The following is a 288,358-nucleotide window of genomic DNA, read 5'->3' on the forward strand; positions in this document are numbered from 1 at the left end:
AGCAGTCTCTTCATACGCCTGCACCAGGAAAAGCAGAGAAGGCACCCGCCCTACAAAGAAATGCATCTCACAGTTCTTGGGTCCCTCAGACATCCTTGGATCAGAGGGAGTGACATGGAGTCCTCAACCTTTGTATTGCAATTTCCCAACTCATATTACAGGTTAACTCCTAACTGAATGAATGAATTGCAAAGTGCTCCAGTTACTTGAAATAATTTTACATTTGAGTCCATATCCTTCTATAAATTGCTAGGAAGAATTGTATTCTAAATCGAATCCAATCATCGTCTTCACGGGGGAATGCTCAATAAAACCTCAGTGACCCCAGATCAAGACACTTTTTGTCATCATCTCTAGGGTCATCTTGACTCAGGGAAGAGCATAAAATCATCATTTGGGGGGTGGGCAGGCCATCTGAGGAATAAAGAGGAGTGACCCACACCATCCACAGTCAGGCTTCTTTCTCTGGCCATCAGGATATGCTGTGTTTTCCCTCCAGCCTTGCCTCGCCAAGGACACTCCCTGTGATAGGTCAAGCCCACCTGCTCCAGGAAATGTGCCATCCAGGGTGTGACCCACGGCTGGGGCTAGGTACCCCCCATATGAATGAACCTTTTCTCAGCACAGTAAGAGATTTACCAAAGACTTGTCCACTGGTTGAAAAAACAAAGGAGTTAAATTGATAATGGTTGAGATTAAAACTACCTAAACTGTACCAAAAGCTGCCTGGATGGATGGTGGATGATGGCAGGGGAGTGGCACGTGCACTTTAGCCATATTTTCCCATTCATTTGACTAGTGTTTACTCAATAGCTACTTAATGTGCCAAGCTCTGTGTGGGTGCATGTCCCAGTGCATCTCTCTCTCTCTCTCTCTCTCTGTCTCTCTCTCTCTCTCTCTCTCTCTCTCTCTCTCTCTCTCTCTCTCTCTCACACACACACACACACACACACACACACACACACACATTTTGCTTGGAAACATCAGTAAATGCAGCTTCCCTGTACAGAAGTAGAAGTTCTCCAAGGAAGAGCAAGGGAATCTAATTCTGCCCAGCTTTCCATGGGAAGCAAAGATAAGCCTGAAATATGTGGTTTCCCTGAGGTCTACATTTTCTGGGTCCAGCAGGGGAAAGGGATCTGGTGTCAGGCCTTTGGAGACAACTCAAAGGACAGATTCCTGGACTTCCCTCTAGATGCTCCCTGCTACCACCAACCACCCCCAGCTAAGGCCAGACTTCGGGGCTGTCTGTCGGCTGATCACAGGAGAGCAAGGACAGCAGGCACATCCTGTTGGCAGCTGGGATCCAGCCTGGAGGCTTCTGGCCACAACCCCGTTGCAAGAAGTCCTTTCCTCTCAGCTGGCCCCCCAGCAGCTGTCTGGAAAAAGCAGCCCAGGAAAGCAGAGGGGTGGGTGATTGATGGGGCTGTGTGTCTTTCTCTTACTCCTGTGAATTTTTCAATGGGAAAAAAGAGGCTTATCTCTCATTTTTAATTGATTTTAATGCGGCTCAGCCAGACTAGATCAAATCTCAGCTCCTCTGTGGCCTGGGATGAATGGTGTGGGGAGCTGCCTGAATGCTAATAAGAGGGGAGAGGCCAGAGAAGGCAAGGAAGCCATTGTTTGCCTGGGAGACTTTCTCAGCTTGATCTTGGGCTGGCCTGCTGGGATGGACCCATCCACAAACTTCAGGGGGTATGGGGAGCAGTGTACGGCTATGGGATGGGAGTAGTTAGCGTCTAGCCTTGTGTTGGTACACAGGGACCTAAATGTATACTTGGGCCTCCATCTACTGCAAGGTTTTGGACTTGCATTAGTCAGCTTCATATTACTATAATGAAATACATGAGTCAACTAACTTATAAAGAAAAAAGGCTTACTCTGGCTCATTGTTCTGGAGGTTCCAGACCAAGATTAGGCAGTTCCATTCTTTGTACCTCTGGCAGAAGTGCCACATCATGGCAGGAGCATATGGTGGAGCAAGTTGCTACATCATGAACCATGAGTCTTAGCAAAGAGATAAGACTCAATTTCACATCCCCTTCAAAAGCACACCCACAATGACCATAACCCCCTCCCTCAAAGTCTCACCATCCCCAAGAATGCCACCCTCGTGACAAAGCCTTTAACACATAGGCCTTTGGGGGTCACTCATCCAAACCACAGCAGGACTCCAGCCAGCAGCCTCTCAAACACTCACTGCCCTCCTCCTTCTGTCCCCCTTTCTCTGTGATTACACCTCCTCTAGTAAGCCATCGGTGCCTTTGTGGTTGTGGCACTACCAGCCACCTCTGACAGCCAGGGTGCTCCTCTCAGGTCCTGTCTCATCTCTCCTCACCACCTCCTTGGCCCAAAGCCCTGCTGGACTCTGCTTTTGAATGGCCAAACTCTGCTGGTTCTCAGCCCTCTCCTCTCAAATGGGGAAATGGCATCGCCCACCGGCATCACTTGGAAGAGTCAGAAAAGGCAAAGCAGGTGGCACAGAGAGCACATGCTCAGAGCAGGGGCTGTTCAGGGGTGGCTTCTTCCCAACCAACAAACCACTGGGAACCGCAGCCAGTACACTGTCCCTCAAGGGTGGGTGTCGGTTCCTGCTGTAACCCCACCACGAGACAGTGAATTTACAAACGCCCCCATTGTTGCCGAAACCTTGGTCCTTGTCCCTGATGCCAATCCATTAATGAGGACAAAGTTTTGAGAAAATGGAAAAGGAAAAAAGAAGGTTTAGTGCTTTGCTAACAAAGGAGAAACACAGGGGACTCCTGTCCCAAAGGCTTTGATTCTGCCCATCAGCAGGAACAGAGGGTGACTCAAAGGCTACATTCTCTGGAGTTGTAATCTACTTGTTAATTTAGGAGATAGTCATTTCTGAGACCTTCGGATACCATCCCCAAAGTCTGGATCACTTTGTTCCTATAGTAGGTGTGTGCTCAGACAGATAACTCTGCACTAGGAGGGGAAAGAAAGGTAATCCTGTTTTCCCTGAGATTGAGGAGAGGGAGGAGCAGGGAGAGAGGAAGAGAAAGAATGTCCATTTTAAAAACAAGTTGAATGGCAGAGCAGCAAGGGTTCTATGCAAAGCATGACGTGGACCACTGTTACACCATCCGATTTTCTTATCTGGAAAGGGACAACAGTTACCTCAGAGGAGTGGTTTTCAGGCTTAGCTCCTAGAACAGAAACACCCAAAGTAGGTTATAAAGACTGGAGCCAGGGGTTACATCTCAGAGTATGGCTCAATTGCTCTAGGATCAATTGAGCATTGATAGAAGTTGGAATGTTGTAGAAGTCAATGAGTTTAAGACAGGATGGGGAAGAAGGTTTATCTTACAAAGCAGATCCCCTTATCAGGCCCTCTATGGGCCTCTCCCTATGGTCACAGTCATGCCAATTCAAATCCAGTGCTCCTAAACACAATAGAACACCCCAGGGTCCCCATAAACCTCAGCTGGAGGAGAGACATCTAGCTCTTCATATTTCTTCTCCCGGTCTTTCAATGAGAGGAGCTGGTTCATCCCCACATTAAATACAAGCTCATCATTTTCTGGCATAGACACAGACTGTCCAAGGGCTGGTTTCCCAATGTGTATAAACTCTGAAACGCTCTTTTCCCCGGATACCAAAACCCCTAATCCTCACACATACAAACAAATGTGGTCAAAGCCAGATTTACTGAAACACAAATATCTAGAAACACATTATTGAGAATGTGAATGGCCCGAGATTTTCCCCTATGCATAAGCTAGCAAATTCCCTGACTTGGTTTAAAGGACACTGGTAAAGGACATGAGATTCCTGGGTCAGAGATGAAGGACAGTTTAGTATTCACATCTATAACAGTAATGAGAATTTTAGTGCCAGATCTCCGAGCACTAATTCCACAGGGTGATGTCCAAAAGATTAGGTGATACCTCAGTTATCCTGTAGGGGAAAAACTCTGAGCTTAGGACACCTATGTTTATAATAAGCAGGAAACATGCCCACCATTCACTCAGGAGTGAGACACTGATGGTTTTTACCAAGACTGTTCATTATACAACATCCCTGAAAAGATAGTCCAGAAAAAAAGTACAGTAAGCACCTCACTTTGCAAGATGTGCAGAAATTCAAGAGATCTATGGACAACTGTCTGCTAACACTTGGGTTCACAGTCATGCATCCCAACAGTCTGACACACTCCCAGCTTGCACTCATATAGCATGTGAGCACACCTCAGCCTGCACGGAAACATGTATATTGACTCACAAGGGTCACTGTCCAACAAACATACCCAATGCTTAGAAAGTGCTTGGAAAGGGGTTGGGATGGTCCTTACCCTCCCTGTCTGAGCTGATTATGCCTAGCTTGAGTCTTCACCTCCATCCATGCTCCACACGCCTTACACACCTTGCCCTTTGAGTTCAGAAATATGATCGACTCTCTCCACTTGTAACCCACTGAGTTTAGGACAAATCTCCACAAATTTCTGACCTGGCTCTGCACCCTGGAGTCCTCATTCCCCTTCTCCTAGCCCAGCACCACATTTTTTTTTTTTAATATTTGTTTTTTAGTTGTAGTTGGACACAATACCTTTATTTTATTTATTTTTAGGTGGTGCTGAGGTTCGAACCCAGGGCCTTGCATGTGCTGGGCAAGCGCTCTACCACTGAGCCACAACCCCTGCCCCCAGCACCACATTCTTGAGCTATGCAGAAGCTTTGCACTATACTTTCTGGGCATCCACCCACCCTCTACTCACATGGGTCCCCTGTCTTAGCCTGAGATACATCCAGTACCAATCACAGGCCTGTGGAGCTAACTGTTCTCTACTCAGTGTTCCCTCCTAGTTTGTGCCTACAGAGTCCTTTGTCTCTCTGAGCTGTGATACAATAGTCATCCAAAGTTTTCAGGACTTTCTTCCCATCCTAGGCTGGGAGCTGCTGGGAAACAGGCCTTTTGTTTGACTTGTTTTGTATCAGCTGAGTGAGCCTCGGGCCAGGGCAGGGGGCCAAGGCTTAAAATGGGAGATGGTTGCTGTTAACACCAATTACAGGCCTGCCAGTAGAACAGGTTGTCTGACTTGTGGGGCTCAGAACAGAATAAAACTGTAGGGTTCCCTTGTTTCGAAATTAAGAATCACAAGGCAATGGAAGATGTAACCCTTCTAACTGGGAGGCCCAAAGGGATGCGTGAAGCCAGCCCTGACCACGGGAGCTGCCTCGTGGACTGGCGGTAACATCAGGCACCTTCATATGTCCTGTGGACCCTGTGAAGGCAAAGGGCCTCAGAGGGGAGCAACCTGCCCAAGAGAGTCTTCTGGAAGCCTTGAGTTTACATGTGGTGATCTCCCTACCTCCCTACTCCCCTTCTGCTTTCCTCCCTCCCTCCCTCCGCCCCTCCTTTCTCCTCTCTCTCACTCTCCCTCCCTCCTTCTGGGTGGAGGAGGGGCCTAACATTGACATTATCTAGTTCTTACTATTCAGTTATGAAAATTCTTTGGGCACCTACTATGAGTGTCGACCTTGCATGACCCATTGGAGTCATGCCATGGGTCCCCTGCTCCTGAGGAAGTTCCATACACACCCACACAAGAGAGGAATGGAACCCCAATTCTCTCCTCTTTGCCACTCCCCATCTGCATAATTCCTGTCCACTCATCCAAGCCCTTCCCCTTCCCTCAATTCTTCCCCTGTAGGGCTTTAAAATCTGTCACCATGACGTGTTAATGGTCAAATGACTGCAGGCAGATGCACAAGAAAGATGCAAAGAGGAGACAATGATATCAAGTCCAAAGTCAGTCCCTTGATTATACCCAGGCCTGCCACCCAGAGGGAGCTAATTTAGCGACTTCTATTTACAGAGCTGGTGGTTAGAATGATAGTTGTAGAAGCGCCTAGACCTTTATTTCATGGTTTGTTAGCTCTGAACAGTTTCTATTCACTTCCTGCCATGACAAGTGATTGAGTGTACATCTTTTGCTCAGAGCTCAGTATGCGTTGTTCCATTCGCGTCACACAGTGTCCCCTCACTGCCTGCTCCGCAAGAGGAAAACGGTTTCTGCCTCTGCTGCTCCTCAATCCCAGTCTTATGTTCTGACTTGTTTCACGGGATCAGGTGCTTTAACTTGATCGAGTGCATTAGCAAATGTATTTTACTTTATCGGCTTCTTTTACATCATCGAGGCTACAGCGTTTGCAAGCCGGACTTCTGGGCTTTGTCTTTGGTTGATGTCAAGATAGCCTTCATAGCACAGTGGTTACATAAGCTTTGTCCAGGGGAGGCCCAGGGGGAAGGAACTGTGTTTCTGAGTCACTAAACCAAAGCTGCAGGAAAAGAAAGACATGAACTTAGGGGCTAGAGAGATTCTCTCACTGCAGCCAAAGGACAAAAAAAGCACAATAATTTAAAGATCTGAATCGGCTTTATTTTCAATTCTAGAATCTCCTGACACTTCATTGCATCAAGTAGAATGAGTTTCAACAGGCTGAGCAGAGGAGGCTGGTTTTGCGGTCAGGAGTACCAGAGAAAAGCACCGGGAAGAACAAGGAGGCGATTGCAAAGTTCCTTCCTGGTGAGGCTGGAACAGTGACAGGACACAAGGAAAATAACCAAAGAGCGAACATCAGGTTATTTTAGGTTCCTTCTTTTGTGAGTGTGTAAGGATTAAAGCAGAGGGAACTTCATCATCATGCCAACAAAATTGACCTATTTGGGGAAAATTGGCTGTTCTCTCTCTAATCCTGATTTCAGGAGGTCAGATAAACAGCTTAGTTTCAGGCTGGTGATGGGGAACCTTAGCATGAATGACTCCATTTTGCTTTTAGTCTGGGCTTTGGGCCCCTGTCATTTTCATTTAACCCTGCACACGCCGGCGGCTGCACCTGCTGTGTTTGGTTGGCCTTGTATATTCCAGCAGTGGCCTGTTCAGTTCATTTATTTTCCCTGGCTGCCTCTTATTCTGCCCTCCCCGCTCCCCATTTCAAGAAGGAGCACACTCTTCTTTTCCACATTCTTATAATCGCTGGATTTTAATATTGTTTGAAGGGACCTAAATTGGCTTTCTGAGTTCCTGTGCCGTCCCTGCTGGGATTTCCTTCAGGATCCCCCTGGGTGAATTCCTCTGTTTCTTCTACCCCATAACCTCCTCTTCTTGAGATTCCTTCCTCTCTCTCTCTCTCTCTTTTTTTTTTTTTTTTTTTTGGTTCAGGGAACTGAACCCAGGGGCACTTAACCGCTGAGCCACATCCCCAGCCCCTATTTGTATTTTATTAAAGACAAGGTCTCTGAGTTGCTTAGGGCCTCACTAAATTGCTGCTCGGGCTGGCTTTGAACTCACAATCCTCCTATCTCAGTCTCTGGAGCTGCTGGGATCACAGGTGTGCTCCACCATGCCTGGCTGGGATTCCTTTTTTATTTTGCAAGTAGTATATCCTCAAATGATCTCTGTCTGAAAGGGCATTTACTTGACAGTTGTAGTCACAGGATCAGAAGCTCAAGATATTGTCCCTCTGAACCCTCTGGCCTCTGGCATCTGATATTGGATTCCCACTCCTTGCACAATGCCCATTTGTACTATCTAGAAGCCAAGATCTTATGAGCAGGTGCTTGAAATATGGCAAGAATTTTCCAGGTTCCTCTTTAAACAAAGACCCACATCTTACAGTGGGGCTCATTTTGTTTTCTTGGTTTTCTCTTTCTGGAATTCTGAATGACCAGGGCTGAGTCCTCTGGCCTGACCCTTTATGAAGGATCTGTGCTAATGATCTCTCCGGGGCCACTTTCAGGTTGTGATTTCCTTCTCTGCTCAACTATCAGTTCAGTATACAGTATCCCCATGCGTATCCACAAGGGGATGCATCCCAAGACCTTCAGGTGCCTGAAACCATGGGTAGTTCCAGCCTCTATGTATACATACCTGTGATTAGGTCTAATTTATAAATTAAATTAGGGATAACAACAATAATTAATAACCATGTAGATTACTATAACATTACACAGTTGTAAAAGTTACTTAGCACTTAGGAATTGCTTTTCTGTAGAGTCTTTCATTTAATATTTTCAGACTGGGTTGCCACGAGTAACTAAAACCTTGGAAAGCAAATCAGATAAGGGGCTATTCTGGTCTTCCTCCCATTTTCCAGAAAGTCAACAATTTGACCCCGGAAGCTCTTTGTCATGTTGACAGGAATTTCCGTGTGGATTCTCAGTGGGATGGGGAAGCTGTGCTTCTACCACCATCTGGAACAGAAAACTCCCCTCTGGAAGATTCTGGGTCCTTCTTGGAAAGAAGGAGGGTGCCACACTGGTTTTCAGGTGCCTAAGAGGGCCTAACTTCCTGTAACAGAAGCAGAGCCTTGGTATAGTCTGCCTGGCTCAGGGGCGCAGATCACTGCTGGGGCCAGAGGCTGGTGGCCTCCACAGAGTGTGTCCACAGAAGGGGTGGGGAGAGCAGTGTTTAGGAAGCAAGAGGAGAGCCCCCTGCTCAAGTGGGCTGGCAGAGCCTGGAGGAGGGAAAGTGGGCCCCAGCCTCTGTAGGAAGCTGGGCCTGACCTGGCTCTGCAGCTGCCTGACCCCAGGCTCTGCAGGGCAGAGGCCACAGGCAGCTAGGTGCCACCTACAGAGCACCTCCTCTCCTTTCAGACTTAAGATGGGTGGCTTTGACATATGGGAGCCCCTGGAAGGAGAAGAGGTGGGTGGGAAATGGCTGTGAAGGACTTTGGGCAGTGAGGGCTAAGGAAAGTCAGGGGAAGATCATGGTAGACATTGCCAAATGGAAGACAGGGCCGCTCACAATAGCCCCCTAGGTCCCCAGGGACTGACCCACGAGTGGTCCCTCTTCCCTCCTCTTTGGCTACCTGTGCCTGAGTTTTCTCATTTCCCATCCACTTGCACCATCTCTTTGAACTTCTTGGGGGTCAGTGGGGCACCGTCTGTCCGTCTCAGCTCCCTAGAGGAAGCCAACAGCAGAGATTCCCCTGCTGCCAAGTGCCCCTTTTCAGAAGTACGCAGGGAGGGGATGTGTGGGGCACTGCTTGGCATGAAGAGGGGTTATGATGAGCTCTGAATCCTGCCTGTAAGGAGGGGGCAAACCGACGGGGATGGAAAAGACACAGCGACAGCTTCAGAAGTGCACGGCTTGGGACCTGGTTCTCCTATAGTGACAGATAGACTCCTTATGAGCAAGAAGGCACTGGGCCTGTGCTGCCTGTGCCCTCCAGAGACAGGCTCAGCCTTCCAGGCTTTGAGGGAAGGGAGGGACTGCTCTGCTGGGGAGCCCACTGGCCATTTTAGAAATTGGAACTTAGGCCCACAGTGGGGAGGGGTCAGGCTTCTCACTCCAGGAATCTGCGTGAGTAGGGGGGGGCGGGTTGGGGGGGGTTGAGGGGGGTCATATCGTAGTGGCGGGTCTGAAGATAAACTGGGACAGGCAGAGTGTGGAGCGTTGCTCAGGTGGGCAGGGTCTGCAGAATGCCTGAGGCTGCCTCCCCACCAGCAGGACAGAGCAGGCTGGACAGTTGCCGAGTCCTGCGTCTTGGCTGGGGCTGCTCTAGTCAACTTCTTTGTCCAAGTTGGGAGGGGGCCAGAAAGGGCGGCTGCCCTCCTCCATCCACAGGACACCCCCATGTCCCCCAAAATAATTCTGTTCACTGCAGGGCCTCTTGGAAGCCTCCTGCCTTAGGACCCAAACCACTCCTCCAGGTAGGCTGCAGTTTGGTCCTCGAGTCCCCCACCAGCCCCATGAGGCCTGGGCTGAGCCACTGTCCCTGCATCTGTCTCTCCTAAGTACTCAGGGTAGGACTGAACCCTGCTTGGGGTGTCTCTCAGGGCTTGTGGGGCATGTGGATGAATGAATAAATGGACAGCACTGTCCCCAGGTCCCCTGCCCCCAGGCCCTGCCCAGGCCCGGTGCTGCCCTTCTCCCAGCCTTTCTCTCCTGCCCAGGAAGGCTGGTGCAGCCTCCCTTGCACCAGAGTTGAATGCCATGGCTATTTCAAGCCTGTGAATGGGTTCCTGAGGTTACAGGGAGTGTTGGAGGTTGTCTGAAGGAAAGAGAGGGGACTGACCCTGAGTCTTAGATTCCTCGGGAGTGGGTTTAAGTCTGCTCACACTGGGAGCAGCTGCCCAGGACACTGTACTAACTTTCATCTGGCAACCTGGCAAGTACAGCCAGGGCTGGAAGAAGCCACAGACCCATGGATGTTTGACAGCTTTTGTACTTTGGCACAGCCAGGCTGACTCTTAGGGACGCTTCTGTAAACCCTGAGCATAGGCCAGGAAAAGAAATAGGAATGTGGTTCCTATAGCAGCCAAGTGTCCCAGTGCTTGGGGCCAGGCCCACTTTCCCATTTGTGGTAGGCAGGAGGCAGGACCTGGAGCCATCCTCCCTACCTTGTCCCAGCCCACCGGCTGACCATCCCAACTAAGCGCCATATCGGCAGGGACGGTGGGATGAAGTTGGGGTGTCCACCAGATAGCTGTGGTGCAGTCCCCGAGGGGGTGAGGAAGCAGCTCCCAGCCTGCTCCAGGGTCGCCTTCCCATCCTGCTGCTAAGAGCTGGCCTCAGAGAGCTCTGTTCTGCAGCCATAGCAAGAATGGCGTTTTGGTGCCTTTCAAAGGCCTTGCCTGTGTTAAACAGTGAGGCAGACAGGAAAGAAACTGTGATGTACACAGACCCCTTCATTTGATGGAGGAGACTAAGGCCCTGAGAGGGGAAGGGACTCACCCAAGGTCACACAGCAGAGAATGCTGGAGTCAGAACCAGAGCCAGACTCGGCCCTTCCCCTTCCCCCGCACCTCCTGCAGGCCCCATGGTGGAGCTGCTGTGGAAGGTAGAACAGGATGCTGTGCTGTCTGTTGACTTTGACACTTCCCTGGGGACCGTGGCCGAGAGCAGCTGTAGAGGTAAGTGGTGTGAAGTGGTGACGAGGAGAGAAGGTAGAGGCTGGAGCCAGGGCTGGGCCCGTGCTGTGGGATCAGGAGTAAGTCAGGGCTCGGGGGCTCATCTGTCCCCACAAGGACAGGTGGTGTTTGGGCCCAGAGGACAGCCGTGAACTCAGAGAGAGCAGCCAGCACAGCCCACTCCTGCACCTGCTCCAGATCTCTCCAGGGCTGGGCCTGAGCTGCCTCCTCTGGGCCACCTCCCTGAACTTGCCCCACCTCGCCATTCCTCTGTGCTTCTGCCCAGCAGTCCGTCGTCCTTTGTCCTCAGTCACAACTCCAGGTCCTGCCAAGTGCCCACTCCCCTAGGAGGCTCCCAGCCTGCTCCAGGGTTGCCTTCCCGTCCTGCTGCTCAGAGCTGGCCCCAGGGAGCTCAGTTCCAGGCACTCGGAGCCCTGAGGGCAGGTACTGTGCCTGGCTCTTCTCTGTCCCTAGCGCCTGTCTCAGGGCCCACAGAGAGCAGGTGCAGATACACAGTTGCAGAATAAATGGGTGGATGGACAACTGAGGCATGAATAAAGATCATGCACACGAGAATATACTAGAACAGAGCGAAAGAAGCCTTGAAGTCCTGCCCTTGATGCCACAATGTGCCCCTTGGCTCCCCTCTCTCTCTCTCTCTCTCTCTCTCTCTCTCACACACACACACACACACACACACACACACACGCCTTTCCAGAACACTCAGAGCCACTTTGAGGATGTCATGCTTTGTCACAGCTAAATAATCCTGCTCTGAGCACCAAGCCCCTCTCTCCAAAATGCACAACTCTCAAGAGCCCTGCTGTGACCCCACAATGTTGTAAGAGACTTCTACATTTTGTCTCCTCCCCTGGCTCCTGCACTTACCTCCTGAAACTGTAGAGCCTCCCAAGTGATAATAAGTTCTCTGTCTGCTAATGAGATGACAGGCGGTAGGTCACTAGATAGGTTCAGGATGGGCCCTGATCGCCAGAAAAACCAAGACACTATTAGAAGGTTGGGGATTTCTGCCACACTCCAGCCTCAAGAGGGGAGAATGGCTGAAGGTCAAGTTGATCACCATTATGCCTACATAATGAAGCCTCCGTAGACAGCCAAAAGGACCAGTTTCCGGAAACTTCTAGATTGCTGACCGCACAGAGTAGTGTACCCACATGCTTGGCCAGACACAGCTCTTCCATCTGCCTTTCATCCGAATCCTTACAGATATCCATTATACTATATAATATATGGTAAGCGGAAATGAACTGTTTCCCTGGATTCTGAGAGCCATTCTCACGAATTAATTGAATTGGGTCAGGCCATGGTCATAGGAACCTCAATTTATAGCCAGTTGAACAGGAATACAGGTCACAACCTGCAGCTTGTGATTGGCATCTGAAGTGGGGGGAGTCTTGCGGGACTGAGCCCTCAACCTGTGGAATGGACTGTCTCCAGGAGACAGTGTCAGCGCGGTGTGATTAGAGGACACCAGCAGGAGAATCACTTGGCACTGGGAAAACAACCTCGGCCTGTCTGGTGTCAGAAGAGTAGTGCTGACTGGTTGTGACAGTAGGAAAAGCACTTTGGGTTTTTCTATCCTGAACACCTGCCCACTCCCATGCATGCACCCTTGCTTCTCCCCCCGCCCTCCCCCCCCCCCCCCCCCGTCCCCTCCCTGGTCTGACCTCCTCTCCCCTCCCCTGTGCAGGCACAGCCGCACCAGGGAAGCTTCTCAGCTTCCCACTGTGATTTCAAAGAATGCTGATCTTCATCAGCCACATTAATGAATCAGAGCCCAGGAGGTGCCAACCTTCCTAAAAATACCTGATGCCGACAGGGGCTGTGAAGGCTGCATCCTCAGGGAGCCAATCAAATCCCCTGGGACAGCCTTCAGGTCACTCACACACTTCAGATGGGGAAACTGAGGCCCAGAGAAGGAAAGGACACACGCCAGGCCTGGGACTCAGGGAGGGGCTCTGCAGAGTGTCTCTGCAGCCAGACAGGGTAAAGGAGAGGGAAGTTCTGCGAGTCCAGAGCCCAAATGGGGCTGAGAGCTGGGCAGGGCTGAGCCCCAGACTGAGCTCTGCTCTGAGGCCCCAGACACTCCACAGATCCAAGCAGCAGCTCCTACAGGTGGAAGCAGTTCACTGGGTTTGGTAACCACGAAGGGAGGTCCCATGGGGGGGTCCCTGGGCCATGGTGGAACTGCCTTGCTAGGACAGGTTTATTCTTCTCAGGCAGGGGAGACTAGGAATGGCTCCAAAGATCGAGAATAGGGGTCACCCTCCTTTCTCACAGTGCAGTCCCAGAAGCAATAGGTTGTATTACCTGGGAGCTCATTGGAAACGCAGAAGTGCAGGCCCCGCCCCAGAGCTGCTGGCTCACACCCCAAAGTGATTCTGCTCATTAAAGTCGGAGAAGTACTGGCCTCTGGAGCCACCTAGCATCAGGTTGGCCCAGCAGTGACACGTGTGATTAATGTTATTCATTGCCAGGAGGGGTCAGGGAGGGCGGGAACCAGGAAAGGAAGAATCCCTAGAATGAAAAATCCAGAGTTAAAAGTGGCTGCTGTCCCTGGGAGTGTCAGAGTGATGGAATCTGGGGAAATCAAAGTTGTAAGTTCATCCAGGCTGCCTCGTCCAAGAGCTGAAGGCTCCTCCCATCTCTCTGACAGCTGCTTTCTAGTCCCAGCTGGGACAAGGAGCTTGGCACCTGTCAGGCTGTCCACTGCAGGGTGGACACTGGGACTAATAGAGCCTTCGGAAGGAGGGGAGACGCCACCTGCATGGGCCCAGCTGCTAGCTCCGCAGCACTTCCCTCAGGTGGAGTTGCTGGCCCCTGGCTGGGTCCTTCTTAGCTCCCTCCTCACTCCATCAGAAATTGTCTTTCCACCTGTGTTTGCAAAGTCATTTACCAGCCTCTCTTCCCTGACTGCTGAGTCTGCCACACTGTTAAAGAGGCCCAGAGTCTGCCACACTGTTAAAGAGGTGGAGGTCCCAGGGCTGGGATGCAGAGGGTGGTGCTGACCTCGATCCTCCCCTTCCTCCTGCATCTCAGACAAGCAGGCACAGCAGCTCAGCTAAGTCAAATATCCACAGGCCTTTCCCAAGGTACGCAGACACTGTCCTGCAAAAGGTGCAGAGGTGTGGCATGTCAGCTTGGAATAGCACCCCTTGCCATAGGGTCTTGGAACTACAGGGGCTTGTTTCCCCAGGGAACCAAGGATCATTTCCCAGGGAATTCTGTTGAGCCAGGACATGTATACAGCACAGGAAGTCCAGACCCCTGCCCCCCTGCCCTCTCCTGGATGACTCCACCTGCACGTCCCACAGGCCTCAAGTTCAGGCATCCTCCTCCCTTCCCCTGCACTGCTGCCGACTCTTCCTTATCAAGTAGCTCCACTGTTGCTCAGCTGTCCAAGCCACAAACATGGGGTCACCTTCAGCCCCGACCTTCCACTCCCTCCCCTCTCTCCACCATACCCTCGTGACAATTTTGGAATTCTGCTAATCCCCCCTCCTTCATAAGTGTACTCTGTTCTTCCCTCTCCATCCCCATTGGCAGTGACCAGGTTCAAGCCCTGTCACCCCCTCCCTGCCTCCTCACTGGTCCTCCTCATCCTAAGATCCATCCAAGTGGCAGTTACCTAGTGCATGGGGCTTGGAGCCACCGCCTGACTCCCTCTTCAGCCTGCTCTACTTTACTTCGTGAGTCTGGATAAGGTTTAGCTGGCTGGTGACTGGAGTGATTTTTCAAAATCTGAGAAGAACAGGGGCAACCAGGCTGCCCCTTTCATCCCCGACGTTTGTGTGTATGTGTGTGCAAGGATGTGTGCACACACTGCACACGTGGACTTGGGAACTCCCACGGACATGTTCCTAGGCCCTTCAGCAGGTGACCCCAAGCCCCAGGAGGCAGGTGTTGAGGTTAAGATTTGGACCCAAGCAGGTCGGATCTCAAGCATGTTTATACCCTCCACTCATACACACGTTTGCTTGTACCCCCACTAAAGAAATGAATTTTTTTATTTTTAATTTAATTAGATACACATGACAGTAGAATATATTTTGACATAATACACACACAGAGAATATACTTATTCTAATTAGGATCCGATTCTTGTGGTTGAACATGATGTGGAGTTTCATTGGTCGTGTATTCACCTATGAACATAGGAAAGTTATGTCCGATTCATTCTATTGTCTTTCCTAATCCCATCCCCTCTCCCTTCCCTTCATTCCTCTTTGTCTAACTACAATGAACTTCTATTCCCTGACCCCATTGTGTGTTAGCATCCACATTATAGAACATTCAGCCTTTGGTTTTGTGGGTGGCTTATTTCACTTAGTATGATAATCTCCAGTTCCATTCATTTAGCAGCAAATGCCATAATTTCATTCTTCTTTATAGCTGAGTAATGTTCCATTGTGTATATATACCACATTTTCTTTATCCATTCATCTGTTGATGGGCACCTAGGTTGGTTCCATAGTTTTGCTATTGTGAGTTGAGCTGCTATAAACATTGATGTGGGTGTATATCTGTAGTACACCGATTTTAAGTCCTATGGGTATATACCAAGGAGTGGAATAACTGGGTCAAATGGTGGTTCCATTCCAAGTTTTCTGAGGAACCTCCATACTGCTTTCTAGAGTGGTTGCACCAGTTTGCAGTCCCACCAGCAAAGTATGAGTGTACCTCTTTCCCCACATCCTCGCCAATATTCATTGTTACTAATATTCCTGATAATTGCCATTTTGACTGGAGTGATGGAATTTCAATGTAATTTTAATTTGCATTTAGGAGACCAGATTTTTTTGCCACAGGCCCGGGGTTTGATTGAAGGATTTTTGACAAGCAGGTTTCTGCAATCTTATTTGTATTTCTGGAAGATGTCCTCCTGTGTCCAAACTAGCTTTCCTCATGCAGAGAGGTGGAGCTACAGGCCACTTTTGTCAGGGCACCATTGTGCTCTTTGGGGCTCAGGAAGAGGAAAGGGACATTAGCAGAAACCCAACCCCAGCTCAAGCTCGCTTTCAGGTGGTGCGTCACGTCCCTTTCTCCCAGTGGCAGGCCTAGCTTTCTCTGTGGAAAGATGCAGAACTGCAGACAGACAGACAGACAGGGGCTCACTTCCACACCTTCCTGGCAGCAGCAAGCCTCTCCTGTCAATAAATGAAGGTAAGATCCGAGACCATGGGCCCCCGGCAGGGCTGGCCTAAGCTCAGGGCCAAGCTGTGCATGGAGATTAAAGTCGGGTGAGGCCACACCCAGGATTCTGAGCATTGGTGGCCTCAAGTACTGCACTCACCTGTGGCTCATTTCTACCTGTGCCTGAATCTCCTGGCCCGCAGCCCGCTCTTGCCCTTGTAGCAAGGGCTCCTTCCCTAGACCGACCAGACATTTCCAAGGCTTCTGCTTCCAGCTGCTCTATCCACTTGCCACATGGTCTAGGGATAGCTCTGAGCCCATCCCTCCGCCCCTGCAGGGCCCCTCCCCACAGTTATTGGTCCTGATGGAATGAGTCTCCCTGCCGCACATCACACCCTGACCCAAGGGCACCCAAGAGGCCCCGTCTCCAGCTTGACCCTGGCAGGCACCTGTAGCCTAGGGCCCACTTAGAGTGGGCAGCAGTGGGTACCTGACCCTCCCAGACAGGCTAGCCATGTTCCAGGGGACAGTCCAACATGTTCTGCAGCTGGGCACATCTAATATCAGTTTGGAGATAAATGTGGGACCTCTGGCCCTGCTCTGTTGGCATGGAGCAAAACTCTCAGGGACAAGCCAAAGTCAGCAAGTAGGTCAGAATAAGGAGGGCTTTGTCACTCCTCTCAGGATATAAAAGGAGAAAGGACAGGCCAGAAACAGCCAGAGGCCTGCTGGGAACCCCGCAGCAGAGCCAGGGCTGGACCTGGAATGCTCTGCCTTGTGGGACAGGCTTCTTGGGAGAAAGAAGCAACCACGTGTCTCACTATTTATTGGTGAGAGCCTCCTGCTGGCTGCTTCACACCCACTGCCACTTGGTACCATGGCTGTGGCCATCCTACTGGACTGATGAAGGGTCTGCAGGCCTTGCTGCAGGCCACAAGCCAGAAGGGGAGCTCGCATCGCCCCCCCCAGGAGCTCTGAACCCCCACAGCTGCACAGGGCCTGTTTCCTAGCACAGGGGCCCTCTGCAGTTCCTGGCTGCAGTCACCAGCTCTGCCTGGCCCCTGGCTGAGTCCTAGGGCGCTCACTCCCACCAACCCTCCCCACTGCTGTGTTGAAACCACATCCTGACAAGTGCCCAAGTGCCACTGCCCCTCTGAGGCCCCCAACTGCACCTGGGGACAGCTCACAGACAGCACTGGGACGATCTCCTTCCAGGCCTGGACTCTGAACTGCCCCAGGATCTGTGGCACCTGGACCTGAGCGGGGTGACTGACACCCCAGCTCTCCACGCTTCTGTCTGGCCGCCAGAGCCCCGGCGTGTCTGGAGCTCTCTGCACCACCCCAGGCCTCATGTCCCCAGCTCTTGAGTCCACGACAAGGAGGAACGGTGTCACTGGCTCACAACCTGACTGTGGGCACTTTCCCTGCACTGTGGCCACATGCAGCCATGAGTGTGCATGTGGCCACATGCAGCCATGAGCCCTGCACTGTGGCCACATGAAGCTGCTCCCAGCTTCCTTTCCCTCCCCTCCCCTCCCCCTCCCCTCCCCTCCCTTCCATTCCTTTCTCTGCCCAGGGCTCTCCTTGATGCCTCCTACCCTGTGAGCTCCGGAGAACAGGGATCCCCTCTCCATCCACTCCATTCCCTTCTCGGAATCTCTCGACTGTGGAATTCATGTGTCCCGTGTGCCTGCTGGAGAGGGGGCCTCTTGGGTGCCCTTGGGTCAGGGTGTGATGTGCGGCAGGGAGGCTCATTCCATCAGGACCAATAACTGTGGGGAGGGGCCCTGCAGGGGCGGAGGGATGGTGTTCAGAGCTATCCCTAGACCATGTGCATGTCCTGGTCCCCAGCGCATAACCCTTTTTTAATCTCTAACAAGATCTGGTGAGCATGTGACATATGACCAAACCAGGATTGGAGAGTCTGCATCACTGGGAGATGGTCACATTCTTAGCAAGTGGCAGTGCTGGTACTTAAACCAACATGGGTGCTGACTGACTGGGTTCTAGCCGCATCCCATTTAAGGTGCTATTTGTGAGATGAGGGGTAGAAGCTTGGGGTACGTCAGTCTTGCTCCAAAACTCAGACTCCCACTGGACCTCCCCAGTCAGGCCCCACAGGGCTGTGGGAGTCCAAGGGCTCTGTGCCTGCAGGGCAGCAGCGGGGCACCGGCCCCAGGGACTCCTGTCCTGTCCCCACCCCCAGCCTGGCCCCGGCTGGTCAGTCAGGCCAGACAGGAGGAAGGCGCGAGAGGTGCTGGCAGCTGAACAAAGGGGTCCGGGTCAGTTGGATACTTCCTCTCCTGCACAAAGCCCTCCTCCCCAGACATAGCCCTCAGCCTCCAGGACCCCAAAGAATGTCTGGAATGTTGTGGGGCCAGACAGCCTCAAGGCTCCTACAGACAGAGGAGAGGCTGCCTTTGTACCCGGAAGACTGACCCCAGCCTAGAAGGTCACTCCCTGACCTGTGATCCTGCTCTCCCTCCCCAGTCCCTGGGATTGGCTGGATTCCCGCCTCCTTAGGACCCCCAGTGTCCCTTCCATTCCAGTGGGACCCACCAGAAGCTAAAGAGAAGAGGGAGCTCCTGCTGATGGTCGCTTGCTCAGCGAGCCCCCACTCTGCCCCACCAGCCTGTGCATCAGTGCCAGGCCCACCTTAGGTGCCAGGCCACGGGGGCTCCCTGGCTCCTGTGGAAAGGCAGTTTCCTCCTTGCTTCTCCTCCAGGCCTGAGCTTGCTGGTGCCTCAGGGCCCCTGCCTCCTGTTGGTGCCACACTGTCCCAGGAGCTGGGGAGGGGTCTTGTGTGTGAGCAAAACAGATGTGAAGCCCATTCCAGCGGGAGATGACAGACCGTCAGCCTGAAGCCTACGGAGATCTCTGGAGATGAGGAGCATCAGGAGAAAGGAGGGTTGTGGGGGTGGGGTGGCTGCGGTCAGGGGAACCGGCACTTGAGTGGCGGCCTGGGGGTAAGGTGGTGAGCCTTACCTGGTGCCTATTGAGGGAAGAGAATCCTAGGAAAGAGGAACAGCAGACCACAGTCCTGCTTGTTCAGGGACCAGCAAGGCCAGCAGAGCCAGCCAGGGAGGGGTCAGTCCTAGGTGTGTCCTATATTTTTTATTTGCCATTTCTGGATGCTTCAGTTAGGTGTCACACCTCTGCTTGTTCTGAGCAGCAGCTCCTCTGCAGGAGCCTGACCTGGGGCTGGACAGCTGTCTGGCCACATCCCTTCCCACTCACCAGGACAGGTAGGGCCCTGTGCTCAGCAGGATGGAGAGCCTGGGACACAGAGATTCAAAGAACTCCCGTCCGGTGGGAGACAGGCAGACCAAGGTGGTATCTCCTGCTGGAAGCCATCCATGACCCATGTGAACTGAGCGGTGGGTAAACTGAGTGATGTTGAAGCCATTAGGCAGGGAAGCCTGGTTTTGGGAACTCCCAGTCGGAATCCACTAGTTTGAGAACGCCCAATCCAGGTGGCACCCTGTTCTAGCTCCCAATGAAGTTCTAGCATAGTTTCAGTTCCAGAGATGGGGTGACCCACCAGAGCCACACAGCCTCTCAGTCATGGGTGTGGCTTGTCAAAATGCCAATCAACCTGTTTACTGCAAGACCCCTGCCACACCCAGACGCAAGGACCCAACCAAGACTCCTCCCGCTGAAACCTTATCCCTGCCTTGGTGTACTCCCCCTTGAATGAAAAATGGGGAGCTTTCTCAGTTGTTCAGTTCCAGCTCCTATCAGAACTGGAAGACCCGCCAGGCGCTCCTCTTGGAATGTAATTTCTGACTCTTTCTTTATTTCTTGCTGATTATTTCAGACTTTTATTTTCCCAGGCAGCTCACACCTCTTGGGTAGGAACCTACCCCACCTCACTATAATCTCCCCACTCTGAGCCCCAAGCTCAGGGTTGGGACTTCCATGGGGATCCAGAAGCCCCTTCTCCATCTCTGGCTCAGAGTTGCCCTGGGACCCAGGGGCTGCCCTGGCTTCTCTAAAGCTTGACCCACAGTCTGGCCTGCAGCTTGAGGCCCCCAGTGGAGTCGGAGGCTGACATCAGGTCCCAGACAGGCTGGTAGCCAGGAGTGGCATGGGCTGTAGAGTTGATGGCAGCCTTTGGGCAGGGATCAGCCCACCCTCAAAAGCCAGAGAAACATGTTCAGCTTGCCTGTGACTCACTCTTCCTCAGAAGAAGACTGTTTTTTCCTTCAAAAATCACAGACTTCCACCTCCAGACAATAACGTGTTCTCGGGAAGTTACGTGTTTTATTTTCTGTGCAAGCTGCGGGGGGTTTGTTTGCTTTAGGGCTGTTTTACTGGAATTGAGTTTGTGGGCCACAGGGCCTCACAGATGTGGTTGACACCTAACTGAAGTGGCCAGATATGGCAAATAAAAAATACAGGACACGTCACTAAATTTGAGTTTCAGATAAACAACAAATACTTTTTATTTATTTAGTCCAAAAGTATTTCTATGCAATTTTTGGGACATAGTTAGAATTACAATTTTTTTTTTATTTCTCTGAACTTCAGATTTAATTTGTCTTTTACTTGGCAATACTGTTTTCAAGTCCAGAAGTGGCCTCTGGGCATGCTGTTCCTGGCACCAAGTCCTACTGGGTCCTGATCTCTGGCTCCAATCCCCAACTCCATTGACCCCAGGGAGATCTCAGCCACTGGCCCAACTCTGCCTGTGCCCTTGGAGCTGGGTTTTAGAGACATCAAGCCACAGCCAGGATTCCATCTGAGCTGCAGAGCAGCCAGAGGCCCACACCCTACCCACTCCCTTAACCTTGTTCATCCCTCCATCTGCAGCACCCCCCCACTCCACCCCCCCCCCCTACTTTCAGGAAAGTAGACAGGTGGTACCATCTCTCTGTCCCTTATCAGCACCCTCCACCTGGTCATTAATGGGAGTGGCTCTGCCCTGTCTAGGGCTTCCTGGGCTCTACCTGAAGCAGGGAAGCCAAAAGTTTTCTGTCTTTGGACTCCACCTAAATCACTTCCACAGCAGTGCTCCCTGGCCACAGGTTCTTCCTGAACTGGCTTCTCTCACCCCAGCACCTGCTTCACACGGCAATATTTGAGAAAGCCGTTTTCTCCTTCTTTTTAGTCAGAGACCCCAGAACCTGGAGCCCCACTTCCATTCTAAAGCATTATACCTTCACCCTAGGGGTGTGCACTTTCCCATCCCTTCCATTTCCAGCCTTCCAAAGGTCACCTCCAGGTAGCTGAACTTGAGCTCTCCACCTCACTCTCTGTCAAGTGCTTTCTGGGCGCTTGGGCACCTGGGCACCTGCCCTCAGCATGGCTGAACTTGGTCCTGGGTCTGTGAGGACACAGGGCGGCTCCATCATTTCCCAGGCTGCTTGGGATGGGGAGAGAGAGATGGGACTTGTCTAATCGCTTGCAGTGTTTCCAGAACTGTGGTGGAGGGTGTTGTGGGTACGAGGCCGAAAGCCGGGCTGCTCTTTTGAAGCACTGCCTATACCGCAATCCCAGGGGCAGGTAAGGTCCTGCTAGGGAAGAAGAGAGGAAATGTGTTTCAGAAAAGAGAGAAAAATGGGCAGGGCCTGAGATCAGAAGCAAGTGGCTCTCTGTGAGGAGAAGTGTGGGAGCTAAGACTGGGGGTGGGAGGACAGCAGAGGCCACATCATGAGGTGGCCTCAGAGACCTCCTGGGAGCTTGATCTTACTAAGGACCCTGAGAAGCCACAGGAGGCCTGGAGAGGATGGTGGGATTCAAGGTGAGAGAGGAGGGGGGCCTGAGGAAGGCCAAACAGTGAGGACAGTGGGAGGGCCTAGCTTCTGGGCCAGTGCCCTGAGTCCCCTCCCCTCTGGTTTCCTTCAAGCAGGGGTCACACATTACCTGAACTGACTCTGCCCTTAGAAAAGGAAGATGAAAGCTAAGGCCTGACTCTGGAGTCAGCTCTTCCTCAACTCCTCTGGCCTGAAGCCAGGAGAGACGCTACCCCAGCACCCCCTTCCTTAGGCTGCACCCCTTTTACCAGGTCTTCCTCTCCCTCATTCCGTCTGTGTTTTCCCACCCAGGTCCAGGCTGGGGAGTGGGCTTCAGCCAGGCTCTGGAGTCTGCCATAACAGACCCCACCCCCACCCCGACTGCCTGAGCCCCAGGGTCACCGCGTGCTTCCTGGAGCCGTGACCTTCCCAGCAGCCCAGGACCCCGGTTCCCATCTCTTCCTGCAGAACCCTCCCTACACTGTTGCCTTTGTGTCCTTTTTCCTGTGCCCGAGACATTCCCACTTTATTGCCCTGGTTCCCTGAAGGGTCATTTGCCAAACTGGGGCTGGCGCCACAGATTAGAAAAACAGTCCTGGGAGCCCCCAGACCCCCCCTCCTCCTGAGGGGAGAAGCCAGGAGAGGAGACCCACCTTCCCTCCTGCTTGTTCCCCCCAGGCCTTCCAGGACCTGGCAGGGCCCCCAGCCGCCACAGCACCTCTGAGCTCCTTCCCTGGGAAGGAGCACCAGGACTTCTGCAGGGAGCCTCTCTTTGGAGCCACTGGGGCAGCAAATGCTGGATGCTCCTGTGTCCCCACACCAAGATGAGGTGTCAATTCAAGAGCCTGAAATGGAGCCCGCCACTTCCCCAGTGCGGGGAGGCCAGGGCAGAATACGGGATCAGGCCTGTTTAGTTCTGTCTGCTCCCCTCCAGCAGACCAGAGCTTCCGGGGAGGACAGGACCAGAGACCCCTGACCAATTCTCAGCCCCCGCCTGCCTACCCGACTCGCCTCATCTTACTTCCCAGAACTCCAGGTTCAGAGAGGTTGAATCATTTTCGAAAGTCACAGAACTGATAAAGCCAGGACAAGGTCTGAGCCCTGGGTGTCTGGTTTCTTGCCGTGTCCAAGGCTGCTCAGTCCCAAAGCCCTTCCTGGAAGGAGATAGCAAGCACTAGGGAGAGCTGGCCTGGGAAGCAGTACTCTGGCCCTGGTCAACCGTCAGCTCCCAATCTGGCTCTGTCTGTTAGGAATACCAGGATTTCCATGTTGGGGCCACTTCTCTGTTCCCACCAGAACCTGCACCACCAATGCCACCACCATCCATAACATGAGCCTTGGGACCATGAAGACCCCTGACTCAGGCCTTGGTGTAGCCCTGAAGTTGGGACTCTCTCCCTAACTGCCACTCTACCCTATGCCTGCGAGTCAGGATCCTAGTTTGCAAGGAGAGATGCTGACCATGTCCTGTAAGCAACCCAGGTTATCACTTTGGTTCTACCACTTATAAACTGTGACATGTACGTCAGGTTATAAAAGCTTACCAACCTCAGTATTTTTGTCTATAAAATGGTCAGAATGATTGTTAGTATTTAGTGAAATCATGAAGAAAAGTATGTAGAACACACAAGAGCTTCAATCAATAGCAGTAATCATTCTAATCTTCACAGGCTCCATCGTCCTGTTTCCAGCAGGGAGCTTCAGCCCCTGGGACCAGCCCCAGATGATCCTGTCTACCTGCCCAGAACTGTGTGGACAGACACAGGCAGCCAAGGATCTAGGGCTGCAGTCCTACCCCTGCCAGGTTCCAATGGAGCAAAGAGGGCTGGGCATCTTGCCTGTCATCTTGTCCAGTTCAGGAATCTGTAGTCTCTGGGGCCAGAGCCCACTGGTGGCCATGAAAACATAGGAGATATGGTAGGCAGAGTCCATGGATGAAAGCCCCAAAGAAATTGGGTCTAAATCCATGGAATCTCTAAATGTTACTATAGTGGGTTGAATCGTGTCTCCCCCAAACGACATGCTCAGGTCTTAACCCCTAGCACTTGGGGGGGGGGGTGACATTATCTGAAATAAAATCATTGCAAGTGTAATTTTTTTTTTTTTTTTTTTGGTACTAGGGATTGAACCTGGGGGTGCTTAACCGCTGAGCCACATCCCCAGCCTGTTTGATATTTTATTTAGAAACAGGATCTTGCTAATTTGCTTAGAGCCTTGCTAAGTTGCTGAGGCTGGCTTTGAACTCATGAGCCTCCTAGGGCCTCAGCCTCCTGAGCCACTGGGTTTACAAGTGTGCACCACCATGCCCAGCAATGCAAGTGTAATTAAGTAAAGGGTCTTGAGATGAGACCATCCTGAATTTAGGGTGCCCCAAACCCAATGACTAGTATCTTTTTAAGAGAAAGAAGATGGAGATTTGACACCCAGAGCCAAGAAGGCCATGTGAAGCCAGGTAGTCGGGAGTGGTGCTGCCAAAGCCCAGGAATATGGGAGCTGCCGGAAGGTAGACAGGCAAGGAGGGGTTCCCCTAGAGCTTGCTGAGGACGCAGGACCCTGCCAGCACCTTGATGTTGCACTCGGGCCTCCGGAACCAGGAGAAACGAATCATCTGCTGTTTACACTGCCAAATTCATGGTAATTCGAGCTGTAAGTAAGGAACACAGGTGTGGCCGGCAGAGGTCCCAGCAGTTCCCTTTTCTCAGGGGCTCACCCCTATTCAAGGAGTGACACCAGGAGCACCACCTGGGGCCAGCCCTTCCCCCATTCCCTTATTCCCCAACTGGCAAGCAGAAGGCAGCCCCATTCCCACCAACCCATGCCAAGCCTCTCTGCTGCTGAGTTGGGTGAAGGGGAAAATGCAAATAGCTTCCTCCTAGCCCAGTAGCTGAAATGGGCCATCAGGCCCCTCTCTCCCAAGGCCTGGCCAAAAGTGTGGGGAGCAGAGGGGAACCCAGACCCCTGGGATAGGGGAAACCTTAAGGGCAACTTCCCCTGGCCTCATGGCTCCTCCTCAGGCCCTGGGTCCCACAGCAAGAGACCCAGCCTGTTCAGGATCTGCCTGGTTCTCTGGCTTCCAGGGGAGGCACCAGCCTTATCCTTCCCACAAAGGACCCTCTCCTCCTGATCACAGGCACCTGCTCCCACCCTCACACCTTGGGATTCTTTATAACTTGATCCTCCCAGGGAGATCCCCTAGCCTCTGACTCGTTTAATCCCCAAACTCACATAATTCAGCAGGTTTTAAATCACCAGTTTGTGCACTGAAACCCAAGATTCAGAATTTCCCAAGCAAGTACTAGCATAGGGTAGACCAGCCCCTGGGCCTTTGCTTCCCCCAGTCCCACCAAATCCACAGCTCTCGGGTGTCATCTCCCTAGGGAGCTAGTGGGCTTTCCCTTCCCGTTCAGCAACCACCTTAAGTTGTTTTCCTTCTTCTGGTTCACAAGGAACAAAAACAAGTAATTTTCCCATAAAAAGAACAATTAGCAAAGCCGGGATTCCAGCCAGTCTCCGTCAGAAGCTTTCATTGTATTGATTTGGAGGGAACCTTTGGCTTCTGGTGAAGCACAATACTTGTCCCCACCCGTCCCCACCAGGCCAGGAGAGCCAGGGACTTTGCTGCCCTGCACATTGGCTGGCTTGTGGCTGCAGCAGTTTTCATGGAGACCCATGTCAAAAATGAAAGCACGTTGCATATTTGACGTGGTTTTGAATGCTGCAGCGATGCAAAGGCAGGTCCTTCCGTGTGTTGCCCTCCACACCCCGGGAAGTGGCATGTTCACAGCAGGGGAAGCAATTGCTCTGATTAATTGCACTTCTGTTGGTGTCTCCTGCTCCTGACTTCTGAGTGCCTTGCGGTGGCAAGGCCATCTGCCAGATGGAAGTGCGGTAACACGCAGCTTCATGATGCAAACCTTAAGGTCCCAAGACTCAAGTGAACCTGGTAGAATTCTACTGACCACCTGGTCATCCTCGAAGAGCAAGCTCTAGTTGCCCGGCAGTGAACTTTGTAAATAGATGCATTTGCAAAACCATGATTTCTGAATTCAATGTTTTCTTTTTCTGTTAAAGATATTAGACTAAAAATTCCAGTGTTCCAGGAGATTTAGTCCCTGGCTAATTTTCTGCAAGTGGATGATATGGGGCTGCCCCATTTCTGCAGTTTCAAAGGGGCCTGGGCTTGGCAAACTGGCCTCAGAGGAAGCGAGGGAGAACTTATTGCCAGGCCCCAGAGGGTCAGGGGATCAGAGGGAAGAAACAAATGCCACAGGCCAGGGAAGACAGAGACTGTATCCCAGGGCATGTGGTCAGCCTGGGCTCATGACTTGGCTAGCCCTGTTGGCTGGCAGGTGACTTTCACTCAGCAGGGCTGAGAAAGGCAGTGCTGGGCCAGGCTGACCTTCTGGCCACCTCACAAGAGTCTGCTTCCTCATCTGGCTGTGTCCATGCTGGGAGGCTCAGGTGAACCAGAGAAGAGCCTTCCATCTAACCCTATCCCTGAATGGGCACACAGTGCTCTACCAACAACCTGGGAAAGAAGCGGTGACACTGGGTTCAAGACACTGGTGTGAACTAACCTGGGACCCTGGGGAAATCTAGGTCCTCTGTGAACCTCAATCCCCTCATCTCTACAACAGGGATCATAATGGTGGCCTCACTTAGTGTTTGTCGGGATTAAATGAGAACACAGAGGGGATAGTAGTTGTTATTATTGGCATTAAAAGAGCCTTTTCCCGGTTCATTAATGTGGAAAATGTAAACGTCTGGATCTAAGACAAAGCCCGGGCCTTTCCTGCTCTCCCCACTTGGCCTCACATTCTGGCTGGGAGTTTGTTTTGGTTTCTCTGGGTCTTTCAGAACAAGGGGTCCTGAGGACTATTGGTTCTGCTGTTAGTCCCACCCCTAAGGGAGGCATTTGCTGAGCTAGAGACAGAAGCCATGTTCCAAGGGTAAAGGGGCCTGGTGGGATGTGTACCTGAATTGGTGCGATAGCAGCAGTGGGAGTGCTGAGGGGCATGAAGCCCAGAAACACCCGTATCCACTCCTGAGCCCAGGATCCCTAGTCTTAGAGCCTCCTGGGCTTATTGAAACCCATCAGCTGACTCTTAAAGTCAGATGAGACCAATAAGTATTGGTGCCTCCTCCTCCATCTCTGAGCCCCAGCATGCTGTTTGGCTTCAATAGCTATAGCCCTCGGCTCCCACTTTGCAGGCTCCCAAAGGGTGCTCAGTCCCACTGTAGCACCAGGTGAGGGCAATGCCCCAGGAGGAAGCCCAGGTGAAACTCCTCCTCCTCTGCTCTCCAGGTGTGCCTTGCTGATCCACAGGCCTGGTCCTTGGGGCTGGGCTCTTCCACATGGGGCCTGGGCAGTGACACCTGTTTATCCTCAGGGCCACTCTCTCCCTTTGGTCAGTCCACCCAGGAAGAACACGTGTGGCTGAGAAATGAAATGAAGGTGTGAGTAGTGTGAGCCCTGATACACACACCCAATGGGGGAGGTGCTTGTAAAGGGGAATTTTTAAACTGTTCATGAAGGGGAATATGCAAGGGCCTCCTGGCAGCTATGGGGAAAGGAGACTGAGGAGTGGAACTGAAACCCATCCCTTCCCCTCTTCCTCCGCATGAGCCATTCTCCACTCAACCTCTGCTCCTGTGACTTCTTGCACCTGAATTCTCCACCCTGGAGGTTCCTCTTCTTTTTCTGTCCTCAGAGAACCAATTGGAATTTCCCTCTGAGAAGCCTTCCCAGAACAACCCTCCTGTCACATCAAGTCATGCTAGGCAGCCCTGTCTGCCCACTGACCTGAGACCACCCTGAGACCTCCACCTGATTTTAGAAGCTGTTGACATTGGGATAGGGCCGAGTTGGCACCCAGCTCCACCATGTTCTAGCTCCCTGACCTTTCTAAAGTGGGGACAGATCATCTCAGCATCAGTGTGCCTGCTACATTGCTGGCCTGGGGAGTACTGCAGGGGAGAGAGGCCATGAGTGGTGTCTTCATTGAGAGTGGGGCTCTTGCCACCAGCTGGGGGCTTTTATTGTGCAAGTGAGGTGCAAGTTGATGGGTAGCGGTGAGTCTCCAGTTTCTTGGGTCTTGCTCGCCTTACGGGAAGCAGTGTTTATCAGCAGCAGGACGTTCCAGGCTGGAGTTTCAGTTTCTGTTCACCATGACAACAGGTTGCTTACCAAGAATCAGAGGACAACTGGTCATATTCTTTCGGTCAGTGGGAAACAAATAATAGGGAATAGAATTCCCACCAATGGATTTTTTTCCAGGTGGATGTCTAAAATGGATGGTTCCTGGGAATTTCCTAGAAATTTTCTTGGAAGCTCTGGAATGAGCTCTAGTTCCAGGTCTGACCACTCTAGAGGGAAGGCCTGGACTGGATTTACACATCACATAAGTGTCCCCAACGGTCCTCAGCACTGTGGCAACACCAATCCCAGAGGACCTAACACCTGGAGCCCACGTCCAATCAGGCCATGGATAATCTGACTCTGAAGGTCTGTTTGGGATGAGTGCTCTGCATACACTAGGTGCTCATAATTATGCGAAGTAGACCAAAGCTCCAAAGAATCTTAACTCTGGAATAATCAGTCCACAGGGAATGTGTGGATGAGAGGGAGGTCACAGGGCTGTGTGGACCAGAAAGGGAGGCAATGGGGTAGTTGAGGGTGGAGCTGGACCTTGGAGACCACTGAAGGCTGTTGTGGGCCTGCCAGGGAGGGAGAGGGAATATGGCGAGTAGGCTCACAGGAGGGTAGGTGACAGGGAGGCCAGCTGGGACCAGGTCCCAGAGGCCCTCCAGGCAGGCAGCAGGGAGGGGTGCACCTGCTATTGGAAGGCTGAGTCGTGTTGGGAGGAAAGCGGGGCTCAGGGGCTCTTCCTCTGGCTGCTCCAGGGGCTGGCTGTCAGGAGGCTACAGGGAGGCCAGGGGCCCTGAGGAGAAAGCATAGGAAGCTGGATTTGGACCTGGGTGGCCACAGTGAGGGTGGCCCTGCTGCCTGACCTGCAGCGAGCTGGTGATGTGCTGAGAGCTCAGGGGCCAGGATAGCCACAGGCCCTGGGCAGGTAAGCACATCTGTGCAGGAAGGGGGAGGATCCCCGCGCCAGACACCCGGAATGACATCAGGTACCTTTTTCTCTGCTTGCAGCAGGTGTTCACTGTCAGCCCAGAAATAGGGTGATGTGGGGGTGTTCACAGCTGCACAGAGGGGAGGGGCAGGGAGCTTCTGTCATTCATTTCTTAAACACTCCACACCTTCAGCAGGCCAGGCATTGCCATAAGTGTGGAGAAAGAATGAGAAGCAGTCCTTGTGTTTGGCACTGATTTTATGCTGAGCTTCCCAGAGGAAGAGCCCCTTGAGCTGAGTTTGCAAGGCCAGTAGTGTTTGCCATTGGCCCTGGATTGAGACGTGGAGTGGCTCAGGGAGATGATGAATGGAGGACATGGCAAACTGATATTCTTTCACCATCAATTCAGGATTCACATATGCAGGGACCTCTGTGAGCTAAGTGGGGAGAGGGGAGAAAAGAAGGACCCTTTTGATGGACACAGCCTCTCGGAAAGACTAAAGCTTGCAGGATGGAGACCACCCAACCATGGGTCAGGAGCAAGCGTGATTCCTGGGGGTCTCCACTCCTCCCCAAGTGGCTCATCTAAAACTTCCTTTGAACCACGTGCAGTGTTCTCCCAAAAAGAAGGTTGGATCCATGCAACCTTCCAGCCTCCTTGCATTTACTTGGCCTGTCAGTGGCTTGAATCAACCTGCCTCTGATACAGCTCTGACTCAGGTGTGAGAAGAACATCTCTCAGCCCTAGGAGGCATGGGAGGAGATTCAAAGCACGGCCCACTAGGGAGTATAAGGGTGCTGCTCTGTGGCTGGGGCAGACTGGGAAGTAGAGTACGGTAGAACTTGGAGGTAAACAGAGGCTATCAGCTAAGACCTTGGTGCCTGTTTTAGACAGTTGTTTTTTTTTTTGTTTGTTTGTTTGTTTGTTTTTTACTATGTCCAAAGGATCAACAAGAACAACTTAGAGGAAGAAAGTTTATTTTGGTTCAGTTTCAGAGGTTCAATTCAGGGTTGACTAACTGTATAGCTCTGGGCCCAAGATGATGGCAGAAAGGTGTGGCAGAGGGAAGCAGCTCAGTTCATGACAACCAGGAAGCAGAGAGAGCTCACTTACCAGGAACAAAATATAAACCCCCAAAGCATGTCACACCCTACTTGCCTACCCAATAAATCCATATCAGTGAATTAATCCATTGATTAGGTTAAGGCTCTCAGAACCCAATCATTTCACTGCTGAACATTCTTGCATTGTCACACATGAACTTCTGGGGGACACCTTGTATCTAAACCATAAGCGTGCTTAAGCAGAAATGACCACATTTTTGAACCTTGGGCTAGATCATGTTCTTAGAGCAGCTACTCCTTCAGGTAGGTAGAAGATTGTAGTATGAGGGGGCAATGTCAAGCAGCACTCTCTGGTCCTGGCCAGGTGAGAGCTGGGCTCCCAGGCACTGTCTCATACAGCTCTACAATATATAGGTGTGTCAGAACCACCTGCAAAGACAGACCCACCTGTCTAAGCCTGCCCAAAGTGGCCTCTTCAAACATCTCCAGAGTGACTCTTCAGCTCCCTTCACAGCTGGTCAGGGGTGACCAGGGACTTGCAAAAGCTGCAGTAATGTGTCTGATGTCTCATGATGATCCAGTAGGCTGGAAAGCTCTGGTAGGGAACACTCAGAGGTGTGTCACTTCCCTACGGGTAACTTGTTGCTCCCTGGCAAAGGTGTCGGAAGAAGGCTCATGCCAGTGTGCTTCAGAAGTGGGGCTCAGGAGGGCTGTCCAGGGCAGGGATAAGAACGGCTTCTCTTGACTAGGGCCGGGTGTCTTACTGGAGCTCCTCAGTGGCTAAGAAGATCCCGTCTGCATAGGAGAGGACTTGGGGAGATCCCCACACCTGTTGCCTGGGGCCTTGAGGATCTGGACTTCCTATCTCTACAGTGACTTTCTCTGATCTGGCCTCTGAGCAGTCACTCACCATGGTAACCAACAGATGTAGAGCCCTAGCCCAGTCGATGACACCATCCTTGGCACTGTGACAACTAGGGCGGTTCTTTCCCAGAGGCTTTAGCAGGTGCCCCCACCCACCACCTGTGGGTGTTCCCAAGGAAGGGATTCAGGCCATGAACCTCAGAGAGGTGGTGAACAGATGCCCAACCTAGAGCCTCTTCAAAGCTCTGGGGCGCCAAGAGAAGAGGGGAGGCCATGTTTCCTGCTGGCCCTGACCTGGGTGCTGGGCCTGTGCAGGCGCACACGTGCTGATGACAGCTGTCTGAGCAGCACCACTGCCACCATTTGTCAGGGGAGGAAACCGAGGCTTGAGAAGGAAAAGTACCTTGTTCAGGGTCATAGTCAGTAGGCGTCAGGCTGGGACCCAGAGCACTGGTCTGTATCAGACAGTGAGATACACATTAAACAGCAAACAATAGTAATATCCAAGTTCAAAGAATACAAAGAATAGCTTCAGCATTCCTAAATTTCTATTTCTGAAGTCCTCTGAAGGCTGTCATGTGGAAAGTCTGGTGTGTTCCCTCCCCATCTTCCCAGATAGTCAGGTTTGGCAGCTGTACCAGCCGCCGGCTTCCTGCCAGTCTCAGGTCAGCCTTCCTTGGACTCCCAGTGTGTTCATCGGGGGCTTGGAAGCCAGGAAACTCCACAGGACGCAGCTGAGGGTGGGCGGCCACCAGACACGTGCCGTGCGGTGTCCTGAGAGAACAAAGCGGGGCTTTCCCTGGACTCCGGCGGGGGCACAGGCTCTTCCTCCTGGCTGGCTCTGCACGGGCTGGCTGAGGAGCAGGGGAGCTGCCCAGCGTCTACCCACCGCCTCCAGGAACTCTCTCAAGGCCGGGGCTCCAGTGTCTGGGCTGTTTGTGGGCGGTGAGCTTCCCTGGGGCTAAAGTGACAGGGCTTCCCCAGATCCTGCCCGATGAGATCATCTGCCATTTCAGGCTGGGCTGAGAGATTGTCGGGCACAACAAAGCCCAGCGCAGGAGATATCCTGCATGACTCATCGGTGGGCCCTGCAAGGGGGGTGGCGGGGGCTTCCGGTCCTGAGGAGACAACAGACACTTTGTTTGCTCCGGAAGCCCCTAGGGCACACAGCAGACTCAATGGGGTCATTTGTGGTTTTTTCCCTAGTTCTTTGTCACTGTGCTCTTTCTGGGAGGTGGGGTCCACCAGCCTGCCTGGGCCCTGCAATGGGAGGAAAATCACTATTCAGTGGCTCACCCTATATTGGGGGAAGGGAACCCAGGAGCTGGCCTGGGAGGCCGAGGATCAGGTTTTGGGTTATGGTTTAATTTCCAAGACTCTTTGATTCCTGTGTGTTCCATCTTTCCAACGGAGAACATAATTTAAAAAAGACAAGGCTACTGTCAGAATGACCTGAAGCTAGGCACATAAAGTACCCAGCTCAGGCTGTGTCCACAAAGGCTGTGCACATGGTCTTCCTTCCCCGCTCCCCTCTCTCCCTACTGGCTTTCAAAAATAAGGAAAAAAGCTTTGATTCAGTAGGAAAGCTAGCTAGGGGTCTTTTCTACCATTGCACTTACCTAGGGTATGAATACCCTGAACTCATCCCCACCACCCTTCTCAGAATTTGGCCACTCTGGGGGGACTCAGCATTAAGGGAACAGGGCTGGTGCAGAAGGCCCAGAGCCTGGTGGCCCCAGCTGAACAGAGATATGGGAATTAGGCAAAGGCTGAGAGGCTGTCCCTGGCCTTCAAACCAGCTGGAAGCCCTGAGAAATCTCCAGGAGAGAAAGGAAGTGAAAAAGAGAGGTTATGAAAAGGGTTCACAGAAAGGGAAACCAAATGATGAATAAGGTCACCAACAGGTGGCCAACGTTACTAGTTTTTGGAAAAATACAAATTAAAACACTGAGATCCTGTTCTACACCCATGTAATTGGCAAAAATTACCAGGTCAGATGACATCAAACACTGACAAGGATGTGGGGGTTAAATGAACGCTTAGGGGCTGCTGGAAGAAGACACCCAGCAGGCAAGGGGCCAGCAAGCCGAGCAAGCCAGAAGTTTTCGTTAAAAGTCAATAGATGAATTCAGTATGCACAGCCCTTGTGAGTAGGAACCCACCCATGCCGAGCTCACTCTGAGGAAATGGGATCAGGCCCCAGGATGCCTCAGGTGAATGTCCCACACAGATGCCACAGGCAGGCACACACTTCTAGCCACTCCTTTCCTAGTTTGCAGATTGTCTTTAGCCAACCAGGTCCCAGGAAAGACCCTCATCTCCAGAATAGCTCCAACCCCAGCCTAGGACCTACCCACTGTCCAGCTGCTGATTCTGGCCTATTAGAGGCTTCAGGTGGGGTTTGGGGACCTTTTTAGGACTCAGACTCTGGACAAAGCAAGACACCTGTGCTATCTCCAAGCTCCAGCCTGACATCTTGAAGCCTCCCAACTCCTTGCCTGTAATAGAATCTATTGTTGCATAACAGATCACCACAAAGTTAGCAGGCTAGGACAGTGTCCCTTTTTGATTCCCATTTCTGCGGGTTAGGAGTCTGGGCACGGCTTACCTGGACCCTGAGCTAGGGTCTCACAAGACTGTCACCAAGGTATTCATGGCTTAATGTCATCAGGAGGCTCAGCTGGGGAAGAATTTGCATCCACACTCACACATTTCCTTGCAGTGATAAGATAGAGGTCCCTAGTATTTTTGCCAGAGGCTGCCTTAGAGTCCCTTTGGCTGCCTGTGGCTCTTCACTAGCTAGGCCTCTTGAAGGTGGCTGCTTGCTTCATCAAACCTGTGTGGAGATGTTCTCTACTCAGGAAGGGCTGCCCCTCTTGAAGGGTTTTCACATGACTGAGCCAGGACCCCAGAGAAAAACCTATTTTGGTTAACTCAAACCCAGCTGATTCAGAGCCCTACTTACCTGTAAAATTCCTTTACCTTTGCCCATCTTTGTTGGCTATAAACACGTCCTGTGCACCCCCATCCAAATGGAGGACTTATTCAGGGTATGAACACCGGGGCTGGGAGTCACGGGGCAGGAACACTGCCTGTCACCTTCTGGAAGGTGAAGGCCACCGTTCTGTTGAGGGGAGATGGAGTGTCCAGCAGCCCAGGGAGCCTAGAGAGATACAGCTTTCTCCATCAGGGAATGGGAGCGCTGGACGAACAGCTAGCTTGGATGGAGCTGGGTGATAAGGAACAGAGGGAAAGAGAGGTCCTGGGGAAGGACTGGCTCTCAGACGGCAAGGGTAAGTGAGGGGTGGAGGGTGGCAGATCCTGGGAGGGTCATTAGATTTTCTCACTTCCAGCTGAGAGGGTCCAGAGACAAGCACGTCTCCCCACACCTGTCGGCTCCTTTCACTCTAGGCCCTTCCTCTGCCCACCTCCTTGCCACCACCCCTTCTTGATGAGGGCAGAAGGACAGCACCATATGTCCCTACCAAAGGACAGTGAGAAGATTGTCACGTGCAGACATGACCTCAGCCCACTGGGCTCAGTGCATTCTGCTTCAGGGAGGATCTGTCACATGTGGACAAGTGCCTGCTGTACTGGGCTTCTTCCCACCCAAGGAACTCAGAGCCAGGCAGACAACCTCTCAGCAGGGTCAGGACCTCCAAAGCCTGCGAAGCTGATGCTCTGACCAGGCCAAGGAGGAGTCCCCGCCCTGGGCTACTCCCAGGCCCTCCTCCCATGGCACACCTGTTACCCCAGCCTCACCTGAGAGCTCTGAGACAAGCTCCTCCGCCCAGAACCAAGATCCTCAGTTACTCCAGCCTCTGCTCAATGCCCGAAGCAAGCAGGGATTCCAGAGTACTCATATGCCATAGTAGGGTCTGACTCCATTGATAACCCCTCTGAGCCCACTAGTCACACCTGAGCCTGGGCACATGCTATCCCACGGTATTGCACCTTCAGTGCCACCCACAGGAACCAGCTTTGGCCAACTCATGTGGAAAAGGGTTGTTGTAGGGACCAATCAAGGGCTCATTGGGTTATCAGGCTAGAGGACCAGGCTGGGAACTATTAAGATCTTGGGGAGGGAGCATAACTGGATCTCACTAGGGAAAACTATGCCAGGACCTGCCACCTATGGATGGACACAGCTGGAGTCCTTCAGCCTGGCAGTCCTCAGTGCCTCTTCTGAAGCCTTGCCTCATCCCTGCACATTTGCAGTCCTGGGGGGGAGGGCCCACTGGCCAAGCCTCACTAACGATGTCACTCTTGCCCAGGAGCTAGGAGAAGGATTAGCCCCTGTGTGGTCTCCCATGGTGGGAGGAGGTGGGCTCTCCCCTTCCCTGGGGGTTCTCCAGCCTAGGAAGGGTGTTCAGATACTGAACCTCGGGTGTGGCCCCCATCACAACCCCTAGGGCTCCGCATTGCTCGGTGGACCACACTGTCAGGGTTGCAATCTCCCTAGCCCACCTGAAGAAAGGCAGGTCACTCTTAGGACTTGGTCAGCACCATACCTACACACTGTCCTCTAGATGGTGATGGCTAGTGACTGTGTCTTGTCTAGTCCCAGACCTGAGTCCTTCCACCAAGCCAAGCTTGGTGCTGAGGTCCCATTACTTTGTATTTCTGATTTGTGTCGTATTTGGTAACTGGCTTACAGACTCAAGCCTCATTAATCTTTGACCCTCCAGCAATACGGCCACTCTCAGAGCCATCAAATGGGGGACTTCTATGAATTCCTATTAAATTGGGACCTACATAAAAATTCCTATCTATAAATCCCTATTAAACCCAAGATTCCCTATTAAAATGATTGTTGGCACTGAACAAGGACACAGCTCTGACCCCAGAGAACCCTTGGCATAGTGTGGGCCAGGTGGGGCCTGGGTAACCTGGAGATGCAGCCTCTCAATGGCTGTGTCGGGGAGGTCAGAGGACCAATACTCCCTGGGCCAGGCAGGCCGGACTGCCCTCTCAGTCCCAGATCCAGGGGCATCTCTTCTCTACCCATGCTCGGGGCTGGTGGGAAAACTGGAGTATGGATGTCTACCCTCATTTTGCTCCCTGGCCTCTGTTCCTGCTGAGTCAGCCTGCCTGCTCCACTCTCTCTAAGCACTGAACCTGAACTTGGAATGGGGTTAGCATACTCCCTCTGCCCAGGCTCCACCTTCCCCACAACATCACGAAGAGGGCTGCGGGGTGGGGGTGGAGGGGCAGTGAGGTGTCAATGGAAGGGGGTTTTCCCCTTGGAATCTGTCCAGTCATCTGATGCTCCTTGGAGAAGCAGAGGCCCCCTTTCTGGCTTCTGGGCCTGGCCAGCTGGCTGCTCACCTTAGGGTGAGGAATTCTCCCCCAGAGGAGCGGATCCAGTTACACATTCCTGAGGCCTGAGTCATGCCTGGTTCTTGTTTGGGCCTCAGGAATGTGTTTATGCTACAGAGCTGGAGGGAAGCTAGGGTCCAGAAGGACCGCACACAAGCAGCCATTCACTCCATGTCTGGCTGGCCCCAAGCCAAGGGCTAAGGCCCTGTCAAGGAGGAGAAAACCTGGGCTGTGACCTCTGGAGCCACCAAGATGCTGCTGGGAGGGAGTCATAGACCCAGTGAGGGGAAGGCTTGATCCAAGTTGGAACAGAGGCTTTGCATTTGGGGGAACTGGGTTTAATTTGCTCCCACAGGAGGAAAATGGACAGGGGCCAATCCAAGAGGGCCTCCCCTGCAGTGACCCTGGGTAGGAGGTTGCTCCATCTTTACTTCCTGACACAGAAGACAACCTCCCAGAGGACACAGGTTGTTGAGGACCTGGTGGCTCCCCGTCCCCCTCTGAGAATAACTGTGAGTTGAGCTCCCCACTCCACCCTGCTCAGGGCTCTCTCCACAGTTCTTATTTATGTCCAGCATGGGCCACTGCTGTTGAAGAGAAAGCCCCACACTTGGCTGTCATCACTGAGACCATATTCAGGGTCAGGCCCTGCACTGGGCCCTTCACACAGGATGGCAATATGCCCTGGCTGGCTGTGACAATCCTGGGTTACGGGGGCAATTTTTCATAGCCTCCTTTCCCTCCCCAAAGTGTCCCACTCTGGAAGGTAATTATATATTTGCCTTAACTTTATAGGTGGCTTGATTCTTCCCTGATCCACCCTGAACCACCCTGAACCACCCTTGCCCACACCCTGAGGCCTATTCCTGGACAGAAAAACTGTGGCTCAAGTCAGATTGACCATCAGTGTGTTTTCTTTGAAACTAGCTCTTTGTACCCACCTCCTCTTAAGTTGCCTACAAAAAACCCTTGCTCTCTGTCACTATGTGCCCTTCCCTCCTGATTGCTCAGGTCGGCTTTGCACCCCTCTCCAAGGCTCAATAAAGTTGGTTTGGTCTGTTGAGGTTGGTCCTCTCCCTGGTCTGTTCCTGTACTCTTTCCACTTTTGGTCCTAACAGTAGGCATTCTTAAATTGTTTCATTTTTAGGTCCAACACTGCCCTTCAAAAGAGGTGCTTTTAGTAACCCCATTTTGCTATAAAGAAATGCAGTTTAAGCCCAGTGCAATGGTATATGCCTGTAAGCCCAGCAACTTGGGAGACTGAGGCAAGGAGGATTTACGAGTTCAAAGTGAGCCTCAATGATTTAGCAAGGCCCTAAGCAACTTAGCAACACCCCATCTCAAAATAATAATAATAATAAAAAAAAAAGGGCTGGGGATGTGGCTCAGTGGTTGAGTGCCCCTGGGTTCAATCCCTGGTACAAAAAAAAATTAAAAATTAAAAAAAAAAAGAAAGAAATGCAGCTTAGAGAAGTAGCTTGACCATGGTCACACAATGACAAGTGGCAGATCTAGAAACTGTCAGGACTCAGCTCTTGACTCCAATGCTCCTTTGCTAACCACAAAACCACACTTCCCAACCTAAGACCCTTTACTGACGCTTTGAAGAACCAAGAAATTGGAATCCCTAAATACCAGAAAAATAACAAAGTCCTGTTGATAGCTCTTTCCCTAGCCCCACCCCATGGCCATCTTTGCCTTTTTCCTTTTCCGAGGGACAGTGTGTGCAACGGTGGTTTGTGCATCAGCAGCAACAGCATTATCATGCGATGCAGAAGCACTGTGCTCCTACTCTGTGCCAGGCATGGCACAGGGTGTCATTATCTGATCCCCACACTGTCCTGCAATATGGGTGTTAGGGTCTTCCTTTCACACACAGGAAACTCCTCCAGGTCAGGCAGCTGGGAGGAGGCAGGACTGGGGTTAGAACTCAGAGATCCCAACTGTGTGACATGGGGTCAGTGCACTGCCATCAGCGCTCTGCTGGAACGGAGAGATGGAAAGCTGTCTGGACTCCAAGGGATTGGCTTCCCAGGGGTGGGGGAACAGCAGAGATGATTATGGCTAAATCCACAGGCCCCAGAGTATGTCCTCCTATCACGGAGCAGGATAGCTTGCCTTTTGAGCTGATCTGGGCCATAAACCGGTGTTCTTCATCATGCAGATGCATCACTGGGAAGAGACCTTGGATGATTTCTTCATTTCTTTGGTGGGAAGGATAGACATCTTTCAGAACAGACCGTGGCTGCCTTGGAGCTGCAGAAAGAGCCATTTCTGAATCTCACTCCCGCACTCCCGCCAGTTTCCCTGCTGGAGAGCATCCCAGTGGAAATGCCTCTTCCCACCCCACACCAACCTCTGGGGAGGAGAAACAGGGCAAACACATTCCAGCATTCCAGATGTTCCCGGGAAAATGGTATTTGGGAAAAGGATGTTTGTTCAAAATTTACCAAAAATAGAGATCCCAAGAAGAGGAAAAGGCAATCTCTAAACCCAGTTAGGAAGCCACCTCTCAGGAAGGACTTTGTAAGACACAGACATGTCACAAAGCGATTGGCCAATCACTCTGACAATAAAAACATAAAGTTTTGGCAGGTGGACAACCACCAAACCAAAAACAAAAGTAAACCACATTCCAATTGACTCGGTGGCACATGCCTATAATTCCAGTGACACCTGAGGCTGAGGCAGGAGGATCACAAGTTCAAAGCCAGCCTTAGCAAGGTACTAAGCAACTCAATGAGATCCTGTCTCTAGAAAAAAAAAAAAAAAAGGCTAAAATGTGGCTCAGTGGTTAAGTGCCCCTGGGTTCAATCCCTGATACCCCCCCAAAAAAGAGAGAGAAACTAAACCACATTCTAGTCCATAAGGATAACATGTAGAGATGTAGAGAGCTCCTAAAATAATTTTTCAATAAATCCATCAAAACCTTGCTAGAAAACAGATAAGGAAAGCAGATAATTGACCAAAAATAAATAAATAAACATGGCCTGTAATGGCTTGTTTTGTTAATCTCTTGCAATGTTATGTAATGTTTTGTTTTTTGATAGTTATCTAAATTATAATTTGAAAATATCATCATTTGCCTTTCAGATAATGGGATTTGCTCCACTGGGGTTATCCTAAGCTGGTGTAGAACCACATCACCAGCCCTATCCAAATGGGGCACGTAAACCAGGGGCAACTCGTTTGGAGGCAATCTGGTAAAATGTATCTAGGATATTGAATTAAAAAATTCTTGGAATTTCCTTAAGGAAATAATTTTGAGATTTAGACAGAAAATTGTGTACAGAGAGATGATTAGTAAAGAGAATGTTGAATAGCAAAAAAAAAAAAAAAAAAAAAGGAAGCCCATGTTTTGAAATAACCACATTATGATACACCTGAAATAACCACATTATGGTACACCTGCATGATTACACAGCCATTTAAAATGGTATAGGAAAAAGAACTATAAAATATTCGTTGACAAAAGTAGGTTACAAAGCAGTACGATCCCCAGTTTGTGATGTTTCCCCCTCTGACGACTCTGTTGGGCATGGAATCTGGTACCCACCAGCTGAACACAGTGTACCAGCACCTGTCGCCAGGAAACCAGCTTGAGCTCTCCAAGGGGCCTGGGCTGTTCGTCATCCCAAACTGGGGCCCATGCAACTCAAACATGGGAACTCAGTCCCCTGGGCATGTTTAGTTCCTGGGCAGATTGCTGGAAGCTGGAAGCTCTTCCTTGGGTCCCAGGGTCTTTTCTAAAGAACCTGCTCCACACCATGGTGAGGAGGGCAGGGAGGGCCACCGAGTGTCCGCTGAAGCTGGGATGGCCACCAGCACACCTCTGCAGAGGTGCGGGTCCTCAGGGGCAGGAGGGGCTGGAGTGGAGACAGCAGGGCACACCCTGCACAGCCTCTCTGGGAAGATGTGGCCTCCTGGAGGACCAAAGCACAGCCTGACCACTGGCCAGTTCCGCAGAGCAGCACCGGTGGCTTCTTGCCCTGCTTGACCTAACAAGCTCTTCAGACCTTTTGACTGACGTGCAGCACAGTGCCTCTCAGCCCTGGTGTCACAGCCGAGGGGAGAGCTGCAGCTCCAAACCTCAGTTCTCGTGTCCCATGGAAGAAAATTCAAAGTCAGACACAAAACCCAAGCAAGAGAACTTTATGCTGAGTGAGAGTACAGTAGGGCTCAAGTGAAAAGCACTGTCGAGAGGGAGACGGGTCATAAGCAGAGAACCACAAAGGAAACTATGCTGCTTCTAAATATACTGCTGTTTGATGTTTGAACTCAGGGGCACTCGCCTGCTGAGCCACATCCTCAGCCCTATTTTGTATGTTATTTAGAGACAGGGTCTCACTGAGTTGCTAAGTGCCCCACTTTTTCTGAGGCTGGCTCTGAATTCTTGACCCTCCTGCCTCAGCCTCCTGAGCCGCTGGGATTACAGGTATGTGCCACTGTGCCTGGCTCCATTTGCTCTTTACTGAGGCCAGAGCCACCATCTATTGCCCTTAGGGCTCTGCAGCAGAATATGACCTTGGGAGATGACGGAGGATCTGTGGGTCTCTGCATCACCCCCTTACCCCAGAAGCTTCTTGGTCTTTCCATCTCCCCAGTTGCTGCTCCCTTGATGTGGATCAGTGGTTAAGTGCACCTGGGTTCAATCCCTGATACCCCCCCTCCCCCCAAAAAAAGGAGAGAGAAACTAAACCACATTCTAGTCCATAAGGATAACATGTAGAGATATAGAGAGCTTCTAAAATAATTTTTCAATAAATCCATCAAAACCTTGCTAGAAAACAGATAAGAAAAGCAGATAATTGACCAAAACAAAGACCCTCAAGCCTGAGCATGGTCGCCAGTCCCCAGAGATTCACTCACTGCTCAGAATCTGGGAGCCCAGAGTTGGAAGCTGCCAATGGTACACAGCAGAAGTGACTACACAGGGCTGCAAGGGGTCAGAGGACAGCAGGGCATCAGGCACCTGTGCAGAACCTTTGCAGCCCTGTGTGATCACTTCTGAGAGTTCTGGGCAGCCAGCACAGCCAGGGGCTCCTCTCCACCTGGCTCATTAAACCTAAAGGCCTGGTCCCCAGTGCCAGTGTCCCCCACCCACCTCCCTCACCCCTCCCAACTCCTTCCTTCTGCTCTCCAGGACTTTGGGGCTTGTCCTCTTGTTCCCACCAGCTCATTCCAGGTGCGTCATAGCAACTTCCTGGAACTGAATCTGCCTCCAGGCCCCCACTTCTCCAAACAGCAGGAAGAGGGGTCCTTTACCATGGAGTGTGTCCCTCCTCTGCTTAGTCCCGCTGTAGGTCCACATCGGAATCAGTTTCCCAGGGTGGCCGATACAAATGACCACCGACCGTGTAACTGAAAACGACAGAAATGTCTTCCTCACAGTTCTGGGGTCTGAATCAGGGCACTGGCAGGACCATGCTCCCTGGAGGCTCTGAGTAGGGTGCTTCCTGCTGTGTTGGAGGAGAGTGGCAGGCATGGGGTGACCTGGGTGGAAACCAGAGGTAGGCCTGGGAGCCCACAGCCTCTGCTCTGTCCCCAGGGTCCCACAGCTTGCTGGAGAGATTGCTAAACCATGGCAATATCTCTATTTGTCTGTTCAGACTCCTGGCATCCAATCCAGGCCAGAAGCAGAGGGCTATTTGGATCTTGGAACAACAATTGGGGCAGGAAGATGGAGGAGCTGTCACAGCCCCAGGTTGAATGAGGACAGCACAGGAGTCAACAAGTCCTGCTCACTTCAGGGAAGTATGTCCCTACGAGTGATCCTGCCAGCCACGGGCAGCCCCAATGAGCTGCCTGGGCTCATGCCTGGTTTGGGTACACAGGTCTGCATCACCCCAATTGCCCAGGCCACTCAAGTCAAGCAAATGAGATTTAGATGATTTAAAATCAGATATGGATGTGCACTGCACCAGGAGTCCCTGTCTGTCTGGGGAGGTGCTGCTGGGATTGTGGACTGAGGCCAATTTGAATCTCATCTGCAATGCTCTGGTGTTTTTGTAGTTGCTGTTGTTGTTTCAAGGAAAACATACTCATGATTTGCTTGTGTAATTAAAACAAAACAAAACAAAAAGGTGTGTGTGTGGTTTTTTGCTTTGTTTTGTTTTGTTTTAACAGATCAGACTTAAAAAAAAAAAAAAACTTACTGCAAAAATACCAACTGTTTAAAAAGAGACTCCTTTTTAGAAGTGGGAGGTGGGGAGGAAAAGGGCCTGGTTTAGAATCTCAGGTGCTGAGTGCTCTGGAATCAGAGCCGGCTCTGGTGGGCCTCGGTTTCCCCACCTGCACCACAGGGAGCCGGCCTGAGAGTCTCCGGGGTCAGAGCTTGTTTCAGTGACAGTATTCTCTGAGAGGCCCACAGAGGCTTGGGCTAAGCATTTGGGAGTGGCTCCAGAGCCTTGGGGTTATAGCAGTCTCACCCTGGGGGCCTTCTGGGCCGGTCAGCTAAGTTTTCTTTTGGGGAAAGTTACACCAGGCTCCTGAAGGTTGTGGGGCACCCCAGCCTTAGTACACTCAAACCAAATGCTGGCCGTGTTGCCTGATTAATCACTTCTCTCTCCATCTTTGGGACTGAACAGCCATGATCTGTGGGTTTCATTAAGACAGTGATGGTTTGGTTAGGGATATTGGCTCAGTGACCCTGCCCCTGGCACCAATCGCTATGACAACAGCTCAAAAGGGTCCCAAGGGCCTAAGAATCCTGCTTCCACTGAGGGCGAGGTTGGCTGAGGTCAGACAAAGAGGGATTAATAGAGCCTGTTCTCATTAAACCACAAGGCGCCATTATTACAAGTGGCAATGGCCCTACCAGGAGATACATCATGCTTTCAAGTCACAGAGAACCCAGCCAACTAAAAGAATGGCTGTAGCATGGTCCAAAAAGTCACCCTGGAGCCCAGAATCAGAAGAGGAGGAGAAAAAGTAGAAAGAACCCAAATGTCCAATCCAAATGCTTCCTCTTAAACACAGTAAAACCGAGCAGTAACAGTTCAGTCTTCAAATGATGAGGTCAATTATGTTTATTAAATTAAAATCCTTATGGTACATGGGCGTCCGTGTCTGCATTTTTGTAAAAACAACAACAAAAAACCTCACATGTATGTATATACAGGGAAAATTTAGAAGAAAATATTTCAAAAGGTTAGCCATAATTATCTTCACAAAGAGAGATTGTGTAAATTTTTTCTTTTGGTTTATCTGTATTTTCTATAATGAACAAATATTTCTCTTTTTTTTATTTTATTTTTATTTTTGGGATTGAACTCAGGGGCACACGACCACTAAGCCACATCCCCAGCCCTATTTTGTGTTTTATTTAGAGACAAAGTCTCACTGAGTGCTTAGCTCCTTGCTGTTGCTGAGGCTGGCTTTGAACTCGAGATCCTCCTGCCTCAGCCTCTCAAGCTGCCGGGATTTCAGGCGTATGTCAGCACTCTCTTGTTATTTCTAAAAACCTTAATTTCTTTAAAAACTGGTGCAGAGCATTAGAGGTCTGACGTTCTTTCCCTCTGGAATCAAATTTCGCTTAACAAAACCTATGAGAAGGCACGTAAACCAAGGAAACCCAGGTCTGAGCCAGGGCTTCGGAGCCAAGGCGCTGGCAAGCTGAACTCCAGGGTGAGGAGGGCTCAAACGCTTGGTGCCTGTGGGCTGGGGTTCATACTTGATGCTTCCTCCAAGTCACATTAAAGACACATCATCGATGATGTCGCATTTTATCCTGAGAGCAACTGGGAGCCACTGAAGAGCTTCAAGAAAGGAAGTGAGGTACTCATATTTGTGTTTCCAGAGCAATTTAATTAATTATTTTTTTAGTATTTATTTTTTATTGTAAGTTGGACTCAATATCTTTATTGATTTATTTTTATGTGGTGCTGAGGATCGAACCCAGGGCCTCGCACGTGCTAGGTGAGCGCTCTACCACTGAGCCACAACCCCAGCCCTAATTAATTAATTTTATTTAAACTTTTGGTGTTGACGATTGAACCCAGGGCCTCACACAGGCTAAGCATGTGCTCTTCCACTGAGCTCCGCCTCCAGCCCCCCTTTATGTTTTTCAAATGATTATTACAACAAGAAGTTCATGTGTGACAAAAACTATTGGCAAGAAGAGAGTTGTGGATCCAGAAAAGAGAGAGAGACAGAGAGAGAGAGAGAGAGAGAGAGAGAGAAGGAAATTGGTCTGCGAAAAGATAGGGTATCAGGGACAAGATATGTGTGCTGTTTTCTAACTGATAAATCTAATGCATTTCCCTTTAAGAGGAGCCACGGGAGAAATTTATTTCTGGCCTCTGTGCCGGAGAAAGCCAAGCCTCCTCTAAATTATGGGGTGGTTTCATGTCATGGATCTGCGTATATCATAAATAACTGCATTCTCCTCTTTGCCTTGGCCCCTGGGAAACTCTGTGTATGCAATTCTACAGATTAATTCACCCTTGGATTTGCCTTCAATGCATACTTCAATTTGTCCAGAATTCCTTACTTACAGTATTTTGCCTTATTTGAATTTTCAAAAGTGGCATCAAATTATTTTTGGAATGAAGTGAAATATAATGAAAGAATTTTTTTTTTTAAGTCTGGGCTTGAAAAAACAAAAACTCAACAATTCTTGAGCAGTTTCTTAAATCCTTATGATTGCTCATTCAGTAGATTTTTAAAAAACCAAATGACTGTTTTGGTGTAGTCATAATTATCCATGTTAAATACTGATTGAAAAAACTGGGAAGTCTATGATACCAGAAGCACAAGCCACAAAAGAAAAACTAGATAAAATTCAGTTAAATTTAAAACTTTAGCGCTTAAATAGACACCATCAAGAATGTGAAAAAAGAATGGTCTTTACACAATGGAAGAAAATATTTGCAAATCATGTATCTGATAAGGGACTTATATCTAGAATACATAAGGAACTCTTACAACTCATTAGTAAAAAACCAACCTCATTTAAAAATGGCAAAAGATCTAAATAGACATTTCTCCAAAGAAGATATGCAAATATCTCATAAGCACAAGAAAAGATGCTGAACAGTGCCATCAGGGAGATGCCACTCTGATAAACATGGCTCTGATTAAAAAGACAAAGATCAACAGGAGGGGAAGAGACAGGGAGCTCCAGATTCTTCTGATGGGAATGTTCAAGGGTGGAAAATGGCCTAGCAGTTCCTCAGAAAGTTAAGCAGTCGATTATCACATGACCCAGCGATACTACTAGGCGCACCTAAGAGAAGTGAAAACCTATGTCCACACAAAAATTATACATGAATGTTCATAATAAAAGAGGTGGAATCAACCCAATGTCCATCAACTAACGGATGGATAAACAAAAACATGGTGCGTTCATACAATGGGAAATTTTTTGGCCCCAGAAAGGAATGAAGTACCGAGACACGGTAGAACACGGATGAAACCGGGAAGCATTAACAAGGTGAAATAGTCAGAATGGCCCAGAGGCCACACGTTACATGTTGTGCTTATATGACATGCTTCAGAGGGGAAGCAGAGACAGAAGGTCCCTATTTAGAACTGAGGGGTGGGGACGGGAGCGCGATAGCTAAGAAGTGTGGAGTACCTTTTCTGAGATGACGAAAAAGTCCCAACACTGGTTGTGGTGGCGAATGTGAAACGACTCTATGGATGTAGTAAAACCCACTGAATCGTACACTTTAACTGGGTGAGTTGCAGGGTATGTGGACTTGATCTCAATGAGGCTATTTAAAAAATCAACTTAAGGTCACCCTGCTGACCACCTGTGGACTGAACCGGGACCTCAGGTCTTTGGGTTGTCACAAGGTTGTCCTAACTCCAGCTCAGTGACTTCTCAGAGGCCTAGCCTCCTCAGACAAGTCACTGCCACCCCCGGTGAGGGAGACAGTGACACCTGATGCACAGTGGGCTCCGTCAGGCCTGGAAGGTGCCAGAACTCGGCAGGTACTGGACACGCCGCTTCCTAGAGGACCTGCTATGGTTTGAATGTGTCCACAAAAATCCATCTGTTGGAAACTTAATTCCCAAAGTTACACATTAGTTATTTCTGGATGGAGAGCCTTTGGGAGCTAACTAAGATGGGATGAGGTCTTGAGGGTGGGGCCACCATGATCCCATTAGTGGCTTTATAAGAAGAGAAATGACACCCAAGCCAGCACACTTGCTCTGTCTCGTCATGGAAAGCCATGTAGGATGCAGTAAGAGGGTCAGATGACAAGCACATGATCGCATTTGCTCTTGGACTTCCCAGCCTCCAGAACTGTGAGCCGAATGAATATCTATTCTTTTTAGATCACCCCGTCTCAGGTGTTTTGTTATAGCAACAGAAAATAGACTAAATGCTTCTAAGATCTTGCCCTCAGAATGTGGGCAAATAAACAGGGCCTGCAGATTTCCTTTTATAGGGTCTAGTTAATGTTTAAATATTTAAATAAAAATTCATCAGACTTTTCAGGTCTGAGAGCTTGAGAAAAGTTTCCAGAAGGCAAGAGATGTAGCACAACTAAGGGCACTTCTGTACTTGTTCCATAGGGAGCCTCGGGGCTGGTCAGAAAGATGGCTGTCCCTGTGTCCATGGTCATTTAAGTTTGAGTCTCAACTGTAGACTCAGTAGCTTTTTTGTCCACACCTGAACCCTGCTTCTCAACACCTGTTTTAAGGACTTTCCAGGGACACCTCTGTGACTGGAATTTTGTCATAAAATATCAGCAACTCAGTGGCAGGTCCCTGGTGTTAGAGACAAGATATTTTCCCTTTCACAGATGAGGCTGTGGAACGTGCCCAAGGTCACTCAGAGAGGAAGCATGCTGGGATTCAGACCTGGCCCTTCTGAGCGGAAGCCCATATGTTCTTTCTCCCAGACCAGTTCCCCCAGTTTCCCCACATCAGAAGCCAAGAAGCTCCCAGAGGAGGCCAGGCGCTGCTCCCACGCCGGGATTTCCGGGCTGTTCTTGGGCCTTCCCTGGTTGTGCTACCTGCCCACCAGCGTCCAGCACCCCACATGGTCCTCTGCCCCGAGTGCTGGGTTCTCTGCAGCCCAGCCTCCTGCATGTGACTCTCTCTAAACTTGAGGCCGGAGCGTTGTGTGAAGTCCCACAGGAGAACAGGAGAAAGAAGTACGGATGTTCCCAGTTCCAAGCTGCAGTCTCTCTCTCAGGAGGCCGCACGTTGCCAAGAAAGATGAAACAGATGTCTTGGCAGTAGCTTCACATGCTTCCTGCCAAGCCAGGGAGAACTTTTCTTCGGTTTAATGTAGCCAAGACAGTCAAGTCCCAGCCCACATTAGTTACAGGAAATGCACACACACACACCGCCTCTTAAACCTGGGAGGCCTGCAGCAGCAGGCTCTCTTCACCAGGATTTTGACGTCAACTATAGAAACATGTTGCTTCTGCCTGCTTGCTTCATACCTCCAGGCTCTGTGACCCCCTAATTTCCCAGGTAGGTCACCCCCTGCTCCACATCATGTACCACTCCATGGCCTCCTGGCCTGGCAGCAAGGTCACCTCCCTTTCTGGGCTTATTCTTATCATATCCTAGGTACTCACTTCTTTTTAGGAGGACGGGTGATAAAATACACAAAATACAAAGTGTACCATTTTAAAGTGTACAGTTCAGTGGTGCTTAGTACGTTCCCAATGTCGCACAACCGTCACCACTATCTTCTTCCAGAACAACTTGTCACCCCAAGAGGAAAGCTTACACCCACCAAATGGTCACTTCCCATTCCTCCCTCCCCAGTCCCTGGCAACCACTCAGCTGCTCTCTTTGTCTTTGAATTTGCCTTTCTGGATATTTCATGAGACTGAGTAATGTATAGTATGTGGTCTTTTGAAACTGGCTTTGCTTCTTTTGCTCAATTTCATGTTTTCAAGGTTCATCTATGTTGCTGCATGTACTGATACTTCGTGGGCTGGAATTCAAATACTTTCTGGCTGGATAACACTCCATTGTATTCCACTCCACATTTTGTTTGTTCATCCATCAGCTGATGGACATCCGGGTAGTTGCCACCTTTTAGCTATGGTGCCTAGTGCCATTATGAACATTTCTGCACAAGTTTTGTTCAAATGTCTGTCTTTAATTATTTTGGTAATATATACCTAAAAGTAGGATTCCTGGTCATGTGGTAATTCTGATTAACCTTTTGAGGAAATAAAGAACTATTTGCCATACTGACTGTATCATTTTACATGCCTACCAGCACTATATGAGAGTTGTAATTTCTCTAAATCTTCACCAACATTTATTTTACTTTTAATTTTAGCCATCCTGGTAAAATTTGGGTTTTGATCTGTATTTTCCTGAGACTAATAATATTCATTGAGCATACTTTCATGTTTGTGGTCTCTTTGTGTATCTTCTTTGGAAAAACGTCCATGTAAGTCCTTTACTCACTTTGTAACTGGATTATTTGTCTTGTTGAATTGTGAGAGACTACTTCATATACATTGAATGGTCTTGGCGCCCTTGTTCAAAATCAAGGGCCATAGTTGTACCAGTTTGTGTCTGGAGTCTCACATCCATTCCACTGACCTATGTATCTAGTCTTGTGCCAATACCACACTGTTTTCATTACTATAACTTTGTAGTGGTGTTTGAAATTGGGATGTGTGAGTCCTCCAATCCCCCAGCTTTGTTCTTTTCAAAGGCTGCTTGGCTATTCAGGGTCCCTTGAAATTCCATATGGATTTTGGCATCAGTTTTTCTATTTCTGTTTTTTAAAAAAGGTCATTGGGATTTTGATAGAGATGGCACTGATCTATGTATCCATTTGGGGATTATTACCATTATAATAATATGAAGTCTTTTGAAGTATGAACATGGGATGTCTTTTCATCTCCTTAGGTATTTTTTAGTTTATTTCAACAGTGTTTTATAGTTATCAGTGTACAAATCTTTCACTTCCTTGGGTAAACTAATTTCTAAGCATTTTAGTTTTGGGAGGCTATTATAAACGGAATGGCTTTCTTAATTTCCTTTTCCCAATGTGTATAAAAATGCAACTGATATTTTTCTGTGGCTGTTGCACCCTTCAGTTTTTTTTTTTTTTAAATTCATGTATTAGCTAGAATAGGTTTGTGTGTGTGTGTGTGTGTGTGTTTCTTTAAGATTGTCTACATATGAGCTCTTGTCATCTGTAATTAGAGGTGGTTATACTGATTCTCTTACTATCTATCTGGATGCCTGTTTTCTTTCTTACTTGCTCTGGCTAGGATTCTAGTTAATGTCAAGTAGAACTAGGGAGCATAGGCATTTGGATCTTTTGGTCCTAGTGTGGCAGTGCTCTCTTGCCTCTCATTGGCTCATCTCCCATGGTCCCCGAGAGTCCAGGTCTTACCCTTGCCCACTCTTCTGCTCTAGGGAAACTATTCTCCAGCCTTTGCCACACCCACACCCTGTAGTCCCCACTTCTGCCTCCTACTTCCCAGTTGAATTTCCTGTCTTTCTAGCTAAGAGTTTTTTAAGGAGCCCCTGAGTTAATACTAGTCAGTCAGCCTGTCTCCTCCCTGGCCTCCTCTTTCAGCCCTCAGCGCCAAGGGGGCAGGTGTGCCTCTCATAAATTCTAGGGTCCTGAAGTTCTGGGGTGTATGTTTGGAAGCCTAGAAGATCAGGCTTGCTGAGAAGAATTGGGTCTTGGCCTGCCTGGCACAGGAAAATACAAATCTCCACATATTGCCAGCTGATTGATTGGCAGGACCCCAGGAAAACTGATGGCCATCCAAGAAACACAGGTGTCCAGGGCACCTGGCTCCGAGGCAGGTGGAGCCTGCTGACAAGCCATGGAAACTCTTATTTGTGGGCAGACCTTCCACTCCTCGCCCCACCCTGCTGCCCGTGGCCCTGAGGCACCTCTGTGAAGGCAATGACTTGAGACACACAAACAAGGGTTTGGAGCACAAGCCCAGAGTCAGAAGCCAGAATGAGCCCAGGAGGTGAGCAGCATCCCCCTGGTCCCTGCTAAGCCAGGCGTACAGTGAGGCTCAGGGTGAGGAGACTTCCCTGGGATCCTGCACCTCTCTGAGGCAAGGCCAGAGTCTGCCAGCACCCTCAGCCAAGACCAGCACCAAGTGACTCCCAGAAGAATTTGATAAAACCCTCACCACAGCGGGACACTTTAACATCCTCAGAAATGATGTTAGGTGGACCCAAAGCACGTAAGGAAAGAGAATTCTGAGACACATAATTAATGACTTTGAAACTATATATATTCTCCAAATAAGGTGTATGTATATAAAATATCCATGGAACATTTGTAACTATTGGTGTGTGTAGGTATGCGTATGTGTGGTTGCAAAGAAAAATTTCAAATTATAGAAAGTAAAAGTTATACATTCCCATCCTCAAACCATATAATTCAGTGAAACTAGAAATGAATTACAAAAAGGTAGCAATAATAGTGGGAAAACTCTGGGAACAAAGATACAAACATACAAACATCAATTGTACTCTAAACAGATTCCCAGTTTTGAACAAGAAGTAAAAACTTCAAATTTAGGCTTCTTCTTCTTCTTCTTTTTTTTTTTTCAAAGGAAGGAATTTTTTTTAAACACCTTTATTCTATTTATTCATTTGTATGTGGTGCTGAGGATGGAACCCAGGGCCTCACATGTGCTAGGCAATCGCTCTACTGCTGAGCTATCACCCCAGCCCCAAATTTAGGCTTCTTGAAAATTAATAAACATGAGAACACCACATGATAAAATGTATGGAAGATGGCCCAAACTGAGCGCAGAGGAAAATTTGCAGCCCAAAGTGTTTTCTAAAATTAAACAAACAAATGGAAAGCAAATAAAAATTTGACATGAGTCTAAAAAAAAATGACTAAAAAAAATTAAAAGGAGAAACAAATTTGATACAGTTCAAAAGAGTAACATATTGAATTAGAAAAAAATAGTAAAATAGATCCTTAAAAACCAAGCTAGCTTTTTACAAAGACCAGCAGCACACATTTCTCATAAATACGAGTAGTAATCAAATGATGAACAAATAACAACCCTAGAAATGAAAACTGAACTGACACCACAGATATACACAATTTTCAAAGTTACAAGAGAATAAGATATATATATTTGAAATCTGGATAGGGCGGACAATTTCCTTGAAAAATAAATGACCAAAATTAACTTGAAAAGAGTCAGAAAAACATGAATCTAATACCCATAGGAGAAAGAGATAATTATTGATGAACTAGGAAGGGGTACGGCAGAGTGATGGACAGGTGAAGAAAAGGACCAGAGTGAGGCCAGGCCTGGGGAGCTGACAGGGGACCTGGTCCATCGCTTCCCATTTTTGCCAAGGTCCCTCTGTTGCCCTGATCTCCACATGAGCCCAGGTACCCCATTCTGGGATTGGGGCTCCCAGGTCTCCTCCTTAAACTTAGGACCCTTGAGCCTCAGGTCTAGGTCCTCCAAAGCTGAGCTCCAAACCATCAATGCCAGGGGAGGGGTGGGGGAATGATGCCAGGAACAGGCGGAGGCAACAGCAGGTGTGGAGTAGGGGACAGGATATGACCTGTGCAAAGCTCCTAGCCTGTAGCTGGCAGCATAGTCACGGTCCTTATGTAACCATGGGACAGAACAAAACAAAGCCAAACAAAACACTTTCCCCTTCTTGGGCCACTGCCAGCAGCAAGAGGGTCACTGTCCTGGGAGACAGAGCCAGGGGACCTTTACACCAGGACCCTGCCCACTGCTCTAGCACCCTGTGAGAGTCCCAGGGCCTCAGGGACGTGACCCTCCCTCTGCCTCCTGACAGCCACGCAGCAGCACTTCCCCTGTCCCAATAAGCCAAGGACTGGCATTGTCTGATCCAGGGGGGCCTGCGGGGAACCTCAGCAGGACTGTGACTTTAAAGCCCACTGCAGGGTCCCAGGTGGAGCAGGGGGTCTCCTCCCTGGAAGGCCCTGGAGCTTCCCGAGGGCTTTGGGGAGCACCCTGGATGAGCTCAAGGCCGCTCTCATCTTCATCTCAAATAGGGAGAGGAGGAGGGTGGGCTGCCAGTGGCTGGCTTTGCTCAGCTGCATGTCTCCCACCTCTGAGAGGCCCTACCACCCTGCCACCCGTCCTCCCCGCCTGCCTGCCCAGGACAACTTCAGGGAGAGGAAAGATGGGAATCACACGGAGGAGAGAGGTGCTTTCAAGGAAACAAGGCCTTGAGAGGAACCTCCTTCTGGGGACCCCCTTTCCTTCAAGGGTGCCCCCGACTCCTTTCTCCATTTGCCCATCTTCAGGTGAGGTTTAGCTTTCCAGGTGGGGGACACCGTGGAAGGTGGCGCAGGGCCAACATCTCAGAGAGTCTTCCGGGTTAGGGAGCATCCTCCATGACTTATTTTTAAGTAGATTTTTAAAGAGGGATTTTAGAGTGATTTCCTCAGGAAAATTTAGCAGAAAGTGGAGAGTTCCTGTATCCTCCTGTCCCCCACACAGGTCTAGCCTCCTGAGCACTGACACCCCGCACCAGAGAAGTACGGACATTACTGCCAATGAACCTACGTGGCACCTCACTATCATCCAGCCCAGTCCACACCAGGGTACACACCAGTGTACACTCTGGGGTTTGCACCAATGCAAATGACACAGATCCACAGAGAATTGAACAGGCAGTTTCTCTGACCTAAGAATCGCGTCCTCTGCCTGCTCATCCCTCCCTCTGTCTCCCACTTGGCTACCATTCATCTTTGTACTGTCTCTGTGGTTTTGCCCTTTCCATGTTATAGAATTGGAATCATACCATCCGGGGCCTTTCAGACTGGATCTTTCACTGAGTAATGTGCACTCAAGGGCCCTCAATAACGTTGCATGACCTCATAGCTCATTTCTGTACGGTGCTTCATAGTGGGTCCCACTGTCCAGCTGTGTGACAGCTCATCCAGCCATTCCCCTCCTGATGGATATCCTAGTTGCTTCCAAGTGTGGGCAATTATGAAGAGATCTGCTGTGAACATCCACGTGTGGTTTTCATGTGGACACAAGTTTTCAACTCCTCTGGGTAAACACCAAGGGGCATGATTTCTGGATCTTCTGATAAATGTTCAGCTTTGGACTGAGCTTCCTTTTTCAATGGCTTTATTGAGTTGTAATTTAAATGCAATAAAGTCCCCCATTTTCAGTGTCCAGGTGGTGAGTTTGGGTGAGTACCTGTGGTCACATTCACGTCATGCTCTATGGGTCCAAAGGTTTCCTGCTGCTGTCAGTCCCCTGCTGCTGACTGTCCCCTCAAAGTGCCTGCTCTTTGTCACTACAGCTTTGCTTCTTCCTGAATTCCATATAAATGGGAGCCTACAGTCATGGCTTGGGGTCTGGCTTCTTTCACCCCACATGCTTTTCAGATCCGCTCATGCTGGAGCCACCGGAAGTCTCCCCTTTCTTTGCTCCATGTACCATACATGGAGGCTCGGGTCTGTTCCTGACCCACTAAAGGCTGTTTGGGTGGCTTCCTCCGGACAGAGGGAATTGCTGTGGACATTGTGCGTAAGTCTTTGTGGGCGGTTCTCTGGGAGGAAGGGGTGGGGGCTCACTCCGGCCCACTGAGAGCAGGAGTGGATGAGGCAGCTCCCCAGAAGGGGCAGCTCCTGCCTCCTCCGCCACCTCCCTCCCCGCCTGGCCAGTTGCTTCGAACAAAAGGTCAGGGCCCCTGAGAGGGAGGGCAGTGTGTTTATTTCCGCATCTCCATGGTGCGGGGGAGGGGGGGACTGCAGTGTGGGGTGAGCTGGGAGCTCCCGCTGCTGACTTACCAGGGACCCTCACCACAATGGCGGCTTCCAGCACGTTCCAGCTGCCTCCTCCCGGCCCCTCAGGGCCCACCCAGATCTGGCCCCTCTTCACTTCCCAGCCCCCACCCCCCCCACCCCCGTTCCAGGCTCCTCATGCTGGGCCTCTTGTGGGTCTCAAATGGTTTTTTGGCATGTGCCATCTCCCATGTCCCCACCCACCATGAGGCAGCAGAAGCAGGGCCTTTTACCACCCCGCCACCGCCCCGTTGCCCCCCGCAGATGGACTCAGAGAAACTGAGTGACTGGCAGAAAATGACCTCTCATGGGAGGTGACCCTCCTCTCACCTACATCCGCCCTCCATGGCAACCCCCATTGGTTTCCCTCTCCACCCCAAAGTCCGGCCCTCCCTCCAGAATTTCTCAGGCACTACAGACAATGGAGTGACAACTAAACATAATTTTAATTATTCACATGTAATATACACAGTGCACCAGGTACTGATCAATGAACTTTCCAAATATTAGCTTGCCTAATAGGCAAATACAATCATCATTCCCATTTTACAGGAATACCAAGGCACAGAGAGGTTAAGGAACTGGCCCAGGGTCACACTGCTAGGAGGCAGAGAGACAAGAGTTGACTCACACTTTTAGCCACTGCATTCTATTGCCCATGAATTTGTTTGGTTGTTTCTTTTCTAGTCACTATTTTATCTAATGGTTTTATTGAGGTATAATTTATATACCATAAGATTCACTTTTTTAAGTGTACAATTAAAGTATGTCAGTAAACCTACAGAATTGTTTAACTCTCACAACTATCCAATTTGAGAACATTTCCATCGCTCCAAGAAAGATCCTCTGTGGCCATCTGCAGTCACTGTTGGTTCTGACCCTCCGTCTGAGGCATCCACTAATTTACTTTCTACCTTGAGATTTGCCACGGACATTTTGTGGACGTGGAAACAATAAGTGCTCTCCGAGTCTGGCTTATTTATTTAGCATGATGCTTTGCTGCTCATTCACGCTGTAGGAGGTGTCACCTCTTCAGTCCTTTTTTATGGCCAAATGACATTACGCTGTATGGACAGACTGCATGGTGTCCCCACTCCCCAGCTGACGGACCTTTTCCATTATTTCCACTTTGTGGCGTGGTAGATAATGCTGCCGTGAACATCTCTGTACAAGCCTTGTATGGGCACATACTTCCCTTTCTTTCTGGGCACATGCCTACGAGGGGAGTTGCTGGGTTGTATGATAAATTTATATCCGGCTTTTATGATAAACTGCCCAACTTCTTTCCAAGGTGCTGCAGCATTTTCTATTCCCACACTCAGGGGCTTTGCAGCCTGGGAGGTCCAGATTCAAATTCAAAGGGGACCTCGTGAGAGTCCTAGAACCAGCCTGGGGAGTGTAGCACGGCTGTCATGGATCAGGGTGGGGCAGTGCACCAAACTCAGACTCTGCTCATGGATGTCTGAGAAACAGGTGGACAAGAAATCTACTGTCTACTTTCTGACCTACAAAACTGCCCTCTGGGACCAGAGAATTCAGGGGAAGTTCACAAAGAGCCATTAAGGCAAAAGAAAAACAGAAGTGCACAGTGGAGATGTCGAAGGTCTGCTCTCCAGAGTCAGGAAACCAGCTGAGAATGCAGGGCATAGGAGTTGTCCGAGGCCCTCAGGCTCTGGAAGCTCTGGGTTCCTGCCTCCAGAAACCTTTCCAATCTCCTTGGAGGGCAGTGAGAGATGAGGAGATGCAGACGGGAAGCCCCAGGAGCCAGCTGCCTGGAACAGCCATCAGGCCACGTGAGACCAGGTCTCTGGGTGGCAGGTGCTACCTGCCAGGGAAGACCCTCCCTGAGCTGTGCTGCCCTCCAGAAAGGGAGGACCACTGCTGCCCACTGTTAGCATGACAGCTCCAAGTGAGTCACTGATGCCCCAGGGGGCGGGAGGTCTGAAGAACAGGACCAGGACCAGGGGCTTCCTACAGGGCCCAGCATGGAGGCCATGGCTTTGCGGGATAGAAGGGGCAGCTGCTTGCCTTGGCCTATTCCAGAATGCCAAGCACTCAGGGCAGGAGGTGAATGTCCACCACTCGGGGCAGGAGGCGGACATGAATTTGAGGAGACACTCTTCAACCTGAGTGACTGGCAACTCAGGTTGAAGAGCGTCTCCTCAAATTCATGTCCACCTGGAACCTGTGAAGGTCTTGTATGGAAACAGGTCTCTCAGATGTGAATAAGGTAGTAGGCTCTGGATTAGGACGGGTCCTGATCCAATGAGGGGAATTTGGATACAGAGGCAATGGAGAGCCCTGTGTGAAGTCAGAGACACACAGGGAGTCTGTCACACAAAGATGGAGGTAGAGAATGGAGTGATGTAGCTATAAGCCAAGGAATGCAAGGGTTGCCAGCAGCCACCAGAAGCCAGAAAGACACTCTGGAGACCGTGGCCCTGAGAACACCTTGATCTTAGAGGTCTAAACTCCACAACTGTGAAAGAACATTCCTGTTGTTTACAGCCACTCTGTTATGGCAGCCCCTGGACAGTGGTGCAGAGACCAAAAGCTGGGCTCAGGCTCCTACAATAAACCATACCTGCTGCAGGCAGCAAAGAGGGAAGAACAGGGGGCAGGGAGGGTGCATGGAGGACAAGGTGCCTCTTTTACTTGTCTCCGGGCAGGAGGCCTGAAGAACAGAACTGAGACAAGGGCTCTGCATGGCTCCTGGCAGGACCAGCTGTAACGGTGGAGCTTCCATCTCTGTCCTCCGCCACGCCAGGAACAGGCACTGCAGACAGTGCTCCTGTCAGTGTCAACTGTCTGCACAGGCCTAGTCCTTCTCTGGCCAGAGCTGCAGCTGCCAGGCCCCTCACCACCCCCGCCCTGCTTGTGCGGTATGGTTTGTACCCTCATTCTTCTCCCAGCAGCTGGTATGCACACCAACTGGGACTGCCACCGTGATGAGGCACTTTTTTTTTTGGACCAGGGATTGAAACCCAGGGGCATTTACCTACCGAGCCACACCCCTAGCCCTTTTTATGTTTTATTTTAAAACAGGGTCTTGCTAAGTTGCTTGGGACCTCAGGACCTCACTAATTTTCTGAGGCTGGCTTTGAACTTGTGATCCTCCTGCCTTAGCTTCCTGAGTCACTGGGATTACAGATATGCACCACCACACCCAGCAACATGGTGCTTCTTGACCAGGAGGACTGTCACGCTTTTCTCTGCTTTCCTAGGCCTCTTCCTTCCCGATTCCCTGCTTGACAGGACACAGTTCCTGCACACAGTTGGTGCCCACTGAATACGGTTTGAGGATGAGGAGCCATAACACAACTGGCCAGCTAGGCTGAAGGGAGTTACCCCAGGTTTATTAACAATCTGTTCAGAGGCCATGCTCTTTGCTGAGTTGGCAGAGATGCATCAGGCCTCTAAGTTGCCTTTAGAGTCCACTTACCAAGCCTCATGCAGAGCCCATAATCCCCATGCCAGAAGCTGCAGCCTCATCCTGAGAATGATCTCAGTTCTCACCAGTGGCCAGAGCATGGTCAACAGGAGCCAGAGGCCAGCACACCGGGCAGGTGGAGGTCTGCACACTCTGTTTTCACCATTTCATAGCACAACATCCAGCATAAGAGATCAGGGGCGCCAGGCTGGAGGCTGAGCTAAAGCTGACCAGCCTCTGGTCACCCACCCCGCAGCCAGCTTGTCCTGGGCAGAGGGTCCCTCTGTGAGGAGGGACCAGCCACTAAAACATTTTTTAGGCACGGATGGGATTTTACATTCACATAAGTCCGGGTAAAGATCCTTGCTTGGCAGTGGGGAGTGAGGGGCCTTCACATAGCCCAGCTGGGCTGGAACCCAGATAGCTCCATGGTGACTCAGCCTGACTGCCGCTTCACCAGGATGCTGTGGGCTCCAGGAGAACCAACAGCCACTTATGACCACTCACGTGCCCCTTGGGCAGCTTCCCCTAGCCACAACAGCACAGAGCAGAGGATGGTTTGAACCCGGGGAGTTTGCAGTGAGCAGGACCATTTAAAGCTGGAACTGAAAACTTAAAGGGGTCTGTGCCTTAACTGTGCCTGCTCTGGGTGGCCAGCAGTCTACACACACACACACACACACACACACACACACACAGCACGGGAAAGTGCCTGCTGTCCAGCCAAAGCCACTATTCAGGGACATATTGGTAGCTCTGTGGCCCTCTTTCTCAGGATGTGTTCGGCTGGGTAGCTGGTGAGCAAGAGAACTGACCATGACCTTCCATGCCAGTTAAATCCACAAAACTCAGGTGTCAGCTGGGCATGGAGGAATAGGGCCCCCAAGAGTGGCTAGACTTGGCTATCTTGCCTCACCTGGCACGAGGGCTCCAGCTGTAGGACAGCCCTCGGGGTACAATGGGTGAGCTGAGGTCTGGACACATTGCATCGACATGGTCATGAGGCTGGAGCCTAATGGGTGGGCATCTCCAGCAGAGCCCAGGACACCGGCCTGGCTAGGTCCAGCCTGAAGACTGGGACTTTCTAGAACTGGCCCAAACTCATAGCTTCCTGAGAGAAACAATGCAGAGGAAAGGGAGAAACAGGCCCAGCCACAGATGGCACATCCTGTACACAGGCTCGCAATGGCCTTCCAAGTAAACAAATGACACTGTCCCCAGTTCAGCCTGTTTCTCTTCCTTGGTGAATGCAGCTGCATGCTCTCGGGCTGAGCAGTCGTCCTCAGAATGGCCTGATGGTTTGTGGGAACCCAGACTCCAAATTAAATCTCGGCTACAAGAGCCAAGCTCAAGGTGTGGGGGAGGGAGGCAGCGATGACAGCCCTCAGACTGTCCTATGTGTGGAGTCCCTGGCTCCCTGGGAACCTGTTCCCAGGTGTCCAGTGGGTGTCACTCTGCGGCGTCTGCTATTGAACCTCTGGGTCTCAGGGATGAAGCAGCAGCCTAGAACCTGAGCTCTAGCAGGAGAGCAGAGGCCAGGACGGGTGTGGGCAGAGGCCAGGAGGGCTGTGTGACATTAGATGGTCCCAGCTTAGGGCTCTGCAGTGTGGGGGTGGGAGGTGAGGCCTGGAGAAGGGTCTTGAATGATCAGTTACTGGCCTAATGTCCTCACTGAGCTTGCACCTCTGGTCCTTTGCCTCAGTTTACACAATGGGAAAGAACCAGAATCTTCCTCTTCCTTTTGCCCTACCTTAATAAGAGGCAGCTGGGAGGCTGAGGCAGAGCAACAGAAGATGTGGGGTCCCGCGAGGGAAGCTCGCCTGGTTGTCTCTTGCTATGAGTAATCCCCGACGTGCGTCTCCTGCACCCTGACACCCCCCGCCACCTCCCATCAGTCCAGGGATGGAAAAGGACATCACTAGCACATTCCAGAACGAGGCATGCACGCAGACTTTACTGGATGACTGGGTGTCACCCACTGGCTTTAGGTCTTAGATGTATGGTGGGAACAAGCCACAGCTGGAACAGCCATGTCTCAGGGACACAGACCTCTGTAAAAGTATCTAGAAAATTCCAGGCCACCAAGGAGACAGGGCGTGCAGTGGGCAAACTCACACTAGAGTGTCTGGCCAGATTCTGTCAGAGACCTAAGCCAGGGGACTGGTCCAATGGCCACTTTGCCAGCTACATCCTCTGCTCCTGTACTACCAGTCACCCAGAAAAGGGGGGCGGGGAGGTAGGGAAGGGTAAGGAGTTGATAGCCAGGATGCAGAGGAGAGGGCAGGGGTTGCGAAGAGCCCAAAGGAGGGCTGGGGCCAGTACTGACTGGGCAGACTCCCAGAGGAAGACCTGGCTACATGGTCTCAGGTCCTCAGAAGGCCTTCCTTCATAGCCAGCAGAGATTGTGGGGTGCAGGGCTGGGCACGAACACTGAAGGGTGGAGGGTTTGAATGCCAGATGGAGAAAGGGAAAGATGAGCCAGGGTGGAAGCTGTACTACAGCCAGGTCCCAGTCCCTGAGGAGGGACGCCCCTCTGACCAGGAAAGGCAGAACTCTGCCCAGTACCACCTACATCTTCTCACTGGGTGTTGACCTGCTCAAGGGCAGGCAGCTGATGAGGGCTGGTAAGACAGATGACAGACCAGGCCCAGGGCTCCCAACCCAGCCCTGCGGTTCCTGTACAGGGCAGGAGCTGTGGATACTGGTCACACAGTGGCAAACAACTGGCCCATGTCACCTGGGGCCTCCCCTGGGCTGGCTCTTGGGCCTGATCAGGAAAGGGTCACAGGCTTAGTCCTGACCCCTTCCAATGCCTCTGCCAGGCAGGACAGCACCAAGAAACAACAGTGGTTGCATTTTGATAAAAACTATTTTGTTTCATTAAAAACTAGCTCTGAATATGAAGAATATACATCCAAGAAAGGCAATCTAATATTCTTTGCTCCATGAAGCATCATTCGCTGAGTCTCCTGGGTGCTGCATCTTACCCAGCACTGTGTGCCCCACTGTGGGTTCTGCAGGGCTGGGAGAACTCTGAGGCACTGGGCTGCCCTGGAACAAGGCTCCCCCCTAGGTTGGTGGCTCTACTGGTGAAAGGCCACTGAACAAGTCCAGATCCTGAGGATAGGCAAGGCCTTGGAGCAGAAGCCTGAGAGCATCATGTTCCTTGGAGAGCAGGAGACGGCACTGGGAAGAAAGCCAACTCAAGTCCCAAGATCATGCAGAAGTCTAGCGGGTGTTGGCTTTGTGCCCAGAGGCCCAAGGAGGTCACTGCTGGCCAGACCCTTCTTGGGAAAGGAAGTAGAAGGAAAACTTGGGATCCAGCAGTCTTCTGTATCCCAGAGAAGCAGGCTGGGCCCAGCTGCTCCCCTTAGGGCTGTAATTAGGAGGCTCATGAGAGACTCATCAGGGCACTCTGGACAGGCCTGGCACGGGTGCTCCCTCATCTCAGCCTGGGCCCAATCAGGCCAGGTCTTCCTTTTGAGGCTGGGCTGGCAGAGCCAGTGGGCACAGGTGGGTAGGAGGTTTCCCTGTCCCATGGAACACCTCCTGGGGTCCCCTCACCTCTCACCCTGTCCTTGGTGAGCCAAGTAGCTCCATGCTTAGTCTCCCCTCCACACCTAGCTGGACTGACACTGTGGGCTTCAATTCCCATGGTCACTTCCAGCCTATATTCTGCAGGGATTCCACACCAAGCCCACAGCCCAGGAGAAGAAAGAATTATGTGGTCCTGGGGCCCAGGCTTGCACCTGTCCCAAGGGTGTCCTGGCTCCACAAACATACGCCTCCACAGAGGGTGTGCAGGGCCAAGCAGCATGGTCAGAAGAGGCTGGGAGAGGCCTGGGAAAGTGTGTCATGGTCCTGAATGTACTGCAAGATGTCCATCTCATCCATGGCTTGGATCTGCTGCTGCTGCTTCTGCTGCCCCGCCATGCTCTCAGTTGCACCTGCTCTGGGGGGCACAGGTGGCTTACTGGGCAGTGCCGGCTTTGCTGCCACTGGTGGCTTGGGCTTAAGCTGGGGCTTGGGTTTGGGCTCAGCCCCCAGCTTCAGAATCTGGTCCAAGTCCTCTTCAACCCTAGGGAACCAAAGGGAGCAGCCCTGAGCATAATGACCCCCTGTGAAGGCGGCAAGACCCCCAGGCAGCACCTCTCCACACAAGGGCACTGGGCAGCTGCCCAGACCAGCCCATGACAGGCCTGGCTCCCCATCCCACCAAACCCCAGGGAGAAGCCAAAGGGCAGTGCTCTTCCCTCCACCCCATAGTACAGGGAGCAGAGCCAGTCCCCCAGACACCTCCCGAGAACGCTCTTCAGGTGACCTCTCTCTAAGCCTGCTGGCCTATTCAGGGGACTTTCCCTCCAATCCTTTAGAAATAACTGTCCACTGGCAAGCCCTGCTCTGGGACCAGCACTTCAGATACATTATCCCTTTTGTCCTCAAAACACCACTCCAGGGAGGTGCACCCATGTGTCCACCTTGTAGAGGGGAAGCTGGAACCCAGGGGGCTGAAGGCCCAGCTAAGAGGATGTATATCCTCACCAGGATTTGTGTAAGGATCAAACAAGACTCAAGGCAAGGGCTTGAGTCAGAAGTAGGGTGTCTGACGTTAGATACCAGCATGCAGCCAAACCAAGTTCACCCAGAGAAAGAATAACTGAGGGGCCTGAAGCTGTGGTGATGTGGGGTCTGCCTGCCTCTCTGTGGGCCACACAGGTGCTGAACAGGCCCAGTGAGGGCCCACCAAGACTCACTCATGGCTTACACCTCTGACTGTCCATGGTAAAGTGACAGTCAATGGAGGACCATCTCTAGGTATGAATGGCAGGGAGGAAAGGCCATTGCCCACCTCTGCTCTGGGCCTGGTGGGGGCTCCTGCTGCTGGCTCTTGGGAGAGAAACTCAATTCCCAGAGGCCAGATATACACTGGAAAACTCACTCAACCTGCCACCCACCCACCCACCCAGCACCATGCTGGGTGCCTGTTATGGCCAGGCAATTCCACATGTATTCAATTGTTTAATAATGTCAAAACAGTGTCTGGTGTCAGATATTGGCCTTATTTTATAGACATGAAAACGTAGGTGCAGAGAAGTACAGGGCCCTGCCTTGGTCTGCACAGCTATCCCGAGGACAGAGAACACTTGGCTCACATGTGGCTGGCTCTCTTGGAGGCATTCACCTTCCTGAGGCACCTCTACATGGAAACCCCTTCTCCAGACTCAGAAAGAAGCTGCTCCTGTGCCCGATAGTTATCTCCACAGGCATCTTCGGCCATGTTGGCTTGGGTGAGGGGGACATAGGCATGGAAGAAAAAGGACCTGGGGTGCATGTGCAACTGGCCTCTCCAAGCTTTGGTTCTCTATCTATAAAACTGGACCAGCAGCACTGCTCGGCAGGGTTGCCAGCACTATGCATAGAGGTGCTGGCTCTGCATGGCCACTATTCCTTGTCCTGTGGCTCCTTTGGCTGGTAGCCTCAGGCCACTCCACCTTCCTGGTCTTTGGCAGCCCCATCTGTAAAGTAGGAATGCTCTCACTCTGCCAGCCTCACCAGGATTTGTGTAAGGATCAAACAAAATCCAGATGGAAAGTGCTTTATAAATCTAAAAAATACTGCAGGTGCCAGTCGACATTCACTGGGCACTGAAGAGAACAAGCACAAAGCACAAAGGAGCAATGCCTAGGTTCCTTCCCCAGGGCACCCGGAAAGCCAGTCCAACAGGATTCACCAACTGCAAACATCCTGATGTCACTGAAGGCTGGGAAGTGCGTGGCCAGAGCAGGTGAGGAAAGCTTCCCAGGAAAGGGAGCAGGGCAGGTCCAGCATGAGGGGAGTTAGGGAGGGGAATCCTGGAGAAGGGCGTAGCAGAGAGCAAAGGTCTGGAGGTGGGAACGATCTGGCAGAGGAGCCAAGCAGGCCAACAGCGAAGGTTTCTTGCCCTGAGTAGCATACCCCAATGGCAGAACCAAGAGTATCATCTGCTCAGACACCAGCAGGGTTGGGTAGGGGCAGGAGCAGAGCAGAGGTGCCTTGATCAGAACTCTCTGGCACTGCATGGCCTGGCAGAGCCTGTGTGAGGGTGGAGGTGGCTGGCACAGCATCCCCAGAGGGGCTGCCGGCCAGGAACCTGCCATCCACAGAGCTTCTGGGGGAGAACTCCTGCAATGGGCAGAGACCTCTGGGAGGTAATTCTGAGCTTGCCCCAGTTGAACAAAAAGTATCTCTGGTCCAAACCCAGATAGACCCACTAATGCCTCTCTATAGAGAGCAGCTGCACAGGGTTCAGGGAGATTTTGGGAGGTGTCACGGTCTGGCTGCTTCTGGAAGTTTAACTCAGTTGTGCCCCAGCTCCCTCCAAGCCAAAGCCCTTCCTCGGCTCCCCAGCATCAGCCACTGGTTCCCTTTACATTCTCCAGTGGAGGCCAAGGGTAACCAGGAAAAGCTGAGAGTGACTGAATTATATTAAAACAGGAGTCTTTAGGAAAACGAAGCAGCGGTTAAAAGCCCGTGACACATTTCAGGCAAAGTAGCTGCTATAGAACTAGTCTGAAGCTGGATTTGCTCTGCAGTGGGAGGCTGTGGGTGGGAGGCCATACAAAGGTACTGTAGTCATTCTTGGGATACAAGTGGCTGCTTAGGCTCCCTCTTTCCAAGCACCCTATTTCCATGGGGGCTCCCCGAGACACACTTAGGAACAGATCTCACTAACACAAGGTTCAGTCCCACTCTCTTCCAGACTCAGCTTTGGTGGGGTCTTCTAGTGTGGGGTGAGGAAGTCCTAAAGTCCCTGCAGAGGACAGAACTTGGCTAAAGATCAAAACTGGAGGGCTGGGGATGTGGCTCAAGCGGTAGCGCGCTCGCCTGGCATGTGTGCGGCCCGGGTTCGATCCTCAGCACCACATACAAACAAAAATGTTGTGTCCACCAAAAACTAAAAAATAAATATTAAAAAATTCTCTCTGTCTGTCTCTCTCTCACCTCTCTCTTTAAAAAAAAAAAAGAAAAAAAAAAGGATCAAAACTGGAGGCCAGCCCTGATGTGTCTGCAGAACCAGAGGAACATGGACTCCTCAGTGCCAAACCCTGCTTGTGTCCCACCCTGTGCTGTCTGGGGATGGCTGAAGCTCAGGCTGCTGACGAAATGAATGGAGGGGTGAGAGCATCAATGAAGGGATGAAGTGGGGAGGGAATGGCTGCTGGAGAGCTTTGTTCTATAAGAAAGTCTAATTACGCCTGAGTAGGAACACAGCAGACACAAGAAGAATGAAATATGGCTCTTGCTCTCAAGAAGCGAATTCTTCATTACCAGATGTTGTTAGAGTGAAGGGAGGATGCAGGGCTCACATGCTGTGAGCAGGGATTCCCAAGGTGCTCTGCAGGCTGCTAAGAGACATGAAGGAAGGGTCCCAGGGACCAATGAGAAACATGACATGTCTGCCCAGATGACAGGCCTGCAGGAGTCCTGCCTAGCACCGACATTTCCCCAAATCACGTGGCCACAGAACCCTCTGAAGGTAGCCTAATAACACTCCACTCTACCATGCTTTGCCAAAATTAGACTGGTAAACATGGATTTATTTATTTATTTAGGTACAGGGGATTAAACTCAGGGGCACTCAACCACTGAGCCACATCCCCAGTCCCATTTTGTATTTTATTTAGAGACAGGGTCTTGCTGAGTTGCTTAGCACCTCACTTTTTGCTAAGGCTAGCTTTGAATTCACAATCCTCCTGTCTCAGCCTCCCAAGCTACTGGGATTACAGGTGTGTGCCACCATACCTGGCTAATAATGGATTTAGAATAAACTACACTGGAGAGGTCCCACAAGAACTGCCCCTCTGGGATATACTCAGCCTGGCCCTGCTGCTCCCTAGGATGATCCTGTATTGGCTTCCCTGCTGCCTCAGTTTCCTCCCTGATGAAATAACAGTTATCCTGGTTCCTTTCACCCTGCTGGAATGTTAGAAGCGAGGACACAGGATGAAAGTGAACAGATGTCAGGGGCCTTGGGGAAATGTAAACAAGAAGCCATCGCAGTGACTCAGGCTTGGCGGGCACTTAGAGGGCTGTCTAATAGCCTGGGGCTACTAACAAGGGGTGCAGATGACAGCCTCCTGGGACTACATGCTTCGGTGCCACATAAACTGTTCCTAGAAAGAGGCAGCTCAGCTTCCTGTAAATGGCCAAGCACACCCTATATCCTGGGGTGCAGATGAGGACACTTGCTCAAGTCTGAGCATGCTGAGAACATGGTTGCAGAGGCCCAGGGAGAACCCACAGCTCCTGCAGGGAGGTGAGCACCCAGCCTCCAAGTGCTCAGAGTTCTGGATGGAGTGCAGGCCAGGACAGAGGCAGGCAGAAGCTGTAGTTTCAGACAAGTGACCTCTCCCATGCTTGATTTTGTGTAAAATGCAAAGAACAGCAGCTGCCTTGGGGGCTGTTGTGAAGATTAAATAAGTTGTAGAGTCTCCTACACTGCTGGACACACAATAAGTGCTCAGGTCCCTCTGATGGGACCCTCCCAGGAGATGGGCCATTGTAGGTACATCTGAGCTCTTCTCCCTCTGGGAGAGACACATGCTATGAAGTATCAATTTATTTGTTCCCAAACCCATCTATGCCAGTTACACTTGCTCTTGAGTTATGTAATTTAATTATCATTCTTTACACATAATGGAATGCATGTGTGAAAGGAAACTGACTGGCTGAACACTGAAGTTCCCTCACCAGCTGAGCTGCCCTGGATGCAAATCCCATCCCTGCCTCTTGGTTATTCCCAGTCGAAGGCCTTGAACAGGCCAGGATCCCTCCCCTTGGAGGCCAAGGCTGATGAACTTTCCCATCCTGGGAGGGGTCGCTGGCTCAGAGCTGAGAAAACCCCCTGGGACAATGGTACCTGAATAGCTCTTCAGATGCAGATCTGAGGTCCCGGCCTGATGTGGGCCCTCCATTTTCACAGGCGGCTGGCAGCAGTAAGGGGTCACCCAGGGGGACGGCCCCACCAAGGTCAGGGTCATCAAACAGCTTCAGGGCTGTGGGGAAGGTAGCAGTAGAGTGGTCAGAGCAGATCTGGCTCATCCTTAGCTGCTAGGGACAGAGTAGAGACACTGCTCCAGCCTCCTAGCCATCCAGGTGAGTGAGCAAGGAAACTAGAGAAAAGGGAGCAGGTGCACGCAAAAGGGTGAGGACACCTATCTGTCTCCGCCTCACTCCAATTTCTAGTCCTGACTGGCTTCCCGCTGCTCTAGGTGAAACTTCCTCTTGACTCACTGTGTCACGGTCCCCGGTCCAATACAGCTGGACCCCTCAGCTCACCCCATGGTCACAGTGTCTTCAAATGAGCTGGGACTGAGTGGCACTGCCAGCCAGGGGTGCTTGCTGCCATGGTGTCCCTGAAAGTCACTGTCCTGCTGAAGTCCCTGTCTGCAGGGAGCCTGCCTCCCCATCTGGGCTGCTCTCGGCTGCCCTTTGGGAGTGTCAGCCGTGGCTTCTACTTGGAATGCCTTTCCTTGGCAATCTGGCTAACTCCAGCAGACATTCAGGACCCAGCCTGGCTACAGGCCAGGCTGGTTACACTGCCACCCAGGAAGTCTTGCCTGCTGTTCCACGGGAACCAGTGTTTCTGCTCTGCCCTGGTACAGGCTCATGCTACTCTGCAATAGTCAGGTAATGTCCCGACTCCCTGTGGGACCCTGAGACTGGGAATCGGTCTTATTCCTCAGTGTGTTTGGGGTTTGGCCATCAGTGGGTGCTCACCAAGTACTGTCTGAATCAATGGGTGACATCCACTCCCTCCCCCTGGAGGAGAATTTGGGGAATCGGCAGGAAAAGTCAGACAGGGACAGGCAAAGTCCCTAGGCTGCCAGCTCTGCATCAACCCTTCCAGTGGGGTCTATGCAGGTGACACAAAATGTTAAAAATAAAATCATACAGCGTCACACACACGTCCAAGGTGGGCCAGCAACCACCTTCCATCCTAAGGGTGCTTGGAGGCCCAGTGCCCACATCTGTCTACAGAGACAATGAAGGCACTTTTTCTCCAAGCAACAAAGAAACCTATCATCGTCCTCTTCCTCTGTAGAATGTTTAGAATAATGTACAGCCCAAGAGTGTTCTGGATTGTAGGGACACCAGGTATGAGGCTGGATTTTTCAAGCAGAAAATCTCTATGACCTGATCCTGTATTCCATTGGAACAGGATAAAAGAGAGACTTACATCCCACTCACAAAGGATATTTGGGATAGAGGTCAGCCATCAAGCAGATACCGAGAACTCATGCTAGGGTTTTACTTACAGTCCTGGGGTGTGTTCTTCAAGGGGCTCCGAGGGGACAGTTTCCTGCTTGGGCCAAAGAGTTCCTCATCAGGGTCTACCTCCTCGTCAAAGATGGTGAGCCGGGGTGAGGGCTTGGGCTTCACCGTCACCTGGGGGCCTTTCTTGGACTTCTTGGAGCTGGAGAATTGCAGACAATACACAAGGTAAGGACTAACTTGTGAGAGCCCCAGTGGCCTCCTAGATGCACCTAGGCACTGGGCCCACAGTCTGAGACACACTGAGACACACCAGGCACTGGGCTTGCTGGAAGCTGAGGCCAGAAAAGACCAGGCCAGAAGGAAGCCCTGGGAATGCCAAAGCAGCCACGTCGAGCAATCCTGGCAGGCAGAGCAACTGAAGTGGCCCTTAAGTCAACCGACAGGTCCTCCTTCCCCAGGAGGGAGAAGCAGGCAGGCAGAGGGAGCTGGGAGGACGCAGGTTTGCTTTACCATGATTAGACAACAAGTGGTGAGGCTCTTTCTACTGAAGCAGTCACACTCTGTGTTTGGTGTTGGGGACGGCAGGGAGAAACCAAGTGGCCATCTCAAGTAGATCCTGATGGTCAGATAGCTCCCAACTCTGAAGGCCCACTTGGGCCTCAGGCTGCTGCCTGCTCACAGGCCAGAGAACACACTTTTGTTTCTGAGGTGGAGGCACCACTTGGGGACAGGCCTAGAGAGTCATCCTCTATAGTCACCTGGAGATGGGTAAACATAGTATGAGACAGGGACCTGGGAGAGCAAAAAGCACCCTCAGAAAGCCTTTATACCCCCCGCCTCCATAAATGGGGTATCAGCCACTATTCTAATGAATGCTGTGGTCCCACTGGACAGTCTTCTTCAGGAAGCATCTGGGACTCAGGGTCCCACATGGCTCTGCCCCGCTCAGGTCTGATTAAACCTGGTTACTGACTGGCTGAGAAGGTCCCTCTAGGCCAGCTTGTGGCAGGAGGGGCCCAGGATTTTCTGGGACATGGTAGTGCTTTATTTCTTGGTAAGAGGGATGGGCAGACATTCATGTGCTGCATGTCACCCACGTCACCCTAAGTGACACTAACAGTAAATAAACATTTTAACGTTGACCCAAGGCCTTCGGCTGCTGCCCAACATAAGCCATTTTAAGATTTCGCAAACGAGAATGCACTTTTTACTGGAAACTGAAATCGTATGCGGTTATCTGCCTGGCGGGCAGTCCCACTGGACTGAGGTCACCCTCTGAGCTCAGGTTGGCAACACTATGTAGCAAAACTGTGCAGAGAGGCTGGCACTGCCCTAAACAGTGATGCAGACTAAACAGTGGCAGACAAAAATAACAGAACGCTACAGTGGCCAGGCACCGAGGTGACCATTCCCACGGTCGGTTAGATAGTGATGGAGTGCAGGGACTCAGCCCAGGGTCTGTTTCAGAAAACCCCATCCTAGTCCCCAACTTTCTCATCCAGTATACAGGCCACTGGGGCACACCTCCACTCTGTGCCATCCCGAGGCCCTGTGGGGCTGGCACTGGGGGCGGGGGGAGGGACTCTCCATCCCAACAGCAAATACATTCCAGAAACTTATGCTTTGGCTCCTCTTAAAACATGCAGCAGGAGGGCTCAGCTGCCCTCATTCTCACCCATCAGGCACAGTTAGCGCAGTCTCATGACCCCTCAAAGTAGGTACTGAAAGAATTCCCCACGCAAAGACACTTCCCCGGGAGAACTCCAATTTTATTGCAAAAGGCTGTGTGCTTATATAGAACTAAGGGGGAGATGGTAGGGCTTAGATAAATGGCAGGCCACCCGTTTATTGGCAAGTTCTTCCAGATATCAGCTCCGGAGCCCAGGAATTAGTTCTTATTGGGACTAAGGTTCCCCACCAACGAGATTTGAAATTGGCGCCAGCGGGAGAGTTCACACAGGCGGGAACTTTTCACGCCACTGCAGAAAAGAGGAAGGTAGAAAGAAGAGGTCCTTAGGCGCCATGTTGGGTTTTTTTCTCTGGGGTGCGGCTGCCGTTTATACTTCTCCCAACAGGTACCAATAGGGGCCAGGGACTTAAGGGAGATGGTCCCATTCCAGCCAAGACTCTGTGGGCAGAAATCCCAGGTGGAACCTGGAAACCGGGTTCAAGTTTCCTGTGGAATGAAATGGCTCTGCCCTGTCACCTCTGTCCCTTGATCACTCATTGCAACCATCCTTCGCTTGGTCTCTGTCTCTGGATCTGGTAGGGACTGCAGCAGTGAGACCCCCAGCCCAGTACACCTGCACCTGGTCAGGCAGTTCCAGAAGTGCAACCTGTGGCTGCAGCAGCAGCAGCTTCATGTTCCACGTTCCCCATGGCCCCTTCCCTGCTTCCTGGGATCAAACCTGCATCCTATGCAGCTAATGGCCCCATGGGGCAGGAACAGTGGTTTCCATCAACCAGCAGTGGGAGAAAGCTCAGGGGTGTGTGTGTATGTGTGTGTGTGTCTGCGCGCGTGCGTGCACGTGCGTCATATCTGAAGTACTAAAAGAAGGAGCATTCTAGAAGCTCTCTGGAGAAGCCAGGTGGGTTTCAACAGTTTCCTTCTCACACCTGTTTCTGGCCCTATCAGCATGAATGAGACAGACTTTCCTTCTAGGGGGTTTCCCTCTCAAACTGTTCACACCTGTGTCTTTCTCCCTAGAGACATTTGTGAACTTTTGTGAACTAAGATAAGGCAAACAAACGGCTTGGGGGGCTGCTCAGTCAGGCACTCTGCCCCACCCCACCCATTGGGCTTCCTGTCCCCCAATGCTTCAGACCCTACCAAGGGGAGACAAAGGGCATCAGGAAATGTGAAGCTTTGGAGCCTAAAAGCCTCATGGTTCTGATTGGCTCTGGGGATGTAGCAGTGGGCCTGGTCCAGAGAGATGCTCAATGAATACTAGATGGAAGGGTGGATAGGTGGAAGGGGAGAAAGAAGGGAGGGAGGAGGAGGCAGCTACCATCTGGGTGGTTGGACAGTTGATGGATGCAAGGAAGGAGGAGAGGAGAGCAGGCAGGCGGACAGCACACCTCTAATTCAGACTTATTCCCCAGGGATGAGGGGAAAGCAAGTGAGGAGAGATGAGTTCCCAGCACCCATCTTAGCACTCATGTTTGGAAGGCTCCCCACTCCACTGCCCCCCTGAAGATCTCTTAGTCAACCAATGGGTCTCCCCGCCAGCCCGTCAGTCACCCTACCCATCAGCAACCTACCCCTCCCCTTGGAGAGCCTCCTATGACTAGCACTCACGCAGCACCTCCCTCATGCAGCCACCTGTGCTAGGTGATGTGGACAGACATGAATAAGACTTGCCACTGTCCCCAGAAGCACAGGGATGAGCACAGATACACTGATCACCACACCAAACAGGGGATACAGTATGTCACAGCCAGAGCTGAGGGAGGAGGGGTTCTTGGAGGAGGCGGTAGAGAGGTGGGCAGTGACCTCAGAGCCAACTCCAAGTCACCCTGTGTCCGCAGGAGCCCAACTTGGGCATGACCAGGAACCCAGGTCTCTAAGTGACAAGGAACCCCTCAAGTTTGCAGCACAGCAAGGGGAAGGGCAGCAAGCCTGGTTCCTCATGGAGCCTTTGCTCATGACCCTCAGAGAAAACAACCAGCCCGAGGTTGCAGAGCAGTGCGGGAGGCAGGCGAGACCAGAGAGCTCCAGAGGCCAAACATGACCACAGAGCGGATGGCGAACATGAGCCCTGTGCAGAGGGAGCTGTCTGTGCAGCTGCTGGGCCTTGCCCTCACTGACGGATGGCTGGGTCGGTAATTCCATCAGTGATGTGAGTCGCTCAGTCTCTGAGCACTTCCTTCTCTCACTCCCTGGTGATCTTCCCCCCTCCTCTTCCTCCTCCTCCTCCACTCCTACATCAGTGTCCACCTAGCTGTTGGCAGATGCACCTCCCAGCACTGTAACACCAACCGGCAGCCCACCTGGCACTGACGGGTGACAAATCCCTCACTGATGTGACAAAGGATACCTTCTTCTCTTCCTCGACAGATTAGATTCTTGTCACCAGGGATGGGGCCCAGAGGCATCAAACAGAGAGGTCTTCAGAGAATGGGAGTGAATGCCAGTGTTCCCCTGGCATCCTGGGGAACATTCCCAGGTCACAGGGGCCACCGGAAAGACAGTCTGGCTGTGTACAAGGCACACGAGGCAGGCAGGGCTAATGCCTAAGCACCCGCGTGTTGCACGCGCAGACGCCAGCTTTCCTGCTGCGTGCCTGACAGCAGACAGATGCACAGCCCAGGCCGCAACCTGCAGGCAGGCATGCAGTGCAGTACCCAGGAGTGAGGGGCAGCAGCTGCTGTGGCTGACAGCTCCAAAGCTCTGACTGGCCAAGAAGCGTCCTACTCCCTGTGGCTCAGGCACTTCTGTGATAGTGACTGACACATAAGAATGTCCTCCCCTCTGGTTATCCAGGGGGCCAGTGGCACCATTCCAGATTCAGCCTTCTTACTTTGATGGACCAGTGCTGGATACCAGCTGCCCAGGCCCCTGTACCAGGGAGTGGTAGAGGATCTTCCAGACAAAGCCAGCGCAACTGGGTCCGAACAGAAGGAGACGAGTCCCTTCCACCGCCAGACCCACCACAAGGCCTTACCTTCAAAGCCAGGATGATGCCTAACCAAATAGGCAAATCAACCTCCTTTCCAATGATGCAAATTTTCTGCTTTAAAATAAAGAACTTCTCATATTTTCATCTTACACTGTTTTTGGCTTCATCGTGCTGATGAAACAAACTTCTGCAATTCATTCTAGCCCAGCGCTATCTGCTGTGGCACCAGCACAAGGCCTCCCTGGAGAGCAGTGTCAGGAGAGCATCTCCCCGCCCCACCCCCCACACCTGATGGCCAGGACACCTCCCTGGGCTTTCTCAGGACTGGATGGGAGGATGAGCAGAGGTGAAAACATTGTGCCTCTGGCAGGGGACAGCTCTGTGCAAATGCCATGGTGGGCAGTGCCTGGCAGGGTGGCAGTGCCCAACAGCTGGGCAGCAGGTGCACAGAGAGGAGGGGCTGAGGGGAGTCGGCACATCCTGAGGGGCCTGGGGGTTTCTGGCCTTTGCTGTGGGAGAAGCAGCCGAAGGGCTTGCAGGAGAACCTGTGTGTGACCCAGACCGGGCACATAATGTGCTTTTTCATTTGTTAAAGGGAGCAACTGACACAGAAACACTTTGGAGTTCATGTGCAGGTGAGCAGAGGGCTAGGCCAGAGGCCCCAGATCGCAGACTCTGCTTGATAATGTCCAGGTTCACTTACATTCTCCATCCAGCAGACTATGGCCTGGGCCATAACAGGGAAAAGAGTCCACTGTGGGGAGCCACCCTGGACACCATCATTGCTATGGTACCCAGGGTCATCCTTTCAATAACTAAAGTCTGACTTTCCAGATCCCTCCAGGGCTAATCCCTACCCTGGGGTACAGGGCCCCAGCAACAAGTCCCCCTTCTTGAGTTGTGGGTGATACCATTTCACCTTCTCTGCATAAGGACCAGCACTGTCCCTCACCATCATACACCACCAGAAAACCAGGGTGTTTCTGCTGTGGGGGCTCTGCAACCCTCTGCCCTAAGGCAAGCACTCAAATCATCCACAGAGATTGAGTTTACAAAGGGACAAAGGCCAAGCCACATGTAAAAGCAGAACTCAGATTCACAGCCTGCAGCAGCCAGCCCAGGATGCCAAACCACGGCTTCTGCAAGAGTCAAGCCTTGACCAATAATCGTCCACGTCCCTGTCACCTCCATTTCTAGTTCAGTAGGACAAGCCAGAGAAAGCCAAACATGCTCCCCTAATCGATCAGGTAGGATGCAGGATGTCCTGCTTCCACTTCCTTATGTCAATAACCCCCAGTGAGGGCACACAAAGCCTTCTTGTGTCCATGGTGAAGCTGGTCACTCCCCTGCCAGCTTAAAGAGTCTTTGGTAAATGCAGGTGATGGTGGCCAACTCCTCCCTGGCTACCATAAGTTGAGCAAATACCCTGTGCTGGCTCTCATTTGGGGGGCTTTTCATTTCTATCTGATGATAACCCTCCCCCAGCTCCCCAAATGTGACATGATGTGGGCAGGGAGCTGGCTGCCCTGCTGTGCAGGATACCAATCACTCACATCATCAAAGTGCAGAGTGAACAGATGAGGGCTGAGAACTCGGTACCTGGCACAGATGGGGGTCTCAGTAAGGGGTGAAGGAAAAAGTCCTGGGCCCATAGTCAGGGGGCCCCCCATCCTGCTCTCAGCCTGCTCCTGTGTGATCTTGGGAACCTCAGGTTTAACGACTCTGCCATACTAAGAATGTTTCAACTTGGGTAGAGCCTCAGACAGGAGGATGGCAGACATGAATTCCAAGATCCCATCCTGAAGGAGTAAAACACCATTAATGCCAGCAAGGCCCTTCCTCTCAGAGGCCAGGATCCTGGCAAGGCTGCCACCTCCAGGTGTATGATGCACCGGGCAGTGGGCAAAGCCATGGTGAGTCACACAGTGCTGAGAGGAAATGAGAAAGCTGCCTCCTGCACTGTACTGTTGTGCACAAACACGCGGATCCCTTCAGAGTGAACCTGAGTAGTGATACCATTTTACAAAGAACTTCCCTTTCATCCTTTAACCCCTGGCTTGGACTTCAGCCCAACTTTATAAAGATAAACCTGCAGTTCTGAGAAGGTCAGCCACCTGCCCAGTGCCTTCATCCAGCTGGGATTTGAACTTAGGACTGTCTGCTTCTAACCCGGCTTGGGGTTCACACATCCTGGGGTCCCAGTTTTCCCAGTGGCTTACAAACCATGCTCTAAGGAGCCCTGGCTTCTGCGAAGCTGCCTAGGGCCACCTCTGAATGTGGGGCCGAGGCCCAAAGATCCAGCCCCTACTCCTGTCTAAACTGAAGCAATCCTACTTTGGTCTGTTTTATACATCAGGAGATTTCAGTAGGAGGCTTTCCTTGAACCATAGATTTTGCTACTGAAGCAAAAAAGGCAGAAACCACTGTTCCATCTGTGGTCCCCATGTGTCCCTTCATGCAGGCCAGACTGGGAACAGTACTTGGACGGGAAATACAGTTCTGCAGTGGGGTCAGGCCAAAGAGGGCTGCATCTCCTATCACCATCTATCCTAGCTGGTGACCTAATTCTGGGTTCACAAAATCTGACTATTCCAATAACTTAAGAAAATGGCAAAGAAAGTACGCAAACACACAGAAGTACTTTTTCGAAATACGGGGACTACTCTGTGAACTTAGGGGTCTGTGGAAATAGAGAGAGCCACTGGAATTCTTTATTCTTATATAGGGACACACAAGAGAAGGTTCCATGGAACATTCTATCCCCAAAAGGGCAAAGGGGTAGGATTACAAAGAAACAGGTGAGTGTAATCAACCCACCAGGTAACACCTACTCCCGGAGCCATGCCTCATTATCTGAGGGGAGGTAAAGCCCAAGTTATTGCGGGGAGCAATAATTGTTCAGTATCTCTTGCTCAGGACTTAAGGGCGTGTATTTCCAGAGCGGCTCCCGACAATCTCTTGCCTCCTGCATTCCTCACCTGGGGTCTGGCCAGGGTACTGCCAGGTGCCATGGGGGCACAGTGCAAGCTAAGGCCCCACCCCTGGCTCATGCCTCCCCTGCCCTGATAATCAAGGAAGAGCACAGGCAGAGGGAAAATCTAAGAGGAGCACAAGGAGATGAGGAGCAGAGTCAAGGAGGGGCTGCCCTGAACGTGGGACCCCTCCTAGGTACCCTGGGGGCTGCAGGCACTCAATGGGGTTGATTTCTGGGCTTCTGTAACATGAGCTCACAGAGGACTCACCTCAAGGGCTGTTCTGCCCAGATCCCAGGGGGCTGAGAATCTGCATCTCTAAGCAGCTCTAGGTTGGACATAGTCCCCAGCTGGCTATCTGTTCTAGAAGACCTGGATACCTGGGCTTAAGGCCCTAGTCCAGGAGAGATGGTAGCTATTTAGCAAGAGGCCCTCAAGGGAGACAGGTCCAGGGCCCCTCAGGGGGTAGGGCTAAGGCCATGTTGTCCTTGAAGTGGGGACACGGGAATCATGGCTCACTTTGGGGGTCTGCTTAAGTTCTGAATGCAGGGTCAGGAAATCTGTGACACTTACAGTATGCCAGGGGCATTCTAAACCAAATAGTCTTCCCAGAGCAGTGATTTCATCCTAATACAAGAAGTAAAATATTATTTTTATATTGAAACACCTGTAGTTATTTTATGAAAAATAAAACAAAATCTCTATAAAAATTATGATGGAAAAGCACTCCCAAGAAACACGCAGCTTCAATACTGGAGGTCATAGCACGGAACCCCCACCTTGAAAGTCCTGGATGGCCTGGGGTTAGCTTGGTGGTATAGTGCTTGCCTAGCTAGCAAGCTCAAGCACCTGGGTTCCAGCCTTGCACCATCAAAAAAAAAAAAGTCTGGGAGGATATTTGCCTCTCAGGGTGTACAGAGGCAGCCTGACCCAAGAGCACCTGAATCCTCAGGGACCTAGGACCTGCAGCAGGCTCCCTGTGACTAGGCACTGGGCTAGGAGAGATGGGTGGAAGCAGTCTTGCAATGGGAGGGGTTTGTAAAAGCAGAGCCCCCCACCAACCACAGAGGGAACTAAACTGTCAAAGAGCCCTGTGCTGGAGCCTCCTTGCTAAAGCTTTGGGGACCTTGCGCTGGACTCTGGACCTAGGGGAAATGCTTGAGCAGACACAGCTCTGTACATGCAAAACTTCCTCAAGCTACTACCTATCACAGCAAAAGCCCAGGAAGAGACCACAGCTTCTACCTGCAGGGTCTGGCAGTGTTCTACAGCACATGGCCTGAGGGACAAGTAGCGCACAACTAGAAAAGTCGATTCACTGATGTGGAAAGACCTACACACACTGAAAAACCAAACTACGGAACAGCACAAGTACCACCCCCCTGCTGGGTAACAAGATGTGAATGCTCAGAAGTGTACACCTCCACAGGGAAGGACTTCTTCCTGTGTTCTCCATTTTTCTCTACTAGTTGCATCTTATTTGAGTCACAGTGAAAAATGTCTCTAGCAAGTTTTTCTAGTAGAATGCAGACCATAATGGCATAACTTCATTTTTCCTAGAACCATGAAGAAGCTAAACAGAGTGTTAAATATGAAAACTATGTTCAACATGGAGAGGCAATCAAAATAGACACTGAGTGCAAAAACAGAGTATAAAACGGCACGTGCTCCCTGTCTGTGGTTATGTGGATGCACAGGGGTCAGGGACGGAGAACTGTCCCAGCAAGAAAGGGCAGTGGTAGCGTCAGATGGGCCAGGGTGAGGGCTTTTTCTGTCCTACTGTCTCTCTAAAGGCACAATAACGCCCTTCTTCCTAATCAGAGGCAGGCTGAAAAGACAAAGAAAAGCGCTCGTCAGACCCTAGCTTTGTGCTGGCGACTCCCACCCTCCCAGGCGGCTCTAGGTGGAGCCACAGCGCCCCACCGCGGCCTTGGCAGGGAAGGACTGAGGCTGGGTGCATGAAAACGTGGCTGCTTCAGGAAGGCAGAGCCAGGCCCAGATGGGAACTCGGTTTGGGGTGTGGGCATAGCCTGGAAGCCAGGGCTGCTGTGTGTGCAAAGGAACTGAGGGCACAGCATAGAGAAAGATGCTGTAGAACATAAGTTGCCTGCAAAGGACAGATTGTTCTCCACCAAAGGTGAGACAGGTAGCCCTCTAAGACCACCCACAGGAACCCCTGGGTGTCCACAAGAGGCACAGTGGGAAACCTGATCTCAAGACTTAGTTCTACCACATACCAGGCTCTTGTCAAATCCCTGATTAGCTCTGACCTCAATTTCCCTATTTGTGAAAGGGGACAATCCTAGGGCCCTACCTTCTAAGCATACCAACTAAAGACAAGACTATAGGTGGCCTCTTGTCCTGGCTCTACCATTTTGCGGGCCTTATGAGTGTGGATGAGCACTTGACTTTGAACTTCAGTTTCCTAATATGCAAAATGAAGTCAATGCCAGTATCAGCCTCCCAGAGCTCCACTTCCTGCACTGTGCCCAAGGCAGATCCTGACAGCGGTTTGATGTATCATGACCTTTTCAAAAACTGAAACAGAATAGGAACCATCAGAGCACAATACCCTTAGTAAGGTTTCATATGAATTCTTCAAACTTTTGTATCCATTTTATAAGAAATATGTATGTCCTGGGTTATGACATACAACATAATTTTTTACTGGAGGCAAAAAGATTCAGAAAAGCTGACTCTAATACAGGATGAGCTAATGCAAGCAAATGCTAACTAGCTCAGCTCTCAGCATTTAATAAGCTCCAAAAAATGTTACTTACTCTTGACAGAAGTGATAACACCAATTAGTATCACATGGTTCTTAAAGGAAAAACTGGCAGGAGAGGGGATTCCTCTTAGGTGCTAAGCTTTCCTAGGGTTTGAGAGCCAGAACCCTGGAATGCAGAGCTGGGGACAGGGGATTCTGGGCCTGCTGACCCATCTCCCTACTGCTCTGTTAATGGAGCAAGTAGGAAGTTCAAGGCAGCATTTACTAACCCCAAAGAGCATTTTCCTACCCAAAAAAGGAGCCTCTTTGCTAAGTGTGTCCTCCAGCCAAAGGCTGGCACAAACCACAGAAGTCTATCTCAGTTTGGCACTACATGTAGTTCAAACAACGCCTTATCCATACCAAAATAGAGCCTAAGAAGGGCTTCTGGCTGGGCCAGGCTGATAAGCAGTGGCTATTATAGACTTCTGGCATCATCCACACTGCCCTGAACTTCCAGGACAAGGCTGGCTGAAGGGTCGCTAAGGAGAGAGACCACTGCTTCTGCTGTGGCTTCCTGAGCACAGGGCGCTTTTCTAAGTGTGAATCCTCATGCTCCAGCAGCCCACTGCTCACACATCCCACTAAGCAGAGGGGCAGAGGGGCAGAGCTATTAGGGCCTCATTCTCCATGCTGAGGTGGATTTGCCTCTGTCTGATTTCTCCCTGGCTCTAGTTTCTTTCTGGAGCAGGTCCTAGAAGACAGGGCTCCCTCCTCTCCAGACTGAGGTCTTTAATAAATCCCTAAGACATGCTCATCATGGATGGCAGAGGGCACCCTGGTCTTGGATCTGATTCCACATAAAGCGGGGGATGACGACAGCGAAGGCTAACGTCTACATGACTCATTTAATCTTCTTGAGAGTCCTGAGAGGTAGGGACTATCATGAGCCCATTTTCACTGGGGAGAACTGAAGAGAAGAGGTAAATGGTCAGGGGCACATGTCTGGTAAGTGGCAAAGGCAGGATTTCAAGCCCTCCAGAGATCAGGACTTCAAACTCGGCTCCAACTCTGGTACTAGTCTTTGCCAGCTGCCCGACCTCAGGGAGGGCACCTGGCCAATGCAGGTTTAGTTTCTTTAATCTCTATAATAGGATACTGCCAGCTGCTCGCAAGGCAGGGAGACAATGAGACAAAGTACGTGAAGTACAAAGTACAATGCCCAGCACATAGTAGGTCCTCAGAAAATGTGAATTTCACTTTGCTTGGACCAAAGAGAAAAAGCAAGAGCCATGGGGTAGCTGAGTGTCCTAGCTCCCAAGCCTCAGGAAGCCACTGCCTTCTGGTTGGAATGACCTGTGTCACCAGACAGGCCCTGGGAGCAGATGTCTGAACAGTGTTCCCTCCCCTCACTCCCAGCATAGGACGATACATGTACTAGGGGCTCAGGAGCAGCTCACTGATTGGCTGAAGGTAGTCAGAGGGCCAGGAAAGAAAAAGGGTCGCCTGGCCGGCCTGCCTCTTCATCTCCAGCCAGAGTGTGTGCACATGTGTGCATGTGTGTGCGCTGGGGAAAAGGACACTGTCCACTGGCTGAGGCACCCATGTGCGCTCTACCTTCTGCATCACACATAGCATTTGTGGTCACAAGTCCCCTCCAACCACACGATTCACAGGAACCTCCAACTAACCACAGGGGCAGAGCCAAGGGCAATCCTCTGACTTCACAGATGGTGAGGAAGGCCCAGGGAGGTGCAGTCATAGCACCAGGCACTTGGCTAGAAGGAGAGCCCAGGCCCTGGTGGCAGGAGGCCGGGTCCAGCAGCCTGGGCTACCAAGCTGTCCTGGGGGCAGCTCGCCAGGCCTTGGTATGAAGGCAGGAGCAGGGGGCACCCAGTGACAAGGGGGGGTAGGCAAGGGTACCTGAGCCTAGCCCCAAAGATGTGGGTACATGAAGAGTGAGCAGAGAGTTCAGTGGACTAAACAAAGGGGAATGAAAGAAATGGAAGGAGACAGGAACAGCAAACAATGGAATGAACCTGACATGACTTCCCTGTGTTCATATATGAATCCACCACAGTGAATGACCATCATGTACACCCACAAGACTAGGGCCCTAATTAGAATAAGATACTCCATGTTTGTATAAATATGTCAAAGTTGACTCAACTGCCATGTATAAATAAAAAGAAAGAAAAAAAGAAAAAAGGTGAACAGAGAGCCAGATCCCTGGAACATACTGGGCCAAGGCCCTGTGGCCCCCCAGGCCTGTGAGTGAGTGACCTGGGAAGCTCAAGGTCTTCTCAGACTCCAGAAAAGAGGGAGGGAAGGGCTGTCTCCACCAAGCCTAGAATGAGCCAAGGGGGTCCTTCTGACAACAGGAGACTTACCGCATAATGCCCAATGGATCCAATGCCTCCTCCTCTTCCTCCTCTTCTTCCAAGGACTTTTCTGCATCCTTAAGGGCCAGGATGGGTGGGCCCTCACCTGCCACTAGGTCCTGCTGCTTGAAGAAATCAAAAGCTTCCTCATCGTCCCCTGGTTGACTGGCTGCGTCATCTAGAACAGAGGAATCTCTGCTGGCGAGACCTCCAGTCCCTGGGGATCTGGTGCCTGTGGGAGAAAGCAGAACAGGAGCTTGAAGCCCACCCCAGAGCTAGAGATCACTGCACTCCCTCATGCCAGGATCTGAGGCTTGCGGCATCCCACAGCTCCCTGGGACCAAGTTCCTTCTGAACAGAATGGCAGGTCTATGTGGATGGGAGGCAGCAATCATCTGGGGGGCAATCAGGGGCCTGCTGCAGCTCTCCAGGGATGCCTGGCATGGTACAGTCACAGGGGGAGCTTCAGAGCAAGACCAAGGTGATGGTTCCTGAATAGCCCAAAGCCTGTCGGCAGGGCAGGACTGGCTGAGCCCACATCCCCTGGGCTGGGGTGCATGCCACCAGCCAATGTACAGCATAGTTCTAGAACCATCTTGCAGTGTGGGACATGGCAAGGGGCTCTGCCAATCCAACCAGAGAGGCTTCACAGAGCTGGAGCAATCAGACTATGACCTCGATGAGCACAAAGAGTGAGCATGTAGAAGATTCCAGAAAAACAATATCACTCCATTACAATCTGATTTAGATCTCAAAGTGTGGCCCACAGACAGGTGTCCAGGATGAGGGACATTCAGAAAGGGAGAGCAAACATCCTGAGACATCCACAGCAGCCTGGCACCCCACAGCATCTGCGGGTGGCATTTGTGAAAGTACACGCCTGCGAAGGCTGGGAATAAAAAAGCTAGTCCTCCCCTGCGGAGAGTCTGAGAAGCGTGGGTCTGACTACTTGTTTGTCTCTATCTAAATAGTGACTGAGTAGTTCATCTTTCAGAGCCTTCACTTTTTAAAATATCTCCCTGTAGGTTAAAAAAAAAAAAAAAAACTTAGAGTATTTTTTAATGCCTATACAGAGTATACTTAGTGAGTGGTGATGATCATATTGTATATTCTGCTCTTTTCTTTTAGACATCCAAAAGCCCATGTCCCTTCAATTTCATGTAACAAGCATCTGACATGTGAATACATAAACCCCGTGAGACATTATTTTACAGAAGAGGAACCAGGCATGGCAGCAAGGGAAGTTGGACCACCTATCCTATCTCTCCAAAAGAGAGGGGAGGGGGACACCTGAACCTCTCCTCCAGCTGCAGTCACCCCTCATACCGGCCAGGCGAGAAGAAAGGATTTTGGCTTTAAAGCAAATGGAGCAGGCAAAACCCCAGACCCTTGCGCAGGGCACAGAAATAGAATAGAAACCTGGGTTTTGCGACCCTGCCTTGTCTGAGTCCTTCTGTGTACTTGCTGGTTTTGCTTCTGTCCCTGACCCTTATTTTTTTTAAATTGGTTTATTTGCTGTCAACCTTTTTTTGAAAAATTCCCTTGTGTCCTATGGAATTAGGAGATGCACAGTGGTTAAGCCACTGACCTGAAGAGGGATAGTCAGGTAAGAGGCCAGCCCTCCCAGTGGGCCTGCCCTGTCCTCAGGGCTCAGGGAACAATTCCTGCCTTCAGGCCATGGGGTGGGAGCTGACAGAGTGTGCTGGGGTGGGGTATCATCTTAGCCACCACTTCCTATGTGGTAGGTAGGCTCTGTTTTAAGTGCATTGTAGGTTAGCCCCCTCAACACATGACCACTTGTCAGCTGGTCACCTCCCCACCTTACAGATGAGAAAACTAAAAGGAGAGCGAAGGGCTGGGGCACAGACTGACAGTGCTCAAGGTCTCCTTGCTGAAGACAGGGGTGCTGGGTCACAAGCCTCTCTGTGGGGGCAGAGGCAGAGAGGTAGTGTCCCAAGGGTCCTGCTCACCAGTCTAGCTGTGGAAGCACAGTTTACCCTCTATGTCACAGTCCCTAGGCCTGGCTGGCAGGAGGTAGAGGGTGTATGTGTAGGGGTGTTCAGGGAGGAGCTGGCCAGGAAGGCCTTGGGGGGCGCACTAGGGAGAACACACAGTGTGAGCCCATCCGGCACCCTGGCGGTCAGTCCCTCAAGAGCTGGCTCTCTTGTTCACCATTCAACTCAAGATGTCAGTGAGGTCTACCCGCCTCAACAGCCTAGTCAAAGCTTCCAGGCTGGGGAGGGCAGCTGGGGACTGGTTCCTGCTCCGCCCAGGCAGCAAGACCAGGTTCTGGGCCAGGGAAACTTCAGGAATGTTGGACAGAGCCTTAGGTACCTAAGAACTCTAGCAGCTCTGGGCTGCCTGCCAGTTGGGCATCCTTCGAGACGCAGCGCAGAATGTCATTGAACATGGCTGTCCTTTCCCGGATATCAGATTCCCCAACAAATAGCACCTTTCTGGGCAGTGGTGGCAGGTTAGCCGCTGGATAACGACTGCTCAGTTTCTGATAAAACTCCTCGATCTCGCTGTACTTTTTGGAGACCTGGAATGAGAGGAGCACGAGGTTTCGTGAGTGAAGAGCAGGAGGGGAGAGGTCTTCTTGCCTCCAAACCAGAATCCCAACAGGAGTGTGCCTGAGGCAGGCCTGCCTGTTGCTCTTCCACAGCTTCCCCACCTCAGGCTCTGGTCCCTTAGGAAAATCCTAGAGGCCCAAAGGAAAGCTGCAGCCATGGTGGGATTCTAGATACTGCTGCAGGTCCAGGTAAAGACAATTGATACAGGGACCCTTCCCTGGCCTGCAAGAGACCACTGCCTCCGCCTCATCCTGGGCTTTCTGTTGCATTAGCTGGTGATCTTAGCAGCTGGAAGACTGTCCGGTAATCTTCCAGCAATGCCATGAGTCACCTTTTCTCAGCACAGATCTCTTGTTGGCTGTCTCTTATACGTCAGCAGTAGCATTCCCTTCCAGCAGGGCCAATCCTAAGCCACAGTGGAACCAGGCACTGCTGAAACAGGCTCTCGGCACCGCCATCAGGACCTCTTAGCTTGCCAGGACCTGAGTGAAGCTCCTGCTGAAGGTGGTCCCAAGTGCCATCTGAGTCCCTGAGGGTGGTGCTCAGCATCCTGCAGGGCTCCAGGTTGACCACCTCTTCTTCCTCCTCAGCCTCTCCCTATTACTCCCAGGCAGCTTAATCATCTACTCATTCAATTATCAAGCTCTTGCTGTGTGTTTGCTCCACATGGAATATTCCAGCTGGCTCAGGTCTCATACCTGAAAGTGGTTGCAGCATAGAGGGTGTGGTGCCATCGTTGTAGTCTGTATAATCAAGTGTGGGCTACAAGAAAAGTCACCTGTCCTATGCCACAGCCTCTACCAACAGCCCCCACATTGCTGGATTCCTTAGTGCTTCCCCAGAGGCTGGGGCTGTCTCCCTGATGAGCCTGTAGCAGTGTGGAGGGCAAAGGCACGGGTGACTAACACGTGCACCCCTAGCCTTGGCCCGTCCCCTTAGCACCCTCTGGAACACGCTGGCAAGCAGGGGACAGAGACAATCCTATTCACTTGGGCTCAGGAGGTCTGGTGGTCCCCTGCACTGGCATCTGGGTCACTTAGCACCCCAGTTTTAAGGTTCTAAATACCAGAGATGGCTGGGGGTTTCAGAACCTCCCAAGTGGGGAGTCACCTGGGATAGGGGGCTGCTACCAGCAGCTGTCAGTACAAAAATCTGGTTCTAGAGCTTTCCTGAGAATAGCCCTTCAGGAAAGGCAGGGGGATCCTCTCAAAGAGTGACTGTAACACTGGCCCTGACCCACACTGTTTGGAGGACCTGGTGACTCCAGCCAAGAAGGCAGAGCAGGCTGCAGTGGGGGCCAAGCGCCCCCTGCTGGCCTAACTCCTCCATGTGGGCTGGGCCACGGACCTACCAATCTAGAGAGCATGAGAGGATGGGAGTTCTAAGGATGAGCTCCGAGACCATCAAAGGCCCATATCCATCAGTGACCTGCCTCAACCACAAAAGGAGAACAAGGGAGAGGAACTGAGAGCAGAGGGAGCTGAGACGAGAACTCACGTACGTGATGCACCCCGTGCACAGGCCATCACTGGGCAGATGGTAACAGAGCCCACAGCCCCTGAACCTGTGCACATGCCCACACCATGCTTACACACAGGGGTCTGCCAAGCCTTGAACATAGTACCCAGTCCTGAAGGCTGGTTTTACTTCATGGTTAGCAATTAAACATATCTATACTTTTTTTAAAAAAATGTGTCTTTTTAGGGAGTAGATGCTGAATGCTCATTAATTCTTTTATCTAAATCATGTAGCTCCAGAGAGATTTCAGGTTTGGGGCATGCAATTTTGGGCTACACCCCACCCCAGATCATCCCACAGGGAGGAAAGGAGTTCTGCTTTGCTTCTGCAGGTACTTCAAAATGTCTGAGAAGTACCTGCCAGTGTGCTCTGTGACCACACAGGGTATGAGCATTACTGGTGAGGACAAAGTAGCACTGGTGTGGCATGTGGAATTGTTACAGACATCCTCACATATGCCCTGCATGTGAGGTGGGCCTGCAGAACAGGACAGAGCACAATGACCTGGTGCCTCTCAAGGGTTCCCACAGTGCGGCTGCTCCCTCCTGTCCAGCAACACAATCTCAAAATGTTCTCTCTTTCTGCTTTTGTCCCTGAAGATATGGGTATGTTGAACCCCATCCTGAATAAATTGTGATTACCAGGAGCTGAAAACAGCCCTGCAGAGCAGAGTCACTCTTGGAACAATGCAGATATAACCAGCAGTTCACATTCTACCTGGGTTCTCACCAAGAGTGGGTCTAAGCAGCAGTCACATGAAAAACAGCACTGCTCTTTTAGGCTCTTCTCATGATGTTACTGAATGTCCCTTGAAGAAAGATTGTGCCATATATTTCTCTTAGAATTTGGTCTTTATAAATAGGTCTTCAAAGCTATAAAATTCATTGTTTCCCCCTTTTCCTTGGCTGCCAGGAGATTCAGAACCAACTTGTGAGCAAGTCTGCAGCAGGTTGCTTCCCTCTGGGCTGCAGGGCTCCAGCTCATTTTACCCTGTCCTAAAATCCTGTAGCCTATCTTTCCTGGTTGTCAGGTCCAGACCCTTTTTATAAGAGACCAAAGGGAAAAGAATAAATAAATGAACATGTGAATTCACCCTTTCTTGAAACTTTCTTCCCTTAGCTCTGATGACCCCACCAGAGTCTTTCAGTTTTGAGTGCAGACTTTTCCCTCTCCTTGACTCTCCCTGACCTGTGGGGGTCCCCAGGATCCCTTCCTCAGCCTTTCTCTGCACCTTCCACTTTTCCTGTTCTCTGAGCAACTTCATCTACTCCCAGACTTTTAACCTCACCTCCAAGTGGATGAATCTAAAACCTGCATCTTAGGCCCAACCATGGCCTAAGCTTGCGCTTCCTGTACCATCCAGGGAAGGAGCCTGGGTCTGTGCAGACAAAGCAGGACTGAAACCCTCCCACCCCACTCCCCACTCTCACAACCCCCCATGTCTCCCCACACTCTGTCCTCACAGTGATGCCCACACATGTGCAAGTTTGTCTCCCTAGACTGTGCACTTCTGATTCACCCTTGTGCCCACCTGTGGCATAGTCTGGCACTCCAGCCCCTGAGCAATAACTGGATGGGGAAGTGCCTACACCCTGACTCTACTTGCACCCTGGTGTTTCTACCCATCTTGACTTTAGGTACCCTTGGAACATTCTGGCTATGGTCCCCTGCTTACCAAGAACTGGACAACATCCTCAGGCCTGTGCTTGGCTGATTTGAATGCAGCCAGCCGAGTCACCACCAGGATCTGGTACTCTACATGGCCGGACATCATCTTGCCCCGCACCTCCTGGTGCTGGGGCACGGTCAGGTCAAGGCCCGTGTGGACATTCTGAACTTGCCTACCAAAGGAAAAGAAGGCAAGCCAAGTTCAGTTTAAGTTAGCAGCTTCTTCACCAGTGAAATGCAGGCAGACCTGGCAATGGCTGGGGGGCCTGGGGGCCCGGTTGCTGAGCTGGCCACCTTCTGCAGTCACTGCTCCAGGCCACCTGCCATGCCACATACCAACTCCTCACAAAGTCTGCTTCCCAGGACCAGGCCTGGGTGCCTCTGGTATAGACCGTCTGTTCCTAGCAGGAAACGGGGGAGGATTAGGCTCACAGAAAATCATGAAGAGTTAAGCATCTGACACACTCAGCATGTGCTGAACTTGAACAGACAGCATCCCGGAGCTCTGTGCAGACCAGGGAAGGAGCCTGGGTCTGTGAACCCGGACAGACTCACACCTCTTCCATCAGTGAGAAAGCAGGGGGGTGGCTACCGTGCCTGCCCAGCTGGGGAATGAGAGTGATGCTGAAGGTGGCCAGTGAGGCACTGACCAGGCCAGCCTCCACAGCTGGACAGCCAGGATCTCCCACTGGAGGCTGAGAAGGAACTAGCTAAACTACAGCTCTTGGAGAGTTTTCAATGGTATCCAGACACCAGGGTCTGTTTGGGGAGCAAAGAAGCCATGAGGGGTTCTCTCAAAGGGAGAACAGACATGAGGACATTCCTCATCTTGCAGACCTGTGTCACAGACCTGTATAGACAAACGCACCCCACACGAACACCTCTGGCAGGTACACTCTTGTTGTGCACCAGGCAGGCCCTTCAGAGTGCAGGCTGCGGCTCCAGGCCTGGACGGGCTTCTGGAGCTTAAACTGCTTTGTCTTGCCCTTCACTTCTGGAATTACTCCCCAGTCCATCAAACATCCATCCCCTGGGACTCGTTCCAAATGGATTCCTTGTGTCCCCACAGGGTAAACATGTTGGCCCTGTCACCAACACGAGGCAGCCATCAACAACTGGGAGACCAACTGTGATATGCTGCTCGTGGTGTGTGCATACCCAGTGACCATACTGATGGGCACACATGAAGAACACGCTCGTGTGCTGTGCACACGGTTAGTACAAGTCCCTCCTGAAGGCCCATCTGACCTGAAGTTAGTGGCCATGAGTTTCAGGCAGGACTAGGCAGTATGTTTATGCCAATCACGTTGGGCTTCCAGGGCCCAGGGGCAAAGGAGTCAGACAACTAGAAAACTGGAAACATGGTCTTTTTCTAGGCCAGGTCAGCCCTAGGTGAGAAGGCAGGGGGATGGTGTCAAAGTGCAGCGAGGGCAGAGGGATGCTCTGAGAAAAAGTGGCCACCAATTAGCCCTCTCCTTCTTTTGCCAGTGGTCAAATCACAGTGTCTGACGCTGAGCAGATTATGTGTGCTTGGGGTATCTCACTGCTACTGTCACAGGACAGGAGGGAAAGCAAACTGGAGGCTAAGGTGAGTGGGATAACAGCAGCGAGACCCCCAGCAGGTGGACTGTGCTAAGTCACTTCCACCTCCCATGGCCCCACAGTAGTGTGACTGCTCAAATACACCTTCAAGACAGGGAAATGGGCGCCAAGGGAGGGGCATGTGAGCTCTTGGTCGGTCCAGGCAGGGCCAGGGTTCAATCCTGAGAGTTGTACTAGAGCCTCCGTGGCCTCTTGGGGCATGATGAAGAAATGAGGCACCGTTTCTTTAGGATCATGATGAAAAGGAAGCACAGGTGGATGGGAGGGACAAAGGGGAGGGTCTCGCAGCTAGAAAGAAGACTGGAGGGGACCTCAGGACAAATCTCATCTCCCCTCCCCACCCTCTCCAGTGGGCTGGGCTGCCTGGAAGTGTCCTGGGTCTGAGAGCACCAAGATGCCTGTCCCTTACTAGCTGAGCTTCCCACTCCACTGCTGGAATCCCTTCGCCCCAGGCCTCGGCTCCCCTGCCTTCTCACCTAGGGCTGACCTGGCCTAATAAAAGACCATGTTTCCAGTTTTCTGGTTGTCTGACTCCTTTGCCCCTGTGCCCTGGAAGCTCAACATACATAGGCACAAACATATTGCCTAGTCCTGCCTGAAACTTATGGCCACTAACTTCAAGCTGCAGCAGTGGCTCTGGTATATGTAAGTTCTCAAAGTGTGGTTCCTGGACCAGCATCGGCATCACCTGAGAACTCATGTTAGGCTTGTGCAGGGTGCTGAGTCAGGAGCCTGGGATGGGCCGGAGATCTTCCCTTGTTGAGAGCCTGATGCACCTGGGCCTAATTCACTCACTCTCCATTCCTATGCCCCAAGGAAAACTTTCTTTATATAGACCAGGCAGGAAATATTTCAGGCTTTTTAGGCCCCTTGATCTCAGCTGTAGTTGTTCAACTCTGCCTTTGGAGCATGAAAGTAGCTACAGACCACACCTTCACAAAGAGGATGTGTTCTCATAGAACCCTAAGTCACAAAAACAAGTGGTGGGCAGACATAATGTGCCCCTCTGCATCCTAGACCAAGCTACTCAAATTGGAATGTGCCTACAAGGCCCCTGGTGATGATCTAAACATGCCAATTCTGAGTCCAAGCCCCGAGGGTGAACTCCAGCTGATGCTAATGCTGCTCTGTGCTGCTGCTCCAGGGACCAGCCCTTGAATAGCAAAACATTACAACTAAATCCTCCTTCTGAGCAAACCTCCAACATCCACTATCCCCTGATGACGCTGTTTCCTACTACGCTGAGGAAATGAAGCAATCAGAAGACCCACCCCTGGGCCTGCTCCCTCTTGGGGCAGTGGCCAAACTGGCGGCTCCTCCTAAGACAGGCCTCTCCACGGCCGTGGACCTGGCACACACCTACTCAGGAATGCGGCTTCTGCACTTGGCCCTCTTTTCTGCACCACAATGCTCTCTCCTTATTGGATCATCTGCTTGGCAGGCAGCCATACTCTTGCTTCCCCTATAACAAAAGTTGTCCTTTGACCCCGCTTTATTCTCCCTCCAGTTCTCACTCCCCTTTCCAGTCAAACTCAAGACAGTGACCTATATTCCCTCTCCTGTTTACCTTGAACCAATTCCAACAGAAATGTTGTCCTCATGATGTCCACCTGAACTGCCCTTGCCCACATTACTTGTGACCTCAGTGCTGTTATATTTGAAGGTGAATTCTCACTTCAACTGGATGGTTCCACAGTGCCCTCCTTAGACCTCCTTCTTCCCGAAGTACCTTCCCAAGGCGATCTGACTAGGTTCAAGGCTTTAAATACCATTCAGAACCAACGACACCCAATTCCTTTCTGCAATCCAGACTTTCAAGGCCATCCTCCTTCCAACCACCTTCCTGACATCTTCACTTGACTGTCAACAAGCTCCTCAAAATTAACCTGCCAGGCAAGTGCTGATTCCCTCTACCCCTAAACCTGCCCCTGAGGTCTTCCCATCCAGTAAACAGCAACCTCATTCTCTCGGCATCTGAGGACAAAAGGTTTGCAGCTGGTCTTGCCTCCTCATTCTTGTCCTCACACCACACACTGAATCATCAGCAAACCCAAAACAATCTCCTCAACACATCCAGAATCTACACGTCTCCACCCCAATATGCTGGACCAACCCAGCACCTGCCTGCTCTCCATGCATTCTTGGGGAAACTGCAGCGGATGCTAATGCTGTTCTGCAGCTGCCCACTGACGGCTCTGCTCAGATGCAGACCACATCAGCACAGCAGCCACGGGATCCCTGTGAACCAGGTCAGCTCTCACTGGCATCCTATCAAGCTCAGAGTGAAGTCCCTGGCCTTTCCACCCACCTCTTCATCACATTACCTGACATTTTCCCTTGCTCCCTGCACTCCAGCCACACTGGCTTCACAAGACTGGCTCCTCCATCCTCTCTGCCTGAGTACCCACTTTGTCAAGATTTCTTTCCCATAGCTCTTTCACTCGGAGAGCCTAGCTGAGACCTACCCAGCTATCAGTCTATCAGAAAGATGGCATTTGACCACACCAAATAAAACAGCATTCATTCCTATCGCTGTCTACCCCATCATTTTATTTCCCTTCCCAGGCACGTCTCATCGCTGCCATATTCTGTATCTGCCTATGGTTCACCTGCCCCCACTAAAGAACCATGGGCAGGGTCTTGTTCTGTTCACCACTGTATCCTAGAATCTGGACAGGTCCCTGGCACAGGACAGGCCCCTAGCACCTACTGGCTGAATTAATGCAAGGATGCATGTGGAGATGGGTGGTGGGGGGAAGCTGGGCTGGGAACATGAGCTGCCCCCAAGGGAAAGGCCACCTTCATTGCTGGACTAAGGCATTTGAACATATTCTGCAGGCAAGTTCTTTGAGTCTGCCGGTACCTGCTGGAAGGAGGGAATGAGCAGGATTCTCCATCAGCAGCACCTCATGCCTGTTAACACACCATGTGTGTGGGGAGTGGAGGGTAGGCAGTGAGGAAGGCTCCCTTCCCAAGTACCCAGCCCCAAAGTCACACTCTATAAATAGTCTACACAGTGCAACTCAAGGAATCTGCTGATGTGCTCTTACCTGTTTCTCCAATTTGCAGAAAAGGAAACTGAGACTCAGAAAGAGGAGACTTTCTAGGCAATAGGGCAACCTCTTCTGCCAACCTAGATGCAACCTGCAGCCTCACTACCAAGCAGAGACCAACAGGTTCCAACCCCAAGGCTCACAGAAAGAATTCTATTCTTTTTAGACTTGAAGTCACGGGTAGCTTGGGTTACAGGAGGAATGTTAACGTTTGGATTGGGCCACACATTCATGTACAGGACAAACTTCTCTCTTAGCCCAAGATTTTGTGTTACAGCTCAGGTGTGACATATATGAAAATACCCCAAGTGCATCACTGCTGGCCGTTTAAAAGGGGGAAGGAGTAAAACCACGTTCCTCCCAGTCTTTCCAGGATCTATCCTGGCGGGTCCTCTGGGTCTGACCCAGGGTGGACTCATCAGAGGCCTCTGCTGCAACTTCACCCTGAGCTCCCACCTTGGCAGCTGCCCCTAGTCTCTTCCACCGGGTTAGAGCGTTCCACGGCAACCGGCACGCACAGCTGCCCAGCACCTGCCACCTGGTGCGGGTCTGTCCAGTAGGGCCCGGTGTCCACGCCCAACCTGGCCCGCAGTGAGCGAAGGAAAGGTGGGGAACTCAATCTTCAGGCCCCAAAGAAAAGAACCCAAGTGGGAAGAAAAGGGGAGCAGTGGCTCCTCTGGGGCGCCTGAACGGACTGGCCGGGCGCCGGCCTTCCTCTGGGTCTGGGGTGAATTCTTTACCCTCTGGGTGCCTCAGTTTCCTCATCTGCAAAAAGGAGACACTCGATGGCACGCCACCTCTCACGCGGGGCGGCAGGGCCTGCAGGAACCGCCCGGGGCGCCGCGGTGGCGGCCTGCGCCTGCCCCTCCGCTCCGCGGACCCGGCTCGGCTCTGCGGGAGGCGCGGGACCGAGTCTGGCTCACCTGGAGGTGACGAGCACCGCCGGGGACTGCATGACTGCGGCGGCTGCGGGCGGGCGGGCGCGCGATCACGCGATCCGGCGGCGCCGACGTCGCTGCGTCCCCGCTCCGCGCTCCCGGCGCCGCGCCGCCTCTCCGCTGCCCCCTGGCGGCCGTGGCCGAGTTCGGTGGAGCCTCCGTGGCCCGGGGCCCGCAGCGATCTACCCTGCGACTCTGACTCCCGGGTCCTGCAACCATCTAGAAAACACTTATCCCAGGGCCTGGCGTGGTGACATTTGATCGGTGCATTGTGTAGCGCAAATGCTTAACCCCTGAAGAGACAGGACTGCTGTTTCTACTGCTGGTCCCTCTCTTTCAGCTCCTGGTGTTAGGTATTCATTGAACCAGTCAGTCAACAGAAATCTCCTGGGCTGGGACGTCCCGCTGTGGAGACTGGGGACTGCAGAGCCAACACCGTGGTGTGTCACAGGTCTGCTGCCTCTTCCCTTTCCCGCCCTGTCCTGGAGGCGCTCTTCCTCCTACTGCGGGCTCACACTCTGTACCCGCAGGCACTCTGTCGCACTGAGGAGCTTCAGAGAGCCACTGTCTGGGGGTTAGCAGAGCCTGGGGAACCCCTGGCCTGCCTCTGATGGCTGCCTTTAGGTCCCCAGCTGGGGGCCAGGGCAATGGGGTCCCAGGAACAGTTTTCCTCAGAAGGTGGCTTAGGTGGCCTGCAGAAGGGAACAGACATACTGGGGTAGATTCACCTCTCCTGAGAAGCAGAAGTCCTGTTACCTGCCAAAGGGGCCCAGGGAGAGAATGGCTAATTCTGGAAGCAGGGTCAGGGGACCGGTGCAAACCGTGGCCCTTATCCTGTTGCAGGTACAAAAGTCACAGAAGCTGGGGTTTAGCCATTCCAGAATTCACCATCGGGTGTCCTTGACCTAGCTGACAAACCACTACCATCATGCTCACCATCATTGTTACCTGTACTTTAGTGAAGAAATCCCACAGTAAAAAAGTTTGAAAAAAATGACTTTTCCCAGTGTGTCTTTTGAATAAGGGTTCAAATGCCTTACTGTTGTTTTTTTTTTTTTTTCCAGATTTGTTAACAGACAAGATAGCAATAATGGAGAGAAGGATGGCCAAGTAAATGAGAGTTCTGAGGGGCACCAGTGAGGCTGCAGGGAAGAGGCTAGAGGCTGGGGAGCCACAGCCTGCTGTCTGCTCATTGGCCTGTCTGCAAGGTAGGTTCATGGCAGCGAATTGCCTCCATGTCTTATTTAAAATGACACACCCTCTTTTAGAGGAAGGGAGCTTGGGGCTTGGTAGAAAACAGCCTGGGCTTAGCATTCTGGGAATCTGGGTGTGGTGCCCACAGTGCAGCAATCACCACTGCATGTTTACCCAAGACACATGATGTGCCGGGGACTGAGAATCTGCAGTGAATAAGACACATTTTCTGGCTTCACAGGGCTTCTTTGCCTTCTTTCCTTGGGAAGGAAAAGGATCAGAAAAGGCTTTCTAAAGGAGCAAAATCCAAGGTAAACCCTGAAGAAATAAAAATGGCAGGGCTTGTGTAGGGTTATCTACAAAGCCCTAGAGATAAGAAAGAATGTGTTAGGGAATGAACAGAGGCAACAAGAAGAGGCTGGGGCCTGGAGAGCCTGTTGCACCAGGTTTGAAGCTCTGCATGGATCCGGAGGCAAAAGGCCGTCTGAGGGTTGCAGACATAGGAGTAGTCTGGCCAGCTAAGCTAAGTGCGGTGACTTGGAGCATGTTATGCTCAAGGTGAGAACAATCCAGACTGAAGATAGTGATGGCATGAGCTAAGGTGAGGGCTGCTCAGGAGGAGAAGAGGGGACAGGTTCTGGAGAGACCTAGAAGATGGAGTTGGTCAAGACCGGAAAATCAAATGGATAGGAGCCAGAGGAGTAGAGATGCACTATGGTTTGCTTCCTAGGAATGTCTGGACAGTGGTGTCATTCTCTGGGCAGGGCACTTGCAAAAGGAACATAGTTATGGTAGATGATGAGTCTGTTTTGGACAAGTGGTGCTTGAGGGTCTGGCTATGTGGAAGTGATTGAGTTTATGGGTATAGACCTCAGGAGGTTCTGATGTGGGGGTCCTGGATAGAAAGGAGGCTGGGGTTGGGATGAGCCCACCTAGTGAGAATCCATAAAGAGACAGTTCAGAAGGTTCTAGGAAAGCAGAAGTAGAGGCTGCAAAGGAGGGGACTCCCCATGGATGTGCAGCTGGTAGCATGTCTATCTTCAATGCCTTGTGAATAAAGGAGGAGACTCACCCCTGGTCTGGTCTGGGTTTGCCAAGTGTGCAGGACAGGGGGCCTACGCACACCTGGTGTCTGCCAAGAATACAAGTCTTCCCATGAAAGTGACCCCATCCCTGATAGCAATCCCATTTTCTGCCTCCGTGGGTCCTGCCTGTCCCTGAGTGGCTCCAGTCCATAATTGTCTACAATGCATGGAATGTGGGCTCTAAATCTGATATTTTCTGCTTCCTGCTTGACTCGAGGAGGCCCTTCCATGGCTGCAGTTGTGATAACGCAAACCACATTGCAAAAGATTTTCTCTTCCTCTCTTTCCCACTGCCCTGGGAGGAATGCTCCCTGCTTGTCTCCACCAGGGGAAGTCACTGGCCGCAGGGGCAGTGTGGTCAGAGGAGATACCCACGGTAGTGGTGATCTGAACTCTGGCCATGCCAAGCACTGACATTGTCCTTGTTTCTCATTTTGTGGGTCTTCTTGGAATCTGCTGATTTATTTCTGTCCCCTAATGTGATGCTTGAGAGGTTCTAGGGGTCTGAGCACCTCCACATGGAGCAGGGCCACCACCTTGCCTGTCACTCAGCCGTTACTCATGCCAGGCCTGGGGGCTGCAGAAAGAGTTAGAGGCTTGTCTAGGGGCACTCTTAGATGACTCAGGGACAGTTGGAGATTTCAACAGGGAAGCTGACCCAGGGGACTGTGTGTGCCCTGTGGAGATGGAGGGCACATAGTAGCCTAGGTTTGGAGTACACGTGGAATTCTTCCAGCAGGAGCCAGTGTTAGATGCCAGTCATGAAAAGTGGGTGTTCTCTCTTTGAACCTTGGTTTTCTCCTTAAAGATACGGGTACAACAGAAACTTTTAATTCATATCATTGCTGCAAATTAAGTGAGATCCAATGTGATTGAAATGAGGTGAAGTACGTGGCAGACAGTGTCGATCAGATATGCAAAAGCTCCCTGTAGTTGGCCTCCTTCCTCTTGCTTTTATAGCTGTAGATGCTGGAAAGGTAAAACACTCACGTTCCCTTTGTGATTAGAAAAGGCCATCTGATACATCTCCGGTATGAACGTAGAAGTCCCTATGGAAGGTTTATCTTGCTAGGAGAAAACTCTTTGTCCCTTCCCTCTCTTCTCCCTGGAAAGAGGATTAATACTGGATACAAAGCAGCCATCTTGGGAGCATGAGGCACAAACATGAGTTTGGAGTTTACACATTGAGGATAGAAGAGCCTAGGACCTGATGGCATATGAACTAGCGTATCAGACCTGGGCTCTTTCTCTAGACTTCTTACATGAGTATCTAAACACTCTAAGTGGGATTTCCTGTAGTGGATTCCTTGTTGATACAGTTGTGAAGTACTTTTATAACACCTGGCATGAAAACTGTTTCCTGTGGGGTAGGGATGATTGAGGAGGAGGAAGAGAAGAGATAAAGTGTGTTCTAGGCAGTGGTGCAAAGCCAGTTGTCTTGAGAGAGACAGAACATTTTGTGGAGCTGGGAAGGAGGGCTATAGGGGGTCACTGGGAGAGCAAGTGGCAGAGGCCATCAGAAGCCCTTGATGGAAGGGCCTTCTGTGATATGCAAAAACTTAAAGGGCTCACCGAACAAAGGGAAAAGCATGTTTCAGGAGGCGGACCCGGGTGTGATTAGCAACAGCAAATGCTCAGTCCATCAAGGAAGGTAAGAAGGTACCAAAGGAAATGCAGCTGGGTCGTAGTTAGAGAGGTCAGACAGACTTTATTCTGGACTATTGCATGAGAGACGGGGACCATAATACAGAACTGAACTCAACTCCTCATATAGCATGGGGGAGGAGTTATAGCCAAGTAACAGGGTGGGAGCAGTGGATGGAAAATACCAAGAAACATCAGAAGTTCAGGGGATCCTGATTAAACCAAATTGACAGGATTCTTGCTGAAGACCAGCTGGGTGAGGAGGCATGACTTAGCAGGAACCTGGTCAGATGTGGAAAGTGGAGGTTCTTGCTAAACTCTCTTAACAGGGATCTTGCTGAAACGGGGTGCTCCCCTGCCCCCCACCCCACCAATCTCCTGTGCTAATGCAGGAATGTTCGGGGTGAAATCACTAGATCATGAGAGCTGTGACCTAATCAGTGGACTATCCGTTGGTGGATTAATAATTTGAAAGGACTGCTGTAGAGGAGGGCAAGGGTCGGCAGATGGGCTGTGCCTAGAGGATGTGGGTCACTGGAGCCATGTCCCCTCCCTTCCCCTCTACTTCCTGGCCATCTTGAGCAGAGCAGCTTCCCTCTGCCAGGGCCTTCCACCATGATGTCTGCCTCAGATCGGCTCCAGAGCCATGGAGTCAGCAGACCATGGAACGAAACTCTGAAATTGTGAGCCCAAATAAACTCTCCTCTACGTTGTTCTTGTCAGGTATTTTGGTCATAGTGACAAAAACCTCACACACATTAGGTTTTACAAAGGAGTAAACAGATGGGCATAGGAGGTAGTTCTGGGTGCTAACTAAAGGCTGGCTAAGCTAAGAACCTTTATCAGAGAGAAGAGTCTCCTCTGGCCTGGAGGAGGCTGGAGTCCCTGTGGGTCAGGAGGAGACTGGAAAGGAGAGGGGAACACGGGAGCCAGGCACCCACTTCCACAAGCTGCACTTGGAGCCCAGGAGATAAACAGAGGCTTTAAAATGATAGAGGAAGAATCCATGCTCATGGTCAAAAATCTAGAAACTAGTTAGAGAGATAGATCACCTCTCAATGGCCATTAATATTCTGTCGTTACTTCCATCCTGACAGTTTTTCTCTGCCTGTATGATATATCTCTTCTTTTAAAGAATAATGAATCTTAGTGGATATGCTATTTTATAACTTCTTTTTAGAGAGAGATTTTTTTTTTGATATTTATTTTTTAGTTTTCGGCAGACACAACATCTTTGTTTGTATGTGGTGCTGAGGATCGAACCCGGGCCGCACGCATGTCAGGCGAGCGATATACCGCTTGAGCCACATCCCCAGCCCCTATAACTTCTTTTTAAATTTATTAACTTGTGAATGTCTTTCCATGTTCAATTACCTCCCAGACCATAATTTTATGGGTGCAGATGCCATGATGGATTTATGTAGTCCTTAAACAACATGTACACGAGGAGAAGGCTGCACGTGTGTTCAGGGAGGAGCAGGGTGACCTCTGAAATGCTGGGAGGAAGGCTTGGGGTACAAGTGCCGTTTGGGAGCCCGTTTGGTCAATCTTTGCACATCGTTAATGTTGAGTAGCACAGGGTCTGGGGAGAGGGAGACAAGAGACACGGGACACAGAGCTCCATTTCTTTGCATAGTAAAGTCCTAAATTTGGGGAGAGTTGACTGCAGCTAACTGAAGAGCTCAGGGAGAGGGGTGTGGCAGGAAGACAGACACCAGGGGCGGGAAGACTGAGGATCTCAATTCTGCCACCCTGAGTCCTATTCTTCTCTGTAGTGCTCTCTCCTCCAGGGTGCTGGCTGGCCCCTCAGGCCTGCAATGACCTGCTGTGCAGCAACCTCAGCCTTTGACACAAAGAAGGAAATGGTGTCCAGTGTGGGGTGCAGCATGCCCAGAGCCCCACAGTCCCCGGAAGTGACAAAGTCAGCAGGGATCAGCACAGGCTCAGGACTTCTCAGGAATCATGCGTGGGCAGAGCCCTCAGCCCTGTAGTTCGGCAGCTGTGGAAGCTGCTCCGCTGTGTTCCACATACTTCCCCCCATGCTTCAGCATCCCGGGTTCATTTCTAGAATCCTGTGAAAGGTGGTCAGTGAAAAATGATCTGTTATTTTACAAGTACATTTATACCTTCACAAATGAGGCTGAACATATTTCCACCTGTTTGGTGGTCTTGTATTTTTTCTTTGTGATTCTCCTGATTTCCTTTGTATATTAAAAAAAAAAAATTACCCATTTGCCTTTTTCTTGTTGATTTGTAAGAATGCTTTATCTATTAAAGGTACTAACCTTTTGGGATAGATGCTATTTCATTTGTCTTTTCCCTCCCTTCAGTTTTTATCTTGAAAAGGTTCCAAACTCACAGAAAGCCTAAAGAGTTACCAGGAGACATCATTTTATCTCACAGGTGGGGTCTCTGCTGAGAGTGGCCACAGGAAGTAGGTTAGGCAGTCCCTGGGGGTTGGGGACAAAGCAGCACTGGGCAGAACAATCACAGCAGAGGCAGCAGCCCACCACAGGGGGAGCTCTTGGGCTGGGGTGACCCTTCTAGCTGGGTCTGAATTAGAACAAGGGTCAGCCTCTCAGCCCCCACATCACCAGGCACCACATGGGCTACTCTAGGAGGGCCTGCCTGGGGTTAGACAGCTAACCTCTGCTTTTGGAGGACTGAGTAGAACTGCAGGCCATAAGTCCCTGGAGGTGGGGCATCAGCACTTTGGTCCTGGAGCATCTCTTCCCTGGAGCCAGGAGCTGGGTTGCATACCACACACACCCTGCACAGTCCTGCCCTGTCTCCTTTACCCCTACCCATCCAGTTTCTGCTTTGTTTTTTTTTTTTTTTTCCTGAAACATTGAAGAGTTAGTTGTAGACATGACACTTTATTCTGAACACTTCAGCATGTACCTCCTTGGGAAAAGAGCATCTGCCTGCATAATCAACAAAAATGCCCGTACTCTGAAAGGTGACATGGATACAATCTGATTATCTAATGCTCACTAATACTGCACTTTCCTCAGCTGTCCCAACAATGTCTTTTATTTGTAACTCCATCCCCTCCCTTTTCACCCCTAATCAAAAATTTAATTGAAAGTTCTGCTTTTTACTTAATTATCATGTCCCTTTAGTCCTCTTTATTTTAATACTGTTCCCCAGGCATTTTCATCTTTGATCACACTGACATCTCTGAAGAGTCCAAGTCTTCCGAGTGTGGACATTAATCTTGGTAGTTTTGATAATGAAATTATACTTAGAAAAGTATTCCTTACCCAGTCTCAATAAATATTCACATATTTCCTTCAAATCTGCTCATCATAGTTTCATTTTCTGGGGTCATTGGATTCACTAGAAATTAATTTTTGCTTAAAGTCATAAGGGTAAATGTTTTCCCTAAATAGTTAATCAAGTACACAGCATCATTCATCACTAACTTTTATTGAACAATTTGTTCTTTTCCTTCATGTTGTTGTCACCAGTATTTTATTCTAAATACTTTCAACCATTTTTATGTGCTTCTGGATTTTCTATTCTATTCTAGAATCTGTCATTTCTGTTTCATTTGTGTTGGGAAGAATGAGTTTATTCTTAATTTTATCCTGAAAATGAAGACCTCCAAGAAGCATTTATTGTCTTACCATGTAAAACATGAGTCAAAGAACAAAGAAGAGAGGGATTCCTGAGTATGTTTACGCACAATAGACACAGTGACCGGTGGACAGACAAGCCCCTTAGAGTGGCTTACCTTTGGTACGGATGACTGAGAATCTGTGTCTTCCCCACCTTCTATTCTGCCCAGGCTGTGTTGGGCATCCTGCATCAGGGTATCTTTCCTCACCAGGCATGCAAATTTAAATCAATCTTACAGCAGGAAACGGTCATTCACTATGAGGTTGCATCATAGTTTATTTTGTCCTTAATGTATTAAATGCCACTTTGGTCATTTCCCATTTTTACTATTACGTCCAGTTTTTGAAAATCCTTATATATTTAAAATTCTTGACTTGGACTTATTCAAGTAGATCTATAAATTGAATTAAATTTCTATAAGTGAAAGTTCCAGGTCAAACGATTTCCTTTTCTCAAACATTGACGCTGTCAAACTGCTGCATGTGTCTATGAATTTATGCTCCTGGTATACCGAAGTGCCATCTTCCCATCTGCTCATCAATAAATAAGTCTTTTCTTTTTCAGTTTTGCCAACTTATCAGGTAAACAAAGTGCTACCTCATTGTTCTTTTAGCGTGCAGTTTACTGATAACTTCTTGGGTTTTGATTCTGTTACCCAGTGGTTTTATTAATTTCCAGATTTGTGTCCATGGCCATCAAGAGAGACATTTGGATTAGAGGCCTATAAGAATTGTCATGTCCTGGGGTGAAGTCACAAGTCAGCAGCCCCATCCTCTGCAAGGCAGCCTCAGAGACCACCTTCTATAGGCAAACTGTATGAATGACTTTGCCATGTGGGCCCAAAGACTTGAGACCGCCCGCCCAACTCAACTAGATCCAATAAGCCCTTCATACTCTGTTGCAGAACCCAAGAGACCTTTTGGTCCCAGTTGGTTGTGAGGTCTCATCCTGGATCTTCTGGTCCCTCCAACCGTGCTCCTGGCCTTGACCTGTGAGACCCTATTTCCCCAGGCTGAAGATAAGTTGTCCCCTTAATCATTGTGCATCTAGAATAGAAACCCTGATATCTTTCCCTGACCAAGGTCGATGGACTGGACATTCCAAATTATTGCACACTCTGCTTTTATTCTTAAATTTAAAAAAAATCATGTGTGTCCATAAAGGTCTCCAAGAGAACTTAATGAAAACACAACTCCAGACCATTGAAAATATTGGTATTCATGATGGGCAAGTCCACAGAGGGGAGATGCCATAAAGACAGTGGCCATCAGAGGAGACCAGATGGGCAGATTATTAACTAGTCTTCTAATTATTAAACCAGGATTTACCCAGATAACAATAAAAGTCACCATTAAATGAGCTATCGCACGTGTTAGAGACTGAATTTCCTGTATTCCTGAATTTCCTGAATTTCCTGTATGCACACTCAATAAGCAGGCATTCCTGTCCTCACTCACAGATGCGAAGATGGGAGACACAGGTTAATTAGCTCCATCAAGATCACAAAGCTAGTGCACAGCAAGGTGGTGCAGAAGCCCAGACTTCACCATGACCCCATATAGTAGTTTTATTCCTGACTTCGACACAGGCATGTGGTTACCTCACTTCCCAGGATGCCTTGCAGCACCAGGTAAGCTTGATCACTGCAGAGTCCAGAGTGGGAGGCACTGGTAGAAACCAATCCAAGATCAGGGTTTTAGTAATCTCAGAGGCAGGGGGTTCGGCCACACAGTGATGCTGTTATGATCTGTGACCAGCAGGTGGCAGTGTCTGCCAGCCTGCTGCCATTTGTCCCTAAACCAAAGGCTCTGAGATGTCCTGTGGAAGGCTCATGGGAAAGAATCTACCCTTCTCTTTTCTCTGTTGCCCTCCGTCCCCTTTACTCCCTTCCCATACCCAGTGGCCCGGGGGACAGGGCAGGCCACGCCCAGTGGCCTGGGGCCAGGGCTACACTGACCCCGGTGTGGATGCCAGAGCTGTTGCTGGGGGTAACCTGAGCAGTAGTAGCTATGAGTTGAGCATGAGAAATTCTTGGATCTTTCGGAAGCCGGGCCCTAGGGGCTGAGGCCCAGGCTGCTGGAATCTCATCTCTGCAGGTTTTTCTGGGGGAGATGTTTACAGCTCATCTCAGGACTGAGGACACTCTCATCTCAGCACTAAGGGGAGGCCAGCATCTCCAGATGCAGGGAAGGCAGGAAGATGCCTCTGTGGGTGATTGTTACCATTTTCCCTCTCTTACCCTCCCAGGAGACCTAGCCCAGAGCCCTGGGTCCTCCCCTGCAACCCTCTCTCCAGCTGAGTCAGAAAGTTCAGAGGCCATGATGGGTCCAGACAGAGGACACATTCCTGGTCCCATCCTCACGCTCTCTCCACCTTTCACTGGCAAGTTCCCAGTGAACATCTGATTGTTAGCCTGACTGTCCACATGGGGTCTAAAGCCAGGAAGAGTGAGGGACATGCCTTTAGACAGAGTTTGAATTCAGATCTCTTGACTTTCCAGAGCATCAATTTTTATGTTCCAAGTTATTGCATGGCTGCAAGGACACAAGCACCCCCAAGAGTGGACAGGGCAGAGGCTGACCCTCGTCATGCCTCATCTGTGGGAAACCCTGCACAGAGACCCTCTGGGGAGCAAGAAAGCAAAGGCCCAGCTCACAGCAGGGACCCTGATCCTAGATGGTTGTGATGCCAGATGACAGGCTGTTGGTCACTTTTCTTCATCAGGGACTAAGCATCTTCATGTGGACAATGTGAGCTGCAGAATAGGTCAACTCTGAGGGACTTCTGCCTTTCTTGTCATCATACATAAGTGCCAGGTGATGGGTGAGGCAGGACACCCTGTGCAAGGCAGAGCAGGCTGCAGCTCGGGCTGCTCCCATACTCAAAGGTCACAGCGGATGGGACTCTAACTGGCAGGATCCAAGACTAACCTCCCAAGTAGCATCAACTGTCGAGACATATGACTAAACCAGTCAGGGTCACACTAGGTGAACTGGGCTGGCACGAGATAATGACACACACAGAGAGAGAAATACCTTTTTTGTGGGGGGTTCTATGATGGCCCTTCTGACCCAGCTCCCACAAAGAAGACAAGGCAGACCAGAAAGATAGGGAACAACATGCCTCGAACCCGGGTTTTATTAACGGAGGAGCTAATCCAGGGAACATTCTATCCAAAAAAGGGCAAAAGGTTAGAATTACAACAAACAAGTGGGTGTAATTCAACCTCATGGGGTGACGCCCACTCCCAGAGCTGCACCTTTCTGATTCCACTGGAGGTAGGGTCCATTTGCATTGCAGCATGCAATAGCAGTCCTGTACCTCTTTACTCAGGACTCAAAGGTGTGCATAGCCCCTGTTCAGGGTAGCCCCCGACAATCAGCCCAGATGCTGTGTAACTCTCCAGAGCAAAGATGCCTCTGAGAGATGTGACTCTCGCAGGTGCAGCCTAAGAACTGCCTCACACTCAGTGCTGGTCTTTCAATATGCAAAACAGCCTGAGTGGATATTTGTTATGATTCAGACACTTCATGGAAAGTCGATCTAAACAACCCAAAAGATTCTTTCCCATCCTGGGATTCCCACTGAACCAGGGACAGCTCCTGCAGGGAAAGGATGAGCAGTGAAGTGCTCCGAGGGAAGGACATGGGGACCAGAGTGTAGGACCCGCTTGCTGCACCTCAGTTAAGAAACAACACACCAATCAGGCTGCTTTCCCTGGTCTGTTTTAGAGCCAATCTCACCTCTCCTCTCTGAAGGAGACCACTGGAGGCTGAGGTCTGTGGTTGGGGATGGCTAAGGCAGATGAAGATCAACAGAACTTTCAGTCCCCGTTGGCTCCCCATCTTCTATGAGTTCTGCCCCTGCCATCTGCCTTTGGACCACATTAACTCCTCTCCAGCAACTGCTGGGACAACCCAGAAAATGAGGATTTTCCCTTCCTAGAGTGCTTAGCATCAAGGAAACAAAACAAAACAAAACAAAACAAACAAAAAAAAAAAACCCAGACTGTTTTCCATGGCAGGTGTCATGAGCTCCCAGCTGACAGCAGTGGCAGAAAGGAGTCCTTGGGGATACTTTCATAATCTTACCTGAACCAGAGAGTTCCTTTCTCTGCTAAGAATCTTCCAGAGAGCCAGACACAGAAGGCAGGAACACTCGGTCCACGGAGCTTGAGGGAAATGGTCAGCAGACCAAAGTTCTTCACAATCCTTTCCCATCCAAACAAAGAAAGTCCAGGGTTGGGCAGACTCCAGGCTCTGCCACTCACCAGATGACTGTGGACAAGGTGTTGAGTTTCTTGGTGACTCTTTTTCTATAAGATGGAAATGAGAATGCCTACCACACAGGATAGAGCAGCTGTGACAATGAAATAACAGGAAGTATATAAAACAATGGGCAGATAACAAAGGGCTAGTATCATTACTTAAGCAGGAGAAAAGGAAGCCAGGTATGACCCAAATCTATGTCTCCCTCCTCTCTGGGCGCAGCTCCAGTGTGCTGCTCTCTGTTGATCAAAAACCTCCCCGGCCCCGGTTTCCCATCAAGTTACTTGGAACCACTTGGCAGGATCTTCTACATTGGTGTGCTGCTCTCAGTCTTCTTGCCACCCTAAACTTCCATGAATTTGTCCTGTGCGTTGATGAATTCACAACACATGGAGTACCTGGTAATAAGAAGGAATGAATGGAGGGATGGATGGATGAATGAATGGTTGATTTCCCTCAAGGTATGGCTCAAGAAACACAGGTGGGAGAGATTAAGTCTTGCTCCACACACAGCTGGTGGACTGGTTCCAGCAGCATCCACTGCCCATCTGTAGTCTGCTCCAAAGGTTTCCAGTGCATGGAATATGCTTCTTTCTCAGCCAGTCTCCCCTGGCTCTCAGAACAGCCTGGGGGTGGGGAACAAGGCTACTGAGCCTCTTCTGTGGCAGCCTGTTATCCTAACCACACAAACTTCAAATTTTACAGATAAGGAAATTCAGCCTGAAAGAAGCTAAGTGGCCTGCTTCTAGGGATGCCAACCCACCCCTATTTCCTGAGTTCCAAAGTGAGCTCAGGGTAGGGTATCTTGTAATCAAAGATTGCATTTGTCACCCACTATGCCAAGATTGTGTCAGGACCCCTCAATTTTCTCCTTTCTACAGCTGAGGAAATTGAAGCCAAGAACAAGGTGAGGGTCTTGCTGTTTAGAGAACAAAGCCAGATTTGGAACCAGGATTCACTGACCCCAGCTCAGAGCTTTGAGGATGTTTGCTCAAATAATAGTGGAGTTGATTTGTATGACACTCAAAACCTCAACAGTAGCAGAAAGCAAGTGGAGAAAGACAACGGGACCCAGCATTGGCCTTAGCAGCAAGACCCCCTGCAGGTGTGTGTGTGTGTGTGTGTGTGTGTGTGTGTGTGTAAGAGAAAGAGAGAGAGAGAGAGAGAGAGAGAGAGAGAGAGAAAGAGAGAATGGATTCTGCCAAAGAATCTATGTGGGTTCCTGCACTGCTACATTCTACTGGCACTAAGAAAGGGACACCCATAAATAACTGTTGCCTCCTCTCCAAGCTCAGTCCCAAGGCATGGTGGACCTGGTGATCCCCACACCCACACCCGTATCCTTAGATATTCGCATTTCAGCAGCAGGAAAACCTTCAAGTCCATTATGCTGATCTTGGCCGAGGTCCTCCCTTCCCTGGGACCCTTTCATGCTAATATCAGGCATTTCTCTTCCTCCCCCCAGATCAGCCTTGGGGTCTGCAACTATTGACTCTCCGAGTCCCCAAAATCACTGAGTGCTAAGTAGTTCAGAGGCCCAGGTTGAGCCTGATGGTACTGCATCTCTGGCATGGTCTGAACGGCAGTGCCTGAAGAATTCCCTATAGATGCAAAGGAACTCTGGAATATGGACAGCAGTTGGCCCAGGAGATCCCCTGGCTGGCCTCTTCCATGGGGCAGAGTGGGTGGCAGCCAGGCAAGCGTGGGATCCACGCTGCTTTTGCTGAGAAAAGAATCTTGATTACCCAGAGTGATTATGACGCACCACCCTGATCTAATTTCAAGTTCAGTAGCAATAACAATTTTTTATTTTATTTATTTATTTTTATGTGGTGCTGAGGATGGAACCCAGTGCCTTGCACGTGCTAGGCCAGCGCTCTACCACTGAGCCAAAACCCCAGCCCAGTAGCAATAGTAATTTTAAAGGAAAAGGACCTTTTTGGGGGAGATCTGTCCCGCCCAGGCCCTCTAGTCCACAATTCATCCAGCTGGACATCCCTGAACTGAATATACACCGCGGTTACCTCCCTTCTCTGCGCCTCCCCTCTCCAGGACCCAAGTGTCCTGCCACTCACACGAGTGAGCACTGGGTTTGACCGACACTAGGCACCCTCTCCACCCACCTCGGCTGCGTGCCATAGCAGCAGCAGCAGGAGGGAAATGAAGGTCCGAAGCACCACCCCAGTGCTCCGCGCTGCCTGCCCTCCCGGCTTCTGGCCGCGAGAGAACATACCCTTATAGAGTCTCCATTCCGGTCAGACCCTGAAGAAATGTGGCCGCCGGCTCCCCAGAAGGCGGGAGGAAGGTTGCCACTTGGAAGACTCCTTGCATAAGTCCCCGCATCACCGCCCCCCCGCCCCGATACCCCGGTAATTCCCGAAATCTTGTAAGAGCTTGGCTCCTGCGTTAGCGCAAATTCAGTTCCCAAGATTTTCCTTTCCGACGGTGCATGACCATCTCATCTGTCTTTCTGGACTGTCCTAGTCACTCGCCTTCTCTTCCTCTCCTATAGGTCCCTTCCCTTGCCCTGGCCTCCGGCTCCGATTGTTGGGGCTATGGCAGGGTAGGGGGCAGCTGAACCGGGGATCCAAAAGGAGCCTTTACGGCTGCCCTGGGCGCCCTTGTGGCCTTTCTGTGAGCCTTGGCCACAGGGTTCGGCGGAAACTGGACGGGAGGGGCCGAACCCTTCCGCGGCCCCACCTCTGGCGTCCCGGGCACTCGAGGCTCACGGAATAGGAGTGGGGAGGGGGCGGGTGTTTCTCCGCAGAGAAGTGGGGAAGAATCTGGGACAGTTCGCGCCACGCCCGTAGCCTGGAACCTAGGAGCGGGCGTTTGTCCCGGGCGCAGCACCCGCCGGGCAGAGTGGGGTCGTCTTGCAGTGGGGAGGAGAGGCGGGGCCCTGGGTAGTGGCGGGAGCCTGGGGCCGGTAACACTCATTTGGCGAGGGTGGTAGAGAAGCGCTGCGGTTGCGGGAGGAGGCTCCTGCCCTGGATCCACAATAGGCCCGAGTTGGGGGCGCAGCGCTGCCAGTAGAGTGTTCAGCAGGGGGCGCTGCTCCGGGCTTTGGGCGGGGGTGGGGTGGGGTGGGAGAGGAGGGGGGGCCGCGGCTCGCCGCGCACACTTCCCCCATTATTAAACACTATGTTCAAAAGGCGCCGGGGGACTTCCCGGAGCCACGGAACCCGCGCCACCCTCCCGACCGGCCCACGGAGTCCATGGACCTGAGCGCCGCCGCCGCACTGTGCCTCTGGCTGCTGAGTGCCTGCCGCCCCCGCGAAGGGCTGGAAGCGGCGGCTGTGCTGCGAGTGGGGGGGGCAGGGCAGACCTGGAGCCCGGGGGGCGGCGGCGCGGACGGACAGACCCTCGCCCCGGCCACGGGCGCCTCGGCTGTCCAGGCCGCGGTGGTTCCGGGGGCCCGAGCGGCGCGGCGCGCTGCGGGCTCCAGCTTCAGGAACGGCTCAGTGGTGCCGCACCACTTCATGATGTCGCTTTACAGGAGTCTGGCCGGGAGGGCTCCCGGTGGGGCAGCCTCCACCTGGAGCCACGACCATGCGGACACAATCACCGGCTTCGTAGACCTGGCGACCCAAGGTACTTACGCCTCTTCTGCGTCAGCCCATCCCGTGCGATCCTGGGCTGAGATCAACCCCGGAGCCATACTCCTGCTCCTTTCCATTTGGGGCTGAGGTCCCGCAAGTCCCAGCTTCAGGTGTTAGAGAAAAACTTCGCTGCTGTGGTCAACGCACCCAAACCCGCTGCGTCTGGACTGTGGCGCGAGTCGCTGCAGCTGGTCAGGCCGGCCCCAGAGGGCTGAGCGGGTCCTTCTACTGAGCTGCACTGGCCTTGCCGGCTGGTAGGTCCCCTCGAAGAAAGCAGGCTGAGTCCAAGATCTGCTACTTGGGGAAGGGTCTAGAGTGGCCTTGGCCAGGACACTTCGGAGAAGAAAGGGAAGGATTGGGACTTTGAGGCTACTGCCAAGAGGGACTGCGCAGCGATGACAGGGGTGGCTGCTTCCCTGGAGCAATCTGCAGCTCCCAATATCATTGGGGGTGCACAAATTCAAGGGTTCCGTGGGCAGAGGCAGGTATCAAACTGGAGAGACTGGTGGCATATCCAGGTATGAGGAGGGCCTTTCAGCAGGCTGCATCTGGTGGTAGTGGTTCCAGTGTGGGAAGTGAGTATCTATAGGTGCCTGTGTTCTGTGCTGGGCCCTTGGGAGAGCCAGAGGTCCAGGACTCTGGTTGTGTTGGGAGGGAAGTCGTGCAGGAATGCAGGCCTCCCTGTCCAAGTGCCCCACCTTACCCTCTGCTGGGCCCTCCAAAGGTAAGTGGGTGAGATCCTGTGGTGGTTGCTGTTTGTCATCTGGATTTTATTAATCTCCATTGAAGTCATTAAAGTAGACAGATAGGGAAAATTTAACTAATTTCAGGCGGAAATGCAAGTAATTTTGGCTTTAATTCTGTCCAGCCAGAGACTTAGCAAGGAAGGCAGGAGGGAAAGGCAGGCAAATAGGACTGTTGTTCTGAGCCTTGGGAGCCTCTGACAGTCTGCACACCTTAGGCACAGATTGCTTTATTTTGGGTACCTGGAAATCCTGGGACAGAATGACCCTATAGGACCATTTGAAATGACAAGCATTGGCTGAGAGCCTGACATAGCCTCTGCACTGGGTACTAGGATTGTAGGATAGAAAACCCCAGTCCTGGGGTACCAGGTGAGGAAGGCAATCACTCCCTCTTGAGGGAGTGCCCAGGCTGCCGAAGAGGAGGCATCTTTAGGCCCTGAATGAGCAGAAGCACCAGACTTTCTAAAGTCAGGCTAGGTCTACTCTGAAGTAGAGGGAGACAAATCCTTTCCTGAGAGCTCTGCTTGGCTAGCAAGACCTGAGACCACCTCTTCTCTGCTTCAGGGGGAAATGCAGTGGCAGGGCTGGAAAAGTAGGGTGAGGCCAAGGGCTGCAGAAGAAACTCGGATAAATTATTCCGAAAGCCTTAGGGAGCAAGCAGGGGCTGGAGCTCCTGCCAGTGCCTTTTCTGCCCCTCTTTTTGTCTCCTGAACCTTAACTTGGAGCAGACTGCTTGAGGTCCCCAGAGGCCAGGGACAACACACCAGAGTTTGGATTTAAGGCATCAGAGCCTGGTGGTGTCCATGTTGATGAGAAAATCCCCAATAGTGGAGGGAGTCTGCAGTCTCTCCTAGTTTGGGGCAAAATGAAACCATATGATCCCCTTCAAAGAGAGCTCCTTATCCACTGCTTGGTGGAATTTAACCCCCACCCGAACCCAAAAAGAAAAAAGTGCCCATGACCAGAAATAAAATCCCAAGCCTAAGTCACCACAGAGATAGAGAATAAACCTACTAAGGGTGCTCTTTGTGAAGATGGAACTCACGGGGGCCACTGCCCTAACTAAGCAAGGCTGTTCAGCTGCCCCCCAAATTTTGGAGAAGTTCCCTCTGGTTATTCCTTTGCTGCCTTTTGCCCTCCTTCAGAAGCTGCAGGAGCACTAGGAGGAACCAAGCCTAGGGTCCAGATGGTGATCAGTCGTGCGAGACCCTCCCTGGGAGAGCCTTTCTCTGGGCTTCGGTTAGTTCCCCCTTCGACCCAATGAGGAATTTGGACTAGAGGGTCTCTACCGCGGAGCTGCGTGTTCCCCTGTTGGACCACTCGCAGAGCCTAGCCTGCATGGGAGACCGTGGTCGGCCGAGGTGTCCAGCCTGGGTTAGGGGAGAGAAGTAGCAGAAGAGGAAAGTGTTTTCAGGGGACATGGAACTTTCTGTTTTCGCAGAGCCGGGATTTGCGGCTGTCCTGCGAGCTCAGCAGGGCTGTAAGGAGCAATTACCACACAGCGCAGGACCTCAGTAAGGAAAGCATGACTTCTAAGGAGCCCACCTTGCCTCCCGTTCCCTACTGCCCAGTAGTCTGGCCTCCAACCCTGTTACGGCAAATCTATGACTTTAAGGCATGCCGCGTAGCTGCTGTGGCCTTAACTCTTGGTTCCGGGTGCGGTGGCACGCTTCTGCCCACAAGGCTCAGTGATTACAAGGGTGTCTATGGTTGTCCCAGCGGCCCTATGAACCAAAGCCTCAGACAGGACCAAGGCTCGCAGCTCAGGGACAGGCTGGCCGCATTCCCGCTGGGGCCCAGTGCGGGGGCGGGTTCCGACTCCAAAGGGCCTTAATCCTGCTTCAAGGGCGGCGGCGCCAGGTGCAGTTCGGAGCCCCCGGGGCGGGGAGTAGGCTTCCTTCTCAATTCGCTCTGTTTCTGTCGGTACCCCTGCAGACGATTCGGCAACCGAGACTGGTCAGAGCTTCCTGTTCGATGTGTCCAGCCTTCCAGATGCCGACGAGGTGGTGCGTGCCGAGCTCCGCGTGCTGCGCCGCGAATCTTCAGAGCCAGGCCTTGGCAGCGGGACTTCGCCGCCGCTGCTGCTTTTATCCACGTGTCCGGGAGCATCCCGCTCACCACGCCAGCTGCACTCCCGTGCAACTGAGCCCCTGGACGGCCGGCGGTGGGAGGTGTTCGACGTGGCCGACGCCGTGCGGCACCACCGCCAGGAGCCCCGCGCCACCCGTGCGCTCTGCCTCTTGCTCCGCGCAGTGGTCGGTCCCGCCCGGAGTCCAATGGCACTGCGGCTGCTGGGCTTCGGCTGGCGGGGCGGAGGCGGCTCTGCGGCTGAGGAGCGCGCGCTGCTAGTCGTCTCCTCCCGCACGCACCGGAAGGAGAGCCTGTTCCGAGAGATCCGCGCCCAGGCCCGCGCACTCGGGGCCGCTCTGGTCGCAGAGTCGCCGCCCGACCCGGGACCCGGCAATGGGCCATCGAGGATAGTCATGGGCGGCCGCAGGCGGCGGCGGACGGCGCTGGCTGGGGCGCGGGCCACGCAGGGCAGCGGCGGGGGCATGGGCCGGGGCCACGGGCGAAGGGGCCGGAGCCGTTGTAGCCGCAAACCGCTCCACGTGGATTTCAAGGAGCTAGGCTGGGATGACTGGATCATCGCGCCGCTGGACTACGAGGCTTACCATTGCGAGGGCGTTTGCGACTTCCCGCTGCGCTCGCACCTCGAGCCCACCAACCACGCCATCATTCAGACGCTGCTCAACTCCATGGCGCCAGACGCGGCGCCGGCTTCCTGCTGCGTGCCCGCACGCCTCAGCCCCATCAGCATCCTTTACATCGACGCCGCCAACAACGTGGTCTACAAGCAGTACGAGGACATGGTGGTGGAGGCCTGCGGCTGCAGGTAGCATGCGGCCCGGGGAAGGGGCAGCCGCGCCGCCAAGGACTCCTGCTGAAGAGCAGCTTCGGGCCGGGTCTGTCACCGAGCACGGGTGCGCGCCGGACTCTGGCGCCGCGTCTACCTGAAGGAGCGCACAAGTTCACACTCACACCCACACACTCCTTCACTCACGAACACGTATGCAGTGCACAGCAGCATCCGAAAGCCTTGGGGAGAGGGAGACTGCGGCTACTGAGTGTCACAGCCATGTGTAGTTTGTAAGCAGATCGCTGTAGCGCCCGTTGTCCCCTTTTGGGAGAGGAGGGAGTTTGTGTTTATGTTTCGGTAATCCCCACTAAAACCCGGTAGAAACGGGTTAAGACTGGGGGTTCCAGAATGGACGTCCTGAAGGGGCACTTGAGTGTGTTAGTCTTCTTTTTGTTTCTGGCCTGGTGAGGGGCGTGGCTCCGCTGGGTGGCTGTGTACCTGGTGTTGCACCCTGGGGCCCCCTGAAGGGTTGCGATGCCCTTTCTAGAGGTTTGTGTTGCTTGAGGCCATTTACTCTCTGAAAGAACCGCTGCAAAAGGTATCCTCTCCCTTTAACTTTTAAAATTTAATGTGGCGGTGCCTCAGTTTTGAAAGGGCAGTTTTGTCTGAAAGAATGTGTGGTGGGAGCGGCCCAGATCCCTGCAAAGGTCAGCACCGCCCTTTTTTATCAATTCCAATTGAGAGTGATTTAGAAAGTGGAAAGACTTTTTCTCTTTTGGGGGAAAATGAAACAGGGGAGAGGTTCTAAAGTGCGAAGTCGCAGCCCATGTGACATTGGGAGGGGTGAGGTGGGATGTGTCAGGTTTGGAGACTCTGCACCTACTCAGAAGGAGGCAGTAGCCGTGTCTTAGGGCCATTGAGAAAGGGGGGACAGCTGCTGCTCTTCCAAGAGACGTTCCAGGAGGGTTTCCTAAGAAGTTGGCGAAGATGTTGTCAGGGCTTGAGTTTCCTGGGGCCTGCTCCAGCGGAGGACGATGGTTTGTCTGCCAAGTAGGCGCAGCCCCCTTCAAATAGCATAACCAGAGTGGGCCGAGGTGTCCTGGCGCTTAATGATCCAGCCTGCGTGGACTTACACATGCTTTCTCCGTGTTGCTGAAGTTTTTGGCAGGGTGATAGTAACGGGAAGTGAAGCCACACAAAAGTGCTTTTGTCATATTTAAACTCACAGCCCAGACCTTCAGAGCAGGAGGAAGGTCGCCTCCTCTGCTCCTTGCTTGGTTCCCCTGTGGTTCCTTCTGGAAGGCAGGGCCTTGGTGTGGGCGGAGCGGAGGTGCGAGATTGTCTCCTGGTTCCTGAATTTTGCCTAGAAGAGTTATTGATGGTAGGGTGTTTGTTATGTAAAAGTGAGCTCCAACATGCCAGCCTTCATTGTGTCTGTAATTTGTTCATGCCCAAAAGTTCTTTGTGCCTTTTTGTCAATGGTCAGGAGAGAAAGAGAAACTGGCCTCTACTTGCCAGGGGCTCCCAGGGCTGCTTTGGAACACCCTGGAGCCCTCCTGGTACTGTTGTTTAACGTTGTGCTGGCTTTCCTTTTTAGGGGCCTTGGTTAGGCATTAATTCTGCTCTTGTCTTGGATGCTCTTGTCCAGGAAAGTTTATATTCTTAGTAGTTCTATTTTACACTCTTGATGAAGAGGAAAGACTAACAAATTAGATATCACTGATTTAGTTAAAGGTCCCACCTGCATCCTTTTTATTCTGTAAAATTCTCCCAAAGGGGGAAAACCCACATATAACTTATTATTAAAATTAAGATTGTTCCCTTCTTGCAATGTGAATTTACTTGCTGCCACAGTGTGCATAGCCATAAATAACCAGAAAATACAAAGTTTCTTCAGATTAAAAAAAAAAAAAAGTCAGAAGTGGCCACTGTGGTACATTTGCCTTTATCTTTTTGACTAGCAAATATGGTGCCCAGATTTATGGATTTTTTCCAGGGAAACTTTCCTCTTTTGTTTTAAATGATAATTTTAATAGTGATTGCTCTGATACCTTTCATTATGAAGATTAAAAAATTGCACAAAAGTGTTACAGGTTATAGTATTAGAAGATTTAGAAAGGAAGGTAATAAAAAATCACATTTCAATGTTATTTTGAGGAAATTTTAGGGTGTTTAATATCTTTGGACAAAAGCAAACATTTTGATACTTTTTTTAGTGACTAGGAAAAAAAATCTTTGGGGTAAGAAATGTCTTAATGTAACCTGTGCTTTTTATGGTAGGGAAAAAGGTGTCCGTCTCCTCTGTTTTCTTGCTGCTGACCTCCTTCTAACAGCATGTGTCTGGGGTGATGTAGGAAGTCAGTGTCTCCTTGGGTCTTTCCAGACTGCACCATGGGGAGAGGTGTTGTCCTTAGATAGCACAGTTCTTTCCATGGCCTCTGAGGCCCCAGGGTGCTCCTTGGTTTACTGAATAGAGGGAATGTCTGCTAGGTCTCCCCTGAAGCTCTGTGGAACCACCATGGTTCAGGGTGCCCACCAGTCTTCAGCTGTGCCCAGCCTTCTGTCTCCTCAGAGTCCATTCTCTAGAGGTTGTGTTTCCCTGTGTGCAAATGACAGTAAAAGGGCCACCATATGTGGGGTGGCCAGTTTTCTGCTGCTAGGATGTGGTTAAATTAGCTTTGCTAAGATGTGGAGAAAAGCATTCTGTTAGTGCATTTGGGAGCACCCTGTGCCATCTGTCCTGTAGGTGGTGGGGAATAGGCTGGGTCACCAGCATAAAACCCAGTTGCTCTGCTTGAGTCCCCAGCTGGAATCTCCAGACATCACTGTGGGGAACTGGGATCAAGTGTGTCAGAACCATGAATGAAAGTTCTCCTCTCCATCTGAAGTCACCAAAGTGTCCTTACTAAAGTAAACAGAATTTTCCACTTTGTTGGGGAAAATTGTGCACTGCTAGTTGAGATCATTTGTGCAACTATTTCTTGTGGATGAACAGGGTCTGACATCCTTGCTCAGGGAGCCAGGGGTGCTGCTGCTGGGTCTGCCAAACACCAAGACAAAGTCTGGTTTTTAAAACCAGAATTTTTGTATTAAGGGAGACCCCTATACTGGCAGGTGAACACTTCCACCAATGGTTTTATGGAATTCAGGCTTTCCAAGGGAGCTGGACTGGGTCTTATGGAGGTGGCGGGCTTTGTGGTCTTAGCCTGGGGAAGCCAGGATAGAACTGTGCTCATTTGTTACACAGGATAATTTCCTGGCATTTGAGTACTTCAGAGGAAGAGAAAGAGAAGGGGTATAGATTGCATGAGGGTAAAAACCCCTGGATGGCTTGTGAGGAGATTCTCCCCTGACAGAGCACATGGTGTACACAAGGGCAGAAGCTTAGCCTTGTGTCCTGAGGAGGGTTCCATAACCCTGTGGAAGGAGCAGAGAGCAATCCAAGTCCTACAAGTTCTTATCCTGTCAGCGGTCTCACTCTACTCATAGCAGAAAATAACTGGGACCGATTTTCTTCTTAAAGCAGAGTAAAACTTAAAGGGAGCAAAACTGAACTCTTTCCAAGAGCAGCTTGTGCACAGAGCTCTCCCCTTGCTTGAGTCTGGTCTCCTGAAAAACTGAGTGTAAGAAAGAAAAAGCTTTGCAGCTGTCCCAGGGCTTTGCTGGTTCTACAGAGAACCCATCCCCTCAGGATACAGACCTCCCCCAATGGCTTAGGGCCAGATGGCCTAGGCAGGTGGACTGAGGGAACCAGGCTTTGAAAGCAGCAGTCTGTCCAGGGAGTGGTGGACCTGCTTTTGCCCCTCAGGAAGTGCCTGGATTGGGAAGGGAAGAGAGGACGTGGAGCAGTGAATCCAGCAGTTAACAGAACTTTGGGAGTGAGTAGGAAGTCACCAGATCCCTGTGGGGGCCAGCATGTCCAAGTGGTGCTAGAGTCAGGGCCCACTGTGGGCTTCTGCACCCCAGAAGTCAACTATCTCCCCAGTGTGGCCTGTGTCTGCCTGGTAGGAAGACACTCCAACACTAGGGATCTATAGGGTATCTCCTGAGAGGCCTGAGGCAAGTCATGGGCAGTCACCTCCTGCTTGAGCTTCAAATTCTGCCCCTTAAAATGAAGACCTCTGGGCTGGAGATGTGGCCCAGTGGTAGAGTGCTTGCTTAGCACGTGTCAGGCCCTGGGAGGGTGGAGGAAGGACCTCTCCAGCCCAGAGAGCCTAGATTGTACTGTCCAAAAATCCTATTCAGATGATTCCAAGGTATAGCAAATGCTAATACTCCTGGAAAAGGTCCCCTCCTGACCCCAATCATAGAGCCACATCTCACAAGTTTCACAGCTCTTCCTTGTGCCTGTGAGTATATGCCCTCTTTCCCGACTCCTAGCCTCTGTGGGTACATCACAGATGTTGCTTCAATTTCTACCTGGAGCAAAGCAGGTGCAGGGGAGGCCAGGACCTCAGGGTAGGGCCCGGCTTCCCCCAGACTGATAGCTTTCTAGTTCCCCCTGGTTGAGAGGCACTTCTAACCCACTTGAATAGCACCTGTGCCACATAAGGTGGGTTGGATCACAGAGAACTGGAAAAACGCTCCAGCTAGCTATAGGTGCCTCTGTTGGGGGAGTAGAGGGAAGGGTTGGGAAGCGGGGAGAGGATGTGGACCAGTGAAGCCAGTAGTGAAAAAACTTCAGGAGTGAGTGGAAAGTCACCCTATCTATGTGTGGACTGGAATGTCCAAGTGCCAGAGTCAGTGACCATGGTGGGTGTGACAGCCCAGAAAGATGCCTGGGACTGTCCTAGAGTCCCTGGGCAAGGCAATAGTCTTGTCTTGGGGTGGGCTGTTCCCTACCTGGCCCTACCCCACTTCACACACCTCACTGTCATGCTGTGTCTGCCTCTGAGGTCCCTCTTCATCTTTCTAGGGGAGTCACTCTGGGGGCAGGTGGCAGAAGACCTTTTCATGACCTGGAAGGTGGTGGTGGAGTTGAACTTGAGGAGCAAAGGAGGTGTCAGAAAGATTGTTTTTTTTTTTTTTTTGGTTTTTCCACAATGTCAAAATTTATTGAACAACAATTCACAAGGTACATCAATCAATTTCATCATCTTTAATTCAATGAATACTCATGGTTCACTTGGTGCCATGACCATGGAAATCATGGGTAAATGGTTCATTTTGAATTTTTCAGACACTCAGCCTTTTGCACTTGGAGTCACCTAACCATTTATGTTGGAGCTAAGGTTTCTTATGTTGCTGTTTGGGTCTTTGATCTGTGCCCAGAGCACAGAGCTACATGAACAGCTCTCACATACAGTGAGAACTGGAGTGAGGTTCTGGTGAAGGAAGGCCATCTTCTTTCTCATGAGGGCCATCATCCCAACCCGAGGAATCACCTGCATGGACATAGACTTCAGAGACAGAGTCTGGAAATTGGTCTTTTAAATCAGTGAGGGTGACTAAGGGCTGTGAACCCTGAGTGTCAGTCAGGGATGTGCTCTGCTCAAGATGTGCACGGGCCCAGCTTTACCAGTGCTAGACTGCTGCCGTGCTATGCTGAGACTTGGCAACCAGGCTTTCAGCCAGACAGAGTTTGGGTTGGTGCATCATGGCAGCCACAGCAATTCTATCAGAGCAAGACAGCATGGGCAGTTGAGGGGTGCGAGGTCATTGAAAACGTTAGTCTATTTTCAATACTTGCTTACCATTGCTGAAAAAGTTCAAATTCATGCTCAGAGTAGCAAACTCAGCCAGTGATCTGCTTCCTCCTGCCCTTGCAGACTTCGTTCAGCATCTGTGCACGGTGTGCTTGCCTCTGTGTGACAAAGAAAGGACTATTTTCTCTCACATGCATCCCCTTCATTGGCAAGAGGGTTGCAGCATCCACAGAAACTTCTGAGAGATGAGTTTCTGCACAGGCAGGTGAGTTTGTAGGTTGAAGGTGTAAGAAGCATATTTTGCTCTTGACAGGTGGACTTCCTTCTCTGATAGGAACTCTGGGTTCAGAGAGAGCTGCCTGAGAGAAGTTGAGGTGCAGAAACTTTTTTTTTTTTTTTTTCAAGGGATGCTGAAATAAGTTGTCTAGAAAAACAAGGAAAGGCTGGTGGTCAGGGGTGGTGCAGACCTTTGGGACCAGGCTTTGGGTTTCTCAGTGGGCCAAGTCTGAGAGGCAGTGACAAGTTTGCTTTTATCTTTGTTTCACCACCTTTGGAGTTGGCAGACAGGAGTGGGGGCAGTGGTGGCAGGAGAAGTGGCCAGGCAGGTCATGGGCATGCAGCTGTCTTGGCAGTTTTGTCCACACTGCACCATTGGACCAGCAGTGGCAATAGTCACACCTAGCTCCTGGGTCTAGAGTTGGGTGAATGGCTTGTTCTTTCTGTAGGTCCCTGGACATTTGCCATAACCTAGAACCACCGCTGGCCATTTTGGGGGCTAAGATGTGCACATGGCTGACCCAGAGAGGACTTCTGGTAAGGCTTGTTTCTAAAAGTCCTGCTGAATTAGAAGTAAACGTAAGTGGATCAGATGCACACAGGCAAAATTCCCTTGAGGACACTCCCTGGGACACTGGATGGGGAGGGGCAGCCTAGACCAGTGAACTGCTTGATGGTAGTTGGTAGTAACAGGTTTGGGGGAGCCTGACAGCTCTTGGGTGCTCAAGCCAGCTATGGGCTGTCCTCACTGGGTTTCTCAGTGGGCCAAGTCTGAGAGGCAGTGACAAGTGTGTTGAGGACCTTTCCTTGTGGCATCCTTTTTTTTTTTTTTTTATCCCTCAGTGTTTGAAGGCTGCCAAGGCCAGAAAATGGTGCGCTGTCCTGGGTTCCCCTTTGACTCTAGGTGAGCAGGCTGTTTTGGGAAAGGGGTGCCCTGTAAGCAGGGCTTATTTTCTAGCAACTTATGTTTCTGGATCAGGGCCTGTCAGCATCAGAGAAGGCCAGCCATTCAGCATTCTGTTTAGAAAATGATGATCCAGTTGCGGGCAGAAAGCAAGCTCAGGATGAAACGTGTTTCCTGGCTGGGAATTGGCCAAGTGTTCTAAGCCAGGAGCAGTGACTCTGGAGATGAGAATTGTTCTGGTCTTCTCCACCTAAGCACCCTTAGAGTGATTTTATTTTTTATATTTCACTGTATATTGTAGTGCAAATAGCTTTTATATTTTCTTTGACAGAGAATTATAATTGAGTCACTTTAGGTCTTTTAGCTGGAAGGTTTTTTTTTCTCCCCAAATGAGAAGGTATTTTTTTTAAAAGGATTAACACATCATCTGCCCTTTCAGTAGATGACAATTGTAGATTCTGATAAGTTTGGATTTTTGTTTTGTTTTGTTTTGTGCATAAAGAAGCAGATCCTTTCACTGTGAAGGTGGCTGCTCAAACTCTAGCACCTGCTTCCAGAGCAAAGCTGTCTAAGTAGGCTCTGGGTGGGCAGCAAAATTCTGCGCATGGTGAGTGGCCTACAGCTTCAAAAGCAAATTTAATCAGATTCCAATACTGTGATTTGAAGGAAATGGCGAAACTTGAAGTGACGGTAATGCCATCAAGGCTCAACTACACTTCATTCCCTCCACAGCTAAAGACAAAATTAATTATTTTTAGGGCAAGTCCCTTTCATTTTGCAGTGATACCTACTGTTTTTCAGCTTGGCTTGGGAGATGGGGGAGGGGGGTTTAAAAACCCATTTGATGCAAACTGAAATCTTCTTTGTTGGCAATCTTCCAGCTCTGGTTTGGCCAGAGCAAGACTCTGAGGCTTGCAGGCTGCAGCCTGGTGTCTCCCTGCTGCCCAGCCTGGCTATGTGGGCAGCACTCACTGGCATCATGAAATGCTGTCTGTGACTAGGCCAGCTACAGGGAATCCTTCAAGGGCAGGTATAAACCATGTGTATATGTATTCTCAAATTTAAATAGATTGTACATATCAGAATGTAAATGACCTGTAAAACAGCACTCTATTTTTCTTGGTTATTACATAGCAGTATATATTTGTTAAACATGCTCGTATACTTGTTATTAACCATTTGATATTTTGTACAGATAAGTTGATTAAATATTTTATTCATAAAACTGCTCATGACTGGTCTTTAGGGAACAGTGTTTTGTCTTTTGTTATTCAGCCTCTCTGTGTTAGTCTAGTTCTCCTCTGCATCTGAGGATAGCAGCCAAGCATCTGGGCAATAGGAATAACTGCTTTGAAACAGGAGCAGTTACAAGGTAAGCCCGATGCTGCTAGTCTTTATGCTGATCACTGCCCCTTGAAACACCAGGGTCTCAGATTTGAATGGGGAGTGGGGAGCCTCAGACATGCAGCTGCTGCCCCCTGTGAAACTGCATAGGATACTGTGTGCAGCCCCACACTGCATGATGTCACTGCACAGGAGGGTAAAAAAAATCAAGCTTGGTGCAGGCAGAAGAGGCCAAAATGCAGTGGAAGTTTTTCTCTTTCGGAAATGAGCATTATAATTTGCATACTGAGTATTCATTCCAAACCCAGTTGGAATGGGAAGCCTTTGGGTTTGCATACACTTCAGGCTACTGTAGGAGTGATCTTACTCCAGAAAGTGTGCCTCTGCAGGTTGCATGGTCATCTTCCAAAGTCCTATGGCATTAGGTCCAATGAGAGCAGCTTTCTCTGTAAGGCCAATGACATATTTCAGAGAAACCAATAAAGTCTTATAGCAAAATTGATAGGCCTCTTCGTGACAAGGACAGAGATGCTGTGTGTTCAGTGACACCATCTTGCATCCCTAAGTATCTCTCCTAGCAGGGCAGGGTAGGCACACCTTGCAGCCTTTCCTGGTTATTCTGGTGCCACCCGGGATTTTTCCTACAGATGCAGGAGAAAGCTATTTCACCTGTTTCTTAAATGTTCCTGGGAGAGGATTAGTGACAGAGCTGCAGATATGGAAAGCTGCTAGGGACTTGCCCTCATTAAGGACTTGTTACCAGCATTACCTCTTGGGGGAGACAAGGAGTCTGTCAGTGTGACCCACCTTTCCCTCAGAGTATGGCAGTACCTGTCCTCTCGGAATCCAGTGTTCCCACGGTCATGTTAATTTAAGTGTCTTGGTCATGAGAGTCTCTTCTTCTGCTGAGATGGATCGTGCAACCTGCTCTCTTCCTGCTCCCTAATTTCATTACTACTAAATGAAGGAGAATTTTTCTTTGGAAGAAAAATTGTATTCTCTTTTTAACTAAGTCATTTGGCAGGCACAATAAATATGTAAGCTCTGGACTCTGCCAAGGGTAAAGTCTCATCATGCTTTTTTTTTTTTTTTTTTTTTTTTTTAAAAAAAAACCAAACAGTCCTTGCTCAATTTTTCATTTTCTTACCTTTTAGTCTCCACTTGACTTACCTCAGCATTCTGTGTAGAGGCTTCCACATTCAGTAGAGAAGGGGAAGTTACTGGGAAAGAGGAAAGCCACAGTGGCATCTAAACATTTATTTGACTTCCCAAACACGGATGAGAGTAAGTCTGAAAGGCTCTATAATGACTGATGGATAAGAGACAGCCTAAGACCGACTGCTCCCTTCCTGGCCCTGTTGTTCCAGCTCTGCCCCTGATGCCTGATTATTTCCAAGCAGGTAAAGGTGAAGATGCCTCCAACAGCTGCTCTACTGAGGGTAGTGCCTGATGTGGTTATGGATGCAAGGCTCTCCTGTGGCCTCCCAGAAGGAACAGTGATCTGGGCAGAAACATGTCCATTGGGATGTGTCACCAGTGCTCAGCCATCAACTTTGGGGCTGTGGGCGTCTGTCGAGTCCTAATCACATGCAGGTGTGCAGCCCTTCGGCAGTGGCCAGTAGGAGGAAACCCAGATGTTCTGCAGAGCCTGAGCAGGGTGGATTTGCAGAGGCGGGATTCTAGTCCCTCTGTGAGGGAGGGAGACCCTGCAGGTGCACCCACACCCCCTGGCTGTAATGGACGCCCAGTCACAGGGTCACATTCCCATCCCAGGGAAGAGGAATGTTCCCATAGACTTACCAGCAAGGAAACCTGTCCCACTGTGGAGAGGTCAGCATAGGCCCTTTTGCCAGAATGTTTGAGGAATGCAACACAAAATGAGAATGCTCTACTATCCTCAAGCACGGTCTCGTGTATTGTTGCTATAATTCCCACTTGGGGTGCTACATGGGGCCAGCGCTCAACAAATAATAAGCCACATATTTGGTAGTTGCTAATACCCAAACCCCAGAGATTTTCTAATCATAGAAGAATGAAAGTAATAATTGCAGTCATACTGCACAAGATGAATCCACCATGAGGTGTAGGAGCCATGCTTTTTTGTAGCTCCTTGGTGCCAGGAAACAAGCAGTTGATGTGCTTGGATCTGTTTTACCCAGTTGTGCATTGCTCTGCTAGGGAAATGCTTACAGGATAAAAGAGCAAGTGCATATGTCCAACACTTGCACTGACATACCCAGTTGGAGGATGAGGAGGCCCTGAAATGGGCTTTCCTGATAGTCTGACCGACTGTGAGAATGCACATTTCTTTAGAGTTTGCCTGTTAGGCATGGCTGAAACTTTAAGAAATTTAGATATCCAAATTATACAGTATTCCATGTGGCAAGCTCTATTCTGTAAGCTATGCCAGTGCAGAGGTAGTTAAGACACAGTCCATCTTCTAGAACTCTCATTAGAAGGATAGAAAGGAATATAGGTGGTGGGGGCAACAAGCAGACCAATAATGACATCATTTCTGCAACAATGAGGGGTATTTCCGTGGAGCCAGGGCCAGAGCATCCTGGAGGCTCAGAGGGAAGGAGGGACTGCTCGAGGAGGCTGGAGCAGTTGGTATTTTGGGCCAAGTCTCATGGTTGAGGTAAAAGTGGGCAAAATTGAAGCCAAGGCAGTGATTCCCAAGGTTTAAGAGCACAGCAGATGTGCAGAGGGGCCAACTAGTGACTGTATCTGGTGAGGAACATCAGGTGCCAAGGATGCGTGGCAGAGGTGCTGAGCCTGTGACCAGCCTCCTCTTTTTTTTTTCTTAAACATTTTCTTCATTGTAGATAGACACAATACCTTTATTTTATTTGTTTATTTATCTGTGGTTCTGAGGATTGAACCCAGGGCCTCGCACATGGGAGGCAAGTGCTTTACCACTGAGCCACAACCCCAGTCCCCAGTCTCCTCCTCTTAACCCATTGCCGGATGCAGTTTTTGCCTTGGAGACCCTTTGTTGCAGCTTTTATTCTTTTAAAATGGCTTAGTTGTTACCAGCTACCTGCTTTTTACTTCCTCTGCCAACCAGGCTTTCACTTGCCCTTCACATGACTCCCTTTCCCATCCCTCCACTTTCTCGAGCTTTCCCTTGTGGCCTCCAGGAGGCAGACCAATGCAGAGGAAAGAAGGGCATGAAGCGAAGGCTCTGGAGTAGAGGCCTGAATTGGAATCCCAGAGTTCACCCACCAGCTGCCAGATCCTGAGCAAGGCACTTACCTTTGTACCTCAGGAGTGATCCGGAAACTGAGCAGTCAGAGTGTCCCACTGCAACAGTACAGGATTCTTGATCTGGATTCACTTTCCTCTATTCCAAACCCACTTTCCTCTATTCTTCTGGGAGTAGGGACAGCCTCTTCCCTCTCTCCCTAGGAGCTTTCTCTTTATTAAACTGTGACAACTGGGGGACTCTTGGGCGCTTGCCATGCTGAGACATCACCAGTAGTCTCACCAGGCATCATACTCAGGGACACCAAGCTTGCTCTGGAGATGTCTTTGTTATGGTTGGAGAGGCCAAACCCATGTCCACATCCACTCTCCACCTAGCCAATGCGATCACTTACCTACATTTGCTTGGGGCACTATCAGGAATCTCAGTCCTCTTGGGAAGCAATCAGAAGGACACCTAGACACTTCTGTCCTTGCCCCTCCTTCAGGAAAGCTTTGTTCAAAGCCTCAGAGATAAATCTGTCAGACAGTACGCTTAGTCCCTGCCTCTGACCTCTCCTTCAGCCCTACCTCTAAGGGAAGGAGCAGCCCAAGTATGTCCTTACCTCTTTTCTCCTGCAAGAGAAGACAGCAAAAAAGAGAATGTCTCATGCTATCTAAGAAATGCTTTGCACCTTTTCTAAGTCAACTGTGAGAGCATCCTGGGCTATGTGGGGAGGCTGAGTGGCCTAAGGCCAGAAAGCAGAGCCAGGTGAGCAAGTGTCACCCCACTGGATGAGCCAAAAATGCTAAGACTACAAGAATCAAGTTACAGACTGGGAAAAACAGCAGAGACTGAGCTATCATGGGGTCTTCCACTGCACTGAAGAAAGGTTAGAGAAAAACAAGTTTATCATCCTTTCCCATTAGGTACAATTTCATAGAGTATCCACCATAAGCTGGCAAGGGGCCAAATGTCACATGTGTGACCTCACTGTGTCCCCATTAAAAACAAAACAAAAATCTTCCCCCAAATGAAAACCTCAGATAAATACTCATATTATCCCAGTTTCAGATGAGGAACTGGGGTTTGGGGGTGGTTGGGGAGGTGTGAAGTCTTATGTAGCATCTAAGACCTAATAAATGACAGATCTGAGCCTAGGTCCCCATTTACTGTCATGAAGAAATTTGCTTTCTGGAAAATAAACAATGAGAGACAGATGCAGGAGAGAACATGTTTTTTTTTTTTTAATAATAATAACTGTTTTTATAAATTCAAAAACCACCTCAAAATTCCAAAATGAATTTCCAAGTAGAGAGAAAACATTATTTTCCCTTGAACCATTTGAGAGCTAATGGACATGGTACTCCATGGCCCCCAGATACTTCACTGAGTCCTCATTCTCTGACTTCTGCATAATATAATCACTGAAATTGGAAAAAAATTAATCATTATTTTACTTCCAGCTAACAATCTTCAGACCTGTTCAAGTTGTACAAATTGTCCCAGTATTTTATAATAAAAACATTCAATACAGACTCAGGTGTCATGTCAGGTTATGTCTCTTTTAGTCTCCTACAGTCTGAGATTGCTTTTGTTTTAATATAATGTATGATGAAGAAAAATCAAGGCTTTTGAGGTCACTGGCTCTTCAGGCATTGAGTACAGAAGCGCTGGCCAGAGGCTCTGGCAGTCTTGGACACAGGCTATTGGAGCTGCAGGGGACTGCCTCTGGAGCTTCTCTCATGACACTGAGAGTCAAGGCTCCAGCTGACACTTTTCATTCAGTATTTAGACAGTTTAGCTTTCTAGGAAGTTTTTTGTTTTATTTTTTATTTTTGGCCCCACTTTACAACTGAGCTACATCCCCAGCCCCTTATTATTTTTTATTTTGAGACAGGGTCTCATTAAATTGCTTAGGGACTTGCTAAGTTGCTGAGGCTGGCCTCAAACCTACAATCCTCCTGCTTTAGCCTCTCAAGTTGCTGGAGTTACAGATTTGCACCAACACACCTGGCAGATGGTAAATCTTTGACAAAGACCATCCTTGTGGCTGCCTGAAACATACAGGCAGAACTAAAAAGTGGATTACATCCACTTTTTATTGATTTTTGTCTTCTATGCAATTCCTAATGAAAGAAAGTGGACTTTATAATCCCCTGGAATCCGATTCTTCCTTCTTTAAAAGAAGCAACAAGAAAGTGGTTTTTTACTTTCATAGTGAGACTTCAATCCCAATGTAACTCGGGCAAACTTCTTAAACTATATACTTTCTCCCCAACACAGAAATCAGGCCAGACAAGGTCACAAAAACATTTATTTTGAAAATTCACTGGTGTTTAGATGATAAGCAGGAATTAAGAGCCCATATCTCTTTAAGCTCTAAAAATTAAAAATTATACAATTTTGTATGAGTAGACGTCTAAAATACAGAGTATTTTTTAAAAAAGGTGTGGATGTTACCTTTTAATACAGTAGGTCTGATTTACCAGTTCTTGTTTATGTGCAGTGATTTAGTGCTATTAGGGACCTACTGTATACAGGACTCAGAGCCACAAGTCCAAGCTTCTAATGTCAGCTTTCCAGAAGGCCCCATGCCGATGCTGGTGAGGACTTGTGTGGAGCTCTGTGCCCACAGCAGGTGTATCTAAGGGCTCTTCTCCTTGCAGTAATAACAGTCCTTGTGTGGAGCTTGGCTTTCCCACTCTGCATCATTTGCTCCATTTGCTCTGATGCAGAAGCCAGGCCAAAGGACAGTAACTCATTCAACACTCATCTCAGGGCTGCAGCACACTGGAGCTGGATCTTTTATTAGGGGGCCTTAGGTTTTGAGAGGAAGGAGAGTTATCTCATTGTCCTTAAAGCATGATAAGGCCCAGAGGGCTTTCCTTTAGAAGAAAACTGGAATGTTTCTGATTGGTCATCAACTGTCACTGCAACTGTGGGACTTCTTGGCTCCTAAGGTCTCAGGATACAGTTCTCAGCCAGAGAATCTGCTTCTCTCTACTAGACCTCCATGTGTCCAGAAAAGTTGAAATCACATAATTTAATGGCTTACTTTGGTTTGTTAGCAAAATAACCTATTCCCAACAAATAATGTTAATGCAAATGGAGAACCAATTTATGCTAATACTGTACTCAGAATTTTAAAATGCCTTCCCCCAAATTATTTACTAGGAGATTTTCACAAGAATTCCCAGTAGTTAAGACCCTTATTCTCACCAATGGCTAGTGAAGTACTTGGCTCACTGTTGGTCTTCAACATAGAAGGAGCAACTGCACATGGGCCCATAGAGATCTGACTGGGACAGTCCAGAGCCTCCCCTTGCTGGCTTAGGAGGTGAGGGGACTGACTGCAGGGGGATCATCACCTGGAAAGTTAAGGCTCCACACACGGCTTGCTGGCTGCCCTGTGACAAGAGGCAGAGTTGGGATTCTTCAACGACTTTTCATCTGTTTAGTTGACCAGAATTCTGTGGTGAACTTTATTCTTGGTCTAATGCAGGCAGATCATGATGTCACCCTAATGATCTCAGGTGAGACCTGTGCTAAGGTAGACTGGACTCACTCTCACCTTCCATCCATGTTCACTGCCAATATCCACTGCTTATCACTTCCTGCATCCTTGTTGTGAACTTGTACACTTCACATAACTGACCACACTCTTCCCATTCACTGGTCTCTTCTATATTCTCACAATCACTTATTTATTTTCATTTCAGTATGTCTCTTACATTTTCATTTAATATTTCATAATTTCCTCCAGAAAAACCTGTTCTACAAGGTAACTTAATTAAAGTCACCTAAATTTAGATTTTTCTTTTGTCTGCAAGAATCCCGCTGACTAAAATATATCACATGGTGCCACTGGACTCTTATGCAAAGGGGAGTCCTTGTGTGGATCACGGTGTTCCAGAGTCTTGGAAAGTGTGCCATTGATGCTATGGAATGATTCACCATGTGTTCACTTCAGCTTTTAGACAGGGAGCTGGGAGTTTTTAAGCCAAGAAGTTCTCACTTTTTCTTTCTAACATTAAAGATCAAAAGTAATATTTAATCTTTTAAGAATAGTTAATCTACTGCCTCCATGATCTGGCTGTAGGTGCTTGTTTCCTGCATAGTGTTTATATTTTGAACAGATTATCTTTCAGCCAGTTAGCAACCATGTCAGCTATTTCCTGGCTAAAATGGAGGATAAAAGCATGAGGTATTTTTTTCTCACAGAGCCGAATATCTCCTTCTGGAAAATCTTTCTTGATGTCTTCATAGTACTTTTTTGGACACCAGCGATCTGTGGCACCATAGTAAAATGTAAGCTGAAAGACAAGATAGCATCCAGTGTTAGAAAAACTTTTCTACCCAACACAGATGTGACACAGGATAGTTTTATTCTATCAACTCTAATCTGAATATGGGACATGTGAGGCTGCTTTTATGGAAGTGCTGGTCTTTACTCATTTTGTAGTATGCCAGAGGGTAAATTATTAGCAACCAAATCTTAAGGAGCAGACTTACTTTGAATCCCTTCACAGAGATTTTTCTGGTTGTCACTTGGGCTCCAGTTTTGAATGCTGCAGAGGACCTATGGCTTATACATTTACCACTTAATTTACTGTTCCCACTCTCACTTTAACCAGTTCTGTGCAATCCAAAACCCCTAAAACAAAACTTGTTTTCTCCTGTCAATTGGCAGGATATGAATTTCTTTTGCTTCCTGGAGAATAGGAGAGCCGAGCAGTTGCTTGGTTCTTCTTCCTGGCTTCCAATAGCTCTAAGAGCTCATTCTTATTGTTCTAGAGTTGCCACTACTGTGGGTAGTCATGGAAGCATACATTTCCCAGGATCTCTCAGCAATCACTCTGTTATAGTTTCATCTTGAAAAACTGCTAAAAGTACAAGCTGTCCACTTACCAACATGGCTAAAAACTTCAGGTTCTCTCTAGATCACCTTCTACATTTACTACCAGGAAGTCTTGAAAACTATATTCAGGAAACAGCATACATGGTAGTCACATGCAGGATTGTTCAGCATATCCCCAGAGCATGACACTGTGAAGTCTAAAAGTCCAGATGTGGGTTGGTGCTGAGCAGGTGTGCTCTGGTGCATGCCTTTGAATGAAGATGCCAAGTATGGAAAAAGCCACACTGGGACCCTCCCACTAGTACATGCTTTGCGGGAGAGTCCTATAAAAACTGTAAGATGAAAGAGGAAGCCAGAGGAAAGCAAAGTAGAAAAGACCTCTCCTCACAAAGTTTCCTTGACAAGAACATCACTCTACACCCCCTGTTGCTTTCTAATTGGCATTTTGGGGACAATTTCCATGAAGAAGCTAATATTTTCAGTGAGACAACTAAAACTTGAACTATTCCCATCAAGATACAGCTTGATGAGCCATCAGCCCTTCTCTCTTGCATAGGGTGCTGTGTAGTTGAGTGGGGCTATCATCATGGATTATAGGGACCCTACACCCACACCTCAGGGTGTCAAGAAACAAACCACATCCATGTAATTATGGGGGCCCAAAGTGTCCATGGCAGGTTACAAAAAGTGTTGTCAGTGTTTAATACAGGTAATAGTGAAGATTCTAGACTCACCTATGTTCACCTAAATTCCCTTCTCAATACTCCACGGCTGGTAACTGTTAAGAGTGGGCTCTGTTTAGTTAAATCCCTAATTGATGGAGGGGTTAAGGCTTTTAAAAATTTGTTTTGTTTTGTTTCAAAAGTTCTTCAGGCTAAATTCACTGAAGGGCTCTCTATGAAAATCTTGGCTTACAAGTAAAACACGTGGTTATCTAATGCCTTTAAAAACACTGGCTGGAGATATTTCCTGTTCCTTATAGATTATAAATCACAAGCCATAGATCTGCCCAGCAACTCTGCACTGTAACCCTAAACAGGAAAATGAAAAAGTATGGAGTGTGTGGAGGCAGTGGTGGGGGATGGGGAAGGACAGATGAAGTAGAAGGGAAGGGAACGAACTGGATACCAGGACACAGTGGCTAAGAGTGCACACGGTTACCCTACAGGCATTTAAACATGAACAGCTGGTGGAAACTGAGGCTGATACACAGACCCTGCGCTGCATGCTTTCTTTATATTACCTCTTTGCACCCTTTCAACAGTGCTCTGAGGGTGGTATCTTATCCCTATTTTACAGAAAAGGAAACTGAGGCTTAGTGGGATTAACTTGCTCAAGTTCAAGCAATGAATGAGCTATAAAGTTGGGTTATAAAACACAAAGTCTGAAGACTGGGAGGTCCTAGACTGGCTATGAAAACTAATGAGTGTAATAATTGCTGACAGGAGCAAACCCATCTACCTGTCCTTTAAGCCTTCTCAACACCTGTGTAGCTCCTTTCCGTGGGCACTGAGTGTCATGGTGCCACATGTCACAGGGTAATAACTTCTATAAAAATACTGCAATTGTTAACTAAGAATCTTAGACTATTAGCAGGATATTTATATTCAAAGGTTTAGAACATTAATTATTTCCTATGGTTTATTTCTCCTTAGCATTTGTTTCAATACTCATATGAGAGTTGATAAAATACATATTATTGAAATAGAGATTTGTTCCCAAATTGTTGTCATGTTAAGTAAAGTAATTTTTTTCTACTAACACAAAATTTAATTTTCTCAGTTTTTCTAGATTTGGTTTCCCAGGACTGTACTTTTGCTGTTCTTGTGTTTTCTATAGGAAAGTGAAATTATGGTTACTACAGTCTCTGAGCTCTTAGATATATTTTCCTTTAATACCTCCTTCTCCTCCTGTAAGTTGCTAACCTCTTGCCATGTAGAAGCAACATTTTTTCCCTCTCAGGTTTTGTTTTTCTTTGTTTATTTTGGTCTATGAACTTTTGGTCAGTGAACTGCTAAAGATGACAGATTCAAAAGTTTCACAAAAATGACTCTGAACATATTCCTCATTTGGTACTGGGCTAAGTGGCTGAAATTTAGAAGTGAGGGACACAGAAGCTCAAAGACCAGGGCCAATGGGCCCTCCAACACAACAGGCAGACAAGAAGCAGGGACAAAGCAGGTAAAAGGAATTCTGCCCCAAGGAAGTCAGCAAAACCTTGAATACGTACTTGGAGTTACTGACTTTCATGCGTTACTAATAGAGAATTTAATACTAATAGAACAAAGAAATATTAGAAACCATAGTATGATTTGGCTAGTAACTAACAAAATCCATTCAATGACATATTAACATCTTAACATATTAACAATGAAAAAAGTCACACCAAAATCTCTCTCTGTTCAACAGGCTAATGGGGTCATAGTTCTTATAGGAATGGCAAGTCCAATAAAAGTATAGTTTTTCAAAGTTTAATAAGTACGTGTGTGTGAACACATTTTTTTGTTTTTTTTTAACCTTGTGGATAAACTGAATTTTAGAAGCTTTGTAGATCATAATTCACCATGTAGCCAAATTTGGCATAAACTGAGCTTCACTCCTTCAGTCTTTGGCAGTTTGTTCCATGATTCAGCATAGATTGGAGCAGAGTGGGAAGTGGAATTTCTGGAGTGAAAGGACTGCTCATAATGCTCTTATATCACAGTACAGTGAAATAATTTTATTTACACTAGGGTAGAGTGATTTGTGAAATTAGTCAGTCATTATGTGGGACAGGGAGAGGGCATGGTAGGCCGGTGCAGTGTTAAGACCTGGGCTGGGGCCATACCCACCCAGACTGGAACTTGGTTCTACATTAATTAGCACTGTGAACTTGAACTAGTTGCTCAGCCTACCTGTCCTTTTGTTCATCTGTAAAGTGGGGATTAAAACAGCTACCTTGTGGGCTAGTGGTGAGATCAGGAGACTAAACACAGGAAGAGTTTTACACACAGTAGGCACTATTAAAGGGTGGCTGCATGACAGATGAGGACAAAGGGACCTTCCAGACACAGACTGTGTGCTGGTGGGGTGGGGCAGGGAATCTGTTTACATTCTGCTCCATGGTGGGAACTGTATCATGATTTTCAATTAGTCTTTGAGAAAATATGTTTTCTTCTGATAAGCTACTTTTGACATAAGGCAGGCCCAGAAAAACATAGATATTAAATATTTTCTAAACGTAAAGCAAAAGTGTGTGTGTGTGTGTGTGTGTGTGTGTGTGTTTCCAGAAATTATGAAGAAAGAGATTGAATGGAAGATAAGTCATCAACCTAATAAACAGAGAGTACATTCCGTGTCCTCACACTGTCACTAAGACTCGGCTCATGGAGTAGATTCTTTAAATCTATTTAAAAAATAAAACCTACATTTCCTTGTAAGTAAGATCTTGCACCCAGGTACAGTATCAATTGGGTATCTTTGGTTGTGAATCTTCCAAAGTGTAGGAAGGCACCTGCACCCAGGGTGTGTTACTTCTCACTCTGGTGGCAGCTAGGGCAACTGCTTGCCTGGGCTGTATAAGACACCCTTTCTGGCACACTACAAGGATCTGTAGCTCCCAGGGTGCTGAGTTAGCAGGCTGCTGCTAGGGTCATGTGTTGATTTCTTTAGAGTGTCTTGAGCTATCATGTGTAGGGTGGGACAAACAGCAGGTTGGCTCTGGCAAAAGTGATCAGAGAATGTTGCAGATGCTCAGTGAGAAGCGTGGTCTCCTTTCTCTGACTTTGAGAGGTCAAGAAAAAGGATTTTATTCTACCTTCTCCGCTTTTACTTTCCTTCTCTGGAATAGCTCCCACAAGACCAAGCTTTTTGTTTGTTTTTTAAAGAAGCAAAAGGTCAAATACAAAGCAGCCAGTTGCTTACCAAGGCATGAACACATATTAGGAGGCCTGTTAGTCAGCTTCCTGTCACTGTAACAAACACCCAAGATAACCAACTTATAAAGAGAAAAGGTTTATTGTGGCTGACAGTTTCTAGTCCACCATCAATTGTCCTGTTGCTTTGGGCCTGTGATAGGCAGCATATCATGGCAGGGATCATGTGGTAAAGGAAGCTGACCACCTCATGGCAGCTGGGAAGTGAAGAGATAGGAAGGGGCTAGATTCTCACTATTCTCTGGGAGGGCATACCACCCCATGATCTAAGACCTCCTGGTAGGCCCCATCTTTTATTTAAAGTTCTGTCACCTCCTAATAGCACCAATGTGGGGACCAAGCTTTTAACACATGGGGTTTGGAGGAACTTCTAGGCCCAAACTAAGGCAGACCTCTATTTCCCAGCTAGATCTCTGTCCTACCTTCACTCCCTGTTTTCATCCCTTCCAGCTTTCCAGGCTGGAAGGTACTGACTCTAGGTCTTCCAGTGTAGAGAGAATAGGCTGGATGATGGCAGCAGGCTTCTGCTCCCACTTCCCACCAGAGCACAAGACAATCAGGCCTTAACCTTGTGACGTTAAATGAAACCTATTCTGCAGCACAAGCAACTCCTTTATTTCTTCTTACCTCTTCAGGGACACAAGTAGCTATAATGCTTTACAATTTCACTGTGCTCTTTCTGAACAAGAAAGGAAAATTATTAAGGACATTTAATTTTTAATTTAACTAATTTTCTTTCTTCCTTTTATCCCTACCTGATTCAGTTACAATTTTTGAGAAAATAAGAATTAAAATCTCTAAGAAGAGAGAGGGGAAAACATAACCCTTCCCAGTCATGGAAGCCTGCTTCCCTCTGCAGGCACTAGGGAACAGGGGAACAGAGGTGTCAAAGGAGCAGGACCCTGGTCCCATTAGGGCCCTGCCCTAATGGTGGTGGTGGTGACCAGAGGATGACACAGATGCTCAGTGAGGAGCTCTGTCTCCTCTGCTTGACTTTGAGAGGTCGAGGGAAATGATGCCATTCCCACCTTCTCCACATTTCCAAAGGCATGCAGAGCGAGGCTCCTTCCCTCTTGTTTGGCTACTGTGTAGAGGGCCAGAAATCACTTCCCCTTGTCAAGGAAGTCATGAAGCCACTTAGTGACATTAGCTTTACCATATCCTTACCTGAGACTAAAGCTGATCCAAGGTGTCTACTCACCTCTGCTGAGGCAACTGAGTACAAAGTATTGGGAGTCAAAAATGAATCCTCCTGTATTTCTGTTCCTCACTGGTTATATGCCTCAGGAAAGTGGTAGATGTGCTGGAATATTCTACTTAACTAACTGAGAAATCACTCAGTTCAGCTTATCAAGTTCTCTGCATTAGGGTACTGGGCTGAGTGCTACTGTGTTTCTTCTTGTCAAGGTTCCTGTAGACAGCTCCCTTAGATATTGAAGTGGGAACAGTGGCTATAAAACAGAATGGGACTGAGCATTCCAGGGTCTCTTGGCCAATTCTTAACATCACTCACATCTTTCATTACACAATGAAAATATCTGGGAAGGGAGTATGTATGGGAAGGAAAAGTTCAGCAACTAGTCTTTTTCTAAAGTACTCATAGGTATACACAGGTTATAACTTAATAGAAAATAACATACATTCATTAAGTACTTATTATGTGCCAGATACTATGTCTGAATTACAGTATTAAATGATTTTATTGATGGAAAAATGAGGGACAGTGAGGTTCAGTAACTTAAGCAAGCTCTCATAACTAAGTGGCAGAGCTGGAGTTTGAGTCTAGGTTGTGGCACTGAGGACTCCCATGGACTCTGCTCTCCAACCCACTTACCTCCTTTCAAGCAGGCTCCCCTGGAGTGCTCAAGGGTATGTTAATACAGTTGTCTCAAATGAAGCTCTCAAGGTCAAAATGATCAAGATAAAAACAAACCTATCTGCTTCCAGGATGATTATAACATTCTGGACAGGCTTCAAATTAAACAGGCAGAACTAACACAATCTGTTTCAGACTAAGGCTTGGCGGAAAGGCAGTCCTGGTTAGCGGGTCCACGGAACACTTCCTATGCTCCACCAAGCAGGACACGTGCATGTCAGAAGGATTTGCATGGCCATTCTGTAAGCAATGGCATGCAGGTTCTTCCCAAAGGCAACATGCACCTCTGGCTAAGGAGGATGGGGAGAGAACCACTATAGAGGGCTCCTGTTTCTGAGGACACTTTACCCTTTCCCAGGCTACACTGTGGCTCTGGCTTGGCACTCTGGGGCAGGGGCTGTACTTCCTTGAAGGTAGCCCCTCCACCTCTTCTCACCTTCATGCAAAAGCTATACCCCATGTGTCCTCTTGAAGAAAAATTTCAGACTCCTATGCAGTGATAGTGATGCTCAGATTCAGTCTGGAAGTAGCACACACCAGCTGTTTCCATAAGCCTGGGCCAAAGATGGTCACGGCAGTTTAGAATTTCCCTCCTAAGTGAGTTTTAAATGAAAACTTTAAGTTTATGACTAAATACTAATAATGCACTTTTCTAGGAAGGAGACATGTATCCCTTTTGGTTTAGAACAATGACAGAACAAGGGAATGCTGACCTAGTTGTCTTGGACACACTAGGTGCCTTATAAAGTAGAGTAGGCCCCAGAGGCTCTCAGACACATGGGGATTAGAGTGGTGAAAATGTACAGTTGATTCTCTTTCCTTGGTTTATTCCATCTTGGTTCTCATCTACATTCCTTCCCCCTCCATCCCCATCTTATTTGTTGGCTCCTCTTACCCCAAATCCGTATGTTGGGTTCCCCAAGGATCAGTCTTTTGATCTTGTCTTTCCCTACAATGCACATTTCCATAGGTTGCCACTCTCCATGCTCATGGCTTCATCTAAAGGCCTAACATGTCCAAATCTAAATCCAGCCCAGGCTCCTCTTTTAAGCTTTACTCCATATATCCAGCTATCTGCAGACATGTATTCACTTGGCTGGACCATGATCTCAAACCCAACCACAAACTCAACCACCTCCTACAACTTGGGGCTGTGTTCCTTCGTTATTGCCCAATCCAGACACAGAGAAATAATCTTAGATTCCTCTGTCACATTCTGTTTTAATTAAGTGACTTTGATTCTACCTCCTAAATCTTTCTATCCCTAAACTCACTGCTTTCATTCTTGTAAAAGCCTTGTAAATAGTCTTCCCACCTCCAATTTCATTATTTCCCAATATTCTGCCACACATTTTCCCCCAAATACTCTTTCTCATTTGTTCATCTCACCACATCCTGAGGGCTAACTAACATGCACTGGCTGTTCATAGCTGATAAATTTCTGATTGGTAAGGGGCTATGTCATGTAGTTGTCAAATATTCAGAATATTACCCTGATTGTTACCTCCTTGCTTGGTCCCTCCAATGGCTCCCCAACAACTTGATCTCTTTAGTGCAGTACATCATGCCTTGTTCTCAGACCAGTGCCAAGTCACCATGTCATGCCACCTAACCTTTTCTAGTTTCTCCAATGCAGGGCTTCTTCACCTGGGGTCTACAGACCTATGTATGTCCATGACTTGTGGGTCAGGATCATGTAAACTTGAAGAAAAAATTATATCTTAATTTTAATTAAACTTTACCATTTGGCATTTCCCTTAGTTACAAATAGAAGCAACAAACTGGTATTAGTAATGCCTATATTTAGTAACCTATAAAAATTTTGGATATTTTAAAATCATAGTAAACTTGTAGATAACTAAAAATTTAATTAAACCTTTCAGTACAAATTTGCCACAGCAATTCTATTATATTTTGTTATTCAATATGTTAATAAATATGCACACATTACTATATCACAGATCAGTTTTTAAAATATTTTGATAATTATATTTTGGTATAATTGTCTTCTTTTGTAACCTCCTGTATTTATTTTACATCCTTAAAAACATTATTCTTAGAAGAGGTTCACATATTTTATGTGAGAGAGCCAAAGAGATCATTGTTACAAAAAAGTTTAGAATCTATGCTCCAAAGGATTCCCGATTGATGTCTCACACCATCCATCGATGTAGCATATGTTTATTGATTTTTTAAAATCAAGTACTATGAATTGTGCTGGGTCCCAGGGAATCCCAAAATGAGGATAATACAGTTCCTAACCTCAAGGTGAAAGACAGAGGACCACTTAAATACTGTCTGACAAATGCAATATTATCAATTTATATATGTAGCCATGAGAGTCAAAGGGAAGACCATCTTACCAAAACCAGGGCTGGGGAAGGCCTCTTAGAGATGACAATGTAGCCAAGTTATTTATTATGATTATTATTTATTCTTTTTAGATATACATGACAGTAGAGTGTACTTTGGCATACTGTACATACATGGAATATAACTTATTCTAGTTAGAATCCTATTCTTGTGGTTATATGTGATGTGGAGTTACTCTAGTCGTCTATTCATATACAAGAAGAGGAAGGTGATGTCCAATTAATTCTACTGGCTTTTCTAATCCCCCTCTTCCTCCTTCCCCTTTATTTCCCTTTGTCTAATTTAATAGACTTTTATTTTTCCCCTCCCCATGTGGAACCAAGTTTTAAAGTACAAGCAGGATTGAGTCAGGTGAATACATAACAATCCATGACGCCATAAAACCATGGTATACTCTTCTGGAAACAACTATAAGTATGATATATTGGCTTCAGGAAAGGAAAGTAAGTATTGAGCACTGAAGCACTGCAAATAAACAAAACTGTCCAATAATGGGTATAAAGTATGTAGACCTTAGAAGGAAGGAAATTGGCTCAGTAGATTTTTTTGGAATTAAAAAGGCCAGTTTTTCTCAAGAATATAAAAATCCCTCTTCATGAGGACAATAAAAATCCAGTGTTGCAAAATTTGAATTTATAACCAACGCCCACTGATTATGGCATGCCAGTTTTCTATTGAAGGAGGAGAAAGAATCAGAAAGCCACCTGCATGATACAGTAGAGACACTGTACCTTTCTAACTTTCCTGTGGCTTTCTGGCTATGTGGCACAAAATTACATATTTCCAAACTATTTTCAGTTGAATAACTGAGATATATGGAATGATTTTTGCAACAATGTGTTGTTCAAAACCTCTTCCCATTGGATAGCCCTGGATACGTATGAAGTTCCTAAATGCCTTTGTTTGGGTGGAAATGGGATAGCATATCTTTTCACCAGAATACCTAAAATTGGGATATTTCAAATCTCAGGAGTTGGTTTTCAAGTTTGACTAATTATCAGGGTGTTTGGAAGGCAGGAAGCAATGCCTACTCTCTTCCTGGAACTATGCATCCTGTTAACTTTCCTTATTTCTCAAGCATACCGGGACATGTTATGTTGATTTGACTTTTATCAATATTAAATTACAGCATGCTTCCTCTTTTTCATTACAGAAACAAAAAAATCGCAATAAACTTCCTGTGTCTTTGTACCAAGTTTCACTCAGAAATTGGAATTATATTATTTGAGTGGAGAGCTCAAATTTAGCTCACAGAAAGCATAATTAATGAATTGCAAGGTAGTTGTGAATCATTAAACTAAACAATGCTCTGTTTCCCCAAATTCTACAAATACATTTAACACTGCCTTAGAAACAAAAGTATTCTCTGGAGTTGGAAAAGTGTATTTCTGTATTGTGTGTTAGCACTAACCTTGAAATGTCTGCCATCTACCATTATACCCCCGTATTTCTCCCATAACAGTTTCAGTAAACTTACTTCCCTGACACAGTTACCATGAACAGACCTCTATCTGGGAATGATTACACATGCATATGGATTTAACTTAACACAGGAATAAGTTAGCACCTTTCTTTGACCTCTTTCTGAGCACAACATACAAACAGAATCCAGAACTGATGAATATCTTATAGCAGCTGGCTTCCACAGGTGGTAAGACAAGCTCTGACACAGGATGGGTCTAGTCATTTGGCAAGTGTGAGGTTTGGAAGTGAGCATTTGCCAGTCTTGTTATTAAGTGGGAGTTGAATTGTTTTTATGAACTTCCAACCTGGAGAACTTAAATGTATTTTTGAAGCAGGCTCACTTACAATTTAGCTGAAAAATAAAATACTGTTTTCTTATATTTTTGCATTCCTCAATGGCTGGAAGTAGTTATATAGGGTTCTCCTGAGGGCCCCAACTTCTCCATTTGATTAGTGAAGGCTTGCTTCTGGTTCAAACTTTCTCTCTCTAGACAACTGCTATTTAAGAAATACAATGACCACTATGTCCATAAGACAAACCCAGATTGTCTTCTCTATGAGTGAATATTTTCACTATTCTGAAAATATTTTTTAAAGAATATCTTCATTCTATCTCTAGAAAATTACATTAGAGGGTTAAAGAAATATGGGTTAAGACTGTAGGCAAGTGTAGGCCAAATATCTCTGTTTATGAAGAGACTCTAAACTCAGCAGAGTATCTAAAATTTGACTTGCAGGGTCTGGACCCAATAAGAGATGGCCATTCAGCAGAGAGTATTTTAGTGCTCCCAGCAGATGCCATTATTTGGCACCAACTGTAAAGCTCTAGATTAGTGCTGACAACAAAAGATAAAGCAAGGCACATATGCAATTTAAAAGATTTCTAATAACTGTGTTAAAAAAGTATAAAGGAATGGATAGAATTTTATTTTAATCTAGTATATCTAAAATATTATCATTTCAACATGTAATCCATATAAAATATTAATGAAATATTTTCTTTTTTCAAGTAATAAGTATTGAAAGTATTCAATGTGTTTGTTACTCTTACAGCACATCTCAACTCTGACTAGTCACAAAAAACCACATGTGGTATATAGCTATCATAAACAGCATACCTCTGGGCTACAGGGCTACAGGTGTTGCTTACTTGCTAAGCCTGCACGAAGCCCTGGGTTGATCCTCAGCACTGTGGACAATACAAAAATAAAGTGCAGCTGTATTCTATTCAGGATGGACAGACAGACAAATGTTGCCATACTAGTGCTACAGCCACACACATTCAAGGATATTGAGACATTCTAAACCAGGTGATCTTCTAGTTTTAGAGACTAGTGTTTCAAAATGTGTGCAAGAGTCTAGTATTTTCAGGAATAATTTGCAAATGCTGAATATTTTAGAAAACTATTCTTTGTGCCAGAATGAGACCATCTACTGCAATGTGCTGAAGAATCTGAAAGACAGGCTTACTGGTCATTGGATGATATGTCACATTAGTTTTTTTTTTCCAGTTTTATTATGCTTCAACATAACTCATTTATTCCATAAATATTATTGAAACTTCTCAGTTCATTGTTAAAACAGAAAAATATTGATTATAAAAGTAGATTCAACAAAAACATGTAGCAAAATATATTTAAATAACTATGCAATCAGCTTTACTTACTCTGTGCAACTCTCAAGGATAACATCAACTTGAAGTAGGACTCTGTCTGAATCTACAAACTCTCAAGGTTTTGCAGATTCTTCCCAATTCTAACCTTTCACGATCAGCCATAAAGTAATTACCTTAGATAAATGTTCCTTTATGATTTCATCATCTCTCTTCACCACCTGCATCATTTCTTGGCCTCCAAGGTAGGCAGCATTAGCTACATTTATAAAATAAAAAAGTCAAGCACTTAGAATATGGAGAGCAACACAAATATCAAATTAATTTTAATCAATTCATCTACCTCCCTTTTTTATAAACCAAATGTGCTATCTGATGTGACATACTTGTGAGTCTAAGAGAGGCACATGAGACAAGTGACATGCAGAGTCTCTGGAAACAAGAGCACATGCTTCCAAAGAACCTTCTCTTAACCCTGCTTGGATTCTTAAAAGTAAAGTTTAGTTGTCCAATAGTTTAATATTAGATATCACAATAGACACATGTAATTGTACCTGACAATTTAAGGACCAGAAGCACAAATTGTTACAGATAAATCATGTACACCAGGGAAACTGCATATGATAACTAACATGAAATGGTGATTTTTTTTAAAAGGAAAAAAACTAAAAAAAGAATGCTCATTTTTAAAGATAGACTTACAGTATCTCTAAGAGTATTCAATGAGGATACATTCCATTATACTGGTTGAAAAATAAGCAAAGTAACCCTCACTTTCAAAATGTCTATCATATCTGTTCTCCTGTCTTTAAATATCTGCAATTACTGATGAGAAGTTCAGTGTCAGTTTGATTCGCTTTCCTTTGAAGGTATTTGCGTGTGTGTGTGTGTGTGTGTGTGTGTGCGCGCTCGCGCGCAACTCTGAAGTGTTTAAGACCTTCTGCATATCAGTCATGAAAGATTCTCAATCTTTATGATGATGTATCATGATGTGGGTCATTTTCAATTCACTGCAAACTTCAGTTCTGGGAAATTTCTTGTATTATTGATAAGTGTTTCCTCTTGGTTTTCATTTTTCTCACTTACTTGCTCTTCTCTTTCCTGTTTTAATACATAACTTTTGTTGCTGTTCTATAATTGGTTCTTCACCTCACTTTTATCTTTTGCCCTTTCTAATGAAGTTTTAATTTGGACAATGTGTGTGCTGTGCAAGACAGCAGGATTGGGGTGACTGGTGATGAATCTGTTTGCAGAGGCCTTCTCAGGCTCATCTTCCTTCTCACACTTGAACTTCTGAGTCTCAACTTGGGGGAGACAGGCTCTTTTGTAACTGTGTAGACCATCTTCTCAGCCAGTGCTATACCAGTGTATTTCACATGATGAATGATAGAGATGTTCTGTACCTGCTGCTTATTACATGTGGCTGCTGCACTTGAAATGTGGCTAGTGGGAAAAAGAACTAAATTTCTAATGTAATTATAATTAATTTTACCTTCAACAGCTGCATTTGACAGTGTCTTCTGTACTAGACAGCAGGGCTGTGAGTGCTTGTTCCCTATACTTTGCTTCATCAGCCTCCCCTACTCTTGCTCACTCTCTTTCATAAATTTACTGAAATTTCTTGTTAGCTAAGGACTTCCCTGTCATTCTCTTATCATCCTCAAGAATTCCTTTGATATAATTTTTATCAAATGAAGGCAAATATTTGTGATTAATTGGCTTTTTTTTCAAAGAGAAGTCTTTGCTTTTTCTAAAGTAATAAATTACTTTTTAAAGAAATAATTTATTAACTTCTTTAATTCCCACAATGATCCTAAAAAAACATCTACATGATATTAATTATTGGGTTAGCCAGTTTCTTTGTTCACAATGGGGCACTTACTATGTCTTATGTACAGGAGACGCAAAGAGATAATCCCTATCCTAGAGAATTTACACTTAAGTAGTTTTTATTTATTTTATGCCATGTGTATAATAGCAAGCTGCTTCCTCCATTTAAACATCTTAAATATAGCCATTTAATCATTCTTGTCCATCTGTGATATTAGCATAAATACACATAGGGGTAAATAGTCTGCATTTCCTTGGCCTAATCTAAATCAAGACAAGCTGTTTAGTCACAGATTTACAGTAAGGATGTGTAATGCAAGACTCTAAAGTCCTACTTCCAAAGTTGGTACTCCACATTACTGTAATATAATCCAAGGAATTGATAATAACCAAATAAAACAATAGGTTAATAAACTATGGTCCATCCCCCTCAATTAATTCAACACATAACTTACTAAAAATTATGCTAAAGAATATATAATGTCAAATACATATTTAAGCATAATAGTAGTTGGAAAAAAGCAGATTACAAACTGATACAGTATGATCCTATTATAAATAAAAGACAGATATGTGGTATAGATATATGAAATGATGAACAATAAAATAATAATAGTGGTTCTTTCTAGTTGATGGAATCCATGTTCTCCCTTTTCTTCTCCCTCTCCTCCCTCCCTTCCAACTGGTAATGGTATTCTTCCTGCAAATACAAGATCTATAATGCATCTATTCAGGAAAAGTATTTACTTGTGTTCTTCTTCTAGCCTTGAAATTTTTTTATTAGTTCTATTCAGTTATACATGACAGCAAAAAGATATTCAATTCATTATACACAAATGGAGCAGAATTTTTCACTTCTCTGGTTGAGCATGAAGTAGAGTCACACAATTCGTGCACTCATACATGTACCTAGAGTAATGATGTCCGTCTCATTTTGAGAGTGCAGGTCTTGTCCCTGGATATGAGATATCCTGTTCATTCACAGGTAGGTAGAAAGCTTTCCCTTATAGATGCAATCAGAATGATGAGCTTCTTTCCTGTTAACAGCAGGCCCTGCTGTACAGCAATACACTTTCCAGCTCTCCTGTGTAATGTGGCTATCATTGAGTGTGACATAGATAGGCTAGTCTCAGCTAAGAGTCTCATTTTTTGACACAATGTTAGAAAGACACTTATCTGCAGTGAAGGCCCCATTTATCCAAGATAGGTGGATATAACTCATTCCCCTACCTTCCCTGCAGACATAGTGGGTCTGATTTCTTTTTTGTTACCAAGGGGCTGAGTCCCACATTACAAGAAGTGAAAGCACAATACTTTCTTATATGTGACAGAAGAACCTTAGGAGCAGTCCTAATAGTCCAAGAATGACTTATATAGTACACCTTTTCTCCTAGGTAGAAGTTCCTCATTGCAATTCTGGGTGCTTGAAATTCAACACAAAACACTCTGACCATGAGCAAAATGTTACTCTGTAATTATTAACGGTAGATTTACTTTTATCTTTCCAGATCCATTACAGAGATTCCAGTTGACCAGTGATGTTCATAATCAAATCAATTCGTTTCTTGTGTGTGTGTGTATATATATATAATAGGTATAAGAAGTATAAAATGTAGAGTAACATACCCTTCCTATAAAAATGTCTTTTTTTAGCCTTCCTATAAAAATGCCAATATAGATAGTATAGAACTTACAAAAGAATTATATTACAAAAGCTAAATCCTAAATCAACTGTGTTAAATTTGGTACTTGTTTCCCTTTGGGGGGATGTCCTATGGTAACGGAGGCCTTCAATTTACATTCTAACTAGGTAAGTAGCAATGAGTACTTACATCAGACATTCTCCAGCTTTTAGTAAGGCCATATTCATTTACAGCACTGAGGGCTATAAATGCAATGGAAAGGTCACCTGGGAACTGTTAGGTAATGCCAGATAAGGTTCTGATGTGGGGTGTGGGAAGCTTAACTTTGGTGCATGGCTGCCATGTGAGATGCCTCCAAGGCCCCACATCTATATATTTGAAGTGTACAGTGTTATAGCATTAAATGTGTGGTTTTAATACCTCACACTTGGTATTTTTTAAATAAAGTTTTGTAAGTCAAGAAATAATTAAACTTCAATCACTGTTAGTAAAAGATTTCTGATTTTAAGCTGTTTATAAAACAAATTCTTCCTCATGAAATTTGAGATACGTTTTAAGTTTCTATGAAACAAAAATGTCTTCAGAGATGAAAAAATGGAATCTGTTAATGAAGATTGCTGAATTTTAGATAGAAGCCATGCTGTTGCTTCCAAAAATCTCAACTGAATTGTAATCTCAAATGGAAATGACCCCAGCTTGGCACAATGGTACACACCTATAATCCCAGAGGCCTGGGAGGCTGAGGCAGGAGGATTGCAAGTTCAAAGCCAAATTAGCAAGGCCCTAAGCAATTTAGTGGGACCTTCTCTCTAAATAAAATATTTTTAAAAGGGCTGGGATATGGCTCAGTGGTTAAGTGATTAAACATCCCCAGTACCAAAAAAAAAAAGGGGGGGAGGAGAATGACCTCACATAGTTCCTCCATTTCTGAACAAAATGGAGTGATAGAAAATGGATTTGATTTCCTCTCTAAAACTAGAGCAACAAATAAAATATATGAAGAAGAAAAGATTTTCAAGGCATTGGATATTGGGCGAAGAACCTAGAGAAAACTGAAAATGATGAGGTGACTGTTATAATCATCTTAGCTTGTTGTTTGTGTTGAAAAGTCTTCAGGCTGCAGTACAGGAAGGAGGAATACATGCAGAATTTGGTAATCTCCCCAAGTTGAGGAGAGCATGAGTCTTTTTTTTTATATTCTACATTTTATGATGCACTGATATCTTGGTGGCCTTGCTGACCAGGGGGAGATTACCTCTCTCAGGGATAGTTAGTTCTTTGATTTCCTTGCGAACATGCCTTTCACATGCAAGCCAACCAATCCAAAGTCCATACTCCTTGTTACTTAGGAAACAAGCCAGCAAGTCAGTGTTTTCCCTGTTCTAAATCACCCCAGGGCCAAGTACCAGACAATTAGGGACCATCTCAAAAGTCTAGAGCTTGGCAAAATTATTCAAATTAGCTATCTTAAACTTGCCTCACCCACTCCTTTTCTTGGAACTCTTAGGCCATGTTCACCTGTGTTCCTTCTGCTTTCTGACCCAATGAGGTGCTTACCTGTCTAACCCTGCCTCGTGTAGCATGTCCCCCTGCTCTCCTGGGAACTGTAAGTAACTAACTTCTCTTTCAACACAGTTTGTTTTCATGTCTGTCACTTTACCATACCTGATTAAAACAAATTCCAGGTACATTTTAAAACAAGGAGACAGGACTGACAGTCTAGGGAGGTGAATGTTTTGTTTTTTGATAAGGCAAAATAGTGGGAGGAGAGATCTGCCATGAATGAGGAAAGCTCCAGAGATCTGCAGAGGGTTACCATTTAGTTTCAGCTAAGTATTGGTCAGTATAATCATATGAGAAACAACTAGAAACTGGGGGAAGCATATGTTGATCAGTATTATCTTTAATAGTCCCAAACTGGAAATGACCCGAACACCATCAACACAGAATAAATACACTGAAGTGTAATTCAACCAATGGCAAAGTACAGTGTAATTAAATGAAAAAACCACAGGCAACAAAACAGGTGTACATCACACTCTCCTGCATGAAAGAAGCCAGATATAAAAGGACAAACAAGTGACACAGAGTTCAAAACCAGGCAAAACTAAATAGTATCAGTAGATGTCAAGAGAGTAACTACATTTGGAGATGGTGTAAGAGGGATTAAAGGGGCTTAAAGGGGGCTTCTCAGATCCAGGCAGTGGATCTTAAGTTGGGTGGTAGTTAAGGGAACACTGTATTGATATAATTCATGGGGTACTTTTATAGTTAAACATTTTTCTGTCATTTCTTAATTAAAAACTTAAAATTCAAAGAACTTGTAGAGATTTTTAACACTTTTTTAAAACAAAAGTTTCATCAGGAAATGTGCCCAATCCCTTTATTATGACTCTTATTTTTTTTTTCTTGGTAATTTCCCTCTAAGTATACTCTCCCCTCCACCCATGCCCCCCACACTTAACCAGAACACAAGTTTATTTTCCAGTAATTGCTCTTAGGAAGCCATCTTTGTCATTCCTCAGAAATGCTCTTAATGCAGCACAGTGGTCAGAAATAATAATACCAAATAGAAGTGTAATTTCCTAAGTGGAAAACACATTTCTCTTGGCAATGACTGTCAACAGCATTCCTGGAAACCCAGCAGAATTCAGAGTTTCAAGCACCATAGTGAAGGAAATGTTTAGTACCAGGAATAATGGAAACAAAAACATGAAAGAAAGAATGATTCAGAAGAATGTTAATTGTTTAGTTGCATTAAAAATAAAAATACAAGGGCTGGGGTTGTGGCTCATCGGTAAAGTGCTCATTTAGCACATGCGAGGCCCTGGGTTCAATCTTCAACACCACAAAAAAATAAATAAAATAAATAAATAAAACAAAGGTATTGTGTCCAACTACAACTAAAAAAATACATATTAAAAATAAATAAAAATACAGGTATGAAAAAAGGACTCGCTGAGGAGTCAATCTATTTTATTGGCTACCACCATCTTCTGAAATCTACTTAATGTTCAAATATTACTTTGGGACTTCAACTTAGAGTAGAAGGGCTAAACGGTTTGAAATATCTGAGTGGGGGTTAAAGTTGGAAGACCAGTAGAACCTTAATTTCATAGTTCAAATGTTATCAATGAGCTTTCCAAGTGCACATAATCTATAGCAGAAGGCTGCTTTCTGTTTAATACTGTCACTTATATTGGTGCCATTTTGTCAGTTTGGAAAAATACCAAGTCACCTTCAAGTCCAAGCTAACTTATCTTCTCTATTATTTATACAGGTAGAATGATCTCTCTTTCAAAGAACCACCCACATTCTGCATCTATTTTTATAAGAGCCCTTACTGTGTTAAATTAAACATTTTCCACATTTGTTTCTCCTAGTGCACTGTCAGTAACTTAAGGGCAGGACCTATATTTCATTCATTATTTCCACCATGCTTGACAATTTGGTTTATGGCATGTCTTTGGAAAGAAGGTTATTAACTGAAATAAATTGGAATGGACTGAGGGAGGAGGTAGCGTGGGGCTAGTAGTTTTGGAGGGTGAGGAGGATAAGTCTACCGCCTCATTTGAAGTGGTCCAAGAACTGAGATCACAATGGAGGCCAAAAGGGCTGGGGATGTGGCTCAAGTGGTGGTACGCTCGCCTGGCATGCGTGCGGCCCGGGTTCGATCCTCAGCACCACATACAAACAAAGATGTTGTGTCTGCGATAACTAAAAAATAAATATTAAAATTCTTTCTCTCCCTCTCTCACTCTCTCTTTAAAACAAAAAAACAAAAAAAAAAACAATGGAGGCCAAAAGTGGAGGCCGAAGCACACCAACATTGATAGGCTAAGCTGACAGGTGTTGGTATACAAGTGGGATAAATAATCACAGGATAGAGGGCAGGTCCAGGAGTTTCTGTTGAGATAAGTCAGAAACTAGGCTACATAAGCACTAGTTAGATAGCATCCAGGGACAATAGAGAGACAAATAAAATCACAGGTAATGATCAAATGGAAGGTTTTAAAGAGATGTACGAATAGCTTTCCCAAGCAGAACTTGGGGTTGAGAAGAAAAGTTGTCCTACTATTTTGGGAGTATATGGTCTAGTGCCACTGGGTGATTCCACAGAATACTATGACTTTGTCACCATATTGGGGAGAAAAGGTAATTGGTGCTGAAGCAAAGGGAATTACTGGATACAGGCATAGTGTAATTAGGGCAGTTGAATCATGGAGACAGGAAATCTTTCATGTGTGGTATACACACTGCAGTGTAAAGTGTGATGGTTACTCCTCATCTCTTCTGTCTGAACTATTACTTTTATCACTTTAAGTCTTTAAAGGGGCCGACAGAGTCTATATGTCCAAAATAAATCATGATATTTATAAGGAAAATGATTCTTTTTAAAAATGTATTCCTTATAAGATTTGGTGGATAGAAAAAGGGTTTAGTACATTTATCTCCATGATGATGGAAGGGTGGCTGGGAAGGGAAGTCACTAGTAACAACTAATACAGGTGAAACAGTAACATGTTCTATTTTAAATTCCCCTTAAAATAAAAAAATATAATAATAACCATGGGAACTGAAATGGGCTCTCCCATGAACAGATACATTCAGACATCTTTGCAGAAGGCCAGCAACAATTAAGAAATACACTGTAGACCCTAGTCTGAGGTTTTACCTTGCCAAGGGCTATAAAGTCTGAAGACATTTTGGATAAACATGGCTGTGGTAGATTTTAATCATGGTGGACAGGAAATGGAGTTAACTGCCTTAGTGAGGTGTTTGGTAGGTGATTAAATACATGAAAGATGAGTCTTAAGACTATCTTGTAGGAGGCTGTAGTAGATAATGATGTAATGATCCAAAAGCCAATAAAAATATTCTTCATTTCCCTTGACTTCCTCTAACAAGAGATGAGGAAAGTCAATGTGTGACTTCTCTATATCCCTTTTAAGAAGTGATGTGACAGTTTTGGCTTTTAATCTAGAGGAGAAAGATCCTGGGGAGGACTTCTCTTTCTTAATAACCCAAAGGCTAATTAGGAATAGACCTTTTGCTTTTTTACCTCTCCCCAACTCTTTTTGTTTTCTATTGGAATGTCAAATAGGAGGCCTAGGGAGGCATCATGTAAGCATGAGATGATGAGCATTGGAAAGGTCTACATGCTAAGGCCAACAGAGTGGAAATGTACCAATAACCCACATCCCTGATGGCATCGTGTGGATGATTTTTACTTCATCTTACTACATCTCAATTTCTTGGTGCATGAGAAAAACAGACCTCTCTGTTTTGGCCACTGTTAACTATAGTCAAATTCATAGTTTTCTGTTAACTATAGTCAAATTCATCGCAGCTGATAAAAATAAAGATAGTGCCTTTGAATTTTCTGGGTGTTTTTGTCTGAAGCACAGGGGTTGTTATGCTTAACTTCCATGAGATTCTGGCAATGGAGTGGGGGAGAAAGGTGGCATCATACCACATCTGCACAAATCTAGGGCTTTCCAAGAGAAAGAAGTTGTAGTGGATGACTGAAAAGAGCCTTTCAAGGGTAGCCCCTCCTTGCACATCTTCTGACTATCCCTGAGGGTAAAAGATTTTGGGGGTACAGGGGAGTTAGGAAGGCTGGAGCCAAGCAGGTCTGCATGGTAGCAAAGTCTGGGATTGAGGTCAGATTATGAGACTTAAGTATTCTGGAGACCTAAGCAGTTTCCACTCTGAAATCCATGCACCACTGCCAGCAGAGTAAGGTGGGGTATTCAAAGAGCCATAAAACAGGAGGTTCTGTCAAAAGATTTAGCAGGGCTACATAGGCTCAGAAACTAGGATGAAGCCATTTAACAAGGGGAATTTCTTTAGCGGTTCTTTATTTTTTCCAGGTTGTTTTCCATATTTAGTAATGATGCCAAATGTGGCTTTTAACAATGTAGAAATCAGAACTAAAAGAGAAATTCTCCCATTGTAAAATTTCTGTGTAATATGGAAAAATGTTAATTATTCATTTGATTTATTATGTGTTTCTTTGTAAGCCAGGATTCTGGTTATTATGATCATCCATTTAGTCTGCAAATTGATAACTCACACAAGTGACAGTGCATTCACCCAAAAGAAAAATGCAACCCAAGATACCATATTTTTTTAATAATACAACTTTTTAGACTGAAAGATAATTTTAAAATCTAAGATTTCTTCAGAAAAATACAGTAGGATACTCACAAGTCCATTTGTTTCTAAAAGGGAGATGATATCCTTGCATCAGATTTAATCATTCTTGGCCCTAAATCCAAACACTACAAAAGCCAAAAATGGCTTGTTTTCCCCTTTATTCCTGAATTTGAGGTAGAACTTATATGAATCGTTAAAAACTGCAGTTGGGTTTTATTTTTACAAGCTGCTCACACAAGTGAAAGAATAGGTAGCAAGGGGGTTTCTTCTTAATAAAAAAAAATTAATGTGTTTGAGTTAAAAATACTCTAAGAAATTTGTGATTCTTCAGTGAATCTTGTGTTGTCAGCTCATTAAATAGTTCAGTTCATTAGATGTCATTGTAAATATTTTAAAAAGTTATTTTGATATTGATTAAAGAAAGGAAAAATGTGAAAGTTTCTTTTGCAAGAACATATTCAACAAAGTAACCCACCAGGAATTCTTTATTTCTCTGTGCTATGTTTTTCTAGTTAGGTAACTGAAAGGAATTAAAACATCAATTTAGCCTAATGAAAAGAACTTAGAATATTTTTAAAAAGTTAATTATTTGACCTGTGATACTGCTGAGCTAAAATATATCTTCTTTTAGCCTTGATCAGAAAATCCAATTCAGTTGTCTGAGAAGAAAGTCTACTTCTCATGAGATGGAAGAATATCTACTCTAAAGAAAATATGGAATAGCAAACATTCCATACTTGAAATAAAGGAGGAAAATATCCATGAACGTTCTTTAAAAATAACATTTAAAACAATCTAGTTATACAGATACCACTGGTGAACACTGGTAGTGTTTATGATGCATGCTAACTGGATTAGGGTTACTCTTCTCTGAATGCTGAGTAGGAAATGATGTTTCACACACACCGGAGAAGAACACTAATGCCACAGCACACTAGTCTCCATGAAGGGATGCGCCATCTTTGCCAAAGGGTAGCAGCATTTGAAATACTTGAATATTTTGATTCCTTGAATTTTTCAGAGCTTACAACAACAACAACAAAAATGTGAGTATATAAACTAAAGGATACAGAAGTATAGTTTTTATCTAGATAGGGCAGGATTTATTATCCACTACTTGGACTAGAGAACTTCCTCCATTTGTTTCCATGTGATTTCTCCTGAAGCACAGACATTACATAATGTGCAAACACTGCAAGGCCTGTACAAGTCAAGCTGGCAAGTTAAGGGTCATTGTCTAGATGACAGTCAAGTCACAGAGAAGGAGATCTGCAGGGGGAATATCCAGCTGGACCAGACAGTACCGCTTCTTTCCCCTTGGCAACCCTCCTCTTCATGAAATCTGAAATCATGCCACCAATTCATGTGACTATATGAATATTGGTTACCTTCACCATATATGGGGCATAGGCTCTGACAGAGCCCACTAATCATCTACGAGGGGGTCAGGTCTTCTATTTTGAGCTCTCTCTCAGCTGGGACCGTCTTCCATTTGTAGTAAGCAAGCCAATAGGAGTTGTATAAGGATGGCAAAGGCAAGTCTGGACAAAGCTTGCTTCTGTGAGGGTTGTTGCCAAGAGCAGGCAGAGCGACACGGGATCCAGAGGAAACAGGTGAGAAGAGGTGCCTAGGATATTTGAGACTCTTAGTTAATGATCAGCTTGGGGACACTACTAAGAGACTGAACTAAGTATCCAAGTAGGGAATGAACTGAGAACCCAAAAAAGAAAGAGGACAAGTAATTCTTATCTTCTTTCTCTTTACCCAGTTACACAGATTGGGTAGGTAATGGGAATAAAATGGAGGCTACTGAAGTAATAAATACTTGGATATCAAAAGGCCATATCTAGAGCCAATGAGTTAGAAGACTAGAGAAGGAAAGGATGGAAGATGAGGGCTATTCATTTTCAAGTTTATTTGTTGGAATGAGATGAAAAATGTTCAGTCTGGTTTATAGTACATTTTGCATGTGGCATAACTCTACTATGGTTGTGTGGGAAAGGAAGTCCAAATTCCTCAAGCAACAATGTGGCTGGAAGGCTCTGGTTGTGGTGAATGTGTCTTGTGTCTAACCTGCCTTCTCCCTGTTTCCTGAATTTGGGGCTGCTAGAAGACGTAATTGGAGGTCAATCACTGCAGTTAAAAGGAAGACTCCTTTCTTTCAAGTGTAGTTTTTGGGGCCTGCTTCTCTAACAGGCATTTATAACTTGGAAAAATACCTTTTTATAAATATCTTTTTAAATAAAAAGATAAGTATTTGACTATATGTTATATGTATAATATATTCATAAGTATATAATTGTAATTCATTTTACCTAGACTTTTCATTTGTAAATAAAGAAACAAATACATATTTCTTATATCCCATGTCCTAATTTGGGCTTAGAAAATATTTCCAAGGAGGCATAAGGAAAGCATGGTAGCTGCCTTGGAATGTGCTCTTAGTCCTAGGGCTATGGGTCCTCAACCTTCTCGTGTCTCAAGGATAAAGAACACCTAATTTAGGCAGTCAGAATGAAGAAAACACCTATCCTAGGGAGGAAAATGAAGTCCCCAGCTGAAGAATACTTTTATTTTTATTTTTATTTATTTTTTGGTACTGGGGATTGAACCTGGTGTTTAATCACTAAGCTACATCCCCAGGCCCCCTCCTTTTTTAAAAAAATTATTTAGAGACAGGGTCTTGCTTAGGACCTCACTAAGTTGCTGAGGCTGGCTTTGAACTCATAATCCTCCTGCCTTAGCCTCCTGAACTTCTGGGATTATAGGCATGTGTCACCAGGTCTGGTGAATGCTTTTATTTTTAATTTAATTCTTATTTAAGATAATTTTAGAGTCACATGCAAGTTTTGAGAAATATATGTACCCTTTACTCAGTTTCCTCCAAAGATTACATCTTGCAACACTACAGTATAGTATTACAACAAAGACACTGACACTTATACAGTCAAAATTAAAAAAAAATAATTCCATTACCGCAAGGATCTCTCTTGTTGCCCTTTTATAAACCTACTCATTTCCATCCTTGCCCTCTTTCCATCCTTAACACTTGGCAACTATTAATTTATTTTCCAAATCTGTAATTTTATAATTTTCTGAATGCTATTACATGGAGTCATACCTATGTAAATACTATGCAAATTTGGGGATTTTCCCCCCAACTAAACATAATACTCTAGAGACAGATTACACATTTGTGTGTGTGTGTTAAGAGCTTGTTCCTTTTTATTGTTGAGAGCTTTCTGTGGTATGGCTACATCAGACTTTGTTTAGCCATTCACTCACTGAAAGACATCAGGTTGTTTCCAGTTTTGGGTTATTATGGTCTTTGTGTGAACATAATTCTCATTCATCAGGGATGAATGTCTGTAAATGCAATCGCTAGGTTCAATGGTAGTTGCACATTTAGTGTTTTAAGAAACAAGCTGTTTTTTTCCCTAAGTAGTATATAATTTTATATTATAGAAGCAGAGTATGAGTGATTCAATTTTGCTGCATCCTCACTGGAGTCTGCTGTTGCTATTTTTCATTTCAGCTCTTCTGACAGGTAAATAATGATATTTCATTGTGATCTTAATTTGCATTTTCTTAATGACTAATGACGTTGAATAACTTCTCATGTGCTTACTTGGCATCTGAATAACCTCTTTAGTAAAATGTATGTTCATGTCTTTAATCCGTTTTCTAAGTGGATTGTTTGGATTTTTATTACAAGGCACATTACTGATCTCAAAATATGAAATATGAAACTTTTTGAGCATAGAAGTTTCAGATTTGGGAGAGTTACAGATTTTGAATTTTTGGATCGGGAATGCTCAACCTGTACAGTCTATGCAAATATTTCCCCAAATCCAAAAACCTCATATATCTGAAACATTTTTGGTACCAAGAAAATGCTGGGGGTAGGAGGAGAGGAATCATAAGGGGAATTAAGATGATCTTATTGAAGAACATACAGAAAATTTCACATACGTTTGCCAGAATTTCAAATGTTGCTTTCCATTTGTTCTCAAATAATTTCCAAAGATGAACTGGCCCTGGGAGATCACCTAGTGTAATTCTTAATTTGATCAACAACAGAACCAAAGAAGGAAAGTGACTAAATTGAAGCCACAGATTCAGTCTAGGCTGACCCAATTTGAGAGCTAAGGGTTTTTGGTTTCAGGCAGTGCTGCTCCCACACACCATAAAACCCCTTGTCTGTAAACAGGAGCAAAAGGTGAGGAGTTAGACCAGAGAGTCTTCTTTAAGGGACATCTCCAACTTCAACCTCTGGCAATTTCTATGACTGTCCTCAGCCTTGCTTTCTCTCTCCCTCTCTCATCTTTTTGTCACTACTAGGTTAAGGCTATAATAAAGAATGGGAGTTGGAGAGAGGAGAGAAAAAAATCCACAAATATAGAATATATATTAAGCCATGTATCTGTGATGACTGTTGATAGACACATATTTGGAAAACACCTCACATACTAAGTGTAGCTGCACAGCTGGACAGGGTCCGTGGTTAGTTAATCACTGTGCATGTGATTCTGTGGCATTCTCAATACAGGAGATGATGCTAAACTTTTTTCAGGAGTCCTGCCTTTACCATCAACTAGGGCAAAAAGACAACTGCAGCAGCTACAGTGAAAGACACACTACCTGGCTCTGAACACTGTGGTGTGATGATTAATCCTTTTAGAATTTAAGCTCCCACAACAAGATTTAAAGGAGGAAAATAAAAGCATAACCTGTCTACTCCACTGGAATAGTGGGCCTGGTTTTCTTAGGCTGTTTTTGCAAAACACTGAACCAACAAGGCAAACCCTGGGCTCCTAGGAGGACTCAACACATGCTACGCACTACACACAGAACTGCTTCGAGACTGGAGAATCAGAAGCATAGGAAAAATTAAAGTTTGATGAGGCTTTTCTACCCATTTGCATTACAGAACTCCCTTCACTCACTCCTGTTTCTAATTTATTTATCTCTGGTTTTAAACCTTTGGGGGGGAAATCCAACAAACAACTGCTTGCTTGATATTCATCCTCTGCCTAAGATTTTTCTGTAAATATTTCCTTATTCAACAATAACATATACCTTTTAAAATGTGCTTACCAAGGCAGAACGGTTGTAATATATTCGTCTGTAAAAATTCAGTCTTCAGGTTCATTACTTGAAGGCCCATTCTGATTATCAAGGACTTGATTTTCTCAGGACATGGTTTAAGTAATAAGTAGCCAGTGACATAGAGAGCATATCGAAACCAGCACAGAAATGGAGTGGCAATCCTGCCATTGGGTGACTCAGCCATTCGCTCAATGGTAGGGAATAGCAGAAAGGTGTGAATGACCTAAAATAAACAAACACACTTTGATGAGAGGTTTTCTTAAGGGATAACTCATTCCTTTATTGTTTCTCTATACAATAATGACAAATGACTACATTAGAATATGATTAGACTCCCCTTCAGATTGAGAAGAACCACCACCTATTGCTTTCCCTCTCAATTCATAACCAGTTTGGACAGGATCTAAGGATGTCTCTTGGGATGGTGGGGTTAATTTTCAGGGAGGGGGGATTTGGAGTTGATTATTCAGTTTGTTTGGCTTTTCACTTGTTAGAATGGAGTAGCAACTTCTAAACTCTTTACACATGGACCTTTTGGAAAGCAGAAGTCCTAATAACATTTTTGTTCATGTCTCTTGGTGCAGGGGTGCCTGTATTTTGGTTGGCTCTATTACCTTGATGTCATATGTGTCATATGGTATGGCATGCATATATTCTGCTTAGGAGACAATTCCAATTTTTTTTGGTGCCTTCCTTAAAATTTTATTTTTTATTTGCCTTTTTAGTTATACACGACAGTAGAGTCAATGCTGACATATTTATACAAATGTGGAGAATATCTTAATCTAATTAGGATACCAGTCTTGTGAATGTGTATGATGTGGAGATTCACTGTGGTGTATTCACATATGTACATAGGAAAGTTAGTCAGATTCATTCCACTGTCTTTCCTATTTCTTCCCCCACTTCCCTTCATTCCCTTTTATCTAACCCACTAAACATCTACCCCACCCTTGTGGGTTAGCATCCACATATCAGAGAGAACATTTGACCAAAGTATTTGTACCAGTTATTACCCAGCAGTAGCACATACCCACCAACAGTGTGTCCAATGTACAAAGATTTCAATTTCCCTACATCTTCACCAACACTTATAATCTTGTGCTTTTTAAATAGTCATCCTAACATGTGTTAGTTGATATAGCATTGTGGTTTTAGTTGGCATGTCCTTGATGATTAGCAATGTCAAGCACCTTTTCATATTCCTGAGTGGCCACTGGTATGTTTTCTTTGAAGAAATATCTATTCAAGTCCTTTGCCCATTTTTATATTGGGTTCAGATATTTTTTCTTTTTAATACTCATTATCCTGTGTCTTATTTAAGAAATTCTTCTCTAACCCCAAATCATGAAGATATTATTTTTTCATTTAAAATGTTTCTTTAACTCAACTAAAAGTGGATCAAGGACCTAGGAATTAGACCAGAAACCCTATGCCTAATAGAAGAAAAAGTAGGCCCAAATCTCCATCATGTCAGATTAGGCCCTGACTTCCTTAATAAGACTCCTAAAGTGCAAAGAAATAAAATCAAGAATCAATAAATGGGATGGGTTCAAACTAAAAAGCTTCTCAGCAAAAGAATCAATGAAGTGAAGAGAGAGTCTACAGAATGGGAGCAAATTTCTACCACACACACATCAGATAGAGCACTAATCTCCAGGATATATAAAGAACTCAAAAAACTTAACATCAAAAACAAAAAACAAACAACCCAATCAATAAATGGGCTAAGGAAAAGAACAGATACTTCTCAGAATAAGATATACAATAGATCAACAAATATATTAAAAAATGTTCAACATCTCTAGTAATAAGAGAAATGCAAATCAAAACTACTCTAAGATTTAATCTTACTCTAGTCAGAATGGCAATTATCAAGAATATAAATAACAATAAGTATTGGTGAGGATGTGGTGGGAAAAGCACACTCATACATTGCTGGTGGGACTGCAAATTGGTGCAACCAATCTGGAAAGTAGTATGGAGATTCCTTAAAAAACCTGGAATGAAACCATCATTTGACCCAGCTATCCCACTCCTCAGTTTATACCCAAAGGACTTAAAAACAGCATACTACAGCCACATCAATGTTTATAGCAGCACAATTAACAACAGCCAAACTAAGGAACCAACCTAGATGCCCTTTAACAGATGAATAGATAAAGAAACTGTAGTATATATACACAATGGAATATTACTCAGCGATAAAAGAGAATAAAATTATGGCATTTGCAGGTAAATGGACAAAGTTGGAGAATATCATGCTAATTGAAGTAAGCCAATCCCCCAAAACCAAAGGTTGAATGTTTTTTCTAATAAGTGGATGCTAATCCATAATGGGGGGGGGCATGGGATGAGTGGAAGAATTTTGGATTGAGCAGAGAGGAAGGTGGGGAGGGGAGGGGAGATGGGAGTAGGAAAGATGGTGGAATGAGAAAGACATCATTACTCTAGATACATGTATGATTGCACCAATGGTGTGATCCTACTTTGTGCATAACCAGAGAAGTGATAAATTGTGCTCCATCTGTGTAAAATGAATCGAAGAGCATTCTGCTGTCTTATATAACTGATTAGAACAAATAGATAAATAAATAAATAATTTAAAAAATAGAATGTTTCTTTAATAAATTAGATAGTGTTATCTACAATGTAGGTTTAAACCTTTGGCTATATTTAGCTTCAGTTGTGATCTGGTGCCTTTGATATCAGATATCAGAGATTTCATTTACCAATTCTGTTATGCATTTACACTCCTCCTTCTTTTTTTTTTTAATAATTATTTTTTAGTTGTAGTTGGAAACAATACCTTTATCTTATTTATTTTTATATGGTGCTGAGGATTGAATCTAGGGCCTCACATGTGCTAGGCGAGTGCTCTACCATTGAGCCACCACCCCAGCCCTACACTCCTCCTTCTGAAAGAAGTAAATGCTTCTCCCGTAGTCCCTGAGAGTAAAGGTGGGTTTCATGTCTTTTTCATCTGTAGCCTGTTTGATGGCAATGCCCGAATGTTGAATCTATAAGATATTCCCTGTGATTCTGCCTTCATGGATCTCTTTAATAGAAAACAGGGCCTTGAAGGTCAAAACTGTGGAGGACTTTTTTCTTTCCAGCCATATTTCTTGTTTTTCCTTGGTCATATCACTCAGCTAAGTGCTCAGCTATTTCCTGTAGACTTTTTCCTTTTCTCTCAACAAGAATTGAGATATTTTAGCTATTTCTTTTTTTGGTTATAATAATCTGACCTCCACTGGATTTCCTCCTCTGTCACATAATAAGAACATATTGTTCCTTGAACACCTGTATGACCTTGATGATGAGTGAAAAACATTCTTGGGAGGAGGAAGCAACATTTTCAGACAGTTTTTAAATGTTAGATTGACAATAATGCAGTGCAAATGCTTCTAATGTGTTTTTGGAATAAATGCAGGATTTCAGTCAGAATATGAAAGCGAGATTTTGCTACTCTGGCATCTTCTCAAGTAAAGAGCAGAAGAGGGGGTGCTGGATTGATTGAACTATGATTAATAAATGCTTCATGCGGCATGCAATGGGTACTTGTGATGGAGATGTCATAGGCTTCAGTAAGTCAGCAATGACAGACTCCAAAAGCCACAAATCAGAGCCAGTTGCCTGAATTGTCTTGGGCTTAAGAAATTGCTCATTCTGGATGCCAGTTTCATCATAAACTCCAACTCAGGGCATTCCAACACAGAGAAGGAAAGATCAGCTCTGGAAAGCCAGCACTTTTCTAATGGCTGATCAATTTCTTTTTCCCCTTCTAGCATAACAAAGGGATACAACATTCCTGATTCACTGGTAATCACTACGATGTTGAGGACACAGATAAGCAGAGTATACAGCACAACCATCATAACTAGTCATTTTCAGGTACAGGAACTATAAGCAATGAACACAGCAACTTTCCAGGTCTCCAGAGCTCTGGAGCAGAAATCATCCCACTGTTACATTGAGGTACAGTGGTTATGCCACTATTTCACTTCTGCCTGTTGTCCAAAGATATTTATTTTTTCAGGACTGCTATCAATAGCTCAAATTCATGTTGACTGCTGTCACTTTTAGAGTTGTACCCTATGCCGTTCAGACTGGCAAAATTTAAGAAGTCTAATAATACTAAACATTGAAGAAGATGTAGATCAAGAGGAACTCTAGAACACCACCACATTTATAAAATATTATACTTCTCTCTTCTGTTTTTAAAAGTATAGTTACCTTAGTATATGTCTGGAGCTCACACGGAAAGTAAGTTTTTATTATATTATCTAATGTTAACAGTATAATTTAAGGATCTGATATTTTACTTGGATACTTAACAGCGTGCGTGAAGAGTCAGAGGAAAAAAGAATGAAAAATCTTTCCGTACTCAGGGTAGTGCTACAAACAACCACTTATTTTCCACCTTCAAATTCAGAGTTCTTCTATCTCTTTAAGTTAATTTTAATATTATGAGTCCTTTTATTCTTGAAAGTGCTCTAGATGTTCTGTTGGACTTCAAAAGACTTGATGGATTTCAAACAGGGGTGGTTATGTGAAGACGTAGCTGGTAGAAAAAGGAAGGGCTTCTCATTACCCTGCTGAGGGCTCCTAGGTGAAGGGCTAAGGAGGCTACCTCTCCATCCTGCAGGAAGAGCTTTCCCTATAGGCCAGGGAGTAGATTTCTTGCTAGCAGCTGAGGCAGCAACAAAGAAAACTATGAAGCTGACTTCTCAACTGTGGCTGTGTCCTGGTTTGTCAGTCCCACCTGGAGCTACAGGAACAAGATCTGGTAAAGAAGCCAGGTCAGCCAGTTTACAGTTGCTACAGAGTCCCGGGCAGCCAATATTCCTGAGCAATATCTTGAAAAGCCTGATGGTTTTGCCTTTCACATTTAGGTCCATAATCAACTTGAAACTTATTTCCACGTATGCTATGAAATATGGGTCTCATTTAATATTTTACCATATGGAAACCCAATTGTCCTAGCACGATTAACTGCAAAGGCTGACCTATCCCTGCTTTTCTGAATGATACTCATGTTGTAAATCCTGTATATGTGTGAATGGACCCAAGTTAGGGATGTTTAATTTGTCCCACTAGCCTAGTTTTTCTAACTCTGTGCCAAGATCACAATGTCATATTTACTAAAGCTTCATATATATTTTGACAGTTGGTAGGGTAAGTTTATTTCATCATCTGGTTCTTCAAGAATGCCATGGAGTCCAGTGTGGTGGTATGCACCTGTAACCACAGCTACTCTAGAGGCTGAAGCAGAGGACTGCAAGGTTGAGGCCAGCCTAGGTAACTTAGCAAGACCCTGTTCAAAATGAAATATAAAAAAGGGTTGGGGATGTAGCTCAGCAGTGGAGTGCTTGCTCAGCAAGCACAAGGCCCTGGATTTAATCCCTAGTCTCACACACACACACATACACATACACACACACACACACACACACACACACATGAATGCCTTAGATATTTCTGGCTCTCTGCATATTGTAAACACTTCAGCAGTGGCTATCCAAATTCTACAAGCTTCTTTTGTGATTCTGATTGGGACTGTCTATCCTAAATTCAATAATACCTGAGTTTTCTAGTACATGAACACAGGATAGTTCTTCCTCTACTGTAAATCTTCCTTAATGTCTGTAAAAGACATTGTAGACAAGGACCTATAGTCATCCTCCACTTTTGTCAGGTTTTCAAGATTTTATTATTTATTTTAAGGTTATTTTAAGGGTATCCAAAAGTTTCACTTCCTAAATGGTGGTTGGTGATATAAGACAAATAATATTTACATGTTGAATTTGTGTCAAGCATACTTACTCAAGTGTCTTTCTAGATCTAATAACTTGTTTGGAGATTTCTTGAATTTTCTAAGCACACACCCATATCATCCACAAATAATGACAATGTTGTTTCTTCCTTTAAAATTCGTGTCTTTTATTTCTTTTACTTACTGAGTTGGCCCAAACCTTAAGTAAAATACTGAACAGAATAATTCTTTTTTATTTTTATTTTTGTAGTTGGAGATAGACAGAATGCCTTTATTTTATTTTATTTTATTTTTTTTATGTGGTGCTGAGGATCGAGCCCAGTGCCTCATGCATGCTAGGCAAGAACTCTGCCACTGAGCTACAGCCCCAGCCCCTGGAATAATTCTTATTCTCAATCTCAAAGGAAAAATTTTCAGCATCATCACTTGAATTAGCCAGTATATTAAAATATGAGTGAAGGTTTTCTAGAGATGTATTTTGTCAGATTAGAAATTTTTTTCCTCTATTCCCAATTTGAAAATTGCTTTTTGAAATCCTAAATGGATGTTAGTTTCATCAAATGCTTTTTCTGTATATCTAGATGATAATGTGATTTTTCCACTTTCATTTATTAATGTGATAAACTACCATACTAACTTTCTCTTGTGAAAGTAAACTTCCACTCTTGAGATAAACATACATTGGTCATTGTACTAGTTTTATGAATGCTACTATATTTGGTTTCCTAATATTTTGTATAAGATTTTTGTACATTAATGAGTAATTCTGTTCTGTAGATTTCTTTTCTCACATTATTTTTTTCAAGGTTTTGGATACAAAAATTTTGCTATTTTGAAAAACTAAGTGAGGAAGCATGACTCCCTTTTCCATTATCCTGAAAATTTAGTAAAATAACAAAATTGTTTATTTTCTGAATATTTGGTAGAACTCACCAGTTGAAGCATCTGGGCTTAGAGTTTTATTTTTAGAAAGAGTTTTGACTATGGATTTATTTAATTTCTTTAATAGTCTTCTTGCACCTGTTTTGGTGTTATCTTTTTCTATGGATTTATCCATTTTATTTAAATTTACAACTTATGGCATAAATTTATTTCTAATATCCTGCTATTATACTTTAATTTATGCACTACCAGTAGTGATGGTGTTACCACTTTCAAAATATTTTATGAATATGAAGTGACTCTTCATTTCTAGGAATGTTTTCTCCTTAGGGTTTATTTTATTTAATGTTAACATAGTTTTCTTTTGGTGAGAATTTGCAAGATACATCCTTTTCCATTCTTCTACTTTCTACATTGCTATCACCTTATGTTTATAGGATATAGTTGGATTTCTCCATAAAATCTCATATTTGTCTTTTAATATAATTTAGTACGTTAAATGAATTTCCATCTAAAGTCATTGCTTATATTTGAGGTCTAAATCTAAGATGTAAATCTCAAACCTTATTCTGCACTTTAAGTTTTTCATACTCCAATATTATTATTTTTTATTCTTTCTCCTCTTTCTTTTCTTTTTCCTCCTCCTTTGCCTCCCCTCTTTCTTTCTTCTTTTTTTCATAGTACTGGAGACTGCATTTACAGCACTGTACCTCTGGGCTTCATCCCTGGCCATTTTTTTTCATTTTGTACAACTATTTAATAGTAATGAAACTATTTATTTAAACATGGTTTTTAACTGTTCAAAGTCATCATCTGGATTTATCTATGTGAATCCACTATTAATGTGATTTCTAGACCTGTAATAACTTGAAATATTTGTGTTTATTAAAAGGTAAAACTGCATTAATAATTTCATTAATTAAAAATTTAAGCATGTAAATAAAATTAAGGCATGGGACATTTTTGAAAGCAAAATAGTATATGAGAACATTATATAAATATCATGAAAGGCTTATACATAATGACTGAACATGCTTCCTTCTGAAGGGTGTGGAAGAATTCAATCACAAATAGCACTATACAACTAGTGACTCAGTATAAAAAAATTCTTCCAAATATGCCCAATGTTATCAATCCTTTATAAACACTAGGAAATGTATACCATCAACTTGGCTGACAAAGAGTTCCAATGCCTAAGAGGCTTAACACTCATCTCTCAGTCATGGCTGCATAACCTCCCTGGCCATTTTTATCTTTTATTTTGAGTCAGGATCTTACTAAGTTGCTGATGCTGGCCTCAAACTTGTGATCCTCTTGACTCCATCCTCCCAAGTGGCTGGGATCAGAAGTGTGCACCACTATGTCTAGCTTATTTTTTCTTCTTTCTTACTATTTTTTGAATAGAATCTTGTAAAAAATATGCAAATCTATAAATGTGACAAACCCTATTAACAGAATGAACAAAAATCACATGATCATCTCAATAGATGGAGAAAAAGCATCTGACAAAATTCAACATTTTTTCATGATAGAAACTCTCATCAACAAATTAGGTATAGAAGGAATGCATATCATACCAAGGCCATCCATGACAAGCCTACTGCTAACATCATATTCAATGGTGAAAAGTTAAATTTTTCCTCAACATCAGGAGTGAGACAAAGATGCCCACTCTCACTGCTTCTACTTAACATAATAATAGTAGTTGCAGCCAAAACAAGCAGGATAAAGAAATGAAAGGCACTAAAATTTGGGGGGAAAAATTAAATTGTTCCTGTTTGCAGATGAAATGATCTTATATAGAAAGAAACCTAATGACTCCACCAAGAATCTGTTAGAATAAACAAATTCTGTAAAGTTTTAGGATACAAAAATCAGTACCATTTCTATACACTAACAACTACCCAAAGAAGAAATCAAGAGAATAATTTCAGTTATAAAAGCTTATGAAAAATAAACGAATAAAATACTTTAGAATAAACTTAACCAAGGAGGCAAAAGACCTGTAGACTGAAAATGACAAAACACTGATGAAAGAAACTGAGGAAGATACAAATAAATTGAAAGATGTTACTCTGTGTTCATGGATTGAAAAAATTAATATTGTTAAAATATATACTACCTAAAGCAACCTATAGATTCAATGTAATCCCTATCAAAACCTCAATGACATTTTCACAGAAATATAACTACTCTAAAATATGCACAGATTTTAGATGCAAATAGCCAAATAATCTTGAACAAAAAGATTGAAGCTGGAAGCATCAATTACCTGACTTCAAAAATACACTACATGAGCCAGAGGTTTAGTTGGCAGAGCACTTGCCAAGCATGTGTGAGGCCCTGGGTTTGATGGCAAGCATTGCAAAACAAAAAAACCAAACAAACACTACAAAGTTCTAGTAATCAAAACAGCCAGATACTGGCATGAAAAATAGACACATAAACCAACAGAACAAAATATAGCACCCTCTACACATTTACAGTCAATTGATTTTTAACAAAGGTGCTAAGAACATACAATGGAAAAAGAACAGTCTCTTCAATAAATAATGTTGGAGAAAACAGATATGCTCATGCAGAAGAATGAAATTAAACCCTTATCTTGCAATATATGCAAAACTGTAAAACATAAAAGACATAAAATTGTAAAACTACTAGAAGAAAACATAAGGTTTTCAGTTCTGTGAAATTGTGTAAACAATGGTTTTTTTGAATATGATCCCCAAAGAGACAACGAAAACAAAAAGAGACAAATGGGATTATTAAATGGGATTACATCAAACAAGGAAATAATCAACAGAATGGAGAGACAATTTACCAAATATAAGAAAATATTTGCTAATCACACATCTGACAAGTGGTTAATATCCAAAATATATAAGAAATTCAAACAAGTCAAAAGCAAGAAACAAGTAACTCTAATCATTGGATACGATGTTAGCAGTGGATTAAAAATGGGCACAGGACCAGAATAGATACTTCTCAAAAAGACACACCAACAGCCAACAGATACATAAGAAAATGCTCAACTTCATTAATCATCAATGAAATGCAATATTAAAGCACAATGAGATACCACCTCATTCCTGTTAGAATGGCTATTATCAATAAGAGGAAAGATAAGTGCTGGCTACAATGTAGAGAAAACTTGCTTTCTAGAGAAGATATTCAAAACCAGAACTCTTAGGTACTATAAAATTCTTTATTAGGAAAGTAAAACTAAATTATATACTATTATACTCTATTTCTGAGTGCAGATAATATGCTAAAACATTTTACAAACATTTTACATAGGAAAGTTAGAAATTAATATTCTTGTTTTTTTTCCACTTGGCAAATAGTTATCCAGTATAATCAATTAATTAAAACAATCTGTTTGCCAAGAAGTCTGATCATTTAGTCTGGTATGGTAACTCATTCCTCATTTTAATTTTGAGTTGATTCACTTCAAAATGAAGGGTTTCCTTATTATGTTTATGAAAATGTCCTCAAAGATTTAGAGAATATAGATGGCTAATTCAGTTACTGTCAAACTAAAAAATGTACCACACAGATTCCATGTTAGTTATGTAACCAATAATACATAAGAAACTTTAGACTGATCAAATCAGCTGGCAGAAACAGGAAGAAATCCATTACTTTTATAAATGATCCTTTACTGTGACCCATGTTAAACAAAACTGCATGCAAGCGAAACTAAACATACATGAGCAACCACAGGGCTATATCTGGTTGATCTATATCAATAACAAATTGAGAATTAAAGTGCACTCTGAAATCATAGGAATGGACCAAAACAATAAGGAAGTTCTAATATGTACTCTGAATGCCTCATTGCCTCGCAAAAATACAAAACCAAAGACTGTTTATCACAACTAATAAGTTTTCCTCTCTTACCTTTGTAGAACAACAATTGTAACCTGTTAGGTGAAACTTATACTTTTCTTAAATATCATAATGATAATTTCAATAAAATTTATAGTCTAAATTTTATAGTATAAGTCAAAGTAATAGGAAATTCCTTTATTTTTTATATAGAAACCTACTAGCAAAAATAAAAAAAAATCACTCAGGTCAAGGAAGTGTACCTAATTTTGTACCACAGCTGTGCAGAGAAGGTTTCCAAATCTTTGTACATGACAAAATATTTTCTTATATTACTGTCTCATTAAAAAAAGAACTTCTACGCTGGCCAATTTACTCTATTCTAAGAAAACATTTTCACATATTTCACATTCTCATTAGAAATCTGCCACAGTCAACTTTTGATAATGAAGCACAACAATGTCTTCAACAGTACAGGAAAGTAAATATGCACAATGGGACTTTTTATATTGGATACACTTATGGGGATTAGTGACAATATTCTGGTGCTCATATTTCTTGAATTTATTACTATTATTAATCATTCTTCAGAATGGAAGGTAAGAAACAACTTAAGGTGTGGCCATAAGGTAAAGAGTATGATGTTACAGTGTAGTTTGTATGTATGTTTCATTACATAAAATTTTTTAAAAAGGCAGAATAAACCGAAAAAAATTCTTTATAAACTTTACTGTATAGTTAGCTTATTATAGAGGCATCCATTTTCCTGGGAGAAAAACAATGCCTATATGTTATGACCAAGTGAGGAAAAACAATGACTATATATGTTATGACCAAGTGAAGCCACAACAAATTGTACCTCAACCTCTTCAAAAGAACAGCATCACTGCTATCCTATCTATTTGTTTATTAGGTTGGATTGCCTGCTTCAGTAAAGGCACTGTTTCCCTCTCTACAGGCTGAAAATGGAGCACACAGTTTTTCTTCTTAAATGATTGCCAACAGTGTTTAAAGCATGTCTTAACAAACATATAACATAATTCAGACAGCCATCAAAGACAAAGTTGCTAACAGTCAAAGTCTAGATCTAGAAATAATCCCAGTTTACCTCTTCTCCTCATAAGGTCAGGTATTCCTCTCCTTAGTATCAGACTGAAAATACAAGTCTATTTGGCTTATTTAATAAGTATGCAGTTTATAAGCTGCAAATGCCATTATATTTTAATCACTGAGAGCTTGCTTTTTGAGATATTATATTCTGTCTTTAAAATTTCATATGTAAGATAGGAATATACTCCACAGTAGGGAAGTACTTAGAATGACAGTAATAATGATTATTTAATGTTCTCTAGGCACTACATTAATACTCTACACTTATGATCATCTTATTTGTTATACTTGTTATCCTATTTAATAAAAACAACAACCCTCCAAAGTTTCCTTTTTCATAGACGAAAAACCTGAGGTTCAGCTATGAAGTAACAAAGATGAGACCTGAACTTCAGAGCCCATGTCATTAACCATTAAATATGCTATACACAAGAATTTCTTTGTAATAGTTATTGTTTGGAAACAAAATTTCTTATGTTTGAACGAATAACTATCACTATTGTTAAACATGGGCTGTCTTTACAAGTATCTCAAATCATTTTGCCTCAGAAATAACTAAGCCCATCTTCTAAGAAATAAAGCATTAAATCTTTCAACTACTGATTACTGGAACAAAAATTATGCTGTTTCAATATGTTCTGGTTATTATGGTATTCAAGAATAATATTTTTACCGTTTTCCATTCATTTGAATGATACTCAGACCTCCTGGGGCAGAAATTTTACTACATTTTAATTATCTGAATGTAAAAAGTCCTTTTAAGTATTTAATCTACATGCCAAGATTGCTAATTACCAAGACTGCTTGCATATTTGCAGAGATCTTTATATAACTTATGATTACACAAATATTTGAAACTTTCAAAAAATTTTTCTACATCCCCATTCTTCTCCAGCTTTTATCACTTTATGTACTTTACATTTCCTTCATTTTGAATGCAAAATGCTCTTCTCTCAGTTTGAGATCTCTTGGAATCCACTTTATTTTGAGTCTTTCTGATTCAGAATCACTATGAGTTCACTCAGAAAATATCAATTTCATAGGTTCACTGAAGATTATTCTTTACAAGCTGCTCTGTAGCATAATAATCTCTCATGGAGACAGTGTTCTCTGTAGACTCAGAATTCAGTGAATGATGACAACTGCAAACCCCCCCTCACATCTACAGCTACAAAATTCTCACATTAACTACTGTGGCCTTTTTCATGATTCCCAATGGCAAAGCTATACAGAATGTGAAAGGATGGTGATGTTGACCAAGAAACACAAGCTTTTCGACCAAGAGAGTGACAAAATGGAGAGTCCCATAATCAGAGGCATATACTCAGCAGAAAGCACCAGACAGTGAGGGATTTCTGCCATAGAAGCTGTCACAGAACACTCTCAACTTCTTAGATATCAACTGGAAGGCACATAGTATAGCTCTCTAGCTGCATTTTATATGGAAAAGAATAAATCCATCAGTTAGGACAGTAAGGCCCCAGGAGAGAGACTATAACTCGGCAACATAGTTAACTCAGAGGCCAAAGGTAAGGCCCAAGCAACTAAAGAAAGTACACCTATTCCCAGTAGCCTGTTTCAAGAGTAGGATCCGTTTTATTCAGTTGAGGGAAAAATTAAAGATGTGTCCAGCTTCATGAGGTCAGCATCCCTCCTGGTGGTGATGGCCCGGTCCTGCCACTGCCTCTCTCAACTCGGAGCTCTCAGCTGCTACAGAGCTTGGAAGACCTGCCTTCCCTGACAGGACTGGACAGCATTCCTGACACCCTGGAGGCACTGTCACTGGCCCTCAAGAATACTTGGCCAATAAATAGGACAGACTACCGGTTTATCAATCAAAAATGCTGGTGTAAGTCCCAGGTAGCCTTGGGCTGGGAGGTGTTGGTGGCATCAACAAACAGGGGTCTGAGGCCACTGACTTCTCTAGTCCCGGGTGGGGGGTGGGAGGGGGCTGTGTTCTGTGGCCACAGACTTCACCAGGGGAGATCTCCAGAGCAATTCCTGGAGTCATCTCTTGGAAGCCACCAACTAGGGCCAGTAAGGATAGGGTGTAGTATAACTTGAGGGGTGCCTGAGGAAAAAGGGGAGGGCTTCCGAGGTTGCAAGTGCCCTCTGTACTGCAATACCTCAGGTTCTTCAAAGTGTCAGTGTACATCTGAGAAATTAAAAAAAGAAGCCTAATTCTAAGTGGTCACTAGCACCTGAGGAGCAGCTGATCATTTTGTAACAGAAGACAATGATTTTAAGTAATACTAACTGAGCTCGTTCTTATATCTTGTTAAATTTCTCACAATACTCTGGGAGAAAAAAGAAAAATAAAGCAGACCTAATCTTTCAAGTCTCTCAAAGCCACCTCTACATCACTATAGCTAATGGTCAATTCTCAGTCCTCATGTAATGTGAATTTATGAAATATCCAACAGAGTAAATCATTCTGTTCTTGATGTATTATTTCACTTGGCTCCAAGGATACTACATTGACTGGGGTTTCCTCTCACTTTTTCAGTTTCTCCTTTTCAATTGCCTTTGACAGCTGACACCCCAGACTTAAAAAATTCTTATTTATTTACTTTGAGTGTGTGTGTGGGGGGAGGTATGCTAAGAATCGAATCTAGGGCCTTGAAACCAGGGCCTTATACATGCCAGGCAAGCCCTCTATTACTGAGTTCTACCTCCAGCATTTTTTAAAAAGTGACTTCCTACTCTCCATTTCTACTTGCAATGCCTAACCATCTCAATTTTAGTATTCCAAAATGAAACATTTGATCTATCCTAAAGCTAATCTACTCAGTCTTTCTTAATTCAGTTGATAGCCTAAAACTTTACAGTTATCCTTAGTCCTCCCTTTCGTTCACATTCCATATTTAATCAATTAGGAAATTCTTTGGTTTTCTTTTCAACATATTTGCCGAATCAGATTCCTTTTTTGATAACCTCAACTGTTACCTCTATGGTCTACTTCATATACACCCCATCATCTCTCACCTGAATTATTGCAATGCCCTCATCACTGGCCTCCCTGCTTACATTCTTGTTCTCTTACAGTCTATTCCAAACACAGCAATGAGAATGTTCCTCTTAAAATCCAAGTCATATATCACTCTTCTGCTTAGAGTAAAAACAAAGACTTTTTAGACAACTTTCCTATTATTCCACACTATTCGTTTATTCCAGCCAACCTGGCCTCCTTGCTGTTCCTCAAACATAAGCATACTCTTGGCTTAAAGCCTTTGTGATAACTATTTCTGAACCTGGAATCCCTGTCCCCTAGACAGGCACATAGCTAATTCCCCCTGCTGCAAATCATTTCTCAAAGAGGTCTACTGACCAACTAGCTTAATATGAAAGTCAGGTTGAAGGATTAGCATTGGTCAAATATGGAACAATTTTATCTCCAAAATAATTAATTACAATAATGATACATCTTTAATAAATCAAATTCACAAGTCCATGCTGATAAATATATACATATATACATATACACATACATAAATACATACAATGTGGGGGAAAGTAGGGCTTATAGAAGACTGAGACAACTGGTCCCCCATGGAGAGAATACTAGAGTTGGAAATTAGTTTTGCAATCATCATGGCAAAGATTTGATTAGGTAAGAACAGACAATGGATGTTAAATACAGGAGAAAATTTTGATTAAAAAAAAAGGATGTTGCCATGATCTTAAAAGTGTCTCCCCAGAGATTATTAATTGTTAGGAAAAAAGTAACAACTCTACAGTGGAGAAATTTTGGATACTTTGATTGGGTGATCAAAAGTAACATCACCAATGAGCAGCAGCTGAACATTATGTGCCCACAGGTGTAACCCTGAGAAGGACACAGTATCACTTCTGTGGTAATGAAGACAGCCTCAGTTTAATCAAAAGGGAACATGAGACAAATGCAAGATTAAGAATGTTCTTTTTTTACTTGCCCGCCCCCCCCCCCCAAGTGACTATATTCTTCAAAATGTCAGTTTCATGAAAAAACAAAGAAATGCTTTGAGATGTTTCAGATCAAGGGAGAATACAGAGACATGAAAATTAAATGTGATACCTGATTTCAGATGGGGTCTCATACTCGGGGACAGGGGATCAAGGGCTTTAGTGGGTCAAACAACAAATTGAAATATGGAGACAAACTAAAGTACTACATCAATATTAAGTTTATTAAAGTTGATAACTGTTCTGTGGTTAAAAGAGAATAACCCTATTCTTGCAAACTATACTCTTAAGGATGTATTTAGGGATGAAAGATACATTCAACTCAACCCCAGACAGTTCACAAATGTGCATGCACATGTGCGCGCGCATGCACGCACACACACACGCGCACACACACACACACACACACACACACAAAGTGGAGGGAGAGGAAGAGCACAAAGAGGGCAACAAGAGTGCAAAGAGAGCAAATGAGGTAGATTATTAACAGTAAGTAAATCTGGGTAAAGTGTATATTGTGTTCTTTGCACTATTCTTATTCTTGCAACTCTAAGTTTGAAATGATTTCCAAACAAAATGTAGAAAGATCACTTGTAGTCCACCACTGCCCTCTATCCCCCAGGCAAGGCACTTCCAAATCCCTTTATCTTGCTTCATTCTTTCCATCAAGGCAGTATATTAATTTACTATTTTTTTATGCCTATCCCCATCTTGCCTTCCTAACCTCTAACTCTGCAGAGCTGTGGTTGAGTTTTCTTGTTTTGTTCACAGATGCACCCAAGTCCTTCACAGGTGCTCAGTAAAAGACACAGAACAGAGTAACCTAAATGAAAGAAAGTATGGCTGAGAGGCAGCCAGTTCCCCAGGACACCTTCTTCATTCAGCACTCCCAAGCAACTCCTCTGCAACCCCAGCATAGCCTCAAGGATTATTCTGTGTAGAAACTGAAAGAGATTCAGGACCTGAGTAACTGGGCAGAGAAAGAGACAGGGGGAAGGGACATCCTAAGAAGGGGGAATAAGTGAAATCCAAATGCTAACTAGCTGAGATATTTGCTTTAGAGATGCTGCCCTTGAACAAGAAGTTTAAAGATTTTTTTCCCCCATATCAAAATTCCAATGGCATTCTGCACAGAACTAAGGGAGAAAAAAGTCCTAAAGTTCATTTGGAAGAATAAAAGACCCAGAAGAGACAGAGCAATTCGAAACCAAAAAAGCAATGCTGGAGGTATCACAATACCTGACCTCAAATTTTACTTCAGAGATACAGTAACAAAAATTGCATGGTACTGGCATAAAAACACACAGAGCAATGGTACAGAATAGAAAGCACAGAGATGAACTCACACATCTACAGTCATTTGAACCAGGACAAATGTGCTAAAAACATGCATTGGGGGAAAACTGCCTCTTTAACAAATGGTGGTGGGAAAACTGTTATGCACATGTAGAAGACTCAGACTAATTCAAAATGGATCAAGGATCTCAGAATTAAAACCAGAAATTGTGCAACTCCTAGAAGAAAACATAGGGTCTACACTCCAGCATATATGCACAGGCAACAACTTTCTCAATAGGACCCCTAAAGATCAGGAAATAATGCCAAGAGTTAATGCTTGGGATGGTATCAAATTTAAAAACTTCTGTACAACAAAGGAAACTATTTGGAATGTGAAAAGAGAACATACAGAATGGGAGAAAATTTTTGCTAGCTACTCTTCTGACAGAAGATCAATATCTAGAATGTACAAAGAACTCAAAAAACACTAAAAAAATCAATCCATTTAATAAGTGGGCAAATGAATTAAAGACTTTTCTCAAAATAAAAATACAAATGGCCAACAAATACATGAAAAAATGTTCAACATCATTAGCAATTAGGAAAATGCAAATTAAAACTACATTGAGATTTCATCTCTTATCAGTCAGAATGGCAGTTGTTTAAAAATACAAATAATAATAAATGCTGGAGAGGATATGGAGAAAAGGGAATACTTCAGCACTGTTGGTGAGACTGTAAATTAATACAACCACTGTGGAAATCAGCATAGAGGTTTCTCAACAGATGAGGCATGGAAACATTACATGACCTGGCTATACCAATCCTTGGAATTTATCCTAAAGAATTAAACTCATCATACTACAGTGACACATGCATACCCATGTTTTCAGCAGCACAATTCAGAATAGCCAAACTATGATACTAGCATAGGTGTTCATCAATGGATGAATGGATAAAAAAATATGATACACACACACACTTTTTTTTAGCCATAAAGAAAAATGAAATTATGTAATTTGCAGGAAAATGGATGAAACTAGAGGCCATTATGTTAAGCAAAACAAGCCAAACTCAGAAGGTCAAGGGTTGTATGTTTTCTCTTACATGTGGAAGCTAGAGGGGAAAAAGGAAAGGAAAGCTAGGGGGAGAATTTCCTAAAAATCAAAGGGAGATCCGTAGAAGAAAGCGGCCAGGTGTGGAAAATGGGGAAGTGGGGAGAGTCCTGGGAGAGTTCTGTGGAGTGATATTGGCCAAATAATATTGTTACATTGAGTGAATGTACAAATATGTAAAAAGTACCATCAATGTGTACAGCTATGAAGCGACAATAAAAAATATGGAAAGAGAAAAAAAGTTTTGGGTTTTTTTTTTTCCCCCTGAAGAAACTTAATGGCTCTAGAAAAAAATACATCAGAATGAATAGAGGCAATGTAAGACAAAACTCCCCAAATTTGCTCTCCCAAGAGAGTTCCATGAAATAAAATATAAAAAGGAAACAAAAAACAAGGAATTCCTTAGAAACTATTCGCATGAATGCTGAAATAAAAAGTTTAATTAGATGAATCAGAAGATAAATTTTGGGAAATATCCCACATTTCTTATCGTATAGAAGTAAAAAACAAAAGAGATGAACAATGGAAGATAAATGAAGAGAATAATTTATGAAAGCATAATACATGAATAATAATAAAACGAGAGAAAAAACATAAGAAGCTCTTAGTAGGAGCCTGCCAGTTTCCAGCTTAAAAACAATAACAGTTCAAGTTAATATCAGCATAAAATATAACACTGGGGATAAACTGAAAATTCTAAGACTTTACCGAGGAAAAACCAATTCTCACATACAGTAAAAAACTCAAAAAGACACAATTCTCAATAGCAGGGCTGGCAGAACGTGAAGCTGGGCAAAAGCTGGTCATGGTGTGCATGAAGTAGACTACCTTGACAGAGAGCAATCTCCCAACCAAAAGCAGTTAGAAAAGTTGGAAAAATACTGTTTAAAAGTCCTTTAAAAACACTAAAGGCAAAGAGAATTTGAAGGGACAAAATCCCAGGAAAAGAAGAAACTCGGAAAGGAGTTAAGGTAGTTTTTCTTAGTTATTTTCTGATATTAATGTAGTAGCTAAGAGACTGAGAAACTGAAGAAATTTCTGGAAATCTATGGGGCTCAAGAAACAAAACTTGTGGGTTGTGCCCATTCAAGGGAAGGTGCCACAGGTTTTCAGGAGTGTTGGCTTCAGTCTTTTATCCACTCATCAGCCCACCTTCCTGATACCTGACAATCTTGCTTCTTTTTTTTTTATTGGTTGTTCAAAACCTTACAAAGCTCTTGAGATATCATATTTCATACATTAGCTTCAAGTGAGTTATGAACTCCCATTTTTACCCCAAATACAGATTGCAGAATCACATAGGTTACACATCCACATTTTTACATAATGCCATACTAGTAACTGTTGTATTCTGCTACCTTTCCTATCCTCTACTATCCCCCCTCCCTTCCCCTCCCATCTTCTCTCTCTACCCCATCTACTGTAATTCATTTCTCTCCTTGTTTATTTTCCCATTCCACTCACAACCTCTTATATGTAATTTAGTATAACAATGAGGGTCTCCCTCCATTTCCATGCAATTCCCCTTTTCTCTCCCTTTCCCTCCCACCTCATGTCTCTGTTTAATGTTAATCTTTTCTTCCTGCTCTTCCTCCCTGCTCTATTCTTAGTTGCTCTCATTATATCAAAGAAGACATTTGGTATTTGTTTTTTAGGGGTTGACTAGCTTCACTAAGCATAATCTGCTCTAGTGCCATCCATTTCCCTGCAAATTCCATGATTTTGTCATGGAATACTCCATGGTGTATAGATGCCACATTTTTTAATCCATTCATCCATTGAAGGGCATTTGGGTTGGTTCCACAGTCTAGCTATTGTGAATTGTGCTGCTATGAACATGGATGTAGCAGTATCCCTGTAGTACGCTCTTTTAAGGTCTTCAGGGAATAGTCCGAGAAGGGCAATAGCTGGATCAAATGGTGGTTCCATTCCCAGCTTTCCCAGGAATCTCCCTACTGCTTTCCAAATTGGCCGAACCAATTTGCAGTCCCACCAGCAATGTACAAGAGTACCCTTTTCCCCACATCCTCTCCAGCACTTGTTGTTTGACTTCATAATGGCTGCCAATCTTACTGGAGTGAGATGGTATCTTAGGGTGGTTTTGATTTGCATTTCTCTGACTGCTAGAGATGGTGAGCATTTTTTCATGTACTTGTTGATTGATTGTATGTCCTCCTCTGAGAAGTTTCTGTTCAGGTCCTTGGCCCATTTGTTGATTGGGTTATTTGTTATCTTATTGTCTAATTTTTTGAGTTCTTTATATATTCTGGATATTAGGGCTCTATCTGAAGTGTGAGGAGTAAATATTTGTTCCCATGATGTAGGCTCCCTATTTACCTCTCTTATTGTTTCTCTTGCTGTGAAAAAACTTTTTAGTTTAAGTAAGTCCCATTTGTTGATTCTTGCTATTAACTCTTGTGCTATGGGTGTCCTATTAAGGAATTTGGAGCCCGACCCCACTATATGTAGATCGGAGCCAACTTTTTCTTCTATCAGACGCAGAGTCTCTGATTTGATATCAAGGTCCTTGATCCATTTTGAGTTAACTTTTGTGCATGAGCAATTCTAAACAGGAAGTGTGAATCAGGCGGTATAGTGATACCAGATTTCAAACTATATTACAGAGCAACAGTAACAAAAACAGCATGGTACTGGTACCAAAACAGGCGGGTGGACCAATGGTACAGAATAGAGGACACAGAGACCGATCCACAAAGTTACAACTATCTTATATTTGATAAAGGGGCTAAAAGCATGCAATGGAGGAAGGATAGCATCTTCAACAAATGGTGTTGGGAAAACTGGAAATCCATATGCAACAAAATGAAACTGAACCCCCTCCTCTCACCATGCACAAAAGTTAACTCAAAATCTTGCTTCTTAATACAAGTAGTCTGGCCTGGAATGTCAGACCTCAAAGTGACCATATTTTATTCTTGTGAGGTATCTTTCATTTAGTGCCTGCTAGGCTTTTTCCACTTCAGGGAATTTTTTTGTGGTCTGCATTGCATATTGTTCACAGATTTTCCATACAAGCAAGATGCGAGTGTAAAACAACCTCATACACACCAGATAACCATATTAGAAAGCCTTTCCTCCCTTGATGATCACACTCATATTTCTCATCTCCAGAAAAAGACAAATAGAAGCTTCTGGCTGGAACAAATAATAGCCACAAAAAGGCAATTTCAAAGAATTTTGTTCATCTGTTTCCACTCTCCTCTTTGTTATCTCTTCTGTAACAGTTGTGATCCATCCATGGAGAATTCATGAATTTGTTCTTTTATGAACAAGGCTCATGTGCAGCAATGTATAAGTTATAATTTTCAGAACAGCCACTAGTTGCAGGGAAATTTACAAATGAGGCATTCTGCCTTAGCATGGCCTACTCACTCACATTATAAAGCCCTTAATATCCTATCACTATGAACCTCATACCTGGGTGAGATTTGAATATGGCATACTTTCAAATAAGGCCTGCTTCAGCCTAGCAGTAGAATGAATGATGCCAATCTCCACCTGTGATTTCTTGTTTGTTTGTTTGTTTGAGACAGGGGTCTTCTGTGTATGTTGCCCAGGCTGGCTGCGAATTTATATTCTCCTGCCTCAGCCTCTCAAGTAGCTGGGATTATCCACCTAGGATTTTGTTAATAAAGCTGGAAACATCAAGAGGCAGGCTCAAAAGGCTTACATATCAACAACCTTACTTACTCTTTTGAGGGGGAGGAATCACTGTGAATAAAGGACCGCAAGGAAGGCCAATAGCTTACCTAATGGAGAAGAGGAGAATCTCAAGTAGGGAAGCAAAGGCAAGGAGGAAAGAGTGGCAGGGTGAGGAGTCAGGCTAATTGCTATTACCAAAAATGTTGATACTGACTTTGTACCACCGTTGGTCTTAGGGGTGGATTTTCCTGCAGAGAAATTATGCAGTTGACACTGTACTTTTACTTTTCTCTTCACTTGTTACCTACTGATGTGTTACAAATTACTAAAACCTAAAATAAAACATATTTATTATCTCAGAGATTCTTCAGGCCAGGAGTTAAGACCTGGCTTGGGGAGGTCCTCTGCTTATGGTAAGAAAAGCACATACACACAACCATATACTTACTGTTATTTTTACTGTATTTTGTTGGTTAGAAGCAAGTAATAGGTCAAACCTACACTCATGGAGGAGACTACGTACAAGCAACATTAGGTAGGAGGTAGGGACTATGGGAGGCAACCCTGCAGTCTACCCATTATATTCTTTCCTCTTACATATAGCAATATTTTGAACAAATGTTTGTGTTGTGCAATTTAAGAAATCCTCACTCTAAGGCCGTAACAATATTCTTCAATTCTGTCTTCCAGAACCTGATTAATATTGCCCCATTGGATGTAGCTTGCTGCTGTCTCCTGCTACTGACCTGTACCCTCGTTTCCTATCAAACACGACAGCTGTTTCCTTAAAGTCAATACAGGCAGTTAGGATATTGAATGAACAGAAGTCAGTGGCACTTGTGAACCAGTAAAAATTTCACCTAGCAGCATCTGCTGAAGTTGAAAATGACATATATTTTAATTTAATTCAATAACAAAGGAATAGATATCTTCCTTTGGGGATGGGGAAGGAATATATAAGATTATATCCTAGAACTTGCAGGGGTGCAAATAAGAGCCAGCTCCTGTCCTGTGGCTATAATAAAAATTAGATTGCAGCCACAAGACACAACAGAAAAGCTAATAAATAGGATGTTTCCAATATTTTAATAATAGTATTTTTAGACATGAGTATTTGCCTTATTTTTGAGAATATTTTCTTAATATAGATTACAAGGAAAAGAATTATCAGGGCCAAATAATATCAACACATTATAAGAATTAATTTTTTTCTGATCACATGTGATCATTAAAAAAACAGTAGTAGAAACAATGTAGTCTTCACTCCAATGCAACCATTACTCCTAGACACCAGGAATAACAACTATAGCTACCTGGTGTTTATCTTTTATCTGTTCAGACTTTCCAGTCTGATATACAAAAGATATACAAAAGGATACACTCTATAAAAGGATAAACTCTATAAAAGGACCAGTTAATAACTGTTGGGGTTCATTCATCAAACATTTTTAAGTACTACATAGTTAGTAAGCAGACATCATTAAATACTAGCATCTACTAGTTTATTAAGCACTGTGTCACACATTGTACTAGGTAAACTTTTTAAAAAAATATTTATTTATTTATTTTTAGTTGTAGTTGAACACAATACTTTCATTTTATTTACTTATTTTTTTGTATGTGGTATTGAGAATCGAACCCAGGGCCCTGCATGTGCCAGGGGAGCACTGCACCACTGGGCCACAATCTCAGCCCAACTTTTTAAAATATATTTTAATAGCTTGTTCTTCATGAAATTACCTGTTCATATCCTGTGCATCTTTACCTGAGAACTTGCTGTTCTTTTTATGGATTTCTACAAATTCTTTGTAATAAGAGGTTCACCTTTCTGCCTGGGGGTTGAGAAGATGTGTTTTGGAGTCAAATGCATGGGTTCAAATCCTAGTACTGTTACTTACTGGCTCTCTTACCTAATGCTGATGAATCTACTTACTTTTATACATGAGTTTCTCTCATGTATAAAACAGAATAATAATAGCCTCCTCAAAGAGTTGTTGAAAGGATTAAATATCATTCTTAAATATAATAATAAATAATAATTATATAATAAATAATAATTATAGTAATATTTATTAAATAATTTGATTTTTAATTACTATAAACATTCACAATTATGTGCCTTAAATAACATTTAATATCCTAATAAATAATAATGTAAATACTTTTTTTTTATTAAATAAAATATCAAGGGGGGTACTATGTTATTTTCTCTGGTCTAAGAATAGAAACTTGAGTGACAAGTTAATTAGTTTTAAAAGAACCTTTGTAAATCATGAACTCTTAAGCCAAATATCTCTAAAACAAAATGCAATGATCAAGCTATAGTTTTCTTTAAGCCAATTTCATATGGTTTTTAAGAATTATAAAATCAATTATAAAACTGAATTATAAAATTATAAAATTTTATAATTGAATTATAAAATCAATTTGTCGTATATAGTATACAAGTCTCTCTGGACATTAATTCAAAGGTATCTTTGCTTTTTAATTTTTTTTTTTTTTTACTATTTTTTTACCTTCCTAGAATGTGCAAATATCTTAACCTTCATTATCAGGAAAAAAAAAAAAACTTTAGAGTAGTATTTTTTTTTTAAATGAAAGTTTCTTTTTTAAAAAATATTTTTAGTTGTAGATGAACACAATGCCTTTATTTTACTTATTTTCATGTGGTGCTGAGGATCGAACCCAGTGTCTCATATGTGTGAGCAAGCACTCTAACACTGAGCTATAGCTCATCCCTAAAATAGTATCTTGCAAATGAATTGTAAAGACATTTTGGGGACAAGGAAAATCTGAATATGAGGTAAAGATTACAAAATATTAGTAGCTATGTCACTTTGAATGGAAGGTATTTGGAAGTTCATTATATAATTATTTCTTTTTGTTTGAAATTTTTTATAATAACATTTTATTAAAAAATATTTTTTCTTTTTTGTTTCAAAAATTTCATGGTAAAATTTTAAATCATCAATTTAAAAACATGTTTTTTTCTTTTTCCTTTTCCTCAATAATAGCTTATATAGCTATATGTATTCCTGAGATGGACTGCTGCTGAATATACTTTTAAACTCCTTTAATTCACTTAGGACATGCCTAAATTTCCCATTCTTACACCAAGCCAGACATGAGTGATTAACTAAAACCTCACACAAAATATATGGGTGATTTCCTTCACCAGGATTATATTCTTGAAATTTGTTATGATGCCACAGACATTGGTGTTTGTTGGAATACAGAGGGCCACTTGCAAGGCACAAGATTGAGAACTTCCACATAAAAGAGCAGAGCTTATTCTTCATGGTAAAGGAAACAATCAAAGAGCATGAAAAGAGAGCCTACAGAATAGTAGAACATCTTTGCCACCTGCACCTCAGATGGAGCATTCATTTCCAGGATATATAAAGAATTCAAAAAACTTAACACCAAAAAAACTCCCCACAAATAACCCAATGAATAAATGGGCTAAGGAATTGAACAGACACTTCACAGAAGAAATAAGAATGGTCAACAAATATATGAAAAAATGGTCAACATCTCTAGTAATTAGAGAAATGCAAATTAAAACTATACTGAGATTCTATCTCATTCTAGTCAGAATGCAATTATCAAGTATACAAGTAACAATAAATGTTGGCAAGGATGTGGGGAAAGAGGTGCACTCATACATTGCTAGTGGGACTGCAAACTGGTGCAACCACTATGGAAAGCAGTATGGATATTCCTCAGAAAACTTGGAATGGAACCACCATTTGACCGAGTTATCCCACTCGTCAATATACACCCAAAGGATTTAAAATCAGCATACTACAGTGATGCAGCCACATCAATGTTTATGGAAGGTCAATTCACAATAGCTAAGGTATGAAACCAACCTAAGTGCCCTTCAATAGATGAATGGATGAAGAAAATATGATACATATATACAATGGAGTATTAAAATAAAGAAGGATGACATTTGCCAGCATATGGATGGATCTGGAGACAATCATGTTAAGTGAAATAAGTCAGTCCCCCGCAAATCAAAGGTCAAATGTTTTCTCTGATATGTGGACGATAACCCACAATAAGGGGAGGGGGAGTAAGGGGAAGAATAGAAGTTGAGTAGACAATGGGAAATGAAGGGAAGGAAGGGGGATAGGAAAAGGAAAGACAGTGGAATGAATCTGACATAATTTTCCCATGAACATATATAAAAACAAAATGCAATGATAAACCTATAGTTTTCTTTAAGCCAACTTCATATGGTTTTAAGAAGCCATACACTGAATCTACCATCATGTACATCCTTAAGAATGGGATCCTAACTAGAATAAGATATATTCCATGCTTGTATAATTATATCAGGATGAATTCTGTATCACATATAACTAAAAAGAACCAATACACTTTAAAATGGAAGTTAAAAAAAAACAGAGCTTAAATCAGCTTCCACTGGCAGACCTGACTGCTTAAATCTTGGAGCTTCAGACTTCAAAAATGAGAATAAAATACAGTACAGTCCCATCCCAGGTTTGAACCATATAAGAAAATGAGAAAATACATCTTGATAATGCTGTTACACTGAACAAGCTAGAATCCTGTGCTTGTGAAAAAGGCTGCAGGGGGAAAGAGAGTACTTTAATAGAGAAAGACCTTTTCTTCAGAGGACCTGATTAGTATTTTTCTCACTTCTAGAAATGACATGAGGATACAGAACTGTCACATCATAGAAAGACGAAGGACAGATTTAATTGTCCGTAGCATTTCAATGTGATCTAAGTTTTAAGCTTTCAAAAAGCTTGGGTCATAGGTTCTCAACTTGAGCATGTATCAGAACAACCTCAACTAGTTAAAACACTGGTGGGCTCCATGCCCTGAACTTCCCATGTAGTACATCAGGGTAGGCCTAAGAATTTGCATTTCTCATAAGATCCCAGGTGATGCTGATATTGCTTAGAGATGTGCTGGCTTAGATATTGGAACCAGTGCCTAGTGTCATGTATTCTATTATCTTCATAACACTCCTGGGCTAGGAACAGGTGGTAGTAAGATATGTGAAGCAGTAAGTGTGTAAGGCTTCTTCTGGCAAGTGGCTGCTTTTCTTCACTTTTGCCTAGCCTCTCTTTACATATATCTCACTAATGCCCAAGAGTTGAGAGGATGGGGGGAATTTTCTATATCTGACAGTATATCATAGATACACAAATATTAAAATGGCTCAATATTTAAGTCTGAAAAGTGCTCAGAAATTCTCAGATGAAATGCATTAAAGTACTAAGTATTAACATGCATGAAGAATGTTGTATTATAAACCCCTGTTTTTACTTTCTTGCAGCTTTCCAAAAAATTAGCCCTTTGTGGTAAAATTTTCCATGCTTGGTTTCAGCCCAAAGGTAATTTTTTTTGCAAAGTTTGAGAAAAATATATTTAAAAATTTTTGAGTTATGAAAAGATGAAAAAAGCCCACATAATTTTTCCACTTTGAAAGCAATTTTAGGATTTTAAAAAATATGCAGATAACTAAAAAGTGGCTGAAGTTGAAAAGTTGAAACTTTCCACTGTTTAGTTTTCAGCAAGGTAATCTACTGGTAATTCAGAAAAGATAATATGTGCATATACACACAAAGAGATAAATATACATATATAAATGAATTTGTAAGTCATTGGAAAAATGGTATCTCACAATATTCAGTACAAACTTTCCTCTAAGTAGTAGATTGACTGTTTTCTGAAATGGAAGGTCTTTCACAAATCAGAGTAGTTAGTTGTTGATTGTCTGATCTCTGTGGTTTTTATATATCAGGGTTCATTAATGGGTCACATGGGGACAAGTGTCAAATGACTATACATTATATTTGCAGAATCCTCCAATTTTCTTCACACTTTAACGTGTCCCTCTATCTGCAGCTCAATTCTAGGATTCTGATCCACTGTCTTTTTCCATTCAACTTCTTTCCTTGATTTAGGCCTCAAGGCCAACTCCCTTTGTCTCCTCAGCTCTACGTCACTCACAGGTAATCTCATTGCTCCCAGTTCTCTCCAAACTCTCCCCAGAACATTCACCTGAATCCTTCCTTGTGTATGTGAAGAACTCAAATATTAAAGAACCAACAACAGAAATCTTAAATTTAGGCTAAGTAGGTTTTAGTAGTTTGTAAAAGTAACTTGCTCTAGCCATGTACAATTCTAACATTCCTAACTAACTCACTTGGAAAGCAGATAATGGGAAAGTGAGAGAAAGAAACAGACTCCTTTTTTGTCACTTATTAGTAATTGACATATGGGTTAGACATCAAACTCCCTGGAACTTCGGTCTCATTTCTTAGATGGAAAAAATAAAGTTGTTAAATGGCCTTGTTACATGTAAATATGTTTTGTAAATTTCTAACAAATGTTTGGTATGATTATTGTTAGTAATGGCAATAACATCTATTTTCTGAAAACTGATTCAGGCTTCTAGACTGAGATGGAAAACCAAGTATAAGATGCACATCCTCCATTCCCAGGAAAAACATTTTTGTGAGGATGCAAAGGTTAAGAAATACCCAATTTTTCCTAGTTTTCAGGTGCACAGGCTTAAAGGACAAATACAATGAAAACTGCTCCAACAAATGTTCCTATTTCTTTTTTATTTTTAACCTCTCTCTCTGCATGGGTATTCCCCTCAGCTTATGTTAAATTCTCTTCTACTTATAGGGAAAAAATGCTCCTTGATCAGCTTCTTCTTTAACTTATCATCTTCTCTTCTCCCCTAACTGGCCAGTTCCTAGATGACTATCATCTAATGTCCTACAACCTCCTCCTCTCATTATTTCACTAAGTGTTCTCTTCAAGGTCACTGATGACACTTCAATTACTAATGCCAGATGTCTAAAGTTCTCATCCTCCTTAATCTTCATTGTACTCAAAGTTACCTCCCCCACCCTGTTATCTATTGCTATTTAATATAGTATCCACACACTTATGGTTTAAAACCACTTTCTCATGATTCTGTGGGTCAGGAACTGAAACAGGTTCATCTGGACGGTTTTTCTGCTCCAAACAGTGGTGGGCCAGGGTCATTCCACTCAGCTGCATTCAGTGGTGGATGAGATGGGATGGAATGGGATCTAATGGGTTGGGATAGGATGAGATAGGATGGGAGGTCCAAGAAAATTTCACTCCTAACTCTAGTATCTCATGATCTTCCATGTGTGGCCAGCCTGGGCTTTTTCACAGCATGGAGATCACAGGGCAGTTGGATGTCTTACATGGCAGCTGCTTCTGAGGGAAGAAACAGAAGTTCTCAGACCTTTTAAGGGAAGGGCTTGGAAGTACCATAATGTCATTTCCATTGCATCCTATTAGTGAAAGCAGGTCAGTGCCCAACCTAAATTCAAAGAAGAAAGAAACTTCACTTCTTGAGAGAGGAATGGCAAAGAATCCATGGTCATCTTTAATTCTCCATGTGACTGTATCTTTCTTAGCATCTTCCTTTCTCTTCTGTTTTTGTAGTATAATTTAGTCTAGATTAAAAGTTTTCAGGGCTGGGATTATGGCTCAGTGGTAGAGAACTTGCCTAGCATGCATGAGGCACTGGGTTTGATCCCTGACACCACATAAAAATAAATAAATAAGTAAACAAACAAACAAACAAATAAAGATATTGTGTCCATCTACAACTAAAAACTATTAAAAAAAGTTTTCAAACTTTTAAAATCTTGCCTCACAATAAAATATTCCTTCTATACTGTAATCTATCAACACACACTTATAAAATATAAACAAATGTTTTGCAATATATGCCTTTATTACAATGTAAATGTATTCTATTCTATTCTGTTTTGTAAAATGATGTTTTATCATTCACAAACATATGCTTCCCTTCTCTGGGGAGGATTATATTTCACAGCCTCATTGATAGAAGATTCAGTCACGTAACTTGCTGTGTCCAATGCTCGGCCATGTCCGGGCAGAGGTTTTAAAACACCGAGTTCGGTTCACTATTCCTTTTCCTTTCTCTATATTTTGAGTCTCTAAAACTTGAACATCTAAAACACTACAAAACACTTATTTGGGGGGATCTCAACAGAAACAAACAACAACAACAACAACAACAACAACAACAACAAAAAACAAGACTGCGAAGGGATCAGAATATTCTAGCTAGAAGCTATTCATCCGTCTGGATTCTGGAGTAGAATGCTTTGAAAAACCTACATATGGGCAGCCTAACAGAAGGTAAACAGGAAACAAACCTTTGTTGTTAAAGTCACTGACACTATGTCATTGTGTCACAGTCTATTTTTGTCTTGACTGATCCATTGTTTGCAACCTAATGAAGGAATTTAGCATTCACTAATGAATTTCCGGTCTTAACTTGGAAAACCACTATCCTTTCTGCCTTTCTCTATTTCCTCTTCATTTCATTTGTCCTTCATGACAAATGAAAGTGTTCCCTTCTTGAAACACATTTAAAAACTATTATACTTTCTGCCTCGTTCTGTTTCCTCTTCCTTTACCTTCATGACAAATGAAAATGTTCCCCCAATATACACATCTATGACCTATTTCTTTTCTCCCTTAACAATCTCCCTTGGCAATTTTATCCCATACAGTCTTCATGGTTTCTCATTTGGACTAGTAAACATGTCTCTTGCCTGCTTGTTTGCTTTCATTCTACATTATTTCTATCTCCTTTTCATTCTCCCTTCTCTGAGAGATTAACTTACCTGCATTACTATCATCATCAGAGATCCTCCATGCTTTCTTGCTGTCCAGAAAGTAAGTCCAGATCCCCTGGCCCAGTTTTCTTGTCTCTCTACCCACCTCCATCAGCCTGGGTTCTCAGACCCAATCAGACCACCCATTGCTCTCCTCATGTGCCCGGTGATAAACACCAGTTCTCTTTCTTTATACTGTTCCAATGCTTAGAATGCATAGAAACCCCCCACTCCTCCTCATGAAATGCTGAAATGCTCTATTTCCATGTTCTACTCCATCTTCTTTACCCCTGTTCAAATACATTGGTTTTGGACAAATACTTTGTTCAAAAAGACTCTTCATGAAGCCTTTTCTTATCTTCCTAGTTGGAAGTTTCCTCTCTTCTTGAAACATCCAGAATCTCACAGTGCTTCCCCATTTTGCCTTTCATTTCTTATCACTCAATCAAGGAACAGGACATGGACAACAGTTACTCCCCCCAGATTGTGACTGTTCAACACAATAGTGACTTCATGAGTGTCACTCACAAACATGACTGACTGCAGACATGAAGGCTAGCAGAGCAGTGCAGCACACTCCAGTCTCCATTGTCTCCTTGTTGGCAGAATACGTGGGTTTGTTTTTTACCCATGTAGACAGGATGGGCTCCTGAAATAACATGCACATGACCTATATATGTTACCTCTAAGTAGTTGTTTAAGCTTCTCAGCTGCAGTTGTGGTATATTTTGAGTATCTAAAATACTACAAAACACTTATTTGGGGGGATCTCAACAGAAACAAATAACAACAACAACAAACAAGACTGAGTGATATTTTAAATAGTTTTTGTGTGTGTGTGTGTGTGTGTGTGTGTGTGTGTGTGGTGCTGGGGACTGAACCCAGGGCTTTATGCATGCGAGGCAAACACTCTACCAACTGAGCTATATCCCCAGCCCATACACAGATTTTTATACAATTGAACAAAACAATCTTGCACTTAAAGGAGTCAGTTTAAGCAATTCAGAAGCTTCACTCAGAAGATAACTTGCCAAGCAGGCAGACAAAAGAAGCTCTATGCTATTGTGCATTTTCCCTCAAGAAGGCCAAATAATTTAAAAACTAAAGTTTACAAAGTACATGCTATCTCTGGAAGAAGAGGAATGGTTATCATTAAATGATATATAATTCTTAGAGGAAAATAATTTAATACTTGAGGTCTACCCCCAACTCAGTGCAATACCCAGGCAACTCCCAATCTTGAATTTTATGCAAATGATTTATTGGCAAAATCAGATGGCACATTTTTAACAGACAGAGGGCTGAGGATGAGAGAAAGTAGATTCCAGATAGTGAGGATAAGACTAAAAATACGTTTTTATTTCCATGTCATCAGTCTCCTCTCTCTCTCAATTGCTAGAGCTTTTACTGGCCTCATACTCCTCAAGCTACAACACAACATGTCACATAAATCTCTTCATATGCACTGTAGGGCCACACCGTCATATCAGCACGTGCTGCTATCATTGAGAGCCATGAGATATTTTCTTAGGCTCTCTCTATACCCACAGCTAATGTATGTGTACCTCACCCCAGGATTCAGAATGAGCCAAGGCTGAATCCTGGCAAGGTACTTTTCTCTCACTTCTCACCTATGAAATGAAAGATGTGGCTAGATAGTCTCTAAAGCCCACTTCAGCTCCACGATTCTATGAGTCCAGAGACAATTATGCTTATTATTATGACAGCTACTTATGCAATAGTTTTCAATTAACTATTTTCTTTTAAGATTCTCTATTCTGAACAATGTCAAAATGACTGAAATTTTTCTATATGTCTGTGGCAAACTTGCCTAAAGAAACAAATAAAAAATATAAACATCATATTAAAATATAGGTCAGACAACATATCTCAAATATGCAATAAGTCTCTTAAAATGATTTAAGACCAAGGTTGCCTATGATAAGTTATAAAAATATTAAAATGAACTGAACCACAATAATACCAAATAAACCAGCTACTCAACTACAAATATGACCTCGAAATCTTATGGGAGTCAAAAATTCCAGTAAAAATAACAGAAGAGATGAAAACACAAGTTTCTTATTATCACACTTCATATGTTATAAAACATAACAGCTAACTTATTTTTGGCAAAATGATTAGGGATTGCAACACTCTGGCTTACACAAGCTCACTTGATTGTCAAATGCATCTCAAACGGAGCGTGTCATGCTAACTTCAGGCACGCAGGCACTGTGTTGTCTTAAAGTAGCCCAAAGACACTGAAATTTCAACACTTCAGTGGGGATCACACCACTAAAATAAACTGGCCCAAGTGTTTGGGGTTGGGGTTGCAAAGAATGTGGTTAACTGAAACCAGATAAAACTTCTGAATAAAAAAAAATCATACAGATGCCCCCCAAAGTGCCTTTTATGAATAATTTATTACACAGATTATTTTCTAGCATACACGCTTTTAATGAAGATAAAAAAGTTTCACAATCTCTGCAAACTCTACCATCACAGTGTGAGCTATGCCTCTACAAATAAGACTAGGTTAAGCTTGTGGTTCATCTTTTTTTGCCTTTTCTCCAATATTCTTTTTCAAAAATTGTTATTTAGTTATTTATTTTTGGTGCTGGGGATTGAACCCAGGGCTTAGCACAATGCTCTACCACTGAGCCACACCCACAGTCCCATTCACTACCACTCTTGCATGAGCAAAATACATGCAAATAAGACAATATAAAGTTAGGGAGTTGAAGAAGCTATAATAATGTATATAACTTTAAGATGCACTATTGTACTTCTTTCTCAACAGACACTGAAAAGTCAAGCCCCCCAAATGAGAAGGATTCAAAATGAATGTGTTAAACAATCATTTTCAGTATACACAAGAGCAACCAAATATTACATATAGAATGGATCTGGAGCAAGCAAACAAAAAACACAGACCTGTGATTAAGTTAACAGACTCTGATGAGCTCAGAAATGAGCATTTTTTTCTTTACATTTATAGAATGGTAAATTATTACTATTTTAAATATTAAAGAAAAAATTTAAATGTTTTTAAAGCTTTAAAAACATCTGGAACAACTAATAACCAAAAATTATATTTCATATCAGTTTGCTGCATTTTATTTAACAGGACCAAGTCACTGCCTTTAGTAAAAAATCAATTCAGTACTTCAATTTATATATACCACACGAGTGAAATCCTAATTGTACAGTGGTGGGATAGGCAGCTTCTGACATGGCTTCCAAGGTGCCTCCCCTCCTGGAATGCAGGCCTTTGTGTAATTTCCTCTCCTTACATGTGGCTGCACCTAGTGACTTGATTCTAACAAAAAGAATAGAACAAAAGTGATATAATGTCACTTCTGTAGGTTACAGGTTACAGACTATGACTTTTATCTTGCCAGCAGAGTCTGTCTGTCTCTTCTCCCAGGTTTACACAGATGAAGCAAGCTAGAGAGGCTAAAGTTAAGGAGGGTAGCTCCCCGCTTCCACCCCCAACTGCCAGTGATGAACCAAGATTCTCAGTTCAGCAATTTTCAGGGAAGTGAGTCTTGCCAGCATACCACATGAGTGAGCTTGGAAGCAGATTCACCTCAAGTTTTCAGAAGACAATGCATCCCTGGAAGACAACTTAATTACAAACTTGTGAGAGACCCCGCAACAGAGGATCCAACTAAGCTGTGGCAAGAATTCTGAATAGAAACTGTGAGAGACTAAATGTGTTTTACTACTAAGTTTGGGACAATTTGACATACAGCAGTAGGTAACCAATAGAGTAGTTAACCTATTGACTGAGCTGTTGATTCTAGTGCCATTTCTATAACAGTAACAGCTAAGACCTATTTGAAAGTTTTAAGTTCCAGCTATCATTGCTAATACTTTATATAATTTTCACAAGAATCCTTTGAAGAACATATTACTATCCCATTTTACAGATAAGGAAACTGAGTTAGAGACTTAATAACTTATCTAAGGTCACACAGACAAAACATGACAGCAAGTATTTGAACCTGGGTGTTCTTGCTCTAGGAACAGAGATCACAGCACTTATGAAAGCAGAACCACCAAGAGGAAGGCCCGGACACGCTGAAGATAGTACCCACACAATATAGTACTAGAGGAAATTTCAAAAGCACAATAGAGGTCAGTAGTCAAGCAAAATGCTAAAAGCAGAAATAAAAAGTGCTTTCTTATTTTAAAACACCTTATCTATGAGTGGGGGCGGGGAGAACAGAGCAGAGCAATAATACAATAAATAAAGCGCAAACTTGAATTTACATTTAGAGATGAAAAATATGTTTTTTAAATACCCAACAAGAGAAAAAATTTTTAAAAATCCACTTAGTATTAAAAACCATAGTCAAGGAGGCTATAATTAATACCTTTTCCAGGCAATGATGAATAAATGAGTGTGTCAAGCTGGTGGGAAAAGGAACAAATGCATAGTGAGCTCCAAGACCCTACTGAAGATATTTTATCACATGTAGTGAAAAGGGAAAAAGCCAAAATCTTACAACAGAGATGCTACAAGGTAGCAATTGTCATGAGCATTGGTTAGGCTTTGTCCTCCATGACTGTCCAGTCTCTCTTTCTTCAAATTGTCTTATTCAGTGGGATGTCTTCAAAACATGTCACAGTATCTGACACATGGTGATGCTTAATATAAGTTTATTGAATGAAGAAATAAATTATCTTATGGATAGCATCCATTCAATGGGTCATTTTAGTGAAAGTACAAGTTTTTGTTTTAAGTCTTATGTAGTGCTTTTGCTTTCCTAGGCACTTTTAATAGGTCTTCCTGACTCCAGTACCTCACTTAATATCTGTTACACAGTAACATTAAATATTTGTGAATAAAAGAACAAATGTGTGTCTCAAAAAGCCTGGCAAGGGCTGGGGTTGTGGCTCAGCGGTAGAGCGCTTGTCTAAGCATGTGTGAACTCCAGTAAGATTGGCAGCCATTAGGAAGTCAAACAACAATAAGTGCTGGCGAGGATGTGGGGAAAAAGGTACACTTGTACATTGCTGGTGGGACTGCAAATTGGTGCGGCCAATATGGAAAGCAGTATGGAGATTCCTGGGAAAGCTGGGAATGGAACCACCACTTGACTCAGCTATCGCCCTTCTCGGACTATTCCCTGAGGACCTTAAAAGAGCGTACTATAGGGATACTGCCACATCAATGATCATAGCAGCACAATTCACAATAGCTAGACTGTGGAACCAACCTAGATGCCCTTCAATAGATGAATGGATAAAAAAAATGTGGCATTTATACACAATGGAGTATTATGCAGCACTAAAAAATGACAAAATCATGGAATTTGCAGGGAAATGGATGGCATTAGAGCAGATTATGCTAAGTGAAGCTAGCCAATCCTTAAAAAACAAATGCCAAATGTCTTCTTTGATTTAAGGAGAGCAAGTAAGAACTGAGCAGGGAGGAAGAGCATGAGGAAAAGATTAACATTAAACAGAGATAATTGGTGGGAGGGAAAGGGAGAGAGAAGGGAAACTGCATGGAAACGGAAGGAAACCCTCAACGTTATACGAAATCACATATAAGAGGTTGTGAGGGGAAAGCAGGGGAACAAGGGAGAGAACTGAACAACAACAGATGAGGTACAGAGGGAAGATGGGAGGGGAGGGGATGGGGGATAGTAGGGGATAGGAAAGGCAGCAGAATACAACAGTCACTAATATGGCATTATGTAAAAATTGTGAATGTGTAACTGATGTGATTCTGCAATTTGTATTTGGGGTAAAAATGGGAGTTCATAACCCACTTGAATCAAATGTATGAAAGATGATATGTCATGAGCTTTGTAATGTTTTGAACAGCCAATAAAAAAAAAAAAAGAAAAAAAATAAGCATGTGTGAGGCCCTGGATTCGATCCCCAACACTACTTAAAAAATAAATAAATAAAACAAAGGTATTGTGTCCAACTACAACTAAAAAATAAATGTTAAAAAAACAGGCAAGCTACAGAAGATGGGGATTTATGACTGAATAAAGATCTAGTGTTCCGTAAGGACAGCTGTTTACCTATCAGTGAGGATGATACATTTTTTTTTGCTTCTAAAAGGAGACATGAATATTTGCAAAATACCCTCCCAATACAGAGCTTTCTATTTCTTGGATGGTAACTACTTTTAAATATTCCTTTATAAAATATAGCAAGTTAAATGCAACATCAGAATTCTAGACAACTCTAGATTCAAAGGCATTCATTGAGAAAATTCCATTTCCCTCTATTTTTTTTTTTTAAACTATGGGAATTTCATGAACATATACTTACCTAGACCCACAGTAATGGGAAGTGAAGATGAAGGAAGCCATCAAGTATCCCTCTCTCCATTAACCAAGAGACAAAGTGCTGAGGAGAATGTATACAGTGCACAATCAGGTGTGGACAGTCACCTCCTAAGGCATACTTACTGGAAGCTCAGGGGCACGCTTCAAGATCTGAAGAGCAATGTAGCTGCCTATTGAATGGCCAATGAGCATAAGCTTTACTTCCTTTGGCACATGGGTTCTCAGGAAAGCTAGTTTGTGTTCTATCTGACCATGTAGTCCATAGATGTCCTTAATTTCTTGAGCATTTGCATCTAAAAGCAAAAACAGGAACATTCTTTCATTCAATAAGTAAACATACTAAACTGAAAAAATCTTAAAAAAATACTGATCATTTATCAAAAGGCTACAGTGTATTAGGTAATTAAATAATATCAATCAATCCTCACAACAATCCTGAGAGGGAAATATTATCATTTTCATTTTCCAGATGAAAATCTCAACACTGTAGGTATCATGTAACAGAGAGGGACAGTCACAGACTAAGTAGAAGAGGCGAGACTCCAATTTGGGTCTTTTTGTCCTCAAAGCCCATGATCTTTCAACTATTCCACAAACTACTGGTAGTTTAGGTAAGTGATTCTTAAACTTGAGCATGCATGCATCAGAATTCCCTGAAGGGTCTTGTAAAACAGATTGCTGAGTCCTACCACCAGAGTTTCTGAGTCAGTAGGTCTGGGTTTGGGCCCAAGAATTTGCATCTCTTAAGTTTCTAGGAGATGCTGATGTGCTGATTCCAGGACCACATATTGAGAACCTCTAGTTTAGGTTAGTTTTTATTATTAATAAACAACCAAGAAAGTCCTACACTGCCTTAATATTTTAGATAATCTTTGTTTAAAGAACTCAGACTCAAAAGATCTAGGTAGGAATGTTGTAAACTGTTTCTTTTAACCAGTACATCTTTTGACTTACTTGAACTAACTTTCTTTTCAGTCAAAAATGAATTATTTTTCAGATTCTTCAAGATGTAATGAAAAACTATCCCTGCCTTCGAGAAGATCACAGTCCAAAAAGAAGAAATATACATAAAAACACAATTATAAAAATCTCAAGAAATTATCTAAAGCATTTGGTAAAAGAATAGGATTTTAATGGATCATGATAAAAGGTAATCCTCCTTTGGATTCATAAAAAATAAGGCACCCTTAAGTTACCTAAGATAAATACTAGACAACATTCTTTGTTACATGCTCATTACTATAAATGTACAAATTTAATTATAATTTGAATGCAAGCAGAACAGTCTAAATTTAACTACATATTTAATTATATATACATACACACATATACATGTCTAGCTACACACTGAACACAAATACATAACTTTAACTATATATTTTCACATAGCATTTAAGGTCTTCCATGACCACACTACTAATATGACTATAGCACTACCTGAGCCTTTTGCTAAGACTGGATTTGTAGACCATAACTCTCTACATCTCACACAAGAATTTTCTTAACTACTGAACTCTTCCATTCTGTTCTACAAAGCTATATCTTAACAATAATTGTAATCAAACAACTTATATGTAGAATTAAAAAGGCTAATGACAGAACTTCATATTGGAAAAATGCTTTGAGCAAGAGGAGTATTCGGTTTATTTCTTAGGTAAGTTCTTTATAAGACACAAAACCATACCATGTATTGTTCATCTTACATAAATTATGAAGAATATAGAAAGAACCATTATATATTTACTTTAAATTTATGATAGCAGAACTGGAAATTATCTACAAAGAAGACAAAACCTTTTAATGTATTATTTTACTTCATTTATTTTTATTGATAAAAATATCAAAGTATATGGCAGTGTTATCTGTCAATTGTGAGTAAAAAAAACTTGAACTGTTATAGAATTGTAGAAACTATTAAACTTTTGTGTTTTTAAAAATTTCTCAAAATATTAAAACAATGCTTAAACATGCTGTTCCCAGGTATCTGACCTCTAATGTATAGGAAAAACTATCCTTCACTTCTTTATTATTCAAATGGGGCACAGAATCACCAAAGGATGCTCTGTGTTCATGGGAAACACCAAGGAAGCAGCTGGATGAGAACCATGGTCCCTAATTCTTTATGCTTACTTAATTCACAGATCTGAAAGGCCTTCTTTTCACAACTGACTCAAGTTTGCTAAGCTGATGTGAAAGTTTACTCATACCTTAGGCTCATCTGTTCTGGGTACCCTAAATATTCTGTAAGTTCCTTGTATCAAAACATGGGTGCGGCTCCTAATTCTGAAGGTATGCAACATGTGGAGAGGATGTAGATAGGCACTCTATTTAAAACTGCTAACTTAATAATAAAAAGCTGTAAATTCCAAGCATACATCTTAAAAATATTTTTAAATTATTATTTTCTAAACAGATGGTGAAATCAAGGGTCCTCAAATTACACTTTCCACTTGACTAACACCAGTGATCTGCTAAAGACTTCACAGAAGAAGTATGGGGAAACAGGAGAGAGATTCAGCACGAACATACTGTTATAGACTTAGGAAACAGAGCAAGAAGCACAGAAGTGTGAGATGAGATTTCAGAAACAGCCATGAGTTCTGGGGCTATCTGTGGTTACTGGGAGAGGTGGAACAAAAAGGAAGACTGTGACTAATCAAGAAGGGCATGAACGATCATACCAATCACACCAAGGAGTCTGCTCTCATTTTCTGAGCAGTGAGAAGACCTCTAAGTACTGTGAGCCTGCAGCAGCATGGTCTGGTCGGTGATATTGGACAGAACTGCCACGTTGACACTCCCTAGTCCTTCCCTCTGTCCTGAGACTCTAACACTGCACTTGATTTTGACTTCTTCCCTTGTCCTGTTCTCTTGGTTTTTCTACTTCTTTCTACCCAAAGACCTGCTTTCATTCCTACTGATAGTGAGCCCTGAGACTGGACTTACTGACTATTCCTGCTTTGGGCTCATCTAGTCAGTCCATCTTTCCTCATGTCTCTGCTCGTCTAGTCCCAGCAAGAAAGAAAGCTCTACAGGTTTTTCTCTCTTTCTTTCCATTTGGGAGACTGTAGTGGCAGTAGTTGATAACATTTTAGATAATGCATTATTCAAATTCATCACTAATTACAAGATTTTTTTTGAGATATTTTTAGGCAATGTTTTTAATCTGTTAAACTGAACCAGTATGATTTCTAGCTTCTATTTTGTACTTCTTGAACAAATAACTTAAAATTGTTGGTAATGATTCTAGTAAATTAAAGCCAAAAAACCAGTTATACTTCTAATTCCTCAAATTTTCTTTTCACTTTTTTCTTTTTGAATCATCCCTTCTGACATTGGTGAACATCTGTTCTCTCAATTATAGTCAATTTGTGACTGTGATAATGTGGTGCAACTAGAATATTATTTCCAACTGTGCATAATTTTAACACGTGCTAATATGAAGCAAAACATACTGTTGTCATCTGATGTGTCATTATGGCTTTCTCTCAATACATATTTTTCACACCGTACTTTGGGTGTCAGAAAACTTGTACCTTAGGACAATACTCTTGGATGGCGAATATAATATATCTGTCCTGTCTACACAAAGCAACCTTCTAGAACATACACTTTCAAACACAACGTTCAACGTGTAAAACAGGTGAAAGTACAACTGTTCTGTTCAAATGGGCATTGGTAAGGCCCAGGGCCCCACTCAGCCTTCACAGAACTTTTGAGCTACCCAGAATCACTATCCTAAAAGTAAAGACTGGCATTTCATCTCCTTCTACTCCCCTGCAATACCACACATGATAATCTAGTTGGCTGTCAATAAATTCTTCATGGTGACGAGTTGTCTTTTCACCCTCTCTAGACACCACAGCCTCCTTTGGCCCATGGTGGCCCTCTGGGCTAATGCCTCTAGATGGCACTGTTCTCATGAGATAGCAAAGAACCCAGGCTCCAATTACTAAGTTATTAACAGAGCAGCCCAAACAGCAATAAGCATACTCGAAGTTGCAAATAAGATGTTGATTTAGAACAAGAATTAAAGACATGTCCTAGAAATGAAAACATACAACATATAGTTTCTATTGATTTTGTTCATCAGTATCCATTGGGGCAGACAGAGGTCAATGATTCTGAAATCGTGGTCCCAGGATTAGCAGCATCCGTATTACTTGGAAGCTTGTTGGAAATACAAATTCTTAGATTCCCACAGATCTATTGAATCAACACCCTTGGGGGTGGCCATTTATGTCTTAATAGATCCTCTAGGTAATTCTGATGCATGCCAAAGTTTCAGAACCCTTGATCTATGGCAATCCTTCCAGTCTGTTTAGACTTTCAAAGCTGCTATTCATGTTTTGTTCAAATGTTTGCATTCTGTCTTTAGCATGAGTTCTAATGGTAAATGTGATTGGCTGTTGCTCTGATTAAGGAATTTGATACATAAATTTTCTCTGTAATGCATGGCCTTTCTCACCAAAGTAAAACTGTAGGAATAAGACATACTCACCACTCACCATTAAAAAAGTTGACACAGCAAAAGAATAGGAATAAATTCTTCCCAGTACCTTATAGTATTCCCACTTCTTCCTACTTCTCGGTCTTTGGATTATCTCTTTTCTTGACTAGTTCAGAAAATAGGCCAGAACAGCTGGTAGATTTTTGAAGACTGGCATATCAAATAAACCTGTTTTCTAGGAAAAAATCTTCTTTTTTTCCCCTCTAGTGCTAGGGATCCAAACAAAGGCCTCAGATGCTAGGCAAGAACTCTACCACTGAAGAAATTTTTTTGTTGGTGCATATTAATTACACAAATTGGTGGGCTTCATTGTGGCTATTGGTACATGAACATAACATAATTTGATCAATTTCACTCTCTAATACCTCCCCTAACCTTTTCCTCCTCCTTTCCCCCACTCCCCTTCCAGAAAAATTCTCTTAATAGCTATTTTCTAAATATAAGACTACAAAAAACATATTATAAACAGATCAGAATTTCCTGATAAAGGAAGAGCTATGTATGATAATAAATCCCCAATTTGGGGCATATATAAACATATATTTGAAAATATTTCATAACAGAATAAGTACATGTTGCATTTTATTCCCTTTCAGTTACGTTTGAAAGAGAACTTTGGTAGAGGCAAGCACTTTACCAACAGAGCTATATTCCCAGCCATGAAAGAGAAATTTTAAATCAAGGCTGCAATTTGTATATTCAATTTGTATATTCAGTTTCATTACTCTATTAAAAATCAAGTTAAATAATCATTATTCATTCACCTTTCAAAATATGCCCTTAAAACAAAACAAAACATGTCCTGATTCTAATGGAGAGTGTTGCTAATTTTAAATTCTAATTTTTCATTGCTGTTAAATAGAAAAGCAACTGATTTTTTATATATTAACCTTGCATCCTTGATATGGCAACAACCAAGAGTTTTCTGTTGTTGTGGACTCTTAGGGATTTCCTACACAGAAAGTCATATCTTCTGCAAATTAAGAGTTTTATTTCTTTTTCCCCAATCTGCTTATCTTTTAATTCCCTTTTTTGTCTTACTACATTATCTAGGAATTGCAACCCAGTGATGAATATGAGTGGTGGGAAGGGACATCTTGTCTTGTTCCCTATCTTAGGAGGAAGCGTTTAGTTTCTTACCATTAAGCATAATGTTATCCATTTGTGTACAATGTCAAAATGCATTCTACTGTCATGTATAACTAATTGGAATTTTAAAAATATGATAGTTTTTACAAATATTCTTTATCAATTTGAGTAAGTTTCCCTCTATAACTAGTTTCTGAGATTTTTAAAAAAATAATAAGTATTTGTTTTTTTTTAACTGTGTTTTCTATATCAATTGATAGGTACAATTAAAAAATTTTTCTTAAATTTCAGCTTGGGAAGTTTCTATTGACCTATTTTCAGACTCACTTATTCTTTCCGCAGATACATCTAGTCTACTGGTGATCTCTTTGTAAAATCTTTTGTTTTTTATTGCAGTATTTCTTAGTATTTTTTTTTTGGAAATTTCTTAAGAGTCTCCAACCCTGGCTTGCTTTAGCCATTCTTTCTAACATGCTATTCTTTCCACTAGAGTCCTATACTCTATTAACAGTAGTTATTTTAAATTTCGTGATAATTTCAAAATTGGTAATAAGCATAGACCTGAGTTTAGCTCCATGCTTTCTTTGTTTAGTCAGACTGGTTTATCTTGACTTTTACAATGCCTTGTAATTTTTGTTGTTGTTGTTTAAAACCAGACATGATGTATTAGGTAACAGGAACTAAGTTAAAAAGATTTTTTTTTTATGTGAGGCTTTGTTAATTAATTAATGGCTAGAAGTTGGGTTGTATTTAATGTTTACTGTACTTGTAGATGCCAGAGACTTCAGTTTCCTCTAAGTTCCTGTTTTCTATCCTTTGTCATCACTGGCTTTCCCTAAGAACTCCTCCTTAAACAAACTCTGTGTCTTGTGACTTTTCTAGTTGCAATACACTTTCATTATAAATTTCTCTTTCAACAGAGGTCTGTTGAGGTAGTGATAAAGTATGGAAGAGAAAAGTATCTTATAACCTATAATTAAAGCTCAGTCTCTAAGTGGGCCTGAAAACCTGTACTGTGATCTTCCAAAGAGCCTGTCACCTTTTCCCCCACCTCCAGGATAGAAAAATCCTTCCTCAGGAACACTGGCTAAGTGTCCTTCCTCAGGTTAGATAAGGCTCTGGCAAAAGGGAAGCCTTTGTTGTTGAGAATGCTCTGGGCATCCTGCAAAATTCTTCTCCATGGGTCAAAAACTTTGCAGAAATCTTCCTCAGATATTCAAAAAATAATCTAATGGAGCTTCTGGAGGTAACACCCAGGAAAATGTGGATGGGTGCACAAGAGGAGCCCTATGGGAGTTTCTCACGTTCACTTTCAATAATTCATCAAAATCACTACTGCATATTCTATCAGCTTATGGCTCTCTGATCTTCCACTTCAGGTATTCTCTTCTCTCCAAATTCCAGGTGGGAATTTGTCCAGTGACCTCAATTCTTTGCCAGATCTAAGAAAAATCACTGGATTTCATTTTGTTCAGCTTTTCTCTTATTGTGAGGATGAAAGTGACAAATTCCAAGTTCTACATGTCAGAGATAAAAAACAAGTCCACTACTTGTTTTTTAAAATCATTCGACACTGAAAGTTTTCTTGGTTCATAATATATGCCCACTTATTTTTTGGACAGGTAATACAAAGTAAATAAATTTTGAAAAAATACCCTCAGAATAAAAATGTAACCATTTTATTAAGGCTTAAGATATACACTTTATCATGACATTGTCATAGGGAAGAAAGCATTAAAATTCACTTATTAGATAATTCTTAAGATACTTATGTCAGCCTGGAAAAAACACCTCAGCTACTGTAGAGAAAGTGTTAAAGGCACTGGGAAATCTCATTTCTCTGCCAAGCTGCTAATGCTTGTTTGATTTGAGGCTGAGAAAATTTAAACATAATTTAAAAAAAAATTATAAAGCTACAGCATTCTTTTTCCAACCTTTACATTAAGGAAAACTATTTGTTTTACTTTCTTGTTTAGTTTTGAATTGCTTAAATTTTTAAATAATAAGCACATATAACTTTTTAATACAAAAATATGATTAAAAATTTCCATTTTGAAAATAAATTGTACAATGTTAGTCATTGAAACTAACAGATTAGCTATAAAATAAAAAAAGTTAAGAATCATATTTAACTAGATGAATTGATACTGTTTATAGGATCTGAAACACTTACCCAAACTAACAATAGATTAATAAACCAAGCTTTAGAAGCTATTCATAAATGTTCAGCATGTAATCATATTTACTACATCATATTTACTCCCTGGCCTGGGAGATCACTTCTTTAGAGACCATGCCTTTTATTTTTCCTCTACTTCTCCTCCTATCACAACTTTGGAAATATGCAATCAATAAATATATAGTGAATTAAAAAAAGAAGGAAAGTCATATGTAGACTATTTGATCTACCCAAATTCTTACAGAGAATCCCTGCATAAGATTTAAAGTGTCTCTAAAAATCCTAAAATTACCAAAATGTGGCTTACACAGGGGTTCTCATTGGTAAATTTTTTTTGGGGGGAGGGGGATGTAGCAATTATTTATTACTTTAAAAGTCAGTTCTCTCTTTTGTAAGACTGTTAGGTTAAATTAATCTTAATTATATAACTAAAAAAACAAATACAGAAGTTTACCAATAAATTTTTTGGTCTGACTTGGTTATCTGTTGCGTTATTAAAAAAACATTGCCACAACATAGTAACTTAAAACAATAACAACATTTATTTTGCTCATACACCTGTAATCTGATTAAGGCACATCAAAGTCACCTGTTACATATAGTGGCGCAAAGTGTAGGGGATGGAAAACTCTTAATCTTATGGCTTTCTAGAAACAAGAATACTCATTCACTGTAAAGGAAACTAAATGTTAACAAGGACATACCTTCTGATGCTGTAAGAATCTTCGTGTCTTTGGGGGCCAAGGCATGCCCAGCATGACTGATAGTCCAAACTGGAAAGCATCTGTTTGTCAAAGAGTACAAAGCTTTTGCAAATGGCACATAAAAAGAAGAAAAACCCGGGTTACCTAGGAAAGAGACAAAGACCTTAGATTAACCAAACTCCTGTAAGAAGATGCTGACTAGAAAGGAAAGGTCAATTTCTCTTCACACTGTGCTCTACAAATCCTGCAATTTTATACCTATACTTTAATTTTTAATATCCTTTCTACCTTAAGTCTGGGAATAACCACTCAGAAAATTCTGTTCCTGCTTTTTCTCCAACTCTTTCAAGTAAATTCTCCCTATTCCTCAATACACTAACTGGAATCACTAAACACAAACCAAGTGCTTAAACCCAAACACTGAGACTCATTCTTGTTTTCTCCCTGTCCTTCACATCCAGCTTACCAATAAGTTCTGCCAAGTTAGCTTCCAAAATTCATCTCAAATTTGCCCATCTCTCTCCATTAGTGATCATCACTTCCCAGGTTTCCTACAACAGCATCCTAACAGGTCTGTCGGCTCTTGTCCCCTTGGAATCCATTCTTCAGGAAACCATAGAGATATATCTTCAAATCTCATCCTTTTAAAACACCCTTGAGTGGCTTCCCACTGTCATTTGGATAAAGTCTGAAATCACTAACACTGCCTATAAGACCCTTCAAGGTTTGACTGGCTCATTTATTAAGCTGCATGAAAACTAAACAAACAGGCCCGTCAAATCAGGGTTACTATTCCACACAAAGAGATCATTAAGGAATACTCAGTGTTGACTTGTCATTATCACAAGTACTTATGCTGCAAACTGTGTATTATCTTTGAAGGACACAAACTAATACATATTTTTCTTGTGTGTATTCAGAAAGTATTTTTGGCATACTTTTGATATAGATAAATTGAATAAATAAATTATCTTTTTAAAAAGATTCAATCTAACACATGTGCATTGGAAAACGACAGTGAAATGGGGTTTTCATCTTGCAATTGTCTGGTTCATCTTCACAGTTACTAGTCCATTGCTATCACTATCTATTTCTCCATTCAACTTATTGATTTCTTCTTGTTAGATTTTCTCCACCTTACTTGAGTGCACTGATATAAATAACCACAGCCAAACTTCACTGATTTTTTTCTCAACTGTTCATATCTTTCAGTTTCCTGGTTAGGCAGCACAGCAAGATGCATAGATTCTAAGCCAGGTGTAGTAGAGCACGCTTGTGGAAGGCTAAGGTTGGAGGATCACTAAAGTCCAGGAGTTCTTGACTAACCTAGGCAATATGGTAAGAACCTATCTCAAAAAAAGGAGCTGGGGGGGGGCGGGGTTATGGCTCAGTGGTAAAGCATTTGCCTAGCATGCGACACTGGATTTGATCCCTGGCACCACTTAAAAAAATAAACAAATAAAATAAAGCTATTATGTTCATCTACAACAAAAAAAAATTTTTTTAAAAAGGGCTGGGCATATAGCTCAGTTGGTAGAGTGCTTGCCTTGCATGCACAAAGCCCTGGGTTTAATCCCCAGCACCACAAAAAAAAAAAAAAAAAAAAAAAAAAAACCCAAACCAAAACAGACAAAACAAAACAAAACGGAGCTGGGCACCGTGGCATATACTTGTAATCCCCTATAATGGCCTCATAGGCAGTGTTAATGATTTGGGGGATGGAAGCAGGAGGATAACAACTGAGGCCAGCTTCAGCAACTTAGTGAGACTCTATGTCAAAAATTTAAAAAGATGCTGGGGATGTAACTCAGGAATCAAGTTCTATCCCCAGCAAAGACTGGAGCCAGAGTGCCTGGTTTGGAGTCCTGGCTTCCCCACTTATGAACTATGTGAACTTTGGCAAGTTATTTAACCTCTCTGTGTCCTATTTCTTCATCTATGAAATGGAGATAATAGTCATACTACTTTGTGTAATGACCAAATGAATTAATTCAACATTGCCTGCAACATAATATGTGCTACATAAATGTTAGCAATTCAAACTTGTATACCAATGTATAGCCATACTGTCAGTTTGCTTTCGTTGCATGCTAACCTAGTGCTCTAATTGCTCCAAGTTCCAAATTCCTTTTTGTGATGGTACTATTGTCATTTTTGTCAAACAGGTAAAAACTTCCTCAAATGCAGTTCTGTACTCTTAGCTAAGGGAGATGGAAGAGGGGAAGGGTATACTAGCACAGGGGTTGTGCAACAAAGATGGATGTGGGTGGCACTGCTTCATGTTTTATAAATATAAATTTTCAGTAAGTTTGGAATATTTTTAAGTATAAAGTGCAAAGTAGCAATCCAGCTTCTTTCCTAGTAGCTAGCCAAGTGTCCCAAGATCATTTATTATATAACTCTTTGCATTGATTTGAAATGTCTTTTGAGCCAATACAAAAATTTATGTCAGCTTGCTAATTCTGATTCCAAATAATCCTGTTTATTTTTGCTTTTCTCCTCTGCCAGTACCATCCTGTCTTAATTACTACACTGTGTTTTTAATGTCTCAGTAACTGGTAGGGCAAACCCCTTTTCTTTATTTTTCTCTTTCTAAATTTTCAAGGCTGGTCTCATAAATGTTAGGATTAGCTTCACTAATTTTTAAAAATCTCTTAGGGATTCTTATTAAAATTTAATTTATTTATACATTATTTTAAAAAGATTTAATATTTTATATCACTGATTATAATCTAGGAGTGTGTTCTACCCCATATTCAAATGTTTTGTACTGTGGTGAAGTTCTACAGACTTCCTCATATGGCTAGAAACTACTAAAAGCTAACATTTTTTAAGTGCAGTAAGTTACTGCATGCAGTATTTAAGGGTTTTACATCCACTAACTTAATTAATTACACTTTAAACAAGATAGTAACAAGGTACCAAGAGGTTAAATAACTTGCTCAAGGCCACATAGATGGCTAGTGTTCAATAAATATATGATCACTGAAAGAACAGATGAAAGAAAATAATAATGTTGAATAAAAAAAATACACAAATGACCTGGTCTAGATATTCTGTATATTTGTAGTTTTAATTAGTCTTATAATAGCTCTATAAAGTAGGTGGCATCAGAGATAGTGAATAAACAACCACTTATACCAATATGTGGCACACAGTAAGAGCTCAATAAATTGTATCTATTATTATTATAATTAAAAACTGATTTAACATTAAGAAGATAGTAAAGATAACAACTACATAATTTAGATGCAACATCTACAATGACAGGATATATAAAAACCAATGAGTACTAGATAATAGAACAGCTATGAAATAAATTTTTCTCCCTCTCTCTGGGTATAAGTTTGAGTTTTTTCCCTTACTAACCATAAGGACTTAAGAAAACCCCCTTAATGTTCTTAGCCACTATTTCATCATCATCAAGTAAATGATATGCCTATGACTACATGCTCATTCACTCTATTTGGCATTATAGCTTCTCTTGCATTTTCTTTAGGCCATCAATTATTTTTTGAGCATTTACCATATGAAAGCCACCAAGCAAGGCACAAGATAGATAATCTGAGGAAAGACAACATTAAGCAAAGGCTCTCAAGAAATAAAGAACATGAAAAAAAAAAAAAAACAGAAAAGGAAATAAAGTACATGGCTCCTAAAGCAACAGAAGAGAGTCCAATTCTTGGTTCTTCTTTTCTATATCTAATGTATGGATTGCATTCAGTGGGGCTATACCACTGAGCTGCATCGCAAGTCCTTTTTAAATTTTGAGACAGGTTCTCACTAAGTTGCCTGGGCTGGCCTCAAACTTGTGATACTTCTGCCTTAGTCTTCCAACGTGCTGGGATCACAGGTGTGTCACTATGCTCAATGGTAATTTGACTTTTAATCTACATAATACTGGAAGAGTGAGTATAGCAAGGTTAAGGCATGAGCAGATTTACATTTAAAAATATTTTTCTGGGGGCGGGGATTGTGGCTCTGTGGTAGAGCATTCACCTCATACGTGCGAGACCTTGGGCTCGATCCTCAGCACCACATACAAAAAATAAATAAACAAGTGAACAAAAATTTGGAAAAAAATATTTTTCTGTATCCAAAGAATAATTAGGAAATATTATGAAAATTTTTGTAGCATAAATTTAGAACAGATGAATGAAGTGGATAACTCTCTGAAAAGAAACTATCATGCTCACTCAAAAAGAAACAGAATAGTCCTATTATCAACTAAAGAAATTAAAATTAATAATTTTCCCACAAAGAAAATCCAGGTCTGTATGGATTCACTGGTGAATTCTATCAAATACTTAAGGAAGAAATAATACCAAATCTATAAAACTCTCCCAGAAAATGGACAAGGAAGGAAATTTTCCAGTTCTTTGTATCAGGACAACATCACTTTCATACCAAAACCAGGCAAAGACATTACAAAAAAAAAAAAAAAAAAAAAAAAGAAGAAGAAGAAGAATTAGAAAAATATATACCAATGGCCCCATGAAGATATCTAGGAAAATTTTACTAAACTGAGTCATCAAAATGTAAAAAAATACATAATGTATGGAAATATTACAGTGAATTAATGTGTGAATTATTATAATAAAAATAATAAAATTAAAAAAATACATCATGACACAGTAGAGTTTTTCACAGGAAAATATAATTGGTTTTGTACTAAAAAATTAATTAATATTATGCACACTTACAAACTGAAAGGAAAACCATAATAGGATCCTTTTAATATACCCAGGAAAATGGAAGTTATTTCTTCATGAATATACTTAACAATGTGGCATGTATAATTATAAATGTGCCATACAATGATACAATGAAGGGAACTTCATGAAATAAAATGAAGAATTCCTGATCTGTAAGTTAATCAATTGCAGCAGAGCACCAGAAATACATCTATGTGTGATGTTGCATATTTTATACAATCCATGCATCAACATTAAAAATTCAATCATGCTAAAAATCAGATAGAATTATTTTTGTTAAATCACTATCATATGAAAACATGATGGCCAATAAACAAAGAAAACATTTCATAGAGGTGTGGCAGGCAGTTAACTTAAAAATTTGATATTTGCTGAATGATACTAAATGAGTCAGGGGCAGAAGAAGTGGTGGGTGTGGTGCAAGCATGGAAATCCAGGCTCCTGCCTTTAGCAGGCACCAGCTATTCAGCTTCAAAGTTTCTCCTTTCTTGTGTATCCTTTCAGATATTTCATGTATTACCTTTTCACATTTTATATACAAATGACAGTGATGCATACAGTTCTGATCCTTGCTTTTTTTTCTTTTGCTATAAATTAAAATTGTTCCACATCAGTACATTAAGTGTTTTTTCTGTTTCTTTTCTACTTTTTTTTTAAACTGTATGGATATAACTCTGAAATGATTAAGATCCATCTGATAAGGAGTTAATACCCAAAATACTGAAGGAACTCATACAACTAACAGGTATTTAAGAAAATGTTCAACACCATCACCTATCAGAGAAATGCAAATTATAACCAAAATGAGATATCACCTTACATCTTCTAGAAGAGCTATTAGCAAAAAGACAAAAGACAAGTACTAGTGAGGATATGGAGAAAAGAGAAACTTTGCACATATTAGTGGGAATGTAAATTAGTATAGGCATTATGAAAAATGGAGGTTCCTCCAAAAACTAAAAATAGAACTAGCTAAGACCCAACCTCTTATTTCTAGGATGGAAACAAAACCTGTATCTTGAAGAGACATTTGTTCTCCTATGTTAATTGCAGCACTATTCCCAAGACATGGAAACAATTTCAGTGTCCATCAAAGAAGACTGGATAAAGAAAATGTGGTATATATTCACAATTGAATACTACTCAGCCTTCAAAAAAGGAAGAAATACTGCCATTTGTGATAACATGGTAAACCAAGAGGACATTATAGTAAATTAAATAAGCCAGGCACATAAAGACACATACTTCATAATCTCACTTATATACAGGATTTAAAAAAAGTCAAATCCACAGAAGCAGAGAGCAGAATGCTGGTTAACAGGGTGGGAAGTAAAAGAATTGGGGAGATGCTGGCCAAGAACACAAAAGTTCAGTGAGACAGGCAAATAAGTTGAAAAGATCACACATCATGGTAACTACAATTGATAACAATGTAATCTTGAAAATTACTAGGAGATTTCAAGTATTCTCAGCACAAAAAAAGTATGTGAAGTAACTCATATATTAATTACCTTGGTTTAGCCATTTTGCAATGGATACATGTATAAAATATTGTGTATATCATAAATATATACAGATATATAAATTTTGTTAATTAAAATATATATGCAGAGTAGGGAATAATCAGTGTGTAGTTGAAACTGAGGCTAGGCACAAGAAAAAGGGAAGAGTTATCCAAGAGAATGGGTATTTCTCCAGTTCCATTATTTCCTTTTACAAGTGTGGAATATATAACATCTATTCCCTTGAAGGCCTTGGGGAATGCAATGCGAAATTCCTAATGAAGGTGTGTTAGCTCTTACTCTCCCTTGGCCTCCGCTAAAAACTCCATCAGATTATCAACTTCATATTATAGCCCCTAACTCTATTACTTCCTGTGTGTCTGCATTGTAAGTAGAAAGAAATAAATTATCTCATTTTAAAATTTATTTCTCACTGGGTAAATCTTCTTACTCAAACCTAAAAGTTTAAGTTTTAAAAAAGTAGCCATGGCTTGTTGTAATTCTCTGTATCCAGTGTACCTAGCAGCACTGGGTTGGACACATGACAATCATTTACAGTAAGTTTTTTCAAAATGAATACATGGCCAATAACATGATGATCCAATTTATAGCAGAGACAGAAATGGAACACACAACATAAGATGTTTAAATATGATTGCATGCTTCATACTTCACCATTTAAATGTTATGACTTATGTAATACTTTACAAACCATGAACTAAACTTTCTGGTTAAGAAACCACAAAGAAAATTACATGGGCTTTGCTTATGCAACTAAACAAGAGCTATCCACCCCCCCCCCATCCCCTACCCCCTGTCTCTCTCTTTTTCTTTCAGATCTCTAGAAATAGGAATGTTGAAAAATATTCCAGTACAAAAAGGCAAGTAAATACTTTTTAAATCAAATGTTTGTATCAAAATGTGCTATAAACACACACCCAAAGAACACATAATAGTCAAATGCTCAAGCAAAGTACAACAGAGATTATGATTATAATATCTAGACCCTGACAGTCAATGAATTCCGTTTAAGCACTGTACTTATAGACTATGCCTTCCAGTTAACTTTACAGGGGACAAAACTGTCATATATCAAGTTAGCATGACTCCCCATTTATATAGAAGGTTATCATGTGTAAACTTTGGTCTCTTCTAGAGCGTTGTCTGCTAGATCTCTAATTACTGGATTCATAGTACAAGACACTTCATTTGATTCTATATTACCAATTGAAAATTAAATGATTTACTATGTTCTACAGTGAGTTATCAAATTGCCTCTTTTGCTCAGTTCAACTATTTAAAATAAGTCCAAATACATTGTTGTTTAACAGAAATTCTAGATCTAAGGTTCACTAGAAAAGATGAAACTAAATTAAAAGATCTTCAATCTGCTTTTCAGGATCTGGCTGGCAGTGGGTTAAAGTTTAGGTTCATTTTCATTTCACAGGATATACAACCACTTCCCTCTAAAGATGAGTTACCACTAGCTAGTCTAGCATAGAAATGGCCTCCAGGAACACTCTTCCTGCCCACTCTTCCAACTTACTGGGCTTGATGACACAAATATCACAGTACATGCAAAAACTGCCTGCATAAGACCTGGTATCGGTAACTGTTCTGATATTTGCAAAAGTTATATGTGAGGTTTTTTCCAGGTTCACTGATATAGTATTTTAAACATCCTTATTAACTGAGCTTTTCTTTAAAGAGTTTAATTATAGAAAAATGCTATTATAAATCTGTTCGGTCTATGCAACTTGGTTATAACAATATTATGAGGACTCTAATACATATTTTAAAAGATAATAAATAGTTTCTTGAATGACTTGACAACCAGTTGATAATGAGAAGTGAATCATAGGAGCACATCAAAATAAGATAATTTTTTGTTTATGTGACACTAAAACCTGACACTGATAATGTAAAACTCGTAACACTATAGTGAGGACAGTAATGACTATCTGTCACTATAATAACACTATAGTGAGGACAGTATAATTATAACACTATAGTGAGGACAGTAGTGACTAATGTCACTATAGTGAGGACAGTAATGACTCACCTGGTGGATGAGGGATGTCAGCTCAAAGAACATTTCGGTTGTTACAAACAAGAAAACTTGAATTGCCTTAAAATTTTCAAGTTATGTGTAAAAGAAAATTGATGGAGATTTTTTCAATTTTATCAACAATACTAAAACTTTGCATGACATTACCAAGAGTTATAAAGCTGATTATTAATTAAACTATTTTTAAACTGATAACAAAAAACAAATGTTGGCCACAGATGCTAGAGGAAAGATGAGAATATCAATCTATTCTGTTTTTTTTTAATTGTAATATGGAGAGGAGAGCAAAAAATATGCAGGCCAAAAAATATACATGGAAAAAAGAAGTGATTCAGGTAGTTAATTAATTATGAAAATTCTATGTTAATTTTCTGCATTTTTAATGTATATGCTATTAAATTTACAGTTGATTTTTTCTTCTAAATACTATTCACTTTCAAGCCAAGTGAATAAAGAAAAGAAAAGAAAGAGAAATAGTGATGGCTATCTGTATAAAGTCTTCTCATCCAGATTTTTCTACTTACCAGGAATAATGAAAATAAGCAGTTTAGGTCTGTTGACATTTTGATCATTAAAGAGGTCATCCCAAGGACCACATTTTAGAACCTGTGTTTCAACTCCACCACATAGAACAAATTCCTCATGTACAGGGATTTCTTCCTTGATTTCTGAGTCCATTTCTAAATAAAGGGAGAAAAGCAGCAAAATGTAAAACTTTGAGCCAAAAATAATTAACTGAAGAATTAAAAAGACAATTTTCAAAATACCAAGAAGGAAATGCTACAGTGTATATAGAAGACTAGCCAGCTCTTCTTCTGCGGGGGGGATATACTGGGAACTGAACCCAGGGGTGTGCTCTATCACTGAACTATATCCCCAATCTCTGCTGCCTTTTAAATTTTTTGAAATAGGATCTCATTAAATTGAAGCTGGCCTCAAACTTGTGATCCTTTTGCCTTAGCTTCCTGAGTCTATGGTATTGTACGTAAGTGCCACCATGTGGCACACCCACGAGCTACTCTAGATTCTGGGAATGAAAGATAAAACACACATAGATGGTAATAATGAAAACAGCCTTTGGGAAGCAATCTAGCAGCACTAGTCAATACCCATTAAAGGCATATACTTCAATTTAGTCATTTTGAGGAATTGATTCTAAAAAAATATCAAAAATACTTTTTAAAACTAATGCATGGGGGACTCTGGCTGTGGCTCAGTGGTACCGCACTTGCTTGGCATGTGTGAGGCTCTGGGTTTGGTCCTCAGCATTACATACAAACAAATAAATAAAATAAGGATCTATCAACAATTAAAAAAAATTTTAAAAAACCTAATGCATGGAATGCTATTTATTATGGTGAAAAGCTGAAGATCCTATATAGTCATTAATGGAGGAATGGATAAGTGAATTATGATAATCCATTATGCAGATACTAAAAATTCTATCATGACTCAATTTTGGGAATGATTAAACAAGCTGTAGTTCAATATTATGACCAAATGTTACATTCCATCAAAACTGCTATAAAGTTGCTTAAAATTTATCCATTTACTTTCTAACATTTTTAAAATTTCACTTCTCCAGTTTGATGTTCTGTTGTCAGTGCTATTCTCTTTGTTTATGCCTTTACTATTTTTACTGTCAGCTTAGGGAATTTAGGGAGTAGGAAGAAATAATATACATTCTAATCTCCATGTTTAACCAGAAGTCATACACTCTTTTTTCTTAAATAGCAATACTAAGAAAAATGAAAAATCCTTACTTAAAAAGTGGGAACCACTCTTTATTCAAAATATATTGATTAAATAAACAAAACTATCATTCAACTTTTGGTATGAATTGACTTTTAATTCACTAATAAATGTCACTGTAGCCCAGTCTCCAAAACTATCTTAAACAGAGTGTTTCTATTAAGGTCTTCTGACATTTACCATGTATTAGAAACAATATTAGATGGAGCTGTGAAACACAGTATTAAATTAGAACTGACTGTGAAGACACAAGTCACACTTTCACCAGAGGAGAATTCTGAGTTACTAAATACATTCAACTTATAAATATTTGAGACTATGACATCTTGGGAATTTGATTAGCCACCAAACTAATGAAAATCCAAGTAGATATGAAATTTAAGTATAGTATATACAAATTGGAAAACAAGCAGTTGCAATTCTAAAACATTTCAAATAAAATAGAAAAGAGAAGCATGGAATTAACATGTATCTCTAAAGAATCTTTTACTTTCCTCCACTCTTATATTTCTGACTCCCACACAGCTATGTATAAGAAGCAAATGAAAACTCAAAAATGAGAGTTTGAATTCTTGCTTACCTAAGAATCCAAAGTAATTCAGTTCTGCAAGCAAGTGTCAGATTAACAAAGAAAAATGTGTTACAATTATATATTGAAAAAGAGTGATTGTTCCACCTTCACCCTCAGCCTATAAATGATCTTGAAAGAAATAAATCTGATAAGCATCAAGATCTAGGTAGGGTGAAAATCAAGTGTGAACATAACTTGTGCAATCTAGGCAGACCTGTTTTCTTAAATGCAGGTGTTCATTTGTAGATATGTAGAACACATAACAATGTTAGAAACCAATGGGTTTCTAACTTTATGTGGTAAGAGAATTTTTTTCCAACTAAATTGTATGCAAACCTAGACAATATTTAAAACAGAAAACCAGTATCAGATGGGTATAAATCTTAAGAGATTCAAATCTATAAAATTTGTTATTTATTATAGTATTTATAATGTAAATATTTATAATAACAAGTCTTTATACTATAGCTAGACAATAACCTTACAACTGAACTAATGAACAAAAATAAGTGGAGTATGGGGCTGGGGATGTGGCTCAAGCGGTAGCGCGCTCGCCTGGCATGCGTGCGGCCCGCGTTCGATCCTCAGCACCACATACAAACAAAGATGTTGTGTCCGCCAATAACTAAAAAATAATATTAGAATTCTCTCTCTCTAAAAAAAATTATAATAAGTGGAGTTGTAAATATATTTGATTCAGGCTTCAGAATACATATGCAAATAATGCCTACATTTTATTTTAGGTACTAGAATTGCTTTAGGTACCAGAATTGCCAATGCTAATTAAAAAAAACCCCAAAAAACAAAAAACTTGTGTTGCTATTTCCAGATAGTCTTCTATTAAATTATATTTAATTTAGTAAGATAGTTTTCTTCCAATGCTTAATAATAACTTGTATTATTTATTACATAAGTGGATAAGATCTTCTAACTCCTCAAATTGCTAACTCATCAAAAAACAATATAAGAAAATAAACAAAAGTCAGTGGCTCTATTTCAAGTTTTTTTTTTTTTAGTGGCCTAATAACTAATATCAATATGTTGATTATATTCATTCAATGTTGAGTATACAAATAACAGAGGTGAGTCTGAGAGTTGTTTTTAACTAGAGGTTCTTTTTTTGTTTAAAATATACATTAAAATTAAGTTTGAATCTGCATTAGCAAAGGCAGAGGCAGACTAGCTTGCTTCCAAATAATCTCCCATGGAGGACAATTAGAAAAGCCAGAGGAAATATTTTTTAAAATTTGTTCAAAAAGTCAGTAACCACTATAAGAATTGTGTAAAAACATATAACAAGTGTATAAAAGGGGAAACAGATAATGCAATTAATATAAAACTAAGAGGATAACAGAGAAATGAGACAGAACAAAGATTATGACCTATCAAGACATGCAGAATACAAATAAAAGCACAAGTACAGAAAAATTTAGTCTTGAGATATATACCTATTAGGAAAAAAGATGGAAATGAAGGATCTAGGTAAAGGAATATGAAAAAGCAGACAAATTCAAGTAAATAAAGTAGAAAAATGATAATGATGAAGAGTAGAAATCAATAAGCCAGGGACAAAGGTTTATATTAGAAAGCACTACTGAACCCAAAATTCTGTTCTTTGGAAAGACCTATAAATAAGTAAGCCCGTGAAGAGACTTATCAAGGAAAAAGAAAGCCCAAATAATCAATGTTACAGGTGAAAAAAGGACATCTCTCCAGATTCAAAAAGGTGATAAAATAATATGAGCCTGGGGATGTAGTTAAGTGGCACAGCATGTACAAGGCTCTGGGTTCAATCCCTAGCACCATTCCCCTCCCTTCAAAAGGAATATTTTAAAGAACTTATGCCACTAAATTTAGCATGGAAAACTTCTAAGAAAAACAAATACCAAAAGACTAGAAGAATCTTAATAGATCTATGTCTATTCAAAACACAGAATTCATAATTCTTGATAAAATAAAAGAACCAATACTTCAATGAAAAAAATAACACCAATCTTGTATGTCCAGAGAATAAAAAAAGAACTGCTTCTCAATTCATTTTATGAATCCAGCAAACTTTGATATCAATACCTAACAAGGATAATATAAGAAAATAAAATTATAGGCCAATCTCCCTCATGGGTATAAATGCAAAAACTCTATTCAGAATATTAGCATATCAAACCTTGTAATATATAAAATACATGACAGCCAAATTGTGTATATATCAGAAACAAAATGTTGTTTAAATATTCAAAATTTAATCATTTTAATTGACTATATTAAATGAATAAAGGAGAAAAAGCACATAATCACCTCAATCTGCACAGAAGTATATTTGATAAAAACCCAATAGTCATGAAAAACTCTTAAAAAAAGAAACATATCTTCTTTTATAAAATATAAATATAAAATACATTTGTAAATATAAAGTATATATAAAACTTATAGCAAACATATTATTAAAAGTGAAATACTGAATGCCTTTCTGAGTTTGGACTCAAGATACAGAGGTCTGCTACCAACACTTCTAACTCTAAATTGTATTTGAGGTCTTAAGCCAATGCAACCAGACATGAAAAAGAAATAAGGGTATGTGAATTGGATAGGAAGAAAATATCATTCTTCACAACATGATTACATAAGAGAAAATCCAGAAGAATAAATATACATCATTTGAATGAATAAGTGAATGCAACATGGTCTTTAGATAAAAAAATATTATTAAAAACCAAATACATTTCTATATACCAGCAATGAGCAACTAGAAAGTGAAACTTTTTTTTTGAAAAGATGCCACTTATAACTACATGAAAAAAAATCCAATACTTACAAACAAATCTAACAAGAGTTATAGCCCATTCGTTGATTGGATTATTTGATTGCTTTTTTGGTGTTAAGTTTTTTGAGTTGTTTATATATCCTGGAGATAAATGCTCTATTTGAGGAGTGACACAGCCACATAAATGTTTATAGCAGCTCAATTCACAATAGCTAAATTATGGAACCAACCTAGGTGCCCTTCAACAGATGAATGGATAAAATGTGGTATATATACAAAATGAAGTATTATTCAGCCTTAAAGAAGAATGAAATTATGGCATTTGCCGGTAAATGGATGGGATTGGAGAATATCATGCTAAGTGAAATAATCCAATTCCCCCAAACCAAAAGCTGAATATTTTCTCTGATATGTGGATACTAATTCACAATGGGGGGTGCTAGGGAAGAATAAAAGTACTTTGGATAAGGTAGAGGGGAGTGAAGAGAGGAGGGGGATATATTAGGGAGGACAATAGAAAGAATTGGACATTATTACCCTATGTGCATATATGACTACACAGCCAGTGTGATTCCATATCATGTACAACCAGAAAAATGAGAAGTTATACTCCATTTAGGTATGATGTATCAAAATACATTCTACTGTCATGTATAACTAATTAAAACAAATTTTGAAAAATGAATGAAATCGATAAACTGTCATTGAAAAACACATGAAAACACAAGTTGCTAAAATCAAGAATGAAACAGGTTACTGCTGAAGACCCTGCAATGCCATTACTGATACCAAAACCAGACAAGGACAGGACAAAAACAAACTAAACAACAAAACCACCAATACCTCTCTTACAAAATATTAGTAAACAGAACCCAGCAACATATAAAACAAATATTATACCACAATCAAGTGAAATTTACTCCAGGAATGTTCAACATTCAGGAATCAATGAATGTCACAATAGCTAAGCTGTGGAACCAACCTAGATGCACTTCAATAGATGAATGGATAAAGAAACTGTGGTATATAATATAACAATGGAATATTACTCAGCATTAAAAGAGAATAAAATTATGGCATTTACAGGTAAATGGATGGAATTGGAGAATGTCATGCTAAGTGATGTAAGTCAATCCAAAAAAAAACCAAAGGCCGAATGTTCTCTCTGATAAGTGGATGCTGATCCATATGGGAGGGGCATGGGAAAAATAAAGGAATTTGGGGAAGGGGGGAGAAGGGGGCACAGGGGTAGTAGGTAAGATGGTGGAATGAGATAGACATCATTACCCTGGGTACATGTGTGATTGTACAAATGGTGGGACTCTGCATTGTGTACAATCAGAGAAATGAAAAATTGTGCTCCATTTGTGTACAATGAAAAGAAATGCATTCTGCTGTGATAAATAACCAATTAGGAAAAAAAATCAATCAATGTAACTCACCATATCAATAAGCTAAAGTGACTAACTGCACACTTACCATGTGACCCAGCATTTTACTCTTGGGCTTTTATCCCACAGAAATAAAAACTTTATGTTGATTCAAAAACCTTCTAACAAAGGTCCATGGCATCTCAAATCATCATATTCCAAAAATGCATACAACCCAATTGTCTTTCAATGAGTGAATGGTTAAACTCAGTGTAGGATTCCCTGAATACTACTCAGCAACAACAACAACAACAACAACAAAAAATGATTGATACAAATAACTTGGATGGAATGGAAAGCAATTATATTGAGTTAAAGAAAAAACAAAAGCCAAAAGCCAGTTTCAAAAAGTCATGTACTTATGATTCCATTTATACAACTTTCTTGAAATGATATTTTTTTAGAGATGGAGAGATTGGAGTAGGACTAGATGGTTCTATAAAGCAGCAGATATAAAGTCTTGTGCTAATGAAATAATTCTGTATCTTGCTTTATTATTATAACAATTATAAAAGCTACATGTGTGATAAAATTGCATAGAACTGTGTACACACACAAATGAGTGCTTATAAAATTGGTGAAATTTCAATAAACTGTATATTCCACCAATGTCAATCTCAATTTCCTGGTTTTAATATTGTTTTGTTGCCATTCAAAATGTTACCATTGGGGAAGCTTGGCTGAGAGGGGATGGGGACTTTCTTGTACAGTTTTTTTGCAACCTCTATAAAATCTATAATAATTATTCAAAACAAAAAAATTAAAACCACAAAACTTAATTATGCATTTATTTAATTGCAAACTGTTTAAGTGGTATGACAAAGAAAAATCAGGAATACCATACAGTTCCATATAAACTTCAAAACATACAGTTGCAAGTCAACATATAATATAAATGCATAAGCAGAATACCTTTAAGGTCACTGTGACTATTTGTATCTACTCCATCTTACTCCAAAATAACCTGTTAATGGAAGTAACTGTTTTCTATATCCTGACTTACAGATAATTTCCCCACTTGCAACAAGCCACTTTCTTTTTGTAGTTCTTTTCATTTGTAAAGTACATTCAAATCCTTTCTCATTTAAACAAAGCCTACAAAGTAGAGAGTGCAATCAACAGAGTGAGAAATTGAAGGTCAAGTTTTTTCAAGGTCGTTTAATGGCAAAATCAATTTTATAGTCTTTGGACTCCTATTACACTATTTTTCCAGCTACATGTCAAAAATTTTATGTACTATTTAAGTTCAAAGAACAAATTACACAATGTTGTAGGGGAAAGTCCAAGAGAGAATAAGTATGATATGTGTTAGACCAAGATTCTATCTGGTGTTCTAAGCCTCTGCTAGATAAGTGGATATATGAACAGCAATTTTACAACTTTTTTTCCTCTTACACCTTTTACATTCACTTTTTTTCTTATACCTTTTCAAATTTCTCTAATTTTGCTATTTGAATATGTGCTGCATGAGAGTTCTCAAATCTGTACAAGTGGGTCAGAAAACCAAACTTAGATGATGAATATAAAATCCATTACTACTGTTGAGGAAATATAAAAACTAAGGCATACATTACACTCAGGATGGATTTGCTAAATTATCTTGACTTTAAAAGATGTTTTCCATAATTCTTTTGTTGCTTCTAATTCACCAATTATTACATCAAATTTGTAAGCACTTTTTTTTTTTTTAATGTGCCAGAAAAAAGCTTTCAGCCTCTTGACATCAAGGACAAGAATTTCAAAAGTTTGAAGACTACTGGACTTGCATGTTAAATACTCATTAAAGCAGTATATTAATTTCCCTTTGTTCAAAGTATAAAGTAGACTACAAAATTAAGTGCTTGATCCTAAGTATATTATAGTAATTTTACAAGTAAGGAAATGCTAAGAGGTTATGGATCTTTTTATGGGAAGAAAATCACCTAATCTAAAAGCCTTAGTTGTAAAAATACAAGATAGTAAAATTTCAGAAAAGCACCTGCTGTGTTGCCTTTATCGTCCCCTAACATCCTACATGCTGGGAAGCCAGGCTTCAGGGTCTTCAAACCTTTCACTTTTAGGTAAAAAAATGGAAAACACTTAACAGACAACTCAGATATTCTTACTCATAGTTTCTGAAAGAAGTTGAAAGTAAACCTTTTGCACAAAGACTGGACCTTGTTCTAAATTCTGTTTCTTTTGTTATATATTTCTCTTTTCTGATAGGAATGTGACCTTAGAACTTCAGAAGGGATATTATAAACTCTCCAGAACTGGCAGACAGGACACAAAACAGATGTCCAGTAACTACTTGTGAGGAACAAATGAATTAACGAATCAAGGAACAAAGGGTCCCGATCTGCATGCTGTCTTGGGTGGGGAAAAACTCCCCGAGGTGAGTACACAGTGGGCCTTAAGTATGAACGGAAAGCGGTGTGCGCACTAGATGCTGCAAAGCACACCCCGGACCTGACTCTGATCCCTCCGGGCCGCGTCTTGCGGGCCGGGTGCCCAACGTCCAGGCCCCTACTCCCCACCGTGGGCTGCGTTTAGCAGTCCAAAAGGTGCGTCCTCTAGCTCTGGGGAGCCGCGGAACGCCGGCAGCCCCGGGGCCTCCCGCTCCAGGAAGCTCATGACCGCAGAGCTGTCTCAGCACCGTTATTTCTGGCTCAGTGGAAGGTCCGGCCAAGGGCCCCGAGCCAGCCCGCCTGTCTTTCCTGAAAGTCAGCGAAGCCTGGAGAGCGGCACCTCACCTGTCTGCTCACAAGGTCCCCGCTGAAGTTCCTGGGGAGGCGTGGTGGGACCGGAAGTTCCGCCTTCTTACGTCACTGCATTGCTCAGCTCTCGGGGGTGCTGACGCGTTTACAGCGCGCTGCGCGCGGGCCGTGGGATGTTGCTGTTCCTGGCGTGGAGCCGGGTGTCAAGATGCCGCTAAACTACGTGGAGTGGGAGCGGTGTCCTTTTCTCTTTCGTTTGAATTTTATCTGCTTCCTGTTGCCTCTCATCCTTGATATACTCCTGCCTTCCTTTCCCTCTCATTTTTTCTCTATTTCTCCCCTTTTGTTTCCTTTGTCCATTTCTCGCTTCCTGCATCACTGGTTGCATCTCTTCCCTTCTCCACGAACACAGGAAAGTTGATTCTCAACTGACCTTGTTTATTAACATTAGTGTGGCCAGCCTCAGATGCGCTACACTTTAGGGTAATGCTAAAAATTACTATTTCAAAGATACTTTGAACTAACCACCTCCAAAGTCCATGAAGACAGAGGTTATGTCTGTGTGACTTGTATGCCCAGCACCTGCTACTCATCAGCATATGTCTGACCAAATATGCGCTATTGTGAATATGACAGTCTTGTAGCCAGGGAAGAAGCAGAGAAGTAGACTAGCGAGTCATCAATGATTCTCACACTTAGAAAAGGACCTTTGCTCCTTTTAAATTAAACATCTCAGTGGTCCACACTACCATCCAATCAGCTGTTGAAAGTTGACTGGTACCTTTTCCTCACACTCAGAGGTAATATTTAATGAGTTCAGGGAAAAAAAACCCACTCCCTGTGCCAAGAGCTTTTCATGAATCAGCTCATTTTTTAAATCCTCAGAGCATTCCTATGAGGTTAGTATTAACAAGTGACATAGGATCTGGAAGCAAAGGCAAATACATAAAATAAATTATTGATTACATTATAATGACATTACATGATATGTCCAAGGTGGTGTCCCTTGTTACTAATACTTGGTTCAATATGTGTACCAAATTCTTGTGAACATGGCTCATTTGTATGAGCATTTTTTTTTATCCTTGCATATGTATTTGTGATACATTGCTTTGGGTGATTTATGTCTCTGATTTCATTAAGCCTGTGGCAGAATTAACCACAGAGGTTCAGCCTTAAACAAAAAAATCTTTCCAGACCCTATGGCAATTCAGTATTATTCATGTTTACCCATAGTGCAAAAAGAGGTGTTGAGAAATTAAGTAATTCTTCATGATAATTTAGCAGAGCTAGACTCTCTATGTTACATAACACACTCACTCACAAGCATTACTCTTGAATAACATATCATTACCTCTATTGTGGTTCAAACACCTAAACTACTTGCAGCCACTTCTCCCCATCTTCTCTCTTTCCTTGTAATTTTTGGAATGCCCATGTTCTTTATAGTAAAGTTGTTATACTTTTGCACACACTGTTTCCTCTGCCTGGATTGCTGTTTGCCCTTCCCTCCCCAGTGTGTCCTTCTCCACTATTTTACTCTAACACATGATTTAAGATTCATTTTCAAACGGTGGTTCTTGATGCCAACAGATATGGTAAGGTTTCCTCCTTTATACTTATGTATTATCATTTACATTTTTCTGTTAAGATATATATTTGTCTGTCTCCTTCACTAGACTGTGAGATCCTGGAAAACATGTACCTCTTTGTTCTTTCACTTTGTATTTTCTAGGTCTAGATAGAATGTGATATATGGCAAGAATGTTGTAAGTCTGTGTTTAAATGACTACACTTGGAACCCTTGATCTCCCACTCCAAGGGCAGGAATTCCTCCATACCTCATTACAGTATGGAAATGGGATCTGAAAAACTGTTGGGAGCTGAGGAAAATTTTCTCTCCATCTCTTGACTTAAATTTTCTCTGGGCATCTGTTTCATCATTCTTTGATTCCCAGGCTACATGACAGAATATGGTTCTACAATTTATGCCATTGATGGAGTTATTAATGCTATTCAGATAGTTTCTAGAAAAATGGTAAGATTGATCTTGTTTTATAGTTGGGTGTATGGAGTTAATGGAGGAGTGACAAGATAGGAGAAGTTCTGGCCAATGAGGTATGAAGAGAAATGGTGGATAACTTCTAGGCTGAGCAGTTGATTTTTGTGTTGAGTCCTCTGACACTTCACATTTTCATTTGATGGGGTGATGGCAACATTCAAGATAGTCTCTGTGCCAACAGCCTGTGTCCTTGAGTAGCTATTTCTGCCCAGAATATATTCAGTATGTGATGACATGTTATGAAAAAGAAGTAACCCTTTTTGTTTAAAGTTCTCAAGATTGTTCACAACTATGGTACAATAGAATCTGACCAGATTGTTGCAGAGGGAAAGCCACACACTGGTTCTTTTTTATCACTCTTTCAATTTTTATTCTAAATATCCAGAAGAGAATATCTCATTGGTCTAGTGTAGGTCTGAGGTACAGCAATTGTCCAATCATCAGTGACAAGTGCTAGTGGTTGTATTGGCCCTCTGCTAACATGGGTAAGATGATCATAGTTAATGGAGCAGACATTCCACAAAGATGTCTGTCAGAAGCACAAATGGCATAAAAGTAGACCCTTGTTTACTGATCTTAAATGACATGTTTACCTTTTGCATAAAAATTTTAGACTCTCATTGCTTGTTCATTTTTACTGACTGTTACATTTCAAACACTCTTCCAGACTGCAGATACAAAGGCAATCCAAACAAAAAAGTCTCTAATCTCACAAATATAATACAAGCAAATTAAACAGATTAATAAATTATGATGGCATAAGGGGAACTGAAAGGCAAGGTTAAAGATAATGAGAAGTGTATTACTGTTCTATTGTTTAACAACTTACCAAAACCATAGCAGTTTAAAACATGCACATGTTTTACTTCATACAGTTTCTCCTGGTTGGGAAACTAGGAGCAGACTAACTAAGAGAGATTTAGGAATACCAATATCATGTTCTTCAGGACCCACCTTGACAGGTTATGGTACCAAGGAATATAGTGGAAGGGGAAGAAAGTCACCTCTTGTAAAGCAGAGAAAGTCAGCCTTGCCGCAGTCTGGCTGGGCACAAATCACAAGCCACTCACAGCTTTGTAGATTCAAACAGCAACTCTTTATTCCCGAACTCACACCGGCCTTCTACAAACACGTTCTGGGGAAATCCACGTTCTCTGCCCCAATCCACACACCACTGGGCTTCTGTCTCCCAAATATATTCTGAATCCCGTGAGAACTCAAGGGGAACTCAGGCAGCAGGATACGCCCTATTCCCAGCAGGAATAACCTTAAACCGGGAACACCCTAAACACGGATCCGCCCTGGTCCTTGAGCAAGGTCACCTTCCACTAAGCAACATGGGGGTAGGCTGGCAAGGAAATTGTCATACCTACTTGGCTAATGGCTCCCAGCAAGCCTAATGTCCCTGAATGTGAATTATTTCAGGGTATTGTCAGTAACATGTAGCATTTACACAAAGGAAGTTGCAGTGGATAGTTGAGAGCTCTTTGCCTTCTTGTGGATAACATTATTGAAAAGGAAGAGAGGGAAAAGGTTGCATTTGCAATATAGCAAAGATCAACTATGTAGGGAACCTGTAGACAATGCCTAAGTACTTCCACAGTTGTTGGAGACCCTCTTGTGGAAGTGAAGAAGTAGCTAGGGACCCTCTGGAAGACTGAGTATTCCACAAAGCAAGGAAAATGAGACAGAGAAATGGGCAATACCTGCATCTTTATGGTAGGAAAAAAGAGTCCTGATGGATGTTATGAGAACGCTGGAAGGACCTGTGCTTATTAATCAGAAGTTTTGTCTTCTCCCTTATTACTCTATTGCACAGAAAATAGAAACTCTCTGCTTATACATACCTTGATTTAGTATGTGCAGACTATATAAAAAGGAGCAAGAGGAAGAAAAGAGAGAAAAGATAAAAATTAGATAGCTAAGATTTCTTTTCAATGTACATTCTAGAGATAAGATTATTAGTTATAAATGGTAGTGAATTTAAATTTTAGTTTTCTACTGGCTCTATAGTGAATTTTTCTTATTTGTGCATTTACAAGTAGAGATAATTCTAAATGTTTTTCAGTGTATAATTGTTTAATGCAAAATCCACAAAATGGAATTGCTGTTCCCTGAGATCCTCATAAATTCTTTTCTCAAACACTTTTTGTCAAGAAAACAGATCCACATAATGTGTCATCTTAAAGCATAAATTAAAACTTAAGATATGTTTTTGTAAAATTTATAAAAAGTATACTATTTTAGGGCTGAGGTTGTGGCTCAGTGGTAGAGTGCTTGCCTTATATGCGTGAGGCACTGGGTTTGATCCTCAACATCACATAAAAATAAATAAATAAAGATATTGTGTCCCTCTACAACTAAAAATTTTTTAAATGTACCATTTTAATCTTTAAAAATCTAAGGAGAGTAGAGATAATACCTAAACATTGACAAAACTATATTCAACTTCCTTATTATGACTAAACTGATCCTCCTGACTATTAATAATGCAGAAAACCTAACAAAAGTCAGAAAAATTTGATCAGTGAGAGTCAAAGATTCTTGCAAAAGTTCTGCTCATAGATTATACTGCCTTCATAGAGGCATTTGACTTACTAAAAAACTGAACAATGATAATAACAGCAGCAAAAACAGGCAAACACCAACTTTTAGGTGTCCTTGCCATCCCAAACGATTCAAACTATAAATACACATGTAGTTGCATATGTAATTGCATGTGTGTATATATATGCACACACATGTATATGTAGATGTATAAATGTATGTATGTTTTCATGTATATGAGACTAAAAATAATATTGTATTTAATACTTTTAAGATAATTCACCATATGTGGTATAACTACAATTCCAAATGTTTTCTTTTAACTCATTCTGTGGTTCCTTGGTCTCCATCAAGGAGCACACCATAAAGAAGCTTTTATTGTCTGGGCAGGGTATAATTAGGATTAAAAAATATGGGATATGTAGTTCAACTATCTCTATAAATTAAGAACAAAGTACAAATTGGAACAAGGTACAGATGACTACTCCTTTAGAGTACAGTATGTTCCCATTTTATTGGATTCCTCAGAAACTAATAGCTCCATTCAGCAAGGTTTTTGTAGGCTAATAATACTGCTACAGAACTTTTACAAATCATTCCTTTTTAACTTTTAATGGAGACTTTTTATTCTCCAGTAAAAACAAGAATAGAGTTTTTCATAGAACAAAATTCCTTCTCATATTATCCATGTGACTGTGGTCTACTGAAAGGTGGCTCTCCAAAGATGTCCACATCCTAATCTGTGGTACATTACATGACAAAAGGATGCTACATTACGTAACGAAAGGATGCTGCATATGTGGTTAGAATGTGTTAAGGATCTTCTGATGGGGAGGTGTTCTGGATTATTTAGATGAGATGAATATGATCACTAGGGTGAATGTAAGGGGAAGGGAGGAGTACCCCCATCCCATAAGATACTACAACTTTGGGAGCAGGGAAGAGAAGGAAATCTGAAGGTTCAAACATCAATCATGGTCAGAGTGGGATTGGAAGATGTTCTACTGCTCTCTTGAAGGTGAAGGAAGGGGCCACAAGCCCAGGAATGCTGAAAAAAATAAGAAATGTGACTTCTCTAGAGCCTTCAGAAGAAAAATTGTGCTGGGCCTGGTTGGAGATAACTCCTTCTATTCAAGGAGGTGAGATTATCCCAGGTAGAACTGTACTGATGCTGTCAATGAGCTCATCAAGTACCAAGTTGATAGTTCTTAAGAAGAGTGGGTGGGGTTCAGTGAATTGGATGGGGAGGGCTTTGACTGCGGGAATCTTGAGTCCTGCCTCAAAAGAGAAAGTTGTATTATGGATGAAGAGATTTACTTAACAAAATGTATTCAGTGGTCTGAAGCAGCATGATCTAGTGATGAAAAATTGACTCATATCAGCTCTTTACAACCCAGACTGGTCTTACCCTTACTTCAAATGTTTTCAGCGGGGTTGTGCAGTTTCTCTGTAGAATTCCCCTGAGCTCCTTCATCCTAGTTCAATATGCTTTTCCAAACCTCTTTGCTCTTACATAATCTATACTCTCTGCCTAAAATGTTATTTCCTTCTCATATAACCATACCCCAGTTAGCCTATAAAAATCCCTATGCATTTTTTTAACACTCAAATATCACTATACTTAGCCTTGCAGGTTGACTAAGGCTTCTGCTCTCTAAAGATACTTTGAACGTATCTATTGTCTATCATGTACTACCTCTGCACTATGTTTGCATGATGATCTTTGTTTGCTTGTTTGAAGGAACATGTAAAAATAAATTACAAACATTGTATTATTTTAACCATAAATACTTTAGTATGAATCTCTAACAGCCAAAGAGTTCAAAATAATGCCATTATCACGCCTCACAAAATTAACTCTAACATCTTCTAATATCCAGTGCATATTCAATTTCTCAAAAATCAACTTGACTGACTATACCTTCCTGGTTCTACTCTGGGGCTCCTTGGCCAACAATACGTATTTTTGTTTTACTATTTGAGTACTTTAATGTTTTTATTAATCTCATCATAGAATATATGATAGGCTTTTTTAAGATAGCATAGCAAAGATAAAATTTAAAGCATAAAACAGAATAGATATATAAATCCATTTTTATTACTATAACAAATACCCAAGACTGGATATTTCATGAAGAAAAGAGGTTTATTTAGTTCAGTTTTTGAGGTTGACAGTACAAGATTGGGAGGTCCCATCTGATTAGCCCCCCATGAGAACCCCTCTGTTGTATCACAATAAAGTACAGAAGAGACGGAAATGGCTGCATGTGTAAGAGGCTAATGCATGAGGTAGCTTCACTTTATAACAACTCGCTCTCTCCAGAACTGACTGGGGTCCTGCAAACAATACATTAATCACTTGAGGGAATCCCTTCCACCTTCAAACGGTGGGCTGACCTAATTAATCCCTTGAGGGGACCAAGCCTCCATCACATGAACTTTTGGGGGGGGTCACATTCAAAGCATAGTAATGAAGAGTCAAATTTCAACACTGTGGTCTTAGGTTCATTAAGTAAGGCACTCTTCTGATTCAGGTCCTAGCCTTTTGGGGGAAATATCTATTTTGCCTATCAGTGGGCCCTGAAGAACACCCAAACAACAGTTTTTGGTGTAATAGCCTCCTGGGGTAGGAGCAAAATTCTCCCAGTGGGACTATCTCTCAAGGGATACATCCACAGGGTAATGATCAAATCAAATGAAACTAAAAAGAGAAACAAGCAAAAATCCAACAAGCTGGAATATATTTTCCACTTACAATGTTCCTTTCCATGGTGAAGTACCTTAATTAGAGTAGCATTCCTGGCCTCTCAATCCCTTCCTCACTCTGCCCCAGGGAATGAACATAGAGTGAATTGCCTGATACATAAAGCATGGAAGAATAAACTGTGAGTTTTTGAATCATGTTTTTTTTTCCCCTTCTTTGAGCTTGCTTCCCACAGGGAGTGGGAGGTCTTTGCTTTTCCACAATATAAGAATAACCTGAACAAGATACTCCACTCTGTAGCAGACCACTCCTGTGACTGTGTGGGTAAGTCTGCCTACTTCTGAGGCTCACTATGCAAGCCCTTTAGACTCTCATATTACCTGTGGACTTCAATATAGCCTTTCTCAGAAACAAGATGGACATTTTGGTATCCACATGCTTTATTCCTATTCTTATTTCTCGGCCTTTTTTCCCAGAGGATGAAGGATATCATCCTGAGGATCTTCTCAAAAATGTAAAAATAAAATATCGTTTTAATATTCTGCTATATTCTCTTTGCTAATATTTTATATATGATTTTATACTAACTTTTTGAAGTAGGATTAATTTTGTCTACCTTTTAGGGGTTTTGTTATCAAAAGTATACTAGACTCATAAAAAGAATTTAAGTGTTTTCCTTTTAATTATCTGCACTCTGGAAAATTTTTAAATTGTATTGGAATTATAAATAATGTACATTTTCTAAAGATTATTCTTTTATTCGTGTTCTAGGAGTTGAACAAAGTAGTCACTTCTAAATCTTTAAGTTTCCTCTGTGGTCATTTCATTATCATTTCTAATTTCTGTACTCTTAGACTATCTCCCATTTCTTCACTTGATCAGATGACCTCAGGTTTTATGTTTGTATATTAAGGTTTTTTTTTTTTTTTTTGTAGAAGGAATGCTTATATTCACCTATTAGCTCCACAAGCATCTCATTTTAAATTATTTATTGAATATCTATTTATGATTGGTTTCTTCTGATTTACTTGGGATTCTTTTTTTTCCTAACTTGACACTTATTTGTGAATATAAATTTTCCAGCCGTCAATTTTCCTCTGAATTTTGCTTTGCTTGTATCCCATGTTTCTTACGTAATGAGGAGAAAATACTCATTTGTAAGCAAGCAAATTTGTTTCTTTAGTTATTGTCCTGTGAAGGAGATAATTAATTGAGGGATCTATTCTTTGAGTAAATATGTTTTCAGGGAGTCAGTCTCTCTCTTCTCTCCACTCCCCTTCTTTTCTCTCTCTCACTCTCTCCCTTCCCCTTCCCCCTCCCTTTCCCCCTTCTCCCCTCCCCACTTCCTGATCATCATGTCTTGAATTCATGACCTCCCTGCCTCAGTCTCCTGAGTTGCTAGCATTGCAGGTATACCATTGCACACAGTTTATTTTCAGTTATTCCCAATAGTCTTGTGACATTTTCAATGACAGATTGTATTTTGTGCACTGCTGACATCAAGCTTGACCATCTGGCTCATTTTGTATAATGGAATGTTAATAGAGAGTCCATTGTGGACTTCCACCATTGTGGGATTCTGCCACTTCTCTTTTTCTGTGCCCCAAATCAGCATGTTCCAGATTGGGTTGTTCCTTTCTTCTGGATCCCCTCATGAAGAAAATGTGGAGTAGAAGTATAGCTAACCAGCGAAGGACATGTAATGGAGCAAGAAATAAACCTTTGTTGTTGTAAATTTATGGGTTTGGGGGGTTGTTTGTTATTGCAGTCTAAACTAGCAAAACTGATACAGTATGGATAGAATATATAGTTATATATTCATTGTATCTATCTTTATCTACTATATCACATTATTAATACACATAAGATATATCATGTACACCTCAATAGTATGTAGTGACATCTTTTGAACAACTAATCTGTAAGTACATTTTATAAAATTTGAAACATAATTTTTGTTGTTTAAATTATTGTTATAAAATTCATAGTTGTGTCTTTGCTTTCATCATTGTCGACGTAGTTATGAGTTGTTTGATGCCAGGTCTTTGGTAAAAAACATTCTCCCTTTCAGACCGTTTTCTTCTTCCTCCTCTCTTCCTCTTCTTCCTCCTTTTTTCCTCCTCCACCTCCTTCTTTTGTCATAGAGATAGAACTGAACCCAGGGGTGCTTTACCACTGAGCTACATTCCCAGCCCTTTTCATCTTTTATTTTGAGATTAAGTCTAAGTTGCTGAGAACCTCACTATATTGCTGTGGCTGGTCTTGAACTTGTGATCCTCTTGCCTCAGTGTCCTGTTGCTGAGATTACAGGCTTGTGCTTCCATACTTCACTTAATTTTTTTTTAAAAGGAAACCCCATTGCTCTATACGTGTCAGCTTTGGGATAGGGTTCCAGAAATTCAATCATATGAGAAAAGGACACTGTCTCTTCTTGTTTATAATTTTTAAAATCTGATATTATTACTCCTTATAATCAGTGGAAATAATGCATCTTTATAAATGTTGCTTTTTACAGAGGAGCTACATAGTTTCCTGTAACTATCAGGTGTGCAAAAGGATGAAATATGAAGATATTTTTAAAAATTCTTCTAAATAAGGAAAAGAAAATATTTTGGCTTTTTTGGAAATTATAATTAAGAATTCAGGTAATAGTTAAAGATTCTAAAGTGAGTGCCATATTTTGACAAAACATAAGAGCTGTGTCTTTGATTTGGCAAGTACTCATAATTTTACAAGTGTTTTAACATTATGTCTTAGAGAAAGATCTAAGAAAAATTTTATCAGATGCCAAAAATATTTGGAAATAGTGTTTTAGTTTAGTACCTCCTATATGGTTGTTATTTTATATGATGAAACTGGCATAAGTGAAAATTTGGTTAATTTTCTAACTTTGTTTTTATTCCCTGTATTGTAGTACAAATCTGAGTTTTAGTAGGCTAATCTCTGAGGAATCAAATATTCCTAGGAAAAAGTAATCTGCAGAGGAACTGCAACTAAGGACCATGTGATTTATATTATTAGTACTTTCCATGTAACAATTCTACACATTGTTACCATTAGCAACACTATTTCAATCATGAATATCACCAAGTTCAGAAGAAAACATTTCTGAATCTTCTCTATTAGATCATGATCAAGAGGAAAAATACAAGACTGAGTTTTCCTTTAGTGTTATGTCTGACATTTTTAAATAGACTCATTTTCTGTGGTTTCATGTGACCTATTACATTTGTCACTAGATGGCAAGGAGGCCTGTCTCTCATTAGCACTTCCGCTAGTACTTGAGAAAAATATTCTGGAAGAAAAAAAAAAGATTTAAATCCACCTCCACTACCACTCTGCTGGATTTGGAGGCATTTGATTTTTTGGAAATTTTACAAATATCATCTTTAATTTTAGTTTAATACTCCTAACCATATGATGTTATGAGATATAACTAACATACTATCCACCCAGAAATATATTTCTCTTTGATCCTAAAGATGGTTTTGATTAAAAAATTGTCTTTCTATTACATTAAGGGTGAGATAGGATTTAACTGTGTGTAGGGAAGAAGACCAATCTATAAAAGAAAAAACAATAGGTCAGAGTTAAAGCTGTACTTTAATTTTTTTTACTTTCATTTTTGATAAACATGTATTAATTATACATTTTCGTGGTGTTGATAAATGCATGCTATATGAAAAGTGTATTGAAATTCCCTACTGAAATCTGTTACTTTTCTATCCATTTAATTTCCCCCCTTCTTTCTGTTATATCTGAGTCCCTGCACTCACTGTAGGCATTCTGCAGATTTGGAACATGTTATACTGAGTGGGTTTTTAGTGTGTATATGTGTTTGCAAGAAAGTCCCAGTTATTTGCCTTGCTCCTTCCTTTTTCTGTCATCATCAGAGATGTTCTTAGCATCAGTTAGTGATTCTTTACTGGAGCGAACCATTGGGATAAAACATAACTCCCTTTGCACCATTGTGGGTATATTCTAGGGTAAGCATTAAAAGATCTTCCAGTTGTGAAAATTAGATGATGTCACTTTCATCCTTAGAACTGCTGATCAAATCAGCTGATCATAGTGTGTGCACCTGTAGCCCCAAATACTCAGGATGCTGAGGCAGGAAGATCCCTTGAGCCCAGGATATTGAGGCTAGCCTGGGTAATAGAGTGAGACCCTATCTTAAACAACAAATAAAATTGCTTATCTACTGCCTCTCTTGTACAGGGTGAAGCCTAGGCTGTTCTATTCAGCATCTAATGTCTTCATGGTCTGACTCTAATCTCCCATTCTGGTCTCATCTCTCCATCCAGGAGTCAAACTATTTTGACTCTCTCCATTTGTGAGGTCAGGGCTCTTTACCAACAGGGAAGGCTAATTAATTGTTCTTGCTTTTTTCGTTTTAGCTCAATTGCTTCTTTTTCCACAAAGCCTTTCTTGCCTACCTCAGCCACCCTCTGCTATTCCCTCTGTACATCATGCCCCTAATTTATTGTCAGTTCAGCATTCACTCTCTCCTACTTCCCTCATGAAAGAGACCTGATTTTATTCAGAGTGTCAGTTTGCCTAATTCCAAATCTTCTTGTGGTCAAATGACCAAGCTCTGAACAATGAAACATAAATGGATGCTGTGTAGGACTTTGAAAAATTTCTCTCAGAAGAACAGGTAGCTGCCACTGGCTATTTTTGTCTTTATCTCCTTATTTCTTCATAATTGCCTAAATGTGGATGCATTGAATAGAGCTCCAGCAACCATTTTGGACTGTGAGGCTTCCTTTGAGAATAAACAGCATACATTAGAGATGGTAGGGTAGAAAAATAAAAGAGTCCTGAGACTTACACTGTGAGGCTGCCATTCTGGCTTTTGACTATGTATGTATGAATTTCTTTCACTTGAGACATAGAGGCAATTTATTTTAACCTGCCCTTATTTGGATTTTCTCTTATGTGTACCAGCTCTGTTCTTGACTAACACATCTGAATTGTAGGAATTACTAAAGTGTATAATATTGATTTATTCTTTACATGTCTTTCTCACTGTATGGTTTCCCTGTAGGAGTGCTGGGGCTACCATCCTTTGTTATGAGATAATGAGAATATCATGCTGAGTCCTGACAATGTGTGCCTCTTGAATCCATGGGGGAAAGGTAGAGAGGTGAACATGGAGTCTTACCAAAAGGCCAATCTTGGTATCTGTTATCTCTAGAAGAAGTGAAGTCGTCAAATAAGACCAGAGCAACTGTAAGGTGGGCCTCAGTTGATAAAACATCTGGGCAGTTCACACTCTCTGAGCACAAGTTTTGGGGAATCTAAGTTTCTATAAGGATACTTTTAGATGAGAAGTGTTCAAAGATTCTTTACCTACCCCCTTGCAGGCAGAATGGATCACAAAATGATAACAAGTCATAATTATAAGTCAATTTATTCTAGGTACAATCTGCTCTCTCTGTGCATTTGCTAATATTTTAGCTTTATCTAAGCATTGTTCAGGAGAACCAGTGCAAGGGCCTGTGTCCTTCTTTGGCCTGAGGGTATGTATGTTAGTCAGCATCCTGGTAGCAGCAAGAAGGAACCAGGGACCATAGAGTAAGAGGGAACTCAAGAGAATTGAGTGAGTCAAGGTCCAGTGACCCCTCACATCAAGAACTCCCATTTCCAGTGTAAGAGGCTCCATTAAGGAATGCCCAATTACCCTTCATATGAACACAAATTATGTTAGTTCTGGAAGGGCTCATAGAGTTCATTTGTTCAACTCATCTGTCCACTCACAACACTTTACTTGGGCATCAGATTTTTCAGTTTTAACTCTTTGCCCCACCCCTTTCCATTCTGTGTCCATGGAATATCCAACTAGAGACCATCTTCTGCTTTATTTCCCCCAGTATACTTATTTGTGCAATTTTGCCCCCAGAATCATCAGGAAAAATGATCCAAAACATGGAAATGGACAAAAGAGATTGATGAGTGACTTTTCCATGAAATGCTGACTATTTTCTCATATACACTAGGGAATTAACTGATTGTAAACAGGTGTGTGCCTTTGACTTATTTCCTATCAACTTTTTGTAGAGATATAAGTTAACTTGTAAAAAGCTGATCATAATGCATATGATTATTGTCCATAGCAATGCAAATGAATTTTGTCTTGTAGAGAATAAGTTAATTTTTGTACTAGAGAAAGGAGAAGCCTACACATTAATGTTTCATTGAGCTGTAGAATATTAATACATATAATATCTATTAGCAAGTTGATTCCAGCACTCCAATGATATTTAGTTACATATATATTATATATACTTGTATTTTATGGAAAATTTTACAAAATTTTTCCCATTGTTTCAAGTGGCTGTAAATTAGATGTAAATGGACTGGAATTTGGTTAATTGTTTCAAGTACTATTTTTTTTTTAATCATGAGACATTTTATTCAATAAAATGCTTTTACTCTTTTTGGCTTTGTATTGTAGGACAAGGTGTACTTATAAATCTACCAAGCAGTTTGTCCAGATTCATGTGTATAGAGAGGCTGGACATGAGCAATGTTGATGGAATTAGCATGATTATGGGAACAGACAAAAACATCACTTCTGACTACTGATCATGACCATGCTGAGCACTACAAAGCACCTCAGGGATTTTATTAGAAAGGGATAAAAATCAAGGTCCTTTTAGGATAGTTAAATAGTCTATGGAAAATATTGGAAGTTCTGAGCACTGGACTAATCAAAAGTGAGGAAGGGTTTTACTGCTCAGGCAGAAATTCTAAGAAGGAACAGTGCAAGATAAAGCAGATAAGCTAAATGAAGGCCTTTGAAATTTATCCTACAGGCAAGTGAAGTCCTACTGGTGATTCGGGACTGAAGTAATGGATCTGGAAGACTAATATGACAGTGCCATGTCAGAAAAATTGGATTTGGAGGTGGTTGATGGGGGTGAGTGGTGTTGCATACAAAGGCAGCCCTGAGAACTCCTAGATGGAAAGTGAAAGAAGGGCATAGGAAATTTTTCAAAGATTTATTTATCTTTGGATAGAAAATGAAAGAGTGAGATATTAAAGATGACTTCAAAACTTTGAACCTTAGAAGTTTGGAACAATTAGATAGGTGGTGTCACTGAAAAGGAGGACAGACAGAATTTCTCATTGGGGAGGTTTTTCAGTGTAAGGCACTTCTGACAATATCATTGCTTATCATATTGTATTCTTTTTTTTATAAAAAATTCAGTTCATCTCATTTCATTGTCCAATAATCTGTGAGACAGGTATGGCAATTAAATAACCATTTCTCTTATAGAATAATAAACTGAAGCTCAAGGATGTTAAATGACAAAGTGATTTATGCAAACTTTAGGAAGGTGGCCCAACTGAGATTGGATACAAAAGGCAGCCTTTTGGTTTTGACCAAAGAAGTGGGGAAAACACTATGTGAGTGTGGATTCAGGACAATGGGTGAGTGCTCAGAGAAGGCCTATAAATACAAGTTAAATCCCATCTAAGACATGGGGTCTAAAGGATACTTTCTTGAGCAGTATCATCTTGACCCCTCCCTTTTCTGGGCTTGACTGCTCCGTGTGTGTTTTCTTTCTGCCAGTTGCAGAGGCTTTGTGTATGAACTTAGGTCCCATTTACTAATGTCAGTCTTCAGCCCTCCTGAGGCCTTTGTGAGGCCAACAAGAGGATGGAAAGGAGGTACCTTGGCATAAAGCTCTCTGCTCAGGTGTCTTTCCAGGCTGTGTTCCAATGTCCACACTAGCTGCAGAACAACCTTCCCAAAGCACAAATTCAATCAGGTGACATGTAGTCAAGACTCTTCTGAGACTCTGCTCCAGCACTTTTCAAATAGTTTGCACTCAGGCCTCCATATTTTTGCTTATGTGGTTTCTTTTGCCTTGACAAACAAATAAGCAAATCAACTTACTTAGCTTTTGTGGTTCTGTTCTCAAAACTTTTCTTCTGTAAAGATCTTGATGATATGCCACCCTCACCTGTTCTCTTCTGAGTGTGCCCAGAGAACAGTGCTCACTGATAGATTCTAAGATTCATATACAGGTGTGTGTGCACATGCATTTTAAAGGTATTCTGAGCTTCCCACATGTTGTACATGAGGGCCAGCTCTTAGAAAATGATGAATCAGTTAACAACAGTCCCAGAGGAACAACCAGGTTTTTCTTGATTTGAAAGTTTTCTTTATGAAAGAGAACGTTAAAAGTGTCCTAAGTTCAAAGGAGTTTCATTTTGCCCCAACTCCCTAAAGTGGAGATTAAACATGCTGAAGGCAAGAAGAGTCAGTGAGGAGGCACAGGAGTTCCAGACACTGCAGAAGCTGAGGTCACTGGAAAGGTGGGTTCATATACTTTGTACAGCTTTATGTGACATTTTTATTGTCTAAAAGAGAAACCACAAGGAAAGTGGGTAGAGTTGATATTCGGCAAAGTCTCATCTCTGTCTACTCCTGAGATGAAAGGGACTGCCCTATTAAGATGGTTCATCCCATTAGTTAGAAAACTCGACTGAGCAAAGTGATCTTTGCCAGTCTTGTGCTAGGCTCTAGAGATACAGGTGGCAGGGAAGTGAGTGGCTTGTGCAAGGCACAGTGTCCAGTGACAGATGCTGATGCTCCCAAGGATTCCATGCCTCTGTGCTCTTTTACTTATTCTTATTTATTTTTTTGTAACTTCACCTGTGAACTGTGGACACTGATGATTTTGCCTCTATTCCAGATCTTTCCCTGAGTCCCAGAGTTGTATATCCGATGTCATTTTTTCATTTCCCTCTGGGTGTTTCTCAAGCATCCCAAATGTAACATACTCATAGCTTATCTGGGTATCTTTCCCCCAGTGCCCGTTCTTCTCTTCTTGGTTCCAGTAAATGTTACCACCTGACACTTATACACCAAATCCTGAAATCATCAACTGAAAAGAGGGTTTGTTGATTTCCTACCCTGGGCCTTGGGCTGAAAGAATACTTTTATTTATTTATTTATTTATTTATTTATTTATTTATTTATTTATTTGTACTTGTAGTTGGACATAATACTTTTACTTTATTTATTTATGCTTATGTGGTGCTGAGGATCGAATCCAGGGCCTCACCCATGCTAGGTGAGCGCTCTACCGCTGAGCTACAACCCCAGCCCCTGAAAAAATACTTTCATATGTGTGGTCTGATCTTTGCCTTTTTCTTCATATCAACCCTTCACTTCACTTTCCCATGCCCAACCCGACTTCAATCTGATCAATTTGATTACTATTTCCCCCTCCTCTCCATACCTAGTGTCCAGATTCAAGTTGTCACTTTTGCTCTTAGGATATCTTCCTCTCCCCCTTGCTCCTAGAGTATTTTCTGAAGTCCCACAGGGCCTCCCTTTCCTACGGAATAAAGTCTTAACTTGCCACCCAATGCCCTACATATCCTGTTCCTTGTTGGGGCTCCTTCTCATCTCTGCCTTTCCCCAAAATGTTGATCTCCAGCACTTAAAAAAAAATTAGGCCCCAGTCTTTTCTACCATGGTATTCTTGCTTGAGGCATTGATCTTGGAGAGACTTTCTCCTGTTCTCTACTATTTGAAATTCTACACAGGTTTGAAGGTCCAGCTCCACCACCTCTCTTCTAATTTCCCCATGTCTCCTTAGACTGCAGTCAGTATTTCCTCTCCTGTTCTTCCAGAAGGCTTTCTTTGTGTTGTGGGTCAAAGTGTTGGAGGAGGCAGGCTCTATCTAAAGTCATTCTCTGTGGTGCCACTTCTGATTTCAAATATTATGATGCATAATTGATCATAAGTGCATGACCTTGGCTTACAATGCCCTGAATCTGTGGATGGAGATGCACTTAAGAGGCTTTGCTGCTTACTTCAGTTAAAAAGGAAAAAGTTGTTTGGAACACATAAGTGTCCTGTGAAAACCAAACCAAACCAAAATTCATGCCAAGTGTGGTAGAATCATTGTAGGAGTTTGAAAGGAAAGACAGGAGCAGCTACCTAGGTTAATGACATTTAGCTAGGGAGGAGTAGAGTGGATTAACTATGGTATCATAATATCAAAGTGTGCCTCTAAATGTTTGGTGCCACTTGTTGGGGTATGTTAGGTAATTGTCCCACTTTGCTGCAGCTGTGAAATAATTTGGTAATGATTAATGTACACAATCATGAAGGCCTGAGGGCAGAAATGGCTGAAGGTAGTGTTAGAACTTCATCTAGAGTCAGTCAGGGCAAAAGTCAGCAAACTGAGAGAACATGAAACTTCCCATAATTTAGGCCAAAGCAACAATGAAACTGTTGTTTTCTCAGTTACAGTTTGTCTCTTGGATCATATGGAAAATCAACCTTTGATTTTCTCATAAAGCAGTGCACACTAAAGTAATACTGACATTTGGAGCCATTCATGGAATGAAAAATAAAACCATCTACTAAGCTGCTGGTGCCATAGAAACGGGCAAGTGCTTCACACCTGAAGTTGTTACTTAGTTCTGAGCCCAGGAGACCATTTCCCCAGCCACACTGCCCAGGTAGTTGCTCTCTTACTTCTGGACTCCCATAGCACATGGGACATTTATCAATTACAGCATTTTTTTCAGACTGTGTTAATGGTGTTCTGTTTTCCCTTTAGACTGTATGCCCCTTATAGATCTTCAGGCTGTTTCTCAAATGTTTTTACATTTGCTCAACAATGAAATACCAAGTTTTGTTTTGCCTTTGGCTAATTACCTTACTTAATGAGGAAAGAGCAGAATGAGAACCTGGGGAAAGAATGTGAGCTATTTCAGCTGGAGTTTTCCCATGTCAGAAAGGAGCAAGAGGAGCTGTGGACATCACACAAATGAAGCTTGAGGGTCCTTTCTAAGGGGCAAACATCTGCTGGGGATCTCTCTGAGAAAAAAAGATGCCAACTGGTTGATATGAGCCAGGGTTTCACATAAGAGTGCTCTTTAAACCACATAGCTCCAAAGGTTTGGAGGCAGAGGGGAGGTAGGGTAATGTTGGGACATATTGTAGAGGGACCATGCATGAAGGAAGAACCTGGGTATAATGCAAAGTTCCATACCCACTTCCCACCCAGCAGGATCTCATGGGGTCTGAAGCCCCTGTGTTTCATGCAAGCACCACCAGCCACCAATGGGTGACTTGAATGTCTGTGCATATTTCACCATTTTGATGGGCATTAGAGAGCCCCGCCCTCCCAGGCTTGGAGAGAAGCCCTGGAAGCCAACGAGAAAAAGATTGGGAAGTGCAATTTGTATTAGCATGCCCTATATTCCACCAGGAAATATTATGTTCATTGAGCAGGGTCCCTTGTTGAAAGGCTGGAAGGGGCCATACGTTGTCAATAATTAGTTTTTTTGAGTCTCAATCCTCTCTGAGAATGAGGCGTAAAGGGATGGTTGAAAGAAATTAGTCTTGAGGCTCAGACATTGGATGGGACATCTTGACTAGCAGATAGGGGTAAAAAATTCACTAGTTTTCTAAAGGAAGAGCAGAGGAGGAAAAAGGAGGACAGCAGGAAACTGGAGTTTTGGAATTGGAAAGACAAATGGAAAAGAGTAGGAAATCCTCCCCTACCTCAGTTGGTTTCCAGCTGGTCTTGGCCTAGAAAAGGAGTAGGTTGGGACAGAGACCTTGCCTGCTTTGCCTGATGTTGGAGCCTCGCCCAGGTGATGGGTCTGGGAGCAGTGACAAAACTTGAGGCAATAATGGTCTTTCTCTCCACTGAGAACTTAGAGTCAAGCTTATAAAGAGAGTTAGTGGAGAGGGGGTTGTGCCAGAGAAAACAGACGAACAAAGCAGAGCCTCACCCAAGACTTCAGGCCAAGAAAATGAACATAGGAACATAGATTAAAAAAAAAAAAAAGAGTGTGGGCATAAATGGCAAGACATGTGAAAGCCATATTGGGGAAGTAGATTATGCTGTGCAAAGAAGACTGTTCTCTGCAAGGCCAGCATTAGTCTCCAAAGTACACCCCACTTTTTCCTCCTTAAATAATCAGCCCTTGAAACAGGGTTTCTCAGCCTCAGTACAGCTGACATTTGGGATCAGATAGTTCTTCCCTGTGGGGACTGTCCTGTGCATTGCAGGACATTTGTCAGCATCCCTGGGCTTTATCCATTAGATGCCAGAAGCCCCCTCTCCCCTGTTGTGACAACGTAAAATATTTCTAGGCACTGCTACATGTCTGGGAGGGGTATAAAATCCCTCCAACCAAGATTTGTTAACTTAAATGTTTCTGGAGGGGGGATGTTTCTTTGTTCAACTATTTCCTGATCTTGGTTTTTAATTTTTTATCTCTGTAATTTTTTGTTTTGTTTTTGGTGCTAGGGATTGAATTCATGGACTAAATTTTAGAATGTACTTTACGTATAATTTGCCTATCTATTCAACCAAATTTCCTTCTGAATAAAGTACTATTGGTAACAAGATATGATATTTTCCAAATCAGACAAGGTCTGGGCAAGGGTAGATAAACCATGTCGTATTTAACAGTACAGCTGGCACGTTGGCAGCATAAAGGCTTGCTTGATGCACTGGGTTTGAAGTCAGAAAACCTGTAGTCTTGTCTCTGTCCATATGTGTGGGCTCTGGAGATTCAGCCTTTCCTAAACCTCCAAATGAGTATAATGTGATCAGATAGTATGTAATTACTGGTAATGCATTTTTAGTTTTTCATTTTTATGAGCCTAGAAGCACCTGGAAAAAGTTGCTACTAGGAAGCTTCTTGGAAAATAGTTTGCCTCTGTCAAAATAGTAATACTTCATGAGCTACATCAAACACAGGTGGGATTAATTTTCTACTAATGAGCCTATACAGACAAATAGGTATTTAAAAAAATCCAAAGGAAAGAGTAAAATAGAGGTAGGAACCCTTCAAATGGATCAGTTTGATGAATCACATGAATAATTGCATAAATGCTTATGAGGAATACAAAAATAAATGACTGAAGCATAAAAATATGTAGAAAAATACAAAACTTTGTAAAAAGGCTGAAACTATTCTACTTCACGGGAAATGCTCTAAAAGTGAAACTGTTGGGGACACCATGAACAGGAGCTAAGCACATAGCAGCTGCGCATCACCCTTAGCCTTGAGCTATGGAGGTGTGGAACTGGCTTCTGCTTGCAGCAGAAAGCAAGTGGACCCCACCTTTGCTTGGCAAGGAATTACAGCTCTGGGAGTGGGCGTCACTCAATGGCACTGGGCTACACCCCCCTGAAACCCAATCCCTTGCCTCATAAGTAGGGCTTCAGGCATGTCTCCCTCTTTCTTTTTCTCTCTCTCTCCCCCTCTCTCCCTCTCCCTCTCTCCCTCTCCCTCTCCCTCTCTCTCTCTCTCTCCCCCTCACCCCCTCTCTCCCCCTCCCTCCCCTTCTCTCCCCCCACACTCTCTCCTGCTTCTCTTGTCTTCCTTGTGGGAGCTGGGACTGAGGAGCTGTCACTGAACCCAATGTCTGTGTCATTTGTTCATGCCAGTTCACTTCACCTGGAGTGGCCCTGACTGATTTAGTCATGTGTTGCAGCAGATGAAACATTACAAGAAAGGTAGACGAAAGCAGTACATGGTCAGTAGATCATTAAGCAAGTTGGTTATATGCTAATTGACTTTAGAGAACTTGAATTTGGGCCAGATGGACTTAGTTAAATTGTTTTCTTAGACAACTGCACTGCTTTATTGATTCCAGGGTTAGAAGATGAGTTTGGGGAGTAAAATGAAAAAGAATTTAGACAGATATATGAAAATCAAAATAAGGTAGTATCAAAGGACAGGTTTCTGTCTAAAGACTATATCCTGTAGACACAGCCCTTAGTAAAACTGAGGCATGACCAAGATGTCTTAGCTGAGTGTTGTCTCAATCTGTTTTCTGTTGCTATAACAGAATATTTGAGACTTGGTACTTTATAAAGAAAAAAGGTTTATTTAGCTTTGATTCTGGAAGTCCAAGAGCATGGTGCCAGACTCTGATCTGCTTCTGGTGAGGGCCACATATTGCTGTATGCTTGGTGGGAAAGCAGAAGGGGAAACAGGAATGTGTTGAAGAGAAGAGACAAAAGAGCTGACCTACTTTATAACAGCTTTCTCTTGCAAGAGATAATTATTTCCTGTATTACCTAATCTAGTCTCTAGAGAAATACATTAACTCTTCTTACAGTCTCACCTTGCAGCAGCACTACATTAGCAACAAGATTTGACATGAGAGTTTTGGGGAAAAAACACAACCAAATCATTATAGCTTCCCCCAACCAATCTCTCTTCCTTTGCCACTCACCAGCTTCTAATTCTGATTTATTTTTTCTAACATTACTAATCTCATCCTGAGATTATTTGTTTATCTGCTTAGTGTCTGCCCTCCCACTGCAACATACACACACACACACACAACATAAACCCTTTAATTCCTACTGTCTTCTCCAGAGCTTTTCTTTCCTGCCCTGTAAAAATTGTGATTTGCCTGTTATAAGCATAATCATTCAAAATTTGTCCTTTTGTGCCTGGATAATTTAACTTAGTATAATAAATTTAAGGCTCATTCATGTTGTAGCATATATCAGAACTTTATTCTTTTTTATGGCTGAATAATATTCCATATGTGTGTCTTGTGTGTGTGTGTGTGTGTGTGTGTGTGTGTGTGTGCATGTACCATGTTTAAAAGTCCATTCATGTATTCATGAACATGTATTGCTTCCTCCTTTTGTCTATTGTAAATAATGCTACTGTGGTACTATGGACATTTACATTTAAGTATGTAAATGTTTTCACTTCTATGGGTTGTTACCTGTAAGTGGAATTTCTGGGCCAATATGATACTGCCTTTAATACTGCCTTATTTTGCTATGTTTACATTTTTGAGAAACAACAAACTACTTCCCAGAGTTGTGGTGCCATTCCATTAGCAATGCATGAGGGTTCTGATTTCTACACATCTTCACCATTTTTCCCTTTCTGGACTCCAAAGATAATCTATTGCCATTTCTAGGAAGCAAAAGAATATTCCCAGAGTACATACAAGTACCTATGGAAAGACTTGATATCCAATTTCAGGTACTGTTTCTTTCAGAGTAGATTTAAAGTGTGTAGAATTGGCTGATGTAGTGACTTAATCAGTATAAAAGTTTAAAGACAGGCTTGATAGCTGTGATTCACATGATTTCACTACATTCACATTTTCATATAAGTGATATCAACCTGGAAGAAATGGTCTGGAAGGGAAGAGATGGAAAAATATTTAAACAAGCCATTAGTCCTGCCAACTCAACACTAGGGCATCTTGACCACAAATTTGGAACTACAAGAAACAAGTCATAAACCTCTGAACTCTGGGAGTAATTACATCTGGCATGAGAAGAGGCAGGGCAGACAGAGCCCCGTAAGCCAGCAACGGTTGATGCTTGAGCTGTGTTTCCAGTCTCTCCGAGAAGAGGGTAAACAGCCCAGGAGCCTGTGCAGACATTTTCAGCAGGAAGGGAACAGGAAAGTGTTACTTACAGGTAATGGGAAAGGACGGCACTGGAGTCAAATGCTGCCAAGGACAGCTTTGCACATGCTGCAGTCTGAAAGGGAAGGAGAGAGGAGGAGGAGGAGGGGCCGAGCTTTGAGTCTAAGAGCTGCCAGACTGGAAATGAACGTGGATGTGAAACTGGAGCGGGAGAATCCACAGGTTCTGTTCTACAAATTGGTACTTTTCTCACTTTAATGTGCTTTGGAGTAACTTGGGAATCTTGTTAAAATGCGGATTCTGGCAAAGTCAGTGTAGGATGGGAATGAGAGTCTACATTTCTAAAAAGCTCACAGGCAATATGAGGCTGCTCAACCCCACTGGAGGATCGAGGCTATAAATAAAGTCAAGGTAGAGAACTTAAGAAGAAAGAAATGAAGAAGGATGAGGGAGATCATAAATCCCAGGACTTCACCTCCCTGTCATGCTATGGAACCATTTCCAGGGAAAGCCCTTTGGATTATTTGACAATTTAATCTCCCTTGTTGGTCCACAACCAAATTCCATCTTGTAACATCCATTTACTTCTAGAGACCATTTACTTGAATCTGTGTGATAAAGAGTGATGCAGAGTGTTGGTGTGAGTCATTCTTTGTTTTCTGGAGGGAAACACCAAGACTTCAGAGTTGTGAAACCCTCATGTCAGAGACTTCAAGCACCAGCTGGATAGGAGAAGCTGCATATAATCTAAGTGAGCACACATAATACATAAGGCATCCTTGGGAACACCTAGAAATATGATTTTGGGGGTCAACCTGATGAGAATTAGAGAAATATATGGCTTCCCAAGAAATTCCATGTGTGCTGCTCCTTAACAATTAGGTCTTTTTTGTGCATGTTTAAAGTTTTATAAACTAGAGACATATGGCCTTCAAAATTGCAGATGCTGCTTCTGCTCTTTGGGCATTGCTTCTGTGGTGCATTAATGTCTCGTGGGTCACTGTGTCCTAATAATTCTACTGCTACATAAAAAAGTAGCCCGAACTGAGTGGTGGATTGAGAAAAAGTGGAAGTTAATTGGGTACCACCACCAACTAGCTAATTAAAGATGACATGGGTATTCAATGCCTCATGAAAATTGGAGGTATCACATGACCCCTGAATACTTATCAAGCACTTGGTTTTTCCATCCTTTCTAACCTTTCTAACCCATGTTTAGTACACGTATGTTCTACTTCTGTTTTATCTGTTCCTTATTTGATATCTATTTCTATACTTACTTTCATCCATCTTTTTTCATTTGTTTGTCCAATGTTGTATGTAGAATTGAATAATCTTTTTTTTTGGGGGGTGGGTACCAAGGATTGAACTCAGGGGCACTCAGCCACTGAGCCACATGCCCAGCCCTATTTTGTATTTTATTTAGAGACAGAGTCTCACTGAGTTGCTTAGTGCCTCACTTTTGCTGAGGCTGGTTTTGAATTTGTGATCCTCCTGCCTCAGCCTCCCGAACCGCTGGGATTACAGGCATATACCACCGCATCCAGTGAATCATCTTTTTAAATAGGCACATTTACTACTTTCCCTAAGGTGCTTTGCAAAATATTTGAGAAGCAACCAAGGAGACATTTTAAGTGCAATCAAAGACTCCTTTCCTAAATTGAGATTTCTCTTCCAATCTTGGACTAGGTCATTATTTGGAGCCTCAGACAGGATGGCCGGGGAAGTCACCAACATTCTTTCCCATCAAGGCCTGAGAAAGCCCACATGTCGAACTACCAGAAGAGTTGGCTCATCTGACAGCAAGATGGAAGTTCCTTGGAGGCTATTCTGGCAGAAGACTTACAGGAAAGCATGATTGCTCAGAAACTGTCTCATTGTTGTAAATGGCACCTGATACCTACTGAACACATCTGTACCTTTGAGTGTGGAAAGTGGCACCCCCACTCAGTTACAGGTTAATTCTCTATAGAGTGGTAACAACAATTGAGATCAAAATTGGAAACCAATAAAGCCTGTCTTCTGTAGTTTGTGCCATCTCCATGTAATTAATGGGCAAGAGCAAAAACTTAAATTGCCCTCATAAAATGAAAATAGTCATTGGGATAAACTTTATTTCCCTCGTTTAATGGAAATCATTAGGCTTTTGTTTTACATGGAAAGGGGGGATCAAAGGCATTAAAGACCAATAATTTAAAGTCAAAACAATGTTTTATTACTTTTTCATAATTAAAATAGATCAAGGACTTTTCAGAGTTCAGAAACAAAACTGAAATTTTTAAGAAGATGTAGCATGAAAGGGAAGAAAGTTAAAACACTGAAATGTCTGCACCTAAAATAATAGCTCATCCCTGCCCCCAACTCTTGTGTTTGATAGAAAAACAGAGATGAATCATTTTCATTAGCTAAGCATATTCTAATGTTCTATTAGCTAAATGGAAATCTTATTATAGTCTCTGGTGGAATAATTTAAGCTAGTATTCTTTATGTAGCTCTGCATATAAATATCTAACTTCAGAGTTTTAACCAAGATCCAAATCAAACAAAATTAGTTAATTTCATCTTTCAGTAAGACATTGTTCAACTAACACACAGGTGTGCTCTTTGGAAAGAAGCCAGGCAGAAAATACTTGAAACTGAGTACAGAGAAATTACCAGAATTTACTAAAGAGCACAGGTTATAGTTTTAATTACTTAAAGAGCAATTTATTCAGATAGCCAGGAGGGGTTTTAATCTCAGCTGAAAATGTTTGGATAGATTCCATTTTACTTTATTCTTATTCTAGAACTTAAATCTTTTTGTGTTTTATTTCCTCCCCAGAGTAACATATTGCTTTTTGGGTCATGCCAATAAATACAAAGTTCTTATGGGTTGAAATATGGGCAAACAAGAAACACTCACTGTTTAGGTACTCATGATTCGCATGTCTAAAATACTTAGGATAAATGATACCCATACCCCTTTGTTCTGCAGATGGAGCTGAAAATCTCTAAAGATTAGGTTTTCTTGCAGAGCTTCCAGTAATAATACTTGATTACACAAAGAAATGATGTAGTAATAGTTTCAGATAATAATAATGCTTAGCACTTAAGCATTTGTCCCCATCCAAGAGTTTTAACTATTGAATCCTCATAAAATCCCCATGTAGCTGAAGTTAGAGAGCAGTACACTGTTCACACTTCATAGTCTTGAACTCTAACCACTAAAGTGTGTTTGCACCCTCCTGGACAACTTGGATCCAGCTGGGTTGGATGAATTCTGAAAAATGCTTCCTTCAGCATTTCATTTTGTCTCAAATAAACCATGAAGCTGGCAGAAGGCTACTCTTTTTTAAAAAAAAATATTATTTTTCATGATAAATTTTAGCTCAATTATTTTAACTTTACAAAAAATATCTTGTGAGTTCCTTTTGTAATCCACATGAAATGCTATTCTGAGGCCTCTTCCTTCTAATCTTGGGATACTACTTAGGTTAACTTTATTAGTTATCCCAGAAAGTTCTTTTTTTAAAAAAGTCTAGAAATAAGAATAAATTAGAAGATTTAAAATCATTAAACATTATCCAGATAGAAGAGTTTGAAATTATTTTTTCCCCAGATTTAAGGGTAAATAAAATATTTTAAAAACAAAATTGAAGTTATTACTTGATTTTTAAAAAGTGGTTTGAGAATAGAATGCAATCATTGCATTTAAAATCTATTGCCCTTTTCTCTGAATTTAAAGTTCTGGTTAAGCTTTGGTTTAGGGAATTCCAAGGAGTAGTTACTCTATCAGAATAACTATGATGGAGTAACTATTATAACAAATGAGTTGCAACATTGTAGTGGCATAGCACAGCGAAAATTTCTCCCTTGTGCTGTCCGTCCACTGTGAGTCAGCCAAGGGGTGAGTGGGAGAGGGGCCTCTGTTCCTGGGATCTGGCTGGTGGATGCTCCTTGCCTCATGGCTACACCCATTTAGAACACTCCACTTTTACTGATGCAAAAATGAGTGCATCAGAATCAGGACTGATCATCTATGACTGAATCTAAAAGTGACAAGTATCATTTCTGACCAGAGTCCATTAGTCAAAAGGGCAAATGGAACATTGGTAGACATTATTGCCCTTGCTACAGTTACTATGGACATTTATAATATTTTATGTATATATAATATTGTATATATAATATTCATTGCCTATTTATGTATGCATAAAGCACATGAGGCATAGTATTTAATATGTAACATAGCACATATTTCATATACGTTGAATGTACTTGGCTAGTGTTCATTTTATTATAAAAACTGAATGCAAAGGAAAAATGAACATTTCCCTTCTCATTTTCTTGATTGTTTCAGAAAATCAACCACGTTAGAAATCCATTTGTCCAAATAGAAAACCTGAAGAACAGTCTGTCATATGAAGAGCTTATCCGTGTTCTTTGCACACTCCAGCACAGTGCACGCTATACCACTGAGGTCAGGTCACTGTGTACATTCCAGTGGCATTGAATACATGTCACTGTTGTGCAGCCATTGCCTCCATTATCCTGCCTTCGAATTACTGCAGTCTGGCTGCATCTATGCTCCAACACTAGAACTGCTCTTGCTGAGCCCCTGATTCCTGAATCCCATGCATTCAGGTCTGATCTGACCTCTTGGTGGAATGTGACCCTTGGAACTACTGTTTCCTTTGGGAATGACAGCATGGTGGCTTTTCACTCTTGTTCCCCTCCAGCTATCTAGCCCTATCCACCTTCCCTCATTGGATCCTCTTCCTCTGCCTTAGGTACTGCAGCTTCTTAGGGCTCCATCTGTAGTTCTCTGCTCTTCACATCATATGCCAATTCTTCTCTGGTGTTCTGGCCAGGTCCTATGGTGGAGGGCATAACAGGACACCCCTGTGCTGAGGCTGAATGTCCTGAGCTCAAGGTCTCCTGCAGCTGAGCAAGGCTCCAGAGAGCATCCTGCAACCACCCTTCCTCCTAAGGAGCTTCTAGGGTGTCCATCTCCTAAGAGCTGCAGGGAACTGAAGAGGTAGAAGAGCAAGTTGGAGATCTGGAGACTGACAGCTTAGACTAAGAGATAAGTTGATTTTGAAGTTCTTATGGAGATCAAAGAAATCCCTGAGCAATTCCAGGCAAAACAGATGCCTGCATTGTGGGACAATGTGTTGTTCTCCCAGTTTCCCACCATCCTCCGGACTCTCCTAAGTGGAAGCCTCATCTTATAATCTACTATAGTCTTGTAATCTACTATATTATAAAGTGTGGTTGGATGGGGGAGTGTCTCTGTGTCCAGGGAAGCACAGTGTGGGTGAAGGCTTCCAGTTCCCTGGAGGGAAAGAGAAGAGGCCTGAGGACAAGTATAGACAAACCTAGAGGCTGGTGAAAGGTCTCTAGAAATCCACTTGGACAAAGATGGACACTAACACAGTTGTGCAATGACCAGGAATACAGAAACCCTGTCTCACCCTGGGTGCTCAGAGATCCTTCTAAAAAGAGATGGGCCTGGGAGAGCTCACTCCTGGGATTTGCTGATTCAGGGCTTCGGCTTGCAGAACCAGTCACCTAATGCCAGAACACTGAGGTCACACACTGCCTACTTTGGTAGTAACTGTTGTCACCTTAGTGAATCTTGAGGACTTATTATAGTTATAAATTGTTTTATGGTGAGGTACCAAAAGAACAAGGCAATAAAAACACCTGGGAATGACTATGGTCCTCTCCAGGGAACTTCTTTCTCTTGACAATTTCTTCTTTTCTTTGAACACCCTCCAGATTTTCCCATATCTGGCAGATTAATTTCACATCTCTCCATGTTGCTGCCTTTGTATGCCTTTCTGTCATTTCACTATTTTCATGTGTCACTCATTTTTTAGTCCCATGTCTCAACCATTGGACTGCATGCTCCCTATGGGCAGTATATCTAGTTCTAATGACTACTATGGTAACTGGCATATACAATGCCCTCAGGAATTTTTTTGGATAAATGAATGAATAATGAATGAATGAAGATTTGAAGTGCCTGGTTCTCAGAGCCAATTTTGGAAGTCATTCCCTAACAATGGATACATAGTCTTGCTTGCTTATGTGTGAAGCCAGAAATGTTAAAGTGCAAAAGGAAAGTGACTGTCAAGAGAGACATAGGTGATTGTATAACTGACCACTTCAAGAATGAGTTTACACTATTTCACCAGAAATCTATAGGAAGCATCATGATGACATAAAATACTGGACCCTCCCTGGGGATGACATTTGTGCAATGCATGACACACATAAGCACTGAGCTGAATTGGCTATGCTTTGTACTGTTCTGAATAATTTTACTACTAATTTTTCCTCATCATCTTATGGAGGGAATCTTGATAAAAGCATCCTGATCACCTAGCAAAATCACCATAAAACATTTAGGAAGTGATTTCTGGTTTTGATTAATGACTATGGCCAACATTGGTTCATTTGTCCTGGGTCAGACCAATACCCTGTCTGAAACAGACCCTGGGATTTAATAGCCCCACCCTGCAGTACCAAGAGATCAGCATGTTGGTCCATAGATGGAGCAAACATTCAGCCTTTTAATTGCTATCAAACTAGTTGTTTTTTGTACTGTTAAAAAGCTGCTTTCCCATAGTCCTTATGCTGACAGGGAATTTTGCCCATTTTCTACATAAAAGAAAGCTCCCAGCAAAGGGGAGAAGGCTTTCTGGTTGTGTGGCTGCTGGGGCAGAATGAGGAAATGATGGACAGAGAAAAAGGCTAAGTTCCACAGAGTGGAACTCTGTCACTGCAGCTGTGAGGTTGAGGATTTGTCCTGGAACAAGGGAAAGAAATAGACCCAGCTCCCTTAAGCTTAGCACCCCACGTTGGCTGCCTTAGGGCTGGGACAGCCTCATTGCTTTTGCCTTAAATTTCATTAGGCTGTTGACAAATAAACACATGGGAACTATCCACAGCTGGGCACTGATTGCATTTTCCTTCAAAGGCATGGCAGGCCCTGTGTTTTCTGTAAAAAATTATCTTAATCCCTCATTGACATCTAACCCACCTTCACATTTTCCAAAATTTCTTATTCATGTTTTTCAGAAGGTTTTGATTGCTGCTTTTTCTACATGACTTTGCATATATTGTTGACCTCTCTTTTTTTTCTGTTCTGGAGTTGCTAGAGGCAGGATGACAGCAGAGCAGGCCTCCAGCATCCTCCCCCTTTTATTCCTTCCAGGGGTGCTTTGCCACTGAGCTACACCCTCAGTCCTTTTTGACTTTTTATCATGAGACAGGATCTCACTAAGTTGCTGATGCTGGCCTCAAACTTGCAATCCTCCTGCCTCAGTCTTCCTAGTAGCTGGGATAACAGGCATGTGCCATGGTGCCCAGCTGCATCATCCTCCTTAAGGTAGAATTTGCCCCATTCTGTGTCCATTCACCCAGGAACCATTTCTGCAGCGGGGGGGGGGCAAGTGCTCCTTTATCATTTATGTGTGGGAAATCAGAACCTTCTCAGTCATATTGTGAGCTCTCAGGTTATCTATTTGTGTATCTCTCACCCTCCCAGTCTGCTGGCTCTGTCATGGGTCTCAGTCTATGTCTTTCCCTCATTGATTGAGTGTCTTGCAGCCTTATCTATACACAGTATAATAAACTAATTTTTTTCCTATGCATTTAGATTGGTCATATATTATCCCTAGAATTATGGGAAAATTGTCACTCAATTTTTCATGTCTTTGATTCAGATGAACAATCTTGGTTGAAGATGGCTGATCAAAGTAGGAGTCGGCAACTGTCCAATGTCATCCTCATCGACAAGGACAGTGCCTGAGCTCCTTCCTGTATGCAGTGGAGGAACATTTACCAGGAAGTACATGAAACTTAGGCATCATGGTCTCTCACTTGTGTCAGACCCCCTTCTAATCTAATCTTATATTCTTTTTTCTTCTCCCCCACTTTTATTTTAAGGTACTGGGAATTGAAACAAGGGACATTCTACCACTGAGCTCTCTCTCCCCTGCTCCTTTGTTTTAGTTTAAATTTTGGGACAATGTCAGCATGCTAAGTTGCCCAGGCTGGCCTAGAACTTATGATCATCCTGTCTCAGCCTCTCTAGTAGCTGGGATTATAGGCATGTGCCCCTGTGCCTGGTTAAGTCTTTTTTCTTAAAGGGATCTCCTTTTCCTTCCCAGCTGAAAAGGTTTCTAATGTCACTGTGCATCCAAGGAATAATGCTTATTACACAGTGACAATGGAATATTGCAATGAATAAAATTTTTAAAAAATTCCTCACCTTTTTGTAGTATATGCTTTATTGGGGAAATGAAAACCATAAAGAAAAGACACTAACATATATAAAATATATGCATTCATATAATGTCTATGTGGCAAGGGAAAGCCATGGTGAGAAGCTGAAATAAGAGAGGATATGAAGGAAGCCAGTGGATATTTGAGGGTGAGGATTCTAGCAAGAGAAACAGCAAGTAGAAAAGTCCAAGAGTAAAATGTATTTTTTTAAGAATTTTCACACCATAAAATTTATAATCAGTGTTTTTGAATATATTCACAAGGTTGTTTAACCACCACTATTACCTAATTCCAAAACATTTTAATCACTCCAAGAAAAAGTGTTGTAATAACATTATTCTCTAGAGCTAAAAAGTGGTAACAATCCACAGGCATAATGAATGGATAAAGAAAATGTGTTATAGCCATACATTGGAATATTATTTGGCAATGAAAAGAAAGGAAATACTGATACATGGTGCAACATAGATTCACCTTCAAATCACAATGCTAATAAGACCACCAGAAAGGACCACATGTTGCATTATTTTATTTATATAAAATATCCAGAAGGTGCAAATTCATAAAGATAGATAGATCAGTGGTTGCCTGGTACTAAGGAGGAAGAGGAGGTAGAGGGTGATGACTAAGAGGTGCAGGGTTTGTTTTTGCAGTAACAAAAACTGTGTTCTAAAATTGTGGTGATGGATGCACAATTCATACAATTGTATGAATTTGCTAAAAGCCCTTAATTGTACAGGTCCACGGTATGATATGTGTATTTCCATATCTCTATAAAGATACTTAAAACAAAAGAAGCTTCATGGTATTATCATTCACTCACTCCCTATTCTTTCACTTTCTCCCAACCTCTGGCAACAACTGATCTTTCTTTTTAAATCAAAAGTTTTAATTTTGATTCAATTTATCTACATATATTTTCTTTTTGTACTTTAAATATGGCATCCCACTGCTATCTGGAAATGCTTTATGCTAAGAAATCAGCTGTTCATCTTATTAAATGCACATAATGTAGATTTATTATTAAATTGTACATGATGAATCACTTTTGCTGCTTACTCTTTTTCTTTGGTTTTTGATAATTTGACTATAATGTGTATCCGTGTATATTAGAGTTTATCGTGCTTGGAATTCATTAAGTTTCTTGGATGTGTGGATTCATGTTTTCATCCTATTTGGGAAATATTTTAGCCATTATTTCTTCAATTGCTCTTTCTGTCCATATCTGATGTATATTGTGACAGTGTTCCACATCTTTGAATATATATATATATATATATATATATATATATATATTCATTTTATTCACTTATTTGCCTTTCTGTTTCTTATATTGAGTAAATTTAATTACTTTATTTTCAAGTTTGCTGATTCTTTCTTCTGCTTGTTTAAATCTGTTAATATGCCCCTCTAGTGAATTTTTAAATTTCAGTTCTGTACTTTTTAATTCTACGATTTTTAGTTTGTTTTTTTTAAAAAAACAATTTCTATCTAAAACTTACTCCTCCTTCCTTTTTCTCTTCTTCCTCCTCCCCCTCCTCCTTTTTCTTTTCTTAAGACATGATTTATTTAGTTGTATTATTTATAATAATTGAATAGAAGTCTTTTGTCTAGTAAGTAAAATGCCTGGGCTTCTTCTATTCACTGTTTTTATTCCCCACATGTACGGAGATATGTAGTTTCTTTGCACATCTTATAATATTTTGTTAAAAAACTGGACAATTCAAATAATGGAATGTGGTAACTCTGGAAAACATATTATCTCTCTTTCCTCTGGTTTGCTGTTGTTGCTATTTCTTTTTGTGGTTGTTTGCTTCTTTGGAGACTTTTCTGAATTAATTCTGTAAAATCCATATTCTTTGTTGTGTGTGGCCACTGAATTCTCTGCCTGGTTAGCTGAAATGTCAGTTAATAATTCAGATAGAGATTTCCTGAAGTGTCTGGAACCAATAATCCTTCCTGTCTTCACCTAGGGCCTCTGTCTATGTGTTGGGAAATGTCTTCAACATTCCTCAGGTAGTTGCAAACTCTGCCTTCACTTCATGCTTTTCCAGAGCCCAAGGTGGGCCCAAGGTGAAAGTTTAGACTTTCTCAGGTCTTTCCTGGTTATGTGCACAGTCTTACACATGCACATGATCTTTTAGATTCCCAACAATATGTCATAACTTTTCAAAGCCCCTGTGGACAATTCTTCCTTAGCTTTTCTTTTCCAATTTTTGATAAGCATATTGTCTCCCCCAGTCGTTAGCCACTGGCTTAAAACTGCAAAGTTAATATGTTGCCTCTAATTGTTTTTAATGAACACTCCCAGTGAAAAGTCTTTATGTACCTGGCAAGTTAGGAGAAGTCCAGTCAAATAACATCAGGTTTGCAAATGGGGTCTCTTAGGGAACTACCACACTGATCAAATAGTGATGGTTCTCCTGGATTCAGGCTTTGGACAAACTCTATCACCATCTGCCCCCTCCAGTGGCTGCCAGGGTGATGTTTTATAGTGTGACTTTAGACTGTTGGTTTTCAAGGTTACCATGGAATTGAAGCATGTGTGATAGGAACAGAACAAGTTAAAATGCCTAAAAGCTCTCTGTTCTTTTCAAAATTTAGCCTTTTTTCCTGAATAAACACTCCCATGAAGGCTGAAAGTACTTGGTTTATTTCTAGAGTTTTGAAAAAGTTGAGTCCTATTAATTTTGCCTGTTTTCTCATTGCTTTTACAGAAGAGAGAATTTTCAGAGGTCTTTACTCTGTCATTTTTTTCTGAGGCCGCCTTCTTTTCCTCTAGGGGGACAATCAAGGGTGTGCCATAGCTGAGACAGCAGGAGTGGTTGAGCTGGGAGAGGCACTAGGAGCTGGTGCATGTAGGAAGAGCCTTGAGACCTTTGCAAAGTATCTAGATTTTTGCTCTGTTGTGAGGATCCAGTGAAGATTTTTGAGTAGATGGTGACACAGTATGACTTGGGCTGTATCAAAGGTGCTCTGGCTGCTAAGTAGAGACTAGAACAGGAAATCAGAGGCGGGAAAGAACAAAAACAGAACTCTCTTAAGTCCTTTCCCTGGCCTACAAGCCTCTGCATGTCTCTGATCAGCCCTCTGACCCCATATTTCACCCTCTGCCTGTTTTGAATTCTGCTCCAGCTGCACTGGGTGCCCTGCTTTTCCTCAGATCATGTCCCTGCCCTAGAGACTTTGCACATGCTGCTTCATCTGGCTGAAACACTCTTCTTACAGATGTTTGCATGGCTCACTCCCTTAAGATCTTTGTTCAAATGTCACTTTATCAAGGGACTTCCTTGAACATTTTATAGGAAAAGGCAACTTCCTCTTTCTACTTCTCTTCTCCTTACCCTACTTCATGCTTCCTTAGAGCCCCTATCACCACTCGAAGTTGTTACATATTTATCAGTTATCCTCACGTGTGCTAAATATTTGTGTAAATAAATCAAGGAGATCAGGGACTTGGGGGAAATGGAATTAGGAGAAATCTCTCCACTTGTGAACCTCACTCCTTGGGTGGTGGTGGAGAAGCCTGAGAGCCAGCAGAGGCTGAGGGCACTGGAGAAGTTAGGCACAGTGCAGGCCTGGCAGTCTCCAGAACATTCTGAGCAGTGCCTTGAGAGGAACAAATTACAAAAAAGATGATCCATCCTTTGGACAGACACAGCACAGGACCAGAGGGCAGGACCTGGCAAGCATCAAAAGGTTGCATTCCAGCTCAGTAAGCCCCCTCAGCTGGTCACTGTTATGCCTCCCACAAACTGCACAACCCTAAGTGGGAATTCAGTGACATTCATTACAACACTGGGATATATTTTAGAAGAGATTTCAAGGGAACTGGCAGGAGGGCTTGGTTCCCTATTCAACAATCATAGTACAAAATCCCATACATTAAGGTAAGCAGACATTGGCTCTGCTCTAAGTACCTAGCTTGGGTTTGATGCTGTGGTTGATGGCATTGCCACCGCTTAGGTAATGAGCCCAAACTTAGAAATGAAACATTCAAAAAGTTCTATGCTCAAAAGTTTACCTACTGATCTAAATATTTTTCACATCTCTGCTTTTCACAGTAAATGATGTGGGAAATTGTGGGGAGGATACAGGTTTCAGAAATCACCTGTCAATGTCCGTTTTTTGGTTACACAGATTCTATCTGAAGCCAAAACTGCTTCTAATAAAAGGTGATTGCTTAGCTGTTATAATACTTACCACATTGATTTTTTTTTTTTGGGTGGTACTGGGGGTTGAACCCAGAACTTCACACACACTAGGAATGTGTTCTACCATTGAACTACATCCCTAGCCTGCTCCCCTTTTTAAAAAAATTTTGAGACAGGGTCTTACTAAGTTGCCATAGCTGGTCTTGAACTTGAGGTCCTCCTTTCCCAGCCTCTGGAGAGCTGGGATTGCAGGCATGTGCTTCTATAGCTGGTCACATTGGAAATTTTGACTAGTGGGAATACCATTTCTCTTTGACCAGTATATCAGAAGGCTGTTTGTCTATAGACTGTCAAGCAAGGAGGTGTAGTTTTGTAAGCGAAAAACCAAATAAACATATGTGATAAACCTCTAAGCAACACCTCCTGCCTCTGATCATGATGACCCAGTGCACAGTTGTGAAGATTGCCAAGTTAACCTAATTCGAGACTCCTGTTCATGCCACCGAAACAAACTGCTTAATTGCAGAGCTTTCTGGTATCAGCTTTGAGAGGCATTGGTTACAAGGTTCCAGGACTCTAGTTGGTGAGGGCTCAAGACTGAATCTCTCTGAAATTTCTAAATCAGAGATGGTTTGCTCTCAGGGGAATGTTTATATGAACCTCAGCCCACCAATCTCATCCTAGATCCAGTAAGGACTCCCTGGTGGGTCATCTTCCTTCAAGGATCTGTCCTGGCAGCCAACAACTTCTTCCCTCAGCTCAGCAGACCCTAGGAAGAGCAGCCATCTCTGATGGTGGCAGATAAACAACCTATGCATTTGCCAGATACTATTTAACTTTTTTTTTCCCCAGAGAACACAAAACATTTTTTTAGCTTTCTCTACAACAGGCAAGGCCTGCAACTGAATTTGTCCAAGGGAACGTGAGCCAAAGTGGTGTGTGGCATTTCTGAGGTAAGGTATTCAAGGCCTGTTTGCCATATGCCTAAAATGGCATCATCCTGAGATGAAGGGACAGAAGATCCCTGACTTATTGCATAGAGGAATATTCTCAAGAAGAGTGATTGTATCCACATAAGTTGATGTAAACAAGAAACAAACCTGTGTTGTGCTGAGCAGTGAGTCTATCGGATCATTTATTATTGAAGTTAGTTAAGATAACATTGTCTGAATGGATCCAAGATGGTGGGCTAGAAGGAGACTGCATTCTGTGTCATTACGTGACCTGGGATTCAACTAGTGGGAATACCATTTCTCTGTGAGTGACTAGAAGACCCCCGACACCTGTTCTCATGCAGGAATCACAGCCACTGTGCCTGCACAGGTCTCCAGGCCTCAGTGTCAGTGCAGGACTCCCAGCCACTGGCCCACACAGGACCTCTGGTTGCCCGAGCAGGACCACCAGCATCGGCACTTATGCAGGACTCCTGGCCACCTACCCATGCAGGAATACCAGCCTCTGTTCCCACACAGGACACCCGACCGCTGCCCACACGCAGGACCTCCTGCTGCCATTTCCATGTGGATCCCTATCTACCAACGTGTGGCTCCCCCAGTTGCCTCCATCTTGGGACACTGCGACCACTGCCATAGTCCCCTACATGCAGTTGCCTGCACCTGGGGACACTGCACAGGGTCTAGAGACAGCCACCAGCCACAGCACTGCACACCACAGAGCCACATCTCTGAACATGCCGCCCATCGGCACTACCTGGCCCCACCCAACCCAACACCCCATCATTGAAAGCAGCTGCCTCCATCTTGGGACACCTTTGTTGCCATCTTTAGTTGGGGCAGCTCCCAGCTTGGGACACTGGATGGGGCTTAGAAGCAAAATCAAGGTACCCATAGTCCCCAACTCCTCCCTCTCCCTGGGAGCCACTAACCTGGCACAGTGCTTGCGGCTATGTGGCTGGTCCATAGCTCGCAAAACTTGGTTCTGAACTGCCCAATACAAAACAGCTCTCCAGGACAGGTGCTAAGCCCGAAGAAAGCAGCCGACAAGACCTCCAGAAAGAGAGGTTCCTGATTGGGAAATAGAAAGGGAGTGGGTGAGTGAGATACAATTTAGAGACTAAATTAGAGACCAGGAATTTTGAGATTTACAGGTGATATAAGGAGATAAAACCAGGTGCCCAAATCACATGAGTAAGCCCCAAAGGAGATCCTTGGGGTGCAGTCTCCCATTAGGGACCAGCAAGTGCTGTACCCCACCTCCAGGAGCTCTGCCCCCAAGACCAACCCTTCCACCCTAATAACCTTCACCATCCTGAGGTTGGAGATACCAGCAAACAACAAACAACCCCATCTATTGGATGAGAAGGGAAACAGATACTGATTTCCAACAATAATAATACTTGTATCATCCTTTGAGATTTTTTTCTCTTTTTTCTCTCCCCTCCTGCCCTCACATCCCCAACATTTGTGAAACCAAGTACTTTTCAAGAATTAGGCTACTGAGGACTGGGATGTCTAAAACTAAAAAGCTTCTTCTCAGCCAAAGAAATAATCAACGAGGTGAACTGAGAACCTACACAATGGGAGCAATTTTTTTAAAACATGCACATCAGAAAGAGCACTAATTTCTAGGATGTATAAAGAACTCAAAAATCTTAACAATTCCCCTCAAAAACAAATAACCTAGTCAAAAATGGGCCAAGGAACTGAACAGACACTTCTCAGAAAATGATATACAATCAAAACAAATAACCTAGTCAAAAATGGGCCAAGGAACTGAACAGACACTTCTCAGAAAATGATATACAATCAATCAACAAATATACGAAAAAATGTTCAACATCCCTAGCAATTAGAGAAATGCAAATCAAAATTACTCTTATCTCTTGGGACTGGGGATGTGGCTCGCCTAGCATATGTGGGGTGCTGGGTTCAATCCTCAGCACCATATAAAAATAAAAAAAATAAAGATGTTGTGTCCACTGAAAACTGAAAAATAAATATTAAAAGTTTTCTCTCTCTCTCTCTTAAAAAAGATTTTATCTCACTCCAGTCAGAATGGAAGATTTTAAGAATACAAACAATAAGTGTTGGCAAGAAGGCACATTCGTACATTGTTGGTGGGATGCAAATTGCTGCAACCAATTTGGAAAGCAGTATGGAGGTTCCTTGGAAAACTTGGAATGGAACCATCATTTGATCCAGATACCCCACTCCTCCGTCTATACCCACAGGAACAACATACTACAGTGACACAGCCACATCAATGTTTACAGCAGAACAGTTTATAATAGCTAAATTGTGGAACCAACCTAGATGCCCTTCAGTAGATGAATGGATAAAGAAAATGTGGTATATATACAAATGGAATATCATTCTGTATTAAAAGAGAATAAAATCATGGCATTTACAGGTAAATGGAGTTGGAGAATATAACGCTAAGTGAAGTAAGCCAATCCCAAAAAATCAAATGCCAAATGTTTTCTCTGATATGTGGATGCTGATCCATAATAAGGATGGGGAGGGGGAGCATGGGAGGAATGGAGGAGCTTTAGAGAGAGTAAAGAGGAGGGAGGGGAAGGGAGGGGGCATGGGGGTAGGAAAGATGGTGGAATAAGATGGACATGATTATCCTAAGTACATGTATGAAGACACACATGGTGTGACTCTACTTTGTGTACAGCCAGCAATATGAAAAATTGTGCTCTATATGTGTACTAAGAATTGAAATGCATTCTGCTATCATATATAACAAACTAAAATAAATAAATAAATATTTTTTTTAAAAAAAGATAACATTGACTAATACAATGACTTTCTGAGATCCAGGAAGCAAAGTTAATTGGCTGTTTTTTGTGCTGGCTCTTTTCAAGCACACTTTAATTCAACTCCAGGGATCTTAAGGACTTGATAGGTCAGGCTCAAGAGAAGGCTCCTGTTAGAAGGGGCTTCCTGAGGTGGAGGCTTCCAGAAAATGGGAAAGTTACATGTTCTTCTCTCTAAGGAATTGCTTCTTTTTCCATTTCCTTGCCCTCAAGGAGGTTCTCAGGCTTCTGCCCTGCCACTCAAGGAGAAAAGACCAGAGGCAGAGGACTTTCTTCCCTGATGCTGCTTTCCAAAGTCTCTGATATTCCTTACTGGTTCTCAGCTTCTTTAGTGACATTCATGTTCATTGCTGTTTTGCACACATGAGGAATTTTCTTGTTTATATAAATCCTACAAGAATGTGAAGGATATAGTATGTCATTTTATAGTATTAACTTATATGGAATTTCTCCTTATAGTTAAATATTTTCCCCTTTCCTCTCCATTCAGCCAATTTAAGCAACCAGGCTGTTCTGTACTCAACCCATCAGGAAAGAGGAAAGCAGAAGGCAGAGAGAAGTGTCATCTCGACATATGTTTCCAGAAGCTGATGCTCTTAGGGGAATAGCAGAAAGGTATGCACTTTGGCAAGAATAATACATTAGCAATGGTGTGTTTATATCAGTGTATCACTTCAGTGGGTCCATGATGACAGTTTGACCCATAATTGAGTCACATCAGTCAAGTGACCCTTACACAACTGCTGATAGATAAAAGAATATGTGGTCAGGTTTCATCCTCTCATGTGTACACCTGTCTTTATTGAGCACCTGCTGGGATCTCTGCTCCCTTCATAGAATCCACAATTGCATTCTTTCAGTGCACATCAGGAATGTTCCATGTCACTCTCCACCCCAGCCCTCGGGTGCCTGATCCTCTCTATCTTGCTCCTATAGTGAAGGCGGGGAAAACCAGTCAGGACCGAGAAGGCTCAGGCTCAAGTAAAGAGGCTGATTGAGAGGGTCTAAGAACTACTGGGCAGAACTCACCTGGCCAGGCTCACCTTGGGACCCTGGTAAGCTAGGCTATAAGGCACTTGCCTACACACCTAGAGATAGCATTGGCTGCTTGTGGAGTGCTGCACATGCCACATTGCCATCCCGAGGATTCTACAAAAGAAAGCTCAGCAAAGAAAACCAGGCAACAATCAATGCAAACAAGAAGGTGCAGGTCTAGTTCTGACCATTTCCTTCTGTCATGGAGTTAATCTGGAAATCACCATTAAGATGAATTTTGGGCCTACATAGTGTTCCTATCTTTAATTCTCATCTCCCTACTTCCACCTCTGCCCCAGTCTAGCAGCAGAGTTTTTGTTACTTTAGATGATAGTAAGCTGATATAGAAGTGACTGTGAGCGAGAAGTGATTATCTGCTCTGGCGCTGGAGTAACCTGGGAACTAGGACAGAGCAGGTGTGAAAATAAACAGGTGGAGGAGAATGTGCATAGCTTCTCAGTCAGTCACTCTCCCACCCACTGTGTCCTCAGGGCTTCTGGCTCCAGATGGCTGCTCTTGAGCCTTCATGTATGTGCCCACTCTGCATTTCACTAGGCACAAGATTCCCTATTTCCTCATCAGAGCCTCACAACACCCTGAATTGGCTGGAGTGGAATAAAGTTTGGGTGGAAGTGACAGTGGTGGCAGAGGGCCTACCACACATATCCCCTGACTTCCAGACCACTGTGGGACTGGGCGGGTTGGCCAGGACAGGTGAGCAGTTATATCCCTGACACTGTGAACCAGGTCTACTGCTGTTGTGGATTTGGAGCAGAGGGCAGCTGGGTGATACCTGGGTCTTTTTTATCCTGGAGCCTTAGCTGAAGTTCAGTGCCTCTGCATGGTTGTGGCCTTCTAGGGAAAGCCATGTCCTGTGGGTTTAGGACACTGGGTAGGATCAAGGCTGCCTTCTCTAGGCGACCTTGAGCTGTGTGGTAGGCCAGCAGGGTTAGAGTTGTGTCTGCCTTCTTTGCAAGACAATGGAGGCACAGTCACCACTGTGTGTGCACCCCTGATCCTGAGCCTGCCATATGATTAATGCTGGTTCTAAATGCATACCTGGATGAATGCAAGTGTGAATGTCTCCCAATCCATAACAGATTTTCTAAATGCCATTCTACATGTACTATACTGTTCACCAGGGACTGTGTTCAATGTCACTTATCCTTCTCTATCCCTACTTTAGCCTAAACTTATCAAGTTCCCAAGTTGTGAGACCCATCTGTGTCTCCAACAGAATCAATTTTCTATGTTGTTTTAGAGACTGCAAAGGTGTGTGTGTCATGTTGTGTCATTATCATCTCTCTCTGCTTGCCATTTTTTAGCCCCTTCAACTGCACCAAGAACCAAGGATCACATTTTTTTACATATGTTCTGTTCCATCATCACAGGGGCCACACAATGAGTGTTCTATACATGTGTGTCTAGTGAATGAATGGGGCGTCTGTTTTATGGGAGCCATCTTGGGTTAATGGAAAGCAGTCCTCAGTCACTGCTTTCTTAAGGCCAACTCGTTGCTCACTTCTAATAGGGGAGGGAAACCTGTCCTATAGGCATGGATTTGGACCAGTCCACCTCAGGTCACGTGACCACCTCTGGACCAGCAACAGTTGCTGGATGCTGTCATAAGCTGATGTCTTGGACAAATCAAGAACCTGCTTTTGTGCTAGTGCTGGGGTGAATGCCTGAACTAAATGAGGGTTCTTTTAGAGTAGAGGAAAGGGGAAAGAGGTGCTAGGCAGGAAGCCATCCATTACAAATGCCTTTGTCCACATGCAGCAGTGAGATCCATTCAGTGCAGTCTGCTGTACAATCCTCAGGCACATGCAATTCCCCCTGACTTTTTGAGGCTACCCTTTGTCCATGAGGACATATTGTTCTGTTAGAAGCAGTGCAGGCCCCACCAAATCTATTTCTGTATTTGCCCACTGGTAGGCTAAAGGGCTCAGTAATCATGCTTAGCAGTTCCCCTCTGATGTCAAGGATAAAGGGCAGGCTAAGAGTCCATCAATGCAGGACACCACATGTGCTTCATGTGGTGGTGGCAAGGGGTTTTGGGGGACATGCTATAGCTTTATTCTGTCTACTAGAAAGAGGTACTGAGGCGGGGGGGGGGCACTGTGATTTGAAGTCCAGGATCACAGACCTGTTGGAAGACCATCAACAACATGGCTGACACCCTCTGGGAAGCAGCAGAGCATGGTTGTTAAGAGTGGGCTCTGGGGCTGGGGCTGGGGCTCAGCAGTAGAGTGCTCGCCTAGCACAGGTGAGGCCCTGGGCTCCATCCTCAGACCCACATGAAAATAAATAAATAAAGTAAAGGTATTGTGTCCACCTACAACTAAGAACATTTTTTTTTTAAAAAGTGGACTCTGGAGCCAGAATGCCTGGATTCCAAGTCTGTGTCTTTTCTTACCAGCTGAGTGGACTGGCCAAACTTTCCTTTGTTGTTGGTCCAGAATTTAAATTAAAAAAAAATTTTAAAACCCAGTGGTAAAATATAGAACAAAATGTGCTATTTTAGTCATTGTAAGTATAGGGACAATTCAGTGGACTTTAGTTATATTCCCAGTGTTGTATAACCCTCACCACTGTCTATTTTCAGAAAGTTTTCATCACCCCAAACAGAAGCTCTACTCTTTAAGCAATCACTTCCATCTCTGAATATTCCTGCATTAGCAGAAGCTTTTGGGGGATACCTTGTATCCTCCAAACACAACATGCATATTGGATAGGATTTAGTACTGTGTCAGATGAGGCAATTGAGACTAGGAGAGACTTCATTAATTAACTCTGCAGAGACTTTAAAGTGAAGATGAGCAGGAAGAGTTTCATATTTTCATATTTTATATTTTCCCCTAGGATCTAACTCAGACCCTCTAACAGGACTTTGATACTTTGGCTTTGTATTACACAATTTATCTTTGTATTATACAATTTAACTATTCTAAATCTTTATTGTTCTTATAACACCCTTAACAATACCTTTGATTATTACTTTAAGTATATGACCTCCTTTTTAAAGGAAAGGAGGTAACTAGGCATGAGCTATTCTGGTGATCTGACTTCAACTCCTTACAAATACATCTCCACCCACATGAACAACCACACCACATTCCCTGTGGCCAGACAGGTTGAGGCATGACCTTTCTCTGTCCTCTCTATCTCACCCACTCTCTTTGCTTCTAAGATCTAGCACAATTCAACTTTTCCTCATTCTTCATTATTTTCTTGTTGGTTATTTTTTCTCAGTCCATAAACATGCCCATATTTCTTGGGTTTCACACACACACAAAAATAAAACCCCACAAAAATAAATAACAACAACTCTAAAGCCCTCCTTTCTCATTGGGACTGCTTCAGCAAGTACCCAGTCTTCTTTCTCCCTTCTCACTCTAATGTTTTCAAGCATTGCTAATATCCTCCATTTCTTCAGTTCCCAAGAATTTCTTAAACTACAGCAGTCTGGTATTCATCAATCTACTAAGACCACTCTTGTTAAGGTCACTTTAACTTTCTAATTTCCAGAACCAACCAATAACTTTTTCTGTCTGTCTCATGAGACTTATCTGCTGCGTTTGACCATGTTTCTCATTCTCTTGTTTTTGGGGCTCAATTTCATTTATGATACTTCATTCTCTTGGTTATCCTAGATCTCTTTGCTTTTTTCTCCTTAGATCTTTCCCATAAAGAAACATTCTTCAATTCTTCTGTAGTACTGTTGCAGGCCATTTTTTTAAACTATAAACATATATTGTGGGCAACTTCATCCAGTCCTTTGGTTTTAGCTACTGACTGTGCAATGATTTCTGCAGTTTACTCTACCTCTGAACTTTAGGCTGCAATTACATCCGAACATTTTTCCTTAGATGTGCCTTGAGCATCTCAAATCAACATACACAAATATTCATTATCTTATCCTATAAACCTCCCTTTTATTAGTTGATGAAACCACCATTCCTTTCTGGCTCAAATTAGAATCCTGTGTATGTCCTCAATGTGTTTCCCTCAGTGTTAACAGCAGTTGGTCTTCAATTATTCTTTTATCTCTCAAAGTTTTTGAGTCCAGTTCACTTTTCATCATGTCTTACCTGGATTATGGAAGTCACCTCTTTATTGGTCTCCCTATGTCCAGTCTCTTCACAGAAACTTTATTCTCTCCCTTGAAAGGAAAATACTTTAAAAAAAAAAGATTGTGGAAATTTGATTATATTACTCTTCTGTTTGAATCTTGTCCTTGTTCCCAGATGTCTATATAAACCATGCATTATATAGGCTGGAACAATGCCCTCCCTATTTCTCTTTTGGCTCAACTAGTTTGTAGCTTCTGTCTTCATGATCTGATCATTTATGACTTACACCCATTTCAGGCATCATCTCCTCTAGGGAGCCATCTTTCACCCAAGCTGGGTTACAGAATCCTCCTAGGGCTTAGCTTGTTTGATTTGTCATTTGTACCTTAACTATTTGCTTTCCTATACTGTGAATTTCCTTAAAAGAGGTCTGTCTTATTTATCTCTGTTCTACAACATTCAACTGAGAATCTATTATATAATAGATAATAAATGTTTGATGAATAAATAAATGACATGACAAAATTCCTCTAAAGTAGCTTTTTTTTTTGTCTCAGAATTACTTTTAAAAATTACTGATGGAGCTAGGGTTGTGGCTTAGCAGCAGAGTGCTCACCTAGCACATGCAAGGCACTGAGTTCGATCCTCAGCACCACATAAAAATAAATAAAATAAAGGTATTGTGTCCAATCACAACTAAATTTTTTTTAAAAAAATTACTGGGGACCCTAAAGGCTTTTGTTTATGTGGGTTATATCTACCAATATCCATCATATTAGAAACAAAAACTGAGAAATGTAAAAATTTTAACGTTAACATAGTTAACATAGGCAAATACCAAATTAACAAAATTATATATTTTTATAAAAATAATTCTTTTTTTCCAAAATCATAGTGAGAAACATGACTTGTTTTACATTTTATAAGTCACATTAAATATAGTTTAATAGGAGATGAATCATTTCTCATATCTACTCTACGTTCATACCTGTGCGGGTATAATATTCTGATGAAATCAATGAAGGAATTCAGCCTTACATAGACGTGTAGTTGGAAAATGGAGACATAGTTCATTGGTCTTTTCAGATATTTGTGGATATTCTGTGACCCTACACAAACTCAAGCAGTACCTAAGAGTTAGTTATAATGTGGTGTCTGACACCTGATTAGGGAACTCTTTTTGCACTATGTTACACAAAAACTCATTGGTCTACCTTGCTTTTTGTTTGGAAATTTTGCCCATGTATGGTTTTGTAACATACTACATTGTTCATTTTGAATATACTGGTTCACTGAGTTATGTAGATCTTCCAAATGTTGATTGAAGCATTTAACTAAACAATGAAAAATACAGTCTTATAATTATCATGAAATTAGTATTGATCTTGTGCATCCCCAGGGGTCCTGGGGACCCCAGGGCTCCACAGACTACACATTGGGAACAGATGGGCTAGAATTAAGTAGGATCAAACTCTGTGCCTTAGCTTTGGCATTTTGCTGCTTAATGTCAAAGAAACACAATCTGGAACTGCATGTTTCCAGAATAATATGTACATCAATTAATTTTGGACACATTGAAGCCTGAATTATGGCCATGACCCTGTAGTGGAAAAAATAAGATATACTAGGAATTGTCCAGAGAGCATAAGAGTTGATTTCAAGCATGGTTTTGCTTTATGGCATCTCGTATCTGCATGTCCCATTGCAAGGAAACACCATGGAGCTGGTTGAGGGGCTCAGGAAACAATTATGAGCATTGCTGTGGTTGCACATCAAAGCAGAGAGGAGGACAGATGTCTGTCTGTGCTAGTGAGATCAGCCGATAGCTTGTGGGTCAGCGGGTGGTGTCATCTGTGGGCAATGTGGGCCCCATTGATGGGGCAGAGTAACTGCAGCCAGCCAGACTGGAGAGGGATCCTGTCTGATCAACAGCAGAACAAGCCTTTCTCCCCTCCAGCGGCTTGAAGTCCTTGCCTCAGTTTCCATGAGAACCAACAGGATATAGCTGCTGGGTGTTCTGTTTGTTCAGGGTTTTATATTTATAAGTTCTTTTTCACCCAATTGTGAGAGCCACATGCAAACCGATTCTCATTTGTCAGAAAACAGAGGCTCAGAGGAGAAGGGCCTCATCCAAGCCACACAGTCTTTCAGTAACTTGCCCCAGGACAGACAGTGGTGGGTATGGAATTCAGGCTTCCAGATTTCAGGTCTCCAAAGTCTCTCTCCACTGTGGAGAGAGACTTTGGAGACCTGAAATCTGAAAGCCTAAATTGGGGAGAGAGACTTTGGAGACCTGAAATCTGGAAGCCTAAATTGTGCATGTTCTTATCCCCCATGGATCACTAGTGTGTTAGTGACAGAGAGAGTGGATTAAAGCAGGGAGACAGAGGGAGAGAGAAGGGCAAGGCCATCCCCTTTCAGGTCTGCATGGAAAGACCTTTCTAGCCCAAGATCATTTATCATTTCTGGGAGAGGGGAGTGTGGACAGAGACCACTCATCTCTCATTAGTAAGCTCCCTTGAGAGGAAAGCAGGCTTTGATTTGGGGCACTAGGTGTGTGGGTACAGCAAACTCACCTGGGTTTCCTGCTGGGTTTTAGAAGGGTGGAGTAATAGCCTGTCCCTTCCCAGACCAGGGCACAGTAACTGAACTCTTCCTCATCAAGTTGCTGGCAATCATCATCTGTAGAAGCATTCTGACTATAACTTCCCTCGCTACACTTCACTAGATGTCCGGGTCATCACGGTGCTCCCTGTGGACTCTGGAAGGTAACTGTACCATTTTCCCCCAGGAGGATGTCTGGGAGAGAGAGAGAGAGAGAGAGAGAGAGAGAGAGAGAGAGAGAGAGAGAGAGAGAGAGAGAGAGAAAATGAGAGAGAGAGAGAAAGCAAACTCCCAGCCCTGCTACAGGGCGGCAGGCTCCCTGATTCTGCTGTCTTCTGGCTCTGTTCTCTCACACTGAGCAGCCAGCTGTACCACCCAATTGGCTGAGTTCAGCCATTAAACTCTGTTTGAAGTTTTATTTCCCTCTATTCTTGCTATCTCACTGGGCAATCACTCCCAGGACATTTTGTAACAAATAGCATTTCTGTTCTGCTGAGAACACAGGCCCCTGGCCTGCAGTCTGGTTCTTGTTGACAGCCAAGCTCATCTCTTCCCCAACCTGAGCCTCACACCCCCCACATCCCCCCGCCTCTCTCTCTCCTTTTTAGTTATTATTTGCTTCTGAGAGCCTCAAGTGTACAGCCTTGAGTTTTAGCCACACTGACATCAAAATCTGTCTTCTGTTCTACTTCTCCCTTCTACCCCATTTTCTTCCACATAGGAACCCTCTTGTACTGTGAAGTCTGAAATTACATGAGCTGCATTGATACATTCAACCCTTTCAAGGCCCCAGGGGCTTAGTCATGTGTTACCCATCTCTTGCCAGATATGCACCCCCACCCTCCATGGGAAAGGCTCCTATCTAGCTAGTTCCCCTTCCAGGTGGACCAGTTGCACCCACCTTGTCTTCAACATGATGGGTTTCACCCCTCCTGGAAGCTTTTGGAATTATTCAAACAAATCAATTGCATCCTCTGCCCTGCTGTTGTTACAAAGACTGTCCCTCGTAACCCTTTTTAGTTCACTCTGCTCCTAAGTGCAACTCCATGGGGCCCTGCAAGGTATGCAGTGTCTTCTGTCCTGGGCTGTAAGTATGTGAGTTATAAGTTGCTGTCACAGACCATGACATACGGATTTCTCTTTCCCCAAGGGAGCCAAATGGTAGATGATCAGAGAAGCACTCCAGTGTGCTTCATGCCTGAACTTTGAAACTTTGATCTGGACATATGGATGGCCATTAAAATACTTATGGAGGAGAACCTCAGCAACTTAACCAGGTGCTAAGCAACTTAGCGAGACCCTATCTCAAAATACAAAAATAAAGGGCTGAGGATGTGGTTCAGTGGTTAAATGCCCTTGAGTAGCCAGTATCCACCCCCCCAACAAAAAAATAACCTTAGTGTATTTTACTTTGCATAGGGTATTATGCTATAAACCTCACTCTTTCACTTCAGCACTCGCTCTCGTTCTGCCCTGCACATATCCTTTTTCCACTCTCTGTTTCTAGATGTGCCAATAGCTTTCTCCTTCTGCCCTTGGGGCTTTGGAAGGGCTTTCTCTGGTGAGAGGAATGCAGCAAGCTAGAGGTGCAGGGCCCTTAGTCAACACGGCTGCAGTACCCACTCTCTTCTGACTGAGGCCTGCTTGAGGTGGTACCTGAGGTCCCAGCAGGACAAATCTCTGTTGTTTTCTAAGGTTCCGGACTCACTCACCAACTCTTCCCTTTCCTTCCCTATCTCAATTCCCACCTCCCTACCACCTCCCTACTGAGTAACCTCAGTGATTCTGTGGTTTCTGCCTGAACAGGTGGGTTGCACTCAAATTCTTGCCTTGGGTTCTGTTGTTTGTACTCACGATGGCACTTGAGAAGCCACGTGCTGCTATATGTAAATGTATTTCATGTGTCTGTTCATTGCATTGTATGGAATCCCAGCATGCCATGACAAGTTACACATGCACATACACAGACAGGCAGCAGAACTGCCCTCATATAAACTGCTTGCAGCCAGAAACAACACAAGTCTGGTCTGCTCACCCACCCTGTGAATGGATGATACGGGTGAGTCAGTCCCTTGGGGTACATGCCCCAGCTTGGAATTGCTGGGGCTCAGGGAGGATGCACACTTAATCTCCTTAGTGTCGTCAGACTTTTCTAAAGTGGCTGCACCAGTTTATTCTCCCATTAGCAATGTGTAAGAGTTGGCTTTCCCTGGGTCACAGGCAGTTTTCTCAAAAACAGACATTAAGATGCTGTTTGATGATTATGAAGGATCAGCACTTGTGGAGGGGATATGGTGAGGAAGCTCATGCAGAGAAAGAAGTCAGAGGTGATGTGACTGACCCTGAAAGAAGCTCTGGGATGAGTGGCACCCATCACAGCATCCTGCTTTAGACTGAAGTAGCCTGGCCTTCCAATTCTGCTTTTCCCACTGCTTGGGGGGCTGATCCCCCAAAGACTGCTGCTGGCAGCACACCTTGAACTACCTTCCTGAACAGGAATTGGGACATACCCCTCCTTGCCCATCTGATGCATGAAAGTGATCTGATCTTACTTTATCTTAATTTGCATCTCCTCATTAATGAGCTTGAATAACTCTTTATACAATTAAGAAAGCTGACATGCATCTAGCAGCTATTAAAATAGTCACTCCTGAGCTTCCAAATACTATTCCCACCACCAGCCAGGCCATGCTAACTCCTCCATGGGGACCCCTGGAGCTCCCCATAGTCCAGTGTCCACAGGAATGCCCAGCCTGCAGGGCACCTCTGTGACCCTCTCCTGATTCAGCCAGACTCTATTCTGGTTGGCCAGTGCTGGGCCATGTCTCTTGTTCACTTCTGACTATCACCTAGAGCAATGGCTATTTGTGGCTTCATTTCTGTGAATGGCCTATTTGTAACTTTGCCACATAATTCTATGGGGTTTCTAAATTTCATTCTCAATTCACTCAGGCAAATGATTTCAGGTTTCAGGGCTTTGTTGGTGGTGAGTGTGGGGAGGGGAGGGAAGGTCTGGAGGACCTCCTTAGGCCAGTACCCTGCAAGAATTAGCAGGTCTTCAGGCCAGGGGCCAAAGGGAGCAAGACTCCAGGAGAGGGGTGGGGTCAGAAGACTGGGCCCCTTGGGCTCAGCAGAACAGAGGCTGAGCAGTCAGTGCAGGTCCTGGGGTCGTCCTGCTGCACTCCTCCTACATGCTGTCCCAGGATGGGCGTGAGGGACTGCCTCGCCAGTGCTTCTACATAAACTCAAGCTCCTGCTTCATTCCTCTAACAGGGCCCTGGTGGTGCTGCCTACTGTGCTGTCTCTCACAAATAACTGTTTTCTACCCTGAGTCCTGCAAAGCCTTCATCTCTAAAACACAAATCTAGACACACCCCTTGAATTTCTAAAACCCTGCCCAAACTCCTCATTGCCTTTATCATCGAATCCCTTAGTAGAGCACACAAATTCTCCATCATCTGGCCCCAAATTCTCATTCCTGTCACAACTTTTACCTCTTTCCATTCTCATTTACTCTCCTTCGTTCTCTCCTCCGTCCCCAGAATCGCTCGAGGGCTCCTGCACCCCTGCCTTTGCTTAGGTGGTTCCCTTTGTCTTGAATATGTCTTCATCCTTCCCTTCCTGGGCAATTCTGGTTCATGGGTTCTTGCCGCCTCCTCTATGAGGTTTCCCTGACTCCTAGTCGACAAAATGAATGGCTTCCTCCACAGGTTTTCCCAGCAGATGAGTCTTGAGGGAAAAGTGAAGAAATTGCCAAGGGAAGAAAAGGGAACCTGGGGAAGAGTCTTCCAAGCTGAGGGAAGCCTGGGTGGGAAGGAATGTGGAAGGTTTGGGCCTAGCTGGTGGTAGTTCAGAAACAGAGCCAGTAAAGTGTGTGGTATACCTGATTGGGGCCTGGATGGGGGCCATCAGAAACAAAATCAAAGAGATGGGCAGAAGCTTTACAAGCTGATGGGTGACATACTTCCCAGCAATGGGAGCCACTGTTTGAGTCCAGTGGCCAAAGTGGGACCAGCCTCCAGGTGGGGTCATCAGCCTCCTGGGGGGCCCATCCCTCTCAGCACACTGCATAGCCAGAACCTGTTTCCAGAATCCTTTGTCATGGTAAGCTCCCACCAACCCTGGGCAGAAGGACTGGCCTTCCCAAGCTCCTGGAAACTGGCTGCTTTGTTAATAGTTTTGGGCCAAGTGTCCTAAGACTTCTGGTTCAATGATATCAGGACACAGGTTACACCTTGGAGGCGCTCCTGAGCTTCAGCCTGTGTTAACCACATTAACGTTGCCCTTGTCTGAGTGGAACAGCTTGAGGGCACGGGGTGGGCTGAAAACGCTCTGGCTTCAGGGAGATCCACACGTGGTAGAAATTCAGCTGCTTTTTGTGTTTCTGCTGATCACACTGTTTGCTTCAAATGGGTTTCAAAACTCAGATCCTAACAGAGAGGATGTAGGTGCCAGCAGGATGGGAGAGAAGGGCAGTGCCCACACCTGAGCCTAAAGAGCCCCAGAGGGAAGAACTGGTGCTGGGGGCCCCACAGAAGCCTGTGTTTTCATTACTAAGCAACTTTAGGAGCAGTATATTTAGAGGAAAAAAAAAGATGGTGGGATAATAAGGCTGTAATAATGGGTGCCATGTGGAGGGAAGGCAATGTTACCCAGTGAAGAAATAGAAAACATGGTTTATATTTTCAACAGTTGGAGAAAGAAATGAAAACTGAATATTTGCTGCACCTGTGAAAACATATTTGATCATGATGGCAAGTCCAGCATTCTTAGTGCAGGATTCATATTTCATAACTCATGTTCAAACAAGAAAAATGATTATAATGTTAAGTATTTCCTGAGTTTATTTTGATGGATGACAGAATAAGTACTGTATCTTTCACTCATTAAAATACAGATTGGTGTAATTTAATAAATGAACTTAATACACAGATGTTCCAGGCTGTTTTAGCAGTGTGTATATTAATCAACTTCTTTATATATGATCCTCTTTTATATTTTTTAAAGAAACTTGCAGGAGCCAAGAATTTATTAGATTTGCATGCTCTAGGACGAGTATCAGATATCAGGTACACGCAGGAGTGTATTAAGATGAAACAGAGCCAGAGTCTGCAGAGCAGCAGGGCCCCACAAAGGTTGTCCTTTGGCTTCTGGCTGGCTCTCAGAGTCGCCTCTGAACCCTAGTCCTGAGCCAGGTCTCTGGTTCCCACTGAGCTTGCCTATTGCTGCTGTGGAGATACTCATAGGTGTCTCCAGGGGACCAGAGGGGGGGATTTGTGGCCTTAGGCATTTGGTGGCCCAGATTGGGCAGTGTCTCTGCCCTTGAAAAAGGCTTGCAGCTCAGTGGGGGCCTCAAGGATCCTATTCTGATTCCTGGTCCTCCTCCAAAGCCTCTCAGCCCAATGCTACTGTCCCTTCCCTCCATCCCTCTCAGCATCCGTCTTTGGGGCTGATACTTGGTTCTGTCTGAGTTTGTTTCACACGAGGGAGGGAAACTTGTCTTGCTAATGAGATCACAAACCCCTGAAAGTAAGGGGTGTGCCTTTTTCATTCCTCACCACCCTGCTTCATGAAGTCAGCTGGTTTGTACTGAATCCATGCATCAGAGAGCCAGAAGCAGCCTCCCACTGAATCTTTCTTTGGAAGGAGACACAGAAGGCCTGGTTCAGCTGTCCTGGAGGAAGCAGGATGGGAGAGCTCAGCAGTGGGAGGATGCTGTGTTAACTTACCTCTCTGGCTGCAGAGAGGCCCTGCAAAGTAGTGAGAGTGTGAGCCTGGGGTTTTCTCTTCGGTTGCTCTCTTTTCTCCTTGGAAAGTCCTGTTGAAAAGTAATGGAATAGGGGGTGGGTTGTCTCTGACTGGCAGTGGTGACAGGGAGGGCTGGGAGGTGTCTTGGGCAAGGTGGCACATTTTTGCAAGCTGCTCTGACCCAGATCACTTAGTTTGTTTCTCAGAGCACCTTGTATACTCCTTTACTACTAGCTGCAGCACACAGGATGGAGACCCTACAGAATTCAGCTCACCTACTTCAGTGCCCTCTCCTCATTAAGCTCCTGCGCCTTCCTCGAATCACCTGGGTAGCTAGCTTGTGCAGGTCAACTTGTAAGGCACATTGCTCAGGACATTGGCAACTGATTTTCCTCCAGCTTCCCCCAAGGACGGGTTCTCACTGATGTCTGCACCCCAAGCCCCACCCCCTTCCCCCTGCAGCCCCTTTGCAACCCTTGGTGGCTCATCAATCACATGGGCAGGTCCTGCGGGTGGGTAGTGGCTTTGCTGTCACATGCCTGTTTGCAATAAGCTCTGGCCATAATCATTAATCATTCATTGAGGCTGTGGTTAGCGGCCCTCAGTCAAGTGGATGGTTTCAGGTTTTCCGGACTAAGTGCCTCTCCAGCAAGCATCCTTCCCAACCCTTTCATGTCCAGTCATTTGAAGTTCTGTGCACGCCAAGCTGGCCACCAAAGCCAGGCTTTGTTCTGGAGGGTTGCTCTGAATGCTTCCCTCAGGGATAGAGGAGAAAAGTTCTGGGGCCCAACCCCATGTTTGCATAGGAAGCAGAAAGAGGATTTGGGGTGTGAGTTTCTCTTGAGCACTTCCTGTGTGCTCATTTCTGACATGCCACGGGCAATCCAAGCAACTCAATCTACCTTCTTTCCCTCATTTAGGGGCAGTTCTTATGCAAAAAAGATGGCCAGCAAGACTCTACTTATTAAGGTCAAGAGGACTGAAATAGCCCTTGAGTCTGTGAGTTTCTTACAAGGGGAAATGCTCAGGCTGGGTGATGAAGGAGAGAACCCAGGGAATCATGGGAACAGAGGCCACTGGTGACAGCAGCTCTGGGTGCATGGGGCAACTGTGAGGCCCTGTTGTACCATCTGAGCTGGGCCCTGAATGCAGCCTGAAGCCATTGGATAATGATCTGTAAACATGGCAGAAACAAAGAACGTTTTGCTGGGAGGAATGTGAACAAAATGAGCTTTGCATTTAATTTAAAGATGACAGTGTTTTCTTTGAGGTATGAATATGGTTGGAGTGTTTCATGGAGAATTTCCACTCATCTTTCCAGATCCAGCTCAGATGTCAGCTCCTCCTTGCAGCCTTTTCTGAAGAATAATTGCCCCTCCCAGTGGTCCTTACACTGGGGAGATTTTTTTCTTTTAAAAAATTTTTATTGGTACATAATTTTGCATAATAGTGAGATCCTTTGTGATAATATATGTACTTGTGCATGGCATAATTTTGTAAATTTCATTCTCCAGTACCTTCCCTCCTCTTCCTCTTCTCTCTCACTGTTCCTCTTCATATACCCTTTTGGCCTCCCTTCTATTTTTATGAGATCCTTTTCTTTTTTCTCATTAGCTTCGACTTACAAGAGAAACCGTGTGATTCTTGACTTTTCTGAGTCTAACATAATATTCTCCAGATCCATTTATTTTCTTGCAAATGACATAATTTTGTTCTTCTTTCTGGCTGCATAAAACTCCATCCACACTGGGAAGATTTTGATGTGTGTTTGATGTACCCGGAGCTCGCTGTCTTGAAGAGTAGTGGGTGAACACTGAGACTTGCTTCTGCCACTCACTGTGTAACCACTTCAATTTTCTCTTTTGTAAGAAGGGGCAAAATATTGCAAAGAATTTTGGGTGGCAAAAAATAGAATAAGTAAAATGACATGAGCAACATGCCTGCCACTGGCATGTCATAGTGGCTCTCTCTCCCTCTGACCGCCTTCCGTCGTCTGTTACAGGAAAGTTTACCACAAGCAGGATATGAGATCCACAAAGTGGAATCCATGTTTCTGGCCTTCTCCGAACAGTTTTGATCTAGCACAATAGCTGGCATGGAGCAAAGGCTCCCACCCCTAGGACCACCTGGCAGCCTGCCTCAGCAGAAGCCCTTTGTCAAAGAAAAGGAGTGAAGCTATCCAGAGCAATTTGGAGATATGGGAATCAAGCTTATTTGTTTATTTTTCTTATGAATATTCTGATTAAGCCAGAAACTTCCTGAAGTTATACAATTCTCCTATCCCTAGAGAAGGATTTGAATATAATATCCTCTTGCTGGAAGGAAAATTAGAGATAATTAGTCCAGTGGTTTCAAACTTTGTACAGAACTAGAGCTATTTTTCAAATGAAATTTTATTTGAAACCTTAAGCAATGAAAGCATACTAAGCATTATTTTATGAATTTATGCACATTTATCATTGATTAATAATAAATTCTTGAAATGTTGACAAATGTATTTATTTTGTAAATTCAAGCTTATAAACAAATAAATGAATCACCATGACAATTGTATTTATTGATAACCTAAAGCTTTTTAATATATATTTTATGATCTAAAAGTTATGACAAATAGAAAGGCATAATTGGGCTATTTTGATCAGCCCAAAAATTCAGAAAAATTGATCTTATTTCAGTTTTTAAATCCAGTGCACTTCTGTTTGTTATTTTGTTTTCACTGTGTGGAGATAATCCTAATTGCTTTGGTTTTAATGTGTCTCCAAATTTTATGTGTTGAAAACTTTATCCCCAAAGTCATATTAATGATATTTGAAAGTGGGATCTTTGAGAGATAATTAGCATCAGATGAGGTCATGGGGTTGGGCCTTTACAATGGCATTAGTGGCTTTATGAGACCCAAGCTAACAAAGCTTGCTCTGTCTCACCATGTGATGATCTCTGCCATGTTATGATGCGGCATGAGGCCCTCACCAGATGCTGAGCAGATGTGGTACTATGCTCTTGAACTTTCCAGCCTCCAGAACCATGAACCAATAAACTTCTGTTCCTTGTAAGAGAACTTGTCTCAGCTATTTTGTTATGGCAACAGAAAATGAACTAACTCTAGTCTTGTTGTCAACTAGATGCAAATGATTAATGTTTTGTGACAGTTCATCTTTCCATCTCAATGTCTTTCAACGAATCAGACAAGTGAGAGAGGAGCTCTGTATTGAGACTTCCACAAAAACAACTAAACCTGGACACATACATTGTCATCAAGTTTTCAGTGTTAGGGATAGCTATTCCACCTACTGTACTTTCAAATCATGGTATTATTCATGGCTTACAATAATTTTTAATAGAAAATTTTGAAAAAAAATTTAAACCCCACAAAGTAACTTTTTGAGTCTACAAGGTCTGAATTACATGGTATAAAACCACTGACTGCATTCAACTCTGTACATCACTGGTTATTAAATGGAGGCTCGATATGTGACAAGAACATGTCAAGGTCACACACAGAATTGGTGGGCTGGGGTGAAAGCTTAGGTCTCCTGATTCCCATTCTAGGCCTCTCAATCATATTTTACATATGACTTTTCTAATTTATATTAGTAAGAAAAGCAATTTTGGCTTGGAGCAGTGATGCATGCCTGGGAGGCTGAGGAAGGAGGATTGAAGCTTAAGTCCAGCTTGGGCAACTTAGGAACACTCTGTCTCAAAATAGAAAACAAAAAATGCTGGGGATGTGGGTTAATGGTAGAACACCCTGGGTTCAATCCCCAGTACCAACCCCCCCAAAAGTATTTTTGGCGTCGGTGTTTTGTTTTTCCTTTTTTTGTTTTTGAATGTTAGACAACCCAACTCTATAGTCTGATTTACATTCTTACATTCATGAAACAGACTGCTTGCTGGAATTACCAGTACAACCCGGAAATCTACAACAGTTCTTCCCATTTCACCAAGAGAGTTATGCTCTGGTGATAGATAATTGAAATGGATTTGGCCAGCAGGGCCTATACAGTAATGCTAACTTTATATTTGTTCATCCGTCAGAAGAATAAAAAGCAAAGCTGGTAATTTGTGTTAACTAAGCACCTTCATTATGACAAACTCAAGGGAAAGGGTGGGGATCAGAACATTTTTTCGTACAGCTGTCCTGGATCCTGTGGATGATTTGTGTCTTTAAGGAGAAATTCTAATAATGTTAAGCGTATGGAAAAGCTTAAGGCAAAGATGATGGGTCATTTTCCAAGTGTTCAGGTTGAATATCAAGAGTTGTGAAGCTTCCTTTCTCAAACTTCTGCTGATCTGGCCTGGTCATCTCATATCGTGCCTCCCCCAGGCTGCACAAGTGACCACCATGGATTCCCAGCTCACAGATGGCATCTCTCCGTGAGCCATGGGCAGGGAGTGAGTGTCACAGAAGACATCCAGATTTCCATTTCTTCACTTAGGGAGGCAAGAAAAGACCTTGCTCTTGAACATGTTGGGTGCTCACTCACAGCTGCTGTGGTCTTCAACCTCTCAGTCCTGACTACAGATTTTATCTGGCTCAGAACTCAATACTGGACAGCATCTTAAGGGCTGCCTCTCTGATCTTAAGGCCACCTTGTCTGGGATTGTTTTTACTAGTAGGGATAGCAAGCTAATGGGTCCCATTAAATCTCTCCACCTGCTAACCCCAGAAGACTGAAGATTCCTTATTAGGAGACAGAGCCTCTTCTACCCTGGCTAGGGGTAGGGGGGCAGATACCTCAGAAAAGGGAGATGAAGGTCTGATGGTCATGTTGGTTAAGTGGCTGGTGTTGCACTTTCTTAAGAGAACATTTCTGCAAGGCATCAAAAGCATAAGTGCCAGGACCCTCCAAAGAAGAGGAGGGGAAACCGCACAGTTGGAAGGTGTCAGATGAACTGGGCTGCCTGACCTACTGCACCCTAGGAAAGGAAGGTGAAGAAAGCACATCCATGGGCATTTAGGAGGAGGCTGTTTTCTGCCTCTTGAGACAAGGAAGGCCTTTATCTGACAATACTCGGCTGCCAAAGGCGAGGGATGATTCTTCAACTTGTAACAGAAATCCTCTCTTCATGTAAAGATTCAGAGCTAAACTTTCTTTTACTTTTTTTAATGTATTTTTTTTTAGTTGATGATGAACATTTATTTTATTTATTTATATGTGGTGCTGAGAATTGAACCCAGTGCCTCACACATGCTAAGCAAGTGCTCTTCCACTGAGCTACAATCCCAGCCATCAGAGCTAAACTTTCTCCAAGAGCCAACTTTAAACAGGATTTGATCTAAATACGTAGAAAGCAATTTACCCTCACACCTCCAAGAACACATCTATTATGTAAAGCAACATTCTAATTGGGTCTCAGAGGTCTAATTGGGTCTCAACCAAAAATAAAGATATTATTTTTTTTCCTGTTACAGAATAAGATGTTCCTGCCATGTAAATGACCTTTGCTAATTCCGAATGATGTTGCATTTGTCTTATAGATACAGGGACCTGCCGAGAGAGAATGTGAGTTTTTTGGTCTTCAGCTCTGGGAACCTCATGTGACCTCGAGTTTAGCTGGTACAGCATGGCTAACACTGCTTTGCTGAGTGATGTACCATAACCCAACTTTAAGAAAAATGGCATCCTCTGAGACCAACACGTGCATCATCCCAGCTGCTCCTGCCTGCAGCTGTAGATGATGAGCCTCTCCCACATCCCCACAATTTCCTTGGTTGATTACATCTTCCCTGTATTGCCACATCTCTCAGTCATTTGGACATGAGGGCACAGCTGAATGCCTTTCTCTTTATTGAATGCAGAATTTCCTTTCTGAGAAGTTTGCAAATGAAGAGTTAAAGTTAAATTCAACAAAGAAATGGGTCACAATATTTGCCAGTGAATCTTTTCTTTTTCTTTTTTTAAATTCTCTTGGTTTTTGGGGTCTTGGTTGACCTTTATGTGTGAGGGGGTGGAAATGTCCCCAGGAAATCTCAAAAACCTCAGAGGAAGCTGACAAACTTCCAGGGAACCGGGTTTTTGTTTGTATTCTGGAAGCAGAATAACAGATGGACTTTGACATATTTCAGACAGATGAATATAATCTTAAAAGGGTTGGTTTTCCCACTTTTTGGGGGATAATGTGTTTTCACTGGTGGTGTTGCAAGCCCAGGCTGAGGTATTTCAGGATATCATGGCTGAGTTCTGTTTGGACAACAGTTTTTAAGACATTGTAAAGAGCAGTCACCTGGAGGCAGAAGACCTATTTGCTGAGACAAGTCACCTAGGGTCTCACCCGTGGTTCTCTCATTTGTAAGTCAGGATAATGAGCAATCCTACCTACATTGGAAAACATCAGTGGCAAATGGGAGGCCAAATTATTCAGCAGCAGGAAGCCAGGAGATCATGGTGGAGAGAGTTTCAAGGGTGTAGGGCTATACATGAGGAACGAGAGATGGTGGAGAGCAGGAGAATTTGCATTAAACTTGGGAGAGATAGACAGGTTTTCACTTGGAGACTTGGCACCTCATACCACCCTTATATTCAAGGCTTAGAGACTTCCTTTCCAACAGGAATGAAAAGCAGCTTCTGATACCATGCCAGTGTATTAATCTCCTTAGAGTTCCCTGAGCATGTGACCAGAGGCAAAGTGGGTAAGGCACAGATGTCAGCTGTCACCTCCACTTTCCTGAAGTCCTTGCTGTCCAGTTCCTACTGTACTTTGAGGCAAAGGATGCTGGGATATCCTGCAAGAACAGCAGCAGTAGGCTCTGCCACAAGAGCACAATTGGCAGTAGTCATGAAAGCTGAGGTAGCTTCTGAAGTGGGCTACCATGAGAGCCACCTCAGTGCTGTCTGGGCCAAGGATCCAGACCAGCACTACTTTTAAGTGTTAAACTGGCTTGGCCACAACTCAGGATCACAACAAACCCCTACTTCTAGTGAATCATCAAAGCAGAGGCTATGGAATTCCTGAGACCCACGCTGGGGCTGACTTGAGGGCCATAAGTTCTTCTGAGATCTCTGAAATACTGGGCTGGGTGTCTGGTCAGTGGAGGTGCTCAACAGCAATCTGTTCGGCTTTCCTGCTCCCTCCACACCCAGAAGAATCCAGGAGGCTGGTCCAGTTAACTCCCCAACAGAGGTCAGAGCTGGAGCTCTCCAAGGTGCTGATAACCTAGGCCAACTCCCCCAGAGGGCACATTACACTGCAAATGTGTAGCACCTGGGGACCTTTATTTTCCAGAAGACCTACTTCTTGTGAATAAAAGGACCCTGAATCAGTGTGAGTAGAAGTTGCTGCTTAGGCTCCCTACGTTGGTATGGAGCAAAGGCTCTTAGCAGACGAGAATGTAAGGATGATATGCCCCAGAGAGGCCTGGAAGAGCCAGGCTTGGCAAAGGCCTTAGAAGTAGCCACCCTAGAGCTATGTCCATGCCAGTTTATTCCATTGCCTCTGAAAAATAGCAGAATGCTGCTTGTATCAAGAGTCTCAACATGGACAGGCCAAGATGGGTGTGGCTACTTGGGGCATCTTCTTGATGGACAGTGGATGTAATCAGTGAAGCCAATAATTAATAGTGCTAGTAATAGCCAGAGATGGGTATTGCCTTAGGACAATGACTTTATTCCTAGAATAAGCCCAAGAAGCCACACCAGAGGGACTCAGTGATCACTGGTTGTGGAGTTCATCCTTGACTTTTGAATTAATTGCTTGGGAAATTGAATAGATAATATCCTCCAGGAGGAGCGTCAGGTCATGGGGGGAAATGGCAAATTCAGTTTACAGGTGTTGAGTGTGAGGTGCCAGGGTACTTCCAGAGAGGTTGTCACGTAGGAGTTGAGTAAGCATAGCTGGAACTCAGCAGGGAGGTCTAGACTCATGTTAGAGATCTGGGACTCATTAGAAAAGAGGATGTTGTTTAAGAGAGGGCAGATGAGATTAGCCAAGGGAAATGTGTTGGGTGAGGGGAGAGGAAGGTAGACCATAGAATAGTGGTAGAATGTCTACACTTCTGGGTGTTCTGAGGCTGAGGGGCCCCAAATGGGTCTGCCACAAGGCTCTCACCAACTTCAATCCCCCACTACCACTTCTTACTCTTCTCTGACCACAGAGACCCTTCTTTTCCAACACTCCAAGACTGTTCCTTACACAGGGCCTTTACATTCGTTAGTTACTCTGCCAGGAAGCCTCTCTCTGCATCTCCTTCTGTGGCCAGTTCCTTCTCATTATTCATGCATTAGCTCAAATGTAACCTCCTCAATAAAAGTCTTCCCTGACAAACTTATTTATGTAGTAATCATTCTTGCATGTCTCCCTAGAACAATTCTGTTTATTTTCTCTGTAGCACTTATTGTTGCCGAAAAATTATATTCTATAATGATATACTTTTTACCATTAGTTTTTACCAACCCAATATATGCTTCTTGAGGATAGAGACCTCATCTGTCTTACATCTCATTTCCTTGAACAGTGCCTAATATATAGTAGCTACTCAATAAATAATGTTGAATGAATAAAAGAATGATATAGAGTATGAAAACTAGAAAAATATAAGATTTTGTTCAATCAACATTTACATTGAGCCATCTATTCAGTGCCAGGAGTTGGAATACATAGCAGAGGTTTCAATAAATAAATTGTCCCTAGAATCTGACAGTTTATAATTCAAAGGGAGAGGTAGACATATGAGCACATACTTTTAAAAAGAGAAATTTTACTAGAGAAAAAATATCAGAAGCTATGGAAATTCACAGAACCTAGAAATCATGGAGAAGCTCCTTGAAAGAAGTGAAGTGTTAGAGGCTCCCTGCATGAAGTGAAGCCTTGAGGGAACGGTCAGAGTTAGCCAGGCAGGCAGCTATGAATATGGAATGTTGAAAACCTGGAGCATAGTCCTAGAGAAGACAAGAAGGAGAGGAAGCAAGGTACAGGATGTATTTGCAAAAGAGGGGAGAGGCCATTTTCTTGGAGTTTAGGTAGAGGAAAAGGAAAATTAGTGTAAATATGGAAAGATTTGTGTGTTAGCTGAAGATACAAGAGAATACCATTGGTATGGTTCCTGCTTGGTAGTCAGGGTTAGTATGTAAGTATGAATAGAGCAAGTATGCATGTAAGTATGTCTGTAAGTATGAATAGAGCAAAGAATGACCTGGTAAGAACTGTCCAAGAATGGACAGGCCTGCCAATGAGTCCCTCTCCACTTGCTCTGTCTGAATAAGGCCACTGCTGAAGGCCTTGAACTTGGGACTGAACATTTTAGTGTATTGTCTTTAAATTCTTCCTGGGGAGACTCAGTATAGAGAGGTTGTCCCCCAGGAGGTGAATTCTAGAAAAAAGAAATAATAAAAACAGCCTATGGTATCTCAATCTCTTTCTCCATCTCCCTCTCTCTTTTTTATTTATCTACTAATTTATATGAATTAGCCCATGTGATTGTGGAGACTGGCCTGTCCAAAATTTGCAGTGTCATCCAGCAGAATGGAGACTCAGGGAGAGTTTATATTGCAGCTTGAGCCTGAATATAATCTGGAGACAGGATTCCCTCTTTTTTGAGAGAGGTTAGTCTTTTCTCTCTTATGGATTTTAATTGATTGGATAAGTTTAACTACTCTTATTATGGAGGATGACCTTGCCTGAAGTCCACAGATTTAAATATATATATATATATATATATATATATATATATATATATATATATATATATATATATGATTTTTAAAAGAATGTAACCTTTATTTATTAGTTGTTGTTTGTTTTTATGTGGTGCTGAGGATCGAACCCTGTGCCTTACATGTGCTCAGCATACACTCTACCACTGAGCTGTAACTCCAGCCCAAGTCCAGATTTGTGTGTTAACTGCATCTAAAAAAATACTGTCACAGGTATATCCAGACTGGTGTTTAACCAAATATGTAGGTATAGAATGGCCTACCTGAGTCAACACATAAAATTAACCATCAGAAGGGATTCCACTCCCATCCACTGGGAGCCTGTTCACACCCAGGTCAGCTGCAGGTGAGTAAATACTACCCAACTGTCCTTTCCCAGTGGCTTCAGTGGCCCAGATGATCTGACCTTCTTTCACTACTCAATGCAGACATATATTTGGGGATGGAGGGGCAGAGCATTTCAGTGCATTATCAGGCCTTTATCTGCATTCCTCCCCAGTTGTATTTGCTCATTCCAGCCTGGTCTCTTTAGATTCCCCAGCCTACTTCTCACTTCAGGACGTTTTTCTCTGATACCCCATTTTGGATCTTCCTGAGGATCATTTGATTCTGGCATTAGACACACTGGCCCATCCAGGAGGTACCGATCCCTTTATGTCCCATCAGCTTCACAGGTAAAGGAAAATTATAATAGAAAAAAATTATTGTTTCCCTTTCAATTTTGGAAAATGTCAGATGAAGAGGAATTATGTTACTTGCCCAGAGGATCTTTCAGAGAAACTCTACTGCTGCCAATAATGGGGTTTTCTGCGTAGTCACACCATTCCCCATCTGTGTCAGCATCCTCCATGCATTTTTCAAGCTTAGTGTCCAAGGCATCTCCAACCTAATAAGTATAAGGTGTTCTGGCTGGTTCCCAGCAGGGGAGGGAGCAAGTAGACACACAGTCCTTTGAAGCCAGTTTCACATTCTGGAATGCTTTGCTGGAAACCACACAATCTCAGGAGAGATTCATCACCTCCTAAGGTTGCCTGTAGACTAGGTCAGGACAGGGGCCCTGAACCCCTGAATGAGACAGTGTCTGCCCTGATTAGTGGCTTCCTGTGTGATGGCTGTGGATTTATTCAGTGGCTCTGAGCATATCTGGCTGAAATTCAGAATTTCCCACCTCCACTCCCCAAACCTCTCTTCTCTCCTCATCCCTTCCCTTTCTTCATCCCCATAAGCAGCTCATATATCTGCTGGACTAATATTCTCACAGTATGAATGTGGGGATTCAGTCCTTGGATATCAGGACAGAAGCTCTAAATTCAGAGGCCCAGGAGCTCTACTCCTGTCTAATAGTTGGGATACAGTTTGCCTACACCACTGTTCATTGAAGCAGAAGTGGGTACTGGAAGGAACCTTGAGACTCTGACCTGAATCTACCACTGTTCCCTTCCTGCTTCACTAAGGCAAGTCACAAAGTCAGATATGCTCCTAGGGTTTATATTTTCATTTTTCCTGATTAAAAGTTGAGGCTTCAAGAAGTTACAGTGCTAGCTTAAGGTCCCAGAGAGAGGTGGCGTCAAAACCACAACTAGAAATGGAGTGACACAACAATATACTTCCCATTGTTGCCCACCTCCCTCCTTAATGTCTCTGGACCTCAGATTTCCTCACCCGCCAAAGGGGGACCAGTAGTATCTACCTCTCAAGCCATTGTAAATATCAGTTCCAATCATGGCTAGAAAAAGTTCCTAAAAGGCAAAAGTGTTGGGTTTTCAGAGGACTCATGGATTCCAGGAGTGAAACTACTTATATGATAATGGGAACAGCCATAGGTTGTTGTCCTACATTTGATTCAGCCCAGCAATCATATAGGTATGAATTTCTGAGAGTGAGAAAATGAGCATGTGTGTATGTGTGTGTGTGTGTGTCAGGTTGGGGGATGGCTGATACCCAGTTGGTTCTCATGAATGTCCATAACTGTTAAAATACAAAAATACTTTTTATGCCCCCTCTCTCCGAATTCCCTTCTGCCACTTTGACCACTTTCCTAGTAATTGCAGGACTACTCCACCATCCAGAAATCAAAGGGTAAACATTTGGCACAGCAGGTCTCTAAGAAGCTTGCTCCAGTCCCTTTGTCAATTAGCACTCATTCTGATTCCTCAGTGCCCACATCATACCCTATATTTTGAATACCACTGTTTTGGTTATCTTTGAATATGCATCAAACCACCCTGAGACATTATTTATTATTATCTTCCAAAGTTTCATGGGTTAGCCAGGCTCAGTGTGATGGTTTCCCCTGGGGTCTCTTATGGGACTGCAGTACAATGGTGGTTGAGGCTAAAGATTCCTGCAAGTTCAACTTAGCTGAACATCCAAGATAGCTCTTTGGCTAGCATTTGGTGCTGGTCAACCACTGGGAGCTCAGTGGGGTTGTCATCCAGAGCACCTATATTTGGCCTCTCCAAGTATCCTAGGATTCTCATGTCAGAGTTGCTGATTTGAATGAGAACTAGCATGCCAAAGGCTGGCAGCAGAATAGCTTCATGTCATCTCCACCATAGTCTACTTCTCAAGGAGATCATGGACTCTCCCAGATTCAAGGTAGTGAAAGAATGTCAAATTCACACTTTAGAAGAGCAAGTGGGGTGAGAGAGACTTATTTTGGGGCAATACAGTCTGTCTCAATAACTATGGTCAAAGCGCACTAGGCTACAACTCTGTCTGTCTGAAGCTCCCTCTGCTTGTCACCTTACACCCATCTCTCCTTGTTGGAGATGTTTATGTGCTAGGATGGGAGCATCTCCTTCCCTCCCTGGGAGCTCCCTCTCCTACATTTTTACCTCTCCTTTGGGGAAAAGAGTTGGCATTCACTCTCTTACACCAAACCCTTCCAAAGAGACTTGGGACCTGATTTTCATCAATGACAACATTGGCGAAACCATCTCTTGGCCAAACCAGAGGATGATATCAACCTCAGGATTGTGAGAAACGCCAGGGAGACTTTTCCTCCTGCGTGTGAGTTGGCAAGGAGGGGAGTGCTGTTGAAGAAAGCATTTCTGTCAGAGACCCTTGGGAAAACTTTGGCCCCTCCCAGAAAAATGAGCTCTGAGATGGTGACTGAATACAGTGTGTATTCCAGATGAGCTATATGAAAGGGCTTTGCCTTCTCTAACCAAGTCCAAGTTCCACTTCTCTGATTCTTCATGTCCACCTGAGCTGAATTCTTCTTGGTGTCTGTATAGCTCCTGTTGCTGATCAGAAAGACTGTCCCCTTATGTTCTGAGAGCCAGGTCAAAACTTGGGGTCATCATCAACCATCATTGATACTGAGGATATTTTATTTGCTTCATTTCCTTCTCCTCGTGTGAAATGTGGCTGCATCTGCAATTAGTGTCTTTGATATTTACTTTCCTAGCACCCTTTGCCCCATCAAAACCCTTGCCAAGCTGCCCAAGGGAGGAGAATTTGTTTGCCCTTCTGTTCAACTGTAGAAAAAGTAAGTAGCTTTCTGTCTCTCTCATCCACCCAACTCCACATGCACTTTTTAACTGAGGGGGAAAAATCTGTTATTCATAAAGAAAAACAAAGAATGATAAATTATAGGGCCTTGTAAAATATATTAACATGAATCCACACTTTTTTTTCCTGGATAATTGAATTAGAGTGACATCAGCCAGAATCTGCTGCTTACGCAGGATGCCAGCCTCCTTGGGTTGTTGTTCATTGTTTTATTTTTTCTTTTTGGTCTGATCCCAAAAAGTCCTGGCTAAGTGTCCAAGTGCCTCTATCATCTCGAAGCCAGCTCATGCTGTAATCTTGTCCACAATTTCATTACTCCATCTGAGTTAGAAGCTTCATTAAAATGATGTCTCTCTTAGAGTTATAAATGATAAACGAACTTCTAACAAAATGTGGCCTTCTTAGATGACAAGAAAGAATTAAATGTCGGGGAGCAGGATGGTAAGGTTTTGATATTTATGAAGGTCAAATCAAGAGTGAGTAATATAACAGAACATTCCACTTAAGGTCAGAACCATGTTCCTGAGTCCTACTGTTGCTGCCGTAAGAAATGAACTTTCTGTAGACTTTGCTTATATTGCAAGATTGTGGGCTGTTTATGGTTTATATGAAACCGCCACCATATTTTAATTCTAGTTGGGTGACTAGAAGGGAAAAAATCAGTAAATATACTGAAATAACTCTTTTATTAATGTTCCACTCTAAGAAATTATTCACTGGTTAATTGGCATGTTGCCAAAAAAGAGGCCTCAGGAGACAGGCAGCTTTGCTCATCTGAGAAGCACTATGCTTTGGCTTGGTCGGATTTCCTGTCTTTGCAGAACTTGTCTTTATCTCTTCAAGTAATAGAAGAAATCTGATTTTCAAAGCTGAGTGTAATTCACTGGCTTCGGGCTGCTCACTGGAATGGGAAAGAGCTTTTTAGTTTGTAGGCATTGACATTCTGATAGTACAACTTCAAGATCTGGAGGCTTTTGGAATAGAAACCAAGGGGTGATGAAAGATACTGAGACTCATGGGGTGTCCATCCCAGGTCCAAGAAGTCTGTCCTCTAAGGTCCCCTGCATCTTTGGTATTCAAGGGTAGAGTCACCATGTAGGGTTGTGTAGACTATGTATAAGGACACTCAGACTCAAGGGATGAGCAGTGGGTAAGGTTTACCTTGTGTTCCATCTGCCAGCCCTGGTGCTGGGCCACATCCATTCACAGCAGGGGGGCAAACTATGGCCTATGAGTCAAATCTATTCCACCACCTGGTTTTGTAGATAACAATATTTTGGAACAGAGTCTTGTCCATTTTTTGATGTGTTGTTTCTCTGTGCTCAGTTGAGTTGTGAAAGAGACCTTATGGTCTACAAAGCTCCAAATATTTACTATTTGATCCTTGATAGAAAAAGTTTGCTGACAGATGATCTAGAGGTAGGGGTACCTTTTTCTAATTTGCAAACAGCTCTGATTGCCTATCAAGTTGGAAGTGCATCCTAAAGATAAGATTCCCCCCCTTTCCCCCAGCTTTTAAAAACTTGGCACAAAGGTGGCTTAGGGGCTAGTAAGGCCCTAAGGAGGAGATCTCAGGTCTACTTCTGATGACAGAAACGTCAAGGGAGCCAGACCTCCTAGATCCTCACCCCAGCCCACCATAGGCCATTGCTGGACTCCGGAACTGGCTCCAGGCAGAAGAAGAACCATGGACATGTAGCTCAGAGAGGCTATTTGGGGAGCAAGAGGCTGGCTGTAGCAGTTCCCAGAGGTAAAACAAAAGCTTTCCTTGTTTCCTTGCCAAATAACCGTAAAAGAGAAGGTTTGGTTTTGGATCTTCAGCATTGGCCACTCCATAAAGAAATGCAAGCTGTCTCATGACTTATCACCAACCCCTTGTTTACACAGCAGGGCTGATTGACACGGTTTATTTTTCTGTGGTTTTTCTTCTAATCTAAAGTGAAACATGACCTGGAGAATTCATGGAGTTCCCTTCACCTCTTGCAACCCAGAACCTGCAAGGGAGGTGCTGTTGGTCCTTTACATTGCCCAGTGACTGTTTTCACATGTGTGAATATTATATGTCCTACTTAGATCTGGTTGCACCCGCTGAAAAGGTCTGGTCAGCTATGCCTGAAAACTGGCAGAGTCTGTTGTCTTTCGCAGGGAATCAATGGATAAAACAAGACCAGTGATTTGTAGAACATGACTGGAAAGGAAGTCAGTGTTATCTCTTCTTTTGACGACGCTGGAATCTCTTCATTGAACAGATGAGAATCAGCCCCTGTGAGATGTAGCAGCTTCCTCAAGGCCCCAAAGAACTGGGCGATGCCTCCTCTGGTCAAACTTCTACAGGTAGGATTTGTAGTTCAGGTAGGAGGCCCTCATGGCAGGAACAAGTGACCATTGTAGTCCAGATAGCAGGGAGTAGGGGCCTGGTCAGAACCATCACATTAGCAATTTCAGCATGCCCCAAATGCAACTATTCACAAAGTCCTCCTCACTAATGACATCACCTGGTCCTTCCATTGTCCTGTGAGGCCCACACAGATCCATTGTTTGTAGTATATAGTTTAAAGATTATATTTATAAAAATCTATCTGGATGGGATGGGATGATAACTCTCAAGGCCTATTTATATTAAAGGGACAATATAGTGGATGCTCTGTGATTTTGGGGCAAAAAAATCAGATGAATAAAATTAAATGCTCCAGTCTTGTAACCTGTGCTACAACCTGAGTTTTTTAAAAAATGACCACACAGAACGAGAATGGCTAAGTTAAAGGAGAGGCCATGAGCACATGCCTGGGAGTCTGAGGTCAGGAGTTGAATCCAGAATAAAGAGGGGCTTTATCAGCCAGGATGCCAAGCCTGGAGATGATGCCCCTCCCTGGAGAAGAGAGACAGCAAGATAGGTGGGTACCTGCAACCTATAGCTTTGCCAGGCCCCATCTAGGGGCTGCAGCCCCTTTTGGCAGATTCCCAAAAGACATGTCCTTCTTTTCCCTTCCTTCTGGTCTTGTGCCACCAACCATTTGCCTATACCCTCCTGGAGGTGCTATGAGCCCTAGAAGTTGGGTAAGTGTTGAGAGCCACAGCCGAAGGGGCCCCAGCAAACTTCCAGCTGCCAGCAAACTTCCAGACTGCCAGCTGATGATTGGCTCACAGCGGCCCCAGCAACATCTAGCTGATTGGCTCCTCTGCGGTGATGCTCATTGGGCTGTTTCCTGCCCTTTCAGACCACGGAGCTGCTCATTGGGAGACTTTTTTGGCTCCGCCCATGCGACCCAGCCAATCGGCCTCAAGAGCAGGAGGATTGTGGGAGGAGGAGGCTGGGTTGGGGGGTGTGGCTTGTGGGAAGCAGGTGGTGGCAGTTGGGCTCTGAGGGTTTTTTCCTGAGGAGCTGTTTTGTTTGGCGTGTGTAGTTCTAAAAATAAAGTTAGTTTCTTTTGACAAGTGGCTCCTGAATTGTGCCCAGCCAGTCTGCGGCAGGTAAGTTATACAGAACATATACAATACTAATATCTGTATTGGACTTCATGCAGTAATGCCCCCTCCCATACAAATGTATGCACGTGTATTACTCATGGAACTGATACTTAGCTCTTTTTCATGTGTCATCTTTCTCATAAGAAAGACACATCAGTTAGCCTTATACAACTAGACAGTCAATTCTTCCAAAGTGAGCTGGAGGGATATCATTGCTCAAAGGACACATTGAACTGTGTGTGTGTGTGTGTGTGTCTTCCTCATGAGAACTTTCTCGGCCTTATGTACCTTCATTGAGTGGACTTGCATGCAGCCAGCAGTAAGAGACACTTGAGCTGAAATAAAGGAGGGTTGAGATCTGGGAAAGGGGACATTGGGTCCTCTTCCTGGAAACCATGCCTTATTCCAAGTCCTGGCTTAGGGAAGCCTCTCCTTATCTGGAGGTTCCATCTGGCTCCTGGCCTTCTCAGCAGCAGGGGAAGGATTTGATGGTCTATAGTCTCTTCCTGCTCAGCAAGCTGTGATTCAAGCTGTGGGTGTAAGAAAGCAAAAGGCCCTGACATTCAGGTTGTTTGTGAAATCAGCCATCAGAGGTAATATATTGAACTCTGTCCCTAGTACCTCTCATGCATCCAAACACAATTCTGGAAGGAAGGTTTTTCTTTGCAGGAACAGCAACTGATTGGTCCCTTGATTTCTCCATTACTGCACACACCTCTCCCTCCTGCTGTGAGTTGGGTGAATCATCTGATTTTGGTGGAGACCACATTAGTTAAAGCTCCATAGCACCAGAGCTGCCACCTGTGGTCTAAGAGCCTGAGTGGGAGTTCTACTCCTTGTTAAAAGCAAGGAACCCAGTCTCATGATTGTGTCATCTGGAAGAGAGAGTTTTCTAGGTTTTGTTTCTCCTTAAATGAAAGTCAGGGATTCTAAGGTGCTGCCTTGTTCTAGGAGGGCCAGAGGTGAATATAGTTCGTGGAAAGAAAGAGCAAAACAGAGTCCAGCCTTTTAGTGGGATCATGGATGTTTCTTAGGGACTGAAGTCCTGCATGAGGGGGATTGCTCAGGCATGGAAAGCAGAGACATTCACATGTACCAAGTCTTCTGAGTTAGAAAATTTTATGCAACGAGCCTGTTCTTTCCTCCCTCTACAAATATGTTGCTGACGAATGAGCATCGTCTCCTGCTATTCCCATTCCCATTCTCCAGGCTCTTGACTATCCTTCCTTTTTCAGGTCTCCTCTTCTTCAGGAAGTCTTCCTTGTGCATCCAAAGTCACAGTCCTCTCCTTTATGGTGGTTTTCTTGGCCTTGAAGGAGTGCCTGACTCAGTGAAGATGGCACAGCCAATGGCCCAGCTTTGCTTCCAGGCTTCTCCTAGGAAGGATCCCTTTCTCCTAAGCAACTGTGGTGTGGAAACTTGATCAGTTTTGGTCCCAGGTAGGTAGAGGCAGGTGGAAGTGAGGTTTATGTATAAATGAAAACATTTTCTTAGCCATGCACCCCTGACTTGGCCCCCCAAGTGCCCTAAAGTATGGTGTGATCCAGACCCCAATCTTGATGGATAGATCTCTGCCCTTCCAAGATTTCCCAGAGCCTTGTATTTAACCATGGATATAATGGAAGATTTTTAGGTTCCAGGGTTACATCTTTGATAAAATCTTCAGTATTTTAAAGATATTATCCATTCCAACAACTGTACATCTTTTCCCTTAAATAACCTGATGTCATGACCGCAGTTGTTTTTATCTTTGTTTCCTTTTGATTTCTGGGTTTTTGGGGGTTGGCCCAGAGGACCTTTGAGCACTGAAGACAGAGTGAAGAGGTGAAAGACTCTTGGAGAATATAAAAGAGGCCAAGACATTTGTTTCTCTAAAGATCATATAAATGGTTTTTAATGTGTAACCCCTGGATTGTATTCTCTGGGGCTATTAGACATCACCAAAGATCTCTGAAAGCAAGAGCAAGATTAATGCCAATCTCTTGCCATTTGGTGTGAAGGTTTTTCCTCTTCGTTTTTCAGCTTCAATGTTTCTGCCTCTAACAGTGTCTATGCAATTGAAAGATATCTGAATGATAAAAGATGTTTCTCCCTGGAGCCTAGAAGCATGGGTTCAAAGATCAGCCTTTCCAAGAGTTCATAACTGCTTAATGGCTGACATGTTTGACAAGCTTCTTCCTTGAAGAACAGATCAACTCAAAGAAGAAGGAACTTGCAAGCACTCTTTTGGGTTCTCACTTGGTACGGGAGGGCACTAGGATATATTGGCTGGATTGAATGGATGATTTGGGGGGCCAGTGATGATCCTTGAATTGCTCAAGGAAGTGAATAGAATAAGTGGCCCCTGCAGGCTGGGGTGAAACTAATAAGATATGAAAAGAGGACAATAGAAAGCAGAACTTTCTAAAAGTCAAAGGGCAACATTGCCCAAAGTCACGGGGAAGATGACAGAGGCTGAGGTAATATTCATCAGTGATGTTGTAAAGAGTTTCCTATAATGCATGAACCCCAGGAAGTCAAATGTACAGTGAAAACATACAATCTGGTGACCCTCAATAAAATCACTCACACACTCACTCTCTCTCTCTCACACATACACACACACACACACACACAAACTTGATAAAGACCTGGCTTTAACAATTTAATGATATTGTTTACCTTTAGGATAAAATTAATGAAGCAGGAATATGGAGGGAAGAGTGGTACAAACTTAGAAGTTTATAAGACCTTTGATTATCATGCATCTTATAAAAGAAATGATGTTCATTCCTTCAAGATGGCAGTAGTACTGGTAATCTTGGTTGGAAGTTGAGCCTCCTTTTCAGCTCAAAGGAGAATAGCTACTGCCTGAACAAAGTCAAGGAAATTCACTCTGGAAGAGAAGAGTCCACAGGGCAGATCCTTCTGGGAGACCAGGAAGACTGGTTGGGTCCGCCACTACCATTCACACACAGTTGGCTCCGAATATACATAAGGATGATCAGAAAAAGGAAGCTGCCCGTGGCTCTGCATTGCAGGCCTCAAAGACCATCTGATGTCCATGTCCTCCATCACCCCCATCTCACCCCCATGGGGCATCTCCTCATCTCTTTGAGATAACGCTGGTCACCGAGTCACGGTCCACCCCTTTGCTGCTACACAAAGGGCACACTCAGGCAACCCAACAATAAAACAACTTGAAGGGAGACCAGCTGTACTTATAAATAAACATCCCAAGAACATTAATCTGCTGAAGGTTTTTATGAGGGGAAGCATAAAATTTCAAATAAAGGGCTAATGGGAAATATGTCCAAAATGTTGGAATTAGTGATGCTCTACAGTAGGGAACAGCCCAGCTATATCCATAAAACAAAACATAACTAACAACTGATTGAGTTTTAAGACCCCCAGCCCTTCACTCCCACACCTGAGTTGTATATTTTATCTGAAGGGCTGTTTCATGTTCCAGAATCATCTCTGTTTGCAAGTGAACTGTCACAATTTTATGGCCTCAACTTTAAAGAGCAGGACATTTCTTTCCTGGAGAAGAAGGCTAATAGGAGGTAAAATACAGGGATTATGGGCTCTCCCACAAGTCCAGGCTAGCAGATGAGCCTCTTGCTATAATCGAAATGAATGTTTTCTTTGGACTCAGCTAGGAAGATGCTTTTAAAACATCCCTGGGAAGAGGAGACATGTGCCAGGCTAGAGAGCAGATGCAAGCAGTGAGGAAAGCAGGTGTTCAGTTCTTGGGAGTACCTGCTCCACTCCCCCTTCAGGACAGGTCATTTTAAAAAAATGACAAGGTTATTTTCTTTTTTTAAAGTAAAAATGGGACATGGTATATGGTTTGCATTGCTTCCTGCCCTGCCCTTCACCTCTGTTAACGATCTGCTTTCTTTCCCCTCTGGGGTGATGTGAGATCTGTTTTGCATTCTTTTTCTCCTTAACTCTGTACCAGGCCAGTCTGGGATGAAGGGGAGGACCCCCAGCCCCAATCTCCATGCCCGAATAGCAGCCTTTGGAGCAGAGAAAGAGCTTGGATT

General features: G+C 43.8%; 3 protein-coding genes and 1 long non-coding RNA gene across 7 annotated transcripts in view; 2 read left to right on the plus strand and 2 right to left on the minus strand.

The window, feature by feature from the left end:
* LOC143380555 (uncharacterized) overlaps positions 1 to 506 on the plus strand; it is a 13,377-nt gene extending 12,871 nt beyond the window's left edge. Inside the window, exon 4 of the long non-coding RNA XR_013088652.2 lies at positions 6 to 506. This is a non-coding gene — a long non-coding RNA (uncharacterized LOC143380555). The remainder of the gene's footprint in view (positions 1 to 5) is intronic.
* Positions 507 to 56,830: 56,324 nt separating this feature from the next.
* Positions 56,831 to 91,599, minus strand: Hs1bp3 (HCLS1 binding protein 3). The gene is made up of 7 exons (XM_076833618.2): positions 91,517 to 91,599; positions 85,946 to 86,111; positions 82,514 to 82,721; positions 80,189 to 80,411; positions 67,542 to 67,699; positions 66,143 to 66,278; positions 56,831 to 61,321 (listed from the first exon to the last, which is right to left on the minus strand). Exons 1-7 carry the CDS (start codon positions 91,546 to 91,548, stop codon positions 61,063 to 61,065), a joined length of 1,182 nt encoding a protein of 393 aa, XP_076689733.2. The 5' UTR covers positions 91,549 to 91,599; the 3' UTR covers positions 56,831 to 61,062.
* Positions 91,600 to 106,558: 14,959 nt separating this feature from the next.
* On the plus strand, positions 106,559 to 110,585 carry Gdf7 (growth differentiation factor 7). The gene is made up of 2 exons (XM_076833865.2): positions 106,559 to 106,934; positions 109,624 to 110,585. Exons 1-2 carry the CDS (start codon positions 106,559 to 106,561, stop codon positions 110,583 to 110,585), a joined length of 1,338 nt encoding a protein of 445 aa, XP_076689980.2.
* Positions 110,586 to 124,197: 13,612 nt separating this feature from the next.
* Ldah (lipid droplet associated hydrolase) lies at positions 124,198 to 215,395 on the minus strand. Of its 4 annotated transcripts, XM_076832939.2 has the most exons (7): positions 215,345 to 215,395; positions 206,623 to 206,778; positions 197,814 to 197,957; positions 189,455 to 189,624; positions 152,728 to 152,962; positions 138,175 to 138,257; positions 124,198 to 126,214 (listed from the first exon to the last, which is right to left on the minus strand). In XM_076832939.2, exons 2-7 carry the CDS (start codon positions 206,774 to 206,776, stop codon positions 126,023 to 126,025), a joined length of 978 nt encoding a protein of 325 aa, XP_076689054.1. In that variant the 5' UTR covers positions 206,777 to 206,778; positions 215,345 to 215,395; the 3' UTR covers positions 124,198 to 126,022. The 4 variants fall into 4 exon arrangements, 3 of the variants coding, with proteins under 3 accessions (XP_076689054.1, XP_076689056.1, XP_076689057.1); XM_076832941.2 differs by lacking the exon at positions 215,345 to 215,395 and having other exon boundaries at positions 189,455 to 189,647; positions 206,623 to 206,707; XR_013088594.1 differs by lacking the exon at positions 152,728 to 152,962 and having other exon boundaries at positions 126,136 to 126,214.
* Between the last annotated feature and the right edge of the window lie 72,963 nt (positions 215,396 to 288,358).

Source organism: Callospermophilus lateralis, chromosome 14 (genome assembly GCF_048772815.1).
Source record: "Callospermophilus lateralis isolate mCalLat2 chromosome 14, mCalLat2.hap1, whole genome shotgun sequence".
In the NCBI taxonomy this organism is placed as follows: domain Eukaryota; kingdom Metazoa; phylum Chordata; class Mammalia; order Rodentia; family Sciuridae; genus Callospermophilus; species Callospermophilus lateralis.

Excerpts from the sequence above, each read along its gene's own strand:
- Hs1bp3 (XM_076833618.2), bottom strand. The coding sequence starts at position 91,548 with ATGCAGTCCCCGGCGGTGCTCGTCACCTCCAG. Across the intron at positions 80,412-82,513 it reads AGAGCTGCTAGAGTTCTTAG|GCACCAGATCCCCAGGGACT; the intron begins GTACCTAAGGCT and ends TTTCTCCCACAG. Across the intron at positions 67,700-80,188 it reads GATCCATTGGGCATTATGCG|CTCCAAGAAGTCCAAGAAAG; the intron begins GTAAGTCTCCTG and ends GCAATTCTCCAG.
- Gdf7 (XM_076833865.2), top strand. The coding sequence starts at position 106,559 with ATGGACCTGAGCGCCGCCGCCGCACTGTGCCTCTGGCTGCTGAGTGCC. Across the intron at positions 106,935-109,623 it reads CGTAGACCTGGCGACCCAAG|ACGATTCGGCAACCGAGACT; the intron begins GTACTTACGCCT and ends GTACCCCTGCAG.
- Ldah (XM_076832939.2), bottom strand. The coding sequence starts at position 206,776 with ATGGACTCAGAAATCAAGGAAGAAATCCCTGTACATGAGGAATTTGTT. Across the intron at positions 197,958-206,622 it reads GCTTATTTTCATTATTCCTG|GTAACCCGGGTTTTTCTTCT; the intron begins GTAAGTAGAAAA and ends TCTCTTTCCTAG. Across the intron at positions 152,963-189,454 it reads AGCGTGCCCCTGAGCTTCCA|GTCATTCACACCTTTCTGCT; the intron begins GTAAGTATGCCT and ends TGTTTATTTTAG.